General features: G+C 46.5%; 1 protein-coding gene across 1 annotated transcript; it reads left to right on the top strand.

Annotated features, from left to right (window-relative positions):
- The first annotated feature begins 57,717 nt into the window (after positions 1-57,717).
- On the top strand, positions 57,718-180,691 carry WNT3A (Wnt family member 3A). Its single transcript, XM_037891248.2, has 4 exons — positions 57,718-59,316; positions 122,815-123,056; positions 172,323-172,588; positions 175,467-180,691. The coding sequence occupies exons 1-4, from the start codon at positions 59,246-59,248 to the stop codon at positions 175,944-175,946; spliced, it is 1,059 nt and encodes a 352-aa protein (XP_037747176.1). The 5' UTR covers positions 57,718-59,245; the 3' UTR covers positions 175,947-180,691.
- The last annotated feature ends 90,578 nt before the right edge of the window (positions 180,692-271,269 follow it).

Below are 271,269 nucleotides of genomic sequence, written 5' to 3'. Positions count from 1 at the left end.
GTATTTGGTGATTGGAGGAAATCGTGTTTTATTTGTTCTAGAAAGCCTCCCGGGGCCTTGGAGGTTCCAATCCAGCCAAGTAGTTAAGCAAGTAAGAAATGCTACTGATTTCAATGGGGTGAAGCAGGTAGCTAAACATTTTGCTGGACGGGGGCCTTAATGTGTTTCTGTTCCAGCCCAATAAAAATAAAACACATATTTACAGGAAAGTCTCTAAGGATGCCCATTGCTTAACACACCCACAAGAGTGACAGTTGCCCCTGGCAACCTGTACCTCTATCTTAAGGTCACCACCTTACCTGTATATCTGTTATTGATAGCATGACCAAGGCAGGGGTCACTGACCTTGAAAATGTATGAAACAAGCTAAGTGAAGGACATGCCAGGGCCCCACAAAGGAAAAGAGAAGTGGAGAAATGAGTGGCAGGGTGGAGAAGGGAGAGCAATAAATAAATTTAAAAAAACCAACCAAAAGAAAAGAAATTACCAGACAGGGTGAGATACATGGTCCAGCTTGTCCGTTATCCCGTCTCCGACGGTGGGCAGCAGCAGACGCTTCAGACTGAGGAGCAAGAAACCCCATAATGGAATAACCTGCAGTGATGGGGTTAATATGGGCCCGAGAGGCCAATTCACCAGCCTGGGTGCACCTGGAGGGTGGGCCAGGCCTAACTGGAAATAGGGTTGCCAGGTGTCCGGTTTTTGACTGGAATACCCGGTCGAAAAGGAACCCTGGTGACTCCGGTCAGTACTGCTGACCAGGCCGTGAAAAGTCCGGTTGGCAGCGCAGTGGGGCTCCCAGAAGCGTCCGGCATGTCCAGCTCCTAGGCACAGGGGTGGCCATAGGGGCCCCAAGTACTGTCCCCGGCCCTAGCGTTGGCTCTGCAGGTCCCATTGGCTGGGATCCATGGCCAACGGGAGCTGTGGGGCGGTGCCTGCAGGCAGGGGCAGCATGCAGAGCCAAAAGGACATGCCAGCTGCTTCCTGGGAGCTACCTGAGGTAAGCACCACCCGGAGCCCACACCCCAACCCCGTCCCAGCTTGAAGCCCCCTCCTGTACCCCAAAGCCCTCATCCCCAGCCCCACCCCAGAGCCTGCACCCTCAGCCAGAGCCCTCACACCCCCACACTCTGAACCCCTTGGCCCGAGCCTGGAGCCCACTTCTCCACTCCAAACCCCTCATGTCCAGCCCCACCCCAGAACCTGCACCCCCACCTGAAGCCCTCACCTCCTCCTGCACCCTAACCCCCTGCCCCAGCCCGATGAAAATGAGCGAGTGAGAGTCGGGGAGAGTGAGCAATGGAGGGAGGGGGGATGGAGTGAGCAGGGGGTGGGGCCTCAGAGGAGGGGCAGGGGCAGGGGTCGGAGCAGGGGTGTTCGGTTTTTTGTGCGATTAGAAAGTTGGCAACCCTAATTAGAAATAAAGCTCAGCTGGGTGAGGCCCAGTGAGGAAAGGACCCGGGAAGGAGAAGGAGGGAAGTGCCCTCTCTCTAGAAAGCAACCTGAAAGGAAACGAAGAGGGAGAAGGGGGGAAAAGACCAGAGATGCTCCTCCAGGGGTGATCTGGAAGCCTGTCTGAGAGGGGGATCCTGACAAGTTAGAGCCAGCTGGAAAGCCTGAGTAAGAGGAGTAGCGTGCAGCTCCTGGGATTGATCAAACCACAGGGCAGGAAATGCAGCAGGAGCAATCTACACACACCTTCCCTGAGCCCAGCCAGGCTGAAGGTTTAGTTTGTGTCTGTTTTTGCTGGACTTTCACAAAGGACTCTATGACCCTGGAAGGGGCCGGACACTAACGTGGTCTGGTTGGACACTCTTATGGCTGGAGTAGGTCAAAAGAAGATGGGGGAAACTGAGGCAAAGTTCCACCGCCAGTCAGATGGGGGCAGCAACTTTGCCCCCTCCACCCACAGGAGAAGTTCCTTCATATTGCTGGTAAGTTAGCTGCATTATGCCATGTAATGTGGGTTTATGTACATTTTTGATACAATCTAGTAGAATTGTGGAAGTTTTCATTTGTCATAGATTCATAGAATCATAGAATATCAGGGTTGGAAGGGATCTCAGGAGGTCATCTAGTCCAACCCCTCTGCTCAAAGCAGGACCAATCCTCAGTTTTGCCCCAGAACCCCCTAAATGGCCCCCTCAAGGATTGAACTCACAACCCTGGGTTTAGCAGGCCAATGCTCAAACCACTGAGCTATTCCTCCCCCCGCACCCCGCACTGATGAGAAACACATAGAAACATTGAATTCTTCTGAGGTCTCTGCCACAGTAATTTCACGGCGAGGCGAGTTCCCCTGGTTAATTATGCATCATGTAAAACAAGGAAACACACTCTTTTTTAAAATCAGTTCTTATTTTCTTACCTCACTTTCACTGGATGGCCTCTTGTACTAGTGCCATGAGAAAGGGCAGGTGGCAGTACCTGATTTACCATCTACAGACCAGTCGTGATTTGTATATGTATGTGGAGGAGTGAGGGAGACTGGAATGTGTGTTGGTCCGGGAGTGGTGAGCTTTGATTAGCTGAACTGACTTGTGGGAGGGGAGCCTGGAGAACTCTTAGAAAGCACTCTGAGTCAGGGCTCAGATGGCAACCACTTCATTAGGGGATCTCCCCTTCCTTCCACGTTCTGCATGTTAAATAGGTGCATTTATTTAAACAAGGGGGAAACTGCCCCTCCCTAGTTCCCCCTGCACCCCCCAACAGCCTGCTTCAAACTTCAGCGCCCAGAAGGAGGAGCCCTGGGACGTTTTCAAGGAGCTCTGGGGCAGCTCCTTCTCTGAAACTGTGTTTAAAAGCAACCGAATTAAGCTGAAATGCTTGTAGCAGAACTTCCCGCATCCACTGCTTCTGTTCACGTCAGCTGGCTTAGCTAGCAGGCCTGTCCTACACATCCTGAGGTCTACCGGATCCAGCCAAGAGATCTGGCTTCTGATTGGCTGCAAAAGAGCCAGAAACAAACTGAGGAAAAATATTTTTGCTGTCACACTATCAAGCCCACCCACCGAATATGTGTCGAGTATTTTCCAGGACTGCTGAAAACTCTTCATTCTCAGAGAGAGGGCAATTTCGGTCATGTTGTTTCTCTCCATCCCTTCCGGGATAAACAAGCTGCTCTTCAGTGGGCTTGTTTTAAGTGGGCGTGAAACATACACATGTCTGGGATGCACCAGTCCTATGCTGAGTGTGTGAATTGCATGGGTCCTAGTCAATGTAGTCCATTGACTGTGTGCCAATCCCAAATCTAATATCAGAGGGACAGATAATGCCTGCCCAGTCCAAGGATAGAACCAGTCCCCACCCATTCTTGTACAAACCAGCCTCTGCACCACCCCTCCTCTTTGGGTACAACTATGATGTCCTGCTAATGTTCTCCTGGGCTTAGGTGCTCCCAAGTGAGAGCCAACCACGCATACCATAGCCCCCAAGGCGTGCCAAGGTGCTCCAGAGGTTCTAACGGCTCCCTGAGCTCCTCGTGCAGCTCTATCTTCACTTGTCCTCTGGCTGCAGCCACCATTAAGCCCAGAGGGAGAAATGGACCCAAAGCAAACCCTTATCCCATCTGAGCTTTGGGGAAGCTCTGTTCTGGATCCAATCTCTGCCACCAGTTCCTTTGTCACCAGGAGAATCACACTTATCAATTCCTCCCGTTGCAGGGGCCTCAGGCATTCTGGCACCTTGGTCCCTCCTGATCTCTGACTGTGGTGCCTAACAGTCTAGTACCCTTTGGGCTGTAATAGTTTGGTCTAATTTTGATTTGGGGGGGTCAGCATGCCAGTGCTCGGTGGTGTTGGTGGCCTGTGTTATGCCAGAGGTCAGACTAGATGGTCACAGTGATCGCTTCTGAATATTAATTTATTATAAAGCCAGATTTGGTGTTCTGGCCTTTTGATCTGTAGCATTTAAGTCTCGAACACCAGATCTGAATATTCATTTCTTATCAATTCCGAAAGGACCACTGTGACCATCTAGTTTGCATAACACAGGCCACAGGACTTCCTTGAATTAAATTGTTTGAACTAGAGGATATGTCTTAGAAAGTTATTGGATCTTGATTGAAAAGTTGCGAATCCTGGAGAATCCACCATGACCCTTGGTAAATTGTTCCAATGGTTAAGGCATAAATTTTTGATCCAGTATTTCCAGTCTGAACTTGTCTAGCTTCAGCTTCTAGATTGAAGGCACCATTATAAGCATCCACACAGGGAACAAATATTTAACAGACGAATTACATCACCCAATAACTTTTTCTTTTGTTAAATCCAATGGCTTGAGCCCCTGGAGTCTGTCACTATAAGGCATTTTCTAATCCTTTAATCATTCTTGTGGCTCTTCTCTGAACCCTCTCCAATGTATCAACATTTTTCTTGAATGGTGGGCACCAGAACTGGACACAGTGTGCCAGCTGTGATCGCACCAGTGCCCATTACAGAGGTAAAACAACCTCTCAAGAATCCCCTGGTGATGCCTCGAAGAGTCCCATTAGCTCTTTTGGACACAGCATCACACTGGGAACTCACGTTCAGCTGATTATCCACCATGGCCCCCAAATCTTTTTTAGACTCCCTGCTTCCCAGGCGGGCTTTTTAATTCAATCAAAGCAAGGGAAAATAGGGAAGAGGATATTTAGGGAAATCCCCAGTTCTATCCCAGCCTAGGGTGGCTAGTGACTGGAAGCTTCCAGCTGTGTGTTTGGTGACCAAGGTGAAAAGAGTTCTAACAGGAACTAGACAGGCAGTAATTCATGTTGGTATTAACACTGTCCTACACTTCTGTGGGTTACACGTCTCCTCCTGTGCCGATCCACGGAGGATGAGTCTCTTACATCCCCAGACAGGGCTCTCACGCTCAAGCAGCTCATGCTTCTTGGTCTGGATGTCCCCAGTGAATCAGGCAAGAGGGCAGGTGTCACAATGGCCACTTGAAGGAATAATTAGGCATCCAGCACCTTGGGGCTTAGTGTAGGTGCTTCAAAGCTGATGCCTACAGCAACCATCCTCTCTGGGGATTGAGCTCAGCACCTCCAGAGGGAGAACACAAGCTGCTACCCCGTAGAGCAACGGGCCAAGTTTCTAGCTTCCACATGCAGCAGCTGCCTTGCCTGTGGCTGAGGCACAAAGGGGTACGCTTAACCTCTATAACAGTAGGGTTTCCTACACGCACTGGGCAGAGGAAGCTTGACTTGAGGTTGAAACAGCAACACTTCAAGCTGTCAGTGGGATGCAGTCTTGCACCGAGTTTTCCATTAGGGGGTGAGGGCTGAGCTCAGGCCTTCAAGAACTAAGAGCATAAGCTTCTATAGCTTGAGGTAAAGATTTACCTTTGCTTGCTGGCAGCTGTAATGGTCACTTTGTGCCTGATCCACTGAGGATAACAGGTGGCTCACAGAGCAGTGAGTTACCTTTGGGTCATTAGCGATTCCATCCAGATTAATGGGTCCTTGTATTACCTATGGACCCTGTCTTCTGCTTTAGAACCCAGCAGTGTCATGTCAGGAGGCAGCAGCCATCTGCAAGGGGAATGGTGATATACACCGAGGCATACAATGCAAGCTGTGACTTTCACACGCATTGAGTATTACTGGGCACTGTTTTCCCCTTGCATGGGTAAGCACATTTCCTTGCATAACAAATCCCCATTGCAAGTCTCTGGGGATGTCTGCCCAGCTTTCTAGATGGTGGGATGGGCCAATGACATTACTTTATATAGAAACCCTTCATCCGAGGGTCTCATCGTTAGGGTCAAATCCCTGGCCTCAGCCTGTAACTTACAGGCTCAGGGCATACTCTTGGTACCTCCACAGAGGCTATGGGGAAGGGATTCCCCTCCTTGCCCCTATGGGATGGTGGCAGAGTTGCTCCATAGCCATTATTGCTGCCTTAGGAATTCAGCAACCTCTTCGTGAGCCAAAATGCATAGCCCCTTGGCCAGAGGATCCATTAAATCAAAGATCCTCTTGCTTCGTTCCTGGTCTTCTCCAGCCACATCATGTGCTCGGTGCAATGACCCCCCCATAGGAAAGAACTCAGTGAGTTATGTCATATTCATAACAGAAGTTAGATGAAATCACAAAAACTGTCTGGAATGTTGCAACATAACACTTGGGTTTTTAGAATCAAGAACCCAAAAATGGACAAAGCAGGCTGGTCCCCAAAGCAGAGAGACCCAACTCAGCTCACACTGCTGGAGCCCCAGATTCCACATTTCTCTACAAAGCCTCCTAGCCTTCAAACAGGACTAGGAAACCCCTTACACACCTGAAGAGGGAGCTTGTAATTTTAACTTTTCAATACACCACAGAGCATGGCTCTGTAGGTCAAGGGAGAAAAGGGCAGCATCTGGCCCTTTTTAACCCTCACATCTCAGACGTATCTGTATCTCTTTTTACGGATTGGGAAACTGAGGCACTAAGAATAGTGACTTGCCCAATATTGCAGAGCCAGAATAGAACCGAGATGTCTTTTTATTCCCTATGTTGTGCTCTAACTACAGGATACAGCAAAGTAATTGAATTCATAGAAATATACAGCCTACACGACCTCCCTGCTTACTTCATTAGGTAGATGTCATCGGTGCTTCATAGCACCCCCCTGTTAGCCAAGCACAGGGCTGCTAGTGCTACCTGCCTCAGTTTCCCTCCCTAAGGTGGGTCACCTCAACTCTCCATCCCCCAGTCTGTGTTGAAGATGTGGCCTAGCCCTCCAGCCAACTCACACCAAACATAACCCCTTCCAGGGTACCACAAATCTGAACTAAAAAGTCCCCACCAAAGAACGAGGTCTTGCTACCCTTCAGAACTTCTGCTTAGCCTACCCTCAGGGCCCTGTTCCCTACCCGTTTCTAGCCTCCATGCTTTGTGTCCATCCCAGCTTCAGTATAGAGCCTAGAACCCCAGACTGCTTCGTTTATCGGCCAATTCTTCCAACTGCAAACTGAGCTCACACTCAGGCCTTTTATAAGGCCCAGATGTCCATTAATCTGTCTCCTGACCCTCCTTAGTCTCACTCCCTCAGGCTGGGAAGTAGCTAATCATGGCATAGGTGCGGCTGGTCCCCTCTCCCCTTCAAGGGGCCAGTCACTCTGTGGCAGACTATGAGTGTTGTGTGGGCAGCTGAGTGGGCTGAAGTTGATGCAGTACGACCTCAAGCCTTGAATGACACTCTCAAGGCATGAATTGCTTCCGTCGGATGTCTGACCAGTATGGACCACGCACTTGCAGCAGCCTTGTGCTATGCGGCACAGAGCAAAATTGAATTGCTGCTACAGCTGGCTTGAATCTCGGGCTTCTTGGATACCTGCGAGTCTCCGCTTGTTGGGGAATTCCCTGGTGAATTAATCCAATGGCTCACTAACTTCAGTGTCTCTGCACAGCTGTGCCAGATCAAAAGGTAAATCAGAGTGGAAGAGAGCCCCAAACAACTGCTCAGATGGGCTAGGGATGAGTGCCTCTTGCAGGGAAATAAAGGCAGCCTACCGACATGGACATGTTGGACTACACCCAGGGTGGGTGGCTCAGAGGATTGGCACAGCCAATTTGACTCTAGGTCAGTAGTTCAAATCCAGCCCAAGTCAGCAGGGACTGGTAGTTACTATCATTCGCTGGCTCCTGTGTGAAATAAATGGTTGGTTTCAGCCCAGTGCCCAAATGCAGACAGCGGCCTCTGCACAAAATCTGATCCATTCTTTCACCCAGCACGGGGGTCTCAACAATGGGTTGCGAGATGCCCCAGCATGCAGGAAACTTGGGCTGCTCCTGTTTGATAGGTAAGAAAAATATTTCATTCTCTAGGGCTAGTAACATGGCATCTCTCATGGGCATAGGAATCGTAGCAAAGGGGCATACCAGGAATTTGGCACTAACATCCCAGTCAAGGTCTCACTGCAGTCCATGGTTGGGCTCTGCTGATTTCAGTGAGATAAGGCTTCATCCCAGATGAGCAAGATGTATTTAAAAAGAACCCTGTATTCCTGAACTTGATTGATCAAAGTCAATGAATAAACTTGCAACAAGCGAAGAAGACTTGGGGCCAGATTCTGATCTTGGAAATCCACCATAAGTGTGTAAAAAAACAGGCTAGCAAATGGGAGGCAACTCAGACTTTGGCGATGTTAAGGGGATATGAAGGGATTGGCTCAAATTGGTAGAGACCAAAACTGACTGACAGTTTGGGGGGGGGGTTGGTGTCGTACATTAAACGAGTTGGCCTCCGACTAGTTGTCATGGGGCAGGTGTCCGTGCCACAAACCCTCTCTACTATCGGCAGTCTAAGCAGAGAGGCCAAAGAATGAGTGAGCACAGAGCCCCGTTAACCTCTCATCCCTACAGATGGGCTTTTCAGATGAGGTTTGAGGCACATGTGTGGATCAGTCTGGGGTGTAGAGTTGGTTGAAACTTTTCAACCAAAAACTGGGGAGAGAGGGTTGTAATTCTCAATGAAAAGCTGGTAGCGTGGCTGGCCCTTCAAAGAGAACTGGGTCCAGCCATACCTGTGACACACTTAGCTCACCTCCCCAGGTGGAGAAAATGAGCAATGTCACACAACAGGCAGATCATGTGGTTAAATCAGGCCATTGAAGGGTAGCTAGGAGAAGCCTGTGGAGAACTCGGAGGGTGACAAATAACTCCAGGTAGAAAGCCTTGAGAGTTACAGCTTGATAGCATGTAAGGAGCACCTCAAAGAAGCCCAGGCAGGACTGACATGAGAACACACACCCTTGGGGGCTGTGACCAGTTTGAGATTGGAGTGGAAGACTTTTGTGTTCCATGTTTATTTTGAGATTTTCTTTTGATGATTTAGCCAGAGGGCCTAGTTATTTCTCCACCCAAACCAGAATAGAAGGCCAGCAGCGGGTCTGGGCTGACAGAGGAGAAACATAAGGCCCTGGTTAGCCGGTAGCCAGATGGGGTAGCTGGTGCTGTTAAAGGGAAATCTTGAAATGAATCAAAATGAGAACTTTTGTTTTGATTTGAATTGAAACTATTAAGTTTTTTGAAAACTGGGAAACTTGTTCTCCGCCCCCCACCCCCTTGCCTTTCCTGGTGCTGAGTGCTGTGGAGTAGATACTGCCTAAAAGTATTGTTTATATCCCTTTTTTCTTTGTTTCCACTCTGTAACTCTTCAAAACTTCCTTAACTCTGGAAAAGTGACAAAGCAGCACATTCACAAAGTTAAAGAACCTTTGAGAAGTTACAGAATGGGAAGGAGCGGGGGAGAGGACCCTGGGTGGTGGTCACTTTATGCAATAGCAAAAAGGGGGAACAGTTAATTCTGAAAATTCAACATGCATTGCTGGGGCAGGAGGAAGAGCTGCACTTTGATTCCAGCAGAATGGAGATAATGAAATACCAGATATTTCATGACCTTATTTTTCTCTTTGCCCCAACTCTAGTCTGGAGGAAGCTGGTACTGCCACTGTGGGTGCTGTATCTGCCATAGGCAGGGGACTGAGACCTTTTCTCTTCCCTCCAAGGCCTCCAGTCTGGTGACTTTCTCCAGCCCTCCTCTAGCTTTGAAATTAAACAAATTAAGAAAACGTTCAGTGGCAATGAGATGACTCAAAGGAATAACAGCCAATGAAATGAACCTAGGAAAAAAGGCCAGCAGGCTTAGAATCAGAAATGGAGGACTGGAAGGGACCTCAAGAGGTCATCTACTCCAGCCCCTGTCCTGAGGCAGGACCAAGTAAAGCTAGACCCTCCCTGACAGGTGTTTGTCCAACCTGTTCTTAAAAACCTCCAGTGACGGGGATTCCACAACCTCTCTTGTTACCTGTTCCAGTGCTTAACTACCCTTTATAGTTAAGATTTTCCTGCTATCTAACTGAAATCTTCCTTGCTGAAGATCAAGCCCATTACTTGTCCTACCTTCAGTGGACATAGAAAACAACGGATCACCATCCTCTATAACAGCCCTTTACATATCTGAAGGCTATTATCAAGTCCCCCCTCAATCTTCTTTTCTCAAGACTAAATATGCCCAATTATTTTAGTCTTTCCTCAGAGGTCAGGTTTCTAAACCTTTGATAATTTTTGTTACTCTCCTCTGGACTGTCTCCAATTTGTCCACATCTTTCCTGCAGTGTGACACCCAGAATTGGACACAGTACTGCACCTGAGCCTTCACCTGTGCTGAATATTTCCAATGATTACCTCCTATGTCTTGCATTCAACAGTCCTGTTAATGCACCCCGGAATACTAACCTCTTCAGCAACTGCATCACATTGACTCATAATCAATTTGTGATCCACCAGATCCTCTTCAGCAGTGCTATCACCTAGACAGTTGGTCCCCATTTTGCAGTTGTGCAGTTGATTTTTTTTTCCCCCCTTCTCAAGTGAAGTACTTTGCACTGGTCTTTATTGAATTTCATCTTTTTGATTTCAGACCCACTTTCCAATTTGTCAAGGCTGTTTTGAATTCTATTGCTGTCCCCCAAAATGATTGCAGCCCATCCCACCTTGGTGGCATCCTTAAATGTTATAAGCGTACTCTCCACTCCATTATCTAAGTCGTTAATGAAAACATTGACTAGTACTGGATCCAGGATTGACCCCTGTGGGACCTCACTAGATACACCATCCCATTTTGTTAGTGAACCATTGATAACTACTTCTTGAGTATGATCTTTCAATCAGTTGTGCATCCACCTTATATTAACTTCATGTACCCCACACTTCCCTAGCTTGCTTAGGAGACTATCATGTGGGAATATGTCAAAAGGCTTACTAAAATAAAGAGAGATCATCCTTTGATGGAAGGGAAAGGATAGCCCATTGACTGCAAAGACACTAAAGCCATCTGCAGAGGCTGTTTGTATGTATTTGTAGATGTTTGGAACCGGTTGTCTGGTTGGAATACTAATAAATACAAACCCAGAACAAGGGTTAGTAAACAAGTTTGAGGGAGGAGGGGGCATGGTCTTGTGGGTTAAGTCTTCAGCTTGGGAGACGTGGCTTCAATTCCCAGTTCTACTACAAAGTTCCTCTAACCTTGGCCACACCTATGCCTTGGTTTCCTGTCTGTAAAATGGGAAGTTGATTCTGTCTTGCCTATTTAGATTGCAAGTCCTTCTGGAGAAGGATGGTCTCTTGCTGTGTGTCTGTACAGTACTTGGCCCAATAGGCCCCTATTCTCTGTGTAGGCCTCTAGGTGCTGTTGTAATAAATCAAAATTATAATAATGCCAGGCTAAGCTAAAACTTGGTATATGGTAAGTAGGAATAACTCAACCAACCTCAGTGGAAAAGCACTAGTGTATAGCTGATCTCAGTTAGACCCACTATCTCAATGGGAGTCTGGCCTCTAAAAACCTCTTAAGGATTTGAGCCCAACTCTGATTCTATTGAAGTCTAAGGGAATCTTACCATTGACTAAAACAGGAGAATGGTTAAGCCAACGCAGAGCCTTTGAAATTCCCAGCTCTAGAAATTAGGTCATAGTAGAGAGGACTGTCCCATGGATTCCAAAGATTAGGCTTAGGCCCTCCTAGCTGTGGTAGTTTGTAGCTTGGTCTTGCTCAGCGCTGAGTAATCCATCCAAAATAGACATTTTGTTCTAAAGGCCAAGTATTCACAGGTCTCTAGGTGCTTAAGTGAGATTTTCAAAAGCACCTAATGCCTATTGATTTCAGTGGGCGGTGGGACTTTTTTAAGTCCATGAGAGTTAGGCACCTAGTGAGATTTTTCAGAAGTGCTTATCTGCATCTCTAGGTGCCTAAATACTTTTGAAACTCTGGCTGTAAGACCTTTTGAGTAACACATACTGTAATGAAGGGTCTGATTGTTCCACCTAGGGTTACTCACTGGTCCAATATTATCAGGACCGCCAGGATGTTCTTAAGATCCCACATCCCATGTGCAGGACAGTCACACCCTAACATAATTTCAGGGGGCCCCATGAAACACAGTTGGGTTGCCTTGCTGTCATGTTGGCTGGTCACTGCATGGTGTCATGACATGTTGACACAACCTAGTGCGACACTTCCTAGGGGTACCCAGGGTTGTGAGGCACCGCACTACCACCTGCCCTTAGCATTAGGGAGTCTTGTCTGTGCCTGCTGTGGATCTGGTCCCTGAAGCCACCGGTCTCTGGCAACACAAGCACTGCCTGCCAGGCCTCTGCGGGCCTCGCACTCTCTGTACAGGTTAGCGATAGGCACACTCCAACCCCGGAGACCTCCGAGTGACCCTCTGCCCCAGCAGCAAGGTCCAGCCCCTGTTCCACTGGACACTCTCAGAACTCTTTGATCCATTACTGCCAAAGGAATAGTACACCCAAACTTGTAAGATTCAACTCTGGAGCATCACTTTGCTTAACCCCCAGTCCTTATTATTCTGTCCAGGATATGGATACAAGTTTAGCAAAGAACAGAGATTCAAGTTAGTGAGTAAGGACAATGGAAACAAAGGGTGACATGTAAAACAAAATCACAATGTGCTTTCTAGAGCCTAAACTTAACTAACACGGCATTCGCCTGTCTGCCCCAAGTTCTAGCTTGTGGGAAAGCTTTCCCCAGCATTTTGAACTTGTTTGGTTGAGACCCCGTCTCATAAGATCAAGCCCACTAGCAACCTATCATCACAGAGTGAAGGAATAATGAGGGGTTGATCTGTACCCAAAGTATAGTTCAAAAGTTCATTCTTACCACTAAATAGGATTAACTCCAGCTGTGTGTTTTTTTTCTCCAGCCCCTTTCATGGATTGATTAGTGTTTGGTTCAGACAGTAAATGAGTGTCCATTGTAAACCATACAATGCTCAATTGGCATATGACCAGCCAGAGTGAGATAAGCATCTCTTCCCCTCTGCCTGCCAAGAGGTATGCAGATTATCTTTTGGGGACCTGTCTTAACTCACGGACTAGAGTATGTAATCTTTAGTGTGTGTGTGGATATACACACAACTCTTCATGTATTTTCTGTACGTACATCTTGCAAGGATTACGATGACCCAGTGTGACACAGACTTTCATTAGAGAACTTGGTGAACCGAGGGGAGGTCCTTGAGTCGCACACATTGTGGTGGTGTCATAAATCTGTCTTCAGAGGTGACAACTCCAGTTACCTGTGGTTTCCAATGCTAGGTTCAGAGGTAGATGGCAGGGTCATAGTAATGAGCACAAGATAATTGAGTATGCACAGAGTAAGGGGACAAGGCCAGTTGATTGACTGGGAGTAAGTTTGACAGAGAAGGCAAAGGAAGAAATCATGGAGGTCCTAGATCAGCAGAGTATGGCTAGTTACCAGAGTTGGGCAGGAATTGGCTATTCTGTTTTGTGGGAAATGCTGTGGCTTTGAAAAAAAATTTGACCCTGAAGCAGAATGAAAACCACTTCAAAATTCTCACTAAACAAAATTTCAAAAATTCATGTTGTGTCACTTGAAACGCTACTCTTCAATCAAATTGAAATCTTCAGTTTTGACTCTGGCTTTCTTAAAAATGAACATCTCCGTGAATTTCACTGTGAAAAGCCATCTTCAAAAAATCAAAATGTTGAACCAGGACACTTTGACATCATCAAAATGCTTGGGTCAATTTTTTTTTTTTTTTTTGGACATTTTCCAAAGTGAGATTGACATACTTCAATTTTTACAAAAATGTATTTTTCACCTAAAACTGCTTTGATACATTTCCAACTGGCTCAGTAATACTAGCCTACCTTGGAATGGAGTGATTAACTTGGCCACACAAGGCCCAATGGGAGTTTTTGCAGTGACTTTAAAAGAGCAGGGGTCGACTCTCTTTTGAGATTGCTCAGTTCAGTCGTGGTACATGTACAACCTCAATAACTAAACAATAGACACAACATTTGCTTGTATCAGTGACCCTGCACCATCATTGACTGACTGTAAATGTGGGGTGTAAACTGGATGACAGTTGTTAATAAGCTAGAGGGAAATTGGACCTAAATCCAGCAAGAGCCACTTCAGTGACAAAGTCAATTTATATATAAATGTTCCAGATGTTTTCACCAATTTTTAAATCGCAGCCTGATTTTGATCTTCTGGAGTATTTAGGAAAATGCGTGGAAGCGAGCATACCAGCATCTGACTGGCTAACAGTCGTGTTGACCAGTGTGATTATTATGTAACAATTGCATGGGTTGGGACATGTAGTGACATCAGATGGAAAACTTGGGGTGCCTTTTTTGTATTAAACCCATTGTCTAGCAAACTAGAAGTCCTTCCTCTTTGGTTAATGGGTCAGCAAACTGTGTTGCTTTAATGGTTAATCATTTACCTGCATTGTTAAACAAGTAAACCCACTCAGATAATGTTCTGTGCCTGCAAAGCCTGTGAGATTGAATTCACAGCTGGGATCAGAGAAAGTGATTGAGACAGTAAGAATAAGAGGATAAAAAATCAGACTTTTTTTTTTAATGGTGGAAACATCTGGAGAACTTATTTATATAATTACACGCAGACAATGGCAAACCATTTTCCTAAATACAAACTAAGATCAAACTGCTCTGTCTCCACTGGCCCATCTAATACCACCCAAATGTGTGTCTGCATATTAGCTTGGAACCTTCATTCCACCCACTTGTAACTGACTAGCTGTGGAGAGGGTCATGATTTCATAGCAGTTCAGGAATTCATGGTCTTTGTCAGTGTCACAGTTCAGGGCAACTACACCTGTCTTTCCCCTTTGTGGTCCAGCAAGGGAGGGCTCTTCAGGCTCCCAGCTCCTCAGCAGAAACCTGTATCTCTCTCTCTTCTGACTGGGGTTTCTCCAGGCTGCACAGTTCCCTGACTACACTGTGAATTCCCCAGCAAGTCAGACTGCCTAAGCAGGCCTGCTTTGCTTTCTCCTCACAAGCTAAGAACAGTGTAAATGCCCACGCTTAGAAGTAATCACACTGCCCTTTCTCAGTGCATTTATTTTTAAGGTGAAAGCATAACAGAGAAAATATATTAAACAATAACGGAACCTGCAGGCATGCGAGTGATCTTACCAGAGATCACTCCAACTCCAGGCAGGGCTTCAGCAGGTGATCCGTCCATCAAACCCCACACAGCGGGTTTTCTGTGGTTAAAAGCTCATAACACGTGTTAAGTTCAAAACAAGCACCCCCATGAATCTGAGTGTCATTTCTTTATGCCATTTGGATCTTTGGTGTTGGGACCCTGAGAACAGATAATTAACAGACAATCATCCTCCTTTCAGACTGTAGCTTCAAAGGGCTGGGTTTTTGCATAACTGGAGGTGGGCGGGGGGAGGGGAGGTGCTTGTATGCACCTCCCTGTAGATAATTCCCAGGAAATTCACTTTGCAGGTGTTGTCCCAAGAGTTCATTCTAATCTACCACAATGTTCAGTCTATGCCTTTGATCATGCAGGTCCACAATACTACATAACCTTTGCATTTAACACAATGGACTCCAAAAATAAAATCTATTGAATAAGATCTCCCAAAGATACTGCAGTAAATTGCCATATCTGTCAGTCAGTACCTCTTGTTGTGGCTGTCTGGACTCAACGGTTGTCAGAAGGGGCAAGATTCAAAATACAGGTCCCTTAACTTTTGAGTAGCTGTCCTGCAGTTTGATCCAGCAGTGGGATATGGGACTGGGAGTCAGGGGACTTGAGTGCTAATCCTAAATGCCATTGACTTTTAGTATGACCTTGGGTAAGTCACTTAATTAGCCATTTTAACAGCTACACGGGGATGTGGAGGATTCTCCATTACTTTAAATAAAGATTGGATGACTTTCTAAAAGATGTTCTCTCAATCAGTACATCCAGTGACACTAATGAAGTAAAGCCAGGGTGACACCATGGTTGTGAGCCAAACTTGTCTCTGTTCATTTTGATCTATCTTTGCCCTATAACTAAGAAATATCAGGTAACTAAGGGTATGTCTACACTACGAAATTAGGTCGAATTTATAGAAGTCGTTTTTTTAGAAATCGTTTTTATATATTCGAGTGTGTGTGTCCCCACAGAAAATGCTCTAAGTGCATTAACTCGGTGGAGTGCTTCCACAATACCGAGGCAAGCGTGGACTTCCGGAGTGTTGTACTGTGGGTAACTATCCCACAGTTCCCGCAGTCTCCGCTGCCCATTGGAATTCTGGGTTGAGATCCCAATGCCTGATGGGGCTAAAACATTGTCTCGGGTGGTTCTGGGTACATATCGTCAGGCCCCTGTTCCCTCCCTCCCTCCCTCCGTGAAAGCAGCAGCAGACAATCGTTTCGTGCCTTTTTTCTTGAGGAAATGAGATTCAAAAGCTCGCGGTTCTTTTCCTGTCTACCTGGCCAGTGCATCTGAGTTGAGAGTGCTGTCCAGAGCGGTCATAATGGAGCACTCTGGGATAGCTCCCGGAGGCCAATACCGTCGAATTGTGTCCACAGAACCCCAAATTCGACCCGGCAAGGCCGATTTAAGCGCTAATCCACTTGTCAGGGGTGGAGTAAGGAAATCGATTTTAAGAGCCCTTTAAGTCGAATAAAAGGGCTTCGTCGTGTGGACGGGTGCAGGTTTACATCGATTTAACGCTGCTAAATTCGACCTAAAGTCCTAGTGTAGACCAGGGCTAAAATTGTACTATCTAAGTGACTTAGGTTCCAAAGACCTATTTTTAAAAGTGACTTAGCCGTATAGGAACTTAAATTCCATTCAGGCTTCTACGTGCCCAAGGCTCAGTTCCTCAAAGGTATTTAGGTGTCTGACTCCCATTGGATTTCAGGGGGAGTTAGGTGCCTAAATACCTTCTGAAGATCTGCACCCAAGTTCATTTCTGAAAATGGGACTTGGACTCTTAACCCACACCAGGTGTGGTTGAAGATTTTTACCTGACGATTATCGCATAAATATATGGTTTGGGGGAACCTCTTATGCCATGAAAATTAAACTCAACCCTTTTCTCTGACTTCTCTCCACTTGGTATATTCAATGACTGTCCTGTCAGCTCCGTGGTGATCTTCTCAAACTACACCCATGAAACACCGAGGCATCAGACATTGCCACCAAGTGAAAAGTGAAGACATGTCTCAGACAATAAAGGCAGATAGTACCGGATGACAAATATTCAGAGGAAATCTCGAAACACTTGGGTCTCCATACAGTCACACTTCAAGTCTGCTCCGGCACAATAGTTCACTGATCCCACTGGCTGAATGTCGGCACTCACAAAGTTAGCATTGGCACTCCAGAGCGTTCTATAAAGACGGAGTGTTTGTTCCTGAGCTGCAAATCCTCTGTCACTGGGAAGTGCTTCTAGCATTTTAGAGGGCAGGTGGCAAACTTTGAAGTGAACGTCTCCTTCAGGGTTGGAGAGGGAAGCTAACAACTTGGCCTCCCCAGCTTTCTTTGTTGTCAAGCAGTGAGTATTCTCTCTGCAAGGGGACAGGGAAAGAACATGGTCTTGAGATGAGAGCAAAGGATCAGAGATGGAAGCCACAAAGCTTGAGACTTTTTTTAGCCCTTGTCTCGACTGCGGGGTGTGCAGTGGGGGGAGGTGTGCTGTTAGTTTGAGTTAAAATCCCAGTGATGATAAGGCAGTCTGTAGTCTGAATATGAATAGTAGATAAGGTTTAAACCCTTGACTCCCTTAGAGTTTAATTCAAGTGAAAACTGCAAACTGCCTTCTCTTTATTAGGATGTTTAACTCCTGTTAGGTAAATAGAGATAAGAATTTAACTTCATCCCAAGGAAGATGCACCCTTAAAAGGGAGACACTAAGTTGAAGTGGAGGCTGTTGTAAATAATGAGTTAATGTAGATTTAGGTACTATGCCTGCCTTTGAGTCCTCTGACATTTTTGTGCTTTAAAAAAAAATTAAGAAAATTGTTTTACAATCCCATTTTCTCTGTTGCAAAGACAGGGGAAACCAGGAAACTGAGAAGACACAAGCTGTTCAATGCACCCAGTAAACCATGGTCTCTCCATTATACTTAGGCTTGGAAAGGTTAGATTTTTATCAGTAAACATTGATTTCACTGTACGCACAGACTATGAGAAAATATTTCCAGTGACAATAGAAATTTACAGATAGGCAAAGTAAGAAAAATGCTTGAACTCATTAGTGTGATTTTAAAGTTATTTACTTGATATATGTGGACATATGATGACAATTTGTGCCTTAACCATTAGCAAGCTTTAACTTTTTGAATCCCAGCATCTATGGTCACTAAAAGTAATTGTCAGTCACCCCCATAACTGAAAATTTCAAGTGATTTAAAACTGGGGGGGAGGGGAATTGCTTAAAACCCATAACTTTGCCCAGCTTGAAAACTGAAATAATTTAAAAAATAAAGGGCAATGTTATCTACTGAAATTGTAAGAAAATCAAATTCTGCCAAGCCTAGTTCTACTGATCGTAGGTGCTACTCAAAATAATTGTAGGTAGAAGTTTCAGACAAAGGTTGGAGCTGACAGTGTTCCTTTAAACTGTGGGTTTTATTCTGAATTGTGACTTTGTAAAAGTAGCATTTTGGAGTTCCACAGTAACTGTTTCAGTGATTTTTTCCCTCCCCCCCCCCCCAACCTAAAAGCTCTTTTTACAAATAAAACCATGTCTTGTTAGTTAAGAAAAAAAACTGTGATCTTGGCAAATTCAATTGGGTTTTGAGTCAAGCCTGGTTCTTTCTTTCTCATTCACCATCACCAGTAAAGACACTGCAGACCAAAATAAGCCCTCTGTTACACCCCATTGTCTCCAGTCATCCCCTGCCCCCCTCCCATATAAACCCTATTGCAACCACCTTGTCTTTAGCATGAAACAATGTGATTGATGATGCACACAAATTAATGAAGTCCAGCTACTTCTACCATTGATGGAGTGCTAAAATTAGTCCATAATCTGGCCCCTGTCCATTCATATCTGCCGGCTAAGATGATGACACTCTTACATAGTCACTTTAGAAAGCAAAACCTCATTATAAACCACTGGTGTTTAGAGAGAGGCCAGTGGTCTTGGGATTAAGGGGCATAGTTGGGAGTTGAAGCTCTCTCTCAAACTTTGTGTGACCTTGGGCAAGTCACCTAGTCTATATGGTGCCTTCGCACCAGCAGGTGTCTTCATTCTACTGCACATTGACTGGCCTGTGTGAACCCCGCTGGGGTGCAGTTTTGATTAAGTTTTCATCTGGAAGGATTCCTGGGTCTAGGGCTCTGTGGCCCTGTCTGAGGGAAGCTACTGGCGTGGGAGACCTATGTTCAAGTCCCTGCTTTGCCTGTTTCAAAGGGGCGGCAGAGAGCTCTGCTCTGAATGGGGTAGAGTAGGGACTTGAAGCTGGGTGTGCCCAGACAATGCTTTAACCACCAGACTATAGAGCAGGGGTGGCCAACCTGTGGCTCCGGCACATTGGAAAGTTGGCACCCGTAGCTCCAGCCCCGGAGTCGGTGCCTAGACAAGGAGCCGCATATTAACCTCCGAAGCTGGAGCTACAGGTGCCAACTTTCCAATGTGCCGGGGGTGCTCACTGCTTAACCTCTGGCTCTGCCACAGACCCTGCCTGCACTCCACCCCTTCCCGCCCCCTCCCCTTAGCCTGCCATACCCTCACTCCTCCCCCTACCCCTCTGAGCCTCCTGCATGACACAAAACAGCTGATTGGCAGGTGCAGGGAGGGAGGGGGAGGCATTGCCTGGTGGGGCTGCCGGTGGGCGGGAGGCACTGAGAGTGGGGTTGGGAGCTGATGGGGGGCTGCTGACGTATTACTGTGGCTCTTTGGCGATGTACATTGGTAAATTCTGGCTCCTCCTCTGGCTCAGGTTGGCCACCCCTGCTATGCAGTGTGAGAATTTCTCTCTCACACACACATATATGAAAAGTGGCCAGAGACCTGGACCCCAAGAAACTTCCTGCATTGCAAAGCTCAGATTTTGACCCAAACTCCATACCCTGACTGTTCGATTAGCGAGGGAAAGGTTTCGTTTGTCTTCCAGTGTGGCATGAAGACCAATGTTGACCGCTCACAAGTTACTGCCAGACAGAATTGCCACCCCGCAGCCAGCTCTCATAACTGTCTTGTCCCTTAGCCTGTGCCACAATACACAGACTCCCACTCTCTTACTATTTCTTCTCTCCGAGGGGGAGGGCAGAGTTGGTATGTAGCTCACAGTTGACTTTCAGTTCTGTCCTTCCTATATTTGCCTTTTCAGTTCAATGTCTGGCTGCCTGTAGGCATGGAGTTAGGAACACTTTCTGATGCATACACCGCAGACAATGAGCGACGGTGCCCTAGTCCAAGGGGTTGCCCGGTAACAGGGTCACACGACAACACTAGCTGTGTGTATAGTCTCACAGGGTTGTTGGTTCGGTGGGGGAAATGTTTGTCCGGCATTCTGACTTTCACACTGGACAATTTTTCCCCCTGTGGGACTCTCATTTCCCCCGCTCCTGCCCACCACTCAAAGGAAAATGACATTATCCCAGATGAGGGGAAAAAATAAGCACAAATCTTTGCCAGGTCACACTAATAATGAAACCTAATTCTTATATGATGCTTTTCATCAGTAGTTCAAAAAGCACTTTACAAAGGTCAGTATTATTAGCCCCACTTTGCACATGGGGAAATTGAGGCACAGAGAGGAAGTGATTTGGCCACGGTCACTCAACAGGCCAGTGGCAGAGCCAGGGCCAGAGTCTCAAGTCCCAGTCCAGTGCTCTAGCCATTAGGCACCACTTCACTGGGGCTATTCCTCACAACAGTCTTCAGGGAAGTCCATGGAGTTATTCCAATCAGAAGCAGTATAAATGGAAAGAGCCTTGGCCCTCTGTCTCTTCGTCTGAAGTACTAGCATTGAAAGGGTTACCGTATCTGCACTCTCAATGGTGAACTGAAATCCTTTCCCAATGATCATGGGCCAACTTCTTCCTGCAGCTAGCGTGAAGCTCCCCAGTGAAAACCGTGGGTGCTGCCTGGAACTGGGCAGGTCCCTACCAAAGGAATGGTCCCATGAAGCCAGAATGACCAGATATCCCTGGCACTGGAGTTCCCAGCTGGGGGAGAGCCGGCATGGCTGGTTCCACATCACCTCCCATTCAGTACAGAGCCGGGGAAAGGAGCACCCTTGTGTTTCAGTGCCGAGGGCCAACGGTACCTGATGCCAAGTAGAGCAGCCCTGAAGGTACTTAGCTTCGGAGCAAGGGCCATCTTCCCGTTCTGTGTTTGTACAGCACCTAGCGCAATGGGGCGCTGGTCCATGGCCGGGGCTCCTCACCACTATGGCAAAATAAATAAAAGGGTGCCAAACAGGTGTGAGGTTGAGCCCGATGCCAATATTTTTGAACTAAGGGTGGAATTTATCCCTTCTCAGGGTGTTCTGTACCTCCTAGACCCCACATTGCAGGGTTAAAAAGGGGGCTTCAGGCTTTCACAAATCCTCTGCCCTGGGATGAGTTTCACCCCAAAACCATCCTGGGCCTGATTCTCCACCGGCCTCCTGCTCGTGTTGTCATTTGCACCAAGTCAGTGTAAAATGATCTGGCCATGTTGCACATCCCTAAGTGACTGCGCTAGGGGCAAAGCCACATAGACCCAGAGCCCGGGTTCCCTCTGTCGCTGGATCCCATTATGTGTGTTGGGGGAGGTGTCTGTCAGTGCGTGTGCGTGTGCGTGTGTGTGTGTGCGCGCGCGCGCCAACCACCCATAGCCTGTAAATCATTGTCAACGCACACACATATTAGGCCATAGTTCAGGGACTAACTAATGAAGCATCCCCTCTCAAACGTGGCATCACAGCCCTGATTTACACCCTGGGGGCCCTCCGCTGCCTTTGCAGAACAATCCAAAGGAAATCCCTGCTGCTTACCTAGTTCTGAAGCTGTAGGATCCAAAATGCATTTGACTAGAGCTGGTTGAAAAACTTCCAGCGGAACCGTGTGCCGCCCGAAAATGTCATTTCATCAAAACTGAACCCAGGTGCAGAAACGCGACAATGTGTCTGACCTTTTGGAGCAATTCAAAACAAATTGTTCTGACCTCCTCGTTTCAAGAGCATCAACCTGTTTCATTTCAAACCAGTACAACACAAATGTTTTATTTTGACTTTATCCTTTTGATTCATTTCATCTTGACTTCTAGCTAGTGGAATATTACACTAAAATAAATATTTCATTATCAGAATGCCTCTACCGTCTCGAAATGAAACGGACTGCTTTTTTTAAATTTCAAGTCTACAAGAAGTTGTTCTTTTAGGGGTTGTGTTTGGTGGTTTTGGTCCCAGGTTGGAACAAACACAAATGTCAAGGGTCAGAATTTCATGTGGAATGGAAATTCCATTTCCTGCCAGCTGTACATTTGCCTAGGATGACCAGATGTCCCGATTTTATAGGGACAGTCCTGATTTGGGGAGCTTTTTCTTATATAGGCACGTATTACCCCCTACCCCTCGTCCCGATTTTTCAAGCTTGCCCTCCGGTCACCCTACATTTGCCTCACACAACTACCCTCATGCAGCAAGATAGGATGCAGAGCGTGTCTGGGGACTGGGCTTGTTAATTTTAAATTTGAACCTTTCTGTGCTATCAATTTGGGCAGCAGTAAGGAAAAGGGGGTGTACCAGGATGGCAGCTTACTGAGCATCCCTTCGTGGCCAGGAGGTGCTTTTCAGGTATCCTGCCCCTGTGAGCCGCCTTTTGCAGGCCCCTTAAGCATGCCACAGAGTCTCTCTTGGGGCTAACCATACCCTCACCCAGGGGCTGGTTTAATAACATAAACTGTTCAAACAATTCTGAGAGTCCCCCAAATAAAGTCTGCCACTCAGGCTCTGCTGGGCGGTAGGTTCTGTAGTGTCTAGCTTCAGAGGGTCCCCCCACGCAGAAACCTAGCTTAAGCTTCCCCTGGCAATGCAGAAAACAGCCACATCAACAGCCCAGAACCCTCATGGTCCCACGTTCTAGTCCTGCTTGGTCTTATGTGTGGGGTCGGGGGGGGAGGGGGTAGGTTCAGTGTCTTGCTTTACTACAGACTTTGTGTGTAACCTTAGGCAACTCATTTATCTGTGTACCTCAGTTTCCTATCTGTAAAATGGAGAGAAGGGTATTTTCCTACTTAATAGGGATGTTGTGAGGATAAATACCTTAGAGATTGTGAGGTGCAGAGCTACTAGGGTGGTAGGAAACTGACGTGAGAGAAAGGGACATGTACATTAAAGGAAGGAATCACACAGCATCTTAAACTTCCTGCATGAGTAACTTTTGTGTGTCCCCAATTTTGGGTGGTTGCCACGCCCTGGACCCCCATTCAGGCCTTGGCAATTTGGGAGGGACAGTGGGGACCTGCAGCTTCCAGATGTATCTTTTCAGAACAATCAGAAAGTTTGTTTTCCTGACACCAGTTAAATGGTTTAGTTACTTGATTATCCTCCCAATTCTTTGTTGTAAAGGAGACTCCGGCCTAAAGAGCATAAGGAAGGAAGGGTATGTTGTAGGCATGGTGCTCCACCGTTATCCCAGGATTAATAAAACACAGGAAATAGTTTTAGTTGATGGGTAACAACCCTTCTACATTAGCGAAAACAATTCACATTCTTCGTGGAATATGAGGTCTGCAAAATTTATCAGTGCAAGAAGGGAGAAAAATCTTTATTCTAGTGCATCCTGTTGACTTCAGTGGAATTACCCGCATGAGAAAGAGTTTACAGGATCTAACCCTTATTTAGGACCATCCGCAGGGGTATCACTTGCAGTAAAGGGGCAACTGAATAGGGCAAACGTTGTGTCTTTATGTGGGTGGAAAGCATCCATCATCAATTGGGACAAATCTTCCCCTTGGCATAGCTAATTAACAGACCCCATGCCATGGGCAGAGATGGTTGAATAATTTTTATCTGCCATGGAAAATCAACTTTTGTTTATTTTAAAAAACTGATTTTTTTTTGTTTTGTTTTCAGACTCAACCCTTTCAGTTTTTTGCAGTTGTAAATTTTCAGTTTTCCAAAAAAAATCAAAAATTTTCAAGGGAAGAAGAGACTTTCCATGAAAAATGTAATGTTGTTGAAAAGCCCACCTTCCACAGAAAATATATTTCAATCAGCACTGGTCTCGGGGCAGATAAAAACAGCTTTCTCTTATTTTATCTATGTGTGATGCGCTTTTAAAACCTGCAAATGTATATTTGCATTGTCACTGGGTGGACTAGCCCTCGGGTGAACCTACCTCTGCTCTAAATTCTGGCCCTTTAAGGATGGGCATTCTGGGACTTGTGGTTCCCTGGAGGAATCCCATGATTGTAAACTACAGCAAAGCCTGATGGGAAAGGGGGCCAGGCTATAAAAGAGCTGCCTCTGGCTTAGAACAATGGAGGGTAGTGAGCAATGAGTTGGCAGATGAAGTGGCAAAAAATATGCTCACAAACATGAGCAAGTTGATTTAGAAATCCCTTTCAGTAAACTGGAGTTTAAAAATCTAATTGAAAAATGAGTTCAGGACAGGACAGGAATGGCAGGAAATATGGGCAAAAGAAACAGAGGGGAAAAGGATCCATTAAATACGCCCGAGAGTTGAAAATGCTGTTATACTCCAAGGCCCTGAGAGAAGATTGAAATGGCTATATTTAGAATTTTAATTGGCCATTGTGGATTGAATAGTAATATATTTCTAATAAACATAAAGGTGGATTATGTGGGACTTGCAAGGTCCAGGAAACAACTGATCATCTCCTGTGGCAGTGTAAAGCATTTACCATTGAAAAGGGGTATTTATATGAAAGACTCTGAGGCCTTAAATTATCAGAAATTTTGTTTGAACGCCTAGTAAGAGCATCAGGAAAATGGGGCCCTATTTTTTTAAAAAAGCAATTTTTCAATTCATGAAGAATACTGTGAAAGCCTTTCATTGCTGAATTATATATGGTGTTCAGTGCTTGGCAGTCATAGACTCAGCAAGTGGGTCTGCTTTGCTATAAAACGCAAGCAGCAGAAGAGCAATGAAAAGTGTAATAGAGTTTTAGTTAGGATGGAGTTAGGGGTAGGGAAGTCTTGGTGAAAAAGCTATAGTGATGGCTTGATGCTGAAAGCCCCCAAGGGTTCAGGACCTAGTAGGTACCTTCCTGATGGGAGCAGAGCCTGGGAGGGGATGGGTTGAAGAAGCTTGTGAGGCCTGGAGACAGGATGGAGAATGACCCTGGGGAGGTGTGAAAGAAAAGGCCTGGATTGATAAAATAACAGTGTGGGACTTGCCTTGAGCATGTCTCCATTCTTGTTTAGGGGCCCTGGACTTGGATTTCCAGAGAGGGTGGGAGGAAGGACACTCTTCCTCCCCAGCAACCAAGCAGGAAGGAGGATCTTGTCTGGGAAGGGCAGAAGGATCGTTTTATGGTTTGGGTTCTTGTTCCTCCCCGGAAGGGAAGGACTCTTCAGTTGGTTGGAGGGCCAAGTCACCAAGTTCCTGAGACCCAGAAAGAGTGAGGGGAGACTGGCTTCAGTGAGCTCTAAAGGCAAACATGCTTATGTAAGCAGTGTCAGGATGAGCTCCACCCTGACATCTGGTGGTGAGGTGTGGCAAGTTGTCGAAAAAAAAAAACTTCAGGGGCCGATCTCATTTGCATAGGCACACCCACCCCGCCTAGACTGAGGCCATAGCTGCCCAAATGGTCACTTCAGCTGTTGTGGGATCCCCAGTGTCTGTTATTGGGGCGGGAAGAGTAAATTGTTATTACCCTGATTATGGGAACTGTGCTTGGAACTGTACTTGGCCTTTTGTTATGATGGAGGGACTCACCATCAACTGAGTAGCACTCGCTAGGCAAGGGTCATGGGTTCCAAAACTGTGTGAATTGAGAGAGACTTGAGACAGGTATTAGTACCTGGTGGTGTGGGCCCCTTTGTGAGGGCCTGAAGCACCAATTGCACCTCTGTCTCTCTCCACTGTGGAATGTCAGAGCTAATTTTGGGTCTATTAAGAGTCTTGCTACAGGTACTGGGCTGCATTCACGTTGGCCTTATGGTGCACCAGCACTAAGGCCCCCACTACTATGAGCTGAAATCACTGAGAGCTGAAATCACTAAGAGCTGAAATCACTGAGCACTGTGTCAAGTAGTGGGGAGCCGGAAGATCTAGCGTGCAGTGGTGCTGTTCGTGAGACAGCGAGCTGTGCAGAGCGGAGCCGTTCGTGAGACAGCGAGCTGAGCAGAGCTGTTTGTGAGACAGCGAGCTGTGCCGAGCAGAGCCGGTCGTGGTGGAGCGGAGCAGTCCGTGAGACAGCGGTGTGTTCGTGAGATGGCGAGCTGAGCAGAGCTGTTCGTGAGACGGCAAGCTGTGCAGAGCGGAGCCGTTCGTGAGACAGCGAGCTGTGCAGAGCAGAGCTGGTCGTGGTGGAGCGGAGCCGTTCGTGAGACAGCGGCGTGTTCGTGAGACGGCGAGCTGAGCAGAGCTGTTCGTGAGACGGCGAGCTGTGCGGAGTGGAGCCGGTCGTGGTGGAGCGGAGCCATCCGTGAGACAGCGGTGTGTTCGTGAGACGGCGAGCTGTGCAGAGCAGAGCCGGTCGTGGTGGAGCAGAGCCGTTCGTGAGACAGCGTAGCAGAGCAGAGCCCTGTGGGGCAGTCAGCTTCAGGACACGTAAGGTGCCCCTTACCCCTTTCCCCCACACACAGGCACATTTTAGCCAGACTGGGGAGTAACACTATGCAGATGAACTTTTGAACTCTGGGGCTGGACTTTTTGGACTTTGGGTGATTTGTGGATTGCTGGACTCAAGAGACGTTTGGGTGCTGGGACTCAAGAACCCGAGGGAAAGGGGCATGCCCCAATTTGCTTGGGGTGGTTTTTTTTGCTCATGGGTTGTGTTATGAATCCTGTTGGTGGTGTTTCCCCAACATAATGCCACATTGTTTCTCTCTGTTATTAAAAGGCTTTTTGCTACACTCAGACTATGTGCTTGCGAGAGGGGAAGTATTGCCTCTTGGAGGCGCCCAGCGGGGGTGGTATATATTTGTCCCAGGTCACTGGGTGGGGGCTCGAGCCGGTTTGCATTTTGTTATTGGAATGGATCCCCTAGATATTGAACCCGGCCCTTGTTGCTGCCAACTCTGATGGGCAGAAGGGTTACATTTTTGGGGGCTCGTCCGGGATCCCTGGGTCAGTACCCCTCGCAAGCACCTGTTGAGTGATCCACTACATTGGAAAACAATTTATATATTTTTTTGTTTGTGCTTATATTTTGAGGAAATTACTGTTTGTATAATGGCTAATTTGTCAGGTTTGTTGGGCCCCGGCTCAGCAGCTTCTAGCTCAGAGGCTGCAGCCTCGGCTGATGATTGGAGAAAAGCTCTGGAGCAAACATTGGAAAAGGTTGTGCTGTCCCATGCTGCGTCAAACTCTTGTCGTAAGTTAAGATTATTTGCTGGGGAGGAGGAGTTTGAACCCTGGTTAGAGCATACCACTGAAATGCTGCAAGAGTGGGCCGTACCAGATGCTGAAAAGCGAAGATGCCTCATAGAGAGCCTTGGCGGCCCAGCATTAGATGTGATTCGCACCCTGAAGCTCACTGACCCTGGGGTCAGTGTGAAGGACTGCCTAGAGGCCCTTGAACACAACTTTGGGAGCGTAGAGGACCCTGAAGACAGCTACTGTAAGTTCCTTAATTCCCGACAACAAAAGGGCGAGAAGGCTTCAGCCTACATACAGAGACTGGAGAGACTGCTTCAGAGAGCTGTCATGAGGGGAGCAGTGACTGCTGAGCAGATGGATCAGACCAGACTGGCTCAAATTGTAAGAGGAACTCAGTATCAGAACCCGATTCTACTTCATCTCCAGCTAAGAGAACGACGGGAACATCCCCCAAGTTACTCCCAGCTGATGAAAGAGGTCAGAGAGGAGGAAGAAAGGCAGGCTGCCAGTGAGTTTTGGGAAGCCCAAACATCGGATCCAGCCAGCACAACACCACTGCAAGCGGCCAGTGTACTGATGGTGAGCACCAGAGAGGAACTTGCCCAACAAATGCAGGTCCTGACGGAACGGATAGCTGAGCTGCAAAGTACCATTGACCAAGTTAAGACTTCCAGGAATAAGAAGCCTCAACCGGTGGCAATTGAGAAGCCCGCACTTAGAGCCACCATCCCACCCAGGCGAAGGGGGAAAGGTCAATTCTTCTGCTACCGATGTGGTCAGGATGGACACAGTGCTGCCAAGTGCCGTAATGAAGAAAACCCCTCCTTGGTGTATGGAAAGCTGAGGATCAGTTGGGAGAGATCCGGTAGCTGCCAGAGGGTCGGGGGACGGGGACCCCCCAGGTCTGCAGGATTTGAAGATTCCCCCAGAAAAGACTGTCCAGCTGGGATCCCCGCAGGACTGATAGGGCCTCGAGCAGAGGTCACGGTGAGGATTGAAGGGGTGGAGTGTAAAGCAGTGCTTGACACTGGATCTCAAGTGACTATTATATTTCAGTCATTCTACCAGCAGATGCTTAGGCACCTGCCTATACAGCCACTGACTGGCCTTGGCCTGTGTGGCCTCAGCATGGATGAATACCCCTACCAAGGGTATGTCATAGTGCACCTGGAATTCCCAGAGGAGGTTGCTGGGGTAAGAGAAGAGGTAGACACAGCTGCCTTAATATGCCCTGACCCTAAAGGGACCTCTGATATGTCTGTGCTGATAGGGACCAACTCCAGTCTCTTCAAGGTACTCGCGGATTACTGCAGAAGGCGGGCTGGGGACCAGTACCTGAATACCCTGATGATCCATACGCTTTGTGCTGAAGCCTATAGGAAAATTGAGAGCTCTAAAAGGGAGACATCTGAGCTACCGCTTGGGGCACTGAAGTACGCGGGCACGACCCCCTTAGTAGTGCCTGCAGGGACGGAGCAAGAAGTGCTTGTCACGAGTACCTGTCTGAAAGGCAGTAAAGGGACGTTAGCAATGATAGAGCAGCCGATGGGAGGAGAGCTCCCTGAAGGAGTGCTGGTCCCCAGTGGAGTCATAACCCTACCTGCTGAAGCCCAGGAAAGGGTGACTATACTGATTGCTAATGAAACGAGTCGTGATGTTGTTGTGAAGCAAGGACAAAAGATAGCAGACCTCTTTGAGCCTGAGTCGATTGTAAAACCCCAGTGTGAAACTCAAGTTCCCACAATAGACCCAGCAAAGTTTGACTTTGGAGATTCACCAGTGTCCGAGGACTGGAAAGATCGCCTGAGGAAGAAACTTTGTGAAAGATCCAAGGTGTTCTCACTGCATGAGTGGGATGTGGGATGTGCAAAAGGAGTAGAGCACAATATCAGACTCCATGACTCTCGACCTTTCAGGGAGAGATCTAGGAAGATTGCTCTCTCTGAGATGGAAGATGTGCGACATCATCTTCAGGAGCTGGCTGCGAATGGCATCATTACAGAGTCCCGCAGCCCATACGCCTCACCCATTGTGGTAGTCCGTAAAAAGAATGGGAAAATTCGGATGTGTATTGACTACCGCACCCTAAACAGCCGTACTGTGGTCGACCAGTACACTATGCCTCGAGTGCAAGATGCCTTAGACTGTTTGCTGGGAAGCCAGTGGTTCTCTGTGTTGGATCTTCGAAGTGGATACTACCAGATCCCTCTGGGAGAAGAAGATAAGGAGAAGACAGCCTTCATCTGCCCATTAGGGTTTTATCAGTTCGAACGCATGCCCCAAGGGATTTCTGGAGCACCTGCCACCTTTCAACGTCTCATGGAGAAAGTTGTGGGAGACATGAATTTACTGCAAGTGTTAGTTTATTTGGATGACCTGATTGTGTTTGGAAGAACCTTAGAGGAGCATGAAGAAAGACTTCTTAAAGTGCTTGATAGGTTGGAGGATTATGGTCTGAAGCTTTCAATTGACAAATGCCAGTTCTGCAGAACCTCAGTGAAGTATGTGGGTCACATCGTGTCCCAAGAGGGTGTGAGTACTGATCCTGATAAAATAGAAGCACTCACTACATGGCCACGTCCCAGTAACTACAGAGAACTCAAGACCTTTCTCGGATTTAGTGGCTACTACCGCAGATTTGTGAAAAACTATGCTACGATTGTAAAGCCTCTGAACGATCTCACCAGGGGACATCAGTCCAGCAAGAACAAATCTAAGTCCAAGAATAAGGGGAGGTCTCCAAAGCCCCCTGTGCAGAGACACTATGGCCCATTTGAACCATTTGGGCCACGGTGGGATGAGAGATGTGAAAGGGCTTTTCGAGAAATCATTACTTGCCTAACTCATGCTCCAGTCCTAGTTTTTGCTGACCCAAGCAAACCCTTTATCCTGCATACTGATGCCAGTTTGGAGGGTCTGGGAGCAGTGCTGTACCAGGAAGTGGAAGGCAAACGTAAACCTGTAGCCTTTGCCAGCCGAGGATTGTCTGATAGTGAAACTCGCTATCCCACCCACAAGCTGGAATTTTTGGCCCTGAAATGGGCCATCACTGAGAAATTTCGAGACTACTTGTATGGTGCTCAGTTCCAGGTGTGGACAGACAACAATCCACTGACTTATGTGTTAACAAGTGCTAAGCTGGATGCTACAGGGCAGAGATGGGTAGCCGCCTTGGCTAGCTATGAGTTCAGCATTCAGTACCGATCAGGGAGAAGCAATGTAGATGCAGATGCATTGTCCAGGCGTCCACAGGCTCCAGAAGTTGCGGTGATACCCACAGATGGAGTGAGAGCTATTTGCAGTGTGAGTCGCCGAGAGCCAGAGGCCCGTGAGAGCCTTCAGGGATGTGTTGCAGAAGCTTTGGGCCTGCCCCCTGAATGCATGCCTTCTGCTTCAGTGAACTATATTGCATTGGACCAATCTCCTTTGCCCATGCTCAATGCGGCGGACTGGCAAGAAGCCCAGCGGCAAGATATTGACATTCGTGATACACTACTTGCCAAAAGGGAGGGGCGAAGCCCAGCTGCGGTTGTCCCACCTAACCCGGAGGGTAAACTACTATTGAGAGAATGGACCAAACTAAAACTGATTCAGGGAGTGCTACACCGAATGACCACTGACCCTTTACAAAAACAACGAGCACAACTAGTGCTGCCAAAAAAGTACAGAGCCCTGGCCATGAGGGCTCTGCATGATGACTTTGGGCATTTAGGGATGGAGAGGACCCTGGAACTTATTCGTAGTAGGTTCTATTGGCCCCGAATGGCTGAAGATGTTCGCAGGAAATGTGAGACTTGCGCTCGATGTGTTCAAAGGAAAACTCTGCCCACGAGGGCTGCATATCTCAAGAACATCACCAGCAACAAACCTTTGGAATTGGTATGCATTGATTTCTTGTCTGTAGAGGTAGACAAGAGGAATGTTGGGAACATTCTAGTAGTGACTGACCATTTTACGCGGTATGCACAGGCATATCCCACACGTGATCAGAGGGCCACCACCGTCGCTCGAGTATTGTGGGACAAATATTTCTCAGTCTATGGATTCCCAGCTCGGATACACTCTGATCAGGGGCGGGATTTTGAGAGTCACCTTCTGAAGGAGGTGCTGAAGATAGCAGGAATTAAAAAGTCTAGGACAACGCCTTATCACCCCCAAGGTGATCCTCAGCCAGAGAGGTTCAACCGAACCCTATTAGATATGTTGGGAACTTTGCGACCAGAGCAGAAGGCAACCTGGAGCCAGCATGTCGCATTTCTGGTGCATGCCTACAATGCCACAAAGAACGATGCTACGGGAGTCACCCCATATCTCTTGATGTTTGGGCGAGAACCAAGATTACCCATAGACTTGTGCTTTGGTGTATCAGAGGATGGAGATAGCTATGAAACTCACCAGCAATATGTATCCCGACTAAGAGAAAAGCTGCAGGATGCTTATCGCTTAGCTACCGCTGCGGCTCGGAAGAACGCAGACCGCAACAAACATCGATATGATGCTAGAGTGCGTTCGCAGGAGCTCCAGCCGGGGGACAGAGTCCTGCTGCGAAATTTGGGTATTGCTGGCAAACACAAGATAGCTGACAGATGGAAGGCAATACCTTACCTGGTGATGGAAAAGCTGGGAGATCTGCCGGTCTACAAGATCAAACCTGAAGACGGCCCAGGGCAAATAAAGACGGTGCATAGAAACCTTTTGCTCCCTGTGGGGGAACTGGTAAGCATCCCTTATGAGACGGGCCACGACAGGGCAGCCGGGCAGAACAGAGGTGCTAGACCCAAGCCGCCATCCAAAACAGACAGCGGGCCCCCTGCAGCTAACTTACCCCTATTCTGCACATCTGAGAGTGAGTCTGAGGAGGAAGACACAACCCTGGTGTATCCTGGGATGGAGACAAGATTTCAGTCTCGATCAGCTGAACCAAACGAGAGTTTTCCCTCTTCCGCCCTAAACCCCATGGCAGAATTATTTAGGCCCCTTTCTGACACCCCGGTGCCGCTGATGAGACCCCCCTGTGATGACACACACAGGTTATTGGACAGTGGAGACACACAGGTAGAGGATGCCCTGGGCACCTTGAACCCTCCAGCGTTAGAACTAGGAGTGCAGGGGCCTACGCCAGTAGCCGAGGGACCCTCCAGGGAAGCCTCTCCATCCGTCACTCAAGAGGATGTTCCCCCTACCTCGGCAACAGAGAGTCTCAATAGACGAGACAGGGTGATAAGACCAGTGAAACGGTTAACTTATGATGCACCTGGGGTGACTAGTGAGGAGCCAATACATTTAGCACACAGGCTTGTGGAAGCTAAAGTGGGCTTCCTGAGGCCCTTTGGAGGAAACCAATGAGTTGGTATAAAGGGCGTGTGATTTGTCGGGACGACAAATTCTCGGCTGGGGGGAGGATGTAAGCAGTGTCAGGATGAGCTCCACCCTGACATCTGGTGGTGAGGTGTGGCAAGTTGTCGAAAAAAAAAACTTCAGGGGCCGATCTCATTTGCATAGGCACACCCACCCCGCCTAGACTGAGGCCATAGCTGCCCAAATGGTCACTTCAGCTGTTGTGGGATCCCCAGTGTCTGTTATTGGGGCGGGAAGAGTAAATTGTTATTACCCTGATTATGGGAACTGTGCTTGGAACTGTACTTGGCCTTTTGTTATGATGGAGGGACTCACCATCAACTGAGTAGCACTCGCTAGGCAAGGGTCATGGGTTCCAAAACTGTGTGAATTGAGAGAGACTTGAGACAGGTATTAGTACCTGGTGGTGTGGGCCCCTTTGTGAGGGCCTGAAGCACCAATTGCACCTCTGTCTCTCTCCACTGTGGAATGTCAGAGCTAATTTTGGGTCTATTAAGAGTCTTGCTACAGGTACTGGGCTGCATTCACGTTGGCCTTATGGTGCACCAGCACTAAGGCCCCCACTACTATGAGCTGAAATCACTGAGAGCTGAAATCACTAAGAGCTGAAATCACTGAGCACTGTGTCAAGTAGTGGGGAGCCGGAAGATCTAGCGTGCAGTGGTGCTGTTCGTGAGACAGCGAGCTGTGCAGAGCGGAGCCGTTCGTGAGACAGCGAGCTGAGCAGAGCTGTTTGTGAGACAGCGAGCTGTGCCGAGCAGAGCCGGTCGTGGTGGAGCGGAGCAGTCCGTGAGACAGCGGTGTGTTCGTGAGATGGCGAGCTGAGCAGAGCTGTTCGTGAGACGGCAAGCTGTGCAGAGCGGAGCCGTTCGTGAGACAGCGAGCTGTGCAGAGCAGAGCCGGTCGTGGTGGAGCGGAGCCGTTCGTGAGACAGCGGCGTGTTCGTGAGACGGCGAGCTGAGCAGAGCTGTTCGTGAGACGGCGAGCTGTGCGGAGTGGAGCCGGTCGTGGTGGAGCGGAGCCATCCGTGAGACAGCGGTGTGTTCGTGAGACGGCGAGCTGTGCAGAGCAGAGCCGGTCGTGGTGGAGCAGAGCCGTTCGTGAGACAGCGTAGCAGAGCAGAGCCCTGTGGGGCAGTCAGCTTCAGGACACGTAAGGTGCCCCTTACCCCTTTCCCCCACACACAGGCACATTTTAGCCAGACTGGGGAGTAACACTATGCAGATGAACTTTTGAACTCTGGGGCTGGACTTTTTGGACTTTGGGTGATTTGTGGATTGCTGGACTCAAGAGACGTTTGGGTGCTGGGACTCAAGAACCCGAGGGAAAGGGGCATGCCCCAATTTGCTTGGGGTGGTTTTTTTTGCTCATGGGTTGTGTTATGAATCCTGTTGGTGGTGTTTCCCCAACATAATGCCACATTGTTTCTCTCTGTTATTAAAAGGCTTTTTGCTACACTCAGACTATGTGCTTGCGAGAGGGGAAGTATTGCCTCTTGGAGGCGCCCAGCGGGGGTGGTATATATTTGTCCCAGGTCACTGGGTGGGGGCTCGAGCCGGTTTGCATTTTGTTATTGGAATGGATCCCCTAGATATTGAACCCGGCCCTTGTTGCTGCCAACTCTGATGGGCAGAAGGGTTACACTTAGAACAAATATTGAGTGTGCTATGCGGCTGAGTAGACAAGGCTGTGTAATCTGCCTGATGCCGGGACATAAGATGTACTATTACACTCATAATATAAAAATTTTACACATCTTCCTGTTTCCCTCTTCCCCTGCCCACCTTTTTGTATGTCAGTCATCATCTCAGACCCTTCAGGGCAGGAACTGAGTCTTGGTATGTGTTTGTGGAGGGCCTGATCCCAACTGGAGCCTTTGGGCAGTGCCACCATACATGTATTGATGGCAAAAGTTCCAGAGGAACAACTTGAATTGACTGGAACACACACGTTCTGCCAGTGAGGTCTGTTAGCTTGTGGCATAGCCTCCCAAGGGAAGCCCCATCATCAGAGCAATGGTGTGTTGATCCCCAGGAAACAGAGAGGCCTGGTGTGTCATCTCATCCTATCTCAGTCCTATGACTGTCTGATTGATACAGTGCCTATGAATAAGATCTCCTGATGCTGCCCTGCGCCAGCCCCTTACTGCAAGTTCTGACCTTCTGTGGAGGGGAGAGGGGCATCCTGGACTGTGAAGGGTTTGTGTGATGTGGGTAACTATCCATGAACTCAGATGCCATCCAGACTCTCTCACAGCTGTGACTGAAGGTAGCATTTGAAACATCAGAGGCTCTGCTCCGCCCACTCCTGCTGGGGTAGGGTGGCACCTGGTTAGTGATACCATTGGTAGGTTGTTTGCCTTTCCTTCTGCTTCATTTGATCTCTGGCTAATACAGGTCAATATTTCAAAGTGGTGTCCTCTGGATTCACTGCTGACCCTGAATGCCCCATCCAAGAGCAACTTCTTTGGCTTTCAGCCAGTGTTGGGTGCCTGCTCTCTGATTTACAATGCCTTGGTGTTTAATCAGCCAAAAACAGAGGCACCCCAAAACCACTACTTGCTCTTATAAACTTAGCTTCTGGCTCAGAAGTGTCATAATTACGCTTGGGAGTTAACTGCCATTCAGATGAATGGAAGTGGGGGCAGTTTACTCTGTCTTAGAGCTCTTCCAGGCTGCTCGCCGACTCAGAGGATGAGGCTGTCTCAGTCGGCACTCACTTCACGTTCAGAAGGTCTCATTGATTATACGGATTAGATGCTCACTACTTCCCACGAAACAAAGCTTGCATTCTGCACAAGCTGAGTGCACGCCGCAAGCGAGATCTGGCCGGCAAGCCAGCTGTTTGACACCACGGCCTTGGAGGTCCTGCTTCCCCCACCCAAGCATGGATGCAGAAGATGAGTTTGACAGTCAAATAAGGCAGCTGGTTGGATGCTTTGGTGCTACTGGATGGGGAGGTGCTCGGAAACCGGCCCTGGCATCCTCCAGCGCGACAGAGCTCTCCTCCCCAGCGGCTGTCTGCAGTCAAGGAAAGCCGTGCTTCCTCCCCTGAAGGAATAGTGCTGCTTTCCTGGAACGATTCATGGGGAAGGCCTTCCAGACGCCTATGAAAAAAATGGTTGAGCTCTTTGACAGGGCAGGAGGTGGAAGGAAAGTTCAGATTTGGTCCTGTGTCTCTGTCGGTCCCACGAGGAGAGATCTCTGACCTTGATCCGACTGTGTACCATGAATACTTAGGAGTGGTTCGCCCACCCGCTGAAGAGAGGCACCAGGGGTCTGCGGGCACGTGAGCCGAAAGGGACCAATTTCCATGGCCCCTGCCATTAGCAGAGGGGCTGCGTTAAGAAAGAAATAAACGGCTCCACCTACTGGTCAAATAACTCATACGCTGTATAGCACGCTCAATATTTGTTCTAAGCGTGTTTGCCTTTAGAGGCCATTGAAGCAGGAGAAGGTGACTATTAAACAGTCCCCTCCCTTATCTTGATGGCTAGACATGCTCGGAAAAGTCCACCAGCGCGAGCATGTCCATATCTGACTCCTTCGTTTGGTGGCTGTTCAAATACAGACACAGGCTGGTGAGTGCAGCAGCAGCCTGCAAAGAGAGCCGCCTCTGCAGCAGGTCTTATCCATGCCCAGTGACACGAGCTCGTCATGAATGGTGTTTTCACGCTCTTGCCCCTTTAAGAAAGCTGGGCCGTCTGAAGGGAGGAGGGGGGGCCAGTGCCGGAAAGCAGAGCTGGAAAAGCAATCAGCGGCTTCAGAGACTCCGTGGCTGTGTCTGAAAACTGTTCTGCAGGCACCATGGACTGTGGAGGAGTGACTGTAAGGGCCTGGGGCCAAATCCATCCCTCGGGCAACTGAAATTAGTGGCACTGCCCCCACCTGAGGGTAGCCCATTGCCCATCAGCCCGGACACTGGCTCTGAAAGGATGTTGGTGCAACCCGCTGGGGAAACCCAAGCAGCTGAGAGACGGCTTCTGTCCCCGCAGCTCCACTGAAGTCCATGGGAATCAGCGGCAGTCACCGGAGGCCCAAGAGCTGAGCGGCAGCACCGGTGGTGCCGAATGGCCGCTCCCTTCCACGTCTTGACTCCGGCAAGCCTCCACAGCAGCTGGCTTCCGCGTTGGCAGACGGGCTAAGGATTGGACTGGAAAGGAACCGTTTCTCCCACCTCTCCAGCTGGTGGCTCCAGAGCAGAGCTGTTGATCCATCCCCTTTCACCCCCCGTAAAGTGTTCGTCAAGTCAGCCTTAACCGTGATGTCCGCAAGCGGGGAGATCCAGGTGCAGGCTTGTTCCTTCTGCAGGATCCGATGTGACCTTCCAAAGCCCTGGTCACAGGCCAGCCCTGCACAAAGCTACATGTGTGTCCTGAATAATCCGGCAACTTGAAAAGCCCTGGGAGGTTCTCCAGGAATGGTTTTCCCTGGCCTCAGGGGCCCGTGCTACCATCTCTGCTGAGAAACTCCACTAGATCTGAGCCAATGCACCTGTTGCTGGATGGGGCTGTCGTGGAGAGTCAATGCCACCTAGTGGCAGGAAATTCATTTCCCCTAAATCTGCTGACTTGCATGGTATGGGGGCTGGAGCTCTGTTTTCTGAAGTCCATTCTGGGGGGAGAGAATGTAGCAATAACCCACCGCAGGCTACACGTGCTCTGGGCTCTCCGTGATTTCTTACACGACAGCCACTTTATGCCTCTCTAGCAGCATAAGGTGGCCTTACACTGAGGACACGTCAGTTCTATGCCAGTGCCCTGTGGGGGGGACTGAGTTCAAGGGCTTGGTGACATCTGTTTTTAACCCTTGCCATAAGAGGTGGGGCAGGCATGTGGTCATATGGCATTACACTGTGAGTATTCTCTGTTTCCCAGGGCCTATGCAAAGCGGAGGTGTAAGTTAAAGAAGCCCTGAGGGTGCTCTGATTTACGCCTGAAGAAAAGCTGGGTGCATGGCGCTCAGCCCTTCCAAAGGCAGCACAGCACCTCCAGGATCACGCCGTTCTAAGGATGAAAATGCTGCTGTATTGCCAAGGTCTCCAGTTTAAATCACTTCTTATCACAACCCAAACATTGAGGGAGTGGTGAAAGATGAAAAGGGCAGGTCACAGACTGCGAGCAATCTGGATTGCTTGATAAACTGGGCACAAGCAAACAATGTGTTTGAATACTGCTAAGTGTAAATGTATATATCTAGGAACAAAGAATGCAAGCCATACTTTCAGGATGGGGGACTCTATCCTGGGAAGCAGTGATTCTGGAAAAGATTTGGTGGTGGTTATGGAGAACCAGCTGAACATGAGCTCCCAGTGTGGCACTGTGGCCAAAAAGGCGAATACAATCCTTGGATGTATAAATGGGAATCTCGAGTAGGAGCAGAGAGGTTATTTGACCTCTGTCTTTGGCACTGGTGTGCCTGCTGCTGGAATGCTGTGTCCAGTTCTGGTGTCCAAAGTTCAAGAAGGAGGCTGATGAATTGGAGAGGGTTCAGAGAAGACCTATGGGAATGATTAAAGGATTAGAAAACCTGCCTTACAGTGATAGACTCAAGGAGTTCAATCTGTTTAGCTTAATAAAGAGCAGGATAAGGGGTGACTTAATCAGTCTATAAGTACGTATGTGAAGAACAACTATTTAATAATGGGCTCTTCAGTCTAGCAGAGGAGGTCTAACAGGATACAATGGCTGGAAGTTGAAGGTAGACAAATTCAGACTGGAAATAAGGTGTACATTTTTAACAGTGAGGGTAATTAACCATTGGAACAGCTTACTAAGGGTCATGGTGGATTCTCCATCACTGGCCATCTTTTTCAATCGGGATGGATGTTTTTCTCGAAGAGCTGCTCTAGGAATTATTGTGGGAAATTCTCTGGCCTGTGAGTACAGGAGGTCAGACTAGATGATCACAATGGTCCCTTCTGGCCTTGGAATCTATGAATCCCTTTGCCCTATAGATGGCTTTAAAAGAAATCATTTTTTTAAACAAATCTAGCGCGAGTGAAAGTTGCCATGTTAGCAGCCCTGGAATGTGAATCTCTGGCTATCTGCAGTAGGTACATAGCAATAGAAGAGTCCCGCACGCTGTCCTGCTGACAAGATCTAACCTGACCTGAAAGGGCTGCTATTGGACTTCTGAATGTAGATGAGGATCTGTCTACACTTAAACCATGACAGCAGCATAGCTACAGTGCTGCATCTGTACCACTGTAGCCCTTTCAGTGTAGACACTCACTACAGTGACTGGCGGGGATCTCCAGTCGCTGGAGTTAATCCACCTCTATAAGAGGTGACAGCTAGGCCGACGGAAAAATTCTTCTGTCGACCTACTGCTGACCATGCTGGGAGTTAGGTTAGCTTAACTAGACGCCTGAGCAACGTGGATTTCTCAAACCCCTGAGGAATGAAACTGGATCGACCTAACTTTTTAGTGTAGACCTGGCTTCTGTCTACATACCCACTCACTCCTTATCCTTTCTACTGAGACTGGCACCAGCAGTGCCAATTAGTGCCAGTGGCTCATGTGATGGGAAAAGTAAGAGCACACTGAGACCTGTTAGGACAACTAATAGTAATGACTGTCACTTGCTGATAACTTGAGCTGCAGTGACTCCAGTATAAATTTGCACATAAGAATGGCCAGACTGGGTCAGACCAATGGTCCATCTAGCCCAGTATCCTGTTTTCTGACAGTGGCCAATGCCAGGGGCTTCAGAGGGAACGAACAGAACAGGAAACCATCAAGAGATCCATCCCCAGTCATCTACTTCCAGCTTCTGGCAGTCAGAGGCTAGGGACACCCAGAGCACATCGTAGGGCAATGCTGCACTCCAATTTAATCTCTCTTTTGAGGTATGAGTGAGCCCTCGCTAGATGGCTAACATGTAGCTCAAGCTACATGAGAGGCCTTGCATGAGTCCTCTGTGCTCCGGTGGGTTTACCTCCTGAGAATTCTAGCTCTGCAGCAATTTCAGAAAAGACCAAGCAAGTTAGGAGAAACCAGGCTTCACTTCAAAAGTTATTTCTCCTCCCTTGGTATCCTGCTGTTAATTGATTTATCTCGTTAGACTGACCTAACACTTGGTAAAGCAACCCACATCCTTTCCTGTATTTATACCTGCTCCTGTATCTTTTACTTCATACATCTGATGAAGTGGGTTCTAGCCCACGAAAGCTTATGCCCAAATACATTTGTTAGTCTCTAAGGTGCCACAAGGACTCCTTGGGGTTTTTTTTGAGGATACTGTTAACTGCTACATCAACACTAGGTGGCAGTACAAGTTCACATTTGGCAACATCTGCAGGAAGGTTTGCATCTAACATGGGTTGATACCTTTGCAATTAGGACTTCTGAGTTCACTCAACTTTTCTGTGCCAGCCCTGCTTGATCACAGAAGTAGAACAGGACACAGGCTGAGTCACTTCCCTCATCAATCATCTACTTGACTCTAGTCCTCGGTTAATTCTGGGTCCAAAGAAAGTAGGGTGATCCCTGATCCACCTCTTCTTCCTCTCCTCCCCCAAAGCTGGAACCAAGGGTGAGATTAGTGGAACAAGGGAAGCAGAAAACACAGCACAATACAACCAAGATCCAAAATAAGCCAAGGCTTCAGGCCACTTCAAACTAACCACCACAGCAGGGGCTGGTTTGGAGAGTTGGGCATTGGCTCCAGTGTGTTTAACTGCTAGCCCAGGGTTCAAATCCAGCTCAAGAGTTAGTAAAGTTCATTCCTATCTCACCCCTCTTTGAAATGGGTGGGTGGTCTCCCACATTGCAATTAGCACTAATTAGACCCTTTGTTGGTAATTAGTTGTATGACAGCAGCATTCTAGGCACTGAACATACCCCTAGTAAGAGTCTCTACCCCAAAGAGCCTACAATCTAAATAGATAAGACAACGGGGGGTGGGGTAGGGAGGGGATGCAGAGGCAACGTGAGTTGATGCTTCAGCAAGGGCTGAGCTGGGAACAGAATTTAGTTTTCCTGAGCCCCAACCCAGTGCTGGGTTTATTGGGGTTTTAATGGCCTGGTTCTATCATCCCAGGCAGGAACGTACTTGCTGCAGCAGTAGTGAGGCCAAGGTATACAGCCTGAATCCAGCCTCCATGGTGGTGTCTGGCTCTAGGGTCGAGCTCCTAGCCAGCTAGCACGTGGCCACTTGATGGATACATTTTTTTACATCTTTGGCCTTTACATGGGATGCTGGAAACTAACAATACAGCCCACCTTGGCAGCTGTCAGGGGGCAGGCCAGCTAGGACCGGCTGCAGGCCTGCTCCCTGACGAACTGGGCTGCTGGGTAGCCAGTGACCCCAGCTTCACCGCCTGAGAACAGACAGAATGGCCACAGCCCTGGTCGAGCAGCCCGGCTTATAACCTGGGCCCCCACAGCAGAGCAGCAGCTGTTCAGCGGGTACCAAGCCCACAGCGGCGCTGGCCCCTGTTCCAATCCCTGCTCCTGCTTTGTTCCAGTTCTGCTCCCCTCTAGCTTCAGATTTCTGGTTTCGATCCCTGGCTCTTCCTCCGGTTCATGATTCAGGTTTACCCCACAGGTCTGGCATTTGTCTCCGTCCCTCCGGTACTGCCCCTGCTCTTGTTTCCTGGACACTGCCTGCCCTGGACCCAGCTCTAACTGGTAGGCCAAACTCTCGCTTCCACCACTAGGTCTGACCTCCTGGTTAGCCACAGCAATGGATAATGCCTAGATCGATGCACATGGAGCACCTTGGCTAGAGGTTGGGGAATTCTGACTTTCCAATCAGAGCTAACTGTGGCGTGGGCCTCTGTCCACTAGGCATTGGACTGAGTCACCACTTCATATTTCAAGGGCTGCTAGGCACTCCTCACATGTTAATAACTTCTGATCGCCTCTGAACGGGAGTCACACTGAACAGCTAGAGGTGAGAAACATCCCTGCCATCAGCAAGACTCCGAACCCCTCCTTGCCCCCGCTGGGATTACCAAGATGTCTCTGCATGGATGGGGAGACGTAAAGTGTCAAAGAAGCAAATACACTAAAAAGACAGAGGAGCAAATTCAGCACCAAGAGCCAAAGTAAAATGGAGTTGTACCCATTTTCACCAGGGCTGAACTTAGCCCATAATAGACCCTCCGGCTGGGCATGACAAGCCAAAAACCTTTGATCCTTCTCAATTTAACTCCTTCAATAGATCTGAAAGGAGGAAAATCAAACTCTTGCATGCAATCCACAGGCTGTGGAACTCATGACCACAACGTATCACTGAGGCCAATAGCTTAGTTGGATTGAGAAAGGGACTAGACATTTTTTATGAATGGAGGGGTGGTGTAGCCATGGTGATCCCAGAATATTAGATATTATTTTCTATGGATTGCAAGAATATCCAGAGAGAGAACAGTATTAACAATAACCAAGAAGTCAGGCAGGGATCTAATTCCTCTCTTGTTTTTCGGCCTTAAGGCAACTTCTAATCATCTGGGGGAAAGAGCTGGAAAGAAACTTTCCTTGGGGACAGGTTATCCTATAACTGCCTCCTGCAGGGTTTCTTCCTCTGAAGTAGCTGCTACTAGCTACTGCCCTTGGTGGAGAACTGATCTAATCCAGTATGGCAATTCCTATGCAGACTGTAGTGCAGACAATCAGGTTTAACATGTGATATACATGGTTGAAAACTGTAGTGTAGATAAACCCTTGGATATCAATGTTTACTTGGGAAGTCAAAGCTTTGTTGTTTTGTTCACCTCTTTTGTTCAATTACATTATGCGGTGTGTGTAAACACACACGTATCTGAACCTGCTCCGGTTCTAGGGCCGTTTGCTTATCCAGAGTTTTCATCGGTGTAGCTCACTGGAGCTCTGCTATAATTTATCACCTCCAGGAGCCTCAGCTGTGACAACCAAGTATTTGTGACGTTAAGAGGGGGGTTAGCTAAAGAGAGAAAATATCTGTTCTTTGGGTCGGCTCCTGCAAGGCATGATGGGACATTCTTACTGGGAGGTCATTGTTATGGGAGCGCCTAGAGGTCTCAGCTGCAATCAGGGCCCCATTGTGCTAGGCACTGTATGGACACATAGTAAGAGACAGCCCCTTTCCCCAAAGAACTGAGAGTCTTCTAGATAGACAAGTCAGAGGAAGTATCAATATCCCTGTTTTGCAGCCACTGAGACTGTGACCTTGAGGAAGAACCACTTAGTCAGTCTGATGGCAGATCCAAGAACTGGACCCAGATCCCCTGACTTCCAGCCTGGTCTCTTAATCACAAGATGGCCCTTCCCAGAAACCAGCCTTCCATTAGTTCACCAAGGGCACTTGCAGGATCGAATATATTCTCATATACTACACTCATCTTGTGCAACAATTAGGTTTTCCCCGGCACTAACGCTTTCAGGGCACACCTGCAGCCAAAGCTGCTCTGGAGGACTCAGTGAGGCTGGCAAAAGGAAAAGGATGTCTTCATGAAACCATGAAGGAGTGGAATCCAGTGGAAGATTCCAGGACTGGACACGGGGAGGGGAGTGCTTGGTAAGGAAGCCAGAGGACTAAATGAAGCTGATTGTCTCTGTGACTCTGAGTGCATGCAGGTCACTCCACAATGTTAATGACGGAGGGTGGTTTGGAGCTGAGCCATGATCCCCAGGCTGGTTACGCTGCTGATTTGTGCAAGCTCTGAGCTGCAAGTATGGATGGAGTGCAGTCCTTGCAGATCTCTTTGGGGGAGGGGGTGTGGAGGAAGGATGAGCCCACGTGTACCTGGTTTCCTCCTCTCCCTTCCTGGGACCCTGTGGAGTCACCTGGCTGGATCTCTGTGCTGTTGGAGGGGTTGGGGGAGCAGCAGAGAAAGGGGAACCTCTCCCTGTGAAATCCAGTCAGGAGTTACTTCTGCCTGAAGTCCCTCTAGCAGGTCGCTGGGGAATGGCCCAGTGGAGACACATGGAGAAGCAGGCCCTCAATGAAGATGGTTTTACCTGGACCATGCTAGGACACCCTTTCCTCACCAATCAATGGGGTCAGGAGGCTGCACCTGCCGCCCCCCTCCCCAGCCTGCCCTCAAGTGTGGTAATGATTGCCTGGAAGGGCCATGAGGCAGTCTCCCAGGTGGGTGTCTCTGTGGTAGAGGATCTACTTCTAAGGCTGTCTTCACTTGGTTGGGTCTTTAATGGCTGCTCCATGGTGCTGTGAGTTGGGTCTTGTTGGACAACTGGGGATTCTGTGGTCCCACCATGGAAGGCAGCAAGTCCAGTGGTCTACACAACCAAAGCCATACCATTGTACATGTCGGGGAGGGTGTCCACTTGTCAGGGATGGTCTAGATAATACATAGTCCTGCCATGAGTGCAGGGGACTGAACTAGATGACCTCTTGAGGTCCCTTCCAGTCCTATGATTCCACGACTGTATGGACAGAAATGAATCCTCCCCCTTGTTCTAACCATGAGAGAGGCTCTTATTTAGACTAGTAGCTGTCCCATGGATATATTTAGTAAAGTCATGTGGGATTTTGTTTGTTTGTTTTTTAGCCAAAAATGGCTGAGAATTTAAAAATTGAACAGACAGTAACAGACTGTGCATCCCGGTGATGATTGAACGTGGTGATATTCTAAGCAAAAAAAGCCCCCAGCCATGCTTGAGCTGTTTCCATCCCATCACAGACTCAACAGACATTCTAGGCTTCAGCAGGACAATCCTGGAATCGTATTACACAGAATAGGTATCCACTGGTGTCCAAACACGAGCGCTGAGCATGGCCACAGTCTGGTAAGACTTTGGCACCATTGAATCTGGGCAAAATCCTAACCCTGAATCAGTTCTCAGACACCATGGTGGAGAGTGCAGCATCAGTACTGAGGAGGAGGTAGGCCAAGAGCATACCCTCGACACCCATAGCTGTCCATTTCTATTATGGTCGTGGCTAGAAGCCCAAGCTAAGATCAGGGCCCCATGGTGCTAGGCTCCTTACATGCAAACAGTAAGATACAGTTCCTGCCATGGAGCTTACTACTTAAACAGACAAGACTAAGGATGGGAGAGAGGAAGGATTCTCCTTGCTGTACAGGTGGAGAACTGAAGCGCAGAGATTAAGTGACTTGCCCAAGGTCCCACAATGAGTCTGTGGCAGAACTGAGAACTGAATCTAAGTCCTAGTCTAGCCCCTTAACCACTTCCCCTGTTTGTATCCAGTCTGACACACAGACTAGATTACACACAGACTGTAATCTCCCTGGGTCAGAGTAGTCGTCTTTGCTATGTGCTTATACAGTGTCTAACACAATGGAGTCTTGATCTTTGACTGGGATTTCTAACTGCTACTCTAATACAAATTAATAATTGTCTGGGCTCAGACCCTAGCCTTCAACTCTCACCCAGATACCAAGCTGCTGAGAATGGGAAAAGAAATTGAACTCCACACCCTCACCTAAATTGAGTGTCTCCGTGATCAAGCACCACCTCGCTGGTCCATCCCTAGTTACAACACACCACCATAAGGCAGCCGCAGATTCTAGTGCATCTCTCCACAAAGCCCAAAAGCAATCAGTTTGTCCATGGCTTGGAGTCTTGCTCCAAATATCCCGCCCAGCCCTGATTCTAAACCACTTTACTCAGCATTCAGAAAGACCCATTTCTTTCTTGTGTGCTGTATATAAAACGTCCATGTAAACGTTTTTCATTTGACCTCTGCTAATTCTTGGACTTCATGTGGCAATGAGTTCCACAGGTTAATTATTTATTGTATAAAAAAGCATTTCCTTTTATCTGTCTTAGTCTTGTTGCCTTTTAATTTCATTGGGCGTCCCCGTGTCCTAGTACTATAAGGCAGGGCAAATTATAGCTCCTGACTTATTTTGAATCCATTCATTATGTTGTATACCTCTTAGTCACCTCTAAGTTATGAAGCCCTAATATTTTAATCTCTTCCTTCCCCCACCCCCTTTCCTTGAGATGGGGTGACCTCAACTGAACACAGTATTTAAGGTGTGCCATCAGGTCATATTGAGATAATTTTCAGTGTTATTTTTTATTCCTTTCTAAACATACTCTATGGTCTTGTTTGCTTTATGGTCCCCTGCTGCACATTCAGCTGTCCACAGATGCCAACATTTTTTTATAGAGTGGTTAATCAATGTGTACAAACTGCTGAGATTCTTCCAACGTGCATCACCTTGTGCTTACCTGCATTGAATTTCTTCCGCCTGTCGACTGGATAACTGCCGAGCGTAGCTCTCTCCTCCTGAAACTCCTCAAGTCTTGGCTAGCCTGAATAACTTCGTCATCTCTGACTTTCACCGCTTCGCTGTTTGCCGTCTCCTTTAGGTTATTAATAAACATTAAACACTTGTCCTTGGGGCGCCCCACTCCTTAACCCTCTTTTGTGATGAAAATTGACCCTTTTTTCCCCCAACGTAGAAGTTCCAAGAGGAGAACCTTCTCCAACCTCCATGTTCTTCTCACTTCTTCTCTGTTCCCTCCGCATGGCAGAATGGCCAGGTCCCTCAGCAGAGACTAGAATTCCCTTCCGTTTTACTCCTCACTCTCTTACAAAATGAGCAGCTGTTGTATCTCAGTCATCTCTGCCCAGTTTCCCCTTCAGTCTCTGCTTCTGCACTGTCTGGCACCTCCTCAGCCTTCAGGGGCCTCTAAAGAATCCATTGACTTCTGAACAGACCATCCAGTGCTCTTTACTCCATGGAGCGGCAGCCCTGGGGCCCTAGCAGTCTGGATACACTCTGGTGCCTTTGCTATAGCTACAGCAAGAGATGAGCTCTGATCTCACCTACCCGTCTACAGGAATTTGCCAGCAAGCTTTGAAAACGCATCCTTCCTCCTCAGCCTCAGGGTCGGTAAGTGGCATGACGACAAAGCCCCCTCCGGGAAATGGCATGTGGCCTCCTTCATCCACAAATGGAAGGGTTCCAAGGACCTTCTCAGAGGGAGTAGATCCTAGTGTCACTTTGGCTCAGTTGTCCTGTAAATGATTAACCGCTGGAACTGAATAAAGCTGTCTTCGCTCTCTAGGTGTCTGACACAGACCCAGTGGAGAGCATAGCTGTGAAATGCTGCTTGGCAGTAGCGGTTGGTGGACCCTGCTGGAAGGCTCAGATTAGGGTTGGTTCAGACAAGGTCTGTTATGTTCGGATGCTAATTCAAAGCCAGCCTGGAGCTTTTCAATTCCTTCCATCTCTCCTCTCAAACCAGCCAGTTTCTAATTCCTTCCCTCTCCCAATCTGACTCCCACACATCTCCAAGAGACCTCCTGAGCCCCCCTCTTTTATCTGAATACAAGTAAGGCTCAGAGCTTCAGCCCTCCCCAGATCCCTCCACACTGCAGTGCCCCTTGCCTACCTTTCACATTCTGAGGCGGGATGGAGTGAGGGCTGGTACCTTCTCTTCGGGGGACTCTCCAGCTGCTTAGTTGAAGTCTCTTGCTCTGGGGCTTCCTGGGGTCAGACATCCCAGAATGCAACCCCCTCTGAATGTGAGGAGGCTTCAAAGCTTGTAAGGTCTGAAGACTCAGCAGAGAGTGCCAGAGCTGCATTTTGACAATGGTAGCGGGCCAGTGACATGGGGCAAAATCAGGCCAGACGATGCTACCAAAACTTCATATCCCTGGGGAGTTCCCCTGTCTTCTGGACATGCCACCCCACTGAGAAGAGGTGGAAATACTGCTATAAAAGTTGGCCCCCATGCCACAGACTGAGGGGGACAAGCCGTATTGCGCTGGCAGGGATATGTGATATCTTGCATCTGGTGGGAACTTAGGACTTCTTTTGTCACTGCTCTGGAGTAGGACTGCAGCACGGGTTCCTCCATCTTCTTTCCCCTTACCCAGAACTGGTGTGTGTCTGAGGAGTGAGTTATGTTTCATTAGGGCACAATCTCTCCCATCTTCTTCCCCCATCCCTCCGGGGCTGGCTCTGTACAGGAGCTTAGGGAAATATGGTCAGGTCCCACCTTGACTCTCGAGTGGTGGAGCCAGGAACATAGTGGAATGGCTTGCATTGGCCCTAGTACAAAGGGGACGCGTGCAAATATAACACCAACCTAAAATGAAAACGTTCTCTGCCTTGGGTTGAGGCTCCACCCAATGCTCGTTTTTCCTCCGAGCAAGTTTGCCTAACACTGCCGACTACACCTGTTTCTCCCTACCTGTACACTATCCCCGTGTGTTTCTGAAGGCCATATTGACATGCCTCTTGATGTTCGGTGTTTTTCTTAAAGCCCCAGCTTCTGGAGACTTTGCTTTCTATAAAAGCACGTTTCTAGCCCTTATGGTTTCAGAGAAATGCTTGGAAACGTTCCCAGCATATCTGAAGCGTTCAAAACTCTGAAGGCAAACAACTTCCCCGCACACCCAAATCTACGTGTTTTCTTAAAATCTCAGGAACTTTTGGGACCAGCCCCATGAAGACTGAATGCTGGGGACTGGCAGCAATGTAAATGGGTTTATTTCCACAATGTCTTCTGCTCAGACAGACTTGGAATGGCACTGTTTTGGATTGCAGGTGAGATAATCTGCCTCCAAGGGGCACAGTACATTGCAGAAGAGGCGGGGGGAGTTTGGAATGGGAGTTCAGCTCGGATTGGACCATCAATGGAGCTTTCCTAGCAGGTGAGCTCCAGGGCATTATTTTAGCAATTATCCAGGCAATAGGTTTTACTAGGCACTATTGCAGGTAACAGAGGAGTCTGAACTGGGACCTCTGCCACTCTGGAAGATTGGGGTTTCAAATCAGAACCTCATCCAGGCCTTGTCTTTATCCTGATCCCAGCTTTGGGGAGGAAGTTGCTGGAAGAGCTGATCCCAGCAAAGCCTGTGGTGACCAGGTCTGAACCGGAACCCCAGTTCTCAATACCCCCCAAATCCTGATCTGGGCCCTGAACCAATGACTTAAATGCTCAGCTCCTCACACCATGACAAGGGGGCCCATGTTCATCCCAGCAAGTCCCCGAGCCCACTGCTGTTTCCCAAATGCCTGTCAAGTGCAGTGCCAAGGAGGTGGCAGGGCTAGGAATTCCTTTCTTCTTTTGGTGGGGGAAGATTAGATGTAAATAATCTCCCCAGCTGTTGGACCCATTCATTCCTTGTGGGCTTTCTGTGGTGCCCAGAGAGAAGGCAGGCAGTGACCTGCAACCCCAACTACAGGGCTGGGTACCCAGGAGATCAGCCGACTCGATGCATCTGTCAGGAATCTCGCTGCCAGGGCTACTATCCAAAGATTAAAGCTGCCCCCCCTAATTGAAAACTCCTGGAGAGGGCAGTACCATTACCACGGCTGCCCTTCCCTGGGACTCATGTCCAGACCCTTCAGCTATGCGAGTGAGTCGAGCCCTGTGTCTGTATAAGAATGATGCTACCCCTTTCCCCCCCTCCCCATATACGCACATCTCTCTCCAATATACAGCTCAGCGATTGCTGCATTTTACGTGGCTGCTGGGAAGGGTTGCGACCTCTTTGGGTTTAATCTTGCGTTCCATTCACAGGCACCCCCCACCCTCACAAATCCAGTGGGACCCAGCCCTGCCATTCCTACTCAGTCCTTATGCAGCCCACATCCCCCACTAGCGAGCAGATCGAGGGACGTGATCGTTCCCCTCTATTCGACACTGGTGAGGCCTCATCTGGAGTACTGTGTCCAGTTTTGGGCCCCACACTACAAGAAGGATGTGGAGAAATTGGAGAGAGTCCAGCGAAGGGCAACAAAAATGATTAGGGGTCTAGAGCACATGACTTATGAGGAGAGGCTGAGGGAGCTGGGATTGTTTAGTCTGCAGAAGAGAAGAATGAGGGGGGATTTGATAGCTGCTTTCAACTACCTGAAAGGGGGTTCCAAAGAGGATGGATCTAGACTGTTCTCAATGGTAGCAGATGACAGAACGAGGAGTAATGGTCTCAAGTTGCAATGGGGGAGGTTTAGGCTGGATATTAGGAAAAACTTTTTCACTAGGAGGGTGGTGAAACACTGGAATGTGTTACCTAGGGAGGTGGTAGAATCTCCTTCCTTAGAGGTTTTTAAGGTCAGGCTTGACAAAGCCCTGGCTGGGATGATTTAACTGGGAATTGGTCCTGCTTCGAGCAGGGGGTTGGACTAGATGACCTTCTGGGGTCCCTTCCAACCCTGATATTCTATGATTCTATGATAGAGTCCGTGGGAGTTTTGCCTGCCTGGGGACTACTGGATCTAGCACAATAAGGCTTCCAACCTACGAGTAAATCCACGCAGAGCTGTAATGGGGCAGAGTTCTTCTATCTGACTGACTTTCTCTCCCCTCCCCCCACACAAAAATTATACATGGCTGAACTCCGCTTTTCTTCACCCTAGAGCATCTGGCTTAACACACTTGGAGCCAATGGATTTTGCTTTGGATTTACGCCGCTGAAATAGAAAGCAGAAACTTGCCTATTTCTCCATCCTTTTTTTTAAGAAGAGCTTTAAGTGATCTTCCTGTCGCTTCTACGTTCCCAGGACTCTAAAAAACAGTCTTTTTAAACCAGCGCACCAAACAGGTTGATCCTCCTGAATGGATTTGCTTCTCTCCTGTAAATTTTAAGCTATTACTCACCCAAAGTGATGCAGCCATAGGTGTTTCTGTTCCATGACATCATTATGCTCCACATCCTTACTTTTACCATAGATCCATCCTGATGTGTCTGCACAGCACCTTACGCAGTGGGGTTCTGACCTTTGGGTGAGGCCTCCAACCACTAGTATGCAAATAAATGAGAGGTGGCCGTGGTCAGTGAGTTGCATGTGCCGGTGTGTGTAGACAATGAGTCTGATTCACCATTGCCTGGCGCCTTGTGGCATCACGTTCACCAGTGCCGAGGGGTCGTAAAACCACGACTGTTCGGATCTAGCCGCATTTTACATTCATTTTGCCCGGGAGTACCTGAGGGCACAAGGTGCAGTGCAGCAAAGAATCTGCAGGAGGCGCTGGCTCGCACCAAGTCAGCTTGCCTGAACAAAAGGCCAGGCAGGTGGCCACCCCACAACTACATTAAGACATCATAACTTTGACTAATTTGTAAACAGTCTGAAAGGACATCCTCCCTCCCCCCAAAAGGGAGAGCTGTCTCTTTAAACCCTGAGGATATGACCTCTTGTCCTCTCCGTTTATAAAAAAAAAAAGAGAGAGAGAGAAAGTCAGACTGCTGCCTTGTTAAACTCTCCCCCCTTTTGTGATGAAAATGGGGGAAAACAATGGTTATTCCTCCAGCTTCTGTTTTCTCTTTTTGTCATTCATGCTCTGGGTCCTTTCTGTTTATTTATTGATTCAGATCCCTTGTCAACACTCAACCTGCTTCTAAGTTTTTTTTAACACCTTTTTACTCTCTTCCAAATCTGCATTCCCCCTCTTCCTCAAGATACAAAACAGATGGGAAGCTTTTTTCTCCATTTCCCTTCCTCTTGGACAGGCTCCTGTTCCATCCTCAGACTTTATTCACCATAAGCCAGGGATGAGTGATTTTTGATGAGTGTATTAAATAACACTTGATTATTATTATTATTATTATTATTATTTTTAGCATCATCCACTTGGCAAAGCTCAGGCAAATAGCTCTGGGGCCTGATTCTTCACTCCTCTCTAGTTGGTGGAGACTTGGGATCATTTTAGCTAGGCTAGTCAATTTCATGACAACTTTGCAAGGCTGATATTAAATATATATTGTCTTAAAGAAATCCAGGGCCAGATGTTCAACTCATGTATAACTTTGCTTACTGACTTTTTGTCCCAAGTTTGTACAGCACCTGTTCCATAACTGTTAACCAATGTGGTTACACTAGCTGGCAATCTGGCCCTCGGTCTTCAAATTCTATCCATCTTTCCTGGTTGGTCTTATTAATTCATCACAGTGGGATATGCTCTATGGATAAATAGAAGAGACTCCAGTCTCCGGCTTTCAATCTAAAGCCTTTTAGCAGCATGAAAATTCCTGTTTTAAAAACATATCATACTGCAAAGGCAGGATTGGGCCTCAAATTTTAATCTGTTGATTAAATGTCACTTTGGTTCTAAGGAAATAATATTTTGAGTTGAATTCATAAAAAGGACAAAATTCTGAACCCAAGGGGTTTTTATTTTTTTAATCCATTGTTGTCAGTTTAAGACCAAATATGGCAAGCTTTTCTTTTTGAAAAGTTTGTGGCATATAATAGGAATTGTTTAGAACCTCTAGAGTTTCTTGGGTTTGTTGATTTCATAAGGAAGTCTCCATTTCATATAAAACACCCTGGTCTTGTCTTTGTTTTTTCCCAAAGTGTCACCCAAAATTATGCTTACTAAAAGTACAAAGGAAAAAAGGAAAAATTAAGAGCCAGATCTTGTATTTAGGGTTGCCAATTTTGGTTGGATATATTCCTGGAGGTTTCATCACATGACATAATCTTTAATTAAAGATTAACCTTTTAATTCCTGGACACTCCAGGACTATCCTGGAGGGCTGGCAGCCCTGCCTGTAGTCCTTAGGCTGGATTTAGGGGGGAATACTCACTGACTTCAGCAAAATCTTGCCTGATGCCCCAATCCTGCAACTACGTATATACTGGGCATCCGTGCTATTGATTTCTTGCGCAATGCTCGCTGTAATAAGCACTACAAGTTTGCAGGATCGGGGCCTAAGAGAGGAAACCCTTGGCCCAGAAACGTTTGCATTGGAGAGAATAGGTGACTGTAGCTCTGCTTAGAGAGATGCCATACAGGCTCAGCTCTTAGGGTACGTCCACACTGATAAAAGATGGCCGCCGCTGGCCTGGGTCAGCTGACTCACAGAGCTTGGGCTGCAACGCTGTAAGATTGCAGTGTAGACGCTCGGGCTCTGCAAGCCCCAGTCAGCTGGCCTGGACTTTGAGACTGTGTGCTGGGGTTTTTATATCTCAGTATGGTCATATCCTTAGAGATTGAGACTGTGCATACTCGTGCACATAAAGTAATTGTAGCCTCCTGAAAGGCCCCATTGAAATCAACTGGACTAGACCCAGGAGTAGCTACTCGTGTATGTAAGAGCAGGATCGGGCCCTCGACAATGACCTTTGAGCTTGGTCTTGCATTCTTTCCTTGGGCAAAACTTCCTGTGGCGTCTATTTGCCTGAGTCAGGCCTGAAGAATCTATATCCGTTCAAATACACAACATGTTGGTATTTGCATTCCCAGGTGTCGGACTCCTAAGTATGAGTTTTGCTGGACTGGAGCCAGAGTCTCAGGATTGAGCCCCTATTGGTCAGATCCTTCAGCCTTTCTGCAGGTTCAACTCCCCAGGCAATCTAGAATTTTGAATTTGCAAAGAATGCAAGATTGGTCCTTCGGTGCCTGGGAGAAATTCATTTTCTATAATTATTCAGTCCATTTGTGAAGGAGCAAAACCCTTTTTGATGATACCATCACGTACGAAAAAAAACAGATTTCTACACTTTCACTGATGGAATCATTGAATATCCCCCTTTACACCACTGAAAACGAGAGCAGAATTGGGCCCAGTGTCACTGAACCATGCATTTTTGTGTGGCAATAACGTGGATCATTCATCTTTAAAACAGGTTTAGGGGAAACCAGATTGGTTTTTATTCCATTTGTTAATGAAAATCGCCATCCAGTGACTTCCCCAGGGCAGGCCCTTTAATTGTATTTCGTTCGATCAGGGAATAACTACTTGGGGGGTGCAATCCTGCAAAGCTTTGTAAACTCGCTTAGCAAGCAAACATCCTAGGGACCCCCTGTGACCCAGCCACAAATGTGAAGGCTCTCGCCATCTCTGGCGCCACCGATTCTTCTTAGTCCTTATCAGGTGTGTGACCATGAAACAGGGAACCCCACGTGGGACTATACGGACCATTCGCTTTCTGTACCGTTTGTTTCCTTTCCACTGTGTTTTCTTGCTGCACCACTAGGGGAGCCAAAGTTACACCAGGTAGAGTCCTGCCTCTCCTACACACAACAGCGAGCAAGCGGGTTGCTGATTCCAGTTGGCAAAGAGGGGACATGCCCAGGGTCACACAACAGGTCAGTGGCAGAGCCAGGAATAAAACCCACCAGACTCACAATCTGGGGTGCTAGTCACTAGCATACCCTGCCTTTCTCCACTGCCTTTTTACTTTGTTGATTTGGGCCACAGCATCTCCTTGGGATGCCAAACACAAGTGCCAGGCAAGTATGGCTGGTGAGCATGGAAGATGTGAGAGAGAAGTTTATAATCCTTCTTCTTCCACGCCCCCACCCCTGCAAGATAACAGTGGCCCTTCCACGCAAGAACTGCAGAACTGGAGCTCCACGCAAACTGTCCCCTTGGCCTTATGAGTGAGATGATCTGCAGGGAAATACAGAGGGTCTGGCACTTTGCATAGGGGGAAGTGCATGTCTCAAAATGATGGCTTTCTGGACCCATAGTTCCATCTGATCAAAAGGCCATGCCCGTACCAGTCCCCTGTGGTCCCAAACTCTTCCGCCTTGAGGGGACATCATCTCAGGAACTCTGGGCAGTTCACCATACTGAATTTCCCCTCAGCAGTGCTTGCCCCTAGAAGGCAATGGTGTTGCCTTTCAGTTATCTTTCTGTAAATACGGTGGAGGGAGATCAGCAGCACTGAAATTTTCCAACATCCCATCTGGCAGTGACATCGAATAATCTTACACAATTCAAGCCATTTACCTAAGAACTCCCTGGCCAGATGCTTGGCTGGTGTCAATACATGCAGCTCGACTGAAGTCAACAGAGCTATGCACGCTTATGCTGCTGAGGATCTAGCCCTGAGTGTGTGCTGGGGCTATTAAGTCCTACCAGCAGAATCTTACATTTGATGGCACATACTTTAAGAACCCGGCTGATTATATTACGTGTGTGTTGAAAAACCCTTTCCAGCCCCAGTGGCAACTTTCCCAGCCTCCACTTCCTCACTACAGGGCAGGCTTATACATAAATCCAGCTGATCATAGCAAGCTGGTGGAGGAGGCGCTGGGATGGGTAGCAAGAGTTGTGGCTTTGATTTGCAGATCTACCATCGATTTGCATTGCGGTCCGGTCACTTAACCGTTCCCTGCCTTCATTTTCCCATCTGTACAATGGGGAGAATGCTACTTATTAACCTGTTAATTATGTTACTGTAGCACCTAGGCCCCAGCCAAGACTGGGATCTAAGCACTGTACAAATGCAAAACAAGAGTCAGCCCTTGCCCCAAAGAACAACCAAGACCTAATGTGGGAGGGCAAACAGAGGTGAAGTCACTTGCCTGGCATCACACAGCAGCTCAGTGGCTGACTCAGGAATGGAACCCAGGTCTCCTGGAGCCAGCTCCAGCATGGATCCTTGCTGTTGTTGTGAGGATAAAGTTAATGCTCACAATGTGCTCTGAGCTCTTAGCTGCAGGGTGCTGTTGAAAAGCAAAGTACCCTTGATTTACTCAGAGTCCTTCTCATAAAGGACAGCATGTGTTGGGGAAAAAGCCATATTTAGATGCTGTTTAGACCCCTCAGTATAGTGTACACACACACACACACACAGAGCTGCCCCTTTCCTCTGCCGCAGGCTCTGCTCTTAATGACATTCTTGCTTCTGCCATGCTAGCCACAGTTGTAACAAATGCTCTCCAGGGAGGGGCTGGGTTTGGGGGCAAAGGAGGGCAAGAGAAGTGATGCAGCAGGATGTTTCTCACCCATGTGGCAGCCGGTTAGTGGGTCAGGCTACCTGCCTTCCTATCAGGCTGTCTTCTTGCAGCCCCACATAGCTCTTCTCTTGCCCCTGCGCCCACGGTTCTTTAGTTCCTTGCAGCAAAAGTGGAGGCCTTTTCGACTACAGTACAGCCCATCTGGGCTCTGGTGGAAATTCCCTGTCACTCAAAGTGGGGTCCAGCTCCTAAGTTCTGTTCTCCCCTTACCAATGGGAGTGGTGCCCACAGATTTCAATATCTGAATGAACAGGCTTGGAGCTCACATCTGGTAGTTACACTGACTACCTGACCCCTTGGCTATCCAGGCTAGTTCATGACCTCCATTTCCACCACCACCTCCTCCTGCCTCCTGACCAAGGCTCCAGTGACCATTGTATCTTTCATCAGAAGATTTCAAACACTAAGGAACTAATTCTTGCAGCATGCCCTGGAAGGCAGGTAAATATCTATGTTCTCGTTTTACAGAGAGGAGAAACTGAGGCAGTGAGCCGTTCAGGGCCTACTCCTGCTCCCATTGAAGTCCGTAGCAAAACTGGCAGTGCCTTCAGGGGTGCAAGATCCGGCCCATAAATGACTTCCTCAAGGTCACAAAAGGAAGGCTGTCGAGCCAGATCCTCAACTGGTGCAAATCGGTGTCGCTCCATTGACTTCAATGCCTGATTTACACCAGCTGGGGATCTGGTTCCTGTCTCCTGTATTTTAACCACAGCCCACATTCTCCCCGACACTGCAAATTACAGCAACTAGGGGCCCGATCCTACCTACATTTACTCCTTGTGGTAGCCCCATTGCAGGACGTAGTTCCCTGGAAATCAGTGGGGCTAAACACAACCTGAGTACAGATTAGCAGGTGACTCTTTGCAGGATTGGGCCCTAAGAGACGACCAAAGATGGGCAGAAAATGCAGCAATTTACCTTGATACAAACGATCCTAAGTCAGCGAAGCCAGTGGAAACTCTGCAATCGGCCACAGAATCAGGTCCTAGAAAGACTGCTGTGTCAGCGAGGCTAATGTTAATTAGCTATAACCAATCCCCGGCCGCATTATTAATAACCCTAACCACTATTGCCAAGGGTAGGTATGGAGAGTATTTTCCATTAGCTGGTTTATGCATAGCTAATGATCATCAAAGCATCTTGGAAAATAATGCCCGTTCTGGTGGGCCTGGGACAAGGCATCCTGCAGGAATGCAAATCACTCCGGGTGGGGCGAAGCCATTGCCCCTCTGCAGGCTGGGGTGTGGCCCTTAGCACCTGCCCAAGCGTTTGTCTGTAACTCGGCCAGGAAAGCTTCGCTCCTTGGCTCAAGCCCTTACAAAGGACACTCTAAGAGTGGCCAAATTCCTCCCCAAACTTCCTGGCCTGGTATGATTATTTGAAGGAGACGACAGCGCCACGCCACCCCGGGTGCAATGAAAAAGACCTGGCGTAGGAATGAATAGCAGGGCTGTAAAATAAGCCGCAGCTGCCTGGTAAAGAAACAGGATCCACTTCTTGGCTATTGTATGTATGTATTGGGCCCGGGACTGGGCTGGGCTGTCTCCATCCTCCCTAAAAAGCGGCTGAATTTGTATCTTCAGGTCGATTCTGGTGCTTCCCTGGTCATATTTCCAAGGCGGTGGGGCCTACGTTTAAAGCCCTCCAAGAAACAAACGAATGGGCCTCGGGAGCGATTTGCTAAGAGCCCCCCTCCCCGCCCCCCAGCCATCCCCTTGCAGCGCTGGGAGGCAGAAAGCGGCTGTCGCTTGGAGAGATCTCCAGGCGTTTGGGGCACGAGGGGGAGGCGTGTGTCCCTCCGAGTCTGCACGGTGAGCAATTCCCCTGGAAAAGCCAGAGAAATCCCCTCCTTTGAACGCCTCAGCGCTCGGGTCTTTCCCGCAAGGTTGTCATTGGGTGGGATTTTCCTAAGACGCAGGGAAAGTCCTTAAAATGGGGGGGGGGGGTTTCACCCCCTCCCCTCCACCTCTCTCTCCTTCTTTCTTTCTAGTCCCACCTTGTGCAATGCTCTTCCTTTTCTCCCGCAGCCTCTTTGGCTCCGGAGCCCTCCGAGGAGGCGAGATTGGGGGGGATTAATACAACACAACACAATACAACACAACACCACTGCAGCATCAGGCCGACCGAGCATCGGTTCCTGCTCTGGAAGGAAACAGCATCGAATCCCGTTGGGCTGCAAGAGCGTGATGGGTTCCTGCAAAATTGGCCATATAGCCTCGATTTCCGCTCACCTCTTCTCATTTCTTGGCAGGGTGGGAACAAAGATCCTTCTCTCTCTCCCCCCCCCCCAATAAAAACCAGATCCTTGCCCATTTCCAGGGGCCAGGATCAGGCTCATTACAGACACCCCAGAATGCGGTACGTTTCAGGTTTAGTTTCATCCGGATTTCTTCGATATATTTTAAAAAATTAAATTGCTATTTTCCCCTTAGACTGGGTGTCTGTAGCGGGGGGACTGTATCTGCAATCCTGGATAAAAAGGAAAATTAAAGTTTGGTTTAAACCGACACACGGTCCACGCCCTCCTCCAATACAAGCGTGAAATAAAAATCTGAGCTTGATTGTATCTTTCCTCAGCGACTGAGAAACTCTGCGAGTCAAGCCTCTCTTTCAATGTTGTCTTTACCTCTCTCTTTGCTAACAAACAGGAAATGCCCATGTAATATCAAAGTAATCGTTATTATTCCGCATTTAAAAAAAAACCCCATCTGGTTGCATTTCTCCACTCCGGTCCCACCCACGTCCCCCACTGCAAGATCCCAAACCAGCCCGGGGTAGCCGGATATCTGACACGTTGTCTCAGATACAGTTGTTTTTCAACAATATGTTCCAAAACAGCAAGGAAATCTGGCCACCTTTCCCCATGTCTGGCAGCTCCAGAATTCATTTGTTAAATTCCTGCTGCAGCAAAAAGAGTTGGTTTCATTCCGTTTCCATACACCCTGTCCCCCACCCCCATGACGGAAAGTGTCGCAAGCTACAATTAAACAAACTGGATCGTTTATTAATCCTCGTTTGGGGTCGATCTGATGGATGAAGTCGTCTGAAGCCACGTGCTGGCGAAATTGACTTGCGAATCTTTTAAATCATTGTGGGGATCCATCTGAAGGGTTGCATGAGGGGGTTGATGTTTGAGCCGAGGTCTGCACTGGCGCTCTGGGGTGGTGGGAAAGGGGAGTGCGTGCGTGTGTGTGTGTGGAAATCCTCTCTCTCTCTTTTCATGCAAAAAGAAACTTTCTCAAAAGTTCGTTCAAACGTCTCAGGCTAGGAAAAGCAGATTGATGATGAAGATAAGAGGGTAAAAAAAAAAAAAGACAGACCGAGCAAGTAAAAACAAACAAATAAACACACGCCCCCAAAAATAACCTCACAGATGTATGTGTTTTTGCATTTTAGTAGCTTCTACCCAGGGAGTGAAATCCGGGCAGGTTGTTATAGCTACCCTAATCCACAGGGGTCCCCCCCCCCCACATCTATTTAAACCCCCTAAATCTTCCTTCCCCCTTTTTAAAACTACATTTTATCTCTGGCTTGTGGGCCAACATGCCCCTAATGAGTATTAAAACACTATCTCCTTGCAATTAGCTCATTCCTGCCTTCCCGCTCCTGATTGACAGAGCAAGCAGAAGCACCCAGAATTCTCCCTTTGGCAATAAGTGCTGATTGGGTCCTTCTACAGAGAGCGACTTCAAACTTTTTTTTCTTTTTCTTTTTTTTTTTTTTTTAATATTTGCCTTCAGTGTCTTGGCTGAGAGAAGAGTTTTTTACCTCTCTGGGATTTTTTTTTTTTTTCTCGAGAGGAGTTGGGGAAGGAAGAGAGAGGATTATTTACCTGGTTGGGCTGAGTTCATTCGATTTGATTTGTTTTTTTTTTTTATTCAAACAATCATCGTAAAGCAGAAGAAAGGCAAGCGTTGGCAACTCTGGTTGAATTTTTTAAAAAAAAAATACCCCCAAACTTTTCATCAACTTTTGGCGATGGGCTGTTTTGGATATTTCCTGTTTCTTTGTGGGCTGAGTCGAGCTATGTCAAGTTACCCAATCTGGTGGTAAGTTTGATTCTTCTTGTTCTTTTTTAATTTAAAAGGATCCCCCCCCCCTCCGCTTTTCTGTAACTCCTGCTTTTTATGATGCCTTGAAATTCTCCATTCGTTGCCCCTTAGCTAAAGAAGTGGAATTGTTGCAACCCCGGAAAGTTTTTTTTTTAGAATCCGCATTTCACCTCGTTTATTTAGACATTCGCTTTGTTTATTATGACTGGGTTATACCTGGTCTCGCGTCATGCTGCTGTAAAAGAGAGGGAGAAGGAGAGAGATCGAAAGTTATTTTTTTTAAAAGGGCTTTGATCCTCTCCTGCGAAGAACAAAAGGCACTGACTGAATTAAAGAGATAATGATACAAGTTGACATGAGTATTTCAAGGTGATTTTGAGCTAGTCAGGTGGAAGGAAAGGGGGGTGGAGGATGAAAACATTTCCCCCTTGCTTTAAGGAATATTAAAAAAAAAATCAAACAAACAAGAAGTAGGTGAGACAGGATTGAACAACCTGGACTAGTTATGTAAAGAAAAGATAGAGAATCGGTTAAAGCAAGGACTGGGACAGATTTCTCGATATAGACTTTTATATTATATAGATTATATTGTGTATTATGGGATTTGGTGGTGGAGGGGTAAGATGTTGTTCCTAAAGCTTCTGGAAACTTGGAAGTGATGGGCCAGATTCGGAACTTAACTTAAGGGCTAAATCTTAATGGGTCCAGAGGAAATCAGAGCAGAATCGGGCCCTACGGGTTATATACTCTCTAGGGCAGCGAGGCGGGGGGATGCCACCTTGGCTCCGCTGGCAAGAGCAGACAGTAAACCGGGGGTGAGAACACCCAGACAGACGTTTGTTGTGGTGCTCTGCTCCTTGAAACCCAAATAACACCATTCGGGGAAAAGCAAAGCTCCCCCCCCCCCCACCCCCCCAGTACCCGTGGCTTCCATTCTGCAGTGTGGAAATAACCACTCCGTTTCCCTCTGAATCTGGGGCGAGTTTATACCTATCGGCTCCCCTTTTCACGTCAAAACATATGATTGATAACATGGGGGGGGGGGGGGGGACACAGCCGAAGAGGCGCATTCCTAATAAAGTCGTTGGGAACAGATCTTCGCCTAAATTCGGCTTTTTTCCTCTCTGTCGCTCTGGAACTCACAATTGCTGTCGAGAGGGAGGCGAAACAGACAAGATGCACGAAAGATACATTCGTCTCCAGTGACCAGCCTTGTAATCCAAGGGGGTGGGGGTGGTGTCTCATCTAACCGTATTAATGCCCCCCCCCCCGCAACTTCACTGCTTCTCACAGCCCAGCTGCGGCGAGGAAAACACACCGCGGCCAAGGGGAGAGCAGGTGTGAGAAAGGAAGGACAGATTTTTCCCCTCCAAAAGCAAGATGCCTGGGATAGGGTTTTCCTTGTGTAACTTGTAAATACCGTTGCAGTTCTTTACTCCCCCCCCCCCCCCCCCCCCCCCCCGGCTCAGATCGATTCAGGGCATTAATTCACTGAGACCTGATGAAACACACAGAGTGTTGTCCTGAGAGGCCGGTTGAATGTTGCAACCCTATCCCTTTAAGAGATCCTTTTAGCGCTTCCACCACAAAAGCACAGGAAAGTAAGGGGTGCTGAGGAAGGCATGAAGCTGCAGATCTACTGTAATTACTCAGTTTAGGTAACTGGAATGAGGGAAACCCTCGCAGAGAAAGGTCCTGCTTTGGAAGCGGTTCCTGAGCAAGGCGCAGGAAACAAATACAAGCGAGCCTTCAGCAAGGCACGGGTCTGCAGAAATGCTGAGGAACCCCAGTGAGGTGCTGCAAATACCAGCTGATTTCACTGGACCCATAAGTGCCCCAGTGAAGTTCCCCCAGCAGGAATGTGGTGCAATCTCCGGGCTGTGTCAATGTTTGCCTGCGTGTGTAGGGAAGGCAGGTAGTGTACGGGGGGGGGGGGGGGGGGGGGGTGATCAAAATCGCACACCCTGTGGATGCGCGCGCGCAGAGAGAATTTTCAGTAACATGCTCCAGTCTAGCCCAACCATGTTATCATGACGTCTGATCTGATCAATTCCCGAACAAAATATGCTTCCCGGGTGTATTTCTGCCCATCCACTCGAACATGCTGATGTGAAATTTGCATGCTGCAATCGAGGTCTTTATTTGATAGGCGATCGAGGTTTAGGAGAAGAAAGGAGGGCGCAGGGAACTGCGGGAAACGATATTGGTAGCATACCTGGATCTGTTCTCGCTCTGTGTAGATATGTGGAGAGGAAGGGGTGTTGAAGGCAGAAACCCCAACTATTTCAGGTATGTCTGAAGCAGGGAATTCGCTTGAATGGGAGAAGGGTAATAAAATGCAAATGTGTTCCTGATAAGACAAGCAAACTGAACACCTGGACTGGAATCATTAAAAAGCGATCTTTTATTCACAGCCTCCATAGAACTTATAATTAGAAACTCTCTGCTACATTCCTGATTGGAGAAGGAAATGCATTCCACCGATACCAACATAAATATTCCCTTGTCACCTGTCCCAGGGAAAAGAGGAGGAGTGGGGGATGGGGGGGGGGTGTCTACATTTCCCCCCATGAAAGTCCGGGAAGATCAAATCAGTTGCAGCCAAAGTTAGAGTGAGAATCGTGACTCGACCACTGTTGAGTTAATTTCCATGCGATGCAACACGCAGGAGAAGGTGATGGGACCCCCCCCCCCCCCCCCTTTGCGAAAATACAGGGGAAGGAGGCTCTTCTCTCTGCTGTATCGGCCGGGAGTTAGGGCAGAAGGGGTCGGAGCAGCACCCGTGCAAGGCTGTTAGGGCATCAGGTGTTGTTCCCTGATGTGGGGGCGGGGGTGGGTGTGTTTTAAAACTTGCACCAGGAAACGGCGTGAGAGCTGATGCAAAGCGGCATTGCTGGCATCTCCTTTCCAAACAGGGCGAGACACCCCCGGGGCATGGAATTGCAAAGGAAATGTTGATTGGAGGGGGGGGGGGTCTTTTTGTTGTTGTGATTTTAGCGGCCTAAATCCTCCCCGGGTTTATTCCCAGGCGAGATTAGACGCCCCTCGTTTGGCTGAAGAGGAAGGCGCAGGCATTGGGTGCCCCGGGTCCTTTCCGTGGGAAAGCACAAGCCCAAGTCACATTAGAGAGGGTAGGGGAGAAAAAACCCGGAGTCTGGAGTGCGGGGGTGTGTGGGGGGGGGGGGGGGGGTGTGGGTGTGTCCTTCTTTGGTTTTCCTGATAAGGATTCGTATACAAACCACCAAATCTGCAGTGGGATTGAAGATTGCACTTCAGAAGGAGACTCGAAATCCGTTGTTTATTCAAGCCCCCCCCCCCAAAAAAAACCCAAAAAAACCAAACCCGTATTGTGATCTGGCAATTCCAAACACTCTTATTTTGGGAGGTCTAAACTTGCTTAGTCTGAGTAAGAAGGAAACAAACAGCTCGTTGCCTCTGTTCCTCCCCCCTCATTTGTATATCACCCCCTAAAGCAGCCTGTAGCTACTTAGAAACTTGCAGCCGAGATGAGCCATGTGTCATGCATATTCCCCTTCTGTCCCCACCATCAAACAACTGGCATAATGCCGGCCTCTGTCTAACACGTAAACGGCCCTAATGCATTTAGCTCCAGGACATTTCCATTGCATTGGGCTTCTAGGCAAACTTCTCAACCAGAAAAGGCAGGCAGGGACTCGGGAAGGACATTCTCTTTATGAGCTTTGGTTGCTTAGTCTCCTCTGTGGGGTAAGCTAGCTGGACCCATACTCTGTGTGTGTGTTGTGTATTGTGTCTGTGTTGGGGGCGGTGGTTTCAATACACCAAGAAAGCATAATCTATCTATCTATCTATTCTCTTAAATGGATCACCATCGTATTTTAGCCCTGTATGGAAATGAAACATTAATGCAAATTGAGGTGTGTGTAACTTCTGCTCAAGCACAGAGAAGTTAGGTGGAAAAAAAAAAAAACAGCCCAAATATATTTCTAACAAATGCATGTAACTGACCAAGAATGATGGTAAAGGTGAGTTTCTTTCTCATTTTTCCTCCAAACATTTTCCCAGTGAGGGCAGATTAGATCCTGAAATATCTTTTTTCTTTTTTCTCTTTTTTTTAAATAAGATGCAACTATTTCCCCTGGGGCTAATGTTGGGATTTTAAAGTGATGGCAAGTTCCTAAAATACATCCTAGAAAGAAATGAAGTGACCTTTTTCTTTACACCAATGGGTGTCTCAGATGTCTTTTATTAGTGATGTCCTGAGACCCTGAGATGGAGGCAGGTAAATACAGTTCATTCTGTCTATAGGACCAGCTCAACTGTTTTTAGCCCTGGCAGACTAGATGCTGACCACGGTTGCTAGAGATAGGTCAGTTTCCTAGCGTACATTGATTTTGGTGATGTTACTCTGGATTTACACGGGTGTAACTGAGATCTGATCCTTACTGAGGGCCTGATCCTGTTCCCACTAAGATCTCTGGGAGCTTTCCCTTGTGTTTCACAACACAGCACAGAACTCTACTACTTGAGCTAAAAGAGACACTCCATTAGCTAGCAGGAGGAGGAGGCTTTTGTCCTCTAGTGGCCCAGCCATCAAACAAATACTTTGCCAGGATGCTACAGGAGTTCCCTGCCCTTTTTTTCAAGGAGCTGTGTGGGGAGGTGGAAGAGGCAGTGAGTATTTCTACTAATATTATAAGTAATAATTATGTATGTTATGTATTTGTATTACTGTAGCGCCGGAGGTCCCCAGTCATGGATCAGGACTCCATTGTGCTAGGCGCTGTACAAACACAAAGCAAAAAAATTGGTCTCTGTCTCAAGGTGCTTATAATCTAAATATGCTTATAAACTAAATATAAGACAAGAAGAGAAAATGTAATGTGAATAGAAGACCATTTCATGAATAAAGCATGTTTAGATTTAGCGATTCCCCTGCCTGGCTGTGAGATCCATGCACAATAACACCATGTGAGTGACTATAAACATCAGCAAAACTCACGATAAGTCTGGATTCACTGCCCCATATGTGTGAATTGCACATAGTAAACAAACAGCATACATGATGAAAAGTAAATTAGATTTTTTACAGTTCCATCCATGATCTAAAGTGTTACTAGGACTGCATATAGAAAAAGGGATCAGGAATTATTAAAGATGCTGGAGGGATTAATTTAGAAGGAAAACTAATAACACCGGTTAATACTTAGCTCTTATATAGTGGACTTTTATATGTAAAAGAATACAGGGCCAATCCTGCATCAGCTAAAGCAAGGAAGGTGTGGGAAGGGAAGAGCTGTGCAATATCAAGAGCAAACAGGCACTTTAAGTTGGAAAGGTCTTTATTTTAAATTAAGACAGCAAAATAAAACAAGAAAGAACAAAGGTAAAGTCCCCCCTCCACCCACCAACCGAGATAGCCGAGTGTTTATCTCCAACAATCTGCACTGAACTGAGCACTAAATAAACTGAGCACTTTTCTGGAGAAAGCAGAGTAGCTGGTGAGGTAAAGGTGCAGTACACAGAAAACAAAGGCATAATGATTATGTATTTAAGTATGACAGAGGGAGATCTCTACATGTGAGCAGCTGGTTGCTCCACTCCACAGCCTGTCTGCTGCTGCTGTCAGCCTTGGGTACGATAATGTATTTACTTCTGCAGTGCAACCAGAGTAACTGGTTAGGGCCCCCATTCTGCAATGATCTCTGTGTGAGTCGATCCCTGAGCCAGTGTAGTCCCATTGAACATTGCAGGATTGGTGCACCTGCTTCAGAGGAGCCTGGATCAGGTGTTAGGAAGCCATCATCATCCCCATTCTGCCCCCAATTGCTCCAGTGCATAAACTGAGAGTGCATAACAGGCAGCGAGGGAAAGGCCAAGCTGTGCAGAGATTTGTGTGGGATGCGGACTGCCTGCTCCACATTTGTGGTGGCTCTTTGTCTGCCTAAGTTGCTACTCAGAGCCCCTCCGTGTAATACAGTAAGTGGAACTGGAGAAAAAGCACCAAGGACGGACATGTTTGATGTGACATCAGGAGTGCTAGCAGGGCCCCGGCCACAACCAGACAGGACCTCAGCAGGGAACACTGGCCTCTCTGCTGCTCAGGAAAGATCTCTCTCCTTCAACTCTTTCTTGCCATATCGGCTACTGCTGATGAAACACTCTGCGTCCTGTGCGGGCAAATGGATGATCAATGGAGAAATGGCAGTAGGATCTACAAAGGGTTGAAGGCAGGGGGGAGCCCTAATTGTGCAGAGTGATAGGAAAGGGGTACAAAACTAAGGATAACGGGAAGAGATTCTGAAAGGGAAAACATAGGTTGGATATCAGGAAAGAGTCCCTTGCAGGAGCTGTGTTAGATTGTGGAACAGTTATCAAGAAAAGTAGTCGAAGCCCCATCTATTGAGTCATTTATTTAAAACTAGATTGGACAAAGCCCTTGAAACTATGCAGTAGGAAACAACCCTGCAACAACCCCTCGGGAATGGAACGGATGAGCTAATAGGTCGTTCGGTGTCTGTTTCTAGGATCCAGGTAAGGAAATGTAAGCCCAGGGAGCTGGGTTGTGATCTCAGTCCTGTCAGCAGAAATCAGAGTAATTCAATGGCGTCACTCCAAATTTGCAATGGTTTAACTGATGGCAGAATATAGCTCCAGGATGTCTACTCTGGCAGCATCACTTTAAGAACAGTGATGACAGGACCAGGTGTTCGCTCGAGTTCTGTGGGCCTGATTCAACTCTTGCTCTGATGTGATGCTGCTGAGATCAGTGGAGCCACTCCAGATTTACACTGGAGTGGGTGAGAGCAGAATCACCCCCTCTATCTAGAAAGAAGCACGGATTTTTTTTTTTTTAAATGCAAACCCAGTAGATCCAAGTTTAGACCTGGTTCGCTGAAGCCTTTGAAGACCTGGGTTGAGATTTGGCAGCAACTGAGCATGTGAAGTGAGAGATGATCATTCTTTGGTGAGTGAGGAGGGAGACCTACAGGCAGGTCACCCAAGGGGCAGCATCAGCAGTGGCTGTTGGCATAAGAGCACCTAAGCAATCTCTGGAACTCTGAAATACGTATTCTGTTCACCCGCTTCTGCTCTGCTCTATTACCCATTGTTGCAGCTGAGGTTATTCAGAGGGGATGTTCTCTCTCTTCACTTCCTGTACTATTGGCTAGTGTTGCTGTGGGCTGCTGAACAGCTGGTGTGCTCCACCCCAGAGGTGGATGCACTTCAGTAATGGGTGAAATGATTCATGCACATTAAAAATCTCACAAGTTATGGTTATCGGATCATAGCAATGGCCGGCGCGCCCAACGGAGATCAGGACTCCATTTTGCCAGATGTTGTACAAAACCATAGTCAGAGGCCATCCCTGCATTGGGAATGCTTGCAGTCTAAACAGACAAAGGGCAACAGAAATCACAACTATTATGCCCATTTTACACAAGGGAAACTGAGGCACAGAGCAATTACATGAGATGATTAAAGTCACACCAGAAGCTTGTGACGGGGACAGGAAAATCAAGTTTTCCTAGAATCTGAGTTAGTGTTTTATCTGGGACTCTTCCAGGCTGCCGAGTGCATTTTCAAAAGAAGCTGTTATGTACTCATTTAGGATTTGGTTTGCTCATCACAGATCGTGTGCACCCTCATATTTGTTCTTTTCAGTTTCAAGATAACTTTTTAGGTACGCAGATGAATTGGCCAAAAAAACCCACAAAAGCCTTGTGGAGGGTGAAAACAGTATATCAAGGCAAGGAAAAGTGTTTTCTTTCTCCTCCGCCCCCTCAGAAAAAGTGAACCATTTCTCTTTTTGAGACTTTTTGCCTTAAAAGCCTCACCCACAAAGCACTTCCATTGGTGGTCATTTATACCTATATGGTGCGTCTCTTCTGAGTGGCTCAAAGAACGTCATTAACATGCATTAATCCCTCTGCAAAGAAGGTTAAATAGCATTTTATCCCCATTTTACAGATGGGGAAGCAGAGACAGAGATGTTAGAGCCCTTGCCTAGGGTCAAACGACAAGTCCATGGCAGAGCTAGGAATAGAACCCAGGAGTCCTAACTCCCACTCTCACCACTAGAAAGCAATTCCTCCCCTGTCTGCCTTACAAAGTGTTACATCTTCAGATCCAGTCCTGAAAGTTTTGATTCTTGAGAATCAGTGTTGTCTAGTGGGTTGTCCATTGGACATGCTGCTGGGTGGCCCTGAGCAAGTCACTTCCCTGACCTGTGCCTCAGTTTCCCCATCTGTAAAAGGGGGTGTAACCACCTCTCCTCACAGTCTAGTGCCTCCTTGTTTCTAGAAGCAGCATTACACTCATCTGCCTGTCTAGCAACCCGCCCCCCCCTTTTGTCTGTATCCCCTGTATTGCATCGGTTTATCCCTGTGTGCATGTTCTGGGTCTTAGTCCACGGGCCAAAATGTTTCTCCAGTCCAACATAATATGCTCCAATCAATGGTCAACAAGAAGGTCCTCTGCAGGACTACGTCAAAATTGCCAATTCCACTCTCAGGTCTGCCTCAGGACTAAGGTGATGATATTTCCCAAAGGGAAAAAGGGACACCACATGGGGCTAGCCTGAACCCTTTCCCTCCCCACCCCACCCCCCAGTGCAGAGCTGGCCTGAGCCACTCACCTGAGCCCTGGCCTCATCCCTGCATGGGTCTGGTGTCACGGCTTGCCTGAGCCCTGTCTGCCCCCTGTGCTAGACTGGGGCTGGTGTTTCGGGTCACCCGAGCCCTGCCTCCCCGCTGCGTGGGGCTGGTATTATCGCCACTCCCCCCCCCCCCCCGCATTTTCCCCTAAACCCCACTTTTTTTACAAAAGTGGACATTTGTCCTGTTTGCTCTTGCTGATCAAGTTGGGACAAAGACCCGCTTTCGCCCAAAAATAAAGTCAGGATGCCCGGGACAGGGTTTAAAAAAGGGACTGTCCTGGCCAAAACGGGACATAGGGTCACCCTACTCAGGACATTTCTCACAAGAGCCTACCTTGCTCATGGTGACACTTTCCTTGCAGGACTGTCCTGCCTTCTCTTAGTTCATAGAATCATAGAAGATCAGGGTTGGAAGGGACCTCAGGAGGTCATCTAGTCCAACCCCCTTCTCAAAGCAGGACCAATCCCCAATCAAATCATCCCAGCCAGGGCTTTGTCAAGTTGGGCCTTAAAAACCTCTAAGGAAGGAGATTCCACCACCTCCCTAGGTAACCCATTCCAGTGCTTCACCACCCTCCTGGTGAAAAAGTTTTTCCTAATATCCAACCTAAACCTCCCCCCACTGCAACTTGAGACCATTACTCCTTGAGACCATTACTTCTCTACAGTTTCTCCTCTCCTCGGCTTCTTATAAGGCTCAGGTGTCTAATGATCCTTACCTAACTTGACCCCTTTGGCCGGAAGGCAATCTGTCTAGCAGGTGATGGGAGAAATCCCATCACCCAGGGATTATGATACTGACCTCCTTGGTCAAGGCTTCTGAGATCTACCAATAAAAAATGCCATATAAGAGGAGCTACATATAAATACTTCACCTCTCTGTGCTTTCATTTTCCACCCTTTGTCTAGTTAGATTGTAAGCTTTTAAGGCAGAGTGTTTGTACAGCCCCGAGCACAATTCTTGATCTTACTTGGCACTATTGTATTACAAACAATAATAATTATTACATGTAGGAGTGCATGCAAGTTTGTGCTGTGTCCCAGAATTATCCTTTTTTCCCCCTGTAAAAGTTCCTGTAAGAAAATGAAGTACGTGAGTTTTGCTCATGGGGGGGGGGGGGGGGGGGGGGGAAGGGAAAGGGGGGTAAAAAGTGACTTTTGCCAATATGCTGTTGTTCTTCTCCCTGTTTTTCTTTGTGGCTGACTCAGGTACTTTCGTATTCCTAGAGTGCGTGATTCAAATAGCCAGACTGACTTTCAAAGGACTTTATGGATGTAATGACAGCGCTTAACAAACATTACACACGTGTGTCACAGAAGGAAATCCTCCGGGCTCTGAGTCACAGTGAGCTGCGTTTGGACAGCTGAGAGTTATACAGCACTGTGATGTGGCTACTGGCATGTGTGATATAAACTTGCAGTTCTACGCTGTGTAATCCTGCAAAGACTGATGCACATGCTTGGCTTTATGCCATTGATTTCAGTGCCTAAATACCTTTGAGGAGTGGGGCCTTAGTGCTTACTACACTCTTGAAGGAGCTCAGATACTACAGTGATGGGCAGCGCAGTGCAAGAACCTGAATAGGACAGAATAGGGGTAGGTAATGAGGGATAGAGATGGGGCCGGTGGATCCACGACTACATAAACCTACATAAACCATCTACATGTACGTACCTGGGGTATAGGGTGGGGCTACCACAGCCCGGAGGATGTGCTCACAGCTGTGTAGTGGTTCCCTTTCCATTCCCCAGCCTGGGGGAATGGGGAGGAATCCTTGACCTTTTTCTCCAGGCTCTCGCAGTTCACCCCTGAGCATGGTCTAGGCCTCCCTTCAGCATTGCGGTGATCAGCTTGGGGTTCCGTAGAGTTCCATACTGTATCGGCGTGGGGTTCCAACATGTAGCAAAAGCCTTATGGGCCGAATGCATCTGGTGCGAGTGCTCATGTTCTTAACATGCTTGAGAGCCAGGTTCTTGTGCTGTGCGCCTCTCTGCAGTATCTAGGGTATGTCTACACTGCATGCAACACCCCGATTTGTGGACTTGGTGTCTTCTAGCCCTTGCTTGAGCGTCCACACTATATTGTCGACCTGGGTTTCCACTTGCTGGACCCGGGGCTCACAGTCATGCTGATGTATCCACACTATACTACATAGAGCTTGTGCCTCGGGTCTGTGGCTTGACCTGCGTCCACACTACAAAATGACAGGGCTTTGACCCGAGTTGCAGCATTATTTGGGCTCTGACCTCTTGCCCCCTTAGTAGCATCCTAGGACTCAGATCCTGAGTGTTAGCTGTCCCGAATCAGACTGATTTGAGTGTGGACGGAAAGAGGGCTGGGCTCAAACCAGAGTCAGAGCCCAGGTTTAGTGTGCAGTATAGACATACCGATAGTGCCTTCTAGTAGTGCCTTAAGCAATGTGACTACACACCTCCCATTCCACACATCTCCTTATCCGACCTTTAAACTTGGACTCTCCTGATGCCATTTACCCACCAACTTTCCTCTCTCCCTTTATTTTTGGAAGTCTTGCCCGGCACGACCTCTACAAAAAATGATCAAATGCATCCTAGATATTTTTCCAAATGTTACCACTTTTTTCATTGACATTTGAACACAAACTCACATTTTCTTAACTCCCTACCATAGGGGGCTCCCTTTAGAGAGAGCCTCTGAGCGGAAGGAAATCCTAAGCATCACAAAGGCATTGCTCCTTACTGTACTTGTTTGTCAGCTGAGTATTTAAGCTCCCCTTCTCTTCTTAGTGATACCGACAATGAAATAGCACTTTACATTTCTATAGCACCTTCTATCAAAGGCTCTCAACGCCTCTTAGCCCTGCTCTCCCCAGTTTTTGTACTGGTATAGCTTTATGGGTAGGTCTACACTGCAACCCCTCTCCTCCTTCCCGCTGCAGCAAGTCTGGGAGCCCAGGTCTACAGACTACGGACTCCCAGGGCTCAGGCTACGGCTCTTCAAAACAGTAGTGTAAATATTCCTGCTCAGGCTCTGAGACCCACGCCCCTCGCCGGGCTCCGGAGCCCGAGTGGGAATGTCTACACTGGTATTTTTAGTGCTGTAGCACGAGCCCCGCGAGCATGAGTCTGTAGACCTGTTTCAGAGGAACAGCCGTGTTAGTCTGTATTCACAAAAAGAAAAGGAGTACTTTTGGCACCTTAGAGACTCAAATAAATTTGAGAGACTTAAATAAATTTGACTCAGGAGAGTCCAAGTTTAAATGCTCAAATAAATTGGTTAGTCTCTAAGGTGCCACAAGTCCTCCTTTTCTTTCTGTAGACCCGGGCTCTGAGACTTGCTGCTGGGAGATTTTTTTGCAGGGTAGACATGCCCTTCGTTGTCTAAGGGGATGATTTTTTTACTAATATAGTTCAAGCAATACAATCCCTAGGCTGGACACAGTTACACTGGTAGAAAGGTGGCTTTGCTAAAGCTGAGAAACCTCATGCCAGCACGAAAAGGAGTTAAAGAGAAGACAAGGCTACAGGCCCAGCTAGCCCTGCAGCCATGGCCAGGCCTGGAGGGAGAAGACAAGGAGAGAGCCTGGCTCAGTTGAGAGCTGACTGGTGAAGAGGCAGGAGCTAGCTGCCTCCTTACATGTGGGGAGAGTCATTAGGAGCTTGAGAGCTGGGATAGCCACCGGGGAAGCAACCCTGAGTCCCTGACCAAGGGAGACTGCTGAGGAAATTGGGGACCACCCAGCAATGAGTGACCTGTGTTTCCAAGCTATCTTACATTCTATCTCCAATCTTACCTCTGTCCCGCCCAGAGGGACCGGAGGCTGCAAAAGGTCCACAAGGGGGCGCTACTTGAGTTGCACCATTATGGGCTGTTTGGACCATGCTCCAAACCGAAGAGACAGAGGTAGGAAGTAGCCCAGGATAGTGGACTCGGACTCTGCTGGGAAGATCCCGCCAGCGTTGCTTCACACAGGGCCCTGGTGGAGGGGGAGGGCCCGGGTCCCTCTACCACATCACCTTAAGGACTGAGGCACCTCATTCAGGGAAGCAAGGGGCCGGAAGTCAGGCGCTCCAACCATTAGGCAGCCTAGCCCTCCAAGCACCCTATTACAGCACCTTGTACCAGCATAGCGTATTCGCATACAGGAAAAGCTACAGTATAAAGCACTTTCCTAGTGACGTATAACTGCACCTATACTAATGTGATGGTACGGCTTTAACTACTCAATGATTGGCAGTTTTTCTGAAATATATGCCCTTGTTCAAAGAGGAATTAATTCAGCCAAGTCCTATGGACTGTGTTATGCAGGAGGTCAGACTAGATGATCACAGCAGTTCTTCCTGGCTTTATAATCTATGAACCCTAGCAGGGTAGCTAACGGGGTACAACTTTTGTGTGTAGACGAGCCCTTATAAACATGTATCACAGCACCCCGTGAGCGAGGTAAATCTTTCCAGAGCCGGTATACATTTTTCACACGATAATTCTTTACATAGAAGAAAATGGTCTTTTGTCAAAACCAAAACTTTTTGCCCCCAAATTGTTGACATTATCTACATTTCCCATGGGGGAAGGGGAGAATTTTCCAAATTGTTTAGTGTGATTTTTGGTATTTACTGAAACCTGTTTTCTTACTGGAAAGCCAGGATTCCTGTCAACAAAATTTTTTGGAAATGATTGCAGTGCAAATTTTAATTGGAAAAAAAAAATTGTGGAAATTTTCACCTGTTTCAAACCCTGGGAAATAGAAAAAACTTTGGAATTTCAAAAATGTTTATGAAATTGTTTTTCTGTGTCTCAACGAGCTCTAAATGTTACAATCATAGATTCACCAATACACAGAGTTTAAGGCCCAGTCTGACCTCCTGCATATCACAGGCCATTACGTTTCATCCAGCTAACCCTGTATTAAGCCTAATAAACATCTCCCAGAAAGGCATCCAGTCTTGATCTGGAGACTCAAGAGATGGAAAATCCACCACTGCCCTTGGTAGTTTGTTCCAATGATGAATGACCCTCTCTGTTACCAAATTTGCTCCTTAATTCTAATTTGAATTTGTCTGGCTTCAACATCCACCCACCAGTTCTAGTCCTTTCTCCACATAAACTACTTGTACATATATCATTGTAATCCCCTTTCCACAGACGGGAAAACTGAGGCACAGAAAGGTGATGGACATGAGATGTATCACTTGATGATGACCTGTTCTGTTCATTCCCTCTGAAGCACCTGGCCTTGGCCACTGTCAGAAGACAGGATACTGGGCTAGATGGACCTTTGGACTGACCCAGTATGGCTGTTCTTATGTTCTTATGTGATTTGCAGAGTTCTCAGCCTCAACATTCTCCAACAATTGTCAGTAGGTCATGTCAGTCGGGGCTTGGAGTGGTCCTGTTATGGAAAAAGGGGTTTGAACCCCTATTGTAAAGGAAGACATAGGTTCCATATCTCATGAAGCGTTGCCCCCTGCTTAAAGCACAAGCTCAGCCTTTCTTTCAGTTATGCTACTTGGCTTCTCTTTGGAGAGGTCAGTTTCATTTTCAGCACAGGTGTGCTGTATGCAGCTGTGGGCGGCAGCCAGCTAGCCTTTGAATGGAACGAGTTCTTCTTTCTTTCGCTGTGCCTTGAGGCACATCGGTGGGAGACGGTACACCTCCATTGCCCATGGATGCCACTCCTGCCTCAAGTGCAACCCTGCTGAGATCCTCACCCACACAAACATCTTCTCTGTTTAGTGGCTATATCTGTCTCAGCCTTCCCAAAGTGTCTCCAGACTTCAGCGTGAGCAAAATGCTGCCAACCACAACCACCATCCTCTCCCATCCTGCTCCAGTGCCACCAGCTCCCATTTATATAGCAAGGACCGAGCTCAAAACTGCCTTATAAAAATAATTGGCTTTTTCTTTGCTGCTTCACTTCCTTGCCTCCCCCTTAACCTCAGCCTCATCTCAATGTGAAGGAACAACCCTACCTCTGACGATGTCGTCTCCTTCTCTGCATTTCCTACAGTCTGGAACGGCCTCACCCCAGCTCTGTGTTTTATTTATTTATATACGTATTTCAGCCAACTGGAAATGGATCCTTTCTCCCTTCTTTGCCCATAAGAGCATAAGAATGGCCATACTGGGTCAGACCAAAGGTCCATCTAGCCCAGTATCCCGTCTTCCGACAGGGGCCAGTGTCAGGTGCCCCAGAGGGAATGAACAGAACAGGTGATCCATCCCCTGTCGCCCATTCCCAGCTTCTGGTAAACAGAGGCTAGAGACACCCTCCCTGACTATCCTGGTGAATAGCCATTGATGGACCTGTCCTCCATGAACTTATCTACTTCTTTTCTGAATCCTGTTATAGTCAATATCTCATAACTTCTCTTTCCCAGGTCATTAATTATTAGTTTCCTCCAGTTTGGGATGCAGTTTGCATGACGGATGCTGTACAAATTGTCTTTTTTCAATGGAGTTCACTTTATAGGACAAAAAATAAATAAAATGAAAGGGCCAAGACCACCCATGCTATAGTGTAGGACGGTGAAACAAACCTTTCCATTAGCTGAACACCCAATGAGGCCTTCTTCTAATTCCAAGAACATGAACCTTCAGAAGGGAGGGAAATATATACAATTATATGGAGAGTGTCTTAATTTACAGTTTTCCTTCCTCTTCTGTCCCAACAATCATAATGTGACAGACGATGTTCTATGGCATGATATAAGAGTGCTCCAAATCATTTCGGGCTCAGGAGACACTCATGTTGAAATTTCTCATTGCTTTACGATGCTGTCTTTGAATGTGAAGAAACAAGTTAGGAAGTGCTGTTGGCCAGCAGGTAGGGCCCAATCCAACACCCATTGAAGTCAATGGAAAGGGTCCCACTGAGGTCAGCTTATCTGGAGATCAAGCATCCTCTTAGAAGGAGGATAGTCTTGTGGTTAAGGCACTGAACCAGGAGATCAGATTCCTGGCTCTTCCACAGACTCCATGTGTGATCTTGGACAAGTCATTTAAGCACAGATCAAAGGTTTTTAGGTGAAAATAAATGGGAGTTGGGTGCCTAAATACCTTGAGGGTCCGGGCCTTAGTCTTTTGGTGTTCAGTTCCTCACCTATTAATGAGGAGTATCCCTACCTCACAGGGGTGTTGCCAGGATAAATCCCCTGCTCAGATTCTATGGGGATGAGGGCTCCATAAGTACCTAGATAGATATGAACAGACCAACTGTTGTCAAAGGAGCTACTTATGAATTGTCATCTCCTGGCCCTCTCCTCCTTAGTGAGAGCAGACATTGCGCATTTGACTGCAGAGCACCAAACACGACATCAGGCCAGTCCCAGAAGACCCGTTAAATCAACCGATTGCACATGCCTTCAGAAGCCTGCATCTCTGCCATACAGTGTCACGTCCGTCGTGTGATGGAGTCCCGGGGACCCTGTGCTTGACTGAAGCATAGCCCTTGGAGAAGCTGTGGTAGGAACTGCAGATCTGGGGCTGGTTTTGCACTTCTGAAAATGTCGAGAGGCCTGTGTTGGTACAGTCCATGCCTATTTAATAGTGAAGGATACTGGGAACATATGAACCCAGAGCGTGCAGTTATGTAGCAGGTGGCTCTAGCGAAAGGTAAAATGATGTTAGAACATGACACCTGACTCTGTTGAAATAAAGGGTCAGAGAGAAGATCACACAGGAAATCTGATTGAACCCAACCCAAGTCACCCAAATTCCAGGCCAGTGTCCTATCCAATAGACCCTCCTTTCTAGAGAGCGTTTTCCCTCAACCCCCATCCCCCGAATCTGATTCATGCGGGACCAGCGTTAGGGGGTAGCAAGCAGGACACGCCACAGGACAGCTGGCAAAGCTAAATTACTTCATATCTACAGAATCCCAGTGGGTAAATGTAATGTGAGTAGTACAGTAATTTAATCTCTAAAAGTGAAAATAAATCACACTAAAGCAGCAGTTTCCAAACTGTGGGGCACACCCACCTAGGGGGGCACAGAGCAACATTCGGGGGGCAAGTGGCATTGCCAGGAGGCTTGGCCTTCAGTCCGGGGCTTTGGCTTCAGCCCCAGGCAGCAGGAGGCGAGGTGAGGGCCTACTCCTTAGGTTCTTCCCTGGCCCGCAGCGAGTCTAAAGCCGGCTCTGGATCCATCTGTCTGAAACTGGCCACTTCTATGAGCAATAAGTCTGCTGAAGCTCAGCCGCACCATCACCCAGAGACACCTGCCTGTTGAACCAGGCCACGATCCACGTCTCTGCTCAGAAGCCACGTGCCACAGATGAGCACCAGATCACAGCAGAGTATTGAGGCTGGGGCTGGGTGTGGAGAGATAAAGGACCTGAGAGTGAACGGGTGAGCGTGGCAGAAAGAGGGTAAAGGAGAGATACGAAGACGAGAGCTAGGGAGGAAAGAGGGAAGGAGGAGGTGACTGAAGGAAAGGGAAGGAGAGAGGATTGGAAGAACAAGGGAGGAAAAGAAAAAAGAGAAGAAAAGACGGTAGACTATATCGAAGGAATGTATGAACATCCTTCTGTCACTTTCCCTAGCTACCTTCAGCATATCTCCCTGATTGTCACTAAAACCACACTCTAAAAACCATCACCCTCTTAGGACATGTCTTTTCCCCTTGAAAATCTGTTCACACCATAAACTCTTTTTAATTGTAAACACCTCTTGACAGACCTGATTTTCCGAGGGCAGGTGCTCATCGCTTTCTGATACTCTGGCTCCTTCAGAGTCATAGAATCATAGAGTATCAGGGTTGGAAGGGACCTCAGGAGGTCATCTAGTCCAACCCCCTGCTCAAAGCAGGACCAATCCCCTGGTGCCTAAAGTCAGGGCCCCATGATCCCTCATCACTTTGGAAAATTGCGGTCACTCTCCTGACCTGTTTAACTAGTGTAAACATTTGCATCCAGCTCAGATTCTGGCAACTCATAGCGAGCTCACTTATTTCTTTGAGTGTTAATCCGTCTGTCAGACTGTCCTATTGAGAGGTTTTAGTTTTTGTTTTGTTTTGGGGAGTTCACATTCTGCTGATATCACAGCAAACACTTGGCGTCTTTCTTTACTTGTCAAAGACCTCAAGCAGTTTTTGATCAGCATACGTCTACAAAAGCTGCATGCTTCAGAAGCTAAAGGAACGGGCATGGTTAAGAGATTTTGCTGGATAACACGTGTGTGTCAGTGAATCTTGTGCCCTCTGTTCTTCACAACAGCATTGCCAACCCCAAGCATTCAAAGTTCATGAGTCAGGCCTCCTAAAATCATGAGATTGGCTTAATATCATGAGATATTTTTTTAGGAACAGTTAAAGGTATGTTTCTTTTATTTGCCTTCTGGGTTCTGAACCTTTAGGGTTGACATTGTCAAGCTTTTCTCTGCAACCATCAGAGCTAGAAACTTATTTTTTAAAACACTGAAAGTTGAGAATTTCACCCAATCACAGGATTCCAGACACTGGAGCTTTAAGAAAAACACCAAATACCTCGACTCGTGATAAAATGGTGAGAGTTGGCAACACTGATAAATTTCAAACTTTTGATCAGCGGTGAAGGTAGAGTTTGTATCATTTCAGCTGGAGCCACTGTCAGTTCCTAAACACCAAAATCTGACCAATTCCTTCTGTTGTCTGTTAGTATTTCTCTGAGAGCTCCACGCCGGAGACAGCCTTGGCATTCTCAGGGAGGCCTGCAAAAGAGCTTTTTTCCCCCATTCCTCACAATTGTAAAGGACTCTTGTCCAGCATGATCACATCACTATGCCCAGGGCTGGCCTGAGTATTTTGGGGATGATACTTTGTCATATACCTCAAACTTTACTGTCTGCATAATCTTCTCCTCCCTAATTATCTGCTATTGTCTCTTAGCCCCACTTTCCTCCCACCATTTATGCCAACTTCAACTCTCCATTTGGCTCCTTCTCCAACCACCACTTTACCCTCCTCTGAATTGATCTCTGGGGTCACTCACCTCTCCATCAAATCCTTACTCCAAATCTGCCTCTCCCATGATGCCTGTGTTGGTCTCCTTCTTAAGGCACACAAAGTTTGTATTTATACTGCTGTTGAAATATGACCTAACTCTAATATGGCTGTAGCCATGGCCTGGTGTTGGCTGCAGTCTGGGGATCTCTGCAGCCCTGAACTCCATCTTCCAAGACAGAAAACCTTTAGTCTCTGCCGCTCTCTGACATAACAGTAGTAGCTGCTTCACATGATGCCCACCAGAAATTAGCCAACTAACGACTGATAATAATACCCAGTTCTTATCGTCATCTCTAAAGCCCTTCACAAACATTATCCCCATTTTACAGATGGGGAAGCTGAGGCATGGAAAAAGGAAGTGACTTGCCCAAGATCAGCCAGCAGTAGAGCCAGGAACAGAAGACAGGTCTCCTGAGGGCCAGTTCAGTACTCCAGTCACTAGTCCACCCTGCTTCCTGACTAGCTCAGTGGCTAGTTGAGGATAGTTGCTATTTATTACGAGGGGGGAAATGCTGATTATATTTTTCATTCCTCTCCCTCCACCCTTTGGTCCTAATCCAAAGCCTACAGAACTCAATGGGTTTCTTTCCATTGACTTCAATAGACTTTGGATCAGGCCCTTTGTCTGTTGTCCTAGATTTTGAGCTCTTGAGGATCAAATTGCTGAGCACTTTGGCCTGGATCCAGTAAATCACGTAAGCATGTATTTAATTTAAGCATGTGAGCAGTGCCATTGGCTTCAATTATGCTTAAGTGTTTTGCTCCATCAGCCCCAAGGAGCTCAGGATGGAGCCCCAGGAGAAGGGACTATGGCTTACCATATGCTTGGCCAACACCTAGCACATTATTGTGGGTGCTACCAGAACACGTATCATAATCATGGATGTTAGCAGTATGTGCGTGGATCTCTAGGTCCCCTCCCCTCCCAACTCAGGAGACCACAAGGAGCCCCACTGCATGAGCTGGGGTTTGTGAATCTGCCAGCATGGTGCAAAGTTTGGCGAGGGGCAGTTTTCCAAATAAGCTGGGAATCCCAGGGCTCTGAGATCTCCAGCCACTGCAGGATTTTGTGTGCATCCTAGTGGGCTTCGGTTCATGCCTCCTGCAGCACACCAGTAAGCAGGTTACCCTTCTTCCTCTGTGTCCAGTTGAGATGATATGGGCTTCTTACAGTTGTTAGCTGGGAAGGCTTCTGCTTTTAGCTGTGGAGGTCCCCGGCTCAGTCCCTGATATGGGCCAAAGTGACAGCTGTCACAATGACACTTCCTGAACGTTGCCGGCTTAATGATCACAGCCCCTCTGAGAAGCAGCGGAATATTTCACAGAAGTGGAAAGCGCAGGCTGGAGAGGTTTAAAAAACATGGGTGGGTAAAGTTAGGCACTTAATATTTACGCATTGCAATAAAAGTGACCCACGTGCAGCTCTCCTTGAAGTCAATGGAAGCTATGGGTGCTCAGCACCTTTGCATCCAGATGTTTAACTTTATGCACCCAAGTTTCAAAAGGTTGGTCTGTGTGATTTGCAAAGGGTCACAGAACCGGCATCAGAGCTGAAGCCAGTCCCATTGCCGTCTCCATTGGATTAGGGACCTGGGGGTCATGAATAGGTGTCCATACCCTAGCCATACTGCTAAATGAGAGGAGGTCTTGATTACGTCCCGGATAGACAGGAAGGGGATTGCAGGGAAAAGCAGGTCACAGTAGGGCTTGTCAGGAAATTTTGGATTAAATATTTTTGAGTCGGAAATCCCCAATTTGTCAAAATTGCAAGTTTTCATGGGGTAGAGTCAGTTCTGACAAAGCTCTCGACTTGAAAAAATGTTGGAAAAATGTTTTGTTTTGGTATTTTGGGAACGAACAGTTCCAGCTTTTCCAGTTCACAATGACTTTTCATTTTTAAATTGAAGCTTATTGAAGTCAAGAAAAAAAACGTCATTCAGATTGAAATGAAACATTTCAAAATGATCCACATGAAATATTTGGATTGTCCTGGACCTCCCTTTTTTTTTTTTTTTTTTTTTCTTCAGATTTTCACAAAAGTTTTCAAGGGTTTGACTTTTTGTCCCAATTCAGGATAGGAAAATTTTTCAAGACCTTGAAAATGTTCACGGGATGGGAAAACCATTTCCCCTTCAGCTCTAGATCACAGTGTACCAAAAGTTGAGAGCCATGACACAAGCTCATTCCAATTCCCATGCAACAGAGCTGCTCTTTCTTAGAGCCAGAGCTCAAAGGATGGTCCAGTGGTTAGCGTGCTTGTCTGGGATTTACATAAGAACGGCCACACTGGGTCAGACCAAAGGTCCAGCTAGCCCAGTATCCTGTCTACCGACAGTGGCCAATGCCAGGTGCCCCAGAGGAAATGAACAGAACAGGTGATCATCAAGTGATCCATCCCCTGTCGCCCATTCCCAGCTTCTGGCAAACAGAGGCTAGGGACACCCTCCCTGCCCATCCTGGCTAATGGCCATTGATGGACCTATCCTCCATGAGTTTATCTAGTTCTTTCTTGAACCTTGTTATAGTATTGGCCTTCACAACATCCTCTGGCAAGGAGTTCCACAGGTTGACTGTGCATTGTGTGAAGAAATACTTCCTTTTTTTTGTTTTAAACCTGCTACCTATTAATTTCATTTGGTGACCCCTAGCTCTTGTGTTATGAGAAGGCGTAAATAACACTTCCTTATCTACTTTCTCCATAACAGTCATGATTTTATAGACCTCTGTCATATCCCCCCTTAGTCATCTCTTTTCCAAGCTGAAAAGTCCCAGTCTTCTTAATCTCTCCTCAGATGGCAGCCGTTCCATACGCCTAATCCTTTTTGTTGCCCTTTTCTGAACCTCTTCCAATTCCAATATATCTTTTGTGATATGGGGCAACCACATTTGCACGCAAGACCCTGGTTGAATTTCCTGCTTTGAGAATGGCTTTCTGGTCACCTTGGGCAAGTTATTTAATCTCTCTAAGCCTCTGCTCGGTCCCTCAGCTGTAAACTGGGGAGAATAGCACTCTCTTACCTCGCAGGGGTGCTGTGAAACTAGACCCAGGGCAGGGTTATGAAGTGCCCAGATGCTACAGCAGTGGGAGGCCAGATAAGTATCTAGGACAGATAGACAGATCATGCTGGCAGCTCAGCAGAAGAGTTGGATCCCTGAGGGGAAGGAGCTTGCAATAGCTTCGGTTGCTTCTGGAGTAGTTCTCAAAGTCAGTGGAGCCATCGCTATGATTTTCCAGACCCCCTGGGCCAGCCTGGGGTTCTTGTGAGCCAGCTCCAAGAGCCATCAGCGTAAGGGGGGAACCGGGTCAGCATAGCTGGGAACTGGCCAATACTGGCTGCACACAGAGCACAGCTTGAAAAAGTTACCTGAGCTGTGTTCAACTTTCCAGTGAAAAGGCACTTTCCTGTGTGAAAATGACAGCAGCAGGTTTCTCAAAGGCTTTGCTCATAATGGGCCCAGATTTCACACATGCGTGGCTCCGGTTGCCCATTTTAGGCGCCTAGTGGCGGATTTAAATTGGGAAGCTTTGAATCAACCCTCAGAGGCCTGAAACAAGTAACTTTGGCCACCCAAAGAACAATAATCAAGGAAAAGCTCTTTCCATGGTTGCATTTTTACCTGCGTGTGTTGGCAGGGTCCCGTTCACTACCTGCGCTGGACACGCAGTGCCCAAGGAATGCCACTGAGGTGGGGGCCAGCTGGCACTTGGGAAGGTGAAGTCCAGCTTCCTGACAGTGGCTGATAACTTCTTTCAGATGCCATGAATGTTTGTCAAAGCCTTGACCATACACAGTGAAACCGTCTGGATCTACCAGGCAAAGGACCAAGTGCAGCCTCAGTGTAAGCAGGCACAACCCCTGTCACTCACCTAGGGCTGTCCTGTGGATTCTTTTCAGTGACACTTCCATTAAACAATGAAAACTGGGGGGCATGCATTGCAAATGCCACCAGGCATCAAACAGCAGTGAAAGTGGCTTCTTCCCATGGAAATGCAGGCCTGGACTACACTGAAGACTTACGTTGGCAGGACTACGTCTCTCCGGGGTGTGAAAAATCCATACCACTCAGGGACCTAGCTAGGCCAACCTAACCCCGGTGTAGACAGTGCTGGGTTGATAGAAGAATTCCTCTGCCAACCTCACTGCCGCCTCTCGGGGAGGTAGATTAAATACAGCAGCAGGAGTTTGACTCCGGTTGCTGTCGTGAGCGTCTACACACTGAAGTGCTACCACGGCGCAGCTGTAGCTTTTGGAGTGGAGACATAGCCTCAGTCTGCTCTGTGCCTTGTAGAAGAACAGAGTCTGCCAGTATCCAGCTGTGGGTTGATGCCACAGGAAGCCGATGAGAGTCAAGAATTTAAGAAGATTCAAAAAGGGGTTGGATAATTACATGGATATCAGGAATATCCAGAGTGATCATAACTAATGACAATAAACATCGTGGATGGGGTATAAGACCTTGTGATTCAAGTCTTAAGCCAATCTTTAACTCTTAGAGATTAGAATGGGACGGATGTCAGAGGCAAGTTATTCCACATCTACCTACCTACTGCAGGGTTCTTACACCTCCCTCTGATGCATCTGGTACTTGCTGCTCTCAGAGACAGGATAGGAGACTTGATGGACCACAGGTCTGGTCCAGTGTGGCAATTCTATGGAAATGAAGAGCGTTGTCCCCAGTGTGGTATGCAAAATCTCATCCTTGCAGACAGATAACTGTAGTGGACACAAAAGCAATATGTATCTTCACACATTTTACAGACCAGACCATCACTCTCAGTTTGAGCTAGCTGGAAAACGGCTTTTCTGTCCCAGGAAAATAATTGAGATTCTGAATTTTTTTTTCCCCATCCCCAGTTGGGACAGAAAGATACAATTTGTCATGAAAAGCAATTAAAAAAAAGTGTTTTGGGTCAAATGAAATGTTTCCTTAGAATAAATTTGGAAAGTTGCCTTTCAATGTCAACCATTTCTTTCAAACCGAAAGGAAAGTACATTGCAAAAAGAAAAGTCACTTCAAATTGAGAAATTGAACTTTTCTAGTTCCAAAACCATCAAAACGGGACATTTTAAAAACTTTTTCTCCAATTTTTTTTTCTAAACAAAAATTTCATCAAAATCGACACAATTTTGTGAAAACCGTTGGTTGCGTCAGAACAGTATTTTCCAACAGAAAGCTGTTTTGACTAAAAAATTTCCAACCAACTCTGCTCACAATATGCTGATGGCCCTTTACAGCCTTGGTAGTGATGCGCTGGACTGTACAACCGTGGTGGTGGCGTTCTCAGAGGTGACCTGCTTGCCGGTTTGGATAGCAATGGACCCTCAGGGATTGTTGAGATGTGCTTCTGTGTCCCCTTTGTGCTGGCGTTTGGAGAGCAGGGGTTCTGTGCATAGTAAGAGAGTTAGTGGTTTGCCCACTGGCCTTAGGGGCTCTGCCCTAGATAGAGTGAATGAGATCTGGGCAGTAGTGAACCTCTTGACGATGATCTTAGAAGACTGGAGTCTTGTGAATTTCTAGGGAAGTTGCTTAAAGCTGGAGACAATGGATCTGATCCAGAGGTGTAACAGCAGTGCACAGATCATAGCTGAATGAAGTTCTTTCATTTCATGCTGGATGTCTGCCACCATTGATATTAAAAAAGATAGATGATGAATGAGAGCACCATAGCTGAGGAAGCTACTAATACACCTAGTCCTATGCTCTGGATTGTGTTCTTTAATACTGTCTACACGTGTTTCCAGTGCCTGTTGAAGTGTGTTAACATCCTGTTCACCTTTAGCTGCAGTGAAGGATATAATTGAGCTATGAGTCTCCAGGAGTTTTCTTCTTGCTTTGCTTCAAAACCATAGGGTGGGAACAGTTCATTAACCTAACTGCTGATCTCAGCAGCAGAAACCTCGGGCGATTCGTTAGGCTTTTGTGGACAAGTGTTCAAAACACAAGGTCTGGTAGCTGAGAGATTCCGTGGAGTCTCCTGAGTAAAGGAGGAAGTAATTCAAACTGAAAGGCCATCACAGAGCTGAGTTCTTCACCTGCTATGTTTGCAAAGTAATAAATGAATCCGTGCACACAGTTGATGTGGAATGTACTGTACTTGAAAGTTGTTTGGAGCTGAACAGACAATGAGCCAGGACCTCTCTTTGTGTCATATGCAAACATCATGTCCAGGTTCCAGAGCTCAATGTCCAGGTTCCAGAACCTCAGCTGGCACCAGTCCATGTAGCCCCACTGAAACCAGAGCTTTGGGGATTTACTCCAGCTGATCGCCAGCCAAATGATGCCTATGAATTTCATTTGGTGACCCCTAGTTCTTGTGTTATGAGAAGGAGTAAATAACACTTCCTTATTTACTCTCTCCATACCAGTCATGATTTTATAGACCTCTATCATATCGCTCCTTAGTCTTCTCTTTTCCAAGCTGAAAAGTCCCCGTTTTATTAATCTCTCCTCATACGACAGCCATTTCATACCCCTAATCCTTTTTGTTGCCCTATTCTGAACCTCTTCCAATTCCAATGTATCTTTTTTGAGATGGGGCAACCACATTTGTACGCAGTATTCAAGATGTGGACGTACCATGGATGTATATAGAGGCAATATGATACTTTCTGTCTTACTATCTGTCCATTTCTTAATGATTTCCAACATTCTGTTTGCTTTTTTGATGGCCGCTGCACATTGAATGGCTGTTTTCAGAGAACTATCCACAATGACGCCAAGATCTCTTTCCTGAGTGGTTAACCCCATCATTTTATATGTATAGCTGGGATTATGTTTTACAACGTGCATTACTTTGCATTTACCAACACTGAATTTCATCTGCCATTTTGTTGCCCAGTCACCCAGTTTTGTGAGACCCTTTTATAGCTCTTTTTCAGTCTGCTTGGGACTTAACTACCTTGATTTAACTTGTGTCTAACTAAAGCTTGTATTCCCAAAAGGCATCCAGCCTTGATCTGACAACATCAAGAGAGGAGAATCCACCACTTGCCTTGGTAGTCTTTTCCAATCACCCTCACTGTTATAAATTTGCACCTTATTTCTAATCTGAATTAGTCTGGCTTTAACTTTAAGGCATCGGATCTTGCTATGCCTTTCTCTGCTTGATTCAAGAGCCTGGCAGTACCCAGTGTTTTCTCCCCGTGAAGGTACTGATGCTGCTGCACCATAATCAAGTCACCTCTCAGTTGTCTGTGTGAGGAGCTAAGCAGATCAAGCTCTTTAAGTCACTGATGGTAGAATTTAATACTAACAATGATAAATATATAAACATTCCACAGCGCCCATTGACGTGAATGGGAAGTGTGCATCTGAGTCTGGAATTTGGCCCCTGCAATGTATTCCCTGGCAAGAGTGAATCTTTTCAGAACTTGGCTTTTCTGTTCTTCTTCTGTGAGTGCTAACGTGGGGTATCCAGCCTCTGCTTGGGCAGCACTCATGGATACAGGGACTGGGGGTGAGATTGCACAATGCTTCCCATGAATGCCATTATTTCTAGCAGTACATAGTAGAGACATTATGGGCCTGATTTACCCAGATCTAGCCAGAATGAGCCTGAAACCACATGTGGGGAGCGTAGCTGGAGTATATTTCATGTCCTTTTGTCCCAGAGACCAGGTTGCCATCAAGTGAGTTATACTGGTACCTGTAAAAATAAATGCATTTTATTGCTGTCTGTTAGATATAGATGTATAAAGGGATAGTGACTGCCTCTAGGGAAATCTTTCTTTCAATCGGAATACTGTCTCTGCCCGCATGAGAAACTTGGCTTTCTCCATGGTTCCTTCAGTGATTGGCAGGGTTTGGTCTATTTGGATAAGCACCCAAAAATTTCAGATGCTTATCGGAACAATCTGATCTTGCTTTTGCAAAAATCTACTGGAAATTTCCCCAACAGCAAGTGCTCTTGTGAAATTTCCATTCCCCTTGCTTTGGTATCCTTCATGCAGTGGAAGACCTAAATTGTTCTTATGATCATCTAGAATAAACTAGGTTTTCCAGACCCTAACACTTAGAGCTGTGGTTACATGTTGCATAATAGCCATCAACAATGGGAGAATGTCAGTGGTTTGAGCTTGCAAAAGCATGCAAAAGTTCAGATTGGGTCTGATTCTCTGTTGCTTTGTGCCTTGGTTAGTCATTTATATCAGTGTAAAGTGGATGTGATATGCTACCAAATCCAAACTAAGAGGCCTGAGTGTCATTGACGCTAAGGGTATGTTTACACTGTAATCACTGTGTGTGATTGCAGCTCATGTAGACATACCTGAGCTAGCTTTAATCTCATTAGCTCTGGTACTGGAACAATAGGACTCTGGGTAATTAGTCGGGCAGCTAGCTCACATGGAAATCTGTCCTGCCCTGTCTTCATTACTCCAGGACCCAAGCTAACTAGATCAAAGCTGCCTAGGGTATGTCTACAGGATTGCAGTGTAGACAGAACCTACGGCCCCTTTTCACCACTCTGGCAGTGCAAAAAGTCCTTGAAATAGTACATTTGATTACCCTACTTTAAGGCTACTTTACACTGCAACCACTTTAGGGGGGCCATTTTTAAAAATGAGAATCTGGCCCCTTGTGTTTTACATTCACTTTATACAGATGTAAATGACAACACTGAGAATGAGACCCCTGGAATCTACGGTCTGGTCTATACTAGAGAGTTAGGTCAACTCAAGGCAGCTTACGTCGACCTAACTATGGAAGTGTCTACACTTAAATTTCACTCCTGCCAGCATAACTGCCCAGCTACACCGACTTACTAGCTCCATCTCCACGAGCGGCGTAGAGTCAAGTTTGATGTAGTTAGGCTGATGCAGTGTCAGTGTAGACACTGTGTTGTTTACGTTGACTGTTCCTCGCTTTCGGGAGCCGTCCCACAGTGCCCCACATGGACAGTACAATCAAAACAAGCACTCCTGGTGAGGACGCACACCACCAATGCAAGGAGCAAAGTGTAGACACGTTCAAGTGATGTAATTACAGCGGCAGCTGTATGCCGACATAAGTTAGGTCAACTTAATTTTGTAGCATAGACATGGCCTATAAAACTTCTGGCTTCATTCAGACCAGAAATACCAGCAGAATGGCATTTCTTAAAATATGTTGGTGTTTCTGATGCCACCACAGAAGCACAGAGACATGGAGAGATGCAGAAATAATAAATTAACCAAACTTTTTCAAATCGCAAGGTTGGAAAGGTCATCTGAACTAATTCATCCATCCATCTCTTGCTATACCTGGTTGCCTAATACTTTACCTCTTAACCTGCCAAGGCCCAAATGTGGGATGCAGTGTATGACAAAAGCACAGAATAAGGAATACACCAAAAAATCATTCATGCAGGAAACTTACAATGTTTTGGGGTTTCTTCCTTTAGTGCAAATAGCTCTTCCTGTATACTCAACTTCATGATTCTTTTGTTTTTGGTGTAAATAATCTTCAACACTGAAAGCAAAGGGGACTCCAAATTTGTGCAGAACTTAGGTAACTTTGGAAGTAAAGTGAAAAAGTTCCTTTGAAATGAGGGCCATTTGAGGGTCACACCTCTCTTGGAAGACCAAGAATTAGCATGTGAATGAAAAAGATGGGAAGATTAAATGTATCGCAAAACTGGGGGAAATCATCATTCTAAACACTTTGAAGTAGGCGAATAAAATTTCTAATACAGCAGCTGCAAACAGAACTGGCTTTAGAACTTCTGGTTCCCCTAGACAGGGGTGATGACAGAGTTCCACGTTGTAAGGTCTAAAACATATGCAATAAAGAACAGTTATACACTGACGATTAGAGCTGGGCAACATTGGAAAGTTGTTGGGGTTTTTTGGCAAAAAATGCAGATTTGGCAACAGCAAAATGTTTTGTGAATTTGTGGCCGTTTTGCTTAATTGTTGCAATCAACATGAAACAAAAATTCTGAAAAAAATTGAAATGTTTCTATTTTTTTGGTTCAAAATGACTTTTCATTGCAAAATTTCCTTTAATGTTCTTTAAAAAAAATCAAAGCTGTTTTAACATGATCAAAATCAAAACGAGATGTTGCATTCACCCCATAACATTTTTTTAAAACTTTTCTACCTACCAAAAATTTCCAAAAAATTGGCATTTGGTTCGATCCGAAATATTTTTTTTCTCAATTTTTTGGAATTGCCAGGAAACCTGAAAAAGCCATGATTCTCCCAGCTCTATCAGCAATGGACAGGATAGCTCTTAGGGCTTCCTAGTGAGATGTGGAACCCTTGGTCAACCGTAAACAACATAAGTTGACCACCTTGTTGACATTCTCACCAAGAAACCAAAGACTGACTGGACCATAAGAAGCGAACTGTTCTCTTGTGTCTAGATGTGGTCCATCTGGATCAGAGTTGAGACATGTTTAGGAAACAGTGTATGGGAAGCTTATGTTGTATATGTATGGTGGATAAAGCTCCAGAACTATCAATCCAGCACCATTCACCAACATAAAATTCACCTTAAATTCTTTTTTTTAAACACCTGGTAGGACTGTATCCAATCAATATTAAAGAGGCAGAAGAAGCTCTTGGTGCTTTCATCTAGTGCCAGAAGTTTTATTCTGTGTTATATGTGATGACTTTGAATTCACTGCCATGCTGGCTCTAGTGGAGTCCAAGATGGGACGGGGGGGTTTAAGGCTCCTAGCTTTCATGTACAACCAGCATCTTCTTTTCATTCAGAGGCAGTGCGGCCTAGTAGACAGTGCACTGGATTGGGAAACCTGACTTCTAGTCTTGGCCTGCTCAGTGACCTTGGACAAATCACTTTGCCTGCCCATGCCTCAGTTTCCCCATCTGTAAAATGGGGAGAATGATACTTACCTCCTTTGTAAAGTTTCGCTCAACAGATGGAAAGTGCTATGTAAGAGTTAAGTATTATGACTATTAACTTGGCGTTTAAATAAAGGGAAATGGAGCCCTCGTCCCCTTTCCTATGTGTATTTGAAAAACTCAGGCACATAAGCAGTGCCTATTAGGGGGCAACTATTTTAAATTTTAAAGAGATACAAGTGAGTAGCGACTGCTGCAGGAGAAAAAAGAACCCACATGACCTATGCACTAGCTTGTGCCTTTGACCTGACTCTGCAATGCAAGGAGACAGCAAAAATGACCCACCTGACTGAATGCATCAGGTCCCAGAACAGCAAGATTATAACCCCGTCTATATGACTCTGATGAGCCTGCCCTTGAACTACTGGATTCAGTTCCACGTCCTTGTCGTTGTCAGAAAGATGTGGACAAACTTGAGGGCTTTCAAAGAGCCAGAAGGGGTTGAGGATTATGGGGCAAGATTTCGAACAGCTAAATAGATCTAACTTGGCCAAATAACTTAACATCTCACAAATATGTATCAGCTCTAAATAGCCAGGGAGGAGAGGAGTCATGCACCTTGCACAAAGGGATGTAACCAGGCCTAATGTGGGAGCACTGGAGAAAGGGAGATTTAGGTGAAATGTCAGGAAAAGACATCCTGCCAGTCCTATCTCCTGGGACTGTCAACGAGGATTGTGAAAGTCCCATCATGTGACTAAATTAAAGCTACTCGGGGCAAAACCCTGGAGCACTGACATTGAACAGTAATAGCAAGGGCTGGCTTAGATGAGCCGTAACTGGGCTTTTCCATCTCTAATATCTTGTCAAACTAGTTTGGGAGCCAGAACCTCAGCTGATGCAAATCAGTATAGCGCCCCTGACTTCTGTGGAGCTACACCCATTTACATCAGCTGAGGATCCAGCCCCCAACAACTCCAAGAGAGACGTGCCTATTTACACCTGCGGAGAATCTGGCCCTATTAATTTCAATAGGGCTATTCTAATTTATACCAGATGTGGGTCTGGCCTATTTATTTATTGAGATTGAAAACAATAAAGACCTGAATCGAAGGCTCTGGGTCTTCTAACATCATGCCTCAGACAACATATCTTTTACCAAAACACGTAACAATATTCCACACTAAGAACAGCTCTTGAGAGGCACTGGACGGCGTGACGCTAATTAACGAATGGTCTATCAGCCCCTTCATTTTCTGACCTCCCCTGTCTGACTCGCTAAGGGCTCCGGTGTACCTGGATGTAACTCCTTGGAAACTCGCCCAGTGATCCCGATTTACAGCTATGGACAATCTGGCTCCACATGCGTTAGGCAGGTTGCAGGTTCCCAGCAGCCCTTTTGCATCTCTTACGTTGTGTCATGCTCCAGAATGCTTTGGGATGCAGTGTGGGTGGGGAAGACGGTGCAGAGGACTGAATTCTGCTGAATAATACGCGCAGAGAGTTACTCCCAACCGAGAGAAGTGCGGGAGGTGGCTTTCAAACTTTCTGGCCAGCTGGCAGCCAAAACGCATAAACAGAATCCTTCCCACTCATCCATCGGTGGGACTCCAGCGCATGCATGCGTCCTGCATGGTGTCTCAGCTGAGTCTCCAGCTGGTCCTTAAGCCGTAGCTGAGTTAGGTGAGTCAAAATGGAGCCTCCACCCCCATGGCCAAGCCAGTAGGAGCACTGCCAACCTTGTCTCGGCTAGAAGGCACTGTTTGCATAGCTTACCATAGCTACTGAAATACAGCTGATGCCGGGCTGAGGCATGACACGCAGATTCTTAGCCCACATGGCCAATTTGCTTTGGGAATTTTGGACTGTCTCCTGGCTCTTTGATGGTCGGGCAGATATTTTTTCATCTCAGTGATGTTGCGTCTCAGGTTACCAGGAGCTCATCAAACCAAGACACCAAGGGCCCAGTTTTGGGGTCCGAAGCAACCCCTTTGCATAACCCTGGGCCGTTAAGCCAGACAAACTTACTAGCGGAGAATCCCCACTGAACCATAGCTGGCCCTGTGCCATCCCTTCATAGCCCCCGATTTGGGATTGTGTTGAAGACAAGTCTGGAGGGAAGGAGTGTGGCTGGATTCTGTTGTGCTCTAGCAATCCCCAGCTGCCAGGGTTATCAGCAGCCATGTGCAATTTAGAGCAGTTATCAGGCTGCTCTAAATTCTGCTGGGGTCCAGACCAGTCCTCAGCCAGCCCCAGCATTGGGGAAGAAAGACATAAAAGGTTGGTGAGAGCTGGTTTTGCTCCTCTGTGGCTTCAAAACCTGCACAAAGTCAAGGTTGGCTTGACTTCGAGTATAACAGTACAGAACTATGAGCTATATAAATCCTAGCTGCACTGAATGAGCATTCACACAGCACTTACCAAACTCCCGGAGCCCTGGGCTCAGTGTTTAAATCTGGAATGGATCCAGTCTCTTCTTTGGTTGTTCCAAAGTCCTGATCTAGTATCTGGAGTGGTATCTGTCCAGGACACCACCTTACAGGCACCTGAGTATTGTCGAGTTTAAGGCTAGAAGGGACCAATGGAATGTCTAGCCTGGCCTCCTGTAGATCACAGGCCACCAATGACACCCAGCACCCCTACACTAACCCCAACAACTGCAATGAAACCAAAGTGTTACAGCCCAAAGGAGACCGTCATGTGCCACATCCAGAGAATAGGAGGGACCGAGGTGTACCAGGGCCTGAGGTCTCCGCAGTTGCAGGGAGATGATTGAGAGATGCCCACATAATCCTGGCAAGTGACCTGCACCCACACGCCGCAGAGAAAGAAGAAACTTCCCCAAGGTCACTGCCAATCTGACCTGGGGGAAAATTCCTTTCCGACCTCAGGTCAGTTAGACCCTCAGGATGTGAGCAAGAACCAGCCAGCCAAGCACTTAAGAGTCAGAAAGCACAGTGCCACCTCAGAGCCCTGGCCCGGCCCACCCCACCCAATGTCCCATCTCCACCGTAGTCATTCCTGATGCTTCAGAGGATGGAGATAAAAAAATATCTTCTCAGAATACATTGGTGGGGGATGGAGGGAGGAATCCCTTCCTGTCCTCTGCCAGTGGCCGTCTGAAACCCTGAAGCATGAACTTTAGAAACATACCAGAAGTGAGCTCCAGGGCTGTTGAGCCCTGCCTCCCACCATCACAAACAATCCCGTCATACCACTGCACTCATAAATTTATCCAGCTCTCTCTTTTAAAACTAATTAAGTTGTTTGCTCCCACCAAGCTTGAACAAGACCAAGGTGATGCTCATGAAATGGGGGAAACGTTTTTTCAAGGGTCGAGGTTACTGTGTTTGGAGCCAGCATGGGACCGAGGGCTCACTCTGGGCTGCTCTCTCCTGGACAAAGAACATGCTATGGTAGTGGGTCAGAGTGCTATGACCCCTTCCTCTCAAGCAAGGACCTTGCTGTGGTCCTATGGGGTTTCATCACCTCTCTAGCATTTGCAAAAGAGATAATGACTGAAACAATGGGTTAAAGCCCCAGCTACTATAAATCAGCAAAGTTTCAGTTGCTTCAATGGAATTACCCCAATATATGCCATCTGGGATTCTGATCTAGCCTTAGATTTGCATATATCTGTGTTTATACAGTGCCTAGCACAATGGGATCCCCCACTTGGTAAGGGAACTCTCATCTTTTCATGTGCTGTATATTTATAACTGCCTATTGTATTTTCCACTCCATGCATCTGATGAAGTGGGTTTTAGCCCACGAAAGCTTATGCCTAAATAAATTTGTTCGTCTCTAAGGTGCCACAAGGGCTCCTCATTGTTTTTGCTGATCCAGGACTGGGGCTCACAGGTGTTATTGCCATGTGAGCTGGGTGGAGGATGACAATTCCCTTCGGTGGCAACTTTAGAAGTTTCAAAATCTGTTTTCTTTCCGTGTCGGAACAAAGCCAAAACTTTTCAAACATTTCCATGCTGAAATGTAATAGAAAACCTGAGGGTTTCAATTCAGGAGGCAGTGATGTGCTGCCTCAGAGAGTGAGCAAAGTTTCGTAATTAGAGGCTATGCCTGTGATGTGAGAAACCCCAGTTCAAGTCCCTGTTCTGGCTGATTTAAAGCAGAGTTTTCCACACAGAGCAGGGACTTAGAACCTCAGTTTCCTATATCCTAGGGCAAGTGAGCAGGTTGGCTGCGCATTTGCCACCTTCCTGTGGATGCTGTGCTAGTTGGCTGTTTTGCGGTGTTTTTGTTTTTCCTCTGTTCTGACTCGCCAGACATTTTTGCTTCTCTGATTGGCCAGCTTTTTTTTTTTTTTTTTGGCTACTCTGTGGGGGGCTAAAATCATTTTGTCTAGGGCTGCTCCTGGGTGCCCCACCCACCAGGCTATGAAACATGAGTCTCCCTCAAGATCCCTCACACAGTGTGGATGAACTGTTCCGATTAGCTCTAAGCATTGTACAAATAATAAACAGGACTTTCGACCCTGGCGTATTCATGGGACTTGTAATGGCCTTCTTTTGGGCTATCCCTAGTGAGACACCGTAATGTAAATCAACCCAGCTCCTCTGAGACAAATACACACTGCAGTATGTATATTTATTTCAGCTGGGACCATAATGCAAAACAATTGCCAGCCGTTATGTTCTCAATTCTTAGCTGCATTTGTGTTTTGCCATAGTGCACTCCAGTAGAATGTGCACTGGACTGGGACTCAGGAGACTTGTGTTCTATTCCTGGCTGTGGTACCAACCTGATGGCCTCCCTACGTCCCCTCCCACCCTTTGTCTGCCTCTCAGGGGCTTGGACTACCTTTTACTGTGGGGTTATCTTCACTAGGCATTTTTAACTTGTGGTACTTAGCATGTTAGTAAAATCTAGTGTGGAAACTTCCCATGCCAGTTACAATTGTATTAAATAGAGTTAACTGGCCATCAATTAACTTGAGGTAGAAAAGTCCAGTGTAGACAGACCTCGTGTGTCCGTGCAGCACCTAACACAGTGGGGCCTCAATCTCAGCTGCAGTCTCTAGGTGCTACCATAACACATATAATAAATAACAGTTGGGACCCTTTTGTATTCAATTTCCACCAATATTAATATGACCAGTTCTGATTGCCTGAGTGTTTGTGACAAGAGAATTTCAAAGTCAAACCCGCAGTGCCGGATTTTATATTTGCACAAATAGGTGAAAAGGGCTTGCAGACTGACCCACGCACGCAATGGAATCAATCCCCCATGACTCATTTGTCCAATACCACCTGACTTATTTGTCCATAGAATCATAGAATATCAGGGTTGGAAGAGACCTCAGGAGGTCATCTAGTCCAACCCGCTGCTCAAAGCAGGACCAACCTCAACTAAATCATCCCAGCCAAGGCTTTGTCAAGCCGGGCCTTAAAAACCTCTAAGGATGGAGATTCCACCACCTCCCTAAGTGACCCATTCCAGTGCTTCACCACCCTCCTAGTGAAATAGTGTTTCCTAATATCCAACCTAGACCTCTCCCACTGCAACTTGAGACCATGGCTCCTTGTCCTGTTATCTGCTACCACTGAGAACAACTGGGCACCATCCTCTTTGGAACCCCCCTTCAGGTAGTTGAAGGCTGCTATCAAATCCCCCCTTACTCTTCTCTTCTGCAGATTAAATAACCCCAGTTCCCTCAGCCTCTCCTCGTAAGTCACATGCCCCCGTCCCCTAATCATTTTCGTTGTCCTCCACTGGACTCTCTCCAATTTGTCCACATCCCTTCTGTAGTTGGGGGACCAAAACTGGATGCAATACTCCAGGTGTGGCCTCACCAGTGCCGAAAAGTCCAGTGAAAAGTAACTTATTAGCACAGCAGGAAGACCAGGAATTGGATACTAAGGTGCCACTAGTACTCCTTTTCTTTTCACAGAGAACTATTTACTGTCAGACCACAGAGTTAAACCACAAAGAAACTCCTGAGATACTTTTAAGTAACAAATACATTTGAGGGAATCGTGGTCTGGGCTTGGATGTTCCAAAGGCAGAAAAAGAGGCTCAATTAAATAGGTACATTATTCCTTAAGGGCTACTGTTTATTATAGGCAGGGCCCGGTAGCCCCGCCTGTTAAGGTTGTCTGACATTTCCTACTATAAGACCCGGTTTGCACTTGCTTATAACTTCACAAAATTTTAATAATTTGGGATGAAATTTTCCAAGCCAGGTGACTGCCTCAAGCTGAATTTTTTTTTCCCTTTTTTTAAATTTCAGCCCAAAACAGACCAGCCATTTCTGAGAATGAAACTAGGGACAATGATGCTGTTTTGCCCATGTTAAAGTTTTGGAGACCTTGTCTTTGCAAAGCTCTAGCATCCTCATGCTTTGGAGCAGGGACTTGAAATCTGGCAGCAGGTGGCCTTTGCGTCAGGGAGGTATGTGCCTTTTGCCATCCCTGTGGCAATCAGCTCAACTGCGGGCAAGTTAGAAGCCTTTGGGAAAAAAATCATTATTTGCACATGCTCAGTAGAGACTTTGTTTTTAGCAGCTAAAGTCTTTGACAATTCCATCCTCACTGAGCATGTTCCATCCCCTCACAGCTCCAAGTGCTGGCCAGCCTGAGCGTGTACCAACCCCACAGAGCAACGAAGCTTTCTCCAGTCCAGGCTTACCAGAGCAGAGTGGGAATGTCCCTGTAATTGCTGCTCCCAGCAGAGAGGGAGCTGGAACTGAGCACAGGGAGCTCCTATGCTCTCAATGATCACTCCCACCACCCTTAGCCCCTCCAGGAGTGCCCAGGCACCAGGGAGGAGGAAACCACGCGATTGAAATGCAGAGGGGACAAAAGCTGGATTGGGGCAAGGAAAGGGATAGATTGGAGCCAGGAGTCTGGTGAGACTGGGACTGGAGGGCAGGGGTGAGAAGGAGACTGGGACTGGCCAGGCAAGGAGACTGGGACTGGGTGTGAAACACATGATCATATCCTTAAAGACAGGTTTCAGAGTAGCAGCCGTGTTAGTCTGTATTCGCAAAAAGAAAAGGAGGACTTGTGGCACCTTAGAGACTAACCAATTTATCTGAGCATCCTTAAAGAATGTATCATAATGCATACGCACAAGGGTGTCACATTAAGGTTCCACAAGCAACCTTGATTCTAGCACTTGCAAACTTTTGACTACTTGACTTTGCAGCCTTACTAACGTTCTGTTCAAGTAGGGTTTGTGTGTGTGTGTAATATAATAAACGGGTGAAGATATATTGGTGGAAATATAGCTAGACATAGGCACACACACTCAACCAGGGCTCTAACAGCTTCCAGAACTGATTACTGTAACTGGCTCCCATTGGGCTGTCCTTGAAGCTGGCTTGGATTGGTGGTGCTGGAACTAGGGGCATGGCAGAAGTAGTACTAACAAACACCAAATTCATGGTTTCCATGGTTTCCATCCTATCACCCCCACTATAAAAATTGTTCCAGCACCCCTGCTTGGAAGCTGCACTAGCTGTTAGCAGTTAGCAGCTCACCTAGGCTCTGATAAAAAAAAAAAACCTACTGACCTCAATGGGAGTTTTTCCATTGACTTCAATAGGCTTTGGCTCAGGCTGCTGCTCTTTAATATAGGTTGACAATGCTGTGGGAATTGTGGCTGGGCCATTGGGTTTGTTTTACGATTATTATGATGTTTGATGTAAAGCACCCGCCTGGCTTTTTGTTGGCATGTGCTCATAATAAACAAACAAACAAGACAGGAATGAAATCTGGTAATGTTGCTGGACGAGAGTAAAACGGAACGGTATGTTGATTGGCTCTAAGACAGGCTTTTGTTTTTTCTGAGCTAGTGATTTTATTTTTTTTAATGGTTGGGGGGGAAAATCATGTTGATCCCGGCAAGGCTGTAATGTTTAGGCTGTGTTTGTACAGCACCTAGCACAATGACATGCTGGTCTGTGACTGGGGCTCCTAGGCACTATTGTGCATTTAGGACACAGGCGTGAATTGAAACAGCGTTCTGGGTATGAGATGCAGAGCAACTCTGCAAACCTTCTGCTGTGCTTCAGAATTCCTAAAAAGAAGAGGAGAACTTGTGGCCTTTTCTTTTTGCGGATACAGACTAACACGGCTGCTACTCTGAAACCTGTCAGACTTCTTAGGTTCCCTTCGGCCGCAGCAACCAGCAGATGAACTGGAGTTGGGCAGTAGCTGTAAACACTCATATTTCCCTCCGCTAAAAGAGGGTTTCTCTTATAATGGAGACCCAAGCCATGTAGATTCCCCCATCTCACCTGTGGGGCCAGCCATGGTGACGTAGAAGCTACCTCTTGGGCTGATAATGTTGCATCTTCATGGCATGATGTTGGTGGCACAAAGAAGCAAGAAGTGTAGGTCCTAATGCAATGCTATTTGTTTGGGGCCTGCCTGGGTCTAACACCACTCACAAAGGGATCCTGAGTGTAAAGCTAATGCTACTGGAATGTATATGAAAATATAAACTCATCGCTGAGTGGGAACAAGGAAGTGGTGTGAATCAACAGCTAGGAGGAGGGGAACAGAAAAGCACTGGTTTTTAGGCACGTACCTATAAGACTTTAAGACTTGCCATGCCCCTGGTTCCAATCCACATTGGGATGGATTCCTCTTAAAGCAGGAGCTGCAGAATGGTGAAGTAATAATGCATCAGCTGGGTTGTTTATGAATCAGAATGTCAGGAAAGAGTTTGCTGGCCAGGAAGGGGCTTCTAAGCTTATCCAGTTCTCATCTGCGCAGCTATTTATAGGGTAGTGGATAGTACTGCATCCCAATGTCTGAGGCAGATCTTAGCGTTCAACCCTTTGGGATGATAGGAATGAAAGGTCTGCTGATTAGAGAGGTTTAGGAGCCCAGTGATAGGGGACTTTCTGACTTGCACCCATACGCCATCTCAGGCCTGATCTTGTCAGATCCCCTAACCAAAGCAGGTTTAGGGATGGGTCAGCACTTGGGTGGGAGACCTCCAAGGAAATCGAAGTGCTGCATGACGGAGTGCTGGTAATTTAGTCTGAGTCATAGATTGTAAGAACTGGAGGGACTGTTACCATCATTTAGTCTGACCTCCACTAGCCTGAAAGTTACACCCAGTGATTCCTGCGCCAAACCCAGTAACTTGTGGTGGTTGAACTAGAGTATCTGTTTTATAAATGGAATTTTCCACAGTGCCTATGTGACTTAGGAGCCTAAATTATATTGACTTTCAAGAAGCCTTGGGAAAAAGTCACTGAAATTTTAAAAGTCCTAAATCCTAGGAACTTTTAAAAATCCCCCCCCCCCCCCATCTTGATTTAAAATACTTCAAGTAATATAAGAATCCACTAGATCCCTGTTGTGGACCAGGACATAGGCAATCAGGCCTAGTAGGGTTAGACAAGGAGTTAGAAGCCAGAGCCCAGGATCAGAGACAGAGTCAAGAATCAAGCCAACGGTTAGAGCCAGAGCAGTAGCCAGGGGTGGGGTGTAGAAGCAGAAGCAAGGCAGAGCTCAGGAGCCACACAGGGATTCACCTCGTTGCTCAGACAGCTTCCTGTGCCTCCTTCCAGCTTAAATAGCAAACCGGAGCCAGTCAGAGAGGTCAGACATCCTCTCCAAGACAGGAGCTTCACAGGTGGTGTCTCTGGTGAGGCAGGGTCCCCCACCCCACATTTCTTGCTGGTACTAGCAAGCTGCAGGTTAGTGGCTGCAGTCTGAGGACTGCCTGCAGACATGGGTTTGAGATCTACGATCCTAAATTGTTCTAAAGATTATAATCACCTTCACTGTCAAAAATTTGCATTTTATTTCCAGTTTGAATCTGTCAAGCTTCAACTTCTCATCGGTGGATCTTGTTGTATGTACGTTTGTCTGATATACCCTTGATTGTCACCTGCTTATACATCCAAGAATTGCATTAGCCCTCTTAGCCACAGCATCACACTGGGAGTTCATGTTCTGCTGGTTATCCATCATGACCTCTAAAGGTATGTCTACACAGCAAAGAAAAACCCACAGCTGGCCCATGCTTGCTGACTTTGGCTCGCGGAGCTCAGGCTGTGGGGCTTTTCCTTTGCTGTGTAGATTGCTGGAGCCCAAGCTCTGGGACCCTCCCAGCGAGTCAGCTAGCACGGGTCAGCCACGGATGTCCAGTTGCTGTGTAGACATACCCAAAGTCCTCTTCAGAGTTGCTGCTTTCCAGGATACAGTTTCCTTATCCTGTAAGTGTGACCTGTGTTCTTTGTTCCTAGATGTATGACCTTGCATTTGCCCCTATTAAAACGCATGTTGTTTGACCTGATCCTGTTTACCAACCGATCCAAATCACTGTGTATGACAGCCTTGTGCTTATCATTATTTATCAGTCACATCACCAGTTTTTGTCATTTGCAAACTTTATCAATCATGGTTTTATATTTTCTTCAGATCATTGATAAAAGTATTAAAGAGCATTGGGCAGAAAACTGGTCTCTGTGGGACCCTCCGAGAAACACCCCTATTCAATGATGATTCCCCAGTAACAGTTGCTTTTGAAGATCTATCAGTCAGGCAGCTTTTAATCCATTTCCTATGTGCTATATTGATTTAGTATGTTACCATTTTTCAGTCAAAATGTTGTGCACTACTAAGTCAAATGCCTTACAGATAACCAAAAGTATTATGTCAACAGAATTACCATTATCAGCCAAACTTTTAATCTCATTAAAAAATATCAGGTTTGTTTGACATGAACTATTTACCATCAAACCAGGTTGACCGGCATTTATTACATTATAATACTTTAGTTTTTTATTGATTGAGTCCTATACCATCCTCTCCATTATTTTGACCAGGACCAGTGACAAACTAACAGGTCTACAATTATCCCAGGTCATCCCATTTACTCTTTAAAATTATTGATACTTTTTCCGGTCCTCTGATATTCTGTCAGTATGCGAAGATTTATTAAAAATTAATATCAGTGATCCAGAGAGTTCCTTGGCCAACTCTTTAAAAACACTTAAGTGGAAGCTGTCTATTTTAAAAAAATCATTAACTTTAGCAATTACTCTTTAATATCCTCTTTAGTTATTGTTGGAATGGAAAGTATTTCACCATTGTTATACGATATGAATACTTCATCCAGCTTTATTCCAAAATGCAGAACAGAAATATTTATGGAACACTTCTTCCACGTCTGGACCATGATTGACAATTTTACCATCTCCACTTTAGTAATGGACCTAATTCATTGTTAGGATTCCTTTTCTTCCTGATATACTTTTAAAAAAATCCTTCTCGTTGTTCTTTACCCTACCAGCCCTGAATGTTTCATTGTTACCTTTAGCTTCCCTCATCATTTGTCTGCATTCTTTAACATTTAATTTACATTCATTACTATCAATGTCCCCTTTTTCCCATTTGTTATATATATATGGCAATCTTCCCTTTGAATCTGCTTAACAACTGACTCAGCAAGGGAAACATGGTCACTGTGCCATGGATCTGATGGTTAAACCATAAAACCAAGACCCTGACTACTCCAGCTGATTACAGATGTCATGGCACTTTTCCCAAGAGCAGAAGAGTTAGCCTCCGAGCCCACTTTGCATAATTACATTATGCCTACCTAAATTCACCTTATTTCCATTCAGTACAGTTTTCTTCTACGCTTCCTGTCCTAAACATCTGTTTACTTGTGCTGCTTTGTGCCACCCCAGAGCTGGACAAATTAAATTAATTCCTCTTTCATATGTATATGTTTGCATTTGTCTACTGTATATAGGCAAGATCTACTGTTTCTTACTTCAGTGTAAATCTGGAGCTGCACCATTGAAACCAATGGATTTACTCCACTATCAGTGAGAACAGAATTCAGAACAGAATTGGTTGCACAAATCATATATGATATACTTTTTCTTTTTAATGCTCTTGTATCTTCTTACTTCAGAAACCATGTTTACATTCACTGTCGCTTTACGTAGACATTCTCATTCTGTTTCTTCTTGGTTCCCCCAGAATCCTCTGCCACCAGCCCTGGGTCATTCAATGCCTCACCTTCCATCAGGTGACACTTCTATTATTATTTATTAATTGTATTGCTTTAGCCCCTAGTGGCACCAGCTGAGATCAGGGCCCCATTGTGCTAGGCACTGTACATACACCTAGTATGAGAGAGTCTCTGCCATGAGGAGTTTACAGTCTAATCTAAATAGGCTAGACAAAGGTTGGGAGAAAGGACACATTATTATTATGGCACCATGTAAGCAACTGCTTACTCCAAATCACTGGCAATATTCCATCCTCCAAAGGGACTTGACCATAGGTGGCTCTATTCAAGGTCATACATACGGCAGTAATAACCAGGGGCCATATGGCTTGGGATGGAATGTGTCCTCCATGACTGGAATGGGACTCTACTGAGTGTGTTTCACTTGTCCCTTAAAGCCAGGGTATGTTGGAGAAAAGGAACCAGGAGAATGGGATGATGCTTGTGCTTGTCGGGATGAATATTAGAACTGGCCAGACACAATGACATTTCATCACAGCTTTGGGGTTTTGAATTTGGAATGAAAACAAAACCTTTAAAATAGTTTTGTGAAACAGAATTGCACCCAAAAGTGTCGGGTTTTGATTCAGGGCTCTCTCTCTGGAACTGAGTCCACCCTGGGCCTCAGAAACATTCCCGTCAAAACCGATACGTCTTTGTGAAATGTTTCAGCTTCGGCGAAACAGCGTTTTTCCATGAAAAAGCCTTTTGTGGTTAATGTTCCTACCAGCTGCAATGAATATGGACTTAGTTAAAGATTCCTCCCCTCCTGTTTTAAAGGATTCCCATTTGTACAGCTTGAAAATTCAGGGAGATTTCTCTTCTATCTACCATTGTTTGAGAAGTGTTAAAACAAAGGAGGGGGAAATTTGAGTTAGTCAAGTGGCCAGCTGTGACTTCTGCTCTTCTGCTAACCTCTGTTCCTTGTCCTCCCAGCCCACCCCTTCCCTATTTGTCTGTTTCATTCACCCCTCTGTGTCCTATCTGGCATATAGAGCTCTCTGGGGCTGGGATTGTCTTGTTGTTAATTCTCCGTACGGCACCTGGCACAAGCGAACCTGATTCTTAACTGCGGCTCCTAGGCACTGCTGTAACATTAATAATAATAATAATTAGTGAACCAGCAGGGCACATGTAAGAGCGATGGCTGTGAAAAAAGCTAATGTGGTCTTGGGGTGCATCAGGCGAGGTATTTCCAGTAGAGCTAAGGAGGTGTTAGCACTGTTATACAAGGCACTGGTGAGACCTCACCTGGAATACTGTGTGCAGTTCTGGTCTCCCATGTCTAAGAAGGATGAATTCAAACTGGAACAGGTACAGAGAAGGGCTACTAGGATGATCCGAGGAATGGAAAACCTGTCTTATGAAAGGAGACTCAAGGAGCTTGGCTTGTTTAGCCTAACTAAAAGAAGGTTGAGGGGAGATAGGATTGCTCTCTATAAATATATCAGAGGGATAAATACCGGAGAGGGAGAAGAATTATTTAAGCTTAATACCAATGTGGACACAAGAACAAATGGATATAAACTGGTCATTGGGAAGTTTAGACTTGAAATTAGACGAAGGTTTCTAACCATCAGAAGTTTTGGAATAGCCTTCCAAGGGAAGCAGTGGGGGCAAAAGACCTACCTGGCTTTAAGATTACACTCGATAAGTTTATGGAGGAGATGGTATGATGGGATAACATGATTTTGGTAATTAATTGATCTTTAAATATTCACCATAAATAGGCCCAATGGCCTGTGATGGGATGCTAGATGGGGTGGGATTTGAGTTACTACAGAGAATTCTTTCCTGGGTATCTGGCTGGTGAATCTTGCCCATATGCTCAGGATTTATCTGATCACCATATTTGGGGTCGGGAAGGAATTTTCCTCCAGGGCAGATTGGAAGAGGACCTGGAGGTTTTTTGCCTTCCTCTGTAGCATGGGGCGCGGGTCACTTGCTGAAGGATTCTCTGCTCCTTGAAATCTTTAAACCATGATTTGAGGACTTCAATAGCTCAGACATAGGTGAGAGGTTTTTCGCAGGAGTGGGTGGGTGAGATTCTGTGGCCTGCATTGTGCAGGAGGTCGGACTAGATGATCATAATGGTCCCTTCTGACCTTAATATCTATGAATCTATGAAACTGGAACAAAGAAAGTTTGACTATACAGAAAAATGGTGCTCGCTGTGAACTCAGATGGGCCTGATCCTGAGAAGAGGTGAGCCTCTGCAGCTCCTGTTCGTGACAACCACCAGCACCTCTCAGGATCAGGCCCAGTAAGACAGCCTCCCAGGAGCAGGGGTAGAAGCACCACTGCGTGCATCACTTACACCCAGATTGCACAGGATGGGAACAGACTGTAGGGAGCAATCCTGGATCATCAGCAGGGGACGGACTGGCTCTTTTGCAGAGGTCAGCGTTTGGCCGCTCACAGGTATGCAGGACGGGGCTCGTTGCCAGCACGGCATGTCGTGCTTTCTCCCTCTCTCTCGTTTCTCCCGAGCACTCCAGATAAATAGCTCGAGGTGAGGGCCTGCACATTCTTTATGAAGCAAAACGTGCTGTCGATGGAAGCAGGCGAATCTATGGCCCGGGGCGGCAGTGCAAAGTAATGTGTCTCGGATCCCATGCACGGGCTTGTTTGAAATATGCATCAGCAACACCACCACCAGCAGCAGCTTTCTGCTTGGAAAGTAAAAGTAGGTTAGAGCTTAGGGGAGCAGCTCGGGGGAAAGCCAAATCGGGGGAGGGGAGGAAATCGCTGCCCCATCCCTTTTCCAAGGGCCACCTTAAACAGCATTACACTTCTCCTCCTCCCAAGCACCGACTCCCTCTTTGCTTGGTGGGATCGCGCTCATTGAAGGGAACACACAACAGACAGCATTTCCTATAGGAATCTGGTGTGATCTTTTCCACAGTCATTTTCTACAGCAGGAGTAAATGACCCCGGAGCCTTTTTAGGGTGTGAGTGAAGTGGCTCTGATTTTTTTTTTTTAATGGTTCCAATCAAAGCCAAATTGGACCTTTGTTGGGACTTGAACAAAACTGTATTAAATGCCCCTCCCTGCCTCTCACGCTGGACCGTATTCTGATCTCGTTCGCAGTGCCAGAACACTGGAGTGACTCCATTTGTTCCATGGGGTTACACTGGCCCAGGAAGGAGACACATCCAGCCCATTGTATTCAATTGCCACATGCCTCTGCACTGCAGTCCATGACTCTGGCCTGGGTCGGAAGCAGAATGGCTTCAGAAGGGCTGGAACCATAAGCCAGACAAATTCAAATGGGAAATTAGGCACACATGTTTAACAGTGAGGGTGACTAATCACTGGAACAAATTAACAAGGAAAGTGGTGGATTCTCTATCTCTTGATGTCTTCAGCTCAAGGATGGCTGCCTTTCTGGGAGATATTGGACTCAGGACAGGGGTAACTGAGTGAAATGTAATGGCCTATGTTATACAGGAGGTTAGTAAACCTTGAGTTCGTCGACCCTGGGTTTCTTAACCTAGGGCTCGAGCGTCTACACTCATTTGTAACCTCCGGTTAGGAACTGTTGAGTCCCAACCTGGGGCTCCAGTGCCCACACTGCATTATGTGGGACCGAGTCCAGCCACCCATATGCCAACTTCCTAGCGCCCTCCCAAAATATGGCTGCTCTAGCCCTTTGTTCCTGGTGCAGTGTGAGGAAAAACTGACTCTCCACCAAACTTGATTGTCAGAGGACAAAGAAAGTCAACCTGTAGGATTCTGGGATACTTTTGGTCGCTGCCCAGAGCACAAATCCAGCGGGGCTGCGTCTACACTGCAAAGCAATAGGGCTTGAATCCTGGGTCCCAGCTTGACTCTGGCTTGGACCCTCCACCCCCAGGGGGCCCTGGGACCCTGGGTTAGTGGGATTTGTGTGTGGATAGAAGGGGACTTAGGCCTGAGCCTGAGTTCAAATCCCGGGCTTCCGCATATTCTGGGAATCTGAGGGGTTGAAATGGTGTAGCTTTCCAACAGCATTTCACTCTTTTCATAAGATTTCAAACCTAGTGTTCCCACAGTTCAGAGGAGTTCCCAGACTTCCATGATGATCCTTCACCTGCCTGGTTATTTCCTGTTTGAGGGGAGAGGAGGGTTTTTGGCATGCTAGCAAGTAGCTAAGTGAAGCAAACAGGCACAGGGTCTCCGTGACGCTGTCCTCTCCTCAATATTTGGCCTCACTGTGACATTTCCCTGAGTATTTGTCTCTGTTCCTGGTTAAAATAAGAATCTCTGTGTTGGTTTGTTGCGTTTCCTCAGGAGAGGGCTTCTATCCCTTTGCATTGCAATGACCTTTGTTGACGCAACAGGGTTGCTTGCAGTTCCCCTTGGACACCCATAAAAAACAGGTCCTTTGCCTGGCCAAAGAGTTGCCTGCAGAGAAGTACTAGGCTCTGAATTATCCTTCCACTTCCGAGGAGGACTCAGGGGCTGCGTGTCTTCAGATACTCACCCAGGCTTTGGGAAAGTTGGCCAAACCAATTCCGAACTCCAGACTTTCCTAGGTTTACTCAGTCATACTGATAAGAGACCTAAGGGACTGTCCAGAGAGAAGCCACTGGCTCTGACTGATGCTTCACTTCCTCTAGAATGGAACATCTTAACCTGAAATTTACATGGGACAATGGTGTGGTGTACGTGTGTGCTCACAGAGAAAAAGGGAGGGATCAGAAGAGGGAGAAGGAGAATGCATGCAGGTGTGGTCTAGAATAAAGGTGTGTGTGGGGTGGGTGTGGGTGTGCGTGCACAAAGAAAGGGTGAGGGGATGCAAGAGGTAGAAGGAGAAGGCATGCTGGTGTGATCTACTATAAAGGTTTAATCAGCATGTATTTGGGCTGGTGCCATTACTCATAGAACCAATCTGTGGTCCATCAGGTCCCATATCTTATCAGTGACAGTGGCCAGCACCAGAGCTGCTTCAGAGGAAGGTGCAAGAAACTCTGCAGTAGGCAGCTGCAAGATAACCTACCCACAGGGAATGTTTCCTCCTGACTCTCATAGTTAGAGGTTGGCTTAAGGCCTGAAGCTGGAGAGTTTATAGCCCTTCCAAATCTCATGTTTGTTTGTTGAGTATTTACTGTGATAACTCTGGACATTCTTGTTCTCTGTAGCAATATGCGGTCAGCTGAGCTCTTGGCCTCAACAATACCTTGTGGCAATGAGTTCCACAGGCCAATTGCACCTCGTGTGAAAAGGTTACTCACGGGTAACAAAGCCGTGAATTGTGGAAGGCAAGTCAAGCCAGCACTAAGAATAGCTTTACACCCCCCCACCACGAGGTATTCTGTGTATCACATGTACATTACCGGAAAAGCTATTTTACAAATGCTTGAGTGTTTTCGAAGAGCTCGTCTAGACAGTGTGGCAAGGGGGACAACAAGGGTGTGATTTCTAACTTGTCCATGTGGACCCATGGTGCACACTAAAAACTCCCTAGTGGAGTACTGTTTCAAACAGCACTGCGCACCAACAGCATCTACATGGACTAATTAATGAATCCCACATCACACCCCCTAGCGCATTACCCCACCGTGTAAACAAGCCCAAAGATTAGGAGCCTGATCCTTAACTCCCCCTTAAAGGGGCACCTGTGGATTTCATCATCAAGGCGGAATCCTCCACGTCAGGGGCAGGGTGGGGGGGGCATGCCCCAAGCAGAAGTGGGTGGGGCTAGCAAGGACAGCCAAGCAGTGTCCCCACCTGAGATCTGGAGTATGCTTCAGTTTCCCCCAGGGACGTTGCCCTCCCATAGGCTGTTGTCATGGGTCAGGCCTCCTGAGAAGCCGAATGATTATTAACCTTGCATAATCCCGCATGCACATCAGTTCTGCAGGTGACAAGAAGAAACCCACGCTAGGGAAAATCCATCTGTCAAACCCGTTGACCCTGGAGCTTTGTTGTTATTATTAGTATTAGCAGGAGGAGGGTTTTAAAGTAAACACAAGAGATACCTTGGCACAGGAGCTCCCAGCAGAAGGCTGGGATTGCTTTACAGAACTCTTGGCAGCTTCCCCTCGGCGTGTCCAAGCTGGTATTGCTGCCTGATAGTGAGCAGCCATCTGCTAATCGATTGCTATCTGGCAGGCTGCCTGCCTTCCCACAGCTGCTTGAGGAAAGAAATCATTAACTCTAAGACGCTGTAGGAAGAGCTCTGTGGGCGCGGCTCCGATTTGATGCAGCCCCATACAAGTCCCCTCTGCTGGCTGCTTCTTGTTCCGAATGGCTTCTTGTCCCCATTAGACATGGCTTCCTTCGCCCTCCCCGTCTCCATGTTCACCCTCCTGTTTCCAGCTCAGACATTTGGATTGGTTCTCCCAGTCCCTGCACACAGCGCCCGATCCCCTCCCCTGTTTTCTCCTAATTCTTGCCTTCCTTAGCTCCCTCCCACACTCTTCCTCTCTCATGCCTTGGGGGGAGGAGGGATAGCTCAGTGGTTTGAGCATTGGCCTGCTAAACCCAGGGTTGTGAGCTCAATCCTTGAGGGGGCCATTTAGGGATCTGGGACAGAAATTGGGGATTGGTCCTGCTTTGAGCAGGGGGTTGGACTAGATGACCTCTGGAGGTCCCTTCCAACCCTGATATTCTATGATTCTATGCCAGCCGTCTTCCCCCGTCTCACCAGCACTCCATGACTGCTTGAGCACTGACTCACTGGCTGTCATTGTCATTGGGATTAGGGTTTACCAGATCCCCATAAAACTATCGGGTGAGGTCGTGCTGAGGAATGCCAAGCAACTGCGCTTCTGAGTCACTGGGTGTGAAGTCATTTGTGCCAGGGCTACGGGTGGGCAAGAGACAATCTCCAACCACTCCAGAGACATCAGCCTGCAGTATACACACTGATGAAAGCCCCCTTTAGCCCTTCGCCGGCTCGTCCCCTGCCACGCTTCACACCATCCAGCAATATTCCACTGAGATCAGTTGGAACGGTAGCTGGTATATTCCGCAGCACGAGAAGGGGTTTGCAACTAAATGGACATAGGACGTTGGGACGTTTAACCTAAATGGAGGTAGCCAGTTAGCTGACCGTGCCTGAAATTTCCTTGCCTGATCAGAGGCCATCGGGTGCCTCAATGTTCCATCTGAGTTGTCAGTTCCACTAAGATTTATCGTGCTTCCCTCAACAGCGGTGGCCTCATTCTGGGAAGTGAATTTAATTTCCCCTCTTCTTCCTACATGCCATTGAATAAAAACTTTCATCTCAAAGGGCCCCTCGCAAAGTAGTTTTACACCTATCCACCTATATAACCTATATAACCACAGCAGAGCCACGTGACAAATAGTATTTATCATGCAGTTTTGACCACTTTTTCTGCACTCTGCCCACTAATCCATCCTGTGGTCCATAGATGCCCTGCTTATATGCAGAGTATTTGCTAGTGGCCTGTGGAGAGTTGGCTTGTCACATGGCACTGCCTCCTTATTTCCAGCTACTAAATTGCATTCATAGACAGCCTGCAAACACATTCAATACTTTCCTAATGTTACTCAAAGCTGGCTGAACATTGTCAAATCACCCAGGCCTCAACTGGAGTACTGTGTCCAGTTCTGGACACCACATTTTGAGAAAGATGAGGACAAATTGGAGAAAGTCCAGAGGAGAGTGACAAAAGTGATGAAAGGTCTAAAAAACATGACCTCTGAGGAAAGATTAGAAAAATTGGGATTGTTTAGGATGGAGAAAAGAAGATTGAGGGGGGACATGATAACAGCCTTCAGGTACCTAAGGTTATTATAAAGAGGAAGCGTGATACATTTTTCTCTTTATCCACTGAGGACAGGACAAGAAGCAATGGGCTTAAATTGCAGCAGGAGAGATTTAGGTTGGACATTTGGAAAAATGTCCTGACTGTCAGGGTAGTTAAGCACTGGACCAAATGATCTAGGGAGGTTGTGGAATCTTCATCTTTGGAGGTTTTTAAGAGCAGGTTAGACAAACACCTGTCAAGGGTGGTCTAGATAATACTTAGTCTTGCCATGAGGCCAGGAACTGGACTAGGTGACCTATGAAGGTCCCTTCCAGGCCTATATTTCTATGATTCTATGACTGAGGGTTTTTTCCTAGCAGAAACTAGTTGCTTGGGATAATGGAAATTTTACCCCTCAAAAATTCATTTTTGTCAAAGACATTTTTGAGTATCATAAAACCTCCCAGAAAACTAATTTTTGTATTTGTTTTGGGCAGGTTTGGGGGGAGGGTTGCAAGGAAAATCCCCAATTCCCCGACCAGCTGTAACGTAACTTTCCCACATTAGCAAGTGATTCCATTGCCATAGGACTGTTATATGATCACAAAGGGTAAGAGAGGTGGCCCGGGCTATTGTGAGTAGGAAGGGAAGTGTCCACAGAAAATATCTCCATTAAGACATACGCCACCCTGTGGAAAAGTTTAAGAACCCTTGTCTGTGAGATATATGCCACCACCGTGACACAAATGAGAGGACCCATCTTCTCCTTGGCCAGAGCAGCTGTGAAATCACAGCCAACACAGCTCTTCCCCAGAGCAAACCCAGGCTGTTGGCAAAAGGCGGGCCCAAAACACTCTCATCCTACTTTGCAGGGAGGACAAAACGAATATGGGACAAACGCATGAACTGGATGCTTTGGGGGGGAAGAACTGGCATGGACTATGTTTGTGCACACCTAGCTGGCTGGCCTCCAGAATCTCCAGAGCAGAGCGACCCCCAAATCAAAGCCCTTTGATCTGCCCCCTTTGAATCCAGAGTACATCTATACTAGAGTGACTCTATCAGCATGGCTATACCATTGCAGCGGTGCTGCATAACCCCGTAGCGTAGGCACAGCCAACGCCAGCAGAAGGGGGTTTTTCATAGCTGTAGGAACACCACCTCCCCAGATAACGGTAGCTGTGGGTGACAGAAGCATTCATCTGTCCTAGCTGCATCTACCCTGGGAGGCTGGCTGGTACAGCTCTGCCGCTCAGGGATGTCGATCTAACTTATGCGTATAGACCCTTTATCCTGCCAGAGCTGTGTAAAGTAGGCTTAGGATACATCTACGCTGCCATCGGAGGTGTGATTGCAGCTACTGTAGACATACCTGAGCTAGCTTTCATCTAGCTAACATGGGTGTCAACAGCAGTGAAGCTGTGGCAGCTTGAATAACAACCCAAGGTGCCAGGTAGGTTTCTCTAGCTCATGCTGCCACAGCTTCACTTCTACCGCCGCCTGAGCTGGCTAGATTAAAGCTAGCTCAGGTCCACCTACCTGTGTTGCAACATTTCCCCCTCCTCCGCCCCCAGGACTGCAGTGTCGACATTGTGTAAACAAGAATCAGGGCCTGAGACTTTAGCAGTGGGTTGAATGGAAAGAGGGGCGATGACTCGTTAGAGGAGGGCTAGGAAAGGATTCTGTTGACCTATGACTCACGTCCTGATTCTGGAAACGCTATGAGTTTAATTTACATATTATTTGATAAACTGCTTGTAATGGTTGAGAGGGAAGCCAACAGAGCTGCAATGCAAGGAGGAAAACGTCCAGTATACGCAGTAACGTTAAGGTGGGCTTGGCAATGAGCTGAAACCTAGTAGTTATATGTTAGTTAGCACGAAGTAACACATAAGTTAGCATAAGTAAGTGACCTAGGGTTATAAGACTGAAACCTGTCCATATGTAGCTTGTGGTAAACAAATATAGTGTAGAACCACGAAAGAATGGATTTTTGTGGGGGGCGGGAGGGAATTTTTAGTATGTGAAATCACGAGGGAGCCACATGAGCCTGTGGCAAATATTGACCCATGCATTGATGCAACAATCGGAACTCCAGTCATGGTTTCCCAGACAGCTATGCCTGGACTGGTGGCTGGAAACCAGTGTAAATATGGTCATCAAATGCATTACCTAGGGAGGTGGTGGAATCCCCTTCCTTAGAAGTTTTCAAGGTCAGGCTTGACAAAGCCCTGGCTGGGATGATTTAGTTGGGATTGCTCCTGCTCTGGGCAGGGGGTTGGACTAGATGACCTCCAGGGGTCCCTTCCAACTCTGATATTCTATGATTCTATGTGTGGGTGTTGGGGAAAAGAAAGTATAAAATAGGGTGTATGGCCAACCTTCAGCTGGGATCACAAGTGGTTGGCAGCTCAAATGTCATCTCCATTCATGATGATCTCCACTTACTTTTCTTTCCATCTTCACTTCTAAGGGTCAAGTCGTGCGTACGCACAAGGTAGAGGGGACGTATTGTTGTATTTTCCTTGTTTTGTTACATTGTCTATTATTTTAATTACGCGTGTCTGTAGGAAATAACCCTATAAAGTCTCTATGTGTGCTCCACCAATCTCAGATTCAGTAAAAAATTTCACAGGTAGCCTCCTGAGTAAAGAACCTGTTATTAGTGACAGGTGCATTGTTGCCTATAAACTTATCAAAGCCCATGTAGAGGCGACACGGGGTCACGTCCCCTGCAAGATTTGCTGCTTGGCTTGTACTGAGCATGCTCAGTAACACTGCTGAAGCCAGCTGCCCTCACTCTGCCCCCCACACTATTGGCAGGCACGGGTCGTCTCTGAGCCCAAATATAGGGGTAGTGTGGAAAAAAGCACAGAGATGGTTTGGGGCAAAGTGGTCAAATTGACTTGTAGACTGGCAGCCTCAGCAGAGAGGCCAAGGGTTAAATGACCCTGGAGAGCCCATTCTCATGCCAGCTGTGGCGGTGGTCCTTCTAAGTCATGGTTCAGAAGCAGTGCAGGGGTGGGCGAAATCGTCAGTACTCTTCTGTGGATATAAAGAGGAATCCAGCCTCCAGGGCTTCAATTTATACTCTTTAGCTCAATATCAATCATTAGAAAAACACACAACCCCTTAACACACACAATGTTCCTCATATAGGCCCTGATTCAGCAAAGCAATTAAACATGGGCTCAGTTTTAAGAGGGTCCTTAAGTCCTTTCAAATATTAAAATTAAGCAAGTGCTTGACTGCTCTCTAGAATTGGGATGCTTTCCTTAATCAAGGCCTCTCCCTTAGTTTTCCATAGCAGTATTTTATGACTTAAGTCTTTCGTAGGGATTCATCCGGGAAAGAGAGAGGGCAAAAGGGGGGGAAAACAAAGAGGAGGAAATTTTATGGCTTTGTAAACGGCTGTAAGCAATGTCTCAAGTTGGTCAGACCGGTCTGAGTTGACAAGGCAATGTCTTCAATTATATAGCATGCCGTAGCCTGTAAGAATGAAATCAATTTGTTATTTTTCTGGGAGAACACTGTAGCGTGAGTTCACACATTTCCTAAGCCTGATGACTCAGTTAATACCAAAGAATTAGCTTTCTGACATTAGCGAGTGTGTGTTCTGGGTGTGCAAAACGTAGCTTTAAAAAGCCATCTGCGGTGGAGTGAGTGTGAAATATACATGGCTTAGTGCAGAACTATGAGGAAATTGGACACAATTTTCATCGTCATCATCATCACTGTAATGCCTAGGTCTTACATAGTGTGTTTCATCTATAGATCTCATTTCAACAGTGACTTAGCCACTTAGTTGCCTTAGGGGTAAAACTGTCTAAGTGATTTAGGAGCCAAATTTTGCTGATCTCCTGATTTAGGAGACACATTTTTCAAGTGTCTCAGGAATGCAAGGCCCAAATCCTCAAAGGTCTGACATGCCTAACTCCTGTTTAAATCAATGAGAATTAGGCACCTAAATACCTTTGAGGATCTGGCTCTGAGGAGTCTAAATCTCACTGACTTTCAAGGAGATTTAGGCTCCTAAAGGCCAAATTTTTAATGACATTTAGATGCCTAACTCCCATTGAGTTCAGTGATAGGCATCTAAATACCTTTAAAGGTCTGGCCCTAAGTGCCTAAATCCCTTAAGTGTTTTTCAATTGTACCCAATATGTGTTTGTTTTGGGGAGGGGGGGTTCCCACATTTTGTCACGAATGAATCAGAAAATCTGCCTCATTTACATATAAAATGGTGCCAGGGCGTGGGAATTTTCTGATCATAGATGGGGGTGTTGTCCAATGAGCCAGGTGTGGCCTTTGCACTGCAAGCCCCCAGAAAGACACATTTTCTACACACCGCGAATAAAAGATATTTGTCGGTCACGAAATGGCATGAAGCACTGCAGCAAAAATATTCACACGAACACTGCTTTCAGCGGCAGATAACAGTTGTGCCCATAGTTTATTCATCCCAGGTAAATGTATTCATCAGCAATATCATTGTGTGAAAAGAACAGGAGGACTTGTGGCACCTTAGAGACTAACCAATTGATTTGAGCATAAGCTTTCGTGAGCTAAAACCCACTTCATCAGATGCAAGTGAGCTGTAGCTCATGAAAGCTTATGCTCAAAGAAATTTGTTCGTCTCTAAGGTGCCACAAGTCCTCCTGATCTTTTTGCGAATACAGACTAACACGGCTGCTACTCTGAAACTGTCATTACGTGAGTTCATTATAACCATGAGATTTACAGCTCTCAGAAACTGCTGGATAGGTGGCAGATTGAAACATTAAGGAGAATGCAGCTATAATGCCTTGTGCTGTGGGGTTAGCAGCTCTCGCAAGACAAGCAGAAGTTCCCAGCCTCAGAAGTGAGGGGGAAGACCAGGACAAGGTAGAATGTTGTACAGGTGATGCCATTGTAATTGTCCTTGGTGTGGCTTGAGGGGTCACTAAGCAGCTGTCTTTCAGTTCATATGTAAAAGAGAAGACCTAATTGCCTATGGTAATTAAAGAGCTCCGGGCACTTTTTGCAAGAAGCTGGGCTGTTAATTCTAGTGTCCTATTCTATTGTGGTCTTACATTGTGCTCAACACCATAGGATCTGAGCATCTTCCAGTCATTCATTAAGCAATGCGACTAACTTTCCTCACGTTTGTTCTCTCATCCTCTCCCCGTGGGAAAACTGTGAGCAGTGGATTGTTTTGTTTTGGACATTTCTTTTAAAATGCGCACACACACACACACATTTGCTATATGTTTATACTAGAGAAGGTGCAGTCCAATGCACCTTGCACTTGGAGCGGGAGGTGGTGAGCTTTGTGATGGTCTTTAGTTCCTTTTGGAATGAATTCTCCTGGCCAAATCTCAGTTTAGATCATTCTTTCTACCTCCTTCCAGTCCACCTGAACTTTCTGCGGAGTATGGTATTCTCCGCTTCCGGATCCAAACTGTTGGGTTCTGTTGTTGTGCACTGTTAAATAGCTGCCGCGTTCCACACCAGAGGTAGCTGTATTTCTGTGGTCAGTGAAGTGTTTTCTATGTCTCCTTTGCTGAAAGTACGCAGGGATCCTCTGTTGAAAGGCACTACATACATGTTGTTGTTGGATCAGGGAAGGGGGGGGTGAAAGTACTTGTGGAACTGAAGTTACCTGCATGTATAAGTGTTTGTATGATCAGACCCATACATGGTACTATGTACACACCAGGAGCAGTGGAAGCTTCCTAAAAGTGGGGGGGGGCCACCGGTGCCCTGCCCCCTCACCACCCTTTCCCCCCCGAGCCTCTGCCCCCACACCGCCCCTTCTCCCCAATTCCCCGCCCATGCACTGCCCCTTTCCCTGAGCCCCCACACCGCCTCTTCCCCCACGACTCTGCCCCCTCCCCCCATCACTCGTCCTGATGGCCAGTAGAAAGTGATGGAGCGATGGTCCCCTGGCCCCACCTGTTACAGCGCCCATGGTACGTACTTGTATGTGTCTATATACAGGGCCCTACCAAACTCAGGGTCCATTTTGATCAATTGCATGGTCATAGGAGTTTTAAAATTGTAAATTTAATGATTTCAGCTATTTAAACCTGAAATTTTACGGTGTTGTAATTGTAGGGGGTCCTGACCCTAAAAGGAGATGTGCGGGGGTCACCAGGCTATTGTGTGCGGGGAGGGGGGGTCATGGCACTGCTACACTTACTTCTGCGATGCTGCTGGCAGGGTGCTGCCTTCAGAGCTGGGAAGCTGGAGAGCAGCAGCTGCTGGCCGGGAGCCCAGCTCTGAAGGCAGAGCCACCCCCAGCCGCCACCACCATGGTCTGGTATTGCCACCCCTACTTCTATGCCGCTGCTGGCGGGGTGCTGCCTTCAGAGCTGGGTGCCCGGCCAACAGCCACTGTTCTTCGGCTGCCCAGCTCTGAAGGCAGTGCAGAAGTAAGGGTGGCAATACTGCGACCCCTCTAAAATAACCTTGCGACCCTTTGGGTCAGGACCCCCAATTTGAGAAATGCCGGTCTCCCCCGGGGAAATCTGTATAGTAGAGGGTAAAAGCACACAAAAGACCAGATTTCACAGTGGGAGACCAGATTTCACAATCTGCTACGCGTTTTTCATGGCGGTGAATTTGGTAGGGCCCTATCTATATATAAGTCAGTAACTTAATCATATCACTTCAGGCCCATGGGCGGTGGGTATCATAGGCTGGGGGAGGCTGAGCCTCCCCAAACAGCCTGGTGTGGCCTCGTCCATGCTCTGCCCCCAGACCACTTCCTGCAGTTCCCGCTCTTCTGTGGCCCAAGGTGGCTGGGGCTGGGGTGGGCCGGCCTGCCGCCGGGACTCGGGATGGCTGGGGCCACTGGCACTGGTGCTTGCAAGGCCCAGGGCTGGGGTCGGGGCAACGCCGCTGCCCGCCTGGTGCTGGGGGAGCTGGGACCACACCGCCCGGCCAACCTGTGCTCTGGGGCCGGGGGCACTGGGGCCAAGCTACACGCCCAGCTACCCGGTGCTCTGGGGCTGGGGGGGGCCGGTGGCTGTGGTAGGGGTTCTCTGGGTGCCTGCAGGGGAGGGGGGGCAGAAGGATGGGGAGGGATTGGGTCTTGGGCAGAAGGGGAGGGGCGGGGTACTAGCATTCCCCAATGGCCAGTTCACCAGCCATCCATGCTCAGGGCTATTTTATGAGAGTAAAGATCAGGTATCGGAAATCGCCTTACTCTATTGTGAATTTCCTCAGAACTTCTGAGAGCATTAGAACTAGGACCTGCATTTGTCTGAATTATTTAAAAAGGTACAAGTCAAAGAAATACACCTCGCCCTTCGAGTGGAAGGAGGTGTGTCAGCAAAGTGATGCAGTTGCACAAAAGGCAAATGCAATTCTGGGACATATTAACAGGAGAGTCGTATGTAAGACTTGGGAAGTAACTGTCCTGCTCTGCTTGGCACTGAGGAGGCCTAAGCTGCAGTTTTGGGCACCACACCTTAAGAAAGGTGTGGACAAACTCAAATGGGTCCAGAGGTGCGCAGCAAAAATGAAAAGAGGTTCCGAAAACCTGAGCTATGAAGGAAGGGTGAAAGGATCGGGCACATTTAGTCTAGAGAGGAGAAGGCTGAGGGGGGACATAATGACTGACTTCAAATATGTAAAAGGTTGCTATAAAGAGGACAGCGATCAATTGCTCTCCGTGTCCACTCAGAATAGGACAAGACGTAATTGGCTTACTTTGCAGCAAGGGAGATTTAGCTTAGATATTAGGGAAAAAAATTCTAACTGTAAGGCTATTTAAGCACTGGAACTGGTTACCTGGGGAGGTTGTGGAATCCCCATTAATGGAGGTTTTTTAAAAACACGTCAGACAAACACCTGTCAAGGATGGTCTAGGTCTAATTAATCCTACCTCAGCATGGGGAGATGCACTCGGTGACCTCTTGAGGTCCCTTCCAGGCCTGCATTTTTATGATTCCATGATTCTATGATGATTTGAAAAACAAGGATTGTATTTTATTTTGATTTATTGGGCACAGGATGTAGAACTGAAAAACCCAAATTGATTTTAATGGAATATTCAATATTTCACATGTATCTGGCAGCCACACGATCTCCGAGAGCTGTTATTTTTTTATCAAAACTTTTTTTTTTTTTTTTTTGGTGGCCAGAATAACGCTTTTTAACCAAAATTTCTATGGAAAATGTTCATTTTGACCCAATTTGTCTTTTTTTAAAATGGAAAAATAGCAAAGAAATCTGTCCCGTCCCCTCAGCAATCTGCATTTTCCGTTTTAAAAAAATGGGGGGATAATTATTTTTTGCCCAAAACCAGTTTTCAAGCATTTATCGTTTTTTATTTTTTGTCAGAAAAGAGAAAAAAAAATTCACAGCAAGTATATATATATATTTTTAAATTCAAAAATTCCTGTAAAAATAATTGGTATTTTCCAAATGGCTCCATCCGTCTGTCTAGCTATCTGCCTGTGTGTGTTTTTGTAGGGGGGGTGGGGGAGTCCATCACCATGGCATTTGAGTTTCCTGAAGCCAGAACAGTGGGTACATTCTTTCATGGAGACTAGGAATCAACACTTTTTTATTGGAGGGAATGGGGCAAGGAAAGAGACAAACTCTGGCTTCAGTCCCATGAGTCCACTGCACACAGACCAGCCATTGTTGTCTTCCATTCATGGAGGTTCCATCCATGGAGACTTCACAGGGCTGTTCTTTTCCCGTGGCTCTGTTTTTCCCAAGAGCATCCTTATGCTGGTAAATATCCGTTTCAGTCTTCGAATGTCTGCGTGCTGAGATGCTTGCCTCAGCTGACCCTCCCAACCTTTAGAGGCTCCCCTTTGCTAGGATTATGGCACTGAAAACGGTGCTGTTTAAATGCTGCATAATGGAATTAGGTGTCCCTGTTAACTACTGGTAGTTTGCTGCTTTGGTACCAGGGAAAGGTGTTGACAGTTGTCACGGTGTATGATGCTTTACTGACTAAGGCGACATGAAAGGTCCTTGCCCTGGATGATCTTACAACATAAGGACCTGGTTGTCCCCTTTTCCATGGGAAATGGGGAGAGAACCGAAAAGGAGGAAATCTCCATAGGGTTCTTCTCTCAAAGTGTATCCTGAATGGTTCTCTCACCTTGGGTCTGGCCCACAAACCCTATGGCTTCCCTGAGATCTCCACAGGTCCTGAGGCATCTGTAGGAGGCTATGGCTATCTGAGAGGAGGCCATGTGAGCTTCCACATCAGCTCCTCATTCCCCTTTTCCCTCGCAGGCTGGGATCCTCGCTACCAGGACTTTCACAGCTGGCCCTCCTCCTCCCCAAATGCTCCTTGTGTTACCTTTGTGCCGTGATTTTCACAGGGCTCTTTGCAGGTAGAGGAATGATGTGCAACTTCTTAGTCTGGCCACTCCTCCCCTAACCTGCCCTCTGCCAGACAGGAGGGGTCAGACCCAAGCAAATATGATCCCGTATTTGTGTGAATCAAGGGAATATGATTGGGCCCTAAGATAGACATGGCAGAAGGAGAGAGAACGTTAGGCAGAGAGAGGAGTAGGGGGGTCTGCATTTGAGAAGGTAAGTGGGTCATGAGGAGAGATCTGAAGGAGGAGAGGCAGGTTACCTCTTTCAGGGATCCCATGTAAAGATGGCAGCATGGGAAGAAGCACAGAGGTACCTGTAAGAGAAGGATACAGTGCAAATTAAGATACAGTTGGCTAAATTCACACCCGATGTAAGCAGGTGCCGCTCCAGCGAGTTTAGGTGCTTGCTTTACACTGGGATTGACTTAAGTCTAGGAATCAGAATTATTAGTGTCACTTGAGTTGCTCAGTTCTCAAAACAAAGCTTACGCTGGATGTAAGTTGTGCATTGGCCTTGTGATAGGCCTTCTGCACGGGGAGAATTTCATCCTGGCTGTATAATGTTTTATAAAGGCAGCTATTTTGCTAATGGCTGGTGGCTTCCAGGGACTTCCAGTGAGGGTGTCTTAGTAATGGTTGGAGCCAGTGAAGGTGCTCTTGGTCATGAATGGCAAATAGACAATGCAAAAAGCCAAAGAGTTCATAGCGATATGGGCTAAGCGGGCCGTGATAGGGTGTATTCCCCTCTACCAGCTGTTATTGGTGTAGCAAGAACTTTGGGAAGCTCTAGCAGGAAGTTGGTGACTCTGAAAGTTGCTGCATTGACCCTCCGATGAGTTGAGCTATACCAGCATAGGGCATGTCTACATTAGAAATGCTACAGTGGCACAGCTTCAGTGCTGTAGTGTAGACACTAACTCCAGTGGCAGAAGTAAATCTACTTCTCTGAGAGGCGGAAACTAGGTCGACGGAAGAATTCTTCCATTGATCTAGCAGTATCTACACCAGGGCTTAGATTGCCTTAACTACATCTCTCAGGGGAGTGACTTTTTCACACCCCTGAGCTACGTAGCTACGTTAACTTAACTTTATAGTGTCGACCAGCTCAGAAGCTCTCTAGCGTAGACAGAACTCTCTTTTTCTGGAGCAATTTGATCCTAGAAGCAGAGCTCTGAAAATGGTGTCTGGTGTGGTGGATAGAGAAGGGGATTAGGCACTTAGGTCAACTACTGATTGATGGGAGGAGCAGGTTCAGTTGATTTGGGTAAGGAGGGCAGTGCATTGCAAAGAAAAATGGTAACTATGGATTGAATTATACACTTTAGAGTAGGTAAAGGTTAAAGATTAAACCAAGAATGTTGGTTGTGAATATGCAGAATAGCATTGTATTGTCTTTGTTTAGACTGCTCACAGGAATGGATATTCCAGGTTTCTCTTAAATTAAGGGTGGGGATGGGCAAACTAGCTTGAAGAAAAATCACCTGACCCTTCTCCCCACCCCAAATTTGAGCAGAACCTGTTCTGAGACTCAACATTTACAAATCTCTCAAGTTCTAGTGTTTTTCTAGTGACAAGAGGGAAGAGGGGAGTTGGCAACACGTTCTGGGAAGCCCTGAAATGCATGAGATTTGGAGACAAATGGCTGGCTAGATCCCAGAGGGCAGTGAAGGATTTACTGAACGCCACACATCCTAACCAAGAGAAAACACGAAACTTGAAAAATGTCTCCCCTACCCACTGTATTCTCAACATTGCCAAAATGTAGAAGGCCTGCTTGGGATCAGGACAAGAAGAAGGAGTTGAGGAGGCAGAAGAAGGGAGCTGGTTGCTGGGAATAATGAGAAGGATGGGTGCTGGGAGCTAGCAGACCTCAAAAGCTTTGGGTAACCTTGAAGCAAGTTTCTGAACCTTCAGGGGTTTATCCAAACTTTTCCCAACTTTTTTGTTGGTTTGTTTGTTTCTGAGCTCGGCACATCACTAACTCCGTATGGCCAAAGACAACAAAGAATCTGGGGCTTCTCCATGGCAGAAGCCGGTGAACTTTGTAGACAGAGATCAAGTGGTTTTGTTTAAATATTAGACACACTAAAGAGAGGCCAATAGAAAGTGCCGTGATTGGCGCAATTGTGCTTCAGAGTCTTGAAGTGATTTAGGAAGATAACTGAGTTTAACGCAGCTTTACTGAAATGTGCATGATGGACAGAAAGTTAAGAGAATCTACCCCACAATTCTCCAGCTGGAGGTCAAGTGACCAACCAGTTCACCAATGAAATGCCAAGTTTACATTACACCATCTTAGCGGCCAATGACACCGCGAGGACATGTTTATGCTGCTCACAGCTGCAGAAAGCTGCCTTCTGTGGCTGTCACATAGGCAGAGAAAGGCACGGCTGTTTCTTTACATATTAAGGAAGGAGCTGTGTGAAACGCAAATATATTTTCATTTAGAATTATTTCTACCAGGATTTGTACCTAAGCTGATCTTTCCAGCAGCAGTATCAAGGGCATGACCTGGCAAACTCTTATTCCTATGGCAAGTCCCTTACTCTCACTAGTCCCAGTGGGTTCAAAATGTGGGGGCTGGCATGAGCTAGCTAGGATTATTATTATCATGAGTCTAACTAGACAGGATTGGGCTCTTCAGACCTAATGTAGCTCCTATTCAAATACATGGAAAGCCTCCCAAAGACTTCAATAGGAATGAGAGGAAGCCCCTCGGGGGTTGGCCCTGAACCATTGAAGTCAATGGGAACTTTGCCACTGATTTCAGTAATAGCTGGATGAGACCCTTAGGGCTTCAGCCAATGCCTAAGCGCCGACTTATATAGTGAGCGCTCAGCACCTACCGGCAGCCACGCCGATCAGCTCCTCCCCCTACCCCCCAGCGCCCCCCACCCGCCAGTGGGCCCTGATGATCAGCTCCCCCACCCTGCTCCCAGCCCCTCCCACCCACCGGTGATCAGCTTTTCAGTGGTGTGCAGGAGGTGCTGGGAGGAAGCGGGAGGAGTGGGGGCAGGAAGAGGCGGAATGAGGGTGGGGCACGCTCGGGAGAGTGGGCAGAACGGGATGGGAAGAGTCGGGGTGGGGGTGGAGCAGGGGCAGGAAGACGTGGGACAGAACCTGGGGCAGAGCCTGGGGTGGAGCAGGGGCCAAGCACCCACGGGGAATTAGAAAGTCAGTGCCTCTGAGCCAGTGCCCCTTGCAGTCAAAGGAAGGGCTCGCATTGACTTCAGTGCATAGTGGATGGGGGTTTTCAGGACCAGATCCTCAAAGGTATTGAAGCACTTGATGCCCACTTCAGTGGGAGTTAGGTGCCTAAATACATCTGAGGATCCAGGGTCATGGTGGAGCCTCCATCACTGAACATTTTTAAAGCCTAATCAGATGGTTTTCCAAAGGATCCGTCTAGGAGTAATTTGGGGGGAGGTCTGTGGCCTGTGGTTATACAGCAGGCCAGAGGAGATGATCACAATGGTCTCTTCTGGCCTTGGAAGCTATGAATCAGTCCCCAAGGGTTTGTCCTGACTAGGATTTAGGGATGTGTTGTTGGGACATGTTAGCTCACGTGCGCTAACACCTCTAGCCTAACACAGGGCCATGTAGGCTTTAACATGTGCTAGCTGATTGAGTTGGAGCCAGATGGGAGGTTTAGCACATGTTAGCTAATGCCTTCTGTCAATTGCCGGGCTCGCTCCCCAGCGCAGGAAGGATCAGTCCCAGGGCCTTGCCTCAGTGCACAATTTATTGGTTAAATGGAAATTTGGGGGGAAAATGTCAAAATAAAGTAGTTCTCGTGCCCATCATAGGCTGAAATTCCCAGAAGCTTTTCCTCACCTCTCTCAGCCCCTCCGGGTCCTTGCCCTGACTCAGGGCCTACTACAGAATCCTCCCCGATCCCTGCACTTCACCAGCTCTGCTGAGCTCTTGTGGCCTTTCTAAGGACCCGGGGCTCCTTAGGCCTCAGCTGGGAGGCATTGGTGAGGCTGGGCCAAGCGTCCCTTTAAAAGGCCAGCCCGCCTGTGACACCTTCTAACTCACCTTTTATCCTAGTTAAAAAAAAGAATTGATCTTAGGTGAAACATGGCCCCATCACCACAGTTTCTGAGCACCTCACACTCTGTGATGCATTTATCCTCACAACACCTCTGGGAGGTAGAGCAGTGCAATTATCCCCACTGTACAGATGGAGAACTGAGACTTGCCTCACAGGATATAGGAAGCCTCTGGCTCCCAATTCTTAGACTAGGGCACAAAGCTCTGGCCCCTCCTTCCTCTCTACGCTAGCCTTCTTGCAGCACTCGGCATCGATATAATTGTCATTTTTTTTTTTTTACAGTTTCAGTGCGAATAACTTTTTTTTAAAAACAGACAAACTTGTTCTGCCACGGAGGCAGCCCAAACACAACAAGCTACTGCTAAATGAAAACCCGGGTAGCAAAGATGTGTTTAAACAGAAAGAGAAACTGACCAGCGTAGTTTCACGTTCAGGGCAAAAAAGTAAACCAAGAAACTAAATCAAAGGTGCAAAGGAAATTTGACTTTAAAAATCCTTTCGGTTGTAATAATCTAGGTGGTTGTTAGGAGCACTGGTAAGAGCATATTGAAATCTATTTAACTAACTGTATCTCTACCTATCTTTCTATCTGCCCATCTATTTTGAATGCACCTGTCATTATGACGTCTGGATATTCTGCAAACCATCCCTTATTTTCTAGTGTAGTCCAGGCCTTAATTTGGGTCACTTTAATTCTGAATACATGTGTCCACATAGGGCTTTAATACAATTTAACTAATCCACTTTAAAAGATAATTCAGATTAGTTTTCCTGTGTGTCGCCATACAGACAAGACATAGTTCAGGGAAGGAGCTATGGTGGGGTTCTTTGCTGGGGATTGTGGAAGGTTTAAAGAGGTAGATGACTCCATTCTCTGTGGGGAGGGATCAGGAGCTGGGACATTTATTGTTGGGCAGAGAGGGCTGAGGAACTGAAAGTGTTGCTGTCCCCTTAGCTGTGACTGGTAACAAGCAGTGCAAGGAGCAGAGTCAGCCTGAAAACTGCTATGTTTTCTCTTCTAGGTCCTTGGCCATCGGTCACCAGTATTCCTCCCTGGGGACTCAGCCCATCCTCTGCGGCAGCATCCCAGGGCTGGTCCCCAAGCAGCTGCGCTTCTGTCGGAACTATGTGGAGATCATGCCCAGCGTGGCGGAAGGGGTCAAGATCGGGATCCAGGAGTGCCAGCACCAGTTCCGTGGGAGGAGGTGGAATTGCACCACCGTCAATGACAGCCTGGCCATATTTGGGCCTGTGCTAGATAAAGGTGAGTGCTGAGTGATAAGGCAAGCGATGGTGATACATGTGGACTATTAGCAGCAAATATACATTGAAACCCATCTTGTATAGAATCACAGAATGTCAGGGTTGGAAGAGACCTCAGGAGGGCTGTATGCAAAGGGGAAATGATACACTGCAATCAGGATTAATGGGTTCCCCTTTCAGAGCTAATTGTGCTTTTAGTTTCTAGATTTTGGTGTTGAGCACTAGATAGATAGATAGATACTGGGGCCTGCCTGGCTAAATAGATTCTGATCCAACTCCCACTGGAAGTCTTTCCATTGACTTCAAAAGGGAGCTGGATCAGGGCCTTGTCCCATATGTTAGATGCCTCTTTGGGAGCAAAAGCAACTGTTTTATTCTGCTTTTGCATCCTGGCTTTTAGGGCCCAGTCCGGCTCCCACTGACTTCAGTGGGAACACGATCAGGCCCTTAGTTTTAGATTAGCACGAATAAGTTCAGCTATAAGGCAAACTTGCTTTGCATTTGACCTCCCCGGAGATAATGAAGCTGGACTCCCTGCCCAGTGCTGTTTAGGAATATCCGACACAGCCGGCTGCGCCTTCAGGATAGCAGCAGCACAGACCTGGAAGTAATCCTTTCAGTGTGCAATTAAAGGCACTGTTACAGGTTCCCAAAAGGACCGACGCTCCTCCCGCTGAAATTAGCTTGTCTGAAAGCCAGAACAACGTCAGCTGACCTCGTGTCAGCAGTGCAAGGCAGCCTCTAGGATACATTTCAGGGAGACCATTCTAAAGTCTGTTTATATGGTTGAGCTCATAAATTCACCTCAGGCCAGGATCCACTGTCACTTGCGATCAGGTGTCGGGGCGGGATATTGTTTTTATCCTACTGTGTAATTCAGAAGAGCTTTGGATCCTGTTGTGGTGAACTTTATAAAATTCCCGGAGTACATTACAGCAGTATACTGAAAGGAATGCCTGTATCATTATTGATTGGAGAGAGACAAGGAAGTATCTTATACTGAGCCATCTTCTGTTGGTGAAAGAGACAAGATTTCGAGCTTACACAGAGCTCTTCTCACATTACATTAATATATTACTATCTAGAGACACCAACCAAAATCAGGGCACTCTTGCGGTAGGCATTGTACACCCACATGGAAAAGAAAGTGAAAGGAAGTGCTATTATCCCCAGGTTACAGATGGAGAACTGGGGCACATATGTATTAAGGTCTAGTCTATATGGTTTTTTACCAGTAAAGTTATGTTGGTTGGAGGCATGATTTTTATCAAACTAGTTATACTGGCAAAATCCCGAGAGTGGATGAACTTATAAAGATGACTCATTTCAGAATAGTAATGCCCCTTCCCCTACAGGAATAGCTATGCTGGTAGAGAGCACCTTTATAGTGGTCTAATTTCAGTCACGCTGCGGGGGGTTGAACTTTCTAGTGAGGACAAGACCCAAGTGACTTGCCCAAGGTCCCTCAAGGAGTCTGGGAACTGAACTCAGGTTTACTAAATCCTAGTCCAGTACCTTCATCACACCAGACCGCCCTAATTCCTGATACCGTCATAAACGGCACATGGGATGCCTGCGGCTCTCAGGGTATGTCTACACTGCAGTCAGGTGTGTGATTGCAGCCTGTGTAGACAAACCCGAGCTAGCTTTCATCTAGCGAGCTCCAATAAAAATCCCAGCGTAGCCATGGCAGCAGGGGTCATGAGAAAGGTGAAAAGGGGGAACAATTGTACCAGGGCCCAAGCTCAGGGCGGCCTCCTCAAAACATCAATAAAAAGGGGTGAAATGGGGATGAAATGGGAGGGGCCCCAGGAAACATGATATACCAGGGCCCCAAACTTCCTCCTAGGGCCTGCATGGCAGCATAGGCTAGCCACCCGAGTAAACACCCAGGGTCCCAGGCAGGCGTGTGCTGCCATTGTTATTGGAGCTAGCTAGATCCAAGCTAGATCCAGGCCCACCTCTGACTGCAGTGTAGACATACCCCAGACACAGGGCAGCATAGCTGCTCTACTGCCCCACGCCACCTTCTGATATACCTGTGGTTATATGTTGGCGCGAAGGAAGCCCATGCCCTGCACCTGCAGCGCCCACTGCAGTCATCGGGCGTGTGTGCCAGGATGGGGCCCGGACCCTGCCGTTGTGCAGTAGCCAGGCTCGGCTAGAAAAAGGACGCTGGGACGATTTCATAACTGAAGAATGTTGTTCCTCGAGGGAGAATCAAACCATCCTTCAGTTTGGCTTCACCTATTGCAGGAGGCGGGGGGGGGGGCGGGAGGAGAACAGCTCAGCCACATTCTTGTGCAGATCCCCGAGGGGAGGAACATACTTGAGCTACTACCAAAAGAAAAGAAAAGAAAAGTGCTGGAGTTCACAGTTTAAAAGCCAAGCAACCGAGAAGCCAACTTCAGCGTCCCATTGCAGTCAGTGGGGCCAGGTGCTCGGCTGGTGTAAATGAGCACAGCTCCATTGTGGTCAGTGGGGCCAGGTGCTCGGCTGGTGTAAATCAGCACTGCTCCATTGCGGTCAGTGGGGCCAGGTCCTCGGCTGGTGTAAATCAGCACTGCTCCATTGCGGTCAGTGGGGCCAGGTCCTCGGCTGGTGTAAATCAGCACTGCTCCACTGAAGTCACAGAAGCCAAACGGAAGTCATGGGAGCTATTCCCACTTTCACCAGTGGGGGTCTGGATCTCAGTCTTTCTTACGAAGAAGAAAAGGAGGACTTGTGGCACCTTAGAGACTAACCAATTTATTTGAGCATGAGCTTTCGTGAGCTACAGCTCGAGAGTGAGTTTGTGTGTGTGGTTTTTGGAGGGGGGTGAGGGGGTGAGAGAACCTGGATTTCTGCAGGAAATGGCCCACCTTGATTATCATACACATTGTGAAAAGAGTGGTCACTTTGGATGGGCTATTACCAGCAAGAGAGTGAGTTTGTCTGTGGGGGGGCGGAGGGTGAGAAAACCTGGATTTGTGCTGGAAATGGCCCATCTTGATGATCACTTTAGATAAGCTATTACCAGCAGGAGAGTGGGGTGGGAGGAGGTATTGTTTCATGGTGTCTGTGTATATAATAATGATATTCTGCAATTTCCACAGTATGCATCCGATGAAGTGAGCTGTAGCTCACGAAAGCTCATGCTCAAATAAATTGGTTAGTCTCTAAGGTGCCACAAGTACTCCTTTTCTTTTTGCGAATACAGACTAACACGGCTGTTACTCTGAAACCTTACGAAGAAGGGCTGTTTTGGTTGGATTTTGTTGTTGTTTTTATGTTTTGATTTTCCCTGAAGAAACGCTTTCTAGGCCTGAATCTAACTGAAACTCGCTCAGTATTCATGCCACACTCGCCACTTTGGTATCTCATCACGAATTCAGGGCTAGGGTCTGACTCTGACTCAGTGATGTCAAAATCTCGCTGGACTGTGGTCATGTGAGGCTGCCATGTTTTGACACTGATAGAACCATAGTCTAAAACAGGAGCCTCTCTCATGGTGTATGTGAGGAGGGGGATGCTCTAGAATCATGGACCACAAGGGTCATCTAATCTAACCCACTGCCAAGATGCAGGATTGGTTGTGTCTAAACCACCCAAGACAGATGGCTCCAGCCTCCTTTTGAAAGCCTCCAGTGAAAGAGCTCCCACGACCTAACGAGGCGTCTGTTCCATTGTCCTGCTGTTCTTATGGTTAGGAGGTTTTTCCTGAGATTTAATTTAAAGCTGCTATGCTGTAGTTTGAACCTACTGCCTCTTGTCCTACCCTCTGTGGCAAAACAGAACTTTTCTCCATCTTTTTTATGGCAGCCTTTCAAGTGTCTGAAGACTGGTATCCTGTCCCTCCTTAATCTCCTCTTTTCCAAACTAAACAGACCCAATTCCTTCAGCCTTTGCTCGTATGGCTTGCATTCCATACCTTTCATCATCTTTGTCACTCATCTCCGGCTCCTTTCCAGTTTCTCTCCATCCTTTCTATATATTGGTGACCAAAACTGGACACGGTCCTCCAGCTGAGGCCTACCCAGCGCCGAGTAGGGTGGTACTATCGCTTCCCTTGACTTGCAGGCTATGCCTCTGGTAATGCAAGCTCAAATTGCATTTGCTCCTTTTGCAACAGCATTGCATCGCATTGCTGACTGATGTCGAGGCTGTGATGCACCACAACTCTCAGATCCTTCTCAGCAGTGCTGCTGCCAAGCCAGCTTTCCCCCCCATTCTGTACTTGTGCGTTTGGTTTTTCTTCCCTAAGAGTAGCACCTTAAGTTTGTCTGTTAAATTTCATTGGGTCGTCTCTAGCCCAGTTCTCCAATCTAACAAGACCCCTCTGAATTTTAGCTGTATCCTCCAAAGTGTTGGCAACCGCCCCACCCCCGCTTTGTGTCATCTGCAAATGTGATCAGTCTGCTCTCTAGTCCTACATCCAGGTCATTCATATAGATGTTAAACCACACCGGACCCAGAACAGATCCCGGTGGAACAGCACTTGAGACCTCCCTCCAATCCAACGTCGTTCCATTAATAGTTACTCTTTGTTTGTGCTTCTTTAACCAAGTATGTATCCACTTAATGGTAGTTCTGTGGAGCCCGCATTTCTCCAGCTTACTTATCAAAATGTCACGTGGGACTGTATTGAAAGCCTTGCTGAGGTTCAGGTATATTATGTCTAAGGATATGTTTTAGTCACAGGTATTTTTAGTAAAAGTCATGGACAGGTCACGGGCAGTAAACAAAAATTCATGGCCTGTGACCTGTCCATGACTTGTACTATATACCCCTAACTAAATCCTGCGGGGGGGAGAGGGCAGCCCGGGATGCTGTGGGTGCTCGGGGGGGGGGACGGTCCAGGGGGTGCTGCAGGTGCTCAGAGGGAGCAGGCCGGGACCCCCGCTGGTGCTGGGGTTGGAGGGGCAGGAGGTGGCGCACAGCCTGGGACCCCTGCTGGTGCTGGGGGGGGGCAGGTTGGCAGGAATGGCAGGCTCCCTACCTGGCTCCTCGGGGGCTCTGGGCGGCGCTTACCTTGGGGGTCTCCCTGGAAGCAGCGACGTGTCCCTCCCCCAGCTCCCATTGGCCAGGAATTGCAGCCAATGGGAGCTGCGGGGGTGGTGCCTGCGGTTGGAGGCAGCATGTAGAGCTAGGAGCCGATGGAGAGACATTCCGGGGGGACCTCCAAGGTAAGCACCGCCCAGAGCCCTCACCTCCTCCTGCACCCCAATCCCCAGCTCTGAGCCCCCTCCCACATGCACCCAAACTCCTGCTGCTGCTGGAGTTGGGGGGGGGGGGCAGGCAGTAGCCCGAGACTGCTGCAGCAGCCACTGATGTGGCTGGCCCAGGAGCTGCCTGAGCTGCTCCGGCGGCCCCTGGGCCAGTCGCACCGGCCGTTGCAGAAGTCACCGGAAAGTCACAGAATCCGTGACCTTCGTGACAGACTCGTAGCCTTAATTATGTCCACCGCATACCCCCTATCCACCAAATCAGTTACCCCGTCAAAGAAGGAAATCAAGCTGGTTTGGCATGATTTGTTCTTGGTAAATCCATGCTGGCTGTTAGTGGTTACACAGGGCCGGATTTAGGGGCAAGCGATCCAGGCGACTGCCTGACATGCCGGGCTTGGGGGGTGCCGGGCTTGGGGGGTTGTTTTTTGTTGTTGGCGACAAAAGGGAAAATAGAATGTTAGAAGTAACATGTTTCAGGTATTCCGTATGTGGATTCATTTTTCACTAACCTCCTAGAATGTTCTGGACCTTTGTAGAATCTCGTGGAACCTTCCAGACTTTCTGAGAACTACATTTTCCTTGAACCTCCTAGAATGTTGTCCGCTGTACTCTCGCAGGTATATAAGGGGTGTTGCGTCACCAGTCAGTCAGTGAGATATAAGAACAAACTGAAGTGAAGTGAGAGCCCAGCTGCGATATTGTGAACCTTGTTTTATTGTGTAATTATGAAAGCGTACTTGTGTTTTAAGACTTGAAGAGTGTAAGTAGCGACGAATAAAGGACATATTTAATGAGACGCCAGAGACATCTATTGAACCTCTATCTGTGCAACAATATAAAAGAAATACTGGTTCTTCTTTTGCCATGCTTCACATGTAATGTTGGATGACTTTCTAAGACCGCGGAACAGAGACTTTTGTTCTCCCTCATACTGTTTGTTTTCCCCGTAGACAATAAAAGATGCCCCAAAAGAAGCCTTCAGGAGCTCATTGTAGGACGCGAAAAGCTCAGTTGCAATCTAGTTTGCAGCAAGGAACAAATCTGATGGGAAACAAAAGGGGGCGGGGGCACCAAAGACACTCCTTGCTTGGGGTACCATTTGGTCTAGGGCTGGCCTGCGATCACCCCTTCATCTCCAGGTAGTCACAAATTGAATGTTTTATACATTGCTTTAGCAGCTTCCCAGGTATCAAAGCCAGGCTGACTGGTCTTTAGTTTCCTGGCTCCTCCTTTTCCCCTTTTTTAAAGATGGGCACCACCTTAGTCCTTCTCCACTCGTCCAGCCCCTCTCCTGTCATCCATGAGTTTGTAAATATTATTGCCGGGGGCTCTGAGATTTCTTCAGCTAATTCCTTCAGCACCCACAGGTGAATAGCATCCAGCCCTGCTGATTTGAATTTATTCAGATTGGTCAGAAGATCTCTGACATGTTCTTCACTTACCCCGATCTGCATCCCTCCCCCTTTATTCTCTATGGTAACTTCGGTAATCATCCGGTCACATCTGATTTTTTGTGAGAAGACTGAAACAAAGTAGGCATTGAGCAGCTCTGCCTCCTTATCATCTTCCGTTCCCAGCTCACCTTCTCCACTGACCCACACCCTCCTTGATCTTTCCCTTTTTGTCTGACATATTTGAAGAACCCCTTCCTGTTGTTTCTAATGTTTCTTGCTAGCTGTAACTCATTCTTTGCCTTGGCTTTCCTGATTTTGTCCCTAAACGCTCGTGCTATTCCCATGTACGCTTCCTTGGTGACATGCCCCTCCTTCCATTTGTAGGTATTCCTTTTGCGTTTTAGATAGGTAAAAAGCTCCTTGTGTCCACACATGCAAGGAAAAACCCTTGTTATGGGGTGTGGCTGCCCCATAGCACCCCCTACTGGCTAAGTGTAGCACTACAGGTACTCCCTGCTTCAGTTTCTCTCCTCGGCGCGCCACACATCAGTCTGTTCTGGAGATGTGTCTTAACCCTCTGGCCACGTCACAGAACAAGAATTCCAAAATAAAAAGTCCCAAACAAACAAAAAGGTTCTTCTGCTCTGTGGGGCTTCTCTCTACCCTATGGGCCCTATTCCCAGCCCCTTTCTGGGCTACCTTTCTCTGCTCTGGGCTAGCTCTGGAGTACCCTTCTCCTGCAGAGCCTGGCTCCGAGCCTTCCACAGGAGCAAGCCTTACTGCCTGTGGGCCTGAGTGCTAGACTGATCTCTCGCAGCTCTTTTATAAGGCCAAGGTGCCCATTAAGCTACCACCTGATCCTCCTTAGCCCCACCCCCTCAGGCTGGGAAGCAGCTAATTAATTATGGCACAGGTGTGGATGGCTCCATCTCCCCGTAAACGGCCAGTCACCCCGTGACACCTCTGTGGTATAACATGGCTTAGCTACAATCGTATTTTAAACATGATTGTTTCTGTAGCAGAGACAGGCCTATAGGAAGGGCAGTTACATCATCAGCGATACTCAGGATCACGTCTAACCCTCAACGAGGCCTGATGTTCACGGGTGTCTAGGCGATTTCAGATGTGGGCTCTGCTCCCATCTGGACATGTCAGAGTCTCATTTACTGGCCAGGAAGCTTCTTGCTCTGCTCTACTTCACCAGGTGATAACCAGGCAGGGTTCAAGAATCCAAGAACCACCAGCATTCATGCCACTGGGCAAACGGACTATTCAGTTTTCCCACCCCTGGCATCAGAACAGTTAGATGCCTATTCATGCTGAACCTTTTTGGCGTTCCCCTGGCTCCTGCAGTGGTGTTTGCCTAGCTGAACCGTGCTGCAGGGCTGGGGAAAGCTTCTCAGGGGTAGGGAGATCTGGTGTTACTAAGAAGTTGTTAGTTACACTATGTTTTCCCTTCCATCTGGTCTTAGTGTCTCTTGTGCTTTCTTTGTTAGTGCCAGTGGATGGGCAGCTCAGGGGAAAGAATCACAGCATGGGTAGAACGCATGGTTCTTTCTCTGCAAACCACTGGGAACAAGCATCCCAGATTCTCCCAAACTCCTTGGCATGCGAGCTACCCTGCGAAACAAATCCTGGTGCTTGGAAGGGAAAAATTAATGTGGTCCCCATTACTCACCCATCCACTCCTATTGATCGATCCTATTTGTGGAACACCAGTCACTATAACATCTACACCCTTTTATTCTATTTTTTGTGGGAAGAGAATCCTTTATTAAAGTGTTTGTCATCATAAAACCATCTTTAGGGCCCAAATCCTACTCCTGACGCTTGTGGAAATCCCTTTGTTTCTAGGTCATTCATTGCTCTAGATGTTACATGGGTATCGCTTAACTGAAAGTTGAATTTGCCCAAGAAATGTGCTTTAAAGTTATCAAAGCAGCTTTATTCTTACAGGTCACACCCAGTGGTTTAGCTAAGAGGCGTGGCTCATCCACCAGAAATCTGTTGTATCTTTTGATTTAACAAGGAGCAAACACTAGACTGGATACAGTCTGGATAATATATTGTAACAATCCTGCCTAGGCAACAGAGGGTGGACTAACTAATCTAATAGGTAATTTCCATCTCTAACTCCTATGGTTCTATTAAGGATTGTATCTGTCTATCTATGCATTTATAAGGTGATTATCCCTCAATTGTGTTAGTCTATGTTGTTCATTTAAATCTCCCAAAGCAATGTGAATTTGAATTCAATTTGAAATGCTTTGGGGCAAAAAAACCATGATTCAACATGAACAAAAGACAAAAAAACAAAGGACAAAAGAAAAAAAAGCAAACCCAGAAATCTTATTAGGTCCCTGTCTCTTTAAGAGACCTCAGCACATAATTAAGCCAGAATAAAAGTTTCCTCCCCCCTCTTTCAATAAAAGTAAATGACCTCAAACTATTTAAGCCCCCTGTTCGTTTAAATTTTAAAAGGGAGCCCTTGTCCATCCACTTCTTTCACTCCCTCCTACCCCTCCTTGCGAAAGACTGGCCGGGGCTCTAAACCTGCCAGCTGGACTGAGAAATGGCTAACCGTTATTGTGGAGGAGCAGCTTTTAATGAACTATTGAAGAATGATACATTGATGGAGTAATGGGAGTTTAAGTCGCCCTGTAATGAAACAGGTTCTCAATGCGGGCCCATTGTGGTGTAAATACGGCACGTCTCTCCCACTGTTTGGTCAGGACTAAATAGGAGAAGACAGAGGGGGGTCAGCTTATGGGGGTCTCTGCTTTAGTTAATCAATCTGATTGGATTAGGGTCACTGCGACCCCTAATAATGTCAAAGGTCGTGGCAAACTGGATTAAATGCTTTGTTGAGGAGGCCTTGGATTCTTTCAGCCTTCGTGAACGGAGCTTGTTTATTAGAGTTTAACACTCGTGCAACCTTGAAAGTCAGTGTCCCTTTTTGTGCATCTGTGTGTTTGCCTGGGTGCGTGTGTGTTTGCTGAGTGTGCGCGTGTGTTGCCTCGGCAAGCATCTGCACCGGCCAGATGTGCCCTCTCCGAGCATTTATCAAACTCACAGTGGACAAATGGGAACCTAACGGCAGGCTCAGAGGTTTGGAGACATAAATTCATTCCGTACCCCAATGGAACATCATGAGCTGCAGAAAGAATTCTTTGCCATCACTCCTGCTAGTGTGCAAATGACAGAAGCCAAGCCCCAAAGCCAATGGTGTGACCTGTGGATCAGTTTCCTCTGATTTTAACTCCAGGAAACATTACCCATATCCAGCAAGGAGATTAATGCTGCATGAGACTTGCCTCTTTTGAAGCCGTACGATGGTCTCCTTATTAGTGGGGAGGGACTTGGACTTCCAGAGGTTGCGAGAACCCACGCTTGGGTGGCCAAGGCAAGGGGAAGGATGTGAATGAATGAGTTACTGTGATCTGCCTTGGGGACCCCAACCTGTTCTGAAACCCCAAGTGTGAAAAGATGATCATGGCTTGACCTTGATTTCACAGCAAGCATTGATGGACAGATACAGTAGATTTCTTAGCAGGCAGAGAAATTATGCCAACCCATCTTTTGAGGGCTTCATCCGGAAGTGACAATAAATGATAATAATGTCACGTCATTTATGCTGATATCACAACGCTGGATCCCAAACCATATATTTCTTCATTTAATCAGTTCATAGATTTTAAGGCCAGAAGGAACCATTAGATCCTCTAGTCTGACCTCCTGTATTACCCAGGCCATAGAATTTCATCTTGTTACTCCCGTATTGACTCCAATAAAGCCAGTTTTCCCAAATGGCTTCCAGTCTTGATCTGAAGACTTCAAGCGATGAAGAATCCACTAAGCCCCTTGGCTGTTTGTTCCAATGGTTAATCACCCTCGGTTAACAAAAAAGTACTTTATTTTTCATTTGAATTTGTTTGCCTTTAACTTCCAGCCATTGGATCTTGTTCTGCCTTTCACCGCTAGATCAAAGAGCTCTCTAGAACCTGGTGTTTTCTCTCCAGGTCTCAGCGTATCCTAAATGTACCCAGCCATTTGATGGCATCATCATCAGCCAGGTGGAGAGCCAGTAGCCAGCTGTCGAAATATGTCAGTGGGCACTGGGCAAGGATATGCGACATAGTCTGAAGTTGACTGCAGCTGCCTCGCGGGTCATTAGACAAACCGCATTTAAGAGATTAGTCACACAGTTGCCCTGTCCTGTTCGAAACCAGTTCAGAGATGAACACAGGAGCCTTAGCAGTTCAGAACCTGGTGGGCAGATGGTTGGGTCAGTGACGAGAGAGTGATTAACGACTGTCCTTGCTGACCACTTGTTGCGCCAAGCAGATTCCACTCTCATGTCCTGTGGTGGCATAAATGACCATAAAGGGCATCTAGAAAAGAGGCGAGCTGGTGGGTGGTTGAAGAGATCTGCGTACAAAGGCAGGTCACTGTTCTCACGGATCTGGGCCAGTAGCATGACAGAGGCCTTCTCACAGTGAATATGGGGTGGTGCTATGTTACTAAGTATTGGCAGGTAATTCTATTTAATAAAGCAAGTATCCGTGACACCTTAGCTATAAAATCTATATCAGCAGGTTAGATACACCTACGCACACCCTGAAGGGCTACGTTCGACACAGACAGAGAGTGGGAAAAAGGAAGTACCATTATGCCCATGTGACGGGAGAACGGAGACATTGAGAGGTTAAATGATTTGGCCAAGTTTACACAGGAAGACAGGAGGCTCTCCTGTAGTCTAGTCTAGCATCTAAACCACAAAACTATCCTTCCTCTTAAAAGAGAAGCTCCTGAACGTTGACAGAAGGGGTGGATGTTTCTGCGGGCTCAGGCTATACCTTAGTAACTGGCATTCCTTACCAGGAGCTTCATCCTGCTACTGTTGAAAGCAGTTGGAGTGTTGCCCTTGACTTCAGTAGCAACAGACCAGGGCCTCAAATTCCCCGCCCTAAAGATTAGGGGGGACACAAGCCCTTGCAGTAGGGTAACATATTGCTCAGCGAGACCAAGTCTCTCACCTCTGACAGAAGAGTCTTGCCCTCTGCCCCGTACTGAAGAGATCACTCTTGCAAGAAGCTGCAGTGTTAAGACTAAGGGATTTAGACAATCTCAATAATATTTTCTTGATGGCGCGCCAACATCTTGCTCGTCTCTGTGCCAAACGCCTTCCCTCCCGCTCCCCACCCTCTACCCCCACATCCTGGATCAGACTTTTTCACTTCTGCAATAAAGTGTGGCATCAGCAGAGAGCCACGAGACATTTATTTTTCCGGGAGGTTGGTATGTTACATGTAGGAGGTTGGATGAAAATCTCTGTCTCTCTCTGATGCAAATTTTCCCCAGAGGACCTGATTTCCCACCACACCCCTTCCACCTAATGGCAATTTGGGCAGCTGCCCAGGTATCAACAACAAAGATCTACAAACTGTACCTGGTAACCATGGGGGAAAGAACTGGAAGGAACAGGATTGAACATCTATCCGTACAAGTTGCACTTGGCCATGCAGGTGAATAAATGCAGACCACCAGCCACTTACCCCTGATCTGTCTGTCTCCTTTCTTGATGCTAGACAAAACAGACAGAGGCAGCTCTTGGAATCAGGGCAGCTGTGTCGGCTCTATACAGTAGCAAATCAGCATTGTATGTTGAGGTAGGAGCTGGGGGAACTGCTTCAGGAGATAAGCTGATCCTGGTGAGGTAAGGAAGGAAGACTATCTCCATGTGTAGGCATTGCACTAGTGACTATGAGTATGTCTACACTGCACACTAAGCTCGGGTCTGTGGGACCCAGACTTGTGGACTCAATGTTTCCAAGCCCATGCCTGAGCATCCACACTGCATGGTAAACTGGGGCTTATCGTTGCTGGACCCAGGTCTCACAGCCACACTAACATGTACATACTGCACTGTGCAGACCTTCTGACTTTGATCTGCGCCTTGAGCTGCCTTCACATAAGAACAGCAATATTGGGTCAGTACAATGGTCCATCTAGCCTAGTATCCTGTCTCTGACAATGGCCAGTGCCGGATGCTTCAGAGGGAATGAACAAAACAGGGCAATTTCAAGTGATCCATCCCTTGTCGGCCAGTCTCAGCTTCTAGCCGTTGGCAGTTTAGGGACACCCAGAGCATGGGGTTTATATCCCTGACCATTTTGGCTAATAGCCCTTGATGGACCTAACCTCTGTGAACTTACCTAATTCTTTTTTTAACTCAATTATACTTTTGGCCTTCACAATATCCCCTGGCAATGAGTTCCACGTGTTGACTGTGCGTTGTGGGAAGATGTACTTCTTTTTCATAGACTCATAGAAGATTAGGGTTGGAAGAGACCTCAGGAGGTCATGCAGTCGAACCCCCTGCTCAATGCAGGACCAACCGCAACTAACCCCAACTTTGTCAAGGACCAACCCCAACTTTGTCAAGCCGTGCCTTGAAAACAAATAAGGATGGAGATTCCACAACCTCCCTATGTAACCCATTCCAGTGCTTCACCATCCTTCTAGTGAAATAGTGTTTCCTAATATCCAACCTAGACCTCCCACACTGCAACTTGAGACCATTGCTCCTTGTTCTGTCATTTGCCACCACTGAGAACAGCCTAGCTCCATCTTCTTTGGAACGCCCCTTCAGGTAGTTAAAGGCTGCCATCATATCTCCCCTCACTATTCTCTTCTGCAGACTAAATAAGCCTAGTTCCCTCAGCCTCTCCTCATAAGTCATGTGCTCCAGCCCCCTAATCATTTTTGTTGCCCTCCGCTGGACTCTCTCCAATTTGTCTACATCCTTTCCGTAGGGGGGGCCCAAAACTGGATGTAGTACTCCAGATGTGGCCTCACCAGTGCTGAATAGAGGGGAATAATCACTTCCCTCAATCTGCCTACAATGCCCCTACAAATGCAGCCCAATATGCCATTAGCCTTCTTGGCAACAAGGGCACACTACTGACTCATATCCAGCTTCTCGTCCACTATAATCCCCAGGTCCTTTTCTGCAGAACTGCTGCTTAACCAGTCGGTCCCCAGCCTGTAGCCGTGCATGGGATTCTTCCATCCTAAATCCATTCTGCATTTGTCCTTGTAGAACCTCATCAGAGTTTTTTTGGCCCAATCCTCCAATTTGTCTAGTAGTCACTCTGGACCCTATCCCTAACCTCCAGCATATCTACCTCTCCCCCCAGCTTAGTGTCATCCACAAACTTGCTGAGGGTGCAATCCATCCCATCATCCAGATCATTAATGAAGATGTTGAACAAACCCGGCCCCAGGACTGACCCCTGGGGCACTCCGCTTGATACCGGCTGCCAACTAGACATCGAGGCATTGATCACTACCCGTTGAGCCTGACGATCTAGCTAGCTTTCTATCCACCTTATAGTCCATTCATCCAATCCATACTTTTTTAACTTGCTTGCAAGAATACTATGGGAGACCATATCAAAGCTTTGCTAAAGTCAAGGTATATCACATCCACCCCTTTCCCCATATCCACAGAGCCAGTTATCTCATCATAGGAGGCAATCAGGTTGGTCAGGCATGACTTGCCCTTGGTAAATCCATGCTGACTGTTCCTGATCACCTTCCTCTCCTCCAAGTGCTTCAAAATGGATTCCTTGAGGACCTGCTCCATGATTTTTCCAGGGACTGAGGTGAAGCTGACCGGTCTGTAGTTCCCTGGGTTCTCCTTCCCTTTTTTAAAGATGGGCACTATTTTTGCCTTTTTCCAAGAATCCTGGACCTCCCCCAATCACCACGAGTTTTCAAAGATAATGGCCAATGGCTCTGCAATCACATCAGCCAACTCCCTCAGCACCCTTGGATGCGTTAGATCCGGACCCATGGACGTATGCATGTTCAACTTTTCTAAATAGTCCTTAACCTGTTCTTTCACCACTGAGGGCTGGTCACCTCCTCCCCATACTGTGCTGCCCAGTGCAGCAGTCTCGGAGCTGACCTTGTCTGTGAAGACCGAGGCAAAAAAAGCATTGAGTACTTCAGCTTTCTCCACATCATCTGTCACTAGGTTGCCTCCCCTATTCAGTAAGGGTCCCACACTTTCCCTGACCTTCTTTTTGTTGCTAACATACCTGTAGAAATCCTTCTTGTTACCCTTCACATCCCTTGCTAGCTGCAACTCCAGTTGTGCTTTGGCTTTCCTGATTACACCCCTGCATGCTCAAGCAATATATTTATACTCCTCCCTAGTTTCCACTTCTTGTAAGCTTCTTTTTGTGTTTAAGTTCACCAAAGATTTCTCTGTTAAGCCAAGCTGGTCGCCTGCCATATTTGCTATTCTTTCTGCACATAAGGATGGTTTGTTCCTGCGCCTTCAATAAGGCTTCTTTAAAATACAGCCCACTCTCCTGGACTCCTTTCCCCCTCATATTAGCCTCCCAGGTGATCCTGCCCATCAGTTCCCTAAGAAAGTCAAAGTCTGCTTTTCTGAAATCCAGGGTCCCGATTTTGCTACTCTTCTTTCTTCCTTTTGTCAGGATCCTGAACTCAACCATCTCATGGTCACTGCTGCCAGGGTTGCCACCCACTTCTACTTCGCCTACCTGTTTGTGAGCAGCAGATCAAGAGGAGCATGGCCCCTAGTTGGTTCCTCCAGCACTTGCACCAGGAAGTTGGCCCCAACTCTCTCCAAAAACTTCCTGGATTGTCTGTGCACTGCTGTATTGCTCTCCCAGCAGACGCCAGGGTGATTGAAGTCCCCCATTAAAACCAGAGCCTGTGATCTGGAAACTTCAGTTAGTTGTCCGAAGAAAGTCTCGTCTACCTCATCCTCCTGGTCTGGTGGTCTATGGTAGACACCCACCACGACATCACCTTGTTGCTCTCACCTCTAAACTTAACCCAAAGACTCTCAACAGGCTTTTCTGCAGTGTCATACCGGAGTGCTGAGCAATCATACTGCTCTCTTATATATAGTACAACTCTTCCACCTTTTCTCCCCCACCTGAACAGTTTATACCCATCCACGACAGAGCTCCAGTCATGTGAGTTACCCCGCCAGGTCTCTGTTATTCCAATCACACCATAGTTTCTTGACTGTGCCAGGACTTCCAGTTCTCCCTGCTTGTTTCCCAGGCTTCCTGCATTCGTGTACAGGCACCTAAGATAACTAGCCGATTACCCTACTTTCTCAGTATGAATCAGGAGGCCTCCCCTGTTGCACCCTCCTGCTTGTGTTCCCTCCCGGTATCCCACTTCCCCACTTACCTCAGGGCTTAGGTCACCGTCCACCAGCAAACCTGGTTTAAAGCCCTCCTCACTAGGTTAGCAAGCCTGCCTGCGAAGATGCTCTTCCCACTCTTCGTTAGGTGGATCCCATCTCTTCCTAGCAAGCCTTCTTCCTGGAACAACATCCCATGGTCAAAGAATCCAAAACCCTCTCTCTGACACTACCTGTGTAGCAACGCATTTACTTACAGAATTCAATGGTCCTTACCTGAGCCTTTTCCTTCAGCAGGGAGGATGGATAAGAACATGACTTGCGCCTCAAACTCTTTTATCCTTCTTCCCAGAGCTACATAGTCTGCAGTGACCTGCTCAAGGTCACTCTTGGCAGTATCATTGGTGCCCACGTGGAGAAGTAGGAAGGGGCAGTGGTCCGAGGGCTTGATCAGTCTCAGCAGGCACTCTGTCACATTCTGAACTCTCGCTCCAGGTAAGCAGCACACTTCTCGAGTTTCCCGGTCTGGACAGCAGATGGATGACTCCGTCCCCCTTAGGAGAGAGTCCCCGACCACCACCACCCGTCTCCTCCTCTTGGTAGTGGCGGTCGTGGAACCCCCATCCCTTGGGCAATGCATCCCATACCTTCTGGTCGATGGGGTCTCCTTCTGATCCCTTCCCTCTGATAACTCTCCCAAACCATTCTCTTTTGTTTGTTTTAAACCTGAAAAATAATGGGGCTTGGACCCAAGTCAGAGCAGGCCATGAGTTCTGATCTCTCTCCTCCAGCAGGGTCCTAGGGGCTTGCTGACCTGAGTTAGTCTGATTTGTATGGGGACAGAAGCAGGCTTGGGCTCAAACCTGAGCCTGAGCCAGAGCCCGCGCTTAGTGTGCCATGTAAACTTACCCTGTGTGCTGTTAGCACCTTCCTTTGCGCCACCCATGGAGCACAGTTGCAATGATATGAAAGGGAAGCGGGTTGTGCAGGAGTGCAAATGAGGAGGAGGCCGATGAGACAACGAAAAGCTGAGGCCGGACAAATCTCCCTCTTTTACCTCAGTGGCTGCACTTATGTGCCAGAGGCCTGACACCAGTCTGGGGAGACAAATCAGCTGACGTGGCAAATCCTACATTCCTAGCATCCTACGCCGACTTGTTTTGGACGTACAATAAGATCTCTTGCAACTCCAGTGGAGTTACCCCAGGGCTGAATAGGGCCCTGCATGACAACAGTATTTCAAGGGGATACTCCAGGCATCCTTTATAAATAGCTCTTGATCTTGCCAAAGCCCAGATGTGGGAGAACATCCCAAAGTGATGGACACAAAAGAGAAAAAGGCAGCAAGGGTAGGATGTGGCTGCAGAATTTCGTCTCCATTGCTCAGCTTGGTTCCTCTCTTTTCACCCTGATTTCCTGAGCTGGCATTTCTGACATCCCCATTTTTCAGTGACCAGAAGGGGTAGGGGGTGGGAGTGGGATGGAGGTGGGTAGAAAACCAGTGGCGTCTCTCCTGGCCATGAGAGGCTCTGGAAACATCTGCTGGCCGCAGTGCATCAGCAGTATCTGGGGGCTGGCAGAGAGCAGCCCTTGCCATTTTTTTTTCTGCTGGGTACATTACATTCCCCCACTGGGCTACCGCTCGCTGCAACAAGGAGCTCCCTCTGCCGCATACAGGAATGCCAAGTGCCGGCGTGGGAGCTAGTCCTCAACAAAAGGGAACAGTAGGTGGAGCTAATTAGCATCCCTTTGTCCTGTGGGAATCACAGTTATAAATGGGCACTCTAAACACAACAGACACACACAAACACACACACATACACACAAATGGAAAGGAGCCCGAGAGAAAAGGGCACGCAGGAATCCCAGAGCCCAACGCTCTCCGGTCGTGTTTATCTGTAGCAACAACCAAGTTGGGGTAACGAGTGTGTCGTTAGGCACCACTCCAACTCCAACCAGCCAGGGCTAGATCCTCAGCGGGTGTAAATCAGCCTAGCATCTGCAATGGGGCAAGGCTGAGTTACGCCAGCTGGGGCTCTGCCTGTGTCTGGAAAAAAAAAACGCACAAAAAACAGCAACAGTCTCCTTGACGAAGGTGCATAGGGGATGCAAATGCCTGAATGTGGCTTTTCTTCCCCTGCGAGAGGCGCTCCTCACTGGCCGCTGTGAATACATTCAGAGAGTTTCAGGCCAGAAGGGACCATTAGTCTGACCTCCTGTATATCACAGGGCAGAGAATTCCAGCCAGTGAGTCCTGGAGAGCATGAGCAAAACTGGAGCATCTGAAACTCTCCTACCATAAGCAGCTCCCGAGATCAGCACCTCCTTCACGTGGGGGACGTCTGTGGTATTTTATTGTACAGGCCAGTCCCAGGAGCTGACAGTCAGACAGATAAGCAGGTGGACAAACAAAGGGGAATGACCAAAGCAACTATGGTTATTATTTATTTATCCTGTAGTCGTGTCCAAGAGCTTCCACGAGGCATCGAGGCCCCATTGTGCTAGGTGCTGGAAAAACACAGCCCCTGCCCCACAGACTGTACAATCTAAGCAGAGAAGACAGGCAAGGGGCAGGCAGGGAAGCAGGGGCTCAGAGGGGACGTGACTTTCCAAGGTCAAAGATCCACACGCTTCACGGTGAGCAGCACCACAGCAGTGAGTTTTCAAGGGCAGAGAGGGCAGGGGCCTCCTAAGTGATTTCAGACGGGCCAAGCCATGCCTGAGGTGCCTCATGGAGACATGGCGGATGACTCAGACAGGTCTAGTCAGACAGGCGGAGCAGAGGGCAGTGGGACAACAGGAAGCTCAACCAGAGAGGATGTACAGGGAGTTATATTATTCACTCCTTTCCTTCCAAGGGTACGTCTCCATGGCCAAAAAAAAAAAACCCAACACAGCAGCGAGTCTCAGAGCCTGGCTCAGTTGAGTCAGGCTCCTGGAGCTCAAAAGAGCAGTGGAGACATTCAGGCGTGGGCTGGAACCTGGGCTCTGAAACCAGGTGAGGGCAGAGGGTCTCAGAGCCCAGACTCCAGCCTGAGCTCAAACATCTACCCTGCTATTTGTAGCCCTGCGGCGTGAGCCTCGCAAGCCCACGTCAGTTGTCTCGTGCTCTGAGGCTCACTGACGTGGGTTATTTTTTTGTTGTTGTTTTTGGCTCTGTAGATGTACCCTTAATGTCACTGTCCTCCCCTGCAGCACTGTGCCTGTCCTGGAGCGGTTTTGCTGCACCTGGTCCCCCCGGAGTCCATGAGACTGAAATGCTGTCAATTTGGTCCCCCTCCACTCCAGCCATCTCGGGTCAGGGAGACTTGTTATGTCTGGCTTGGCTTCTGCTCTAATGCTGCCTGGGTTCATATCCCCTCGGTATTCTTCTTCCTCCGTATGGCTGTAGCACCTGGAAGCCTGAGTTAGGATCAGGGCCCTCTTGTGCCAGGGACTGTGCACCCATAAGTAACGACAAGACAGCCCTGGTTCCAAAGAGCTGGCAATCTAAGTATACGCTGAGAGACAGCAGCTGTTTACAACACACTGATGGGGGAGGACAAGGTGACAGCGAGTCAGTGAGGATTGAGTGGAACAAACAGGGGACACAGCCCAGCAGATTCCAGCCCCATCGCCTCAACCGAGTCTGGAAATTAGGTGGTTTCCCAGCAGGAGAGGAGGGAGGTTCTGGAACAGACTGCCGGCAGGAATAATGAGGGCACATCATCTCCATCAGGAACATCTTGGCTTTCGTGTTTCTTTCTCACAAGATTTCCAAGCCATCTAGCAGGCGAAAAGGACCCAGCACCTAGTCTTTGAATGGTATTTCTGTGCTTGGAGGATGCATATCAGGGAAGGGCAAATTCCACTGAGAGTGACAATGGCATGATGTCATTGACTCAGCCGGTGTTGCGCAGGAGAGCGGAATTTGGGGCGTAATACTGGTCACATGATTTGAAGATGAAAAGTGCTATTATTACACTAGAAATGCTGGGGAAAGACCAAATCCCAGGTTGTTTCAGTCCCTTAGATAGCATCGTGCACCAAAAAAAACCAACCACACTTGAAAAAACCCTAATAAAGAGCTATGTAGGTGTATTTGGATTCCTGAGAACCCCCCAAATGAGCAGCTTATCCATCTAGCTACCCCCTTGCAGTGCAGAATACTTGGCATGAACAATGGCTGATCAGCCAGCAAGCTTTGCCAGCCTCGTGTCAGCTGAAACTTTGATCTGAGCTTCGAAAGGCAGTTGCTCAGGGCATTGCGCTGGCCATGCTGTAGATCAAGGAGTCCTGGCAACCAGATGTTTTCAAACCAATAAACACCTTTCTTAAGATTGCCACTGGAGAAGGAGTGGGAAGGAGTGGGGCTCCCGGGAGGGGTGGGGCAGATGGGCAGGTGAGGGGGATCCTCCTAAGACAGGCATGGTGGGAGAATGCTCAGGACGTGTGTGGGGGGGGGGGTGTTGAGGCACCTGGGGGGAGCAGAGGAAGGCAGGCCGGGGCTAATACCAAAACCTGGATGGGTTGATACCAGAGACCATGTCACCGGGCAAGGGTGGCAGTTGTGTACCTTGCACTGGAGAAGCAGGAGGGTTGGGGATACAGGGCACTGGAGAGCGTGGGTTGGGGGGTACATGCTGCTCCAGGATATGTCTGTTCCTCCCTCCCTCTAACTCACCTTCATTTATCTCCCCTGCTGTGCGTCAGTTTTTTTCCCTTCCCCCACAGCCCACCAGTCATCTCTAGATCAGGAACCACGGGGGTTAGTGGCTACCGACCTCTCTCATGCCCCAGGGGTATTCACATTTCGAACCCTGGTCCAGTTCATGTGACGGGGGCCAGGGACGGGGGCCAGAGGAAGCTCAGCCTCTTCCCAGCATTCCTGTGTGTCACACCTGTATTGCATGGCATCAGAAGAAGACATAGCCGGAGGACAATTCTGTTTCACAACAACCACTGAGGTTTCTAAATTTGTTTCCATTCCACTACAGGGGGAAAAAATTAGAAGATTTTCACTAACTGGAATTGTGTTGAAACAGCACAGATTTTCAGATCAGAAAGGCCAGGTTTTCAATTCATCTCTCTCTCTGGGACCTCAGAAACCTTGCCTTTGAAAACTTCCTCAAACTCAATACGTCTCCACAAAATGTTTCAGCTTTGACCAAACACCACCATGTGCCAAAAATACATTCCACTGAAAATGTTCTGACTCGCTCTAGTTAGAAGTAAACTTGATCCTTCAGAAAAATAGAGCAAAAGAAAGCCTTCCTAGTGCAAATCCAGTGGGCCTCACACAGCTCAGAGGTTTGGGGCCATCAAAGAACATGAGTTGGGTCCTACAGCAGAGATACCTTCATTTAAGCAGTTTTCTTGGTCTACCTCGGACATTCTTTCTCGAACTATAGTCCACAGTCCACAAATGGTTCATGAAAAATTTGCTGATGGGCCACAGATTGCCGGCTGGGCACATGTCACAGGCTCCTCTTCCTTGTTTCCAGCTGCTAAATCACATTAAAAGACAGTGAAAAATATACTAAATCTTTTCTTAACAATAATACTTCTCCATGGAAGTCCATTGCTATAATTGCCACAAGGATGTTGTACGATCCATCGTGAATGGGAGAGGAGGTGGCCCATGAGGGGTGAGAACCCTAATCTCCAACACTTGATGATCCACTTAGTAGGCATGAGAGCTGGTTGAAACTTTTCTGACTGAAGAGTTTTCCGTCAGAAGATGCAGTTTCATCCAAATCAAAATGTTTTGGGGGGAATGTGTCAATTTCATCAAAATGTTTTACAGAAAAAAAGTCTAAATGAATTGTTTCACTTTCAAATGAATTGTTTCAACTTTCTGGTTTTGTTTTGATAATGTCGCATTTCAGATCAATAAAGAAAAAATGTTTCATTTTGACTAGTATATTACAAAATAAATTTTAGCGAGACAAGGTGGGTAGGGTAATATCTTTTATTAGACCAACTTCTGTTGGTGAGAGAGACAAGCTTTCACGCCCCACAGAGCTCTTCTTTAGGTCTGGGAAATGGTAGGCATTTAGCTGGGACGCTCGGAGTACCTTTCCCAGACTTGAAGAAGAGCTCTGTGGGGCTTGAAAGCTTGAATCTCTAACAGAAGTTGGTCCAGTAAAAGATATGACCTCACCCACCTTGTCGCTTAATATCCTGGGACCAACACAGTTATAACAACACCGCCTACAATAATTATATTAACATGATGTATTTACATAATATATATGATATTTCATATTTTATATTATGTGATCTTTTGAAATAATCAAAATGAAACATTTTTACCTGATCCAAATGAAACGAGCCATCATTTTCAAAACAAAATGTTTCAATATCCCTGAATCTGCATTTTTTGCTTCACAGGAAATTTTGAAATGTCAGCTTTTTCATTTTGATTCAGGACATTTTTTTGTTTTCTGTTTTCAAAATGTCAAAACAGAAGTTCCATTTTCTGAGCAGCTCTCAGAGACAAGAGGCATAGCTTGCTCCCAAAAGAAACACCTTGTTCTAATCACAGGGACAAGTTTGCCAAATCTAGGGTCATTGACAACAGTATAGCTTAGAAATGTTTCAGTGCGGATCCGATAAATGGTCGAAGCAAGAGAGACATGATAGCAGAGGACACTAAAGGATATGACAAACAGCATGAATAAGTCCATGCCAGAGCATTGTATCAAGGCCTCGTGATAGGGTTAGATTGTGAGAGTGTCTCTGTCAGGAAGTATTAGAAGTTGTATTGCTTGGGATTTTAGGGGGAGAGTTTCAGAAACCCAAAGGGCAGTTAGGCACTCAACTCCCTTTGACTTTCAGGGAGGAAAAGGGATTAAAAAGGACGGGAAAGAACAACAACAAAAACCAACCCCCCAACTTTTTTAATTTTTGAAAACCAACATTTTTTGTTTGGTTTTGCTTTGTGTTTCGTCAGAAAAACAAAACATTCCATGAAAAATTTCAAACAACATGGAAATTTTTACATTTGTTCCACATTTTTTGTGGACCATTTACAGCTGTTTCCAACCATTTCTACTCGCTACATTTTCAAGCATGGAATCTCCCAGTACCTAATATGAATATGTAGATGTTCCTCAGCTGGTGAGCTAGACAGCTATTTAGAGTGTAAGCGCTTTGGGATATGGACTACTTTTTGTTGTAGATTTGGGTCATTGCCTAGCACAACAGGGCGTTGGTTTTTAAGAGCTACTGTAATACAAGTAACAACAAAGAATCTGTTTGAACCCAGCCTCCTAAATAGAGAACCCCATTTGTGTTTAGTACACCCAAGTCCTGTATCTTCTCTATCAGAAGGGAACATCCTTTTGTGTCTGAACTGGACTTACTGTGTCATAACTGTCTAGATTAGCTCCTGCAAGTGAGGTGCTGGTATTTAAGGGGGTTGAAAAGAGTTGTGTACATTTACCATGCTCTATTAATAATAATCCTGGAGCAAATCCACTACTGATGTGATGTCGTTGATCTCAATGGAGTTACACCAGGGATTACTTTGCACCGGCAAGAGTTGGAGGGGGACAACTGTTTCGTCATGTTATCTCACCATAATCTGTCTACTAAATGGAGTGGGAGACAAAATGGAGTCCTGTTCTCATGGGGTTGCTGTACCCCATCTCTATGCCAGACAAGCTTTCAAATTGCTCAGCAAATCTTGGCCCCATCTTGGTTTTCAGCTTGGTATTTCCAACAATAATAAGGAGCAGCAAGTGGGCTGGACCTTTCCTGGCAACAAATAACCAACTGAAAGAGTCAAGGCCTCTCCTCAAGGCCCCAGGCCTTCAAACCAAGCCAGTCATTAACTGCCAGAAAATTACTTTCCTGTCAATCATTATTGGGCCCAATTCACTACCGTATCACTCCAGTTTTATGCTGCCAGGACTCCCCTGAAATCTACACACCCACTTGGCATCAGGGCCATCAGCCACCCAGAGCCCCTACGGTGGAAAATAATTTTAATAAGAGAGGCCATATAATTCTCCAACTTTAACCTGATTTTTTTTTAAAAAAAGCAGTGATATTCTGCTGTAACAACTAGCCACGTCACAGTTGCATTGATGTAAATGGCTGTTCTGTTGCTGCGGAACAGTATAGAGTTTAACAAGCGTGGGTCTTATTAAAATTATTAAAAAGGAGGAAGGATACAATAATAAAAAAAAAATCACACTGAAATAATCAGCATTACAGCTCTCTGCAAGGAGACTGCAATCATCGTCATTGCAACTCCATGAGGTCACAGCGTCAGGCACTTCAGGGCTATTAACTGAGCATTATTCCCTTTTTATGGGGTTGACCACTAACTTGTTCTAACCAATGGCTGTAAATATATTTGGCTTCTCTCATCAGGGTTGGGCCTATTGATATAGGAAACTTTGTGTTTTAGGCTTAAAGGGCCAGGAAATCCTGACCTACTTGCTTAACCCCTTAGACAGCCCCCACCTCCTCCAATTTTGACTTTAAGAATCTACAATCAACTGGTATTTTGTTTTTCTGCTGTCAAGTGTATTGAGTGCTGGTGCATGGTGCCGCAGAGACTGGCGTCCTCTGTTTATCGTCCGAACAGGGGAAATGCAGGCCCTGGCAGTTCAAGGTTCCCTTACAGAGCCCTACCAACATTCCTCAGCCCTGCCCTGGAGGGAGCACCTCTCGGGGTGAAAGGGAAGTTCAGGCTCCTACCTTCTGCTCCACTCAATCCTTGGCTTCTACCACGGCTGACAATTAGTGGGAACTGTGTGTTTGCAATGCGGGTGCCCCCCCCCCACCAAGGAACTGGACCCCTCATTTCACATAGGCTACTAAACATTCAGCCCATGGGAGCAACTTTCAGTTGTTACCAGCTTGAGCCCGATGTGAACCAGTGAAAAGTCTCAGTATATCCCACTGCCAGAAGCATAGCCCCTCCCACCTCATAAATAACACCTCCCCGAGGAATACTCAAGTGTGACAGACACTAGGCGATGCAACCCTGCAGCCCGACGCAAAGGGCCAGTGGGCTTTATCTCTATTGCGCTCATTTAAAAAGCAAATGGTGGCTGATCTGCTGAACCCCCCCCCCCCTCCCACTCAGAGCTTTGGAAACATACCAGTGTTCGCATATCTAACAGCCCCCGGGTGTGAAGAGCTGTGCTATTGCCACACAGATGTATTTCACAGACCAGCACAAGACCTCAGCCACCCTAGTCTCTTTCCCTGAAGACATCAATGAACAAGACTCTGTGACCATGCTGGTAAGTGAGATAAAATAAGACATGAGCTCTCCCTAGGCATGGAAGTACCATGATTATTCCATTACTCAAGACAGTTTGGCCCGCTCCTTAAATCTCCTGGCCCATACAACTGCCCTCGGGCTTCCCAAGTCTTTTCTGGTTTACAACCTTTATTATGTCTTCTATATACTGTGAGTAAACGTGGTGCTCATGGGAGTGAAGGGATATCCCCTATCCTTATTCTAGTCTTAAATTAATCTTAAATGGAGAATATCTAGTCCAACCCGAGTGGGGTTTGAACACACATCAAAGGGGAAAAGCATGAACCCCTGGTACCTACCAGATTCCCCATAAGAGCTGCTTTCAGATCTTTGCACTTCTTCGCTCCACCTATTTATATGCCCCCCATCCTCCTAATACCTGAACCCCTCCCACATATGGATGGATTTAGCTTCACTATGAGATAGGGCAGTGTGATCAGTCCTGTTCTAAAGGTTGGCAACTTTAAGTGTTGAACATAAAGATGTTCATGGTAGAGCTCAGAAATGACCCCAGCTTTCCAAATTCCCTGGCCACACAGCTTTAACCGGAAGCCCATCCTTCCTCCTCTGGCCTGGACTTGCTACAGCACCCAGAAGAGCTGCTGCTGGACATCTCTGAACGCATACCCCACTCTGAACTAGAGACTGGGTGAACTGATCTCAGTCTTTTCCCGAGTCTCAAACCATGCCACTGCTGAATGCTTTAAGAAATTAATACAATGCCCAGCTAACCTTCTACTGTTCTTCTTGTTCATAACTTCGCTTGCCTCTGCCCTTCTTTGTTCCATCTTGGACCTGAACTGCAAAGGCCCCAAGAAAAGCTCTTCTTGCGATACTTCCCAGTCAGCTGGAAGAAGGGAATATTGAAACATCTGACAAGTGAGCTGGTCATATGAGACTTGGAGGCCCAAGAGCTTTGGATAGTTCAGATATACCTTGGATAAGCATCCAAATTTTGGGTGCTTTTCCAGCCCGCTCCCCCCTACCCCCACAAACTTTTAACATAAGAACATAAGAATGGCCTACTGGGTCAGACCAAAGGTCCATCTAGCCCAGTATCCTGTCTTCGGACAGTGGCCAGTGCCAGGTGCCCCAGAGGGAATGAACAGAACAGGTAATCATCAAGTGATCCATCCCCTGATGCTCATTCCCAGCTTCTGGCAACAGAGGCTAGGGACACCTTCCCTGCCCATCCTGGCTAATAGCCATTGAAGGACCTATCCCCCATGAATTTATCTAGTTCTTTTTTGAACCCTGTTATGGCCTTGGCCTTCACAACATCCTCTGGCAAGGAGTTCCACAGGTTAACGGTGCATTGTGTGAAGAACTTGTTTTAAACTTGCTGCCTATTAATTTCATTTGGTGACCCCTAGTTCTTGTGTTATGAGAAGCAGTAAACAACACTTTCTTATCGACTTTCTCTACACCAGTCATGATTTTATAAACCTTAGCAGTTCTCCCCCGACAATTCCAAATCCCTATCTCCGGGGCTCCAGCCTCACTCCTGCAACTCTGACTCCTGAAAGCCTGGCACTGCTCATATTAGTCTGGGCTGTTTGCATGAGTAAGGGACGCAGAACTGAGCTGTTTAGAAGGACTGTGTGAACAGTCCCACCAAGCCAAGAAGAGGCCAGATCCTCAGCTGGCATCACCTGACACAGCTCCACTTAAATCAAACCTGCTATGCCAACTTACACCGACTGAGGATCTGGGTCCAAGTGTATAAGCTGGTGAGCTCTAGGTGTATACCCTATGAGTTACCGAGCAAGGCGCAGAGTGCCTTCAGCTCTCATTGACTTCAGTGACCTTGCAGGACTGGTCTCTGCACCTGCAGAGCAAATACCTGTAAATATTATTGTGATTTTGGTGGCTTTCCCATGTTCTTCATAATATCAAACCCAGCTGCGTTGATTTGGGGGTGGGGGGAGGGGAACTCACCACAGTTCTCAGGCCCTCAGCCCCTAAGTGGGATATTTACTTTGGGTATTAAAAAAAATTGGCTCAGGTATTCTTTAATGAATAACACTTTAATTACAGTTTTCATATTAAATATTCAGCATTAGAAATAGTTAGACAAGTAGCATGAGCACTAATTGTGCAAGCAAAGAAGTTGGGTTAAGAATGCGTATGTTATGACACTCATTCCCTCGGAGGGCACATGCAGAATGCCTGAAGGATTAAGGGAATTAACATGGGAGATGGAAACAAATGAAACGAGGGAGCATAGAAAAAGAAGGGAAAGCCATGGAGAGAGAAGAGACCCTAAAGGGGATTACTGAAATGAGAACTCTGCTGTAGTGGCTAAGATACTAACCTGGGAGTCATGAGGCCTGGATTCTACCCCCGGGCCTGCCACTGAGCTGCTGTGTGACCTTGGGTGTGTCTCTTTGCTGTGCCTCTGTCTCTCACTCTATGTTTGTACAGCACCTAGCACACTGGGGCCCTGACCTCTGTGGGGTGGGGCAGCAGTGTAATACAAAATAATAATAACAATGCTTGAAATAAACAAAAGTGTTTGTATAAAGTATAGCTAAGATGTGGTATCCATAATGATGGACTCAGCCAGTGCCTGGTTCTTTTTTGATTTACACTGGCTTAACTCCATTGACCTGAACAGAGTTCCACCTGATTTACACCAGACAGAGGTGAACCAGGCCCAGTGTTGCTCTATTGGATTTACTCAGTAACGAATTTGCAAAGAAATTTCGCCGGGTGTTTTTTTTTAACCGTCCGTATTATAGATCCCTGCTCATTAGTAGACACATCACAGCAGCATCACCACCAAGGTTCCTCATATTTAATATCAATGGTGGCTTTGCTAGCGACTTTTGTCCCAAGCAATCCCAGAATGTATTGCTTTGGTTTTGTTGCTGTGTGGCAGCCAAGGTGAGGCACACCAATTATAAATCCTTACGGTGCTGCACACTTCCTGTAAGCTGGCAAGTGCCTGGCCCTGGATAAATTACACACGTGTACATGTTGCATATGGAATCAGGCATCACTTCAGCCACCACTGAAATGCAACCACCTCTGGTAGGGAGTTGTGGCAGCTGTTTAACAGCCCACAACAGCACTAAACAAGGATTTCAGACAGGAAGGGAAGAATAATGCCCTGTCCAGTGACAGCGATGGAGAACAAAGGGTCTGAGCCAGTTCCCATTGCAGTCAGTGGGGGTCTTTCCATCGATTTCAGTGGGCATTAGATCACTCCCTAAATGGGTGCGCTTGGATTTATAGGATAGACTGAAGCAGTTTCAGTCTAATGAGTTATAGTCTGAGTTTTTTAAAAGGGTCTGGTACCTCTCTGCATATGTGATAAACCATCGCACTTCTGGAGGAATACTCAGGGGTGAAGGGAACCCGTTTAGAAGGGGATTCTTGGGGTGGCAGTGCTGGTGGTGATAGTAGTTAGCAGTCGTCTGGTATCTATCATCCCTCCCGACTCCAACGCTACAACCCCTAGCCCCACCCGCTTCTGTGGCATAAGACCTCGTCAGCTGTGACCTGGCAAGGCAGTATGGGAGACACAAGTTTGGGTGCTGAAATATGGTGTTTGGGCAGCTGCTCTCCAAGGGGCGGCAGAGAGGGAGACAGTGTGAACTAGTGGATAGAGCACTGGACTGTGACTCAGGCAACCTGGGGTCTATTCTTGGCTTGGCTACTGGCCTCCTAAGTGACCTTGGTCAAGTCACTTCGCTTCTCAGTTTCACCATCTTTATGATGGGGGCTAATGCTAGTGAGCTGCTTTGTAAAGTGCTTTGAGATCTCCTCATGAAAAGTGCTACATAAGAACTATGTATTATTATTATGACCTTTCCTATTTTGTCCTTTGGGATCAAAAATAAAGTGACCCCAAGAACAAAGGGACTGGGAGTCAGGAATTCATTGTCTTATCTTTGCCGACCTGTTGGGTGATCTAGGGCAAGCCTTCTGTTTCTCAGCGTACCCAGTAGTATAATAATACCTTCCTCGGAGGGATGTTGCAAGGCTAAATAATTAATATCATTTGGATCCACGGATTGCTGGGGAGGGGGCTGCATAACAGCAATGTTTTATTATTATTTGGCATCCTGTACGTTAATCTGGCAGGACGCAAGAGAGCTGTGAAAATCAGGACACAGCTGCTAGACCCTAAATTTCCTCTTCGAAATAAATACCCGCAGCATCCTGTTCTCTGTCTTCCCATCCCACCAGCACCCTGGTGTCAAGTGCCCCACACCTAGGAAAAGGCCCGAACTGAGCAGCTCCCTTCAGAACGCCTTTAATCGCCAGCTGTCTGTTGAAGGAGATCTGGGTGCATGGCTTTGTTCCTGCATTAAACAACAAAACCCGTCCTCAGCTAGGGTTGGAACTGGGAACCACGCCTGGGTGTTTTCCAGGTTAGTCATTTAGCATCTGCAGCATAGTTTCAACCACACTGTTGGCCACCACAAGGGCTGGGAGAAACCAAATGCATTATGGGACTTGGCAAGATAGTTCTGCATCTGTAGTTAAGTAGAATGGGTGATGCTCCCACTTAGAGTTCACGTAAAGGCAGATTGTGAGTAAGATTGGTAAAACCAGCTCACTATGACTAAGGCCTTGTCTACACTTACCGGGGGTTCAGCTGATGTAGCTGAAGTTGCGTAACTTAGATCGATCTCCCCCGCATAGTGTAGACAAGGCCTTAAAGTGATGAAGGATTGTCTGGAGATCTTATACTTTTGTTTTTGGTATCCTTTGCTTGTACAGCAATTTCCTACTAAGGAAGAGTGGATGGCTAAGACCATCATGGTCTGTTGAGGGCTTTGTTTCTAGATTGCTGGTTCAAATCCTGCCTTGTTCAATAACGATTAGAAGTTGTTACATCAGGCAGCTCCTTGGTGACCTAAACAGTCACAAACTGGCCCCTCAGTCTAGGTTGCAGGCCCCAAGGCAAGCGAGTCCTGAAGTACATGCCTGTGAGCACTTGCCAGCATCACAGAACCAGCATTAAATGGCACCCATGTTAGCAGTCTCAGCAGAAAGGACCAGGATTGGCTTGGCATGCAGATTGCACTACCGTCATGCCAAACAGAAGTAGTCCTTTCGCAACAGAGCTGAGAGGAAGCATATGGGGAAGGGAAAATCCAACTTGCACCACCCTTTATCTCAGCAGTATTTGTTCTGTGATTCAACAGAGGCCATTCCTAAGAATGTTTGCGGGTGAATGTACTGGCTTTGTGCGTGCTATAGTTGTTGTATATAGATGAGAAGGAAACAGATGTTTGGTACTTTATTGTCCCACACAATTATATGCCTGAATATTTTGTGTCTTTTTGTTACACATTGGGCTCCACAATTAGTTGGTTTAGAGGTTTTATACACAAGGGGAGTTAGCATGAATCTTACGCTTGGATACGCAGGTGTTGTCCCAACGCAGGGTAGTTCTGGTTTAACGCCGTTGTTGGCTGATGCTCTTTCTGAGGTGTTACAAGTACCTCAATGGCTAAGGCCCAATTCTCCTCATCCTGTGTATGGGGCTGTCTAACTCCAAGCTGTGGCCTGCTCCATATCTAGTATTTCACCTGTTTGGCTTAGAATAAACACAGGCTTTCCACTTGTGAGCTACCTCACCATGAGTTTCCCGGCTGCTATGGTTAATATGATGAGCAAAAGCCTCCCTAGGTTTGGTAGCTTTAGGGGAATGTATCTCAGAACATCAAAGGCTGGTTTTTGGGGTCACAATGTATGTTGAAGGCTTTCTGGAAACTCTGGTATTTGTGGCCCAGCTCCCATTAATTTCAATGAGAATTAGACACCTAAATGCCTTTGGGAATCTGGGCCTGTGTGACCAAGCTTTGGATCTGTGAAAAGCACCAGCAGCAGATATGGATATGGATAGTGGTGACCTGTCATGTTCTCCAGCAGAGGATGGAGCCATTTGAGTTCTTTTCATTGGTGATTTGGTTGGGTTCAGACCAATTGCTCAGTTGATTGGTTTGGTGGCTTGGGTGCATTCAGAAGATGTAGTTCTTAGCGTACTCTCCCATTGGCATCTGCTCTCTGATGGTTAAGAATAGAGCTGAGCAAACTGTCGGAAACTTATTCAATTAATTTAGCCCCCTTCTCTGTTTGCAAATTATGCACATGCTTTGATTGTTATTAATATGCTCATCATTCAAAGAACATATTCAACCTAACAGAGGTTCCCAAACTGTGGTGTGCATACTCCTGGGGGTACATGGGAGAAATTGCGTAATGGTGGATTTTATTTATTAATTATTGTATTTATTGCATTTTCCTAATAGGCTATTCAGACAAAGCTTTAAAACTGTGTGGGAATTTGTTATATAAAATATGGTAGTTAATTTACTTCAGTATGTACCAATGAGAACACAGATAATGGGCGGCGTGTATCATAGGCTGGGGGAGGCTGTGCCTCCCCAAACAGCCTGGCATGGCCCCACCCACACTCCACCCCCAGATCCCTTCCTGCAGTTCCAGGTGCTCTGCGCTGGCCCAGGCTGGCTGGGGCTGGAGCTGGGGCTGGGATTGGCTGGTCTGCTGCGGGGTCTCGGGGTGGCTGGCGCTGTGGCCTCCATCTTTTTTGTATCTGAGAACCCCACTAACAAGGAACTTGTCCTCACCCCACGGCCAGGAGGTAGAGAAATATCAGCATTATTCATTTCACAGATGTGGGGACCTGAGGCACAGATAGATTTAAGTGACTGGCACAAAGTCTGTGGTCATGCCTGGAACTGAATCCAGATCTCTCAAGTTCCTCTCCAGTGCCTAAACCACAAAACCATCCTTCCTCTCATTGGCTGTTACACGCTGTGATTTGTCACCTAAGTCACATGGTATCTTTTCCCCTCCCTGACTCGACGACTCTGAAGGCCACCAAAGCACACTCAAGAATGCTAAAGATCTTTCAAAGATTGGGAACAGTCCCAGCATGACTAGTCATCAAATGCCTATTTGCACAAGCATTTGTGACACTTCCCCAAAGTAGTTTTGCCAGCATTAATTTTGCAGAAAGTAATTTAAATGGGCCACGAACACCATAAAAGTGATTTCTCTGTTTTATTCAAAGGAATGGTCATGCGACCTTTGTTTCAATATTTGCCCAGCTCTACCGTTGTTATTTTATTTGTATCACAGTCGCACCAGAGGCGCCCAGCACAGATCTAGGCCCTGTTGTGCTTGGTTCTGTACACTCACATAATAAAATAGACAGTCTCGGCCCCAGATTGCTTACAATTCCTACTGGTACACTTATGGAAAGACACTGCTCATGTCCAGAACAAAAGCTAGTTGAAACTGCTTTTCAAAAGCATCCCCAAGGAGACATAAACCAGACAGGATAACCCAGATTCATAGATTTTTAAGGCCAGAAGGTGGGTCATTATGTTCATCTACTCTGGCCTCCCGCATGACACAAGTCCCCCAGTTTCTCCCAGCGGTTCCTGCATTCCTCCTAACTTCAGGTTGAGCTACAGCATCTCTATGAGAAGAGCGTCCACTAAGAATATTGAACTACTAAACGCCACGGGAACCTCCCCGCTTCGACACGGTGCCCAAACTTTTCTGGTGGTTGGAAAAAGTTCATTTATTACATTCCCCTTCTGATTCATTTTCCCGTGCCTCTGAGCTCTGGCGGGGGGGGAAAGAGGGGGAGCCAGGCTGCCGGAGATTTCATGAGAGGGCTTGTTCCCTGGGGATTTCCAGTCTCAATTTGCAGACACAAAGGTTTCAGCTGTTTAGATAAAGGATGGACAAGCACCCAGCCTGAGCTAAACCTTCTGATGCTCCCACAGCACCTCCCTTTCCCCACTCCCGAGGCTGGGGTTAGGGAATGACAGAAAGGACCTAAATAAAAGGGGTGGGGGGAAATCTGCAGCCATTTAAATGAATTGCACTCAGGTACAGCCATGGAAAGTCCACTCTGCATGCAGCAGCTCCACTCTGCATGGGGGGCAGGATCTGGGGAGCCTGTGCCAGAGGCCTGCATCATCTGCATGTTGTGAAGGCCAGTCCGTCCCCTGCCAAAAGCAGACGTTTGGAGCTGTAATAGGAAGGAACAGAGACAGGGCTGGCTGGATGCACTCCTACTGGGAAGTGGTTATGCTGCCCCATGGAATGCGGGCACAGGAGTGGCAGGGACTAAAATCCTCAGCTGTGGTAACAGCACCAGCTCTGTTGCCAGCCCACAGCTTGGAACAGTGTCTGCCTTCCACCCGAGCCCCCAGTGAACACTGCATGCCAAGCTGGGCTACTCAGCCTTGTGCAGGGAGCATAGCAGCTAGCCCTCTAAATATACAAGGAGCATGGGATTATCCTCCGAGCAGCCAAAGGTCTCTTTCCCTTTCTCTGCCTTGCAACCTGGGTGGGTTCGATCAGGGGAGAATAAGAGGAGCAAACTCTAGGTTGGGTCCCAAAAACTGAGCAATCCAATTGCTTCTGAACCTTAAAATTGTGCTTCAAGTGGAGCGGGGAGCCTTCAGCTAACTTTGTGTGCGTGCATCAGGGTCTCGGAGCAGCCTGCAGCTTTAACCAGGCTTTGAAAAGGAGCTGGGCGGTGTCACAAAATCCAGGTTATGACCTGCGACCTCTGGATGAGAAATTGTTACCATTTAGGATGTGTTAGGAGGGCCATCCTTTTCATCAAATGCGTGTTGCTTCTTGCTGCGGGAGGCAATCACACCGGTATATCATTAACTCGCAGAAAAGGAGACTGTAAAAAGGGCTGATGGGGGACCTTAGCCCGCACCCTGCTGGGGTCTGCTCTGAGCACAATATCCCAGCGACCATGAGATTAAGCTAAAGAGAAAAGTGAAAATGCTTTTCACGATTCACACGCCCTTTAGATTGTTTTATTAAACCATTTGAATAGGGATTTCCCTTTCGGCCGACAACGGGGCCCGGCCAATGCATAGTTCTAGGTTGCTATGACTTAGTTGGTCCTAGCTAATCACTAGTGAGGGCGAATTTCATATAAAATATCTTGGGCCATTGTCAGTCTAATGCGGCGTGACAATGCCAGCACAAAAGGGGATTCATTCACCCCAGCAGGTAATAAGGACGATTTGCCATACCAACCAGGCAGTGTCGAGGGGGGCTGTCAAAAGCGATCAGGCCAGTTGGATGGAGCCTCACATTCCATTCTCAGGTGGGCTAGGGCGATCCTTTTGTTAGAGGAGGTTGCTCCTGATCACGGAATACAATTTTTTCCCCCAGCTATCCCACTGACCAGCAGAACTTGTGTTCATAGTGCTTTTAAGGGCGAAAGGGACCATTATGATCATCTAGTCTGACCTCCTGCATCCCACAGGTCCAGAGAGAGTTTCACCCAGTGATTCCTGCTGCCCTTTTTCGCCTTCCGAGCCCTCTTTAATTAAAGATTCTTGTGTTCTCACAATGGACATACTGTATCTCTGCTAATCGCAGATACACACATACACACACAACCCCTTTCTCTAAAACATTCCAGGGACACTGAATCATTGGGTAAAGCAGGAGTTAAATAACTGGTGGAATTTGGGGGTAAGCAAATTGTGCATGGCGATATAAACAAGATTCAAGAGGTTTGGAATAATAGATTTAAGGGGTTAGATTAAAAAGTTTTCATACAAGATTGGGGGGGTATGTGGGGATAGATAGGTAGATAGATAGATTTTTTTCCTTTGTTGGAACAATATAGTAACATATACCCAGCCCCCTTCTACTGGTCTGCCCCCATCCAGTGGGTCAGGTTACCTATGTTTATCGCAGGTTATTTTGACAGTAGGTAATTAGCTAGAGCATTCCAGGTCTTGACCCATCATTTTCGCATGAGAGCAAATTGTTTTGATTTTTGGAGGTGCTGATCAGCCACTGCTCCTGTCAATTGCAGCCAGACTTGTGAGCACTCAGAGTGTCTAAAAATGAAGATGTACCTGCTTTAATGCAACAAACATTCTGAATCCCTAATGCCAGACTAGAATTTACAATACATTTCCTGCATGCAATAAAACAAACCAACCCTTCCAAGTGTAGAAGAACTTGGCCTACAAGGTCTCATAAAGCCACCTTAATCCAATCGCTGTCAATCCAATACTCCCTCTTATCTGGATCGCCTTCGCCTTCCCTGGCGGGAATTGCTTACTTCATAAGTGTGCTCCAATCACCTGTTTATCTGATCAAATGTCTTTTTATGCCCTTTCACCTTCACTGGGCTGTGTTGGTACTAGCACACTGGTTCAGAAAGAACAAGAACTCATGCAGAACCTCATCCAACTCTCAGACGGCACCCAAACCCAACTTTTCTGTTAAAAGATGAAAAAGCCTGGTTCGCTTGTTGTTATTATTCCCATGAGCCTTTGCATTTTGGGGCCTGGTTTTTAAAAGGGTAAAAATCCTTAAACTGGATGCTGGAAATGTATAGTGTGGAATGAGCTGCTGAATTTGCGCACACCGTTGACACTTCTGTGTTTGCTAATCAGGGCACCGATCCCACCCATGCATAGCCCCATGCAAGCATACGATTGCAAGACCAGGGCTTAACTGTGCAAGCACATGCAGCCCGTTTGACATTCGGGCTGTTTCTCTTTCCCTCAAACTGGCAAGCCCCTTCCTTAGCTCCCACAATGAATACACTTGTGAGTCCACTGATCAATATCCCAGGCAATATTTAGTGCCTCAGAGACGCAGTCACCAGACAAACCAAACACTGGGGCTTGAATGAGCATTCCAGTGGGTAGGCATGAAACATAATGTGCAATCTTTGTGGAGGGATCCCTGCACCCATATGGAGACCCATTAGCTTTGATGGGACTTCAGATGGGTGTACGTGTCTGCTCGAACTTTCAGGATTGAGAATTTAGAGAGTGGGTTTTTTAGGTATTTAGGGACATCAGTGGGACATAGGCACCTAAATATCTTTGAAGATCTGGCCCTTAGTAACTAAGGGCTAGATACTCATCCCTTATGGTCAGTAGTAGCTTACTCCAGTACTACTGCTATTGAAATGAGTGTGACTACTCCAGGAGGACAGTGCTCTGCAATTTGAGTAAAGGTATCAGGATGCAGCTTTAAAATGCAGCAAGTTTTCAATGAGGTTTTGGGGAATCTGAGGCCAAGTTTTGTTCCTACTGAAGCTAATTGGAGTTTGCCCGTTGATTTTGGTGGCAACAGGATTTGGTTGTTCACTAGCACCCGCTGGCTTTCTTATTGAATCTAAAAAAGGGGCACCTTCCCATCTTGTGTATGAGCATAGCTGTGTCTATCACCGTGTATATGCTAGTAATAGCCCCAATGCTAAGAGCTAGGCATGTAACGACCTGCTTCTGATTTACACTAAGGCCACTTTTCGATCACTCGGGAAGGGTAAAGGGAAGAGCAGAGTGGTGTAAAGTGGCCTTAGTGTAAACGTGACTCAGGCCTGCAAATGCTGTCACAGCTTGACACAGGAGCAAAAGTTTTGGTGGTGCAAAAAGGTTTAATAGGAAATCATTTCCTGTTAGGAAATGGAAATCCGGGTGAGTAAGGAACGTCTCGACTTTCAGAGGTAAATGGAGAGCACTAAATGATCTGAAAACATAATCAAGCCAGAGCCTTGGCTGAGAGGAACTGATGTGTCCCGTGCTTTGTACGTAGGTTTTTTTGAAGATCGGCATTGATATCCCTAGAGGCTCCAGTCTTTCCATTTATCCACAAACCAGCCAAGCTCAGACTGCAGCAGTACAGCCTTCCTCACCTCCACCCTGACCTCTAGGCATGAGAAAAGAGTTCACTCTCCATGGGCTGTTCAGTCATGGGCCTCTCTGCTGAGTCTGCCCATGGATGCTTAGTGGGGAGGGGATGCAGAGCCCTTGATGGAAGTCAGGAGCCTTGACTCCAGGTTAGGGGCTCTGACCATTTGCCCAAACGCCTCCCTTTGTCTGACAATGATCAAATTGAAGGATGTATCTCAGAGACTAGGACACATTTTCCCCGGGGGAAGGGAGGATGGAGAAGAAATGTTAAAAGGAATTATGATTATACAAAACCAGATAGCTTGGCAATCAGAGCGATTAAATATTGGCAAGGCACCAAACTCAGATAGATAACATCCCAGAAAGCTGAAACAGACAGGGAAGCCCTTGGCATGCATCTACTGACAGCTCCACATGCACGGGAGCTGTGCCCACAGGCTGAAGGGTAGTAAAAAGCTGTTCCCACCCTAAAGATGGAAGATCCAGAAGGTGTCACAGCTGTGGTAAGCCTGACTTTGCTGATGGGGAAAATATTGGAAACGTTGGAAACCAAATATTGGCTTTTAGCAGCCTCTGAGATGAGTGTCTGTTTCATCATGTCCCATTTAATTGTAGCAACAAAGGAGTCCACCTCCAGGTAAACCAACCTAAAGTATTTTCCTTGAGCTGGGTGTAACTCCACTCAGTTCATTTCTCCCCCTCTCAATCCATCCCACTCCCAACTCTATCTGACCAGCAATCTATTAGGGTAATTATAGGTCACCCGTCACCATAATATGTATGAGCTTTGTCTGCCACATAGTTACAGCAGAGATTACTTCAACCATCCTTTTTGAACATACACCTAGAGATAGCAGAAGACTGAGCAAGTAATTCAGACATTGTCTCTAGTCCAGGCATTAGACTCCTTATCTCGCTTCCTACTTACTTTCCACTGCTGACTTTTAGAGGGACAGTCCTTCCCCCCTCCCTCCATCCTCCCTGCGGTTTGGGAGGAGGAATTGAAGTCAATAGAGTTGCATCAGGGATGTATTTGGTCCAAGGGCTACCATAAAGGCAATGAAGTCTGTGGGTTCCTGGCTGAGTCTGATTAGCCCAAGTGCCTGAAATCAAAAGAACATGATTCATTGGTATTTAGAAAACAAGCTTTTGATTGCTCTCCCAAGCTGGGGAAGGGGTTGCTCCGGGAAGAGCTCTTGGCATAGTTTGCCTGTGACCCCGTTCAGACTAAAAAAATGTAAGTGAATTCACTGGCCCCAATTCCTTACTCACTCACACTGGTGTAAATCAGGATTAAACCACTGAAGCTATTGATTGTAGTAAGGCTTTGACACAATCCCACATAGCATGCTCACAAGCAAATCAGGGAATTGCGGTCTAGATGAAATCACGGCGTGGCAGGTGCAACACTGGTTGAACGAGAGTACTCCAAGAGTTGATATCAATGGTTCACTGTGAAAACGAGAGGGCATATCTAGTGGGGTCCCGCAGGGATCAGTCCTGGGTTCAGTACTATTCAATATTTTCATTAATGACTTGGATAATGGCATGGAGAGTATGTTTATACAATCTGCACATGTCACCAGGCTGGGAGGGGTTGCGAGCACTTTAGAGGACAGGATTAGAATTCAAAATGACCTTGACAAATTGGACAATTGGTCCGAAATCAACAAGATGAAATTCAGCAGAGACAAGTGCAAAGTACTTGATTTAGGAAGGAAAAATCAAGTGAATAACTACAAAATGGGGACCCACTGTCTAGGGGGTAAGATTGCTGAAGAGGATCTGGGGGTTATAGTGGCTCACAAATCGAATATGAGTCAACAATGTGATGCAGCTAAAAAAGAGGCTGATCTTCAAGGTGTGTTAACAAGAGTGTCTTACATAAGATCTGGGCGGTAATTGTCTGGCTCTACTCAGCACTGGTGAGGCCTCAGCTGGAGTACCATGTCCAATACTGGGCACCACACTTTAGGAAGGATGTGGACACGGAGAGAGTTCAGAAGAGAATAACAAAATGATCAAAGGTTTAGAAAACCTGACCTATGAGGAAGGGCTGAAAAACCTGGGCATGTTTAGTCTTGGGAAAAGAAGACTGAGCAAAGACCTGATAACAGTCTTCAAATATTTTAAGGGCTGTTATAAAGAGGACTGTGATCAACTGTTCTCCATATCCACTGAAGGTGGGACATGAAGTGATGGGCTTAATCTGCAGCATGGGAGATGTAGGTTAGATATAAGAAAAACTTTCTAACGGTAAGGTTACTTAAGCTCTGAAATAGGCTTCCAACGGAGGTTGTAGCCATCCCCGTCCCTGGAGGTTTTTAAGAACAGGTTGGACAAACACCTGTCAGGGATGGTCTAGGTTTCCTTGATCCTTGGGGTATGAACTTGCTGATTTCTCGAGGTCCCTTCCAATCCTACCTTTCTATGATTCATGAAGCGAATAATGTTGCACTAGTGTAAAAATAATGTGAGTCGAAAATCAAGTCGACACATTCTCCTGTAGTCTATGTATTTGAAGGGTGACAGAAGGATCAGAGCCCAACCACTGCAATATCCTGTTGCCTGCAACTACAGAAGAGAAACCCAGGCGAGTCACTTACCTCCCCTGCCTCAGTTTCTCCATTCATAAAACTGCACAGACCTTGCACATAATGGCACATTTTAAAAATTCCCCACAGATCTAGTAGAATAACGTTTGCTATAACGAGAGCTGGGAGGAAAATGTTTTTCTCATCCTGTGAAAAACGTCGAGATTTCAGTAATTTTTCCCATCCTGCATCAAGCTGAGAAGTCAAAATTTCAAAAGATGTAATGAACTGAAAAGTCAGAAAAAGAATTTGGTTCAGGGTAATTGAAACAGTTTGTTTTGAATTTGAAGCTTTAAAAAAAAAAAAATTTGGAGTAGAATTAACTTAAATTCAAAACCAAAAGTCTTTGGAACTGGAAAACTGAAACTGTTGGTTTAGACAGGGTTAAAATGTTGGGATGTTTTGACTAGTTACAAACTTTCTTAACCACATGTTTTTCAAGTAAAGAAATTCACTGAATGTGCCAGTTTCCTGTGGACAGTTTCACTTTCGATGAACTGGCCTTTTTCTACCAAAAATGCTGTCTCGGAAAATTCCCAACCAATGCCTCCTATAACCACACCAAACCATTGGTCCATCTAAGGGCATGTGTACACTGCCCACGTTACAGTGCGGCCGCGGCAGCTAAGTCACCACTGGCTAACACCAGACGCTTCAAAGGAAGAAAAGAAGCACACAGGGTTCCTAGCTAGTCATGCCACCCTGTACTTGGGAAAGAAGGAGGGAATTTCCATTCTAAGAGCCCTAGAGCAATCAGCTTACACCCCGGAGCTTGAGCTTTGATTATCCTTATCAGCTTGCATAACTACAAACAGGGACGAACTGGCCATGTCACGGGTCAGGACACTATGCTATGCTCATAGACCACAGCAGCTATGCCTTTTGCTTAGCAGAGATTCTCACACATGCATCCCTTAGCCTGCTCCCTTGTGTAGATCCTTCCACCCAAACATTCTTCTCTACATCCCTGGTAGATGGTCTGTATTTGTGTTCAGCACAATTACAAATTACAGGCTATTTCCTAGTAAAAAATATTTACTATTTTCAGGATGCTTGAGCATTACACGTATCATGGGACAAGTCCATCTGGCTACGAATGTTGTTGGTGCATAAGAAATCATCTAGTCAAAGCCCTTCTAAAAATCTAGCCGCTATGAGTCACTTGGTAACTCCCTGCAGCAGAGTAACTCCCTGTCTATACCCTGCCTAAAGGAGTCCTGTGTTTCCCTGTTTCAATTCCAAATTGATTGGCCATTAGTGGAACCAAATGAGCTCTCAGCATTTGTGTTTGACGATCCCTAGTTTTTCTGACACTTGAACAAAAAAACCTCACGTCAGTCTCCAGCTTGGCAAGGTTTTCAGAGTATGTGTACAGCTGGGGTGAGAGGAAAAGTGGCACGAGGAGCGTTAACCTGCCAGCGGGAAATCAAGAACCCCACTGCAGACAGATTTCAGAGTGGTAGCTGTGTTAGTCTGTATCAGCAAAAACAACGAGGAGTCCTTGTGGCACTTTAGAGACGAACAAATTAATTTGGGCATAAGCTTTCGTGGGCTAAAACCCACTTCATCAGATGCATGGAGTGGAAGTGGGTTTTAGCCCAGGAAAGCTTATGCCCAACTAAATTTGTTAGTCTCTAAAGTGCCACAAGGACTCCTCGTTGTTTTTACTGCAGATAGAGTGGTTTCAATCATTTGTTGGCAATTCTGTTATTTAAGGGCTAGGACTCAGGATTCTGTACTCATCTCTGCCACTCGTCAACTGTGAGACTTTTGGCAAATCACCTCAACTCCATGGGCCTCTGCTTCTCCCTCTTCTCTCCCCCGCTCCCCGACCCCGTTTTTCTCATCTGTTTTAACTGCAAGCTCTGGGTCAGGGACTGTCTCTCGCTATGTGTTTGTACAGTGCCTAGCACAATAGACGGCGCGTATAGGGTTGCCAATTTTGGTTGGACGTATTATTGGAGATTTAATCACATGACATAATCTTTAATTCAAGATTAATCTTTAATTCCTGGAGACTCCAGGCCAATCCTGGAGGGTTGGCAGCCCTACGCGGATAGCATAGGCGCATAGCATAACCCCCTGCCCATGCTCCACTCCCAGGACCCCTCCTGCCTGCTTCCAGTTCCCTTCCCACTCTTCGGTGTCCAGCCAAGAGTCTGAGGCAGGCAGGCTAGAGCTGGTGAGCACAAGGCCCAGCACCACCCATCCGTCCAATGCTGGGGACACTGGGACCACGCTGCCCACCCAGCGCTCTGAGGCCGGGGGCGCTCCGGCCGCGCCACCCACCCGAGCACGCTGAGGCTGAGGGCACACAGGGGAGCCAGTGGCCATGGAGGGGAGGGGGCGGTGTGCTCCAAGCTCTGGCGCGGGAGGGGGGCTGGAAGAGATGGGGCGGGGCCTTGGGCAGAGGGGAAAGGGCCAGGGACTAACCTACCCCAACGGCGCATTCACCCGCCACCCATGCCTAGCACAATGAAGGACCAATCTTGTTTGATGTTACAGATAAATAACAACAATGTGAATACATTCAAAGGACCCTTCATTTGAAACAGCATTCATGGAGCCTATTGATTTGAACTGGTGCACGGAGTTATTTTGATGGCAGGGGACTATGTTTTTTTTTAAAAGAAGAGGGCTTCCTTTTATACAGTGAAATAGTTTTCCAAAGAAGGTGTTGAAAGTCCCATCACTTGGGTCATTTTAAACTAAATTCAGACACTATGTTGTAGGGTAGTCATAGAACCATGGAACCATGGGGTCAGAAGGGACCTCAAGGGTCATCTAGTCTAACCCCCTGCCAAGATGCAGGATTTGTTGTGTCTAAATACATTTCATGGGCAGGAAACAATGGACTGGAGGACATAGTCGAGATTTTTTCACCCTCTGAGGCCTACCATTTAGAGTCATAGAGATGAAGGCCAAACTATCTAGTCTAACCTCGTCTATATCACAGGCCATTAAGTACCATCCAGCCACCCCCGTCCCAAGCCCAACAGTCAGAATTATACCAACGTATTACAGCCCTCCGGAGACTCACCGATGGTATGCCACAGCCAGAGAACAGGAGGGACTGGTGCATGGTGCACCAAGAATTCTGTTTCATTTTGTGTCTGTCCATTTCTCAGTGACTTTTCCCGCCTAAAATCCCCTAAGCATGTGCAGCATTTGAGATGCACTAAACAGCAGGATTTGAGCCTCCAACCTCCAGCAGTGACCTCTATCACTCAAGCTAAGCTACCAAGGACTAGAATCACAAAGGATGCTTAGGTGCTGCAACAGCTAACTCCTAGGTGCCCTGCCACCAGTCGAATTCACAGACATTGGAAGTCAAGGAGAGTAAGGTGCCCAAGTCACTTAGGCTATTAAAAATATATGAAGGATATTAAATATTATAAATCTCCTTTTAATGAGACCCTTGACCTCTCCATAGGTCGCTTTTCAATGGAATACAATATTGGCTGTAGCCAACTGGCTACTTACATGTATATGTAAGAGAGACACTATTCCACTGCCCTCTGCTGAGTGGAATCCTACTGTGTGTCATAGGCCTTTTACTGTGAAAGCTGAAAGAGTTTAAGGCAGGATAATCTGCTTTCTGTCCTCACCACTGCTGTGATGTTCAGAGCATCTACAGCACAAAGCACAGTGACCATTTGAAATTCCTAGTCGGCCACTACAATATACTTCTCATTAACTTACTCTCAGGAAGATCACCAACCTTAGCCCAGAGGTATCCTATCCTCCTGTCAGTTTCTCTTACCTTCCCTTTTTCAAGGATTATTCAGAGCTCATGTTCACATCAGGTTACCCCTCATCTCTTTCTTCTTAAAGAGATATTCCTCCGTTTTTACCATCGCACCAGTCAACACTGAGCTGTAACGATACTTTGCATCTTCCATCCAAGACACTCTATAAACATCAACAAATTTAGCCTTGCAAACTCCCTGGGAGATAAGTCTGATTGTCTGCTGTGTTCCTGATAAGGAAGCTGAGGGACAGAGAGAGATTAGGTGACTTGCTCAAGGTCACAGAGGAAGCCTGCATAAGAACTGGAAATAAAACCTCGGGTCTCCTGACTCCTAGTCTTCCTTACTTCTTGCTGATAATATCACTTTCCCCCTCTGCCCACATGTCTCTGGCTGGATCAGGAATGTCCTGCATGGAGCATGCAGTTGGGAAGTTCTGGGGGATAGAACCTCAAGATACTATGGGCAAGAATTTCAAAAATGGCTAGAAAAACGAGTGTGGTAGCACCTTAAAGACTAAAGAAGTGGGTTTTTACCCATGAAAGCTTATGCCCAAACAAATCTGTTAGTCTTTAAAGTGCCACCAGACTCCTCATTATTTTTGTGGATACAGACTAACACAGCTACCCCTCTGAAAAGTGGCTAGTGATTTTGAGTGCCTATATCTTAGGGGCCCAGTTTCAGACATCTTCGAGGGCTCTGACTTTCAGAAAGTGCCGAGCGCCCACCTTCTGAGACTCAGCCCCCTTTGAATTGTCTAAAATTAGGCACTTAAAAGATTGCAGCAGACAAAATTACTAAGTCACTTTTGAAAATCTCAGCCACCATTGTGAGCAATATGAGATTTTAATGTGCCGAAGCCAGAGACTCAGTGACCTTCTGCTGCAGGGGTAAACAGTAGTTAAAATGCTCTTAAGCCTACATCCCCATTAACCTTCTCCTACCAGCTGACTTTCCAGAAGCCCTCTTCAAGTTGTAACGAGCTGCCTGTCTCCTGCTACCAGAACCACCCAGAGAGGAATGAGGCTCGCTGACAAATGCATTGCACTCTCCTCTTATCTTTACTAAGTTTCTTGCATTTTTATATGGCACCTTAATAACCCCTCATTTCCATTACAAGTGCATGCTTTCCTTCTGCTTATCTGTATCTCTATGCACTCCTTCTCCATTCCTGCAGCCACACCGCCTGGGGCTATGACCTGGTGAGCTCTCCAAAGCTCAACAGGGTCAAGTCTGCTTAGTAATTGGATGAAGGTCCTCAGACCGAATATGTTGCAGGAAGTGATTCACTAGATGGCACTCTTCTATGTGCATCAATACTGAGCCCACTGTCCCAGCCTAAAGTTAGAGGTGAGAGATGAGATGCAAATCCAATGTCTCAATCCCACATGGTCATTAAAAGATCCCCTGGCATTATCTCAAGAGTAGGATTGTTAACCTCAGTGTTCTGGGCCAGATTTCAACTACACTCTGCCTGATTCAATTCTTCATGTAGTACAATTGGTTACGGTGCTGTTCACTTCCTGTTGCATGCTGTTAAACAGCTGCTGTGTTCCACCCTAGAGGCAGCTGCATTTCACTGGCCGTTGAGCAACCCCTACATGTATAGTCTATAAAGTGCTCTGGGATCTTTCCACATGAGAAGTGCTATATAAAACCTGAAGTTATTGTTAAGGAAAAGAATAAAAAATACCTCCAGAGCTGAAGAGTTTCTGTACATGTGTAACCTACACACATGTGGGAATGGTGTTGTGGCACCGAGACCACTTACAGATTAATCAGTGAGCTCTAAAGCTTTAGCTAAGGGCCATGTGGCTTTTAGCTCATGCATTTAGCTCCAGGGGTCCCAGGTTCGATCCTGCCTGCCGACAACCAGGGTCTGTCGGTGTTACACATGCTTGAATAAAAGTATCTTCTCCCTTACTTGTATGCACTCAGTGACTTTCTAACCTTTATAAGCATGCTGAAGTTGTGTTCCAGGACATTGCTCATGCCTTTTGCTTGTAATTTCCTGCATGCTATTTTATTTGCATATTGTTGAATTTGGTAGTATCCCAGAGAGAAGAGCCAATGCACAGGTTCTGGCTCAAGTATTCAAGCTAGTCAGGACCTCTCTGTTAACACGCAATATTGGTTTCGATCCTGAGAACACGTTAGGGTTTTGACTTGGCTTGTTAAATACTCTCCATATTACTAAGTGCAAATAACTGATTGAGCAGCCAGAAGTTAAAGCCATATGTTCCCATTCATAGCAATCAGAATGGACTAAGGTCCACGAAATCTGGTACAAAAAAAAAAACACAAAAAAAACCCGACGAGTAAAGTTATTGAGCCAGATCATCGACTGGTGTAAATATGGCATAGAGCCGTTGAAGTCAATGGATCTACACCAATTTAAACTAGCTGAAAATCTGCCTCTATGGCTATATTTGTATTACAGAACAATCCTGATTATCCAAACAACGTGGGTGACACCAAATTTGTTTGGATAACTGGGATTGCATAGCCAAGGAGTCAGCTTGTTAGGGAGATTTGTAAAGGGTCTCCAAGAGGCTGGATTATCATGATTGATCATCATGTTTTCCCTACACCAGAGCCAGTTGGAACCTTTTAGATTAAATGTTTTTTGTCAAAAAATGCTGCTCCATTGGGTTTCATGGAGACGTATCGATTTTGACGGGAAGGTTTCTGAGGTCTAGGGCGGGCTCTCTGGTCACTTCCAAAGAGAGAGAAAGACCCAAATTGGAAAGCTGAACTTACCGATCCAAAGCTAGATATTTCAACACTATTCCATTTTCACAAAGACATTTGAAAAATTTTGTATCCTTCCACTGTGGAATGAAAGCAAAATGTGAAAGCTGTCATGTAATGGAATTGTTCTCCGGCCACTCTAGTTATGGCTCAAGTGAATCATAGAATCATAGAATATCAGGGTTGGAAGGGACCTCAGGAGGTCATCTAGTCCAACCTCCTGCTCAAAGCAGGAGCAATCCCCCACTAAATCATCCCAGCCAGGGCTTTGTCAAGCCTGACCTTAAAAACCTCTAAGGAAGAAGATTCCACCACCTCCCTAGGTAACCCATTCCAGTGCTTCATCACCCTCCTAGTGAAAAAGTTTTCCCTAATATCCAACCTAAACCTCCCCCACTGCAATTTGAGACCATTACTCCTTGTTCTGTCATCTGCTACCACTGAAGTGCATAAAGGAAGGTCTTCCCAGAGACTTAGCTACTCAACCTCATGATGAGAACCCCTTTCAGTTGACCCAGCCAAAGGCTAAAAAGGTTGTCACCAACATTCCCAGGTGAAGAGCCAGACATGACAACAATCCTTTTAGGTAGCTCAGGGACCTGGCACCGAACTGGGCAAATAGACAAACCTTCAAGCACACATAAGTATGAGGAATAAACAGGAAGAACTGGAAGTATTAATACATATGCTCAATTACGGTTTACTTGGCATCACAGACATGGTGGGATAAGTCTCATGACTGGACTTTTGGTATACAGGAGTATCGCTTGTTCAGGAAGGACAAGCAGGATAAAAAGTGATGAGGTGTTGCACTGTATATCAAGAATATGTACACTTGTGCTGAGGTCCAGAAGGAGGTGAGAGGCAGACCAGTTGAAATTCTCTGGGTAAAGATAAAAGGGATAAAGAATAGGGGTGATGTCATGGTAGGGATCTACTAGCAACCACCAATCAGGAAGAGGAGGTGGATGAGGCATTTCTAGAACACACCACAGAAATATCCAAAACACAAGACCTGGTAATAATGGATGACTTGAGCTACCCAGTCATCTGTTAGAAAAGTAATATGGCAAAACACAAAATGTCCAGTATATTCTTAGAATGTATTAAGGAAAAATGTATGTTTCAGAAAATGGAGGATGTAACAAGAGCGACAGTCATTTTAGACTTGATTCTGATCAATAGGGAGGAATTGGTAGCAAATCTGAAGGTGGAAGGCAATTTGGGTGAAAGTGACCATTAAATGATAGATTTCATGATGCTAAGGAGAGGCGGGAGTAAGAGCAGCAGAATAAGGACAATGGACTTCAAAAAAGCAGATCTCAACAAATGCAGAGAACTGGTAGGTAAGGTCCCATGGTAAGAAAATCTAAGGGAGAAAGGAGTTCAGGAAAGCTGTCAGTTTCTCAAGGAGGCAATTTTGAAGGTACAGCTGCAAACGATTCTGATGCTATAGTAAGATAGGAAGCACAGTAAGAGGGCAATATGGCTCCACCTGGAACTCTTTAATGACCTCAAAATCAAAAAGGAATACTACAGAAAGTGGAAACATGGATGAATTGCTAAGGATGAGTACAAAAGAATGGGACAACCATGTAGTGACACAAAATGAGTTACACCTAGCAAGGGACATAAAAGGCAACAAGAAGAGGTTATTTAAATATATTAGGAGCAAGAGAAAAACTAAGAAAATGTAGGTCCTCTACTTAGCAGAGAAGGAGAGTTATTATGGATGATATTAAGAAGGCTAATGAGTTGAATGCCTATTTTGCTACAATTTTCATGAAAAATGTTCATGATGTTCAGATATGCAACACAATTAGAATTAACAGCAAAGGGGAAGGAACGCAAGCCAAACCAGGGAAAGAACAGGTTAAAGAATATTTAGATAAATTAGATAGATTCAAGTTGAAGGACAGGATTAGAATTTAAAATGACCTTGACAATGCAGAGAATTGGTCTGAATTCAACAGATGAAATTCAATAAAGACAAATGAAAAGTCCTTCACTTAGGAAGGAAAACTCAAATGCACCACTACAGATTGAGGAATAAATGGGTAGTTGGTAGTACTGCTGAAAAAAGATCTGGGGGTTATAGTGGATCACAGATTGAATGAGAGTGAACAATGTGATGCATCTGCAAAAAAAAAAAGGCTAATATCATTCAGGGGTGTATTAACAAGAGTGTTGTACATAAGACAGGGGAGGTAATTATCCAGCTGTACTCAGCACTGGTGAGGCCTCAGCTGGAGCACTGTGTCCAGTTCTGGGTGCCACACTTTAGGGAAGATGCAGTGAAATTGGTGAGAGTCCAGAGGAGAGCAACCAAAATGATCAAAGGTTTAGAGAAGTTTAAAAAATTGGGCATGTTTAGTCTTGAGAAAAGAAGACAGGGGGAACCTGATAACAGTCTTCAGCTATAGTAAGAGCTGTTATAAAGAGGACTCTGATCAATTGTTCTCCGTGTCCACTGAAGGTGGGACAAGAAGTGATGGGCTTAATCTGCAACAAGGAAGATTTAGGTTAGATACTAGGAAAAGGTTAGATACTAGGATACTTTCTAACTATAAGGGTAGTTAAGCTCTGAAATAGGCTTGTAAGGGAGGTTGTGGAATCCCCATCATTGGAGGTTTTTAAGAACAGGCTGGACAAACATCTGTCAGGGATGGTCTAGAAATACTCGGCCCAGCCTCAGCAGCAGGGGCTGGACTGGATGACTTCTTGAGATCCCTTCCAGCCCAGCATTTCTATGATTCTATAAGATGCAGTGTATTGGACGCAGCATCCGGGTGAGCTGGTCAGGTAGCAGAAAGAGCATGTTTCGAGGAAAGATGAGGAGGCTGACACTCGGTGTGCATGGTGCGGGAAGCAGATTGCTGGAATAGCAGGCCGTTCTGGTGTTTTCCCAACTGCCAACCATCAGCAGTCCCCAACATGATATGGAACCAGCCACGCCATTTGCAGAGCCCTGAAAAGGCTGGCTGGGCTAGTCACAGGGCTCTGAAAAGTGTGTGGTTTATCTGGCCTTGGCCCCAGTGCCAGAGAGTGGAGTCTGGCAGCAAAGAGACGTCTCCCCTTCCACGGGGGTGACTGGGGTCCAGTCTATATGCACCTGAATCAGTGCTGGATGCTGGAACACAGAGAGCCCCATTTGGCCATTTGCTTACTAGGGCCTGATCCAAAGTCCACTGGGTGGAGACTTTCCACTGACTTCAGTGGGTGTTGAGTCAGGGCCAGCCCTGACTCATTGTGTCTTCCAGTGCTGGAAATGGCCCGGCCTGGAGATGGGATACTTAAGCCAGGAGGCAGGTTTCCTAGCCTGCTGCTGTGTTCTTCAGAGGAGGCGCTCATGTCAGTCCGTTGGGAAGGGTCACTCATGTTCGCCACTCAGTAACAGATCCCTGCATCCTTCCCTCTTCCACAGCTACCCGGGAGTCGGCCTTCGTCCACGCCATTGCCTCCGCAGGCGTTGCTTTTGCGGTGACCAGATCCTGTGCCGAGGGCTCGGCCACCATCTGCGGCTGCGATACCCGCCACAAGGGGCCCCCCGGGGAAGGCTGGAAATGGGGAGGCTGCAGCGAGGACGTGGAGTTTGGGACCATGGTGTCTCGAGAGTTCGCGGACGCCCGGGAGAACAGGCCGGATGCTCGGTCAGCCATGAACAGGCACAACAACGAAGCTGGGAGGACAGTAAGGCAATCCGGTTTCATTTTATTGAGCCCCTAAAAACATTTCCTTCCACCCCCACCCCCGAAAATCCTAGGTGAACGGCAAAAAGAAGCTCAGGTGAACTGGGTTCAACACCGTAGCCCCCTACTGCCCAGTGCGTTTTACAGATTCTCCTCTGTGCCTGATCCGCAGAGGATATGAGTCTGCTATAGCTGCCAGCTATGGGTCTTAGGCCTAGATCCTCAAAGGCATTTAGGTGCCTAACTCCCATTGAGGGCATGCCTTTGAGAATCTGGGCCTTAGCCTGTTAGTTCAAGCCACGGAAGCTCATGTGCTCAGCTCTGAAAATTTTAGGTTCAGTCCAAATGAAAACTAAGAGGATGGTCATCACATACAGACTTCCCTGTGCTCAGAGCCTGGTTTCTGTGCCTCTTCACACCTAGCAGGTGCCTAAAATAGCCCCATATTTACTCTCAGTGCCTGGGGTTAGCACCAAGCTGCCATGGGGGAAAGGGCTTGCTGTCAACTGGGCAATTTCAGGACAAGGCTTCAGTCTGTCCATCCTGCGCACCTGCTTCCTAGCACCACCAGGAAACTTTCTTGGCTTGGAGCTAACTTCTCCAACCCTCACCCCACTATATGCCTCACAAAAGTTGCTTCATGTTCTTTCCCCCCTACAGAGAGACCTCATGGTTCTTCCTATATAGGGACCAAACTTAATTAAATCATAAAATCAAAATAGCTAACCTGATCCTACTCCCTTATTAAGTTGTTATTGACAATGGGGGAAGGAGTGGGGCCTATCCACTTCCATAGAAACATATGACTACAAAGTAGTCACTCCTCCAATATGGAGTCCACTACTGTATGTAACCACAGTCCGGAACAGGCCAAAACCTCAGAGCGAGATCCTCAACTGATGGAGATGGGTGAAGCTCCATTGAAGCCAATGGAGTTATTCCAGTTTACACCAGCTGAGAATCTGGCCCAAGATGTGGAGCACAGACCTTTAAAATTCAAGATGAAGTCCCACCACAAAATGAGGGATGCAGCAACTAAATAGCAGAAGAAGGAAGCAAGACATGTCCCTGTGGTCATTTGACATAAAGTTGTCCATTGGGTCCTGGGTACCATGGGTTACTCAGCATTTCTGATGGCAGTAAAAGACAGGGATAAAGAGTACCACCACACAGTTGGGTAGGATAGAAATGCGGGATTTGTCTCATAATGCGAATCAATAAAAAGATACGATATTAGCTGTAAGTTCAACAGTGACAATTTAGGCTCTTGTTCGGGCTATCTTCATCTTCAGTCCATCCTCAAGACTCCGATCCCGTTTTAGGCCCCTTACAAATATCATAGATCAGATAGAAAATGGCACAACATTAACACTGAAATCCTGTTTCTTCAGAAATAGCATATGTTTTCCATTCACACCATGCTAACACTCATTAGGTGCACAAGTTCCAATCCTCCGGATTCAAGTATTTCCAGCTAATAAAACTAAGCAGTAGGGGAAGTCGGAACCAGTTTTCATAAGAATTCAAATCCAATCTCCAGACCAAAAGCTTTGACTGAGATTTGGATGATTATATGAATCAAACATTTTGCAGTTCTCCCATCGCTAATTACAATCTCCTTGGCAGTGAATGAAGCTGCCTAACGGGCACAAAAAAACCACCCAGAAAATGTTGATCACACATTGTAGTTGCTGATTCATGGCAAATCTTTTGGATTTAGCTTGGTACTAGTCTGTTCATGCATTCATAAATTTGCTGATCATCTCTGAATAACACAGCTTATTGAGTAAATTGTATCAGGCTATCTTCCACCTCAGAAATGGTGGTGAGCAGTGCCTTGGAAATCTTTGGATCAATTTCAGCCATGGGTGAGGCAAACATAAGTCTCATTGAAGCCAATGGTGATTTCTTCCGTTTAGACCAGGACTGACGTTCACCCGCTCCATCTGGTAACCATGCCACCCATAGATGCAGCATTGCCAACACCAAGCATTCAAAAAACTCAAGAGTCAGGCTTCTCAAATCATGAGACTGGCTTAAAAAATAATCATACACTTTGTGTTCTTTTCATTTACCTGCTGATTTCTGTACCTTTAGCAACCTGGGGGGCAGGGGAGGCTAGAAACTTACTTTTTGTTTTTTCAAATGAAAGCTGAGATTCTCACCTATTCACATGCCTCCAGGAGCTGGGGCCTTAAGGAAAACACCAACTACCATGAGGCTCGTGATAAAATTGCAAGAATTGGCAACACTGCGAGCTGTGCTCTCAGCTGTCGAGGTGTGACCTGCTCAACACACTGTTGAGAGGCCTGTGAAGAAAATCTTAGGGTTCAGCAGGAAGTGGCACTGGTGATTCAGCAGGTGATACTCTCCTCCTTGACTTGAGTCTCTTTTGCAAGAAAAGGGAGCTCTGATGACCGGGCTAAATTGTCGTTTGGATAATCATAGCACATTTCGCCCATGAATTCTCCCTGCAGTTTAAATCGGCTTATGAATCCTTCTTCACTCCCTGTCCTAAAGTATTATTTGGCTTGGCTAAGTGCCGTTCAGAAGCTGCTGTATTCCACCTCAGAGGTGTCTGCATTTCCCTCCTGAGCAAAGTGATCCTTGCGTGTGAATATAGCTATAGAAATATTTACACACATGGGTACAGGAATGACTTCACCTGTCATTGAAAGCACTTTATGGAGACCACGTCCAATCCCTGACTAGTGTATACCAGTGTAGTTAATGAAACTAAATTGGTTTACACCAGCTGAGGAACTAGACCTCTGCCTAGGATTCTTTGGGATGAGAAGTGTTAGGTAAATAACAGAATGTATTATTGATCCATATTATGGGCTAATAGTTTCCCTCTTCCGTTTTTCTCTCTTTTCTAGTCCATTATTGATCACATGCATCTGAAGTGCAAATGTCATGGTCTGTCAGGCAGCTGTGAGGTGAAGACATGCTGGTGGTCCCAGCCAGACTTCAGGGTCATCGGTGACTATCTCAAGGATAAGTACGACAGCGCTTCTGAAATGGTGGTGGAGAAGCATCGGGAGTCCCGTGGCTGGGTCGAGACGCTCAGGCCCAAGTACAACTTCTTCAAGGCCCCAACTGAGAGAGACCTGGTTTACTACGAGAACTCACCAAACTTTTGTGAGCCGAACCCCGAGACGGGCTCCTTTGGGACCCGCGACCGGATCTGCAATGTCACCTCCCACGGGATAGACGGATGCGACCTTCTGTGCTGCGGCCGCGGGCACAACACAAGGACTGAGAAACGGAAAGAGAAGTGCCACTGTATCTTCCACTGGTGCTGCTACGTCAGCTGCCAGGAATGCATACGAGTCTACGATGTTCACACGTGCAAGTAAAGCAGGAATTCCCTGGACAGGCTCCGTGCGGAGAAACGGATTTGAGCCTGCTTCTTCCGAGGTTGTGTAGATGGGAAAGATCTACTTTTTTTTATAGTAAAAGAAAAAATAAAAAAGGCTAAAAGTGGCTGGATAGAATAGATCTAATGACTTCTTGGTCGTCCCAAGATGCATCTGGAGGCTAACATTACAAATATGGAACTCCATGCAAAATGATTATGCACCGGTTAGGAGACTGTGATTCCTTTAACTACCCAACAGCACAGAACTGCAGAGACGATTGTTAGCGGGAGCATGATTCTTTCCTCTTCCCTCTACTAACCTGAAGAGACTCATGCTATTAAGTGTCCTTTGAAAGACTTGCAACTTCCTAAACACCTCCTGTTCCCAACCCAATAGGAAGAGGTGATGTCAGACAACAGCTCTCAACATACTGAGATCCTTTCCAAGCCCCAGCAACCAGAGTCCGTGTGCAACGTGAATGGCAAAAAATTAAAATAAAATAAAATATTCAATTCACTAAAAAAACAAACAAACAAACCCTTCTTCCACGTCTTCCGGGAACAGGGGAATTCTGCAAACATTCCTTAGTGCTGTAGAATGGATGAGCTCTTAGCATGAACTTTTTAACATAGTGGTTTCTGCCAGATTTGACATAGGACGCAGGGACCCATTTAGTCACTTCTGCAGAGAAAGAGACTGCTGACGAATTACCACCAAGGTCCCACTGACACCAGTGCAAAAGGTGTGGTAGATGCTGTAATCTCTAGACACATGGTGCATGTCGTATGTAAAAACTCGGTGCCCAGAAGGGGACCCAGCAAACGCATGGCCACACCAGCAGACACACCAGCAGACATTGACCCAACTGTGGCCTCTGGAGGCAGGGGTGTGACTCAGCCAATTAGGAGGATGCCCGTTGAGACGTGCAGTGGGGTAGGGCACAAACCACCTGTGATTAAGGTGATGAGGACATCGTTTCTTTGCACCAGAAGCCAGCAAGGAAAGGAGAGCAGGAAAGGTGTTTCCCCACCTCTGGTTAAGAAACAAAGTAACATTGGAAAGGGCACTTAGTTCATTTCATCCTCTCCGTACAGCTCAGGCAGGCTAATTCGGGGGGCTCAGCGGAACCCTCAGAACCGAACTCGGTTGGGAACAGCGGTTCTGAAGGACTGCGCGGTATGTGTTGCTAGACAAACCCTGAACTGGAACAGCCTTGGACTCTGGCCAAGTTTGGAACCAGATCCAACCTCCGCAATTAGTGTCTCTATAACAGGCCAAATCAAAACCCTGGTGTCTGAACCACCCTCGACTTGGGGAACGTTTGGATCCAGATCCAAATCCCATCTCTGCAGCACGGCCCCATCTCTGCTGTCGAACCGTTTCGCCTCTTTGACTCCATCCCTTTGCCTGTGTTGCAAGCTGTCGTACCTCTGAGACCTAGATTGGGCTTGCCAATTTACAGTAACAAATGTAACTTGCTGCATGATAATCCGGGCTCCACCTACGGTTGTGGGTTCTCAGGCCTGACTCTCCACTCCCTCACACTGGCTTTTACAGCAGTATAACCCTATTGGCTTGGGTTGCATTATTCCTGATTTACACTGGGGTAAGTGAGAGGTGAATGAAGCACAGAGTCATGGCACACTTAGCCTTTGCCTCCTTCATGTCTCACCCTCTTTTCCCCACCCGCTGGGGGTCCCATCTAGAGAAATGGGAAATGGACTGTTTTTTTTATTTTTATTTTTTTTGCCATCAAGCATTGCAGAAATGGAAATGAGGACTGACTGCCATGGGAGCTGGATCACGCCTCTGGGCTAGGTTGGGACTGCACACCTGAGTGGGGAAATACAAGCACCCCCTCGATCCCCAGATGCTGGCTTGCTCTCTGCAACCCGAGCAGGTGAGTGGGGAGAATGCAGCCGAGACAAGGAATGAACTGAGCTTAATCTCCACGGGGAGGGAGTTGTGCCCCAGAGGCATGTCTCTGAGTCCCAGCGCCTCCCGGACTATTTCTAAATTGAGCTGCGCTCAGAGGCACAAGCTAGCCCTCTGGATTGACGGGGTCAATTTTGTCTACTCTGTGTGTAAAGGCTGACTGATGCCAGAGTGTCTTCATCTGTGGTTTAGAAAAAGGAGAGAACGTATAAATAGAGAATTAGGCATGGTTTTGCATCCCTGCCCATCCTGGCTCATAGCCATTGCAGAAGGAAATGGCCCAGGATAGGGATATTTGTGCGCCAGCTTTAAAAGGAAGGGAAACAGCTGGACATTTTAGAGAATCTTGTCTAAGTGGAAGGAATCCTTAAAACAAACAAACTGCAAAAGATTTGGTAAGGAAAAAAAAAGCTCATGATCCAGGGACAGCAAACACATGGGCAGATGCTAGGCCTGTCGCTTAATGCACTTCTAGAAGGAGCTTGCATGCCTTGAGGATGAGGGCTGTGCCAGAGCCTGAATAGCACAGAGCACAAGTGTGGGTTTAACAATCATTGGGGGCTAACTTCACTGCTGGTGCAATTCCATTGACTTTCAATGGGATTAGGCCAGCAGAAAATTTAGCCCTTATACATTAAAGTAAGGTAGTTTAAAACCTTCCCTGCTTAACACCCACACAAAGACTTGAGTTAGGGGTTCTCAATGTCCCTGGGGAGAACCGGCCAGCCTGACTCTGGTCTCACATCACTTCTGCAGCGTGCTAGCTCCACCAAGAGTTACTTCTGATTTACCCCACTGTGAGTGCAATCAGAATCAAGCCCACCATCGCTGGCTCTCAACTCTGCTTGGGAAGTGTGAGGAAAAGTCTAGGCACTTGCTAAGCAATGGCCTGTTCTGGGGAACACACAAAATCTTGAGTCTAAATTATGGCAGATGGGTAAAATGGGGAATGGATCTGCAGTGAAGATGGGCCTCAAGCTGCCACATTCAGACTGGGGTTCAGATTTCAAACAGCTTAACATTTGTGGGTGGCCCTGCAGAACCAAGGATTTTGAACTAGGCCCATATCCAATTTCTCAACATCTTTCTTTTTGTAATGTAAATATTCATCATCATGTAGCCTAAGGAGGTGATCCAGCCCCCATTTAAATCAGTGAAAAGCCAACTGCATGTGTTCTGTTAATGACTCCAAATGCATTTGTGAGTTCTAGTCCCAGGTCTGACTCTTCAGAGGAGAGAGAGATGGTTTAGCCACAGGTCTGGGAGCCAGAGGTCTGCTAGCCCTGAGACCTTGGACAAGTCATTGGGACCTTATGTGACAAAACTGGCCACTGATTTTGGGCATCCATTCTGAGGTGTATTAAGGAGTCTCACGTTGAATTTGACACCCAAAACCCAAAGCCACTTCTGGAAAATTAGGGCCACAGCCTCTCTCTGCTTTAGGTTGTCATATTCTGTAACAGGTGTGATACCATCTGCTTCCCTGAGGTGTCGTATTCATGACTTACTGTCTGGGAAGCATTTTGCAAATGTCAAATGCTAAGAGTCACCATAACCTTAAACAGGTTTCACAAAATCTTTCCCTTCCACCTTTATTTATTCTGTACACCCAACACACTTAGGTCAAAAGCCGCAGCACCATTCATCTCCTAACACTGACAAATGTGAACTGTCCCGCCCACCCTGAATAAAACGCAGTGTTTTTCCCTTGTCTTCTTGCGTGTGACCAAATGTATCTTGGGAGCAGACGGCACATACCGTGAGGATCTGTGTGACAATAACAGAGGGGGAAAGATACATCAAGCCAAGAAGCACAGCTGTATAAAGAAAACTACGTAAGAAAGAAAAAAACATAATCCTCTTCTTAAATGCTGCTATTCCACATCTACTGTAGCTATAAAATCAGGCCTGATGGGTCACAATGATCCCTGATACAACTCCATTGCAGCCAGTGGAGGGACCCCAGGGAAGAATTTGGCCTTATTTTGTTTTCTTTCTATGAAAGAAATTGGTTTTTGTTTTGTTTTGGTTGGTTGTTTTGTTTTGCTTTTTGACTTAGGGGGTGTTTATTTTAGGGTCAAAGGAAGAAAAAGGGAGGGGAAGGGTTTGAAGTTTTCTACCAACCTACCCTCCTCCCCCACAAAACACACACATGGAGATACCTGGTCATGGGTTTGGTGGGTTTCAATTGGGCATTTAGTGTCAGGTACTATGGGTCTGATCCAAAGCATATTGAAGGCAATGGGAATCTTTCCCCTGATTTCAATGGGCTTTGCATCTAGTTTTATGGCAGTTGGGGCCTAAGCCTGAGAGAAGACTGAGTATAACCCACTTTGTAAAGTGTATGTGTGGTGTCCCCCTCTAGTGGCTAGTCCACAGACAGGACAACACCCTACTACTGCAGCCAGCATCACTCCTTTAGCTGAAGTGGTAGCGTTTAATGCTGAAGGGGCTAGGTTCAAACCTGCTGAGGATGCGGCAATGGGAGAGGGTGGTCACAGCAGCAGTACCTAATGGGAGGCGTGGGTGCTCATCTGAGCATCGACGCCTCTTCGGAGCGACCATAGGCTTCTCTTGACGCCTTAACTACAGGTTTGGGAAGAAATGTATTAAAAAACAGGCACGCAAAACAAATCATGTGGTCGGGCTAAGCTGGACCCTAGGATGTAGACAACTTCCTGTCTCCCATGGCCATGAGCCTTTCCTCCTTCAGAGTTGAAGCCACCAAGCAGGAAAGACCTTCCAAGCAGTGATGTACCCAGGAAAATGGGCTATGTGCCCAGGGCAATAGCTCCTCCAGCTGCATATCCAGGGCGGAGGGGTTGTAGAAGGGGCAGTACAAAGGTAGGAGGGGAGGCTGTTTGGGGGTGGGGGATGCCCTGTCTGTGTTTCAATGGCTCGGTTTCCCTCGTTCTTTAGTTCTCTGCTGGCTAGCAGCTAAATCCTGGCTCTGATAACAGCTAATCGAGACGCTGGTGCCCGTCTTTTCCTGCTCTCCCTAGGCAGCCAGTGGGGACTGGTTTGCTTTCTGCAGGATGATTTCCCTGACAGCTCAGGCTCCCATGGCCAGGCCCCAATCTCTCTGTCTCCCTCACTCTCTCTTGTGCCCCAAATACAGCTACTGAGTTTTGTTTCCTGGGTGGTCCAGTGCCAAGCATGGGACCCAAAGGCTGGTGACCTGGGCCTCATTTCCCCTTCACAGCAGGGTATGAGACACTCCATTTGACATTGAAGATGGGAGCTATTAGTGGTCTCTATCCTGAGAAAGAGGCCATGAGGATCTAATTCCTGATTCTGCCACTGCCTTGCTTTGTGCTGGGCAAGTCACTTCCAACTTCCTTTTGCTTCAGTTTCCCCATTTGTCAGGTGGGGATAATGATACTTCTCCCTCATTGGCAAAGGGGAAGATTTTCAAAGGCACAAGTTGGAGATAGTCGCTCAACTCCCAATGAGACTTGGGTGCCTAACTCTCCTTCGTCCCCTTGCAAAGCTCCCCTGAGACCTTAGGATGGAAACCTATGTGTGGGCCTAATTCTGCTCTCACCTGGACTGACGTTAATCCGGAGGAACCCTTTTGGCTTCAACTGTGTTACTCTGGATTAGCACTGGTGTACAAGGGCATGGGGCGGGGACCAATACCATGCAAGCAATTACTTGAGTCTACATTAGTGATTGCTACTGAATATGACTGAGAGGAGGAGGGGGGGGTGAATTCTCTGCTATTTCTGCTGGTGAGTACATAATGAAAGTGGAAAAAAAAACCCATTCACCTCTGGGCTAAATCCACATGTTTTATGCATATAATCCAGGAAGGGCAATCTTCCCCCGTTTCAATGGCCATAAGAACCTTTTCCATATGGCTCGCTCACCTCCTTTCTCTCTCTCTCTCTCTCCTCCTCAGCCTGGCTCTCCTTCCAGAGTGGTTGTTGTGGTGAAAGCCTCAGGCAGCCATGTGTGGGAGTCGTCGGGGACATGATGGGAAGCTTTCCCATTTTCCCTTTCCCTTTGCCAGGTTTCTTCACCTTTATTTATTAGTATTTATTTATTTCTCAACATGCAGCCCTCTCCACCAAACAGCCCAAGGGCATGGCTGCTACAGACCTATGCCAACATGCAGCTGCACAGGGCTCTGCGGTTTTTAGGACTAGGGGTGGGGTGGGTGCCTATTTGTCAGAACCCCTCCCCAGCATGCACCTGTCAACTGCCACCACCACTTGGAAAGCGCAAGAGGCCCAAACTCCTCCAACCCAGGTGCCAAAACCTTCCTAGAGCTATCTCCTAGTTGATGAAAACTTCCCTGATACCATGACCCCTTCAACCCATTGCCAAAACCCTCCTAAATCACAAGCCACCCCCAACACAACCAGCTGCCAAGCCCTGTCACTGTCAAACAGGCTACCATTCAGCCTTAGGCCTCTCCACTTCCTACTTTGCACAGACCACCACCAAACTGGTCCACTGTATTCCTATGGTATCAGTCTCAGCAGTTCCTAGATCAAACCTTGCACATCCAGGGCCTCGCTTTGCTTTTTGACCATCTGATGAGCCCAGCAGCTGTGCTAAAGCCATGGGATGCAGTGGCATAGGACCACTGGGGATTCCCCCATAGCACGGAACCTCCAGCGGGCATGCCCGGTAACTTATTGTGGGTAGGTGTTGTCCCATCCGCATCCCCGCCGCCCTTCCAAACACAGTCTGCCTTGCTTACGTCGCCATCTTCAAAGCAGCATCATTGTCTGTAGCCCCTCCTCCCCACCTTCCACCCCGCTCCCCCTTCGTACAGAATGCACGTGTTATAAAACCTGAAATTCCAAAGCTATTGTACAAAGTAGGGTTGTCACCTTTTCTTTCTTTCTTTCTTTCTTTCTTTTTTTTTTTTTTTTTTGGTACTTTGTTAAGTCTGATGATTTTGTTATGATTATTTATTTTATGAATAAATGTATATATTAGCAAGAGTATATATTTGCAGAAATAACTCATTGGGACAGTGTGGTTGCTCAGCCGTCATGTGTGTGACCTCATTGTCTTTTACCTGATTTTCTACTGACAGCACACTAGCGGTGTCTTGTAACTGTTTTTGTTACCAGTTAAGTTTGATAGATGTGTTAACTTTATAATGAAAATTAAAAAAAAGTATTAATTTTAATGTGTCTGGTTTAGATTTTTTTCCCATGTCACTGGGCTACTGTTCTATACTGTGTCTTGCAACAGAGCTGGGGTTAAGTTAGTAGATTCATAGATTATAAAGGCAGAAAGAAATATTGTTATCGCGTAGAATAATAGATTCTAAATCCAAAAGAGAATACTTTGATCCTCCAGTCTGACCTCCTGCATAACACATGCCATAGAACTTCCCTGAATTAATTCCTGTTTGAACTGAAGCATATCTTTTAGGAAAAAACATCCAATCTTGATTTTAAAATGTCCAGTGATGGAGGATCCACCACAACCCTTGTTCCAGTGGTTAATTAACCTCACTGTTAACAAGTCTATACCCTACTTCTAGTATGAATTTGTCTAGATTGAGTGTCCAGTCATTGGATTTTGTTATACTTTTGTCTGCTAGATCAAAGATCTCATTAACAAATTTCTGTTCCCCATGTAGGTACTTAGAGATGGTAACCAAGTCACCCTTTAACTGTCACTTTGTTAAACGAAACAGAGTACGTTCCTGGAGCCCATTACTGTAAGATGCATAAGGTAATGAAGAAACATGTGGCCCACTCCGAACGGAGGAGATGCCATGCTTAGTTCTTGGCTGCCTAGAAGGAAATGGTCAGTCAATAAGAGTCTCCCATTAAGTCTTGTGGGTTTGGATAAGTCCAGAATTTTTGGAAGGGCACAGAGGACCCAGAATTGGGGGCAAGCTTTCAAAAAAGTGCAGTAGGGTGGGTTAGAAGGATGGTAGATGCTGAACCCTTTTGAAAAATCTGGCCCTAAAAGAGAAGGGGGCAAGAGAGAGAGAGAGAGAGGAAGAGACACCTCAAAAAGCACGCACAGACGTTCACTATATTTGACACTCCACTCTATGCCTAGGAGACTAAAGTCCTCCACTGATCTCCTCAGAACAGATACATCGTAGGGAACGGCCCTGCAATTCCCCGCTGACGCTACCCTGCCCGGAAATGATGGGTGAGAAGGCGTCCCTTCAGAGACTCTCATGAACATTTCACGACCAAATGGAAGAGACTCTGGGGCCCTCTCCCCACCTCTGATGGACTTTACCCCTCCACACATGGGCTCTGAATACCACAGATACTACAAACAGGAATGAATTCAGGGAAGGTCTATGGCTATGGGGCTATGGAAGGTGCTTTGCAGGTCAGACTTTGTGATCCAAGTGGTCTCATCTGGCCTTATAATCTATGCTTTGCCCTACCTGGCAGGGATGATTTATCCCTAGAGCTCATAAAAATCGTTCTGAAAAAGGGTGGTCCTGTGGCTATGGCAGACTCCCCATGCGACTTTGGACAAGTGTTCTGTCTCCTCTAGTGGGACCGAGACCACTTAGAGATTAATGAATTAGATTACTGAATCTGCTAAGAGCATGTGGCTTTTAGCTCATGCAGTAGAGGCTCGTGCATTTAGCTGCAGAGGTCCCAGGTTCAATCCCACCCGCCGACAACTGGAGTTTGTCGGAGTTACACCCGAAAATGAGGAGAGCGTTTTTTCTGCCTTTGACACAGACCCATGGGCAGGTAGTTTCAATATATATATAGCATGGATGAGCTGCCCTAGCTAGGTAGTCCCACCACCTGGCTTTGAATTACACCGCTAAAGCACCATGCTGGGTTATCATACTCAGCATATTTTCCAGGAAGAAATGATAAATATTCTCAGCAAAGGACCCTTGAGATAAGTTTATTTGCCAAGCGGTGTGGCCTGCTTGGTCGGAAAAGGGAAAGCATTTTTTGTTTAACTGGACAAAACAAACACATAGGTGCCCCCAGACCCCCATTACCTCCTCTCTGCAAGCATAGGTACTCCACGTTAAGGGGGAAATGTGGGGATGGGGGGGTGGGGGTTATTATATAGGTAACACAGCAACCGGACCAGAAGTGGCTACATATAGGGGAAATGTGGTATTTCTGTCTGCTGCAGGGCAGTTTTATCTGCCTCTCGAATGAGAAACAGCAACAAAAGTTATTGCTCATATACAGCTATGACAATGGGTTGTGTGTGTGGATCTGTGTTCACTGGCAGCTGGACAGAGACCCCCAACATAGGTCATCTACTGGCCATCAGACAGCAGCTATGCACAATAACTATGGTTTGGGGCCAAAATTGGGGCAAAATGCTCTGTGCTCCTATGAAAGGCAATGGGAGTTGCAGCCACTTAGCCTCTGGGAGAAACATCAAGTCCTTAACAGTTGTTCAGTGCTGGGTTGACTAGCCAATTCCTCCTTATTCGTAGATTCATGGATTCCAATGGCAGGAGGGCTCACTGCGATCATCTAGTCTGACCTCCTGCATGACACAGGCCATAGAACTTCCCCAAAATAATTCCTACAGCAACACTTTTTGGAAAACATCCAAGCTTAATTTAAAAATTGTCAGTGATGGAGAACCCACCACGGCCCTTGGGAAATTGTTCCAGCGGTAAATAATCCTCCCTGTTAAAAATGTATGCTTTATTTCCAGTCTGAGTTTGTCTAGCTTCATCTTTCAGCCATTGGATCATTCTAAACAAGTCCAGATCCATGCCCAGTGTAATTTGGAAGTGTTGTCACCCATTTCTCCCTTGCCTGGCTTTGGAATTTGCTTACTGTGCCCTTTTATTTGCAGGTGGGGATTTTTTTTTTCTTCCATTGTATATGCATTCGGTGGCACATAGCCAGAATTGCATTCCACAGGGCTACAATCCAGTCTGGGATTTACTTGCGAGTGTCAACAGGTGAAAAGTGTTAACTAATGAACTTGGTGCTAGTGTTATGGAGAGGTCAACTCTGTGTGTCTGTCAGATGGCTTGGAGAAAGGACAGCAGGATTAAATAGATTTCAACATCTGTCTATAATGAGAAAAACATACCTATGGTGCAACCCTGCCCATTTAAACCCCATTCCGCTGCCTGGTTCATTCAAATTTTGGTTGAGTACAGCATTTCTTTTCATCTCCAGAGATTGTGTGTTTATCCACAGAGAAAGTACATGAGCAGTGGCAGTTGGCAAGCTTCCTTCACGCACCACTCCATCACGAGCAATGTGCCTGCATTCAGAGCACCTCTAGGAATGAAGAGCTGTTCTGAATCTATGCCCCATTCAGACCTCAAGTTCCAGCAGAGGCTGCTGAGATGAGTGTCAATAGGGATGGGTGGGATTTGTGATGTGGAGACCTGTCCCTGTGGATTGTGACTGAGGTCACAAATTCATTCATACAGATCACTGAACAGCCATCAGATGGTTTCATCTTTTTGAGATCTGGGACCAACACCATAGAAGATTGGGCTCAGTCATGTTAACACCTTGGTTTCCATAACATCAGTTTGGCTAGGAAAATGTTTTAATTAATTGTAGCGGGTAGGACAATAAAGAGCTCAAGTGTGTAGCCATGTGACTTTGGCTGATATTCACAGCTAAATCAGTAAGTACTCATACTACCTGAGTAACTGTAGGTTAGGAACCTGGACCCACAAGCCTTCCACGCACAGAAGTCAACATGTGGAAGGCTTGCGGACACGGCTTTAGCACTTCAGGATCTGAATAGATTGCCCATCTGGTTTTTGGTGTAACAAGCAAGCAGGGACTGCCTGAAACACTCCACCCTCTTAGCAGGTGTTGGTTCTGTTGGGAAAAAAGTGTTATATAGACTCATAGAAATGCTGGAAGGGACCTTGAGAAGTCATCTAGTCCACACCCCTGCCCTGAGGCAGGATTAAGCAAACCTAGACCATCCCTGGCATGTATTTGTCCAACCTGTTCTTAACAACCTCAAATGATGGGGATTCCAAAACCTCCCCTAGGTAGCCTGTTCTTTAGAGTTATAAAGTTTTTCCTAATATCCAACCTGAATCTCCCTTGCTGCAGATTAAGCCCATTACATCTTGTCCTGCCTTCAGTGGACCTGGAGCACAAATGATCACCATCCTCTTTATAACAGCCCTTAACATATTTGAAGACTGTTATCAGGTCCCCCCTCAGTCTTCTTTTCTCAAGACTAAACATGCCCGGTTTTTTATCCCATCCTCATAGATCAGATTTTCTAAACCTTTTCTCATTTTTGTTGCTCTCCTCTGGTCTCTCTCCTATTTGTTTACATCTTTCTTAAAGTGTGACACCCAGAACTGGACACAGTACTCCAGCTGAGGCCTCACCAATGCCATTTAGAGCAGAACATTAGCTCCCATGGCTTACATCAGAGACTCCTGTTCATATATTAAAAGACACCATACATGCTAAATTCTTACACGCAGCATACGTGCCAAATACAAGCAAGGACTCCAACAGAATTGTTGTGCAATTTTTCTGAAGTACTTGGCCCTTAATGGCGGGGGTTGGGTATTGGAAACACCCAGAGAAATGGGATATGGCGGGGGGGGGGGTATTACTATTTATTGCATTGTGGCAGTGTCTAGGAGTCCTCACCATGGATAAGGACCCCATTGTCTTAGGGGCTGTACAAACACAGAACAAAAAGGCAGAGTCCTTGTCTCCAAAGGGCTGGCAAGCTAAATAATGGGCTGTGTTTTCTTTTTACAACTATTAATAACAAAAGTTGCGGGTTGCAAGCCTGAGGTCAAAACTGCTTTCAACTGCTGTTACATGCCTTATTAGCATGTTTGCATGTCAGCACTGAAAATCTACCCTGGAGGCCACACATGACTCTTTTGTAGCAGATGCCTACCAGTCATCTGAACTAAAAAGTTATCTATGGGAATGGTCTATGGATGAAGCTACAGTCATGAGAGTGGGGAAAGGATGCTTCTTTTAGCACCGCTCATCATATGTGCCAAATAAAGAAGATTAAATTTCCTCTGAAGCATATAGTTTGAATATTAACCTAAGGGTTTGAGGAAAAAACAATAACCTAGCAGTAGATTCTGCTAACACTGAGGTGAATGGCATGCTATAGCTGCGTAGGAGAAAGAAGCTGGGTGTGGCTCTTTAGAGAAAGAGGACCTAGGGTGAGGGCTGAGCAAACCTGCAGTAGGAACAGTAGGAGCTGCCAAGCCTGGGGGGAAAGTTTTGGTTGATATTTGTTATTATTAATGTCTTTGTTAATAAAGGAAGGGGGTGAGTTTTTGACTTTATGCAGTGTATGGGCTTTGTTTTAGAACAGATTAGGAACAACACCTGGTATCTAGGTGCCAAACTCCCATTGATTTCAGTGGGAGTTAGGTACCTAAATACCTTTGAGGATCTGGGCCAAAGTCCTTATCTGTTAAAAGCTGCAGGCTTCCCCTCCTCATCTTAAAAGCATCACGTTGATCATGAAGCCAAACAGCCGTTGTATAAACCTGCCAAGTCTGATTAGCACACACCTTTCACAAGCCTTGCTTGTGAGATGAGCTTTAATAGCAGGCTTCAAATGTCCACAAAATGAACCTAGGGCATTTTTGGTATTCCTTCTGTATCTCAGGGGTTAACAACTTTCAAAATGTGGTGATCACTCCCTTCCCAAGAGGCATTCCCAGCTTCTGTTTGCCAGGGGCTGGGAATGGGCAAGAGGGGATGGATCACTTGTTGATGACCTGTTCTGTTCATTCCCTCTGGGGCACCTGGCACTGGCCACTGTTGGAAGACAGGATACTGGGCTAGATGGACCTTTCGTCTGACCCAGTATGGCCATTCTTATGTTCTTACTGGTGGGCACCAGAATCTAAAGAGCAAACTCATTCTGGAATTTACAGGCCTCTCTGTTGTGGCGATATAACAGGACAAGAAAAATGCTAAAAGAATTTTCCCAATCAGGGAAAACAGTTTCATTTTTAAACTCTTAGATTTCCAGTTGGCTTGGGCAGTTCACCCAAGTTTTAGCACCAAATATTCTCTCTGATCCCTCCCTTGCATGACAATTTGGAGCCCAAAAAATACATTTTCTGAGGATTGAGGAAGGGTTGCAAAAATTTTAATTGTCACAGAAATGACATGACACAGGCATAAGCTCAGAGGTATGCCACCTGCTCAGACGAGAGAAGCCACTTTTCTCCCTGACATGCAGCCTCTAAGCTGGAAGGTAGTTTACAGTACAACAATGGAGGCCGAAACAAAGCTGTAGCTAAACTGACCAAGCCAAAGCTCTAGTGTGATAAAAAAAACACCGAGGGATGCTTAATATCCACACACAACATTGTCTAAAATATCCCCAGTGCAATAAACTGCACAAACCGCCACTGAGTTACTGAAGAAGCACAGAGTGCTGAGTTGAATCTGCTGCAATTTTAATCTGTGGTTGCAAGGAGTCTAGGTATTTCAGACCCAGTGCTCATGTCACTAACCATCCCCTCCAAAGGAGTTTGCCAACAGTAGTAAGTGGAGTCCCCTCTCGGTTCCAAAGTCACAAGGATCCTGTTGTCTTTTCATTCCCACAAGAGAAGGGGTTCTTGTCAGCTGCTGATGCTGCTTGTAAATCCGATTTGGGGACAATTTTGAAGACTAAATTTAAGAGGGCAGTAATTTTGCAAGTGCCACAAACTTGGCTTTGAAAGAAAAACACTAATGCACCATGGAAAGAAAGAGAAAATGCTTTGGGACATTCCATTCCAAACTTTCTGTAGACTGACTACTAAACAGAACAAGACAATATATTCCCTTGGGAACTGAAGTCAGTGACAATCCGTGAGGATGTCGGAAGTTGCGCTCATTCACTCCAGGTCTCCGATCTCTTAGTGTCGGAAATGTATCATTGCCCCGCTCATTCAGAATGTTCTAAAATGTCATGCTGACAAGATGTGCTCTGTAACTGTAAATGTCCCCAAAATAAATACGAGAGGGAAGTGCTTCAGACTCCAGATCATTAGATTATACCGTACGGGTAGGATTAAAGCCTTGCATACCAGCAGGGTGGAAAGCTGAAGGTTTAGAAAAATTAGTCCTCTCTTTCGCTTGCTCGCTGGAACTGAATTTAGGATTGGATGCTCCTCCACGGAAATGTCCACTCCAGCTCAAACATGGTAAGTCATAATAATGCTAATTCTTTGCACTTCTATAACCCCTTTCATAGCTCCTGTGCCACTAAACAAACTCTGCTCTCCTTTTCCAAAAGCCTCCACAAAAGACTAACTTTTCTTAATATTTTCTGCTTCTGATCTCCTCTATGATTCCCACAACTCCTGCTTTCATGCCTCATCCTTCATTCTTACTATTGTGCCTGTTTCAACTACACTGGACCTATAACCATGGATAGAATCTTTGGCTCGTCTCCCTAAAACCACTAAAGCCCATGTTATACCAATCTAATTAACCTGGAAGGCACTCATAATACAGTGATGTGCTTCAGTACACAGCCCTAAAATAGATTAGCTATTGTCACGATCTATGGAATCATCAGCCACTTTAAACAAGAAGTGCTAAATAAAGAAGACAGGTACAAAATATACACACAAAAGAACAATCTTCCACACAGCTTGAGTTCCAGTTTTGTCTCCCTTGTTTACCAGGGACCACACTCTGCTTGTAGGTCTATACAACATAAAAGAAAAACCTACTGGCTAAATAATATTCTGTAAGTAAGCATATCATCACAGTCATGTCATCCGCTATTGTAGGAGAAACACAAAACTAGGAATGTATGTCTTGGCAGAGTTTCAGTTCACTCTTAAGAATATTCTTGCATGGGCAAATCCTGGTCCCCATGAAGCAAATGACAAAGCTGCCATTGGTTTTGATGGGGCCAGAACTTACCAAAAAATATGGCCATTATTCTAAGTGTTGTAAATGTCAGCCTATGCCCCAAAGAGTTTACATCCCACAAGTGTGTTGCAAGTATTAATCACTTATGGGTTTTCCTCATAGTTATTGCTAAGAATTATTATCACTATGGACTGGCATGGAGTCTCTTATTATTCATATTATAAGAGAGCCTAAAGGCCCACGGAGATTAAGGCTACATTGTGCTAGTCGCTGTTTATACACAAAGTAAGAGAGCTTAAAATCTAAATAGACGAGACAGACAAAAGATGTGAGTAAAGAGTACTATTAGCCTTGTTTTACAGATGGGAAACTGAGGCACTGAGCATGTAAAGTGACTTGCCCAAGGTCACAGAGGAAGTCTGTGGCAGAGCAGGGACTCAAAAAGAGATCTTTGTACATCCCAGTCATTGCTTTAACCACTTCCCCCCTCTCTGTCCTCCACTCCACAGGAAGTTCCCAAAAATATTACTGATCTCTTCTTTCAGGTCTCCCTTGCTCCTGCCGAGCAGAAACAGAACCTTTTTAGGATGTGTCTTTTTCTCCCCCTTGGGATTCTTAAGAGGGCCCTCAACAGTTGTGCTGTGAATGTCGGAGGTTTGGGAGGGGTGTCGGTGAACGCCTGCATGCCTTGAAAAATAAAACAGACCAAGGGGCATATGTGTGGCAATTATACCAGCAGTCAGATATTAATATGACAGATGCAGTGTTAATAATACCCTCCTAATCCTTTACTTTATGACTAGTGTATAAGCTCTCTAGAGGTCTTTGGATGTTAGGCCCTGGGGTGGCTGGAGAGTACACACCTTAGCTGGCTGCTAATCCCTCCAAAGGCTGAAACAGGAGACTCATCAGCACAGGAATTTGGTGCTGAACACTGTATCCAGGGTGAGAAATACAACTCCCAGGTACAAAGTGCTTCCCTGCCATGTGCTCTGCCCCTTCCCTCCCAAAACTCTCTGCATTTACACTTTGCAGCTCTAGATCTCAAAGCGCTTTACAAAGATGGGTAAGTACCATCATCCCCATTTTACCAGGGAGGGGGAGGCGCTGATACGTGGAGCCGCTGGCAGCTAGGAGGTGCTGGAGGAGGTGGGGGGGAGCTGATGGGGGGCTGCCGGTGGGTGCTGAGCACCCACCATTTTCCCCCATGGGTGCTCCAGCCTCGGAGTCTGCGCCTATGTCCAAGCACCTCCCCCAGCTGCCAAACAGCTGTGGCTGGTGGGTGCTGAGAACCCACTTTTTTTTCCATGGGTGCTTGAGCCCTGGGGCACCCACGGAGTCAGCACCTATGTTCCAGTGATTCCCTCTGATGTCACATAAATTCATATAACTGAAAAGTTAGTTACATTTGACATTTGATTGTGGCTAATATGCAAACACAGATGGGGTGGCATTTTGTGACTAAATTGTTTTCCATTTCCACTTCCCCAGCTTGGCTATTCATCAGAGCAGAAGATAATCCATGTTGGGGTAATCTATCTTCCATTACCACAACACCTGAACAATTCACTAACCTGAATATATCTACCCTGACAACTCCCCTGTGACGCAGAGAAATGCAAATATCCTCCTTTTACATTTGGGGAACGGAGGCAGAGAAACGCTCAGTGTCTCGCCCAAGGTCACATAGGAAGTTTATGGCACAGCAGAGAATTAAATCCCAATGTCCCAAGCTTGTATCCCACCCCCTGGACCATCCCCTTTCTCCAATGGGTGAAAAAAAAAGGCAGCACCCAAGCACTGACTGTGGAATCAACCCTGAGCCCTTTTCTCACGTGCGTCGCCCAGCTGAAGCCAATGGGGGCTTTCTCTCAAATAAGCACCAGTTGCATTTGTGAGTGTTGCAGAAGCAGGCACCCAAGGTCTGACTCTGCGCTTAGCTTGAGGAGCTCAGACTCTGACCCCATCACCTCCTGAAGGGATAAACCTGCAGATGGTTTGCCCTCAGTCATAATCTAACCCATCCACTTTATCTTGTCTCATGTATCACCAGCATTTTTTAAAGCACCGATCACTAAAGCACCCAGGAGCGGGTGGATTCTCATGGCCAAATGGCACATTCCTGCCCACATAATATATTGGGAAAGGTTTGTTTGGATACAATGATATTTCTCCCCAGTATATTCCACGGAAGAATCGCTAATCAGACGGATTCATTCATGATCCAGTCAAATTACCTTCTAAAGGGAAACTATCTCTATCTTAAACCTTGAAGCTAGTGCGATGAAAAAGTCCTTATATCACTTTTGATTACTGCCTGTGTACCTAGAATCGTTAATGAAGCTGAGGCCTTATCTACACTACAGGGGTAAGTCGACCTAAATTACACAACTCCAGCTACGTGAATAACGTAGCAGGAGTCGACATCGCTTAGGTCAACTTATACACCGCTCTCCCGTCAACTTACCTTACGTGTCTCGTTTCGGTGGAGTACTGGAGTCAACGGGAGAGCGATCTGCGGTCGATTTAGCGGGTCTTCCTATACCCGCTAAATGGACCCCTGGTGCATCAATCCCCAGTGAGGGTAGACATACCCTGAGAGTGGCACTTCCGCTGGGTGCACGTCTCCTCTTTTCGCAGGCCGGCCATTATTATACATCAGAAGCCAGTTTCTCAGCTGGAACTGATGGCCAGTTGATCCGTTTGAACATGCATTAAGTCTATCGCGGAATATTTAAGCAGTGGGAGCTAAACCACACAAAAGACACCACTTGGCAAGAGGGAATGGTGTGGGGAAACGAATGAAGGAGTGATAACTTCTGAGAAGGCTGAAAAACCGAACCCAGGCGAAAAAATGACCAGTGCCAGGGAAATGCTAGTATTTTGAACCTCACTTAAAAAACTAGAAAACCTTCTGCTACCACTGGGTTCCTGGAATAGAAAGCAGAGTAGAAGAAAGCACCAGGACATGTGTGGTGGAAGGAGATGAAAGGTATATCGAGCCTGGCAGGAGTGGCAGAGTGGAGGGGGCATGAAAAGAGACCAGGTAGGAGTTGTAACTATTAGCTGAGTGATGAAGTGCCCCGGAGACACGAACAAGAAGCATGAATGTGATAAGCAGAGTGATGGGGAGCCAGCAGAAGGTTTCAAAGAAGGAAACATGGACCTAGCTTTGGCAGCAGCATTTTGGACAGATCAGAGGAGGGTCAGGTGGGTGTCAAAGAGGCAAGAGCGGATGTCTAGCCAGGAATCAGTTAGAAGGTAGAAGAACAAATTAGCTATCAGCAAGGAGAGGGAAGGATGGGTTTTACAGATATTCTGAAGGGCGACATGGCAGGGTTGGTTTACAGCTTGCATGTGGGTGGAAGAGGGCAAGATGCTGTTCAGCTCCATTTCTGCTCCCAGTGGCATGACCGTGACTCCCACTGAGTGCAGTGGGAGGTGCGGACACCAGTCGGAGGGCAGAATGCAAAACCATGAGTACTGAGTTTATTATAAAGCAACAGCTGATACATTCAGTGCTGGGATACCATGATGATAGGGGGCAGCACAAGAACCTGAAGAGACTAGAAACATTCATCACAACGATTAAGCAAAGGCTGGAACATGGCTGGTATTAGTCAGGGCTTTAGGAGAGCTTTGGCAATCAGTTTGTCTATTTCCCATCTCTGTCATTGCCATCACTTGGAGTCACAGAATCATAGGAATGATGACCACACTAGGTCCCTACTAGTCCATCCCCCCCATGCTAGGGCAGGATTAAGTATACCTGCACCATCCCTGACAGGTGTGTTTGTCTAACCTGTTCTTAAAATCCTCCAAGGACAGGAATTCCACAACCACCTTAGGTAATTTCTCTGTCTCTTTCTCTGGTGCCCCCCTGCACTGCAGGAGCCCATAGTTAGAGATGCACCCTTGTCCATGTTTAAATGGTCTTTTATTTCCATACTGCATCTATGGCCATATCAGCATCAGGAAGCCTCACAGTGGCCTTCCTCGACCCAAAGGAAAGAACAGTCATAGGTTCATGCCCGAGTTGGACAGTAGTGGCAATGTGAATGTGACTATCAATATGAGCCAGAATCTGACCTGAGCTATACCCATGCAAATCCAGAGTAACGCCACTTACTGAAGTTGCTCTGGATTTACACAAGTGTAAATCAGAGCTCAGTCCTGCCCGATGCAGGATTCCATCTGAATGAAAAACCTGTATCGGAGCATTATTGTCCTTACTGCTGCATTGTATGTAAGACTAGAGAGCTAATAATTCCAAGCACTGGTGAGGCCTCTTTGAGGACATATATTTTCGAACTTCTCACAGGATTGTGAGAATATGGAGAATACCCCTATTAAGATAATATACCTTATGGAAAATCCTATAGGTCTTATTAGAAATTGATAACTTTTCCATAGTCTTTGGAACCAGCCTATAGAACTGAATACAGAATTTTATCACTAGAGCATCCTATGGGAAGGGCCAAAAACCACTAGAAAGGAACTCATTCTCTAATAAATCCTATGGGTCACACCCCTAGTAAGTGTCAGTCAGCACAGAGCCACTGACATTAATGAGGATAGCTGATGTAAACCTGGTTGACGATCTGGTTGTATCCGTTTTAAGAGCAACGTCTAGAGAAGCCTATTACATCTCCATAAAATTCTATTGGTTTAATCCCTATTCAAATCTAGCGGTCTTTCCTAAAAGGACTAGTAATCATCCCAAACTCTGCCGTACTGCTATTGTAAGATATAGAGCTGAACGCTTCCATCATTCACACCACTGAAATCCCTTTGACTTCAGTGTGCCCCATAACTGAGAGTAGAATTGGGTCAATGGTGGGTCTGGGCCACTAATGAGGCATACTAAGGAACTTCTAAATAAGTCTATAAAGAGGAATAACATTCATCGGAAGGCAGATAGATTGGTTCAAATGCTTTTGCGGAAATGTGGACGTTTCATAGACTGACCATGACATTACAATAGGAAGCCATGGCCCATTTTGACAAAAAGAAGGTCAAGGCTGGATTAGATATCAAGAAAAACTTCCTCCCAGGACGACCAACCAGGCAATGTAACTGTTGGCAAGAGAGGCTGTTGAGCATCTAAGATTAAAAATATCCCAAAGAGACTCCCTGAATTGTTCAAGGGCGTAATGTATGGGGAAAGCATGTACCGGATGCCAAATTTTTGTCCCATTGAAATCAAGAGCAAAACTGCAAGGGACTTCAGTGGGGATCAAGATTTTGCAAGTGGGACCCTTCCAGGCTAACATCACAGGAACACACAACATATGTCAAGCTGCTACCAGTGCAAGGAATTAAATGTACATGTTGCTAATACCAAAGTCAGGTAACACTCAGTACTTCCGTTCTGTCACCGACATCCAAGAAACTCGGGTGCAGCCTGTGGGAGGCATTGATTTTGAGCTCCAAGTCTTTTCTGGTTGAGGGTTTGGAGGTGAGGACAAGGAGCACTGTAGTCTGCCACTATAGAATCACAGAATCATAGAATATCAGAGTTGGAAGGGACCTCAGGAGGTATCTAGTCCAACCCCCTGCCCAGAGCAGAACCAATCCCAACTAAATCATCCCAGCCAGGGGTTTGTCAAGCCTGACCTTAAAAACTTCTAAGGAAGGCGATTCCACCACCTCCCTAGGTAACGCATTCCAGTGTTTCACCACCCTCCTAGTGAAAAAGTTTTTCCTAATATCCAACCTAAATCTCCCCCACTGCAACTTGAGACCATTACTCCTTGTCCTGTCATCTGCTATCACTGAGAATAGTCTAGATCCATCCTCTTTGGATCCACCTTTCAGGTAGTTAAAAGCAGCTATCAAATCCCCCCTCATTCTTCTCTTCCGTAGACTAAAAAATCCCAGTTCCCTCAGCCTCTCCTCATAAGTCATGTGTTCCAGACCCCTAATCATTTCCATTGCCCTTCGCTGAACTCTCTCCAATTTCTCCACATCCTTCTTATAGTGTGGAGCCCAAAACTGGACACAATACTCCAGATGAGGCCTCACCAATGTCGAATAGAGGGGAATGATCACGTCCCTCGATCTGCTGGCAATGCCCCTACTTATACATCCCAAAATGCCATTGGCCTTCTTGGCAACAAGGGCACACTGCTGACTCATATCCAGCTTCTCGTCCACTGTCACCCCCAAGTCTTTCTCTGCAGAACTGCTGCCTAGCCATTCGGTCCCTAGTCTGTAGCGGTGCATTGGATTCTTCCGTCCTAAGTGCAGGACTCTGCACTTGTCCTTGTTGAACCTCATCAGATTTCTTTTGGCCCAATCCTCCAATTTGTCTAGGTCCCTCTGTATCCTATCCCTACCCTCCAGCATATCTACCACTCCTCCCAGTTTAGTGTCATCCGCAAACTTGCTGAGGGTGCAATCCACACCATCCTCCAGATCATTAATGAAGATATTGAACAAAACCGGCCCCAGGACCGGCCCTTGGGGCACTCCGCTAGATACCAGCTGCCAACTAGACATGGAGCCATTGATCACTACCCGTTGAGCCCGACAATCTAGCCAACTTTCTACCCACCTTGTAGTGCATTCATCCAGCCCATACTTCTTTAACTTGCTGACAAGAATACTGTGGGAGACCGTGTCAAAAGCTTTGCTAAAGTCAAGAAACAATACATCCACCGCTTTCCCTTCATCCACAGAACCAGTTATCTCATCATAGAAGGCAATTAGATTAGTCAGGCATGACTTGCCCTTGGTGAATTCATGCTGACTGCTCCTGATCACTTTCCTCTCGTCTAAGTGCTTCATCTTAGTGATTCCTTGAGGACATGCTCCATGATTTTTCCGGGGACTGAGGTGAGGCTGACCGGCCTGTAGTTCCCAGGATCCTCCTTCTTCCCTTTTTTAAAGATTGGCACTACATTAGCCTTTTTCCAGTCTTCCGGGACTTCCCCCGATCGCCATGAGTTTTCAAAGATAACGGCCAATAACTGACTTCCTGTGTGACCTTGGGCAAGTCATATAATCACTCGGTGCTTCAGTTCCCCATCTGCAGCATGGAAATGCTAACACTTACCTGTCTAATGGCTGCAAAGATCTTCAGATGAATGGGTTTTTTAGCGGTGCAAAGTATTATAATGATCTCTCTTCCTATTCCTCTCTTTAGCTAGGATGAGTTTATACCCAAACCTATTCATCCAGCCCTCATGCTCATCTCCATCTCAAATTAAAGGCAGATGCCTTCTCCAAATACATGAAGTCGTTAGAACTTCAGAGCCTAGGGAGGACAAAACCGTGTGGTTGCTTGTCACACTTCTCAGTGCCCCCTTCAGTGGCCAAATGTCTAAGGCTGAGAGAAGCAGCAATTAAACACGTTTTTCCATTTTGATATGAGAACAAGATGGAAGAGATGAGAACCTCTGGCAGAAGATCACTAAGCAGCAGAGGCATCTTGATGAGGGAAGTCTCCATTCTGGAATAACAGTCACTTTATTCCACACTAATTAATGCACTTCCAAAGTGGAGAAATCATTCTGGAATCAAATGACTTTTATTCTAGAACAGTGTCTACATGACGAGCTATTCCAGAATAGCTATTGCAGAATAATTTATTCCACAACAGCTATTCCAGTCAATTTCTCCATGTAGACAAGTCCTGCTAATATTTAAGACTAACACAGCAGAACTTTGCTTAATTTCCATTGCAGTGAAATAAGCATGTTTGCTGTTTGGTGGCTTGCCTCTTGTGGATAACAAGAGACTACAAATCCTGCATCTTGGCAAGGGGTTAGATTAGTTGACCCTCGTGGTCCCTTCTAACCCTATGAGTCTATGATTCTATGATGCTACAACTTAGGTCCCCTGAATACAGTGAAAGGAAAAAGCTCTACCATGGGAAGGCTGGAGTCTTTTCAGGGGAAAGAATTTAAATTATTTCCCTATATGGTAAGAGAGACATTCATGCACAAGATCACAGCATTGCCAACCCCTACGCATTCATAAGTTATCAGTCAGGCCCTCTAAAATCATGAGATTGATTTAAAAATCGTGGGATTTTAAAAATACACAGTGTTGGGTTCTTTTTATTCGCCTTCTGTTTTCTGAGCCATTAGGAATCATATTTTCAAGCCCAACCACAAATTCTAGAAATTTAGGATTTTTTTTTAACAAATGCCGAGATTTTCATGTGAGCCGGAGCTGCCTGGAACTGCAAGAAGAACATCAAATATTACAAGAAACAGTAAAATCAGGAAAGTTGTCAACACTGAAAAGCAGAATAATAAGCACTCATTATTTTTAAATAATCAAGAAGCCACATGTGACTAAAGTATATTTCGTGTTAGAGCCAACTGAATTCTGCAAACAAAAAATATCTGTGAACATTTGTTTGAGTAAAAACCACACACTTGTTCTGACAGTATTAGCTTTACACAAACATCTGTGCATAATTTGGTTCACAAGAGTGTTTGTGGAAGGTCTCAAATTCTCACAATAATATACAGAGGCATTTTCCTGGCCATTTTCAAAGGGGTTTTGTGTATGTATGTATGTGTGTGTGTTTTGGAGCTATCCAATCAGGAAGCAGATACAATATCATGTGACTTATCTAACCCATCATACAGTGCAAAAAGTGAGTGGTGACTAGTCCAAGTAAAATTCTCCTATAACCCAGTGCCTGAAACTGGGTTTCATGAGTCGCTTGGTGGATGATTTCAAATGGAGAAGAAATTTGTAGGGATCTTTTTGGAGGTAATGCACTCACAGAAAAGAAAGAGCTGGAATTGTTCTCTGCCAAGAGTTGTGCTCAGGACTTTCCGTGGTCTTTTACTGCCCTTTCCATACAATTTCCCCACCATATTTGTCAGCATTTGCTGTGCTCAGTCAAAGCCAGTTGCTACAGACCTTATTCATGTGAGTAGTCTCACTGTTTTCAACAGCACATCTTGCATGGATAAGTGTCAATGTTGCATTAATGTTGCAGTCTAAGGATCTGATTGTACAGACACCTCCAGAAGGGAACCTGTCATTTTGAATTGTCATTAAAGGGACCTGCAAACTGATAACAACTGCTACCAACAAACTTAACTGTGAAACTGGATCCTTCCCATCTAGTCCAGTTTTGCATTTGAGCCAGTTCCAGAGCTTAGGTTATTTTATTTTCCAAAGTTTGCCAACCTTAAAATATACTGCCAACACCATTCTCAACACCTGACCCCAGGGCAGTATGGGCCTCTTATGGCAGTGAGGAGTCCCAAGGTTGTGAACCACCAGCAGGGGACAGGTGCCATCAATAGAGGAGGAAGTTATGAAGACAAGTTCTTCTAAAGCTTTCCCTCTTCCTACCGTCATCATCTCAGCCTTGCCTGGATTCAGTTTCAGCCAGCTGCTCTCCACCCCAGTCTGACCTCAGAGACACATTGAGGGAGCCGTTAAATGGTTCGGCAAAGGAGACTGGTGTACCTGGGGAGCAGGGGTATGGAATTCCACAGAGAAGTCCAGCAGGGTGAGTAGGGTTGCATTTCCCTTGCCTATGGGCAGAAGATGGTCACTCACCAGGGCAATATCAAGCATCTCTGAACAATACCCTGAAGCTTGATTGGGAGGGATCCGGATAATGGAAGCTGAAAGGCGGCATTGCAAAGGCTGCACTTTGCTGGCTTCGTAAAGGCACCGGGCAGTAGGTTGTAAGGGCTCTAGGGCTGAGCGATGGTTTCTTTAGTACTGGTCAGGATGGTGCATGTTTTAGGGTGGGTGGGAGATTCCCCTTCTCAAAGGAGTGTTGAAAATCCCAGATATAGGTGTTTTTGACTGCCTTTTACGGTGTGGGAAGGGCCAGGGGACAGAGTCACAGGTGACGTGTCTGGTTACTCCCAGGGCCTCTGCAACCACTTCAGATGCCAATGAATCAAGTTTTCAGAAGGAAGGAGTTGCATTTCTAGTCCTGCTCTTGGCTGTTGTTCCTGGTAGCCTAGATGCATGTGATCTCATAAGGACACCGTTACCTAGGGGGTCCAAAGATACTCTATATTTTGGATCTTTGGCTCATCACCTGATGTTTTCATTGGCTTTGACCTCTAGTTGTGAGTTCAATCTCCAACCCAGGTTGGTGGTAACCAATTACACTGTTGCCATCACAATTGGCGGTCTCAACAGAGAGGCCAAATACTGAACCCAACCATGGGAGTCCTCTCTTGCCCCTTTCAGGTGATCCAAGAAGGTCAGGGGTGAGTAGGGTGACCAGATGTCCCGATTTTATAGGGACAGTCCCGATATTCAGGGCTTTGTCTTATATAGGCACCTATTATCCCCCACCCCATCCCGATTTTTCACACTTGTCTTCTGGCCACCCTAGGGGTGAGGCACCAGCAGCGGGGAGGGGCGGGGGGATGACTTTCCTTGCTGTCCTCATTTTGTGACTCAAGAGGGAATGGTCATTCTTGAAGGCTGCCAAAACTGGCATTAAAAACTCATCCAGCTTTAAACGTAAATAAATAAATAAAAATCAGACATATCCCGTCTCCTCTTGACCTAGCTGGCAAAGAAGTCCTGGATGCCCTCCCACCCCTCCCCCAGTTTGAAACATTCCATCCTTCCTAAACTGAACTTGGCTGGGGACTAACAACATGAATAAGCTTCCCCTGAACGAAAGCCAACTGGCAAGGTGCACCCTGGATGGAGCCCCCTCCATCTGTGACGAGGAAAATGGCCGGCCCAATTCTCCTTGTTAAGCAGCGCGCTGCCAGTTGGGAAATAAAGACAGAAGGTCTGTTTGTAATACTGAACATACAATCCTTCCCAGCCTGAAAGACACTGGGGCTGCAGAATTTCTACCCTATTCACCAGCGTGACCTAGTTCCGTTGTCAATAGGTTAGAGCGGGCCAAAGTTGAAGGAATATCCTGATTAGGGGCTCTCCTGCAAGGGTACAGTGAGTACCCTTTTGTCTTTTTTTCTTTCCCCCCACCCTAGTACCAGACTTGATATCATCTTATTATGCTTCAAGATATGTCCTTGTCCAGTTTAAATCAACATGTTCCACTGCCTTCAAAGAAGCAGAGACAATTTACACCGGATGAGGTTCCGGCCTTTGCATTTTGTGTCACACAATCTGTGGCACCGACCTATCAGCATTGGAAACATTTCTTCCATGAGAACGCCATGAAGAGGTGTCACAGCACGGCCGGTTCTTCACAAAGGAGCTGGGTTAGTGGATCATTATCATCCGGCCTGAAGCAAGGGAGCAGCCAAGCCGCCGGTGCCTTAATTTGCGACCTGGTGCTCTACAGCTGAGCCACAGAAATATTTGTTTTCTTTAAGTGCCAGGATCGATATATACATGACAGATAAAGAAGATTCCCCCACAGCACCAGGCTAATTGCAACTGATTGGGAAGCAACATATTAACATGGGTATAAACAACAGAGATAGGTGGCCAATTAGAGACATCAATTAAGATTTGAAAGCCACATAGTTTCTAACTAAAAAAGGTGGCAATGAGAAAGAAAGAAAGAAAGAAAGAAAGAAAGAAAGAAAGAAAGAAAGAAAGAAAGAAAGAAAGATTTCTTTGGTCACACTGTATATTAAAGTTCCACTTATAAATGGCTAATAAATTTTTTACTGACATTAGAAACATGTTACGTTGATGAGTAATATGTATTCTAGACGCTTATAGTCAATCCATTTTTCTCTTGGACTTGATAACAATTAAAACATCTACTAATCATTTATTAACCCTTTTTATATGGAGAAAAGGAACCTCAGTATAAAGGGTGACCGCTTCTCCCCTCCCTCCTTTGCTGGTGGCAGTTGCTCGTAACTGATTTAATTGTCCATTTTACATCCCAATTAACAAGAAGGACTTTCCTGATAACAGATGCCCCTCTGGCCAACCAGCTACAGAAAGAAGAATTTGTATAAATCTATTTGGGAGGATAGCCAACAAAATGAGAGAGAGAAAGTGAATGAGACAGAGGAGAAGGAGAGGAGAGAAAAAAAACCTTAAAGGATTAGAAATTAAAAAGAAGGTATTTTGTGCTAAGCTAAATATTATTTTGTTTCTATTGAAAGGGTTAAGAAAACAAAGACAGAGTGGACAATTTCTCCCCACTGGAAGCTGGGAATGGCCCACAGTGGCACAATGCTATCATTATTGCATGGGCCCATTCTCACTGGATTTTCCACAAAATCTTTAATAATTTGATTCTTTTCAGCCCCAGCAGCCAGCTGAGCTCTTTAAGAAACAGTAACAAAACCCAGAGAAAAACCCACTACTGAGAGGGAAGCTTTGGCGCAGAGTTGAGCTGAAGCCGATTAGGCTTGGCCTGAATAGAGCCAGCCAGGGCCTAGAGCTGCCGCTCAGCCTGAAGCCCTCTGTTTCATTCATTCCAGTACAATATCACCACCAGAGTCCAGGCCTAGACACTAAATTACACTATTATAGAACTAGATTGATACACAACTTTCCCTCCCAGGCTGAGTGGGACTTTTAAACAATGTTTTGGTGCTTGGACTGCCTCTATTCAGGCATTTTGAAGTATTCCATTCATATTAAGCATATCAATTCTTAATTGTGCCACACACACAAATTACAAACATGGGGATACAATCAGCTGAATTCCTGGGGGGAGGGTTGTAACAGTTCATTAGAAAGTTGTAAGGTTTTGTCGAGGTTATTTCCCAGAAGCCTCAGCAGGGGGAAACGCTTTCATAAACGCAATCCATCCTGCATTGTCCCTGGATGAGCCACTTTTGAGCAACGATGGGTCTCATGTTTTAAGTGTGATACACAGACATTTGACCCCCGTAGGATGTTTATGCCGGTTACCCCATTTCTCTGAATCTCTCACTAAAGTCCCCCCCGATTCCTTTGTTCCATAAATTATACCAGCATGGGCCACATGGAAGGGAAGGATTTAAGCATTAGTTTTCTGTGGAAGAGTTGAGAAAAATGCCAAGGATTTCGATTGCTGTTTAGAACGGTTGTTTATTTAAGGGCTTTTTTATTAATCATGTTCTTATTTTCCAAATAATCTTACCTGTCTATTCTCTGTCAAAGGGATCACCTCCTGAGATGAGCATTGCAAACGTCACTTTGGACTATTCGGGGGGAAATGCACGGGGAGTTTTTTAAACTCACAAAACCAAAACAACTAGAGATGGAAACACTCTGTTAAGTCATTTAGTCCACACCCCAGCCCATGTAAAATTATTTCTTACAGGATAGGGAACAGTGCAGTACATTCTGACTCTGTGTGTGTGTGTGTGTGTGTGCATGCATTTATGTATATGCATGTGAGTATGTGTAAACTATGTGTTGCATGACTTGTGCATTCTGTACACTGATGTATCTGTAGCTATATGTTTAAATGCATCCACACCTGTGCTTTTGCTGACACTGTTTTAATTCTTTTTATTAAAACACCTGCAATTACAAAATAATAAAGCAAAGGCACTTCACCTATTTTGACTTAGAAACATAACTAAAAAACCACCCATCCTGCTGCCATCACACAAAATTACAGAAATTATATACTTTGCATCCTCCTCTGCTTTGTCCCTTTACAAAAAGCAGCAGTTCTCAAATAAACCAGCCGGGCTCCATCCCCAGCACCCCCCCCCCCCAAAATAGTCAGAAAATGTTACCTACAACTCAAAAAGTACAATATGCACATTAAATAAAAACACAGCGTCACTAAAAACAGCATGCAGGCATACAAAAACACGCAAACACACAAATAAAATGAAAAATTAAGATGATTTTAAAAATAAGATGGCTTTTAACGTGTTATAAGAATTTGGCTTATCTTGGATATATTTCATGAATGGACACTAGTTTGCAAGAGATGGGACATAGGTGTCATTTCTGATATTTGTATGTTTCTCCATTGCAAGTAGTTCTTGGGCATTAGTATAATAACAGAGATGTTGTCAGGCAGCTGCTTCTACTCAATGCCTTTACCCCTCTGGCAGCTAATAATAAGCATTGTGAAAGCGAGTCATGAGAACTTTTATCTGCACTATCTTCTTAAAGGCCACTTTCTGCCTTCAGTTACTCCAGATTTACATTTGTGTTGGTGTCCGAGTGCGTGATATGTTTTGTCATGTTTGCACACACGTGTATACCTAGAAGTGTGAGTGCATATGCAATGTGCGCTTGCGCTGCACGCTTGCACCATTTCATTCAGCTGGCTGAAGGAATCATTAGCATTGCAGCACACAGAGTGACCCCAAAACATCTGAAAGCTGTGATTGCTTGCAGAGAAAAACAAAAGAACCAAGAAGACAAGAAAGCAGCAATTAGAAGAGAAAGAATGAGCTCTGGTGTCAAGTCACAGATCTGTAAGAATACGCACGCAAATTGTCCTGATTTCTGGTTTCTTTAGCGAGACAGTAATTAAATGAAAAGCTACAGTAGGAGGATTATACTATCCCTACACATCCAGGGGCCTGATTCCCATGTGCTTTTGTTCTGGTGTAGGTTCATTGGTGTCAATGGAGTTATTCCTGATTTCCTTCAGCTTCAGAGAAGAATCAGGACTTGTATTTTTGAACACACTACAGTTGCAAAATGCCATTGTTTTATTGCAAATTTCACTTGAGTTACAGGGAAATGAATGATTATGGGGAGGAAATAATGTGAGGTGAAAAGCAGAAAAATAGCTGGTTAAAAATAACAAAGCTGGTGCTGGGCAGGGTCGCTAGCTACCAAACCGTTGAAATGGGGTTCAGCGCGCCATCACCATGCTGGATACTAATCAAATGCAGAAAGTGGTTTCATTGGTCAGATTGGGAACAGACAATGAGGACGCATTTTGGCTGTTACAGACTGGGAAAAAAAATATAATAAAGCAAATTTTATTTAAAAATGGCAGTCTTCGTCATATATCCAGCAGGGGGGATGACACAGAGCCTGACCTGGACCTTCGATCCAAATTCAGATCCATCCCAAATGGTTTCCGAGCCCCGCTTCCCCCGCCACCCCCCCCCCCCAATGTAAATCAGTGGTTTGGGGGTTATTTTCATTTTCACTGGCTTCCTAACTTTGCGGGCAGAAAATGGAGGTACCCAGATACTGTGGGGAAACAGTTCTTTTGGTTTCAGAGTAGCAGCCATGTTAGTCTGTATCCGCAAAAAGAAAAGGAGGACTTGTGGCACCTTAGAGACTAACACATTTATTTGAGCACAAGCTTTCGTGAGCTACAGCTCACTTCATCGGATGCATTCAGTGGAAAATACAGTGGGGAGATTTATATACACAGAGAACATGAAACAATGGGTGTTACCATACACATTGTGATCAGGTAAGGTGAGCTATTATCAGCAGGAGAGCAGGGGGAAAAAACCTTTTGTAGTGATAATCAAGGTGGGCCATTTCCAGCAGTTGACAAGAACGTCTGAGGAACAGTGGGGGGCGGGGGGAAATAAACATGGGGAAATAGATTTACTTTGTGTAATGACCCATCCACTCCCAGTCTTTATTCAAGCCTAAGTTTATTGTATCCAGTTTGCAAATTAATTCCAATTCAGCAGTCTCTCGTTGGAGTCTGTTTTTGAAGTTTTTTTGTTGAAGAATTGCCACTTCTAGGTCTGTAATCGAGTGACCAAAGAGATTGAAGTGTTCTCCAACTGGTTTTTGAATGTTATAATTCTTGACGTCTGATTTGTGTCCATTTATTCTCTTACGTAGAGACTGTCCAGTTTGGCCAATGTACATGGCAGAGGGGCATTGCTGGCACATGATGGCATATATCACATTGGTCGCTGTGCAGGTGAACGAGCCTCTTTTGGTATGTCCCTGCACACCGCACAGCACTGGAAATCTCACAGAAATACAAATAGAAACAAGCTCATCTGATTTCCAGACCAGAGAAGTTCAATTCCAAACCCTATAGATCCCACCACCCATTTGGAGGATCATCCATCACTAACATGCACCGGCAGCTTTCTCAACCTCTGCTCTCCAAATGTATTTTAGCACTAAAGGCCTGATCTGACACCCAGCACCAAGCTATAGAAGCCCAGTGCAGATGTGGAAGGGGGAGGGTAATGCAGGAGACACCCATAACATTAATCATTGCACTCTCAGATGACAACGAGTAGGGAGCTGGTTTGTCCTGCCAGCAATATTTCAGGCCATGCTGTGTCTGGGTGGGGACTGGAGAAGCCTGGTGGCCTATGAAAATGGCATGTCATTAAGTTACCACCCCAGTCCGACACCCATCTTTTCTTTCAGAACACCATGCAAAGTGGTTTGGAATATCTTTGGTATCCCGAAACCAGCCACAGGAGAGGAAGGTTGGCCCAGTGATTAGAGGCCTAACCTGGGACTCAGGAGACCTGCGTTCAGCTCCTTGCCTGGAGGTCAACTTCCTGTGTGGCCTTGGGCAAGTCACTTAGCCACTCTGTGGCTCAGTTTCTGCATCTGTAAAATGGAGATAATAGCACTGCCTGACCTCAGAGGGGTGTTATGATTATAAATCCACTAAAGATTCTGAGGTACTCAGACTCTCTGGTAAGGGCAGGCATTTAGGTGCCTGAATGCACAGAGCTATACTATGGTAGTGGGCAAGATTGAAATTTTCTTCCTGACTGTCAGTTTATGCCTTGAAGCATGAGGATTAATAGCTAGTTTTTATCCTCGCACAACTGCAGATGCTATTCTTATCCATGTTAATGTCAATGTTTTTTTAAAAAATGATGTTGTCCATTGCTGTTTGCCGTGTTGTTGTAGCTGTGTTGCTCCAGGAATATTAGAGCAACAAGGTGGGTCTTTACTGGACCAACGTCTATTGGTGAACGAGACAAGCTTTCAGACTCTGCAGAGCTCTTCTTTAGGTTAGAGGAAAAGCTCTGTGGGGCTCGAAAGCTTGTCCTTTCACCAACAGACACTGGTCCAATAAAAGATATTGCCCACCCACCTCGTCTCTCTCAATTTTTAAATCACATATTCAGCTATTCGCCTCACTGACATACTGCAGCAATGAGTTCCACAGATTAATTATATGTTGTGCCCGAAAAGATATTACTTTGCTGCTACTTTGATTCCTTGCCTTTTAATGTGGATTATCCTTTCACTCTTGTTTTATGGAGTGGGATTAACGAGATCCCAGCTGACCAGTTGTTATTTCTGTACCTCTCCTTTTCAGAGCAAACAGCCTATCCACTTCTTGTATGAAACTCCAACACAATAGCAAACCAGATCCTGCCCTGAGTTACCTCCCCCGCACTCCCCACCCCATGTGGCCCCATTTAGCTTTGAAGGGTTACAGAGTGTAACTCAGGGTGGAATCTGGCCCTAGGATTGCAGTCCAGTCCAGCAGGAGCTCAGTCTAAAATCACTTCCCGCAAGTGACTCATAGGGCCGTGTGCTAGGAGAGAGCTTGCTCAGGGCTACGTCCCAGTGGTGGTTCCAGACTGTCTCAATCCTTTTCTTTTCAGTATTCATTTATTTATTTATTTACTTATTTGCTGCATTTTTCTGGCATTTCTCAACGTGTTTTTTCTTGTGTTACATTTCTGGAGGAAGGCTGGGTGATGAGCAGCAAATCATTATTAATTCCTCTGGTATTCATTCTAATAGCATTAACCCCACGTAGCCCACAGCCCAGGCTGTAAAAGCACAGAAGCCCCCTCGGTGAATGGAGCCTTGAGACGGCATGGCACGTGTACCACCAAAAGAACTATAAGATACTGGAGTGGAGTCCATAGGCTTCCAAGTAGCAATTTGTAATGACTGACAATTGGTATTTGTATTACATTCGAGACCTGAGCTGAAATCAGGGCAGATTATGCTCAGTGCGGTACAAACACAGAGTGAAAGTTAGTCCTTGATCTTAAGATCTTATAGTCTAAATAGATGAGAGATATAGATTCGGAGGAAAGGAGCATTATTATCCTCACTTCACCAATGGGAAACTGAAGCACTGCGTGATTAAGTGACTTGCCCAAGGTCACAGAAGGAGCCTGTGACACAGCCATGAGTTGGAACTAGTTGGTCTGAGTCCCGGTCCAAAGCTTTATCCTCATGACCATCTTTCCTGTCATGATATAACTAATTAACTAGAAGGGGTTCTGTCACCCTTTACTGTAATGCACAATCAATGCGCAACATTGTTTAAGAAGAGACTTTGTGTTGTGTCAGCAGGGAAAGTGAGACACACCAGATCTAGGTATGGGTAATAATAAAAGGAACGCGCAGTATACGAACCAAGAGAAAATAGTAGAGATGGCAGGAAATTGGACTTTTTTCCTGTGGAAAATTTCAACTTTTTGCTGAAATACCAGAAACCAGTTTCTTTCAGCAATTTAAACATTTGCTGCTGAAAACTGAAAAAATGGTGGTTTCCCGCCAAAAATTTTTCAGTTTTTGGTTTTCTAACAAAAAATGGAAAGCTGACACTTCCTATGAAAATTGGAAAACCCAAATGTCCATTAGAACAAAAGTTCGGACGGACTATTTTTTAACCGGCTGCAGAGAACAGGTTATTCTCAGAGCTACATTGCCATCTCAATGATGCTGGTGCACAAGCAAACAGAACCATGTTACCTTCAACTCCATGAGGAACAAGAAGAGAGCGTGAAGGACTCAGAATATGCCACATGGTAAAAAGATAAAATGGGCAGGAAGGAATAATCCCAGTCCAAAGTGCAGCTCCAACAATGGGCTGGGAGCTTGGGGGGAGGGGAGAGAGAATGAAAGCTCTAATACAAGTATTGTGTGCTTGATTCTTCTCACATACTGGTGTAGATCAGGAGTAACTCCGCTGACATCAATGGAATTACAATTATGCAAGAGGAGAATTGTGCCCCTCAGTTTACTAATACAGCACCTTTACAATGCATTTTGCAAACCTTATTGGGGTAAGCCTCACAAGGTTACATTTCAGAGCATACAGGTGAGGATTACGGTGGTCCGTTCTGGTTTTGGAATCTAGGAAGCTGTGTTAGATAACAAACGTTACTTACTCGTAACATGATTTCATTTCTTAGGATTCAGAATCATAACACACAAGAACCAAACCCAGAAAGAGACAAAGCAGGCTGCTCCCTAAAACAGAGAGGCACAACTCATTCCACCTTATCCTAGCCTGGCTCTCTGCAGAACTGACTCTGATCACATGCTTCCCTACACAGCCCCTTAGCCTGCACGCAGGACCAGGTAATCCTCCCACTCTTAAAGTGATCGCTTGCATTCCAAAGACAGGCTGCAATATGTCATACAGAACACCCCTGTGCTTAAGTATCGGTGTCCCCAATTCACAGATGGGGAAACTGAGGCACAGAGGTTTGTCCAAGTTTTCAGACGGTCCAGGTTACAGTAACTAGTGGCCTGAATGCTAGCGCATGCTTTCTCAGCACACTCCACCCAGCAGCTCACTGTGGTGCTTTTAAATACCTTTTCCACGATTGTCAGATGTTGTCATTCTTCAGATCATAAGCCAAGCACTAACTCACAGGTGTTTGGAAGAAACTTTCCTTGTGGGCTGGTAGTGCTATATCTGTCTACTACAGGGCTTCCTGCTCTGAAGCAGCTAGTACTGGGCCATTGTGGGATCTCAGACTAGACAATCCACTGGTCTGATGAAGTGTGGCAGTTCCTGTGTATTTTATGCCTATGTGATATCACATAGATGGAACGCACTAAACATTGCCAACAGTTTGGGGTGCTCTACAGACAGAGGGTTGGCTAGTGCTTTTCATATTTCCTATCCCTCTCTCTCAAAAAAAAATCCTTTACAAGTGCTGATGCGACACATCCCATCAGGTAACTAATACTCTAATATTTTCCATGACTGCAGAGAGGCTTTTGGAAAGAAAATAGAAGTCTCTTTTCTTAAACTTTTTTTCTGAGTGTCTTTTGCATCAGGAATTTACTTCAGGGCATATCTTGTGTACCAATGTCAGGAGTTTGGTTTTTTCCATCTTGTTTTTTTTTTTTTTTTAATTCCTACATAGCGAAGTCATTGGCAGGGATTTCCCTGGTGAAAAGAAAGAAGTTCATTCAAACATTTTAGGGAACTGGAGGAGAGAATTAGTGTTTGAAATAGTGCATGAGTAAGTCATGTCAAAGCTGCTAAGGAAAGGAGGATCATCTTGAACCTAATCAACAGCGTTGTCAGCGTATCCCAAGTCTTGCAATATTTGGTGTCTTTCTAAAGCCCCAGCTCCTGGACTCATGTGATTATCTCAGAACAGCAGCTTTCATTTAAAATAACAGTAAGTTTCTAGCCCTCGGGGCAGCAGAGAAAAGCTTGGAAACACCAGCCGTACAGGCTCAAAACCAGAAAGGAAATAAAGAACCCCAAAATCTTAAGATTTTGTCAGACAATGTCATGATCTGGGAGAGGGCTGACTCATGATTTTGGGTTGGCAATACTGAGTCAATCTCTTCTTACTTGATACACCTGATAGCCTTTTGCAAGCCTGAGGGGATGTTTCTGTTTACCATCCCGGCCTCCTCCCACCCTCCACCAACAAACAGGCAGAAACGCACGGGGCCCGATTTGCCTGCTCCATTGCTATGTAATGTTAGGGGGCAGCACTTTATAGCCACTTCACACAGGGCAAAGCATTGCAGACTAAGACCCACTACAGGCTGGGGACACTCTGCCCCCCCTCACTAATTTTGCACCGTTCACAACACTGGCAGAGAACAGATGGTCCCATGATTGGGGCACTAGCCTGGGACTTGGAAGAGCTGAGTTCAAGTCCTCTCTAAGGTGCCACAAGTACTCCTTTTCTTTTTGCAAGTCCTTACTGTGGCTCAAACATCCTGTGTGACATTAGACAAGATTCTCTGTGCCCGATTTTCCGCGATGGGGATAATGCTGCCCCACTTCAAGCAGCCTTGTGAGGATAAATACACTAAAGATCGTGACACGTTCAGATACGAGGGTGATGGGGAACTTATTAGTACCTAAGAGAGATGTTACTCCTGATTGAGACCTGTGGGTACGGCAGATGGAACAGGACCTCTACGGCTAGATCCTACGCTCAGTTACTTCTGAGGAATGCAGTGACTTCAAGACAGTTGCAGGAGTGTAAGTGGGAGCAACATAGAGCCACATTCTGCTCTCAGCGATATTGGTGTGAACCCACCCTTCCGCCATAGACCTCAGTGGAGTTACATCAGTGAGAGGAGAACCGCGGTCCATGTAGGGCCACATTCTAGCCTAAGGTATTGTCTGCATTGGGAATATGCCCCCAATTCCAGCTATCCATGGCCAGCCACCCGAATCCTGGTGCACAGCCAGATTGGCCCTAGTGACACACAAGTTCCTGTGACAGGTTTATTTTCACCAGTGGAACGGCAAGAAGGGGCAGGTCTGGTTCAAAGAAGAGCAAGATCAACGGCTGTGTTTTTCCACCTCTTGAACAAAAATATTTACAGCCTTAATTGAAAGGAGAAAGAAATTCTCCAGTGCCCTTATCCCTATTAACCGAGGAAATGGGGCCCAATCGGGAACGAGACTGTGACCAAAGGGAGATCAAACTGTTAGCAGGTACTTGAGAGAGGGGGGCTGCAGGGTGGATGGGCTGCAGGCCTGGGAATTGTTTGTATCCACTCCCTTGCCACTGTCCAGGTCGGCTAATGACCGTATAAAAGAGCAGGGGGAGGTTTTAATGGCAGGCAGCTCCCCTAGCCACACACAAAAAACCACCCCACAATAACTCTGCTCTATTTAACTTCTCGGCCCCACCTCTCACCACTCGAGTTCTCCCCTTCCAAGGAGAAGAGCCTAGAGGGAGATGTCGCCGCATATCTATGAGCACCTACTGCTCGAGCTGTTTTCCCAGGCTTGGGCCTTTCCTCAGAAAAATGTCACACCACAGGGCGAATAAGGTGGGGGTTGTCTCCCCTTGGCCTTTGATGTCACCAGTCACTGCTGGAAAGCAGCCCTAGGAGCTGGGAACCTCTGGGAGGGCTACATTTTGGTAGTCGTGGTATTGTACTCTGCCTCCCTGTCCCCAGATGAGATAAACCAAAGGTGTCCAGAGGAAGGTTTGGTAACAATATTTCCACCCACCCCCAACAGACAGACTGCTGAGATGTGGAGGGGATCATAGAACTTAGAGACCATAAAGACAGGTTTCAGAGTAGCAGCCGTGTTAGTCTGTATCCGTAAAAAGAAAAGGAGGACTTGTGGCACCTTAGAGACGAACCAATTTATTAGAGCATAAGCTTTCGTGAGCTACAGCTCACTTCATCGGATGTAGCTCACGAAAGCTTATGCTCTAATAAATTGGTTAGTCTCTAAGGTGCCACAAGTACTCCTTTTCTTTTTACCATAAAGGCTGGCAACTATGAGACACCTGATCTAGCGCCCTGAGCCACTGCAGGGTTACTCCTGCAGAGCGTTTGCCAGCATTTCACCAGAAGGAGCTGCAGCCCTGGGATGGGATAGTGGTTCGTGCTGGGGTAGCACCTAAAGTTCCCAATTAGGGATCCGCAGCCCTTTGTGGTAGGGGCGGTACGTAAGACGCCCCATATAGCTGACAACGCAAATGACAGTACAGCTCTCTGTGCTGCAAGTAAGGGCCCAGAATGGGTAAAGTAAGAAATAAATGGATGTTTGGCCCAAGCCTGGATTTAAGCACAAGCAGAAAGCAAGAGGGGGGACAGATAGAAAGGAGGGCGACGCCCAGGTCAGAGCTGCCATTCATAGGCCAGTCCCACCTCCCTCTCCAGCCAGGGGACTAGAAGGAGAGGGGATCATTCCAATTTGCAGCACATGTACCCTTTGTCACACACGCCAGCAGCAGGACTGGACCAGGGAGGTCCAGTGAACTCCTGGTCTCCTCTCCTGCCAGCCGGAGCCTCGCGCACCCTAGCCCAGTCCTTCCAGCTTCCCCAAACTCAAACCGAGTCTCGAACCTTTGCTCTGAACCCGAACGCTCCCACGCACACTTCCGGCCAACCTAGAATTAGCAAGCTCAGCGTCCTTGTCCCAGAGGAGTCTGTCTGAGAGGACTTCAGATATGGAATCGGGGCCTTCGACATACCTGCTCGGGGGGGACCAGAGGACTGGGAATGAGCTCCACAGTCTTTAACATTGTGACTAACAATTCAGCCCCAGCTCAGGATTTCAGGGCCTGTGCCAAAGCCTACAGCCTTCAGGCTGTACGGTGGCTTGTGTGGAATGACTGTGCTGGGACACGGTCCCGTTCCCAGTGGATGTGTGTCCAGCTCACGAAAGAACCCCTGCTGGAGTTGGGGGCCGGGGGCAGCATGATCTAGGTCATGGAGTGTCCCGGGCTCTTATCCCTGCTGCCATAAGCAAGTCACATCCTCTCTCTACGTACAGCGCCCAGCACAAGGGGGCCTCAACGGTTGGTGCGACTGTGGTGCAATTAATTACCGATGCACTTACCCCATCCTCATCCCCCCTGGCCCCTTTGTTGACGCTCTCAGCAGAAAGATCCAAGAGTTGCTGAGCCTGGACAGCCAACTCCCCTCTCCAGTCCAGGGGTGGCCCCTCTGGGTTGGGAATATGTGACAGCACGGAGGGAAAGCATGTGACAAGGGCTACCTTGGCCAACACCAGGGATTGAACTGGTGACCTCCCAGCCTGCTACAACTGAGAAGCCAGGCTCTGTCACTGGGCCTGTCACTGATACACAACCTCTGTAGAATGGGCGCAGAGGGGGTTACATGACACACGCTGAGCAATGGTTACAACCGCGCTGCTGCTTTACCTGCTCTGTGGGAAAAGGTCCTCAGCTGAACCCTCCTGAAGCCCATGGGTGTGTCGACCCTGGGGATTTTTGCACTGGCGCACCCACTCCGATACAATTACACTAGTGCAAACACTAGCGCACTGGTGTCAATGCAACTTGCCCCAACCCATCTGGCACTGGTTTCAAAGCCCCCTTTGCACCCCTGTGGCACATCTACTCTGAGGGCATGATCCTCTGCTGGTTTTTTTGCTGGAGGTAGAGGTTAGTACCAGAATAACTACATCAGTGCAAAAAACCCAGTGAAAACAATCCCGTTGAAAGACTCCCAATGACTTCAAGGAGGCTGAGAGAGAACTTCAGAGGGCAGGTTTCTGTACTGCGTACAGATGTGGTCTCCTCATCTCAAAAAAGATATACTGGCATTAGAAAAGGTTCAGAGAAGGGCAACTAAAATGATTAGGGGGTTGGAACGGGTCCCATATGAGGAGAGATTAAAGAGGCTAGGACTTTTCAGCTTGGAAAAGAGGAGACTAAGGGGGGATATGATAGAGGTCTATAAAATCATGAGTGGTGTGGAGAAAGTGAATGAGGAAAAGTTATTTACTTGTTCCCATAATATAAGAACTAGGGGCCACCAAATGAAATTAATGGGCAGCAGGTTTAAAACAAATAAAAGGAAGTTGTTCTTCACACAGTGCACAGTCAACCTGTGGAACTCCTCGCCTGAGGAGGTTGTGAAGGCTAGGACTATAACAGGGTTTAAAAGAGAACTGGATAAATTCATGGAGGTTAAGTCCATTAATGGCTATTAGCCAGGATGGGTAAGGAATGGTGTCCCTAGCCTCTGTTTTTCAGAAGGTGGAGATGGATGGCAGGAGAGAGATCAGTTGATCATTACCTGTTAGGTTCACTTCCTCTGGGGCACCTGGCATTGGCCACTGTCTGCAGACAGGATACAGGGCTGGTTGGACCTTTGGTCTGACCCAGTATGGCCGGTCTTATGTTCTTATGTTATCTGATACATTTTACCTTCACTACATTCACAGTGGGGACCCTAATCAAGAAGAATTAGGAACATTTTTTCTTAGCAGTTTGGAGGCATTACTCTTCCAAGGCTCCGAAGTCTCGTTCCCTTAAAAAAAAAAAAAAGCAAACTGCATTTGGGCCGCAGCAAATAAAATTAACCATGCTCACGCTGGTCTCGGTTCTGAAATCCTCTTGCCTATCACTTTGCAGCGGTTGTTTCTGTAGTGCGTCTTGCTTTTGTCTTACGGTGGAAGAGAAAAAAGCAGCAATTCAAATGATTTCAAGAGGCTGCAAGTGAAAATTGAGCGACCAGATAATCCCATTACCCTCCTCTCTGTCTCACAACCAGGAGCCAATCTTCCCCGTTTTGTTTTTCTGCCATGAGTAATAAAACCTCCAGTTAACTAGCAGCGAGAGCTGCACTTCCGCCCATTCCTAATGAGTCTGTCTGACATGCTGGCTTTCTGAGCAGACCGGTGGCAGTGACTCACAGTCCTGCAACTTTTCTGACCAAGCAGCAGGGACGGTGACAAGATGCAGACCCACGTTTTCAGAATATCGTTGTTAGGGTCTGAAACATCCTGCCCGGCAGTTAGATCATTAGTCGCTCACCCTTGCCAGCACAGTCTCTCTCCTTAGAGGATGTAATGGATATTAAACAGATTTTTGTCCAAATGTGCATGTGTTGTATTTCTTGGTCAAGTAACGTGGCCATGACTTGTTTCCTCTCTTGGTTGCAACAGTAGCCTCTCTCTTTCCAAATGCCTTTAGCAGAGAAGGACAAACAGTTTCTGTTAGTCGCAGGCCTGTCTCAGATTTAGAGTTCAGGGTGGTTTGGGAAAGCATCAGAGATGGGCCTAAATCAACCTCAAGGCACCCCAAAGTGTCATGAATTAAGGATCCACCACTGGGTATTTTGGATCAGGTCCTCAGCTGGTATAAGCTGGCCTATCTCCATTTACTTCCATGGCGTGGCACTGACTTACATAGGATTGCCAACCCTCCCGGTTTGGCTGCGGTCTCCCAGAATTGGGCTCAATCTCCCGGAGGCTACTGAAGCCAAACCAGGAGATTTTAGGCCGCTAAAAGTCCGGCAACGCAGCAGGGCTAAGGCAGGCTCCCTGCCTACCCTGGCTCTGCACTGCACCCGGAAGTGGCTGGCATGCTCAGCAGCGGCTCCTAGGTGGTGGCGTGGCCAGGGCGTCTCCATGTGCTACCCCCGCCCTGAGCGCCAACTCCGCAGCTCCCATTGGCCAGGAATGGGGAATCGCAGCCAATGGGAGCTGCGGGGGTGGTGCCTGCAGGCAGGGGCAGCACGCAGAGCCGCCTAGTCAGCCCTGAACCTAGGAGCCGCTGCCGTACATGCCACCGCTTCTGGGAGCCACCTGAGGTAAGCGCCGCCCGGCCGGAGCCTGCATCCCGAACCCCCTCCCACACCCCAACCCCCTACCCCAGCCCCCTCCTGCACCCAAACACCCTCCCAGAGCCCTCACCCTGCACCCCAAACCCCTGCCCCAGCCCCCTCCCACAGCCAAACACCCTCCCAGAGCCCTCACCCCACACTCCCTCCTGCACCCCAACCCTGAGACCCCTCCCGCACTCAAACTCCCTGCCGGACCCTGCACGCCCTCTGCCCCCTTCTGCACCCCCTCCTGAACCCCAACCCCTTGCCCCAGCCCTTCACCCCCTCCCACATCCAAATTCCCTTCCTGAGTTTGCACCCCTCACCCCAATCCCCTTCCCCAGGCTCAGCCTAGAGCCCCCTCCTGCACCCAAACTCCCTCCCAGAGCCTGCCCCCATGCCACACTCCAAAACCCTTGGCTCCACCCCCAGCCCAGAGCCTGCACCCCCTCCCACACCCCAACCCCCTGACCCAGCCCAGTGAAAGTGAGTGAGGGTCGAGGAGAGCTAGCAGTGGAGGGAGCGGGGCTGAAGTGAATGGCTGGGCGCGGCCTTGGAGAAGGGACGGGGCAGGGCGGGGCCGTGGAGAAGGGGCAGGGAAGGGGGTGGGCAAGGGTGTTTGGGTTTATGCGATGAGACAGTTGGCCACCCTAGACTTATACCAGCTGAAGATCTAGCCTGTAGTCTTTAGCTCGTTTCCTTCAACCCCCACATTTGTTGTTTCATTTGTATTTTCTCAGTGTTGTCACTCATGAAGAAAATGTAGGCCCCAATCCTCTAAACACTGATTTCAGTGAGCCAGATCTTCAGAGGGTATGAATCAGCCATGGACCCCTGGGACTACTCATCTGCTTAAAGTTAAGCCCGTGCATAAGGGTACATAACTTAAACACTTTATCTACATGGGAAAATTGACTGGAATAGCTATTATGGAGTAAACTGTTCTTATTTTGGAATTGTTCCCTGTGTGGATGTTCTCATTCCAGAATAGCTATTATGCTTTAAATCCACACACTGCCTTATTCTGCAAGAAATTCCCCAGGTGGACAAACCTTGTGTGTGCGGGGTCGGGGACTATTGAGTATACAAAAAAAGATTAAAGAAGAAACAAACTTGATGGAACCAAAAACCTCATAACAGATACCAGGGATTATTTAAGGGAATCTCTATGAAACAACAAGACAGTTCAGTAAATAGTAAGGTTAAGGGCCCGATCCTTAGCTGGTGTAAACTGATGTACCTCCATCTTCAGCTGGTGTAAATCAGCATAACCCTAATGACTCCAATAGACCTAGGCCAATTTACAGCAGCTGAGGATCTAGCCCATAATGTCTAATATTCACACATGTCAAAAGCAGGCAGATTCAAAGGGGGGGGGGGGGAGGAAGACTGTTGTCTGTGGAACTGAAGAGTAATTCTTTCACACAGCCAGTCCACCCTCTGTCATGTCCCCATTTCGATTTCTTAATTGTTTGCAAGCAACATTTTGGCACCATGGTATGAAAAAAAAAATACGTATTTCATCTCATCAGTCACACCATGCCAGAAACAAGACTGAAGTTGTAATTCCAAAAGAAACATACTCCACGCTTCAATTCATTCCTATATTATGTCACAGTAGCTTTAGCAATTGCCTCAGCGATAGCCGGGAATATGTGGAATCTCCGCAGGATAGATCACAGTCCCTCTACATTTCCAGTTGCACGAATATTTTTTTTTTCCCCAGACAAGCTACAGAAGTAATAACTATGGCCCTGGATCCTGCAATTAGTTCTGTGCAAGGTGGACACTGCATTCACACAGAGCTCCACTGATTAAAATGGGGAGTCTGCCTGCAAAGTATTGGGACCAACCGTTCTGTAAATTACTGATGAGTCTATCCAAGGTACAGTATGCCCCCCACTACTGTAGTATCTGAGCCTCACAATCTTTAATGCATTTGTCCTAACAACCCTGTGAGGTAGGGAGTGCTATCACCCACACTTTACAGATGGGGGCCCAAAGCACAGACCGGTTAAGTGACTCACCCAAGGTCACAACGGAAGTCTGTAGCAGAGCAAGGAACTGAATGCAGGCCCTATATGTCCCAGGCTGGTCCTGCTAACCACTAGACCACCCTTTCTTTCTCAAGCAGGGTAGCTAGAGTTGGGTTTCCGGTATTCTGAAGAGTCCAGGGCTATGAGGTGAAATTTACCCCTCTGCAGGGGACCAGCACAAGGTCCATGCACCTACTTGGAGGTATAGGCCTACTTGAATGCTTAATTGGGCGTACAGTGGCGCAGAGACATTGTGGTGACTTTCTGCACAGGAGTGCTACGTGGAGAAAAGCATTAACTTTGGTTGGTGCATATTTTGGGGCACTTCTATGGCCTGGGTTATGCAGGTCAGACAAGATGATTACAATGGTCCCTTCTGGCCTGGAAATCTATGAATAAGCTCCAGCGAGGAGAAAGCAGATGTAGGCCCAGAAGTAGCTTCAGAACTTGCAGGCTACACTAATACACTAATGTTGGAAGTCTTAAAATTGTTCTCCACGCGGCTGCCAACCCTCGGGATTTCTGGAGAGTCTCGTGACAGTTCGTGTTTTTCTTGAAGTACCTGCTCCAAAAGTTGTGACTATGTGAGAATCCCAGGGGGGGTTTAATTAAAAGTAAACTTCCAACCTTTATGGCTGCAGAGAAAAGCTTGAAACCATTAACTCTAAAATGGAAGAATGGGGCAGAACCTAGAAAACCCAGGTTCGATTCCCTCCTCTGCCACAGAAGTCCTCTGTGACCTAGGGCAAATCACTTAGTGTCTCTGTGCCTCAGGTCCCCACCTATAAAGTGGGGATTACAGCACTACCCTACCTCACAGGGGTGTTGTGAGGATAAACGCATTAAAGATTGTGAAGATCAGATATCGAGTAATAGTTACGATCCAAAGGCAAATAAAAAGAACCCAAGATGTCTTTGCAAAATCTCATGGTTTTTTTAAGACAACCTCATAGTTTTCTGGCACCTGTCTCATGATTTTTGAATGCTTGGGGTTGGCAACGCAGGCTCAATAATCTTGATTTCTCGCTGGAGCCATGGCCACCCATAACTCTGTTCCTGCCCTTATAGATCAAGCACGTTATGTTTTGGATCACTCATGCATTCTCCCGCAGAAGCCCCTTTATTCTGCAAGGTTTCTTCCAACCCTAATCTTCTATGAAAGCCACCCATGGTACAGAGCATCAACACTCAGGGATTGATCCAACACCCACTGGAGTCAATGGAAAGAAGCTCACTGACTTCACCTGGCTTTGAATCAGGCCCAGGGAATGTGAGTGAGCACACTCCATGTAGACACCGTTGGGTAGGATGGTTATGGCCTTACTGTATGAATTGTGCACACAGCTGATCTATACAAAAATGTAATGTGCCCTATTTTTGCCTTCCACTCCACCCACTTGTTTGTTTCTCCCGTGGTCTTATAGGTCTCACCTCAGCAAAACCCTTAAGCACGTGCTTAGCTTTAAGCACGTGCTTAAGTCCCACTGATTTTAACAGCTTCTGCTTAAATGCTTTACTGAATCTGGGCCTTCGACTGTAAGTGCTTTGAGACAGGGACTTCCATTTACTTTATGCTTGCGTAAGCGCCTTGCCCGACAGAGCCCAATGTGGTTTGAGCTTCGATAATAATCACCCTGAGTCAAATTCTTGCTCACAATGCAAATCACCACAGGATGTAAGGCAAGGTTCCAGAGTCAAGCTAGTGTCCCAGCTAACAGGGGATGCTTCTTGGCCTCTGATTGGTAACCGCGTCAGGACAGCACAGATACAATGCCTTGGAAGAGCAGATGGGATGCAGCATGCTGAGAAGATTCCGCTCCCCTGTGGCCCTGACCAGGACTTTGAAGCAACCCCTTTGGGAGTGGCGAGTAGAACTGTACAACCTCATTGCTGTTGCAACCTGACGCCACTCAAGATGCTTCCTGCTAAGTTCAAAACTCAGACCAGCTGCCTCAAAGGGCTTGCTGAGCTTCATGAACGTGGGGCAGTCTAGGTCAGTTTCTAGACTTGCCCTGAAATTCGCAGTTTGATCACACTTCCAATGGAACCATAACATTTTCCAGCCAAAGTCACTGTGAACTTCTGGCTTCAGCCTAGCCCAAACCTCTGTGCGAAACTAGGAAGATACGAACCCAGGTCAAAACTCAGAATGTCCTCAGAAACCTATATAAAGAAAGACTGCCAGCTTTCACTCACCTGTAGTGTTAAAGTTAGTTCTAGCAAGATAGGATGGAGCTGCCTAAAGAATATAGATGTTCACTTCCCAGTCAAATAGGAACTGGGTGTCCAAATCCCCTAAACAGCTTTGAGACATCTCAGCCACTAGCTCTTCACCCTCAGATTTAATTTTATAATGTATTAAGACAAGGCTCTTGGAAAATGGAAACAAAACAACTCTGCCGGCCTCTCTTGGTAGGGCTCCTCATTTTTATGGCTCTTATTTTCTTTGCAAACTGACTTTACTCTCCAACTCATTCTCCTCCCCAACCCCGTATAAAAAAATACATACGCTCACGAAAGAGAACAGAGCGCTGCTCCACACAGGTACATAAACAACCTTTCCTGCCATTTCTTTGATGTTGCTCTCACTTTAAGAACAGCTGGGACTTCAAAGAACCTACCAAAGTCTGTGGGAGTACTACAGGTAAAAGATGGGGAAGGGAGGGGAAAGAGGTACAAATTATAAGCAAAACAATTGAGGTCACAGCAGGCACCTGAGCTATTAGCTCCATTCTGGCCTCTTCCTTTTTTAAATTCATTTATTTTCATTATTCTGGGGACAGAGGATGGCAAGAGTGTTGAGTCAGCATCAGCTGAAGTGGGACAATGGAATCATAGATTTTAAGGCAGAAGAGACCATTAGATCAACTATTCTGACCTCCCTACAGAACACAGATCACTGAATTCCATCCAGTTACTCCTGTATTAGGCCCAATAGCTGGTGTTTAGTTAAATTGCGTCTCCTAGAAAAGCGTCCAGTCTTGGTCTGAAGACATCAAGAGATGGAGAATCCACTCCTTCACTTGAAGAAAAGGAGGACTTGTGGCACCTTAGAGACTAACAAATTTATTTGAGCATAAGCTTTCGTGAGCCACAGCTCACTTATTTGGTAGTTTGTTCAAATGGTTAATCTCCCTCACTGTTAAAAATTTTCCCTTATTTCTAATCTGGATTAGTCTGTCTTGAATTTTAAAACGTTTATTCTTGTTATGCCTTTCTTGGCTAGATTAAAGATCCCGTTAGAGCCTCGTAGTTTCTCCCGTGCACTGGAATCAAGTCACCTGTTGATCTTCTTTCTGGTTAACTAAGCAGATTGAGCTCCTGTGACTGAACTTCCTTGAGGAAGGAGGTCAGAGGGTCGACCTGTGGAACTTCCTTGCCAGAGGATGTTGTGAAGACCAAGGCTATAACAGGGGCAGGGAGGGTGTCCCTAGCCTCTGTTTGCCAGATGCTGGCAATGTGTGACAGGGCATGGGTCACTTGATGATTGCCTGTTCTGTTCATTCCCTCTGAAGCACCTGGCATTGACCACTGTTGGAAGGACAATGGGCTAGATGGACCTTTGGTCTGACCCAATATGGCCGTTCTTATGAGTCAATTGAGGGGAAAGGACAAGAGGGAGGGAGGCCAGTAGGGTGACTGGGAGGAAGTTGGGGCAAACATGCTACAGCAAACAGGAAATAATGGCCAGCATTCAAATTGTAGCATGTCATGTGCTGGTGATACCCAGCCACCTGGGGGCTACAAGGGGGAGGGGTGTGACCCCTTCCTTGCATCCTGCTGGGTAAACCCCGCTATTCCCAGGAGCTGGCTCTACCCATGGAAGGTTCTGCTAAGCTTCCCCCCTGTCACTGGGAGAGTGAGGGGCCTGCCCTTGGTATGCAGAGCTCCCCACCACTGTTAGAGTATGGCTTCAGAAGGGAGGTAGAGGACCCCAGCTGAGACTCTCTCTTGCCGTTGCTCCCCATTACATGCGGTTGGAGTTTTTCGAAATTCCAGTTTCCGACACCATTTTTCACTGACATTTCTAAGTTCCACCCCAAAAAACATTTGATAAAAGTTGACAGAACTTTTCTGGGAGCGGTAATTAACTGCTTGTCAAATGGTGAGCAAATCTGCAAAAATCCAATGAATTTTTGCAGATAATTTGCAAACAGGACAGGGAAGGAAGAGGCCAAATTTCTCCAACCAATGACTCAGTGCTAGTATATTGGTCAGCTCTACTGACCTGGCAAATTCTCCAGAGTATTTCCAGTCCTGTAGATGACCTATAGGCATGACATGTACATGAGCTGTATTGTTTAGGTCATGGTGCTAAAGCACAAGGCCTTCCAGCATCACTCAGGAAATATAAAGGTTCAGTCTTCCAGGTGAATTCCCCTAACAAGAGTTCATCACCTTTCAACCTTTCTAAATCTCATGAAGGAACAAAACCCAGGGTCAGATCAGTGAATTCACTCCAAGACTTTCGGCAAGTCAAGAGGCTCCAGCAAACTTTCTAAGGCTGCCTCTCGTATTGATAGGAAGAAACAGTAACGCCACCTGATTGGCTAGCCTGTCGTGTTTTGCCTCTTAACACTGCCAATGGCAAAATGGAAGTCTTCATCTAAAAGCCTTGTTTATGCAACCTTAATTTCATGGTAATCCCAATATAATTAAGAGAGAAAGTCAATGGGGTTTGCAATGTCATCACAGGATAATGGTCTCCCAGCTAAAAAAAATAAGCAAAGCTAAATAAAGAAGAAGCCATTCATGCAGTCATGGTCAAGCCATGTCCTTTTTCAACCTATTAATTTCTCCAGGCATGCTCCCATTCAGCTATTTTAATGTGGTCCAGTGGTTAGAGTGCTTGACTACTATTCAGAAAGCCAGGATTCTCTTCCTTGCTCTGCTTCTGTCCTGATACGCAATCTTGAGCAAGTTCCTTCACCTTTCTGCCTGTTTCCCCTCCCACACATGATCTGTCTTTCTTAATTAATCAGTAAGAGACAGTTCCTGCCCCCACAAGCTTATCGGGCGTAGTGCACTGACCTATGCCAAGACAGCTACGCCTTTCCGTAATACAAATGATAAATCATAATTTCTATTAATAAAACATTAATAATACTAAATGTCACTTCTAACACATTGTCCAAGGATCTCAAAGCGTTTTACAAACGTTAATGTATTCACTCACTTCTACCAAAGCCAATGGTATAGATGGAATTACGTTATCTGACTGATGCTGATATGGTGCAGTGCAAGTTAGAAATGAAAAGGACCCACTAGGATCTTTTAGGTCCTCTCAGGCTACAATTGCAGGAACATTCCCTACATCTTCCAGCATTTCATCCAGACTAGTTTGACATCATGGGGTTTCTCTCCACCCGCCTTTGGAGACCACTCCACAAGGAGGGCAGAAGATTCTAAATTTAACTCAAGCTTGTACATTACCAGGTTGGTCCAGAATAGAGCTGAGCAAAATTTCTCAGATAAAACTTCTCAGATAAATTTCTCAGATAAAACTTTCTTTGCTGAAAAATGCAGATTCAGCAACCTCAAAACATTTTATGAATATGTGTTGGTTTTGCGAAATTGTTCATGTCAGAAAAAAAATTCTGGAAAAAAAAATCAAATTTTCCAAATTGTAATTTGTTTTGAGATTTTCTAAATGAAACATTTTATTTTTTTTTGTCTAAAAACAGTGTTTAAAATGTTCCCTTAATTTTTAAAAAAATGTTAAAAAAATTATCCAAATTGAAACAACACATTTCACTTTTGTCCAAATGAAATGTTTCATTTGACCCAAAATGGTTTGTGTTTTTTTTTACTTTTTCATTTCCTGAAAATTGGAAAAAAATTGCTTTCAATTCAACACCAAACTTTATTTATTTATTTGGTTGACTTGGGTTTTGGAATTGCCAGAGAACAGAAAAATCTTCCATTCACCCACCTCTAGTCCAGGATTACTCATTTCATAGATTCATAGATTCATAGATATTTAGGTCAGAAGGGACCATTATGATCATCTAGTCTGACCTCCTGCACAACGCAGGCCACAGAATTTCACCCACCACTCCTACAAAAAAACCTCACACCTATATCTGTGCTATTGAAGTCCTCAAATTGTAGTTTAAAGACCTCAAGGAGCAGAGAATCCTCCAGCAAGTGACCCGTGCCCCATGCTACAGAGGAAGGCGAAAAACCTCCAGGGCCTTCCAATCTGCCCTGGAGGAAAATTCCTTCCCGACCCCAAATATGGCGATCAGCTAAACCCTGAGCACATGGGCAAGATTCATCAGCCAGATACTACAGAAAATTCTTTCCCAGGTAACTTGGATCTTACCCCATCTAAAAACCCATCACAGGCCATTGGGCCTATTTACCATGAATATTTAATTACCAAAACCATGTTATCCCATCATACCATCTCCTCCATAAACTTATCGAGTTTAATCTTAAAGCAAGATAGATCTTTTGCCCCCACTACTTCCCTCGGAAGGCTATTCCAAAACTTCACTCCTCTGATGGTTAGAAACCTTCGTCTAATTTCTAATCTAAATTTCCTAGTGGCCAGTTTATATCCATTTCTTGCACCTTTCTCTGAATCATTTAGTACCAGCCAATGCTGGAGACAGAATATGGGATTAGACAAACCACTGATGTGATTCAACATAGCAAGGCCTATGTTCTTAAACTAAGACTGATGGTTAACTAAAATGTATCTATTGTGGGGGGGGGGGGGGGAGTTCTTAGCTCCTGCAGATACTGCATCTGTATTATAACTTCATCAATGATCTGAAAGAGGGAGTAAATAGCACATTAATTAAATTTTCAGATGATACTAAATGGGAATGAGTTGTGAACTTCTGCCAGGACAAAAAAAATTCTAAGTAACCTAGAGAGAATAGAAATGTGGGCAGAAAATAACAAAGGGAGATTCCACTTGGAAAGTGCCAGCTAATACATCTGGAGCAAAATAACCTTAAACTCAGCTACTCAATGGCTGAAAAACCTAGGAAGCACTAAATGCTGAAAGGGAGAAAATGGGGACAGTGGACAGGTGTGATGTTATCTGATTAAAATATGTATCAGCATATAGATCATTGTTGCAAGCACTGTTATATACTTGCAACAAATCTTGAACAAACTGTGTCATGTGATATGTCTACGGAAAGGTTAAGATTTGCTGAATATGATTATGCTATTTGTATGCATATATCGGTTTTGTATTTGAAGTTATGAGTATTGGCTCTATACCTGGATTTCAAATGTTTGCTCCTGGGGTAACGCCCACAAGGTAGTTAGCCAGCACATCTTGGAGGGACTATTCGAATTAAGTGGCTTATCAAGAAACCCTTAACTAACAATGGACCATGGGAGACGCCCATCTACACTGAATGGACTGTCCTGCAAGCGTTCCATCCGAAGTATAGGTAATGGCTTCCTGTAATGACTAGGCAAAATGCATGGACATGTGACTTGCCCATGTGACTCCAACCACTATCTTGTTACTATACTTTTCCACAGTAAGAACAATGGGTTTCCCTCCACATGGCAGAAGAGATAAAAGGCCCTGGAAACTCCTCCATTTTCCCTCTTTCTTGCTGCAACCTCTTTTCTGCTCCAGCCTCTGGACTATGAACTCATATTATTGGGAGCATTCTAACCAAGGGACTGAGGAGCTTCCAATGATTTGGAAGCAGCCAGAGACTTGACTTAAGACAGCAGTTTATTCCTTCACTGCTACAAGCCTTAACCAAGAACTTTGCAATTACTGTATGTATTTGATTCCTTTAACCAATTTTAACTCTCACCTTTCTTTCTTTCTTTTTATGAATAAACCTTTAGATTTTACATACTAAAGGATTGGCATCAGAGTGATTTTTGGATAAGATCTAAGTTATATATTGACCTGGGTGTGTGGTTGGTTCTTTGGGATCAGAAGAATCTTTTATTTGAAGAGGTTGGTTTTAAAGAACCACTCATCTCTAAATCCAATGTTTTTGGTGGTGATATAAGAACTGGAATGCCTAAGGAAACTGCTTTTATGACTTCTTGTGAGCCAATGTGGTAAAACAGAAGTTTACTTTTGTTGCTGACTTGGTATATCCTATGGGGAATTAGCAACCAGTCTTGGGGTGTATCTGCCCTATTTCTCAGCAGTTTGCCCTGAATTTGGCATCCTCAGTTGTGACCCACTGAGGCACAGTTACAACAGGAAATTAGACGTGAAAGTTTGGAATATGAGATGACGATTAAAAAGGCCAATGGACTTTGAGGTTGTATATATACAGGAAGTATGGAGCAGGGAGTTTATTGTCACTTCCTGCTAAGGTTGACTGAAAATTTTCCATTGATACTGTTTTTCAACTAAATTTTCAAGTATGAAATTTTTCTTGAAAAGTGACTGCTTTCCATGGCAAATTTATTTTTTCCCCAAAAAACACAGAACACCTGAATGCCAAAAGATTTCAATTTGGGAATGCTGCCATGGTGCTCACGGGTGTTGTAGTTTGGTTGGCTCATGCCCTATTTTCCTCTATGGGCTGGACTCCCTGCCCACACTACATCTCCCATGAGGCACCTCTTCGCCTCTCCAAATGGGGAGAACCTGGTGCATCCTTGGAGATTTAATCCAACCAGGGTGACTGTTCTATGGAGAAGAATGGGAATATGAGGCGTATTACAACATCCATCGATTCCAAGATTTCCAGATGTGGGAGCTAATTTAAAGTCTGAGTTAAGAAGACCTACAGGGTCATGGTACCAACAGAGCACTTCACTCAGTATGAGGAGAATCATGCAGCAAGTGATATGTGGTCAGGAACTGACCATAGCAACAGGAAACAGAAGGATCAGGAAAATATAGATTTTTGCCATGATGACCAAAGTTGAAGCTGTCAGTGAAAAAGGAAAAGATATATTAATTATTAAGGACAGAAGCTAAGGAAAGACCACAGCCTTGAAATATTCTCTAGCAGAATCTGGAATGGAAGGATATAAAAACTCTTCAGCAGAAATGAAAAAGGGAGCAGTTCGAAAGCTCAGATACAAACCAGGAAGGAGAACATTGGAGACATCAATCTCTTAACTGGGAAAACAGATTTGTGGCTGGGAAGGAGACTATAATTAGGGGGCATAAACAATACAGTGGAAGAGTTCTGTTAGGGGAAGAAAAATGGGACAGTAACGGATGCAACAAGCAAAGAAACAGAATGTCCAACAACTTACAGATGGAGACTAGTTCCAAATGGTCTGTGAGAGGAGAGAGCTGGGATGTTGGAAACAGAGTTGTAACCTGATGCTGGAGACATATAGTGGGAATAGAGTGAAGCTGCAAGTCAGAAAATGGAGAAGGAAGAAGAGCAATAGCGAAAGTAGAGAGTATGGGAGAGGCAAGCAGTCAGCGGAGGTGTAGGAGGAAATATATCACAAACCATGGTTATGGACAATCTTACAAAACCTAGGTAGATAGACAGACAGATAGCAGTGCCATTTCCAAGCAGCAGATGGAAATGAAGAATGAATAGCAGAATTATAGGTACTGAGGTATGCACAAATCCGAACCCCAAATGCCATAAATCGCATGAGGTTCCATGCCATTTTATCACATCTCTGATGAACCCTTACAATGAATGTAACCTATGCCAGGTGATTCCTGCTCATCAGCTTCACCAGGCTCCTCCCACTCCTTCCATTTTCATGCTGTGTAAAAACAGAAAGACTTATTCTGTTGTTTCAACCCCCGTCTCCTTTGGTTTCTTAGGAAGTGCAGCCTGCCAGCAAGGATCAGCTTTGAGGCAGAGCATCTCCTGATGACTACGGAGGAAGGAAGCTAGCTGGGATGAAATAAATCAGAACCCAACTTGTGACCACAAGCCTGAGTCAAATACAAGTGTAACCTGTTCTGAGGTATGGAAAAGTTCAAGGTAACTTTTTCTCCCTCCTTCTAAAGCCCTTCATTTTTCATTTCCTTGCCTGCCTTTACCCTCTTTCATTCTGTCTAGGCCTGGAAACAGATTTGTCTCAGTGCTGTTCTCCCAGGGCTGATGGTCCATCCTGATCGGGTTTTTATACTCTGCCCATCACTGTGGTATCTGACCAGAAGTAAGCAGTACCACACATCTGCCACAGCTTCACTGACCCAGGTGAGGCTTCAAAAGCAGCCCAGCTTTGAAGTGCTTATCCAAACGGAACCAGCTAAACATTGTGAGGGTAACCTGTCACACCTGATGAACCTGGCTTCTCTGTGGAGACTATCTTCGGATTAGACCTCTGTCCACTCTACAAAGAGTGCTAAAAGTCTCATGAGCCGAGCATCTTCCTTCCGAGATTTCTGTTGATCCATCCTGTGCCTTTCTCCTGTTTGTCTGTTTCTCTCTCCATCCTGTGTGTTCCACCCATATATTTGCCTGGCTTTGGTACTTCTCAAACACCCAGCACTGTAGTATCTAGATGCTAATTTCCAGTATTTCCTGCTTCTAGCTGGGCTTGGAAGAGGGATGTTCCGAGGTGAACAACAAGAAAAAGACACGTAAAAAATTTAAAAAGTCAGAACCTGCAATGAAACTTGTTCCATACTCTGTTCTAAAAATGGACAAAATGGGTGGAGAAATAGGGGGGTGCCTCATTTTTGCCTTTCCACCCATCACTAGTTTCAGCTATGAGCTATCCCACCTCCTATATACCAAGTCCATCCTCATTTCTAGCAACCATCCATGCCCTAGGGCCCAGCCCTGCCCCTTTTGAAACCAATGGGAATTTTCCCCATTGACTCAGTGGAATTAGGATCGAGCCGTTGGGCCTGTTCCAAAGCCCCCACAAGTGAATGGAAAGACTCCCGTTGACTTCAGTGGGCTTTCGATCAGGCCCTCAGAGCACAACGGCACTCTGTGATGCATTAGAAAACAGCGCTATTGGAAAAAAAATAATTATTTCTCGCCCAACCCCTGCCCTACCTTGTCCCAACCTATGTGCCAAATATAAAAAGAGCATTCGTAATCTAATTAATCTAAGCATTGCCTGTCACGGCTGGAAGGCAATTTGAAAGACTATCTGCCTGTGTTTTACTTCGTCTTGAAAGTTAATCTCCTCAAAGCAAAGGGGCTTCCCACTCCCCCGAGCCCCACAACCCTTTATCTTCATTTTTAACCAGTTGGTGGTGAATTTGCCTCAGTAACTAGACTTAAAAATGTGCAGGAGGGTTGTGTCCCTTCCTCCTCTCCTGCCGTACAAAAGGAGATTTGTGAAAGGAGATGCCACTCAGCAGACACTTCTGTGTACACAGAAAGGCCTCAGAGAGAATGGCTGCTCTCCGGCCTCACTTTGTGGTTAGCCAATTACCCATTATCTGCCCCCCTCCCCCCCCGCTTTTTTTTTTTTTTTTTTTTTTTTTTAAGATTAAAAGATCACACACATGTTCGGGGAGAAGAAAGAGGGCTCAGTCGGTGGACACTGTCAATTATAACCAGGGAGCCAGAGAGCAATAGGGGACACAAACTACACTTGGGAAAGGTCACCTTGGGGTCTGGGCCTTCCCTTTTCCAGGCTGTAGCTCACCTGGGCCTATTACGCAGGAATTCCTGAGGCGCTCACTCTGGACCCACGGGCGCTTTTGAGAACTAATAGACAAGGTGATGTGGGAGGGAGGTGGAGGGGAGGGGGACAGAAAATGAAGACAGGGGAAATAAAAGTCATTGAGAGACTTCAAAGTAGAACAAAGGCCCTTCCAGATGTGAATAATTGCTAGGTGAGTGCGTTAATCACAGACAAAGAGCTGTACAACAAACTATACCTGTTCACTTCACAGGGGCGAAAAGGGGAAAGGCAAAAAAAAAAAGAAAAAAATGAGAGAGAGAGAGAAGATAGAAGAGCAGAAACAAGCCTTTGATACAGTGGACAAGCCAGAGAAATGTATTTTCTACGTTATTATGTGACTAATGACTCAATCTCTTTTATTAAGGACCCACAAAGCCTATAATTGTGAATGAACTCCTATCTGGAGGGCAGCGACGGAGGCTTTTGTCTCCATTCGTGGCACACTCACACACAAACACGCTCACCCACACCACTCATTTCCACATCCCTGAGGCCAAGTTGAAGCTCTGGCTAATCTGTGGATCCATCTAACGAAGGGTTTTCTATTGCATCTATCACCATAAAATCTGTGCTCTGCAGTCCTCTCCCCAGCACGCTGGAAGTGTGTGATTTGGGTTTTGTTCTTGTGTTTTTGAGGTGCACGATATTTTACATGCCAATGAGTAACTTTAGCTGAAGATTGAAAAGGGGCTGGCTTGTCTTCATTTTTTAGCCAGGTATGTATGAGCCTCAGCACCAGCTGTATTTTGTTTTTGGTAATTATTTTCTTCATAAACAAGGCCACGTCATTTAACAAACTACAGACAAAACAATCGCTCATGAGCCTTTATGCTGTGTAACCACCCAGCATCTGAACAGCCAGAGATGACAATGTTTTGCTGACCCCTGCAGGTGGGTTTATCTATAGGAGGTTCCTTACTGTGACTGCGTGAGTTGCAATGTCATTACAGGGCACTGGCCAATAATTCGATTCTATATAGATTCTTATACGCCCTCACCACGATAAAGTCTGAGCACTTTCCAGTAGGGCATGATGCGATTCAACTAACATCTGTCCCACGTGGGTTGTTCTCTCCTCCTTTCCTCAGGGAGAGAATTGTGGCTGAAGTGGAAGTGCTTGGTTCTGGTGGCGGTTTGGGCGTTTTCTTTTAAATGTGTGATTCTGTTCTTTGTTTACGTTAGAGAAGGCAGGTCAAAGTGCATCTTGCACTTGGAGTGGAAGGTGGTGAGGTCTTTACCTCCTGGAGGAGGTCATTCCACATTCTCATACCAGCCCCTAAGACGGTTCTGTCTCCCACACAGACGAGCTATCCCTCGTGGTAGAAAGTTTTATGGTTCCTAGGGAGAGGAGCTGTCACCTGTGGTCTTCATCCTGGAGTTTTAGATGATCTTTTAGATATGCTGGTCCCAGACCATTAAGCATCTTGAAGATAAGAAGGAAGACGCAATATCCCTTTCCACAGCTCAGCAGAAAGATCATTAGTAAGTAATAGTAATAATGCACACTTCTGTAGTACCTTTACTTCAAGCATTTCAAGGTACTTAATATACCTATATTAAGCCTTGTAACATCCCATATGAGATAGATATTATCATACCCATTTTACAGAAGAGTAACTGAGGCAGAGATGCCCAAGATCAAAAAGCGAATCAGTTGCTGAGAACTAAACTCGGGTGTTAAGATGTCTACACTCCTGCTCTAATCACTAGGTAAAGCCATCTCTGCTGCAGATAAAAGTTTATTCATGGACTTGTTGCAAGCCCATACCACTGTGGGTTACATAAGCAGACAAAGTGCTGATCAACTTGTAATGTAGAAAGTTGCCACAGAAAACATGGAGATCCAAGGGATAGATCTGCAACAGGTTGAATGCAGAAATTAATGCTTTTGTATTACTCCCTTACTGAGATACATATAAAGTTTTAAAAGGAAAGAGATTCAAAGTGCAGAACTGACATCTTTCTTGCTTCTCATTTTAGAGAATTCAGAGCTGGGTTTTCTTACCTGGGGGTATGTTTGGGAAAGTTTTTCAGGAGCCAAGAAAATCCATTGTGTATTGGACTCCATTTGGGGTCAGGTAGAGGGGTTTGTAAGTGAAAAAGAACTAGATAAATTCATGGTGGATAGGTCCATCAATGGCTGTTAGCCAGGATGGGCAGGGATGGTGTCCCTAACCTCTGTTTGCCAGAAGCTGGGAATGGGCGACAGGGGATAGATCACTTGATGATCACCTGTTCTGTTCATTCCCTCTGGGGCACCTGGCATTGCGCACTGTCAGAAGACAGGATACTGGGCTAGATGGACCTTTGGTCTGATCCAGTATGGCTCTTCTTATGCTGCTATTTATATCTTTTGGTAGCACCACCTGGTGTTAGGAAGGAAATATCGCAAAGAAAGCATCACCGGAGAGTGGAAAACTGCTAAATATTAATTGGTTTGTTTCACTCTGGTTTGTCTGCTTAGGAAGGGTTGCCAACTCTGGCAATTTCATCACCAGTTCACCATATCTGGTGTTTTTCTTAAAGCCCCAGCTTCTGGAGTCCAGTGATTATGTAATAATCTCTGCTTTCCTATAAAAAAAATTCTAGTCCTCATGGTTGCAGAGAAAAGCTTGAAAACATGACCACTAAATGCTAAAAAACGAAGTCAATAAAAAGAGCCCAAAATTGATTGTTTTTTTTAAATCTCATGATTTTTAAATCAGTCTTGTGATTTTGGGGGGCCTGACTCATGAATTTTGAATGCCTGGGGTTGGCAAGACTGGGTTTGTTGGTGATCGACCCTTACTTCTTCCTGGCCAGAGGAAATACAGTGGGAAAGTGTGTATACATAGATATAGACAGAGATAGTAACGAGATAGAGAGACCTGACTGGCTCGCTCCAATAAGGGGTGGAGCAAAGGGACTCTGATGCTGGTCTCCTGTTCTGGAAGCTCACCTCTTCCCAGGGTTTCAGTTTGTTTTAGGGATTTGTGTAGCAGGATATACTCCAGTTTAATGGCCCAGACCTTTGGTTAGGTCACGAGCTCGGGACAGCTGAAGAGTTTGTGCTGCTTAGATCTCAGGTGAACACACCAGGGAGGAAGAAGCGCTAGTTAAACTAAAGGGCAATGTTGGTGCAAGAACAAATGAGCATAAACTGCTGATGAGTAAATTTAGCTCTGGCAATCAGAAGGTTTCTAACCACCATAGGAGCAAGGTTCTGGATCAGCCTCCCACTAAGCGTATTGGGGGCAAAGAACCCAACTAGTTTTAAAATGGACTCAATGACTCAAGAGCTCCCTTCAGTCCTCTGTTCCTATGTAAAAGGTTTTTGGGGGGTTTTTTTTGGGGGGGGAGGGTGGTTGTCAGGTGGGATTAAAGGTGGATTTACCCAGAGGGGGTAACTATTTCATAGTTGCTGTTGAAGCTGTGTGAGTTGAAATATAGTTTTTAATGGGATCTCAAATTAAAAATCCCCTCTTTTGATGACTTTTGATTGCTTCCTGCTTTACCTCCCTTTACTGCTCTTCAGTTGATGACCCTCACTCCCGATGCCCCAGCTGCACCTCAGACCTCAACACCAAAGAGAGTTTCACACTGAAGGGAGTTCAGAAAAAATAAAATGGGGCGGGGGGGGGGGGGGGGGGGGGAAGGGATAGCTCAGTGGTTTGAACATTGGCCTGCTAAACCCAGGGTTGTGAGATCAATCCTTAAGGGGCCATTTAGGGATCTGGGGCAAAAATTGGGGATTGGTCCTGCTTTGAGCAGGGGGTTGGACTAGATGACCTCCTGAGGTCCCTTCCAACCCTGATATTCAATGATTCAATGAAAATAAAGTGATGAGGGGGCTGCAGAGAATCTTACATCATGAGGAAAGATTCAAAGAGTTAAACTATGTGTAGCCCAGCTATATGCTGACTAAGGAGGACATAAAAGCCTCTACATGTATTTGAAGAGTGTAAACTTCAAGCAAAGAGAATAATATTAATTATAGGAATATTTTAAGATGGTACAAAGGGCAAAGCGAGGAACAACAGAGTAAAATAAATTAGGCTGAAGCTCCAGAATGACTTTCTGACATGGAATTGATTAGCCTGTGGAACAGTCTCCCAAGGGAAGATGTGGATGCCTCAGTATTAGAGACAGCTACACTAGACTGGACAAAGTGCTAGGAAATGCACTGTCTTGCCTTGGAAGGGAAACGGATGGGATGTTCTACTAGATCTTTTCCAACGCTAATGTTTCTAATTTTGTAAAACATGGTGGGCAACGGGTTTTGTTTTTTTTTCCCACTAAGACTTTGTCTACACGAGCACTTTTGTCGGTAAAACTTTTGTTGGTGAGGGATGTGAAAAAAACACACCCCATACCGACATAAGGGTCACCAACAAAAGTGTGGGCGGGGACAGCACTATACCGGAGATGCTCTCCTGACGACATAGCTACCGCCGCTCATTGGGGGTGGTTTAATTATGCCGGCAGGAGAGCTCTCTCCCGCAACATAGAGTGGCTACACAGGAGACCATACAGTGGTGCAGCTGTCCGGTGTGTAGTATAGATGTAGCCTTAACATCCACTCCAGCCAATATACATAATACCTAGCCCTTTTCATCTATGGAACTAAAAGCACTTTGCAAAGACAGGTTAATATCCCCATTTTTTTAGATGGGAAAACAGAGACTTGCCCCTTCTCACCAGCAAAGCAGTAGCATACCCAGGGATCAGATTTCAGGGTAACAGCCGTGTTAGTCTGTATTCGCAAAAAGAAAAGGAGTACTTGTGGCACCTTAGAGACTAACCAATTTATTTGAGCATAAGCTTTCGTGAGCTACAGCTCACTTCATCGGATGCATACTCATGCTTTCCAAGCCCCCAGGTTATGCATTAAGCTAGGCTGTCTCTCACACAGCAGCCACAGCACAGGATAGATGCTGATCAAATACCCTGTGTGCCGCTGAGGCTCAGGATTGAATGTGTGAGAGGGCAAAGGCTTTGTCACAGGCAAGCAGGTAAAATGGTTCTCAGAAATGAGAAGTTAGAGATAGCTCCCTGGATGAGGAGTGTCTACATTCTATGGTCAGACTCTGAACATGGGAACTTAAATACGCAGTGTGATAGCAAACACAGGAGGCTACTAAGGAAACTAAGCAATCACGAGGCAAAGTGTCATGAATCTGTCATGAATCAGAAGGTGGTTGAGACAAGAAAAAAACCCTAGGAATAAGTGATTTTATTTTCATCGTGGCAAGTGGCTGGCCATGGGGGGCCACAACATTCTGTAATAGAGCCAGTGCAGTTTAATAAACTTATTACCTTGGAAATGGGGTGAGGAGGAAAACTTGTAGATGATACAGAACTATGTAGTTTACTCAAGGCTGGAGTAACACCAAGCTAGGGCAATATGACAGAGGATGAAATCCAGTCTTGACAAATGCAAAGTAATGCACATAGGAAGGAGCCATTTGAATTACTCCTATGCCTTCCAGGGTTTGGGTCCTAAATTAGCGGCCACGGCTCAGGAGAAAGACCTGGGAATCACTGTGATCATCTGCGCAAGAGGCAGCAGCATCCAAACCAAATGTTAGGATTCATAAGGAATGGGATTGAAAATACTCCGCAAGTTTTACAATGCTGTTCTGCAAAGCAATGAGATGCCCTCATCTCATGCTCAGTTCAGGTCACCCCATCTCAAAAAGGATATATCAGACATGGAGGGGAATCAGAGACAGGCAATGAGAATGATGAGGAACAAAGGAAAATTCTTATATGAAGAGAGACTAAAACGATTGGGATGTTAAGACTCCTCTGAGAGAATATGAAAAAGAGGAAACAAAATAATGGCACACAAAATAATGAATGGCAAAGAGGAGGTAAAGTAGGCACTTCCATTCATCCGTACAAATAATACTAGAAAAAGGAGGCATCTGATGAAACTGAAAGAGAGCACATTTAAAACTGATTGCAGGGAATATTTTTTCACACAAGTAATTAACCTGTGGAACTCACTGCCACAAGGTATCATTGAGACCAAGAGCTTTGCAGGATTCAAAAAAGAATTAGGTATTTATGTGGATAAAAACAATGAGTTATAGAGAATATAAAAACAAGCTTTTAAAGGATATAAACCCTCGTGAAATCGGGCCCAAGACAACCTTTAACAAAGAGGGGTTGGGAGTGAAGTTTCTTTCAGGCTGGTTGTCCTATAAATGCCTCCTGTAGGACTTCTTGCACTTTCCTCTGAAGTAATAATGCTGGTCACTGTTGGGGTCAGTATATTGAACCAGATGGACCATGGGTGTGAAACAAGATGGCAATTCCTCCGTGAATTTCTACTGCAACTTCAGGATGTGCAGAATACTGTGGAAGAAATGCAATTAAATAAGACCTGGGTGGAGTTTGGAACCCAGCTCTTCAACTTTCGCACCTGGGTCACTGCTTTCCCAGCTTTCTTCTCAGGCTTGTAACAAGTCTCCACTACTGGTACCTAGTGAGGAACAAGGCTGACTACTCCTTCTGATCCATTCTATCTTGACTGCTCTTGCAGGAAATACTTCGTCAGTGTGATCAGTGCATCCAGCATCCTCTTCTCAGAGACTGAGCCCAGCAGAAATGATGCACTGCCAATCTTTGCTTAAAGAAGTTCCCTGACTTCAGCACTGCCAGCAACTTATAAATAACTATTTGGCTTTGTGCTGCGCTCCAGCTTAGTGTTTATAGCCGCATGGAAAGCAAACTGTTTGCATTAAGTCATGCCTAAGCAAAACTTGCCTTCCCAGCAGAAAGAGCTCATCGGGTTGTAGGTAATCGTTGGCTACATACGTACAAATGCCACGGTTGCCAGCTAACCTGCACATGGGCATCATGGGGGAACACAGCTCCATGTGGTTGGGCAGTTCTGCAGATCCATGTGATAAATAGCATAGGAGGTGATAAATTACAGCTGTGTCTGATAAACTGCACTTCTCAGGAACCTTTGACTTCGCCATCTATACTCTGCCCACTAAACCATAACATAACCATATAGGACATAGGATTGATTCATCAAGTCCTGTCCTTTGTTACCACAGGCAATCCTGTCACATAAACTTCAATGGGCTTTGGATCACAACCATAAACAGGTTTCTTTTAAGGCATAGTACATATTTTCTGATTTATCTGTACTTGGATATTAGGTCTGAAAAACTCAGACTCCCTTGTGCTCCTTGCAATTTAATGGATGGAGATCATTCAGACAAGTCCTTAAAAACAGAGTAAACACTCTGCATGGAAGTTAAAGATCCCACTGTATGAATGTAAATGATTTCTTACTGTTCATTGCTACTCGTTCCTTTCTTTGACTATCAACCTCTCTATGGTCATTGTTACAAAAGGTTTCCACTTTTAGCATCTCACTCTGCCCTGAGCTGGGCATATGGGCCTCCCAACTTAATTCTCCATTAATGGGAGATGGCTGCCATCTTGGCTGACACACTGAGGATTGAATCAGGGCCCTGAAGAGCTAGAAGTATGAGTGGCTGCAGCTTGAACCAAGACGGCATAGCTGGCAGCTGTGACCATTCACATCCTCAGCGGATTGGCAGAGAGGGGAATCTGTTGCATCCTTCCTCTGCTCAAAAGGAAGTCCGTCCCAAACATCTGAGGCCCAAAGCAGACTGAATCCTGGATGACCCTCCCCCTCCACACACACACACACACACACACACACACACACACACACACAGAGATGCTAACCAGCGGGTTATGCAGACATCCAAGGGAAGGAACTGCTTGCATTTCGTGTGTGCTCAGGTATAGGACCTCATGCATCGCCGTGTAAACCTGGAGTAACTACTGAGTTACACAAGAGTCAAAGTAAGAGGGGAATGCACCCTGGTGATGCATGGGTCAGGAATCTAGCTCACTATATATATAGTCAAATGTTTTAACATTGCGGGGGTGGACCCAAACGTACTTTTAAGCTATGTTACTTTCCTTCCCAAGGTTTACAAGTTGTAGCATGTGGACAGGGTCCCTTGAGGAACACACTTGCAGGTGTTACCCGAACAGTGCATCACAGAGGTAAAAATAAAAGGCAATTTAACAAACATCTATATGTAGTGTAAGAGGGGGGGAGTTCACATCCCCTGAGGAGCACTGGCTGTGCAGAGCATTAACCCATGTGCAGAGCTTCACAAAGGGGCTGTGAAATCAGCCACAAGAGGTAGAAGGTGCAAAATCCCATGCAATTGGACTGACTGCTCTGGCACCCCGCAGAAAAGCCTAATGCACCCAGCTGGCACAATGCCTGGAGAGCCCCATTCGCCAAGCTGCTCCAGCTGAGCCAACAGCCAGAGCATCAGGAGGACGACAGGGTGGGATGGCCGGGTGTGGGGAGCAAAGTGATCTTTTATACAGAACTACGTCAACGCACCTAGAGAATGTTAAATGGAAAGGAGAGATATAGAAAAGCAGCAGAAAGAAAGGATGGCTCAATGGTTGGTGCCCTAGCTGGGGACCAGGGAGATCTGCCTTCAAATGTCTGTTCTACCATGATCCTTGTGTAACCTTCCCTTAGCTCATCAAGCAACACACAGAGTCAGGCCTATTCCTGTAACTGGTCTTCACTTGGGGAAAAGGTCCCATTGACTTCAATGGGGCCGTGCAGGTGATTAAGGATTTCAGGCCTGATTCCCTGGTCTTTGCATCCTTTGGTGAAAGGGAAGATCTAGTGGTTAGGGTGCAAGCTGGGAAGACTAGCATTCAATGCCCTGCTCCACCACAAACTCCCTGTGTGACTTTGGGCACGTCACTTCAGGTATACCTGCACTGCAATTAAAAACCCGCAGCTGGCCCAGGTCAGCTGGCTCTGGCTCATGCTAAGGGGCTGTTTAACTGAAGAGCAGACATTTGAGCTGCCCTGCTATCCCCTGAGGGGGGAGTGTCCCAGAGCTCATGCTCTAACCCAAGCCCGAACGTCTACACCACAATTAAACAGCCCCTTAGCCCAAGCCCCGTGAGCCTGTCGGATGACCTAGGTCAGCTGCAGGTGTCTAATGGCAGTGTAGATGTACCTTCTGTGTCTCTAGGGCTCAGTTCCATAAGGGGGATAAATAGCTTTGACCTGGCTCACAGAGATAAGGCGAGGATAAATGAAAGGCTGTGAAGTGTGCAGTGATGGGGACCATAAAGTAAGGTAGACAGTAAGTCTGTGAATGAACGGTTCCTGGACTATGGGCCAAAATTCTCTGATCTGCAATGTCATTGCGACCCATGTGATACTTGGCATTCTGATTTCATAGAGAATAATTTATATGGGGCTGGATTGTGCCTTGAGGCAGAGCCCTGATTAAAAGGCAAGGCACACTCCCATCCTGGGGAGTTGTAGGAAGCATTATGCCCTTAGCTCAAGGGACAATGTGATGTTCTGATGTCCATCTTTGTGGGACATCTGAACTGTCCTGTCTTTTCATTCCATCAATCAGAATGTTTGGGGTTTTTTTTAATAATTACAGGATGTGTATTCAAGATACATTGTGGTACCTCTGTACCAGCTAAACAACCAGTGCAGCGGAACGAGCGTTCAGCGGGATGAACAGTGTTCAGTGGGAAGTGGGAAGCCAAAGGAACACAGACCCCATCAAAGCTATCTTTTGCTCGAAGTTAACGTTAACCACACTCATTCAGTTTTGCATGATAAACGCAGGGTATGAACAAGGAGCCATTTTTAACAGTGAGGGTAATTAACCATCAGAACAATTTACCTGGGGGTGTGATGGCGACTCCATCACTTCAAGTCTTTAAATTCAAAACACTGGATGTCTTTCTAAAAGATATGCTCTAGCTCAACCAGAAGTTACAGATTTGATGCAGAAATCACTGAGTGAAATTCTCTGGCCTATGTTATACAGGAGGTCAGATGAGATGACCACAATGGTCCTTTCTTGCTGTGGAATCTATGGATTGATGAATCATGTAGATACCAGAGGCGTAATTCTCATTTATACCAACACTCTTTTACACCACTCCGTGAGTGTACATCAATTACATATATGCTCATTTGAGGCCCCTGACACTGCCAGGGTGCGATAGAAGAGTCTTATGGCAAATAAAAATCGGGCCCTGTGTTGCTGGAAAAAATCGGGTAATCCAAGAAATACGCACATGTTGCCGTTGAGTTGGAAATTGGTGGGAGTGACAACAGCACACATTTTCAGAGGAGTTGACTCTTGTCTTTGATATGACTTTCTTGCAACCATAAATATGTCTTAGCTGCTTATTTGAAAATAGGGTTACCTTACCCGCAGGTGTCTGCACTGACTGGGATTTTACTTTTAAATACTTCTAGAAGATGAACATAAAAGAAATGCAAATGTAGCTACATTGTTGCTGTATTTTCACACAAAACTGGAAAAAATATCGAGCTGTTCAGTGATTTCTCAGAAACTTGCCCTCTGGGGTGTCGGCAGTGAACCGGGAAGGAGTGAGACGACTTCAGAGGGAGAAGAGAATTTTTTTTTTAAAGTGAGTTAACTAACTTGTTCATGGCAGCATTTAGCACATAAATTCCGGGTTCATTTTTGCTTTGTAGGTCACCTTTAAAAAAAACTACCATAAAAGTTAAACCAACTCTCCAAAAGTGGGGCAGTGCGGTCAGTCTTTATTGTTTCCAAACCGATCTGCCCAAGCCCCACTCACGGACAGTGAGGTGAAGGCGGTTGAAAGGGAACCTTGAGCCTACTCAAATCAGAGAAGTCAGGCCTGCAGAATATCCATCCTCTCTGCCAACACTTTATTTGTTCCAAGCAACCCATTTTTACCACCCTCAAGTGATAGGAGAGTCCATTATTCTTCAGGCTAATACTTCTCAGGGTAAGTCTGAACTCAGTGCTCCATTTGTAATGAAAAGGGTGTGGGGACTCAAGCAATTAGATGCTGGGGCTCGAGCAATATTTTTACTTTCATAAATGTCATGGCAAGCCCAGAGGTGCCAGGGCTTTGAGCTGCCAAGCCTAGAGGTGCCAGGGCTGAGTCTGGCATGTCTTGGCACAAATTAAGCACTCTCTGCACTGTAGTTGAAGGGGTGTGAGTGCAGCACATGTAGGTGTCCCCCAGCTAGCTTTACTCTAGTTAGCCCAAGTACCAGTAGCAGCCATGCTGTGGCACTAAAATAAAACTAAAAAGACCTGGGTTCAATTGGTGGCTCTGCTACAGACCTGCTTTGAGACCTTGTGTATGTCACTTCATCCCCCATTTGTGCAATAAAGATTACAATACCTCCTTTCGCCCATCTTCTGTTTGTCCTGCTTATTTAGATTGTTAGCTCTTTGGAGCTGGGACTATCTCTTGCGATGTGTCTAGACAGTGCCTAGCACAATGGGATCCTGATCTTGGTCGGTGTCTCTAGCTCCTCTGTAGCACAAACATTAAATACAAATAACATTAGCTGCTAGGTAGGGGAATTAGGGATTGGCTTATGTGTAAGTATAGTACGTAGAGTAATGATATCCTCTTGGTTCTTGATACAACTGGATCCTTCCATTATGAAAGAAGCAGGCAAACTGATGTTTGATCTAAGAGGCTAATTCCAGTTTTTGGAGACATCAAACAGCTGCTTTTCTTTTGCCTTGACAAATGCACATATTATAAGCAAATGCAAAATTACCAGGTTCACAAGTTGAGTCTTCATGTAGAGAAATGTTGACTTTGATGCCAGAGAACCTGGCTGCCTTCCACTGACAGTAAATGAAGAAGAAAATTGATTCACGGCAGCAAGAGGGGTGTTGGATCCTTCTTTCTGTTGGGAGTATGCATGCACTGCTAACCAGGGGAGATAATTAACCTTAATTAACCTTCTGCATTGTGATGAGTCATCAAGTGGGGGAGAGGGGATATAAGGAGGAGGATGTTGCTGGAGATCTGTACGGGCATGTCCCTTGCTGCTTCCGAAGCGCAAGATGATGGGTCCATGTAGCACACCTGAGTGAATTCTTTCTTCAGGGTCAAACACTGAAAATTCACAGCGTGGATTTTTACCTCTTTGGGGAAGGGGGGAATAGTGCATGGGTTTCAATGAGGGCTGGACTGTGACGGGCCCATGGGAAGCGCAGGGAGCCCTCCTCCTAACCTGCCCCCCATGGCAAGGCCGGTCACAATTTCAAGCCCTGATAGAGCCCCTTGGGGTAGGGAGGAGACGGGAGCACCCACTGCACCATCCTGCAGCATGGTGCAGCAGGCTCATGCCAGCCAGCTTCCTCCCTGAAGCACGCTCCCTTTGGAGCGGCGCAGCTCCTCCCTGCCCCAAGCGCAGGGCCGTGTGTAACTGACACAATCCTGTGCCTAGTCTGCTGAGGTAACCCAGGCTTACGGAGCGTAGCTCTGTCCCCCTCTAGTGGTGGTACTACACAGAGTTTGGTGAGGCGGTACATGCTTTCCACGAATACTGCTGCATCTTTCAGCTCCCGCAGTAAAGGCTTGTGCTTTTTAGCTCCAGAGCGCCTGGCTTCAAACCCCAGTGCTCACGAACGACCCAGGGTGTTACATGACACTGGAGTTACAGCCCTGAAGGAGGAATTTCTGCTACTGTAAGTGATAGAGGGATGGCTGCCCTCTTAGCCAACGCACCAGGGACCTCCAGAGCTAAAAGCGTGAGGTGCTGCAGCTTGAGCGAAGGCTCTGTATGTACGGGACAGAATCACACATATCCTGTGTGGACCGGTTCAAAGCGGGGTCTATAACTCACGCTCACCTGTAGATTACACGTGTCCCTGGTACGGTGCCTTGGCCTTCAGCCCCACAGATGAGGGCACAGTTCAACCTTTATCGCCTCATCCATTTTTTGGCCTCTTTGATGGCACTGCCAGAAAAGGGGCCAGTCAGTGACAGTGGTTCCTGTCGTGTGGACACCCCGCCACTGAAAACCAGACTGAGACCGATTCACGGCCCATATGCCACCTCAGCTGCCAAATGCTAACCACTAATGACACAGGTGGGATTCGGACCACATCACCCCTGGCCAAGAAGGTCCATATCCCATGACTAATCCCCTGCCTGGGAAGGGTTTCAAGCCAAACAAAATTGCTCTGGTGGGTTTGAGTTGGCTGTGCGGTCTGACGCTGTGCTGGGGAGTCAGGAGACCTGATTCTATTTCATGGCTCCACCACGGACCTTGTCACGTTGCCTCCCTGTGTCTCTGTTTGGTCTGTAAGATCTTTTGGGACGGTCTCTTGCTATGCATTTGTACAGAGCCTCAGCAAAATGGGGCCTTGATCTCCACTGGGGCCTCGAGCATTCTGTAAAACATTTTCACCTACTTCTCACTGGAGGTGACTCTGGTCCCTTTAGCCTTCAGATCAGCAGGCACTGCTAGGTAGCTGGGACATTCATTGTTAATAATAAGAAAAGGAGTACTTGTGGCACCTTAGAGACTAACCAATTTATTTGAGCATAAGCTTTCGTGAGCTACAGCTCACTTCATCGGATGCATCCTCTGAAACCTGTCATTGTTAATAATGACACCAATCAGCTCTTTTATAGCACTGGCCATCAGGAGATCTCAAAGCACTTTATAACAGAGCTCCCTCCCTGCCCCTCTGTTGTGAAGTGCTTTGAGACTGATGGATGCAAAACGCTACGTAAGAGCTATGCATTACTAAAAGGGATAAGAGAGGGATGCTTTTTGTTCCTTCCATTCAGTTTTTTATCACCAGTAGCACACAGAACATTCAAACCTCCGCCAGCTAACATACCTCGACCTCCACATGGAAGGCAGGCCACTTACCAACATGCTGCATGTGTAGGGTGTAGCAAGTGTAAAAAATCGGGATGGGGGTGGGGGGGTAATAGGCGCCTATATAAGAAAAAGCCCCCAAAATCGGGACTGTCCCTATAAAATCGGGACATCTGGTCACTCCATGCATGTGACTCTCCAGTCAAACCCCCTAGAAATCACCGCTCCCCAGTCTGCTCCCCCACCCCCAGGATTTCTTTTGAAGTTTGCATGACTGTTCCCAGGACAATAAAGTCCAGCAATTTCCCAGTGAGAAGGTAAAGGTGGTGAAAGGAGCTAGCAAGCACCTCCCTGTGAACTGCAATTAGCATCAGGGTGAAGGGACAGGATAATGAGATAAAAGTGTTGGAAGAACTGGGCAGAGACAAGGGCCATCTAGCTTATAAGGTGCCTGATGGGACTGCTGTTAATGACATAGCCAGGGCGTAAGGTGGGAAGGGAAACTGCTAAGCCAGTACTAGCCATCTGAATGCTAAGGGCATTCCCTCTGGTGCTTCCCACGCTGCAAACCACTGAGAAACTTGGGGGAATGATGGAGGAGAGGGTCTGCTTAGGGGACAAGGACTCCAGCCAGGGAGTCATCTGGCCTGATGTAAGTGCTGAGCTGACCTATGGTTTACAGCTCTGTCAATTGCATTTTAGGGCCTTTTTTTAAAAAACGCTCTCTTCTCTGGTCTCCAAAGTATCAGTGGCAGGTAAGGGCTTGTTCTCTGTATGGAGAAACTGACCAGCATCGCTACAGCAGACCCTTCTATTCCAGAACAGAGCATCCACCTAGGGAAGTTACACCCACATAGCTATAGTGTCATTGTTATGGCATTATAGCAATATTGGTCAATTTCCTCCTGCAGCCAAGCTCTTAAGTCAGGGGAGGGGAGAGTAGCCCAGGGTGGTGGCCAATAGGACTGGTAAGTTACATCTACAGGGCTAGTGGAAACCCACAGCAGCAAGTCTCAGAGCTTGAGGCTACAGACTCAGGCTTGCGGGGTTCACCCTGCGGCACTAAAAATAGACATTTGGGCTCAGGATGGAGCTGGGGGTCTGAAGCCCAACCCCCTTCCTGGGCTTTTGAGCCGACGCAGGTATTTTTAGCACTGTAGCATGAGCCCAGCCTCTGCAAGTCGCTGCTGCGGGTTTCTGCTACACGTGTAGATGCAGCCGTAAAGGCCACAACATAGCGACCGTGTCACCAAGTTCCTGGTGCCCGATCCTGCAATCTTCATCCAGGCCAAGTTCCCAGTGGTGCCAGTGGGAGCTTCGTCTGAGGTTCAAGCCCTGGAGAAGCGAGGAGTGAAAGGCGGTTGGCAAAGCAAGGCTGGTGAGAGAACGCATTTCAATCTCTGTACCCCCAGAAGGCTTGACTCCATCCATCGTCATTATTATTGCCCCTAGAGGCCCCAATCAGGGATTGAGGCCCTGTTGTACCGGGAGCTGTGCACACCCATCTAACAAACAGACAGTCCCTGTCCCAGAGAACTCACAATCTCAGTACACAGCGAGGCAGCAGGTGGCGATGACCGTCGGACAGGGAGAGCACACGGTCACAGCGAGCCGATTCTGGTGTAGCGGCACAAACAGCAGCCCCAGCACGGCAGCTGCCTAGCCACTGTCAAGCTTTCCGAAGACCTCATGGCAGCCCGTGCTAAGTAATGATAATAAGATTTTAATATAGTTCCCCTTCCCCTCCTTGACAGGTGCATAAAGAATTAAACTATCCAGTTCTGGTCGTACAATGAGAGAGAAACGTGGCCTTGGGGTTCAGTCTCCGGGCAAGCACTCAGGGGGACCTGGCTTCAGTTCCTAACTCTGTCACCGACTTTCTGCACCCCTGGACAAGTAATTTACCCTCTCTGTGCCGCTGGAGGTGTAATGTTGCGCTCGCGGAGACATACCTGAGCTAGCACATTAAAACTAGAAGAGCAGCTGCAGCAGCTTGAGTAGCAGGATGGACAAGCCACCTCAAGCATGATCCTGTCTGAAACCCTAGGCACGGGTGGCTAGCCCCTTCCCTGCCCTGGTGACCTTTCTATCAGAGTTAGTGCAGGTAAGTCTGCCCGAGGTGGACATTGCACTTCCATGACCATTGCACACATACCCACTGTGTGCATGCACAGCACCTACCGCAATGGGGCCCTCCATCGTGGCTGAGGCTTTTCGATGCTGCTGTTCCTACAAATGGCTTTAACATTTTCTTGGCAAGGCAGGTCTCACAGGGTGTTACAAGCCATCCGGCTTCAAGAGGGTCTGTTTTCACACAGCTCGTTCTCCTGCCAAGCCACTTCAGCTGAGAAAATGGTCTCCTCGGGGCTTGCACGTTTCAGCCTGGGTTTTCTTAGCTGCCTTGCTCCAAATGAGCAGGGCCGACTCTAGCTTTTTGGCCACCCCAAGCAAAAAAAAGAAGAGCCGCCCCTTCAAAGGGGCCACCCCAAGAATAGCCGGAATGGCCGCCCCTTCAAATGGGCCGCCCCAAGAATAGCCGGAATGCCGCCCCTTCAAAGGGGCCGCCCCAAGAATAGGCGGAAGGCCGCCCCTTCAAATGGGCCGCCCCAAGAATAGCCGGAAGGCCGCCCCTTCAAATGGGCCGCCCCAAGAATAGCCGGAAGGCCGCCCCTTCAAAGGGGCCGCCCCAAGAATAGCCGGAATGCCGCCCCTTCAAATGGGCCGCCCCAAGAATAGGCGGAAGGCCGCCCCTTCAAATGGGCCGCCCCAAGAATAGGCGGAAGGCCGCCCCTTCAAATGGGCCGCCTCAAGAATAGGCGGAAGGCCGCCCCTTCAAATGGGCCGGCCCAAGAATAGGCGGAAGGCCGCCCCTTCAAATGGGCCACCCCAAGAATAGGCGGAAGGCCGCCCCTTCAAATGGGCCGCCCCAAGAATAGGCGGAAGGCCGCCCCTTCAAATGGGCCGCCCCAAGAATAGCCAGAAGGCCGCCACTTCAAAGGGGCCACCCCAAGAATAGCCGGAAGGCCGCCCCTTCAAATGGGCCACCCCAAGAATAGCCGGAATGCCACCCCTTCAAATGGGCCACCCCAAGAATAGCCGGAAGGCCGCCCCTTCAAATGGGCCGCCCCAAGAATAGCCGGAAGGCCGCCCCTTCAAATGGGCCGCCCCAAGAATAGCCGGAATGCCGCCCCTTCAGATGGGCCGCCCCAAGCACGTGCGTCCTTTGCTGGTGCCTGGAGCCGGCCCTGCAAATGAGGGATGCTATTTAAAATACGGCACCAGTCAGTGCAGCACCTGCATGCTTAACCTTAGATCGAACTCATCTTCAGAGAAGCATCTGTCCTTTTAGGTGCTTACCTTGACTGGGCCCACAAGAATTTTGAGGCTTTCACATCTGTTGCTAGATACAGAAGTTCCCTTCTGCAAACACGTAAGCAGTGGTTCTCAGCCTATTACCACTGTGGGCCGCATATGCAGTTCTTTATATGTTATGTGGGCCACATCCACACAATACATACACTACCTGTATGGCCCTGAGGATGTCACATGGGCCGCAGCTGTGTGCTGATTGGGCCGCAGGTTGAGAACCACTGGTCAGAGGCAGCGTGAGTCCTTCCCAAGGGTTAAGCTGTGAAAGGAAAGAGGAATAGGCAAAGCACCGGCTAGAAGCCGATAAGATTTGTCTTAAAACTGATACATTTGCAGGCCGTTGCTTTAATTAATAAAGAAGCACTTGTGATGGTTACCAAAGCGTTCCCAGGTGGAGAAAGGGATGAGTGTGCCATCATCATTTAGATCCTCTCAGGTGTGTTAACCGGCAAAGCCAAAAGGCTTGTGTGTATTAAAACTCTGACACCAAGGTCAAAGGTGTTCTCCACAGCCACATACTGTAAGTGTAATTCACCTGCTTCTGCCTGTTAAAAGTCTTGCTAGAATATGGGAAAAACTCACCTGAAACCCCTAAGCCCAGATCCTCAGCTGGTGTAAATCAGTGTTGCTCTACTGACATCAGTGGAAATCAGCCATTTTACACCAGCTGGCTGCTGGATTCCAGTACGGATTCCGATTCCTTACCTCTAACTTCTGGCGGAATCCCAGAGTTTCAAGATGCAGCTTCAAAGTTCAGCAAGCAAAGAATACAGACTCTGGTGGGACTCTTCAGTGGCGATGTGCTGATTTCGACCAGCTGAGAGTCTAGCCCTAGATCTTACTATCGTACTATTAGAGCTGGTGGATTGTTACTGTCGTACTTTTTTCCAGGACAAAAAGGGAAAATACATTTGAATCAAATCAAAACTGCATGTTGTCTTAACCATTAAATTTGGCTAAGCATCCATATTCAAGTGAGCACATTACTCACCAAGGGACTGATCCAAAGTCCATTAAGCCAATGGAAAGGCTCCCATTGTCTTCAGTGGGATTGGGATCAGACCCTATTAAATTACCTCTACAAATGGCAAAAGGTGCAAACAGAGGAGCCGATCCTGCAGTCCTTGTTCGTGCAGGTAGTCTTTACTCACGTGTGTCGCTTTCCAAAGTCAAAGGGTAATCCACTGGAGTCACTGGGCCAGATTATGCCTTTAAATCACAGGTCCACACTGGGACAATGAAAAAGTCACACCACTTACAAAGTGTAATACTTTTGGGGGCAGCCAGCTGGTGCTGCAGCAGATAATCTTGCTAGTTCTCTTTATCTGAATGTATAGGAGTTAGATCCTGGAGAACGGCTTAGTGGCAGCTGTGCTCAGTTCTTCTTTAAAAGCTGAGCGTATCGCGGTTTCCTTCCTGAATCTCTTTCCAACCCAGGATAGTTCTTAGGACTAGTGGCTGCCTAGAGGTTAGACCCACGCAAGCGACCAAATGATCACATGGTGCCAAAACTGTAAGGAGGGAGTTTGGAGAAGGATTGAGCTTCAGGATACACAATCCTTCTCTAAGCTCCACAGAAAGCCATGTCCAGCCTTCCATCATCCCCTTCCATGCCCCTTTGCAGCAGTTACTACTCTCAGGATCCATGAAAGGAGCAGTCCCTGTTGCCCTCCCACCTGAGGAGTTGTCTGGCCTTCAGGCAGGGTATGCAAGGCGGGGAATGGTCTTTGCACATTCCTCTACTTCGCACCCATGCAATGGCCTTTCTGGCCCAAAGGGACTAAGCATACAGGGAGAATGACTCCTATTGACTCCAATGGGCTTTGCACCATGCCCAAGCCCTGACACCTTCCCCACAAACCCAGTCACTTCCCCCCATGGAGATAGTTTTGTACTTTTGGCAGCATTTTACAGCACAATTTGCTTGTTTGCCAAATGTTACTGGTAATAAAACCATTCGTTGGTCAGGGGGGAGGGCACAGGTTTGGTTCAAGAGTTTGGAGGCTTATTCTAAACCTCTTGGTTCAGCTAAGCTGGCCTGGAATTCTTGGGAACACGGCCTTCCTTGAGAGATTGTGGGTACAGTCTGCTTTGCAACAACGCAGCAGGAACCATTTATTTTGCCCCAGGCGCACCAAGATAAGAAATAATCGGAAATGAGTTTGGGGGAGGGAGAAAATTAATTGAATTTTTTTGAACACCCTCCCAGCCCCCGAAAGGCATTTGCATTCAGCTCGGAATGAAGGTTCAGGTTGGGGCCTGGCTCCTGTTTGACCAAAACTACGTCAATAAAACCTCACTTTACGACACTCTCCGTTATTTAGTATGTATTTAGTACCGTAGCACCTACAGGACCCAATCAGGATCAGAGCCCCATTGTGCGAGAAGCAGCACCAACACCCTGAAAGACAGTAAAAAAGAATCTAAGAGGTGGAACAGCTGCCCAACCCAAAGCAGCTGTAATTGCTACCGGGTATCGCTGGGTTTAGATCACTTATTTGGGAGATGTCCCAGCTAAGTGATGTGTCCTGTACTCAACCCAGTGAATATGAATGTAAATTTTAGGGCACTTTGAAAAACTGTCTTGTAAACAGAAAGCTCCACTCAGCCTTAACTATGGCAGCTGCTACCGGCTCTCCATATTGAGTGTGGATAGACTGATGAAACAGACAACAATGAAACACGCAATGTAAAGGCCATAACTTTCTGTACACAGAGGGCTGGGGTAGAGTGGGATATTTTTATCTATCTTAGGGTTTTGTACTGCCGCCCATCACTGTAGTATCTGAGTTGTCTGCAGATGGGCAAAGGTGGGTCAGACACATTGGCAGCACTCCATGGAGTTGACTGCGTTGCAAAAACTTCCTAGATAACTGCAGATTCCTCTTGAAATACCGTAGGGCTGCATAAAGAACAAGGATCTCTGATAGCAGAGGGCTTTTTACACAGGTGTGACATGATCCAATGGCTGGAAATGTAGTTAAGCAAGTGGAGACTAGGAATACGGGTTAATTTTTTTAAAGTGAGGGCAATGAACCACTGGCACAACTTATGGCAGGGATATGGTGGGTTCTCCAGTGTTTAAATCTAAACGGGATGCTGCAGTTCAGCCAGAAGTTATGGGCTTGAGACCGGGAATAACTGGGTGAGGTTCTGTGGCCTGTGTGATGCAGGTCAGACTAGATGATCATAATAGCCCCTTCCAGCTTTTAAAATTGCTTCTTTGTTCTATTCCTCACTTGTTCGTGGCTTTGAGTCTCTGCTATCCAAAAATGAAAAGTATCGGCATGGATTGCAAGGGGTTGCCAGTTCAGATAAAAGAAGAACCACCTGACCATTCCTAGCAGGTTTGAACCAAAGCTTAGGTTCACAGGATCTAGACAGGACAGAAAGCAGACATGGCCGACTATTGTAAGAACATTAATTTTTAGACCTATTTCCCACTTGATAGGAAGCAAGTACTGCAAGAAAGCCTGTTCTCATGAGGTAACTGCCCTAATTTTGCATACTAAGTAAGTTTTGATGAACTTTGGATAAGCATCCGGGCCGTGGTTTTCCATGGCCTTTCATCTTGTATAGCCATTTTTGATCCAATCCAATACACACAGAAGTCAATAGAAAGTACAAAGTGAATACAAAATTCTCCACTCACTTACACAGCTGGTGAGTGTAAGTTCAGGCCCACTTTGCACCAAAGTAAATGACTATACAAGACAAAGGAGAATAAGTTTCTCCTTCTCTAGCATTATGGATTATTAATGCATACTGAAAAACTGCTGGAAATTCACCCATTGTTGCTAACATATAAATTATTATTAGCTGAGTTGCAATGGTCAGGCAGACAAGCCTATATGGGCAGGTCTACACTATGGGGTTAAGTTTACCTAAGTTACGCAATTCCAGCTCCGTGACTAACGTAGCTGGATTCGACATAGCTTAGGTTGACTTATTGTGGTGTCTACACTGTGCTGGGTTGACAGGAGAAAGTCTCCCGTCAACTTACCTTATGCTTCTCGTTCCAGTGGAGTACTAGAGTCGACGGGAGACCAATCTGCAGTCGATTTAGCGGGTCTTCACTAGACCCGTTAAATCGACCCCTGATGGATCGATCGCCACAGCGTCGATCCACAGTAAGTGTAGACACACCCTATGAAACTGAGTTACTGAGTAACCCCAGATGCTAGGCACCGAGGTAGCCAGGTATGTGCCAAAGTTCCTAATTAAAGATTGAGTCAGGTGGTCTGAGGGCATGGATTTCTGGTTTGAGCCATTCAAAAAGTGTCCTCGGCTAGTCTTTGGGCTGAGAAATGAACCCCTTCTGTGTCCAGTCTGTTCCTGCTCCAAAGCAAGCTAGACTCGCAATGCTATCTTTCACAGCTTCCAGTCACAGCCATAGCTTTGAGTTTTTAGACTCGGAGTTCAGTCAAACAGCAGCTAGGAAGGTTTTCAGTTACCCCGGCTTTCATTCCCAACTCATTTAGACTGAAATCATGGCCAGGACTCCAAGACGTCACCACCCCCTTAGGTTCCGGTCCCATCGTCTCTCCCTGGTGACCTGGGAATGCTAGGATGTAGTGACTGGCCCAATGATGACCAAAGGAACTAGCACGACTGCAGGGTGGAGTGGGGTGATGAGACACTCTGAACGTGGGCGTATTAGAAATACATAGCCAGAGAGGCAGACGTAAACACCCCCACATAAACAGCAGGCAGCGTTGGGCCCTGGAACTCAAGAGACCTACATGTTATTGCTGGCTCTGCCTCTGATCCATTGAGAGATCATGTGCCAGACACTTCAGCTCTCTTTCCCCAGCCACCTTTTGTCTGTCTTGTCTACTTATATTGTAAGCTCTTCACAGCAGATACCATCTCTCCTTATGTGTGTGTACAGTGCCTAGCACAATGAGGGCTCTAGGCACTATTACAAAAACTAGACAATGGCTCTCTTAGCACTGTGGGCAGCAGGAGTGTCTTGTGTTTTATCTTATCTGGAATCTTAGATACCATGGTGATGGGTGCCTTGTAAGTCCATGTAACAAGGACAATTGTTAATAACAATGATCGCTACAAATGTGACCACAGAGGAGGAATTGTTCAGCATGCCCCAACTTGGGCATAAGCAGGAATAATGGGTTTGGGGTTAAGCACAGAAAAATGAATCTGAATCTCGGGGGTAAATTTCCCCCTATCCGGTATGTTAAAAGGCTGTGGGATTGTCCCTTGAGGAAACTGATGGGGCCTCATTGCTTGAGTCACTTTAAAACCAGACTGGACATGAAATATGAAACAACTGGGCATGGACTAGGCCTAGATCCTCACAGGTATTTAGGCACCTCCTCCCACTGAAACCAGCAGGAGGTAAGTGTCTAAGTATCTTTGAGGAGCTGGGCCTAGATGAGAGAAGAGGACTGTTCTTCCTTTCTAATGATTGTGATTCTCACACACCGAAGAAACGAGTGGCCCCCAATGAGTGGCAGATGACTTCCTTCTTTGCTCTCAGTAGATGGCTTCTTTCACACGCATCTCCATCCTCTCTCACAGACGCACTCATCAGTCCAGTTCAATAGTACGTTTCTTGGTGTGACAAGCTAGCCAAGTGTTGTCAACACATCATTCAGACAGAACCCTCAACTGTGTACCAGAGGCAGGTGCCGTCAGACCTATCATCCAAGGACAGGGCTGCCCAGGACCTCTGCCATTTTGTCTCCTGTGTCATCACGGCTCATGCCTGAGTTGCTGTTACAGAACACGATCCTAGCTATTCCGGTCCTTTCCTTTCTCCCAGGATTACGCCCAGTTTCACACTTACTAATGATCATTTGAGGACCCGTCTTTCCTCCCCTCTCATATTTAGCACACAGCAGTAGAAGAGTCCCTTCATTTCAATCGCCTCTCTCTCACGGGCTACTTCATACTGTTAATGAATGAGTTTGGATTAAACATAAACCCCAAACCTTCATTCAAAACCAGATTCAAACATATTTCAGGGGAGGAGCAGTTTCTGAGATTTAGTCTAATCTATGGGTGGTCCTTATGTTATTTATGGGTATTATTTTTTTCTAACTAAAGTATGGACCTAGATGTCCAGAAGCTACAGAAATTAAACTCCATGGACCCAAATTCCCCACAGGTGTAAACACACTGAAGTCAAAGAATGAATCTGGCTCTGTGCTGCATATTTTGCCATGTTCTACATGTCTTCTTTGTAATTTGTCTGTACAGTGCCTAACACAATGGGCCTGATGCCTGATCTTGGGTGCTGCTGGAATACGAATATAATAATAACAATAATTTCCAACATGGCTGATCTTGCAATGGTTATGTGAATATCAACCATTCTCCCTCTTTATAGACAGAAATACAAAAATACAGGAAACAGACGCATGAAAGCCCAGCTTCTAGGTGGATGTCATGTCCAGAGCCGGATTAATGCAGGGGCTTTATGGGCTGCAGCCTAGGGCCTCGGGCTAAGGGGGGCTCCGCAGGCCTGTGGGCCGCATGCAGCCCACTGCTTCTTTTCATCCAGCCCGCAGCAAGTCTCCGCGCTGCAGGCCGGACACCAGTCCCCAAGCCTTGGCACACACACACCCCACACCCCCCAGGGCTGGAGCTGCGAGGGCTGGCTCACCGATGTGCCCCTGTGGCCCCTAGGCAATGGGCATTCAGGGAATCTCTGCGCACTGCCCCCACCCCCAGTGCCAGCTCCGCAGCTCCCATTGGTCAGGTACCACGGCCAATGGGATCTGCGGGGATGGCGCCTGTGCAGAGCGGCCTGCCCCTCTGCCTAGGGGCTGGATATGCCAGCCACCTCAGGAAGCAGAGCAGCACAGAGCCAGACCAGGCAGGGACCCTGCCTTAGCCCTGCCGCGCCACTGACCAAGAGCCGCCCGGCCGGAGCCTACACCCCCCAGCCCTCCCGCACCCCAACCCCCTACCCCAGCATGGAGCTCCCTCCTGCACCCAAACTCCCACCCAGAGCCCGCACCTCGAACCTCCTGCTGCACCCCAACCCCCTGTCCCATCCCTGGACCCACCCCAGAGCCCACCCCCCCCCGCAGCTGGAGCTGCACCCCCTCCCACTCCCGAATCCCCTGCCCTAGCCCTGAGCCCACTCCTCCACTTCAAACCCCCAGGAGCCCCCCAAAATCTAATAGCCCCAGGCCCACAGGAGAGTTAATCCTGCCCTGGTCATGTCCAAGGGTCACACTAGATGTGGCTGAGAAAATCATTCTAGATGAACAATGGGATAGTTGCAGTCTGTTCTCCTTCCTCCAAATGAAATGTGGGGGCCTTGAGAGGGGGAGTCCAAGGGCTGTGAAACTGAAAAGGCGGCATCCCCAACTGCAAAGCTGTCATCATCCCCATATGCTATTCACTGCCATCACCTTCATCTTCATTATCCTCTGTCTGTATTGCAAAGCCTTCCATCAGTGATAATAAGATGCTACGGTTCCTGAGCAGATGTATTTTAATCTAGCGGGATGAAGTCGCTCTCCTGATCCATTCAGGCTAAGAGCTCTTTAGTTTCTTGAAGGAAACAGAATAAAATTTGCCTGGCAAAGCTATTTATACTAAATCATGCAGACTATTAAAGTTGGCAGCTCATAAGCTAACACTATTATCTCGTCACACGTCAGTACAGTACATTGATCTTTCCAAGAAGAGGTCATGAAATAGACAAGTAGAGTCAAATATAAAGCCACAGTGGCTTTACTGAAGTCAAATACACCACAGAAGTGCCTATAAATCAATCAGAAATCAAATGAAGCAGAATGCATCCCTTACACAGCGGTTTCTACCATGCGTGGCTGGGAAGAACAGAAATCTCGTTGGATTCAGAGAGTTCCAAATGTCTAGACAGCTGCTAATAATGATAATAATAATAATTGTTTCATTATTATTAATTATTATTATTATTATTCTAGCTCCCAGCAGTGCCAGGGACTCCATTGTGCTGGGAGCAGTACATGCATTTCACAAGAATGGAGCACATACTTTACACAGCTACATACTGTACATACATTTTACCCTCCTTTCAACCAAAATGTGTAGGCCAACAACCTTGACCAATGAGCTGCTGGTTTGGCCAGTTCAGGGGCGGATGTTCAACACACAGCGCCGGTCCTGGAACAAGACGTAAGTTGAGTTAAACTTGTTACAAAGAGGGAAGTTACAAGATTACACAAGTGACCCACTGAGTAACTAGCACAGTGAATAGTTTGAGAGACCTGGGATGAGGCCAAATAAACTTCCACTTCCCTGTGAACATAGCAGGAGACGTAAGGAAATGAGGCCTACAAAGATTTTATTGGCAGTGTAATTATTGGGGCTGCCCAGTGCCAGAGTACACCACACACCCCGTACTATGCCAGGTGCACCATGACTTGGAGGCAAGCCACTACACATGCTTCAGCAGTTCTGCCTTGCGGGGCTGGTCCTGGTGGGGCCCAATAACCACTCAGGCAGACGGCTAAGGGAAAGGGTGTTTTATAGGGGTGGCAGGAACGGGAAGGTTGCAAACACCCTAGATACAGAGGCTTAAACAGTTACAGTTCAAATAGGAATAGCAGGTCTGGTTTGGACTCCTGGGACAGTCCAGTGGAGAGTCATGGCTCTTCCAGGCCTAGTGCCTGGGTGCCCTCTCCAGTCCAGTCTCTATTCAAGCAAAAGGAGCTCGAAGGTTTCCAGGCTCAGCTCAGTTTCTTATTGGGGCCCCTCTGCATTAGGGTTGCCACCCATGACCCATGCAGTTTATACATAGACAGTCCAGTTTTTGGCTTCAGTGCCCGGATGCAGTCTAGGGTTGCCAGGTGCCTGGTTTTCTGGGACCTGACAACCTTAAATGGCACCCGAACCAAAAGCCCAGTTACCGTGGGGGTGTGTGGGGGTGTGCACCGGGTCATTAACCTGCACCAGGCCCTGCTCAGCCGGGGCCGCCTCCTGCTACAGGCAGGCTCCTTGAAACGATCCAGCAAGCGACCGGGGGAGGGGGAGGAGAGGAGCGAGCGATGGGAGCAGCGTCTTGGGGGTAAAGAGGCAGAGCAGGGGCAGGGTTTTGGGAGGGGAGAAGGGGGCCTTGGGGTCCAGTTACCAGGAATTAGAAAGATGGCAACCCTACTCTGCACTGGCTCCTTGCCCAGCCATTGCTGCTCCCCCATAACTCCACACAGATCTGCATCCAGCTGTGACGTCCAGCAGCCATAGCCTGGTCCACATGCGGCTCTGCAAACAGTTTCTGGGGATTCCTCTGGAACCGGATTCTGTCCTGTTCCTGGCTAACCACATGGCTGCTGTCGCCCAACAGAGCCCAGACGCTTCTTGGTTCAGCCACTTACCCAGCCCGGAGGAAGGGATGTGCCATAGGCAGGGGACTCGTGGGAGTTGTAGTCCCTGCTTAGCAGATCCATCACATCAACGCATGGCACTAGAATGGCTACATAATCCAAAGGGTGAAATTTTCAAAAGCATCTAAGATAAACTCCATTATCAAAAATGACTTAGACACTTAGGAGCCTATGTCTAATCGAAAACCAATGGGACTTAGTCTCCTAATGACAGATTTTTAAAGGTAGGCATCTAAAGGTGCAGATAAGCATTTCTGAAAATCCCACTATGCACCTATCTGCATCTTTAGGTATCTAAATACCTTTGAAACTCTGGTACTAAATCCCAGCTCCTCAAAGGTATTTAGGCTCCTAACTTTCACAGAAATCAGTGGAAGTTAGGAGCCTAAATACATTTGCAGGTCTGGGCCTAAATGCCTAAATGAGTTTTGAAAATGGGATTAAAGCTCCCACCTTTCTTAGGTGCTTTTGAAATTTTTATCCCAAATTTATAAGGGAAAGAAACATTTAAAGATAAATCACCCCTTGGCTCCAAAATTCTTCACACATCATAAAGGCATCCCCTTCTCAGTCTATATGTTGTTCTGAGACACAGCTATAAAGGGGAACCTGAATTCAGTGTGGGTGCAGGGTAATGCCATTATTTTTTATGTCATGTCCTCTGCAATGTGGTCAATGTGTTAATTTTTTTAAAGAGGCAGTATGTTGTGAATCTGTATATACCTGCAGACATTCAGAGGCAAACCATTAAAAGCCCTTGCCTCAGAATTGTGTCTTGTAGGAATGCATTGTGGAATTTGGATATTAACCATCCAGACTATGAGAAGAGGACTCTGAAATACTGTAATGACCGATCTGTTTTGTCAAGCACACCAACCACTATCTGATTTCACATGAACCTCTCGCTCTTGGCCTGAGTCCAGAGTCCAGCATCAGAAAAGCAATAAATTGTTGGTTTCAGAGTAGCAGCCGTGTTAGTCTGTATTCAGAAAAAGAAAAGGAGTACTTGTGGCACCTTAGAGACTAACCAATTGTTGGGTTTCCCAGAAGAAGGGAGCGAAGAGTAGCAGTGTACTAGTAAAAGCAGTAGGGTTGGCAGATCTGGTTTTGCTAGGGCAACTCTCCATCCTGCTTGGGACAGAGAAGTTTTCAAGAGCCTGTGAAATGCTATCACATTGAGATGTTATGTCAGGGTAACCCGGAACCAAAACATCATTCCCTTGTTTTGGGATGAGAAATGCAACAAGGTCACGTGAGCCACATTTGTTCCATCAGGCCCAAACCAACTGGTTTGGGAGCGCCTCGTTTGTGGCACCTGCCATCTAGCTGGGTTATAGGTACAACCGGCTTTTCTGGAACAGGTACTGTAATGCCTTCCCTTGTGGCATCGTTATATTAGGCTGCATTGGGCTGCCCGCTTCAATTCTCTGTGTAGTTTGCACGGCTTTGAGTCTGCAGTTTATCTGTGGGTTTTCAGATGAGCTTTTAAACCCTCTATCAGTGATACATTCCAGCGCGGAATCAAGGCACCTAAATAAAATTGACATAAGGCAAGGCCTTTTAATTATCCAATTATTCTGTTTCAAGTGACAGCTGGTAAAAGGTAAAAGGCTTAGTGTTCGGCTTTCGGCTCTGTTGACATCAAATCAAGGATCAAAGCTTCTCAATTTTTGGCCTCCGATTTTCTCTCCTTGATCTAAGCCCCCCTTTCATGAGTTCAATGGCCCTAATGCCCCTCTCCTCACTTATGCTGCTCGTTTAGTGGTGATTAGTGGGGGGAGGGAGAGGCTCAAAAGGCTTGGAGGTTGTTATTATTTGTTTCACCATAGGAACCGGAGTCCCAAATGAGATCCAGGCCCCATTGTGCTGGGTGCTGTATGGATACAGAATAAGACTCAGTCCCAGCCCCACAGATTTTACAGCCTAACTAGACAAAGGATGAGATTATTATCCCCATTTTATAGATGCGGAACTGAGGTACCGAGAGATTAGATGATTTGCCCAAGGCCATGCAAGAACTCTGGAGTAGAGCTGGGAACTGAACTCAGATCTCCTGAGGACCAGGCCTGGCCCTTAATCACAGGAGAATTACTTTCACCCAAACCTGCTACAGTATGTCCAATACTTGCCTGAACTGTACTGGCTCTGCAATATCAGACTGCAACTCCCTCAGGAGTGGAGATTTCCAGTACTTCTAGTGATGATGTTTTCCCGTGTAGACAGAGCAAACCATGTTTTCAGTCTGAATTACTTGGGTTTCTGATACAGGTCATGTCTACACTGTGGGCACTACAGCAGCTCAGCTATGGCGGAACAGTGATGCTGTTGTAGCCCTGTAGTGTAGATGCTTCCTACAGTGAAAGAAAGGGTTTTTCCAGCCCTGTAAGTAACTCACCTCTCCAAGCAGTGCTAGCTAGGTTGACCTAAGAGTTCTTTCATCAACCTAGCTATGACGACACCACGGGTTAGGTGGGTGTGACACCCAGGGCTCTGTAGCTATGTCGACCTAACTTTTAAGCGTAGACCAGCCTAAGGATAACAACAAACACCTCTGTGGATTCAAGGAAGGACCAACCCAACTGTTTACATCCTAGGCAATACAACAAAACAAGAGGTTCATGATCGAGCCACCTGCTTGAGATCAGGAGACTTCGGCAGTGATCTGAAGACAAAATCCCTTCATCTGTCTCCCCGCCATTTAGTGTTAACACAACTCCTCGTGATCACAGTGACTGCTCTCTCTTTGGGCAAGACCAGCTCAAGAAGACAAACAAATCCACAGTCTCTGCCTTCATAGACTGCAGGATGCTTCTGTGGTTACAGCGCTAGACTGGGACTCAGATCCAAATTAATTGGCTGGTTCTGCCACAGCCCCGCGGTGCCCTTAGGCAAGTCACTTCATCTTGCCGTGCCTCGATTCTCTGTCTGTAAAGGGGTGGTGTTAACACGTCCTTTCTCCCACCCTTTGTCTGTCTTGTCTATTTAGACAGTAAGCAATTTGGGGCAGGATCTTTCTCTCACGATATGTCTGTACAGCTCCTAGCACAATTGGGTCCGGATCTCAATTTGGGCCTTTAGGTGCTCCCACACCACAAATAATAATAATAAATAAAATTCAGCTTCACCTTTGTATGTGGGTATTAGTGTCTTCTTCTAGGATTGCAAAGGCATTTGAGCATGTGTGCACAAGTGCTAGCATATGCAAGAGAGGTTATTTGCACACCTTCATGCGAGTGGCCGGGGATGTTAATGAAGTGCAATTGTGCATAACTGTATGCCCCTGTGGGTATGGGCTAACATGAGAGCATTTGTGTGCAGGTTCATTAAGTGGGGGAAGGGGTGAGTTATGAGATTGCAGGTATGGATGTTAACCACTCTCCTGGCCGCTACACTGGGGATTGAACCAGGGGCTGCCAGAGCTGAAAGCATAAATTACTACAGCTTGAGCTAAAGAGCCACACCCCCTCTGCCGGCTGGGTCTGTAACAATTCATGTCCTCTGTGGATCAGTGCAGCGGGGCACCTGTAACACACACACACCAGGGGGTAACACGTGCATCTGTGGGTGGGCATGTATTACTGAGAAAGGGTCTGTGCATTAGCCCATGGGAGTGTAGGAATGTGCATTACTGCGTGGCTGAGTGTGCGCATATGACAGAGCGGGGGTGAACATGAAAGCTCAGGCTTAGTCTGCACTAGAAAACGTTTGCTGACCTGGCTATGCCGGTTTATCTATATCAGCAAACTCTCCTAGCGAAGCCGCATCTGATGCCAGCAAAAAAGTGCTTTTGCCGGTACAATTTATACCGACTCAGCAAGTGAAATAAGCTTCTTCTTAGCGTCTGCACAACATGCCTCGGGTGGCACGTGACCAGGATTCATCACCGGATTTGGTCCGCTGGTCGGATCATTAGTTCCCATGACCCGGGCCGGGCTACTGATGGGGAGCGTGACATGAACGCTGATCCATGCCCCCCAGCGAAATAAGCTATGCTGGCAAAAGCACTTGTATGTAAATATAACTTCACCTACATTAGGGCCTTTCCCAGCAGGGAAATGTCACTTAAAAACCTCACTGTCACCTGACAATATTAAGCGCAGACCTGGCCGAAGATTCTTTTTCTAAAGAGAGGAATCATCGTTCCTCGCTGCAAGGTGATGTCGGCGGTTGTGTCTGCCTTAAAAGCGTAACAGAGTCCATAGACTGGAGTGCGATTAAAGCACGTAAGCAAAGGATAAACTACCAAGGGGCTGTTGGCATGATCCCGCCTTCCGAAGAACAGCAAAGGTTTGGGGTGAGGTTAAATTGGCTTTATTTTCTTCCTTCCATACTTTGGACCCAGGCTTTTGACACTACAGGGTATGATGGCTTCCTTTATGAGTAGCGTTCTCTCCCCTGCTGCCTGGAATGATGCCTCAAATCAGGGAGCATTGCAAGCCCCCAAGTTTCCAATCAACAGGGTACGATTTGCTCTCTCTTCATTCTTTGCTGGCCATGGAGCCCCTTCCCCCATCCCAAAAACATTTCCCTGGATTTCCTCAATGGAAGAAACACCAGCAGCCCCAAACTTAATGGGGACATTAATCATGTTCACAGTACGTCCTTATTGCAGTGGGCAAAAGGACAGGTGATTTGCAAAGGCTAAGTAGATAATATACAGTGGGGATCGGGTGGGCTCTTGGAAGCATGAGAGTCAAAGGATGTATTGTCTAGTGGTTGAAACCTGTTGTTGAGAGAGATGCAGAGCCTGGGAGAATTAGAGGAGATCTGGAGAGAGAGAATGAAATGCAGAATCACAGAGAAAGAAGGCAAATACAGCAGCTCTTTCTCATCCTCCTGTAACCACTTTCCTAAGCCAGGACCCTAGAAACACAGTGTGGCCCTTTAAGAGTCATTTGCATTCCCTCCCTAAAAGCTCTCTGTCTCTGCAAGAAGTCTCCTTCAGATAAGAGGGATGGGGAGGAGACATATCTCTCACACTGAGGCTAATCCAAGCTTTTTGTCACTGTCGCGGAGAGGGGCTGCCTCAGTCTTTACCCATCAATCCACAGGACTTGACGCTTCATGGGACTCTGTGAACATATGACGGGTACTAAACCAACTCATCTGATCGTGGCAATGGCTGCCAACGACGCGACGTATGGATGCTAACGTGACGCGGCTTCCCCTCCCGTATGAAGTCATGGATGGCCCCATGCTGGGTTTACGAGGGGGATTTGCTTGGAATATTGAACCTCTTTGGGTAATTGGAGAGGGAAAGTTCCTGTTTGCAAAGCAGGGGAAGCATTTGGTTGTTTCCCTGGCTGTGAAAAGTGCCATCTAGGAGCATAAGAGAAAATGACCCATCATGAATGCGCATCCAGCCGCTGAGGTCAAATCTGAAATCACTTCTCTCCATATGGATTAGGTTTTTCCAGTTCAGGTGATCTCATTCTGTTGCACTGAGTAACCTGGATGGATGTGTGCTCGAGTGGTCTGAACACAGGGTTGGGAGCCACAAACTCTTGTTCTCATCCTGGCTTTGATTTTGACTTGGGCAAGTAATTTAACCTCAGTGTATCAGTTTTTCCACCTGTAAAATGGAGCCTTTGGCAAAAAGGGGTCTAGCATATGGTGTTAAAATCAGTGTGTGTGTGTATATGCAATATAAACATTACCTAATTAACCAACAACTCCCCAGTGATGTAGGTAGGTAGGTACGTTATCCGCCTATCACACCTAATGACGTTGCAGTATACACCCAAAAGTTGGGATTCACAGGGACTGATCCAAAGCCCACTAAAGTCCAAGTCTCCCACTGATTTTGATGACCTTTGAATCAGGCCCACAGAGCACAGATTTCATAAACTGCTAGGCCAATTCTCCTTAATTTCTGAACCCGACTTCTCCAAAGACTTCATGTCTCCCCTAAAGTCTTGGGATATTAAGGGCTGCAACATAGTGGGAAAATGACTGTAGAGGTGGGCACAAGTCAGGTCTTTACCATCAGGAAGCACAGGGGACATTCCGAGCTGAGGCTTTGGGTGAGGCCATAAGCGATAGAAGCCATTTGCAGAATTCAGATCCGTATGTGGGTTTCCAGCATCCACACGGATTGGAGGATTTGGTTTGGGCCATTAGAGATAGAGGCCATTTACAAAAAGAAAATCAGATTGTGGGTTTCAAGCATTACCAAAGAATGGGGATTTTCAGTTGGGGATCAACCATTACAGACAAAGGTAACATGCAAAATTCAGACCTGGGTGTGGGTTTCAAACACCCCTGGATTTCAGAGCTGTTGAGATCCAGGGTTGTGGTTTGGGCCATTACAGAGGGTGGTCACGTGCAGAACTCAGATCCAGATGTGGATTTCAAAAACACCCCTGTAGGATAAATATCAAATTTAAAAAATAGGGTTAGCTTAAGTTTAGCTAAGGAAATATATGTGTTGTAAAGAAAAGTCCTGACTAGCAAGTAGATGCAAGGCCTTGAAAATGAGAAGTTATACGGCCAGAAGGAATGAGGTAGGGAGGATCTCTGGTTCAAAGAACAACTAACGAGATCAAAGGAAGTTTCTAAAAAGAAGGCTGTGACTGCAGATGGTTTTAAATAAGACAAAAAGAATCTGTCTTAAAATGAGCCAACATGGCCCTTCCCAACCTACACGCCGATGTTAAAGCCAATGTGAACCCAGGTGCAATGGGAAAACTGATGGCAAGAAGGTGGGGAGGAAAGGCCCTGGGAAGAAAGAAGGTTGTCAGTCTGATCTAGATTAAGACTGGAAATAAAGATGAACTGTCTCGAACTGGTTTCTAGCCAAAGTCAGTAATTGGTGATGACATCACCTGTTTGTTAAAGGGTATAAGAAGCAAAATCTGAAACAGTTCATTGCTCATACTGGCCTGACCTTGTTGGAGCCGACCAATATGGGTCTAAATACCCCTAAATTTAATCCATTGGTGAGTATTTTGATCAAATGCTTATAAATGTTTTATAACTATTTGTATGTTGTAAATTGCTTATTATTTAGGCTTTTTAAGCATGTTTAGAGCAATTGTATAAGTACCATTTGGCCTTTGGAGTTAATAAAGGAATTTATGGTTAAATTCAGGTTTGGTGGTTTCCCATATTAACATTGCAATGCTGACAGACCCTGGTTGTCAGGGTCTAGGATCAAACCTGTGACCTTTGCAGCTTAATACATGAGCCTCTCCTGCCTGAGCTAAAAGATGCATTTCTCTTAGCCAAGGCTGTAGGAGGCTCCTCAAGCACTAGCTGGCCTCGCCACCACTAGAGGGGGCAGAGTGCTGCACGAAGCAGGCAGGGGTTACAATATTAATAATTTCAAATATTATTAAAAATTCCAACACCTCCAAAGAGTTGGGATGTTCGTATCTGGAACTCCCATTCCTGAAATGAAAGAAGGAAAAGATAAGGCACATTTATCCTGCCAACAGGGTACCGAGGCAAAGGGATTGCATCTTGCTCAGAGGAACAAGTAATTCCTACAGTCGGCATAGGAATAGCAAATGGTCATTAATATCTGGGCGCAATGGGAGAGGATCTGGAGGAAAATAATATTCATATTATTAAATTAAACAACAGTTTGGTCTCAGGATCATTAGAAATCAGCTTTCACCTGCTTCTGATTTTCTTCTCGGTTACGATGATTATTTGTTTCAACAGAGGAACTAGGGGAGTTGTTAGATGCTGCCTTTACATGGAGAAATTCACCCCATGCAGATCGCTAACATAAGAGCTATGTCCCCACTTAACGAGAGCACAGACCATGTCCTAATCCTTTGTGCAGGGGTGAATTTCACCCATAGTGAAAATAAGGACATGAAGAGGAGGGGTTATGTATGTTAGTGAGATTTTGCCTGAGGTCAGCTCTCTGATACAACGGAGCATGGTGTTCTAAATGGTTACCAAGGTGTCGCCTTCCACCCCAGAGACAGCTACACTGCAGTTGCTGGTGAAGCTAATTTGTTTGTGTGTGTGTGTGTAGAGCTCTGGGATTCTTCAACATGGAAGGCACTATCAGATATTCATTATTATTATTATTTTTACATCACACAATAATATGAAAATAAAACTGTAAAAAAAAAAAAACCAACCTCCCAAAGACTTGCCCTTTCTGACCCATTTGCAATTACAGAGAAGGTCCTGATCCTCTTAAATGTTACTGTCAAGCAAGTTTTCAGTACGATTCAATAAAGTGATCTGACATTTCTCTGGAGATCTTTACATACAGTAGCTCAAGTCAGCAAAAAGAACCTTACTTCTGGCAGCTATGTGAGTGTTTTATATTGCCCAAAGCTAGACAGGTGTGATCAAGAACGGGGGACGGGACGGGGGAGGGGGGAAGAGAATATATTAGCAAAGGCCTTTCAGTGGTAATACAGGTGTTTGCTAGAGTGCAGAGGGTTTTTTAAGCTTAGAAGGGCAAAATTAAAGACACAGCACATTTATTTTCTGGTAAGATGAGAGATAGGGAGACATTTCATAAAACACACTACAGAGCTAAGACATGAGGTCGATCATTCTAATACAGCCCAATGGAAAGGCGTGGAAAATATGACGGAATTTCTAACCTTCTGAAGCCAGAAGCATTCCGCATTTTGCAGCCAAAGAGATACTTTGTCACCAAACACTCACAAGAGCATTTAACTAAAGGATTAAAGTGATTTATAATGCGTAGGATAAGCAAATGCGCTCATTCAAATAGCTAAATAAAAAATCACCCTCTGAGCTGCCTGGAATGTGCAGTATCAAGCCTAAAACTAAAGTCTGCTGCTTTGGCGGGAAATCAAACCTCAGAGCAAGTTTCTGTAGTGGCTAAAGCATTGGACTGGGAGCTGGGTTCAATTACTGGGTGGCCTTGTTGAAAAATTGGAAAGGGCTCAGAAAAGAGCTAAAAGACTGATTCAAGGCTTGTCAAAGAGAAGGTTAAGAGGTGACTTGATCAGGGTCTAGAAGTACCTTCGTGGGAAGACAATTTCTGACCCTCGGAGACAAAACAAGTTCCAATGGCTAGAAGCTGAAGCTAGACAAATTCAGGCTAGAAATAAAGCACAATTTTTTAAGAATTAGGGTCATTAACCTTTGGAATGAACATTTCTCCATCTATAAAATGGGAGTAGTACAACTTCCCTGCCTCAAACGGGTGTTGTGAGGATAAACACATCAGTGCCTGCAACTTGCTCTGGTATTAACAAAGAGCAGGTTAAGGAGTCACTTGATTAGTCCATAGATACCAACATGGGGAACAAATATTTAATAATAATAATAGGCTCTTCAGTCGAGCAGAGAAAGGCAAAACATGATCCAATAGCTGGAAGTGGAAGCTAGACAACTTCAGACTGGAGATACGGCGTACATTTTAACAGTGACTAAGTAACCATTGGAACAATTCGCCAAGGGTTGTGTTGGATTCTCTGTCACTGACAATTTTAAAATCAAGATTGGATCTTTTTCTAAAAGATCTGCTCTAGGAATTATTGTGAGGAAGTTCTCTGGCCTGTATTATACAGGAGGTCAAACTAGATGATTACAATGGTCCCTTCTGGCCTTGGAATCTATGAATCTATGATGGTGATGGAGGCCATAGTACCTAGATACATAGGGGAGAAACCAGTCCCTGCCAAACTGTTGGGAAGCCCAGGACTAAATTTCCAGCCTAGATCCAAGTTCTGAGTGAACCTCGGAGGCACAATTAAAGATCACTGTGCAACTTCAGGTCTGCTAGAATTGAGCAGAAGATGGATGTGCCACATGCATGTGATTCTGAGAGAGGAGTAAAGCTAAATTAATAAAGCTCCGATCACTGCTCATTTGAGATGATCTGCATAATGTACTGCCATCTCTGCTTCATGAACAATGCAATCATCACAGACTCATGCTGCTAAAGCTTGTGCACAATGCCATGTAATATTGCAGACTATGCTTATTCCATGAAAATATTATGCAAACATTAGCGCAACATTAAGATTAAGAAATCAGGCACTCAAAACCAGGAAATGTAGAGATCAACTTGAAAATTCATTGATATCTAGTGACGCAATGGGAAAAAGACTTCAGGAGAAGCTTATGTTTGCATCAACATGCCTACTCTGCTTAAGTGCGCAGCACGATGGAGCTGCTTTGCCAAAATGATCAATTCTGACTCGTTTAGAGTTACAAGTCACTGTAGTATTATGAAATGTTGTTACCCTTACTGTATGAGTAAAGGGCAGCAGAACCGTGCTTCGCATGCCCTGATTGAGGGAGGTGACCCTAAAGTGAACCTCACTTGCCAAAGCCCAGTGAAGATAAGCATAGGTGGAGACAGGTGTTCCCATGTAACGGTGTGGTTCCTGCCTGAAGATTTCTAGGCACCACCTGACATGCCTTTCTGCAGGGTTTAATGACAAAACTGATTAGATTCAATGAAGGGGCCTTGTTTCCTGTTGGTGATTCCTAGCGCTGTCCTCACTGCTGAGCAAATCTAGGGGCTAAGCCTTAATGCTGGACTCCCTTTCAATAAATGTTCTCTTTTGCTATACACAGGCTCAGTGCTTGCAAGTGGGGAAGTATTGCCTCTTAGAGGCACCCAGGGGTGGCACTAAATTTTCCCAGATTACTGGGGGGGGGCTCGAGCTAGTTCTGTTTTGTATTGTAAAGAGGAACCCCTAGATATTGATCCCAGTTCTTGTTGCTGCCACCTCCACATAGCAGAAGAGTTACAAATCTAACAAACGGGATTTTCATATACAATCTTACACACAGTTAGTTAAGAGTACAATCAGAGTCTTCGGATTCGGCTGTGATTTTAAGTCTCAATGAGATCTACAAAACAAGCCAAGTTTGAATAAAACTGGTCAAGGAGTTTTAAAGTGATCAAAAGCTAAGTTGAATAGAGCCGAGTTTGGCACAACACTGTGTTTGATACAGTCATTATTATTTATTAGTTATATTCTGGTAGCTCTCACAAGGTGCTAGGCCATATGTCCACAGATAAGGAAAGACAAAGCCCTTTCTGTGGTCTGTGACATTACAGAGACTCAGGACATTGTGGTCTGTGTGAAGGCAGCAGCCTCTACAGAAAATGGAAGAGTCTCTCTCTGGCCTCTCTTTATCTACCCATTGGGGCAAATCAGAGGCTGTCGGATGGAGGTATCCAAAATCAGATTTCTACCAAACGCTGGTAAAAGTGAGAACACTGGGGTGAATGCAAGATTGTCTTTATTTCCTGTTTACACTGACTGTAACCTCCTTGCTATATGCCCTCTAGAGGCCAGACTGAATAGTTATTATTATTTATTATTTGAATTACCCTAGCACTTAGGAGTCCCCAGTCCTTGACCAGGACTCCACTGTGCCAGGCACTGGACAAACACAGAACAAAAAGTCAGTTCTGGCCCCAAGGAGTTTACAATCCAAACATTCACAGCTAACATCATAGTCTCTGATATGAATCAATTCTTCATTTGACCTGAACCTAGAGAAGAAACTTCTCTCAAGACTGAGCTAATCCAGAGCTAGAGACTGGCTAAATTCCTAAAACACCCGTCCGTTAATCAGGTTTTAATAAATAAATACAAAAGTTGATTTCTGATTTCTCTATCCCATTGCAGCATTATCATTGCCTTTTTGCAAAGCTAGCGATATATCCAGCAAGAACGATAATGGTGTTGTGTGGTTTGAGGGTTTTATCAGCATCAGTTTGGGATGGAGAAATGGCTTCAGCTAGTTGACTAAAAAGCAGTCCAGCCCTATCACCCTCCTCGCTAGTCAACACTTTTTAAAGCTAGTTTTTTCTGATCATCAACATCACCATGATCGATGAACAGTATTAACATGACATGAAACTTCATCACATTTGGAAAGTGGCTGTCGTACTTAGCTTCCTCTTTTGATATCCTGCTAGTTTAGATACATACAGCAGAGGGCACTAAAGTTAATACTGGGGGCCTGGTACCGGAACTAAGACACAGGAAACTGGGGGTTTAAGATTGGTAATAGCATGATAACTAAGCCATTTGGTTGTTTGAGAAGGCTAGTGTATCTCTCTATGGAATAATTGTGAAGGTCAAACTGAGCCAAGCTATACAGAGAGGTTTGTTGCAAAGGTTACGTTCCACTTCTGTAGTATTCTAGCCTCCAAGTTCTTTGCAAGCGTGAATGAGTTAACCCTCAGGAGGCCCTTGCAAGGAAGTCAGGTGTTTTACAAACGGAAAAAAACAAGGCCCAGGGAAATGCAGCATGCCACCAAATGGGGTAAGAACATGCCACACTGCGGAACAGAGTAACGAGGGCATGGCCATCATTCTAGCAATCCAGACCTTCCCAGTAATGCCAACTCTCTTGATGTTATCAGGTGTCTTGTGCTATCTGTCGGTATTATTAGGGATGCAGCTGGTGGTGGAATAAGGTTTATATCCCAGAATCTCAGCTTTCATTTTTCAAAAAGCAAGTTTCTAACCCTTTTGAAAACACAGCCCCTAAACATTCCAGCACCAGAAGGCAAATCAAAAGAATCCAACATTTATTATGTTAAAGCTCATGATTATCGTTAAGACTTGACTCAGGAGTTTCAAACACTTGGGGCTGGCAATCCTGCAATTTCCCAATGGCTAACAGAGTTTACATCAACCAAAGCAGCTACTGTCCTGCCTAAGGGAAACACTCAGCTGCTTCTTGCTCAGAAAGCAACTGGGCAACAAAAGAAAAAGAAAACCAGAAGGAGGTTGCCCCTGGAGCAGTTTTAGGGAGCAAGCTACCCTCTGGTTAGCTGGCTGCAAATTGGCTCATCCACTTAGGTCCAGCTATATTGCACACTCCTTTTGATTGTGTGCAGAGTACATACACTACAAGCCCCCTGCCATGGGTATACGTAGCAGCCTCCCTCCTTCCATAGCCTTTCACTGCTACACACCAGTGTGGACGCAGCCTGTTTTTCACTGCAGCACGTAGCTATGCATTGCTTCCAGCGGTGTGCACGGCAGACAGTGGTCGAGGACTGATTTAGCCAGAGCGCAGTTGAATGTTGTTAGACGGGAAGGAGTGCTGAACTGGTCTAGGCAGTTTTCACGTGTGAGTAGGTCTCTGGTGGAAAAGGACCCAAAGCCCCAGTCCACACAGAAACACTCATGCATACAGCCACAGTCATTGTTCTGTGCATGTTTTTCTGCATCCTCAGTGGACCAGTAATGCATCTGCGTTCTCCAGTTAATCATCTGTCTCCTGGACTTTATGAAGCCGAGCCCATCTGCATCAGAATTGGGAATAGAGTGACTCCACGCCTGCAGCACTAACCACTAGAGAACACTTCCCCCATGCATAAAACACCCTGCTGTAAAACCTGTGCTTCTCCAGCTGTCCCACAAGACAGACCACACGGTACCCAGGACAAGGAGAGTAGCTGCCATTCTCCAAGATGAATCAACCATTTCAACAGTGCAGCTGCTGTGGCTTCTGTGTCAGCCAGACCCCCCTATCTATCAGCCTGCACCCCGACATTTATAACTGGGGACTTCAGCAATTCAGCTGACCTCTGCCAACGGCCTTGGCCAATCTTCAGGTGAGAAATGTTTGTGATGAGAGAGTCAAGATCCAAACCATGTGGGACTTTATAGACCATACTCAACATGTTGAGGAGCACCCAGATGCAAACAGGAACCGGGGCAGTGCCTGAAGGCTAGGTGTAATAAACTCCCATCAAACAACACTGCCTAACAGCTGCTTTCTGCATCAATAGCAGCTTCTAAATAGTCTCCAAAACGATGCATCTCACAGGTAGATGGTCTCCATACAGAGTGTGTCGTACAGTAGAACCTCAGATTTACGACCAGCTCGGGAATGGAGGTTATTCATAACTCTGAAATGTTCGTAACTCTCAATAGAACATTATGGTGGTTCTTTCAGATGTTTACAACTGAACATTGACTTAATACAGCTTTGAAACTTTGCTATGCAGAAGAAAAATGCTGCTTAATTTAAATGAAACCAGCACAAAAACAGTTTCTTTACCTTGTCAAATCTTTTTTTTTAAACTTTCCCTTTATTATTTTAGTAGTTTACGTTTAACACAGTACTGTATGTATTTGCCTTTTTTTGTTTTTTGGCCTCTGCTGCTGCCTGATTGTGAGCTTCCGGTTCCAAATGAGGTGTGCGGTTGACTGGTCGGTTCATAACTCTGGTGTTCATAACTCTGAGGTTCTACTTTAATCCAGTTTTGAGGTGATATGGGGATGGATCGCTGGGATGAGGTCTGGATCTAAGAGAAATTAAATCTAGATTGTTAGATTGATGGGACTGTGGAATAATCTTCCAACTGAAGTTGTGAAAACCTCACTACTTAGACCAGACCAGACAAAGCACTGGAAACAGCTCTAGGATGGAGAATCTTGCATTGGAGTTGGTGACTATATGAGTTATCTAATAACTCCCCCATTCCCCTTGTTTAGATGCCAGGGCAATTTCTAATGCAAGGATTTCCCACTTCCAAACGATTTGATTTGATTTTGCAGAAAGTAC

Source organism: Chelonia mydas, chromosome 2 (genome assembly GCF_015237465.2).
Source record: "Chelonia mydas isolate rCheMyd1 chromosome 2, rCheMyd1.pri.v2, whole genome shotgun sequence".
Classification (NCBI taxonomy): Eukaryota; Metazoa; Chordata; order Testudines; family Cheloniidae; genus Chelonia; species Chelonia mydas.
This window is presented reverse-complemented; position numbering and strand designations above follow the sequence as displayed.

Bases quoted from the DNA above. Each gene is read 5' to 3' on its own strand.
- WNT3A (XM_037891248.2), top strand. From the start codon at position 59,246: ATGGGCTGTTTTGGATATTTCCTGTTTCTTTGTGGGCTGAGTCGAGCT. The intron at 59,317-122,814 runs GTAAGTTTGATT...TTTCTCTTCTAG, and splicing joins TCAAGTTACCCAATCTGGTG to GTCCTTGGCCATCGGTCACC. The intron at 123,057-172,322 runs GTGAGTGCTGAG...CCTCTTCCACAG, and splicing joins TGGGCCTGTGCTAGATAAAG to CTACCCGGGAGTCGGCCTTC.